This window comes from Scyliorhinus canicula, chromosome 6, assembly GCF_902713615.1.
Source record: "Scyliorhinus canicula chromosome 6, sScyCan1.1, whole genome shotgun sequence".
Taxonomy (NCBI): domain Eukaryota; kingdom Metazoa; phylum Chordata; class Chondrichthyes; order Carcharhiniformes; family Scyliorhinidae; genus Scyliorhinus; species Scyliorhinus canicula.
Genome location: NC_052151.1, coordinates 32,638,335 through 32,904,951, shown reverse-complemented (window position 1 = coordinate 32,904,951; position 266,617 = coordinate 32,638,335). Strand labels below are relative to the sequence as shown.

General features: G+C 46.6%; 1 protein-coding gene across 1 annotated transcript; it reads left to right on the top strand.

Annotated features, from left to right (window-relative positions):
- The first annotated feature begins 31,268 nt into the window (after positions 1-31,268).
- Positions 31,269-244,241, top strand: mrps5 (mitochondrial ribosomal protein S5). The gene is made up of 11 exons (XM_038799132.1): positions 31,269-31,684; positions 74,802-74,945; positions 86,860-86,985; positions 88,575-88,808; positions 121,796-121,830; positions 205,685-205,775; positions 225,769-225,815; positions 229,458-229,515; positions 233,622-233,684; positions 240,765-240,901; positions 243,722-244,241. The coding sequence occupies exons 1-11, from the start codon at positions 31,639-31,641 to the stop codon at positions 243,944-243,946; spliced, it is 1,206 nt and encodes a 401-aa protein (XP_038655060.1). The 5' UTR covers positions 31,269-31,638; the 3' UTR covers positions 243,947-244,241.
- Positions 244,242-266,617: the final 22,376 nt, after the last annotated feature.

Here is a 266,617-nt window from a genome sequence, read left to right as displayed (position 1 = left end):
TCCACTGACACCCCCTCATCAACTCTACTCGTTACATCCTCAAAGAATTCCAGTAGATTTCTCAAACATAATTTCCCCTTCATGATATCCAGGCTGACTCTGTCCGATCATGCCACTGTTTGCTACGAGATACAGCATAGAACATAGAACAGTACAGCACAGTACAGGTCGTTCAGCCTGTCATAATATCCATTCATGTATATCATGAGCAGACGGGCAGTGATTGACACACAGGATAACCAATGAACACACACGACGCAGAACAACCAATCACCAGACAGGACACCACCACTATAAAGCCCACAGAGCATTAAGGCTCCCTCTCTCTCAAAGGACACAGCTAGGGAGATAGTCGCAGTGCACAGGCCAATGAACATCATCACCATGTGATAGAGAGCTAGTCTGGTCAAGCTAGTAGGAGGTTATCAGTTAGGTTAATAGAGTGTCAACCCACAGCAGATTATGTACAGCAATCAACAGGTTCAATAAAACACTGTTGGACCATCTCCTATGTCGGAAGCCAGTTTCTCGTTTTACTGCATCCAGTTGCAGTCGATGTTAGACTAACACAGATAGCACATCACAGCCCACGATGTTGTGCCGACATTTATCCTAATCTAAGATCAACCTAACCTACACCCCTTCAATTTACTGCTGTCCATGTGCCTGTCTAAGAGTCGCTTAAATGGCCCTACTGACTCTGACTCCACCACCTCTGTTAGCAGTGCATTCCACACACCTACCACTCTCTGTGTAAAGAGCCGACCACTGACACCTCTCCAATACCTTCCTCCAATCACCTTAAAACGATATTCCCTCATGACAGCCATTTCCGCCCTGGGGAAAAGTCTCTGGCTATCCATTCTATCCATGCCTCTCATCACCTTGTACGCCTCTATCAAGTCACCTCTCTGCCTTCTTTGCGCCAGTGAGAAAAGCCCTAGCTCCCTCAATCGTTCTTCATAAGACATGCCCTCCAGTCCAGGCAGAATTCTGATAAATCTCCTCTGCACCCTCTCCAAAGCATCCACATCCTTCCTCCATTGAGGCGACCAGAACTGGACACAATATTCCACGGTGGTCTAACTAGGGTTTTACAAAGCTGCAGCAAAACCTCGCGGCTCTTAACTCCACCCCCCTGTTAATGAAAGCCAAGACACCATACACCTTCTTAACAACCCTATCAACTTGGGTTGATCGGCTATAAAACTTTTGATAATAGATTCTGGAATTTTCCCTACTACTGATGTCAGGCTTCCTGGTTTATAATTCCCTGTTTTCTCTCTACCTCCATTTTTAAATAGTAGAGTTACATTAGCTACCGTCCAATCTGCAGGAACTGTTCCAGAATCTACAGAATCGTGGAAGATGACCACCAGTGCCTCCACTATTTCTAGAGCCACTTCCTTGAGTACTCTGGGATGTAGCTTATCAGACCCTGGGGCTTTTTCAGCCTTCGATCCCATCAATTTCCCAACAACATTTCTCTTCTAATATTGATCTCCTTTGGTTCTTCCCTCTCACTAGATCCCAACATTTCTTATTTGTGTCCTCATTTGTGAAGCCAGAACCTAAGTATGTGTTAGTTGCTCAACCATTTCTTTGTCCCCCATTATACATTCCCCAGTTTCTGACTGTAAGGGACCTACATTTGTCTTCACCAATCCTTTTTCTTCAAGTGCCTATAGAAACATTTACAGTCACTTTTTATGTTCCCTGCAGGCTTACACTCGTACTCTATTTTCCCTTTCTTAATCAATCCTTTGGTCCTCCTTTACTGGATTCTAAACTGCTCCCAATCCTCAGACCTATTGTTTTGTTTGGCCATTATGTATGCTTCTTCCTTGGATCGAATGCTACCTCTAATTTCCCTTGTAGGCAATGGATTGGCCACCTTTCCTGTTTTGCTTTTGTGCCAGGCAGGAATAAACAATTGTTGCAGTTCCCCCGAGCGATCCTCGAATGTTTGCCATTGCCTATCCACTGTCACCCACAGGCACACTTGCGGACTGAGAGATGTTCCGCAAAGCGATCACTCAGTCTGCCTTTAGTCTCCCCTTTGTCGCTGAGGTCACATTCTCAGCAGCCGATACAATAGGTTAAATTGAAAGAAGTGCACGTAAATTGCTGGTTCACCTGAAAGAAACGTTTGGGGACTTGGACAGCGAGGAGGGAGGATGTAACGCTACAGATGTTACATCTGCTGCAATTGCATGGGAAAGTGCTGGGGCAAGGGGGTGAGGTGTTTGGGGTATTAAAGAAGTGGCCACAGGGTCACAAAGAGAACAGCCCCTTTGGAATGCTGATAGGGGAGGGCAGGGGAATATGTGTATGAGGCTGGCATCATGCTGGGCTTGGCAGATGTGGCAGAGTTGATCCTTTAAATATGGAGGATGCTGGGCTGGAAAGTGAGACTAAAAGGGTTCCACCAAGCTGACCTTCAGATCAATCCAATATCTTGCACTCAATGCTCATCTTTCTGTCCTTGCTCCAGTAAAACAAGCTGGAAGAACAGCATCTTATTTTCCACTTAGGCGCTTTATTGCCTTCTGGGCTCAACACTGAGTTCACCAACTAAAGAACAAAGAAAAATCCAGCACAGGAACGGGCCCTTCGGCCCTTCAAGCCTGCGCCGACCATGCTGCCCGTCTAAACTAAAATTTTCTACACTTACGGGGTCCGTATCCCTCTATTCCCATCCCATTTCAGACTATGACTCCTGTCCTTCATTTTGAATATCTTCCCCAAGTCTGTATCTTGTTCTTACGATTTTGCGTTCAGACCGTGCTGACCTCTATTCTGTTATAACGCATTCTGCTGAATTGATTTCAGACAGCACTGACCGTTACTCAGCTATTTACACCTACTCTGGACTGATACTTTTTTTCTTTAATCCTATCACTACCACTCCCTCTGAGGAAACTTCAAGAGAAAATAGGCAGGTTGGTGGAATGGGTGGATAAGTGATGGATGAAATTTACTTCAAAACAGTGAAATGATTCACTTTGTTATGAAGAGTACAGAAAGACAATCTAAAGTAAATGGTAAATTCTTCAAGGGGTCTGGTTGGACTTTTCCACATGTGGGGGCCGATTTTCCCGCAGCTGAGGTGACTCATAATTGGCTGGCGGCTGGATCTTCCAAAGTCAATGACAAGTTTCACGTCTCGTCCATCCCGCCACAAGGGAACCCACGGTTGGATCCGGCTTCGACAAGACCAGAAGGCGGGTAAGGCTGGACAATACTGCCCTATATGTGCACAAATCGTGGCAAGACAGGTCGAGAGAGCAGCTAATAAAACATACGGCATCCAAGGCTTTATAAATGGAGGCATTGAGTGCAAAAACAACATAGTTATGTACAGTAGTACAGTGGTTAGCACTGTTCCTTCATAACTCCAGGGTCCCACGTTCAATTCCCGGCTTGGGTCACTGTCTGTGCGGAGTCTGCACTTACTCCCCATGTGGGTTTTCTCTGGGTGCTCCAGTTTCCTCCCACAAGTCCTGAAAGACGTGCTTGATACGAACAGGCAGCAGAATGTGGCGACTAGGGGCTTTTCACAGTAACTTCATTGCAGTGTTAATGTAAGCCTATTTGTGACACTAAAGATTATTATTATTATATGTTAAACTTTTATAAAAGGCTAGTTTGACCTTAACTGGACTATTGCATCCTGTCCTGCGTGCCGCACTTTAGGAAGGATGTGAAGGCATTAGAGAGGATGCAGAAAAGATTCAGAAGAATTGTTCAATGGATGAGGAACTTCATTTGTGTCGATAGATTGGAGAAGTTGGGACTGTTCTTGGTGAAGAGGAGGTTGAGAGGAGATTTGATAGAGATGTTCAGAATCATGAGGATGCATGACAGAGCAGATAGGGAGAGACTGTTTAAATTGGTAGAAGGATTGAGGACCAAGAGAATCTATTTAAAGTTGGCAAATTAAACACTGGTGACATGAGGGAAAGTTTGAGTGGTTAGGATCTGGCGTGCATTCACTGGGAGTGGGGTGGGAGGCAAAATCAACGAGGGATTTAAACGGGCATTGGATCGTTATCTCCAAAAGGAGGAATGTTCAGGGCTAAGGGGAGAAAGTGGGGAAGTGGCATCCGCTGAATTTCCCCTGCACATGGGCCAGCATAGACCCGATTGGCTGAATGGCATTTCTCTGTGCATATTAGGTCCAAAGAGATAAGAGGAGTGTCGAGAATTAAGTTGTTTATTTAAAAGAGGTACAAATACTGTATGACAGGTCTTGGACAGGGAATTCCAGCATGGCTCTCACTCGGGTGAGCTTTTTATACCTTGTGTGTGGTGTCCCGTTGATGGGGGTTCCGCCTTCAGCTGGGAGACTCATGGGGAGACTAATTGGTCCAGCCCCGTGCTGGCTACAACAGTGCGGTAACCGTTCTATGACGCCCTGAGTTCCTGGTCGATGCCTATTCCGCAGCCGACATTACTAAAACAGATTATTACCTTGAGAGCATTGTGTTCCTGTTTGTGGACGGTGCTGTTTGCAAATTGGCTGCCATGTTCCTGACATTACAGCTGCAATCAGACTCCACAAAAGTATTTCAGCGCCTGTAAAGTGATTTGTGCCCTCCTGAGGTCTGGAAAACTACTAGAGACATGTTAGTCTTCCTTCGGCAGGGCTATTCTTTCGGATGTTGGCTGTCAACTGACCAGATATATTGAACCCACGTCTGCTCCCACCATGCATCAATGAGAGAATCTCAGTTTACTTGCTTGACTATCACCTTGGGGAGATGGTGGCATTAGTGTTAACATCACTAGGCTAGTCACCCAGAGGCTCTGGCAACGCGGATCCAAATCCCACCATGACAGCTGCAGCTCATCATTAATAAATTTATAATTATAAAACTAGTTTTAGTAATGGTGCGGATGAAACTATCATCGATTGTCATTAAAAACCCAACTGGTTCACTAATGTCGTTTAAGGAAGGAAATCTGCCATCTTTACCTGGTCTGGCCGACATGTGACTCCAGACCCTGATCCTTAAATGCCCTCTGATATGGTCTAGCAAATCTCAGAATTGGTTGCAGTGCAAAATGAGGCCATTTGGCCCATTGGGTCTGCGCTGGCTCTCCAAGTGAGCACTCTGTTCAAGCACTGTTCGGGATGGGCAACCAATCTTGCCCTTCATTTCCCAGCGATGCCCCCAACCGTTTAAAGCAAAATAAATCCGTATATATTCTAATAACTTCATTGAAGCCTACTCGTGACAATAAGCGATTTTCATTTTCATTTTCATTTCATTCAGAGAGCTTCAAAAAGCCTCCTTTTTTCGTATAGCATTTGAAAATCGCTTATTGTCACAAGTAGGCTTCAATGAAGTTACTGTGAAAAGCCCCAAGTCACCACATTCCGGCGCCTGTTCGGGGAGGCCGGTACGGGAATTGAACCGTGTTGCTGGCCTGCCTTAAAAGCCAGCGATTTAGCCCAGTGTGCTAAACCAGCCCCTTTTCCTTAATCAGAGCTGGCATCTAGAGCAGCTTTTTTGAAACCAGCAGCTGACAAGGCGACTTCAAACCTTCCAGTGTTGCTTTAATTGCAACCAGCAGGCCTCTGAGCATAGCTGAGTAATTTAACATTCCAGCCACAGGCTAGCACACTCCAAGACATAATGGGCCTTGTGTTGCCATGGAGAATTCACAGACCTTCGGTTGGAAGGCGCTAAGTGTGGTGCTTACTAGTGCAGCTTTGGGTCTTAATATTCAAAACCTGAATAATTCACCGAACATTAAAACTTTTCTCACTTGTAATATAAAAAAAAATTGCTTCAAAACTAATTCAGTTTTATTTTAATGAAATTGCCCAAGGGCTTTAAATATTGGAGCGCTTTAAGAGTAAACAAAATGATTGCTGTTCAAAGGAATTCCAGCAAGGATATTTGTATGATTCATGTGAGGGATCATTAAGCTGCAACGTCCTACCAATTCCAACTTGAGGGTTCGGCGTCACAGTGAAACATGGGGCGGAATTTACCGCGCAGCCCGCCGCGAGATTTTCGGCAGGGGAGGCGACCCGCCAAAGGAATTTTCTGGTCGCACCCTTGTCGCCGGGAAACCGAGACGGAGGGTGCGCTGTCGTTGGGACCGGAATTTTCCGCAGGTGTGAACAGCCGGTAAATTCTGCCTATAATTTACTCGTCTGCGCAAAACTTTAAAAATATTTTCTATCGGGATACCTTCACAAACAAGTTTGAATATCTTCATCGGTGACTTAATTTATGACTTCCGGTGATGTGCTGCCAGAGCAAGCCGCACAAAAGATAGCTCCCATCAGGATTCATTTTGGGGCTGGTTTAGCTCACCGGGCTAAATCGCTGGCTTTTAAAGCAGACCAAGGCAGGCCAGCAGCACGGTTCGATTCCCGTACCAGCCTCCCCGGACAGGTGCCGGAATGTGGCGACTAGGGGCTTTTCACAGTAACTTCATTGAAGCCTACTCGTGACAATAAGCGATTTTCATTTTCATTTTTTCCAATCCTATTTGCCCACTATTCGGAGGATTTTTGTGGTCAAACCCGGCCTGCCGAACTTTGTAAAGAATTACTGGCGGAATTATGTCAAAAAATCCGTCGAAGAGGTCTGCTGAAAAGAAGTCTCAGGCCGATAGTCCCGTGAGGGAGTCAGATGGAGGGAAGATGGCAGCCGTGCCCATCGCTATCGACACGCTGACTGTGGTGATGGCGCAGGGGTTTGAGAAATTCTGGATACAAATGGACAAGCAATTTGGTCGGCAAGGGAAGGAGCTGAGGGAGTACTTCAGGGTTACCATTGAGGGAGGATAGGGCCCGATCAAAGAACAGTTGAGGAAGACCTGAAAACTGTGAGGGAGCAAGCCAAAATGCTGAGGGGCAGAGGAGGCCCTGTGGCAGCATGAAGGGTGGTTCACCTTGTTGGAAGCAGAGATATTGCTCGTGGAAGAGAGGAACAAGGGTCTGAGAGCAAAAGTGATAGACCGGGAAAATAGATGAGGCGCGAAAACCTCAGGGGCTGCCGGAGTGGAAAGCCCGAGGCAAACGGAGTACTTTTCAGAGGGGTTCTCCAGGTTGGTAGTCACTGGCAGCCCAGCCTCCTTGTCCCACCTCCACCCCTACCCCCCCCATGACCACCCTCCTCTGAGCCCCCCACCAGCTGCACTGCCGGATGTTGGCAGGATCAGTGAGTGTGGTCCACGGGATGGAGGTTGATGATCACCTGCTGTGCGTTGAGCTCTGGTGCTCTGCGTCATTTGGCAAAGTCTGACTCCTGGCTTCGGTATCGCATTCCACTGTCTGCTGGGTGATCTCTGCATGCTGCTGGCTGTCCCATCACATGGGCCAATAGTCTCTGTGGGGAGGCACTTGTGGGCTTTGGGTTCAGGGCAGGGTGGGGAGGGAGCAGTAATGGGTCACACTCCGGGTAGGCCCTCCAACATGGCGCCCCCACGTCTCTGGACCCGTACCCTGCAGCCTCCGAGGATGACGTTGGACTGTCCTGGGGCCTCCTCCCCTTGCCCACCCCCAACACCCACACCCCACACCACCAGACTGCGCCCCCCCCCCCCCCCCCCCCCCCCAGCAAACCCTCTCCACCCAGCCGAGCCCATCCCTCACACCCTTCAGATAGAGCACCAAGATACTTTGGAGCGTCAGTGAACAGGTGTTTATTGTTCTATATACAAGTATTATGCCCTAGCCTCTAATGCTTTACTGGGTGCTGCACCCGTTCCAACTTAACTGGTTTCAAACCTTCTCCCTTTATATGTCCCAATGCTCCTTCTATTTGGATCCCCAGACGGCACATCAGATGTGTAGGCTGCCTGCTGCGTATTCACCCTGTGACCTGGGTTCCCTTTGGTGACCGTCCGCTGGAGGGCCTTGACTTGGCCCGGCTGACTTTCGGGGTAGTGCCACCCTGTTCTGCCCGCTGTACATGAGATGCACTAATTTCAGGTGGGGGGGATTCAGAGACGCTGCGGTGTTCGAGCACCTTCCTTGCAGGAGTCACCGACACGGGCCCCCTCCCTTGGGTTCTCTGATGGCTCTCGGGCTTCTCCTTGGGATGAGGGTGTGGCTGGAGTGAGCTCCGGAAGCTCCACCATCACCTGGCGCTGCCAGTCCCTAATGTCCGCTTGCATCTCGGCCAGGGTCTCGATGCACTCGGCCTTGGAGAACAGAGACTTGACCATGTCTCTCTGTAACTGGCTCAGGTCAACCAGCGACTGGCCAATGCTTTCGATGCTCGCAGCCATGGCCTGTTGTGCCTGGGCCACACTTTGGAGCACCGTATGGTGTCCTTGTGTATGGTGTCCTTGTGGGCCTGGTGCATGGCTACCTGTGACATGGCTGTCCTGTCCTGTGCCTCTGCCACTGCCTGCACAGTGTATCCCAGGCATTGGAAATCCTGACTCAAGGACGTGACCCTTGTACCCAAGGCCTCCACCACGGTCACCACCCATTCGGTGTTGGTCTGGCTGTCCCGTATTGTCGGCACCTCCTCTTGCTCCTGGCCCTCTCCAGAAGCAGCTAGTCCCTGGGGTCAGTCTCCCCTATGACTGTCCGCCCTCCCGGGGATCCCATCCCCACCTGATGTGCCGCAGCACGTGTGAAGTGAACACCACATAGTGTTCCAGGAGCCTCTTCACTAAATTTACCCACCAAGGTTACGGGTGACAGCAGTGAGGAGAAGTCGGTATCATCCCTGGACTGTTCCCGGCGTTTTGGTGAATTTCGGAGCCGATCTTCGGAAGCCATCTTCTTGCCTGGAATGAGAGTGTGTGGGGAGTGGAGTGTTTATATACAGCTCCAGCTTGTCAAGCTCTCCAGTGACAATTCCAACCTCAGAGATTCCGACACTGGTGTCAGTTGGGACTGGACTAGTTTCACGTGGGCAGAATGCGGGCATGTCCTCAATGGATTGGCACTGGCACCCACCCCCCAACAGGAGTGGGGAGCACTCCCGATTCAGTCCCGGTGTCAGCACTTTACTCTCAAACGGAGAATCCCACCCAATGTTTTGGATCTCAATACCCCTCCTACAGAACTGACTATAGTGTCTGGGAACCATCGTATATCTCAGCTGGACACCACATTTAACCCAAGGGAACTGCGGGACTCATGTAACCAAAGGAGTGGCTCAATTTCAGGATTTTCATCAGTTCAAGATCATTATTTTATTGAGGAGATTGATTGATATTTATTGTCACATATACCGAAGTACAGTGAAAGTATTTTTCTGGGGCCAAGGGAACGTACACAGTACATACATAGCAGACAAAAGAATAATCAACAGAGTACATTGACAAATGGTACATTGACAAATAGTGATTGGTTACAGTGCGGAACATGGGTCAAACAAGAGCAGCATAGGGCGTCGTGAATAGTGTTCTTATAGGGAACAGATCAGTCCGAGGGGGAGTCGTTGGGGAGTCTAGTAGCTGTGGGGAAGAAGCTGTTCCTATGTCTGGATGTGCTGGTCTTCAGACTTCTGTATCTTCTGCCTAATGGAAGGATCTGGAAGAGGGCAAAGCCTGGGTGTGAGGGGTCTCTGACAATGCTGTCAGCCTCCTGAGGCAGCGAGAGGTGTAGACAGAACCAATGGGAGGATGGCAAGCTTGTGTGAGAGTTTCATGGTTCGCGTAATAAACCATATTGAGAGCTGGGGAACCTCTGTGTGTTAGTTTATTATTTTCCTTTATCTATTGGAAGTCAACCAACTTCCTAACAGACATGAGTTTGATAAGATCATAAAGATCAAAAGAAATAGGAGTAGGTCATTTGGCCCATTCAGATGGGGCCACCACTCAATAAGATCGTGACTGATCTGCTTGTGGCCTTAACAACAATTTCTTACGTGTCGCTCATAACCCTTCACTCCTTTGTCAAGCTAAAATCTATCTAACTCAGCCCGAATGTATTCACTGCTTCACTGGTCTGTTGAAGAGAATTCCAAAGACTAACATCTGTGTTTTAAATAGTAGGCCTGTTGGATTTTCCATTTCAGAGATGAAGTGCTGACGCCGGGACTGGATTGGTGGTGTTCTATTACCACGGAAGCGGCGCTGGGTCCGGAACGATCCGTTAATGGGCTGGCACCGGCGCCACGTGGATTCCAGTGAAAACGGTGTCCAATTCGCCAGGGTCGAAATCGAGAGGCTGACAAGCTGCAGCCGCCTATCAGCACTCCACTCCCCACACACACTAATCCCAGCCAACAAGATGGCAGCACGGGGAGCGGCACCCCGGGTCACGGATGTGGAGCTCGAGACCCTGCTGGGCGCCGTGGAGGAGAGGCAGGGCTACCCCGTTCCCCGGAGTGGGAAGGAGGTTGTGTTGCACGTTTTGCTATGGGTGTAAAACGCGTTTATTGGAGTGTATTAACACGCCTCCGTTTAAAGGCCGTGTGCTTAACACTACTAGGCTCTATGTATGTATTTTCAGCTCAGGAGTCGCCAGATGCCGTATAGACACCTCACAAATATTCCAAGGTCAGGTTCAAAGTAATAAAACGATACACCGATTAGTAAGTTCCAAACGATCAATATTTATTATACAATTATAATAAATACGCATGCACACGCTAAGGGACTAAGCTATGACTAAACTAAGCAATCAGAATACTTAACTAAACAGGAACAGGCAAGGTCAGGGAGCGAGGCCTTCGTTCCGGTCTTGGTCTGCAACCTTCAGAGAGCGTGCTGGTCGCTGGGGTCTAGTGGGCCTGGTTCGCGTAGCGAGCGTCGTATTGGCACTTACGGTTCGGCGGCTGGTGCTCAACGGCTGGAGTCAGGATACAGGTTGGAGTTCTTGGTCAAAGCCGGAGCACGAAACAACAGACAGGACCATGGGTGGGGGTCTATCTTTTATAGGGGTCCCCAATGTCCTTGCCTTTTCTGGGCGGGCTTTACCTTCAGGTATCGATTGGATCGCTCCCAATCAATATCTTTTGAATTCCTCCAATGTGAGGGTCTTTCTTGATGGCGGGGGCGGTTTCTATAGTGGATACTTCTGGTGCCGCTCTGTCTGGACATCCACTTAAAGTATCTTATTCAAACCCAAATGTTGCCATTGTGTGTGCCTAGATCTGGACTGCCTCATTAGTATGTAAAGCGTTTTGCTATTATCACCTTTAGTTTGAGATCTTCCACCTGGCCAGAAACTAGTTTTGCTGCTTGCAAAATGCTAATGAGTGTTTGCAGGCTGCTGCCTTGGCTAAACTGCTTTTCCCTGCAGTCTTAGCAATTCTCCATCTTGTTTAGTTCAGTGTCCATTTTAGGTGGCTACAGTGGCTACAGTTGCCACCCGCCGCCGTACACCAGGCTTGGGCCCAGATGGCAGAGACCGTGAGCACCGTGGGCTCCAATGCCAGGACCGGCCAGCAGTGCTGCAAAAAACTTCCTCAGGGCGTCAGTAGCCAGCACCATGACCCTGGCACCAACCCCCGTCCCACACACCCGTAATCACCCTGCCCGCCACCCGGAGGGTGAACGGACCCGACTCGCTAGCAGTCTGCTCGCTCACATGCCAGCACCCTCACCATCACGCATGGCCGGGTGCCCTGTTCACAAAGGGCACCAGCTGCCCTCCGCCTTTTTGCCGGCGTCCGACTGCCGAACACTGTGCATTTTCTGTCTCCCCCACCCCCCTCCCCTCCTCACCCCAGGAGAAGGCGGCACACCAGAGGGAGAGAGAGGAGGCAGGAGGGGGCCCACTGGACTCGTGGCCCCTCCCGGGAGCGGAGCGGCGGGCAGTGGACCTGGTCAGTGGTCCCGGGGGAGAAGACAGTCACTAAGGAGGAGGTCGGCATCAGGGGACCAAGTGACCAAACGGCACAACCACCACACCCCCCCCAACCCATCATCCAACCACCCCCACAACACCTCACCACCCCACCTCCCCCACACCACCCTCCCCAACCCGCGAACAAAAAACCATGCATAATGTCTAGTGACTTGCGGGATCACCTGGTGACGAGGCAGGCCCTTCTGGCGTCACCCGCCTCTGGCCACAACCCCAGGACATGTCCATCGGTGGGAACAGCACCACACCGCGATGCAAGCCCCCAAACACCAGCCCGCAACACCCCAGAGCACAAGTCTGGGGATGACACCGACTTTCCATCACAGCTGTCTCCAACACCCTCCACTATCCCGGTTGGACACTTTAGTGAAGAGATTCCTGGGGCACTATCTGGTGAGCACCACACACGTGCAGTAGTACTTCGACATCCTGACCCATGACTGTTACATTCACCCCCCCCCCCCCCCCCCCCGCCCCCCCCCCCCCCCCGCCAAGGTCTCCACCGCGACGCCACCCATACAATGTAGCTCTGCATGGCACAAATGGTCGGCACCACCTCCTCCAACTGCACCTGCAGCCGCTGGATGGTTGCTGACAACCCCTCATGTAGTTCACCTGTTCACAATAACCCCTGTTCACAATAACCCCTGTTCACAATGACCCCTGTTCACAATAACCCCTGTTCACAATGACCCCTGTTCACAATAACCCCTGTTCACAATAACCCCTGTTCACAATGACCCCTGTTCACAATAACCCCTGTTCACAATAACCCCTGTTCACAATAACCCCTGTTCACAATAACCCCTGTTCACAATGACCCCTGTTCACAATGACCCCTGTTCACAATGACCCCTGTTCACAATGACCCCTGTTCACAATAACCCCTGTTCACAATAACCCCTGTTCACAATGACCCCTGTTCACAATAACCCCTGTTCACAATAACCCCTGTTCACAATGACCCCTGTTCACAATCACCCCTGTTCACAATAACCCCTGTTCACAATGACCCCTGTTCACAATAACCCCTGTTCACAATAACCCCTGTTCACAATAACCCCTGTTCACAATAACCCCTGTTCACAATAATCCCTGTTCACAATAACCCCTGTTCACAATGACCCCTGTTCACAATAACCCCTGTTCACAATAACCCCTGTTCACAATAACCCCTGTTCACAATGACCCCTGTTCACAATAACCCCTGTTCACAATAACCCCTGTTCACTATAACCCCTGTTCACAATAACCCCTGTTCACAATGACCCCTGTTCACAATAACCCCTGTTCACAATAACCCCTGTTCACAATAACCCCTGTTCACAATGACCCCTGTTCACAATGACCCCTGTTCACAATAACCCCTGTTCACAATAACCCCTGTTCACAATGACCCCTGTTCACAATAACCCCTGTTCACAATAACCCGTGTTCACAATAACCCCTGATCACAATAACCCCTGTTCACAATAACCCCTGTTCACAATAACCCCTGTTCACAATGACCCCTGTTCACAATGACCCCTGTTCACAATAACCCCTGTTCACAATGACCCCTGTTCACAATAACCCCTGTTCACAATAACCCCTGTTCACAATAACCCCTATTCACAATAACCCCTGTTTACAATAACCCCTGTTCACAATAACCCCTGTTCACAAACATTTCAACCTGCCTCGGTGCTCTGTCAAAAGGGTATGAGGGATGCGCTGGGCATGGCTGGCTGCAGGGGGGGCACTGGGGCAGGGGAGGTGGGATGGGAGGCTGTTGGATTTTTTTAAAAATTCGTTCTTAGGATGTGGGCGTCCCTGGCTGGGCCAGCATTTGTTGCCCATCCCTAATTGCCCTTGAACTGAGTGGCTTCCGAGGCCATTTCAGTGGGGGGGGGGGGGGGGGGGGGCAGTTGAGAGTCAACCGCATCGCTGCGTGGGTCTGGAGTCATATGTAGGCCAGACCAGGTAAGGATGGCAGATTTCCTTTCCTGGTGGGCTGTTATGACAAGCGGCAATGGTTTCATGGTCACCATTATACTTTTAAGTGAGAGTGGCCATGAGAGTAATTGGTCGGCTGGAGAACCTGGAGGCTATTAGAGCACTCGGTGCGCTTCGGCCCTGGTGCACACGTTGTGCGTCCTCCTGTGCTGCCCAGGCGCTATACCCTGGCCTTCTTGGCCCTCTCCTGTATCCCCCTCATCAGACGAGGCCTGGCATTCACCCCTCTGCTCCAGCATATCGACCCTCTGCTGCGCAATGTTGTGGAGGACACAGCAGGCCGCCAGGATGTGGGAGACCCTCCTACCGCTATACTGAAGGTCCCCCACCAGAGCGGTCTAGGCACCTGAACCGCATCTTCAGGATGTCAAAGCAGCATTTGATCACAGCGCTGGTTGTGGCATGGGCATTGTTGTAGCGGGTCTCGGTGTTGGGCTGTGGCCTCTGGATAGGCGTCATCAGCCGTGACCTCAGAGGTTACGCCTGTCGTCCAGGAGCCAACCCCTCACCCGAGGAGCACCTCAAAGGTGTCAGGTACCGCTGAGTGTTCCAGAATGAAGGCATTGTGCACGCTGCCTGGGTATCGAGCACAGACATGCATGATGTGTATCTCGTGGTCACACACTAGCTGCATGTTCATGGAGTGGAACCCATTTCAGGTGGTAAAGACCATCCCCTCATGTGCCAATGCTGGTAGCGGGACATGCACCCCGTCAGTCGCCTGCCCGGACCTTGGGCATCCCAGCAATGGCAGCAAACCCCGTTGCCCAGGCATCCTGCTGGCTCCATCCACATTGATGTATTGGCAGCAAACCCCGTTGCCCAGGCATCCTGCTGGCTCCATCCACATTGATGTATTGTGCCGAGCGGGTATAGAGGGCCTCCATGACTGCGGATGCACCTGTGCACCGAGGTTTGTGAGATCCCAGACAGTTCACCACTCTGCACCTGGAAGGACCCCATGGCGAAGTGGTCACGATCCACAGTCGCCCTGACGGCCACCGGGACTGGGTGTCCTCTCCCATACCCCAGCCGTTCCAGGTGTGCCATGATCTGGCAGATATGGCACACAGTCGCTGCTCAGCCACAGTATTCAGTAACATGCCGGGTCTGACAGGTCCTCAAATGACAGGTGCTGCTGGTACACTCGAAGCCTGGTGCGGTGTCTCCTTCCCACCTCCTCCTCCTCGGCCTGTTGGGCGGCTGGCTCTCCATCCTCACTGGGTGGCTCCTGTTACTCTGGGGCAGGCTCCACTGCTGTAGGGTCCTCCTCGAGCAGCTCCAGCTCATACAGCTGCAGTGCATCCTCCAGGGCTGTGGTGGCCAGGATGAAGTCTACCATTCCTGGTCGGATTCCGATATCCATTGTCTGTAGGGGGTGAAAGGCAGGAATGTTAGCATGGTGCTTACCCCTGTATCCAATCAGGTCTAACGGGCTGCACAGTGGCCCCAGCCTACACTGCAACCTCTGCACCGACATGCCCCCCCCCCCAACCCCATTGCCCCCCCCCGCTCCCTCCTCTCCCATCCCCACCCTTGGCCATCCCCCGGAACTCTGCCCTCCACACTGCATTCCTGGCCCCGTCGGTGCCCAGAACCGTGGGGGCATCTGGCCCCGGCACCCATCCATGCTGACAGCGGAACCAGTGGCTGGCACTACCCTTGCCAGCGGTAAGCTCTGCGACCCCTGTCCGGCTCCCTCCTTTAGGGCATTGTCCTTGGTTGTGCGGGATGCCTCGCCAGTGGGTGGCGCCTGGTTATGGGTGGGTGGGGGGGCGGATTGGTGGGCTGGAGGGAGGGGTCGGGGGCGAGGGTATTTGAGGGGTAGAGGTAGGGTGGAGGGCAGGATTGGGGTGGAGGGGTGCACCCATACGGCCTGTGCTGCTCTTTCTAACCACAGGCCATGGTGGACGGACAGTGGGGTGCACAGCAAGGTGGCTACCTTTCAGGCCGCAGCAATGGCGGTCCGTGCCTGGACAGCCCAATCTCGGGCGTCACCACGGCCCATTCCCTGGTCACCCCCCACTACTCCTCTCGGCCCTGGCAGACACCCACCCCCCTCCTCCCACCAGCCATCCATGCCAGCAGCAGGGCCAACACTCCACGGTTGCGTCTCCGGGAACATGAACTACCCCCGCTCTCTCCCTCAGCCACTGCACCTCTTTCCAGATTTGTAACACAAGTGAACGTCGCCATCGGTAATTCCTCCTGGTGGAGACAAAGCATCGCAGGAGCCCCGGAGAATCCCAGAATGGTCCCGTTAATGATATGGCAACAGCATCTACAGTACATGCGGCCTAAACAATTGGGGAGTATGGAATGAGGCACTGCGTAGGGTAAACGGGACCTCCTCTTGCGCAAGGATGAGCCTGATATAGTTTAAGGTGGTGCACAGGGTGCATATAATTCAGGTGAGAATGAGTGGGTTCTTTCAGGGGGGAGCAGATGAGTGTGAGAGGTGTGGGCAGGGGCCAGCGAATCACGCGCACATGTTTTGGGGTTGCGAAAACGTGGGAAGATTCTGGGCGGGAGTGTTCGCGATCTTAGCCAGGATAGTGGAGGAGGAGGTGGACGATATTTTGGTGGCGATATTTGGGATCTCCGAGAAGCCGGAGCTCATGGAGAGGAGGAAGGCCGATGTCATAGCCTTCACCTCTCTGATTGCACGGCGGCGAATTTTGCTGGAGTGGCGGTCGGCATCGCCACCGGGGGGTAGCGGCTTCCTTGGGTGACCTGTACGATTTCCTGCGATTAGAGAAGATAAAGTATGAGTTAAGTGGCTCTTCAGGGGGGTTTGAGGAAAGGTGGGGGGATGTTTGTGACCGTGTTTGAGGGGCTGTTTGTCACAGGGGAAGGGGGGGTGAAAAAGGGGAAAAATCTGTGCAGACTGTATAGTTGATTGTTGGGAAGTATGTTCCCCGGGGTGTTTATTCGCTGTAACTTGTTTTGATACATGTTCGAAATAAAATACATTTTTTAAAAAAGCACATGCGGCCTAAAATTCATTCACACCACTGTCGTGGCACCAGAACATGGCAATCCATTGGGCGCCCGACGCCGGCCTCAATTTCCAGCTGATTTTCGGCAGTTCTCTGCCTGATTGGGGTTTATCAATTTGGCGTCGGCCGACAGAGAATCCTGCCCCTTAACTTTAAAGTGTCTCCCCTAGTTCCAGTTTCCCCCATGAGGAGCAACATGCTAAGACATAGAGCAGAAGTAGGCCATTCGGCCCATCGAGTCTGCTTTACCATTCAATGAGATCATGGCTGATCTAATATGATGATCCTCAACTCCACCTTCCCACCTTACCTCCATAAGCTCTGATCAAAAATCTGTCTATCTCAGCCATGTACAGACTGACAAACCCAGCCTCTACAGCTCTCTGTGGTGAAGAGTTCCACAGATTCACTACCCTCTGAGAGAAGAAATTCCTCCTCATCTCTGTCTGGAATGAGGGCAGCATGTGGCACAGTGGATAGCACTGGGACTGCAGTGCTGAGGACCCGGGTTCAAATCACGGCCCTGGGTCACGCTCCGTGTAGAGTTTGCACATTCTCCCCGTGTCTGCGTGGGTTTCATCCCCACAACCCAAAGATGTGCAGGGTAGGTGGATTGGCCACGCTAAATTGTCCCTTAATTGGAAAAAAAATAATTGGGTGCTCTAAATGTGAAATAAATAAATTAATTAAACTCTGTCTGAAAAACGTCTTTGAAATGCAAGTAATTTTGTTCTTCCCTCCAAGGCTCTTTGCAACTTGTCATTTATATTACATATTATTTACATTCTATTTATGTTTATACTACTTAAAACTGATGGAGAGGAATTTGTGCTGAGATAGGTGAAGTTATCTTCTGAATTATGTATGTTTTTTTCCTTGTTAGGACATAAATATTCTTCTTCATTGCACATTGACTGCTTGCAGAATAAAAGGACAAAAACTTTGCCGGGAAATCAGGCCTTGAACACACAAAAAGATCCTCAATTATTTCACCACATAAAGGTAAAAAGCAAATGGATGCCGAAGCAAAGGTTCAGAGCAATGACGGGATACGCGGGCAAAGGTGTTGGCATGCAAGTAGTCCTGTGTTGTAGTTTCACCAGGCTGACACCTCATTTTTCCTGGTGTTGCTCCTGGTGTGCCCTCCTGCACTCTTCACTGAACCAGGGTTGATCACCCAGGTTATGGTAGTAGCAGAGTGAGGGATATGAGGTTACAGATTGTGGTCGATTACAATTCTTCTGCCGCTGATGGCCCACAGTGCCTCATGGATGCCCAATTTTGAGTTCCTGGATCTGTTCAAAGTCTGTGCCATTGAGCACGGTGGTAGTGCCACACCACATAATGGAAGATAGCCTCAGTGTGAAGACAGAATTTAGTCTCCAGAATGATTGTGCAGTGGTGACTCTGACCGATAATGTCAAGGACAGATACCCCTGCGATGGGTAGATTGGCGAGGATGAGGTTGCTGGTTCCCTCACCACCTGCCGTCGACCCAGTCTGGCAGCTACGTCTTTTAGGACTTGGCCTGGCCTGCCTGGTTAGTTGAGGTGCTGCCGACTCTTGGTGATTGGCATTGAAGTTCAGCACACAGGGTACATTTTGTACCTTTGCTATCCTTGGTGCTTCTTCCAAATGATTTTCAACGTGGAGACTTACTGATTTATCGATTGAGGGGATGGTAATCTTATGGAAGTTTCCTTACACAACGGCAGCACAGTGGCGCAGTTGTCAGCACTGCTGCCTCACGGCGCCGAGGACCCACATTCGATCCTTGCCCACTGTCCGTGTGAAGTTTGCACATTCCCCCGTGTCTGCGATGGTCTCTCTCACCCCTGTGGTGATATTGTGGTTGCGTTGTAATTCACTGACTAACCACTAGGAGTCTCACTAGTATATAAGTGAATGTTAAAGTCAGCTTACCCCTCAGACTAACTGGAGAGCTGGAAGAGAGAGGCTGCTTGTGCATGATTATTCTGTTATTTATCTGTTGTTTGGCATATAGTTTATCCACAGTTAATGTAATTAAATTGTTTATAGGTTTAGCTACAAGTGTTCTTGTAATAAATCAGACCATCCGACAAGAACTTTGCAACCTCCACAACCCAAAGATGTGCAGGGTAGGTGGATTGGCCACGTTAAATTGCTCCTTAATTGGAAAAACAAAATTGGCACTCTAAATTTAATTTAGAAAAGGAAGTTTCCTTACTCATATTTGACCTGATGTCATGAGGCAGTGATGCAGTGTGGTATTGTCACTGGACTGGTGATCCAGAAACCCAGGATAATACTCTGGGGATTCGGGATTGGATCCCGCCATGGCACGTGGCAGAAATTGAATCCAATGAAAAATATCTGGAATTAAAAGTCTAATGATGACCATGAAACCATTGTTAATTATCCCAAGAAACCCAGCTGGTTCACTAATGTCCTTTGGGGAAGGAAATCTGCCGCTCTAACCTGGTCTGGCCTACATGTGACTCCAGACCCACAGCCATGTGGTTGACTCTTAAATGCCCCCTCAAGGGCAATTAGGGATGGGCACTAAATGCTGGCACAGCCTGCGACGGCCACATCTCGTAAAAATGAATGAAGAAAGTCCACAGAGCATAGCTCAGACAATTGATGGATCAGGAACAAGTGAATTATTTTGTCAGTAAGATTGTGACCCTCTGTCTTCTACTTCTCTTCCCTTACCCTTGCCAATTAAGCCAAACCTCTCACCACCAGCGCTCTACACCCCCAGGAAACCACACAACCCCCGCCCCCATCGCAACCCCCACACCCCGGCCTTCACTGTCATGTTTCTAGCTTCTAACTTCTAGCATAATGGGTGGCCATGGACTGGTGTTGGCTAGGACACGGGAAGAAAAGATTTAGATGAGCTGATGTTTACAGAGAGTGTAGTGTAGGAGTCCAACCAAGTCAGCATTGGAATATTGGAGTTTGGCGATGGAAACATAGGCAGGACTTTCAGCAGCAGTTGGGCAGAGGTGAAGAAAGGAGATGTTTGGATGTTTGTGACGAAGAGGCTGTGGAGTTTAAAGAAAAGCAATGGGCCAAACCGGAATTCTCCGACCCTTTGCTGGCAGCGGGATTCTCTGGTGTCACTGGCAGCTCACCCCCGCACGCATGTTTCCCAGCGGCGTGGGGTGGCTTCAATGAGAATCTCCATTGACAACGACGGGAACTGAGAATCCCACCGCCAGAAGCCCACAGGCAGGGGTGCGTTGCCGGCGGCACCAGAGATTCCCTCTGCCAGCAAATGGCCTTGTTCTTCATAATGTTTAACAGGAGGATTGAAGCTCACCCAAGACTGGATGTTGCTGAGTTGAGATGAGTGACAGACAGAGATAAGCCATCCCTTAATCAACGGACTCGATCTAAGCTCTACATTGTTGCCACATCCAGTCATGAATGATGGTGAACAATTTAACAACTGATTGGAGGAGGATTCTCCAATATCCTCATCCTCAATGATGGGGGAGCCCAGCATAACAGTGCAAAAGAATAAGGTTGAAACATTCGCAATAATCTTCAGGCAGAAGTGGCAAGTGGATGATCCATCTTGGCCTCCTCCTGATGCTCCCAGAATCACAGATGCCAGCCAGCAGCCAATTCGTTTCACTCCACGTGATATCAAGAAATGGCTGAAGGCACTGGATATTGCAAAGGCTATGGGCCCTGACAATATTCCAGCAACAGAACTGAAGACTTGTGCTCCAGAACTTGCTGTGAGTTGTATTTTTAAACGATAGGCTTGCAGACCACGAAGATACAAACAAGAATTTTATTGGAAAGGTGTTTACTCCACAGTGTGTTAGGATAGACTGTCCATTTGCCCGTGCAAATGGCTGATGATTTCATCAATTCGTCATGTGATCAGACTCTTAAAGTGACCTTGTCAACAACAAACATGAATACACAACACTTTGCTCCCCCTTTACATTAGAGGTCCCTGTAATGAAATATAATATAATAGTAACAATCAAAAATTAACAATATGAACAATTAATAAACTCAACAAGTCAGTAAGTTAGACCATAAGACCACAAGACCATAAGACATAGAAGCAGAATTAGGCCACTTGGCCCATCGGGTCTGCTCCGCCATTTAATCATGGCTGGTATTTTTCTCATCCCCATTCTCCTGCCTTCATAAGATCATAGACGTTTTGGTGGAGTTCGATTTGTGTGCGGTTGTCGGTGAACCTCAGGCTTTATTGTGTTGACTGCAACTTCTGGTGCATTCGGATTTGTTTGGAGTAGTAGTTGTCTCAACCAGAGTTGACGTCGTGTTTGGAGGTTGACTCGGTGTTGAAGTGTTAGCTGGGGTACTGTCTTCCACAGTTGTTTCTGGTATTGTCAGGTTCTCAGGAATGTCTAAGTCTTCACTTGGTACAGTTTGTTGCAGACTCTCGATGACTCTGTTTCCTGTTTCCTCTCAACAATTTATTTTGTTTTCAGCAACTTCAGCAAATCAATCAATGTGTAACTGACATTTTACCACGAGTAATGCCAGAGGACTTTGAACATGAAGGAGCCTCAACTGCTTCACTGGGCAAGGAATTCCATAGATTCACAACCCTTTGGGTGAAGAAGTTCCTCCCAAACTCAGTCCTAAATCTACTTCCACTTATTTTGAGGCAATGCCCCCTAGTTCTGCTTTCACCTGTCAGTGGAAACAACCTGCCCGCATCTATCCTATCTATTCCCTTCATAATTTTATATATTTCTATAAGATCTCCCCACATCTTTCAAAATTCCAATGAGTACAGTCCCAGTCTACTCAATCTCTCCTCATAATCCAACCCCTTCAGCTCTGGGATTAACCTAGTGAATCTCCTCTGCACACCCTCCAGCGCCAGTACGTCCTTTCTCAGGTAAGGAGACCAAAACTGAACACAATACTCCAGGTCTGGCCTCACTAACAACTTATACAATTGCAGTATAACCTCCCTAGTTGGTTGTCGAATGTTGTGTATTCCTCTATGTCATCGGGACTTAGTTGTTTAGATGATGATCCTTGCTCATGGGTTACCGTCAACGAATGCTTCATTGCCTGAAGAAACCATTCAGCCAGCCCATGTGTGCAGGGTGATAAGCAGCGGATGGGCAGTGTTGGATTCCGTTCTCCTTTAGAAAATATCTGAATTCTTGTGAAATGAACTGTGGCCTATTGTCGCTAACGAGCTGTTCAGGGTAACCGAAAATTGAGAAAACCTCACCCAGTCTTTCTATTGTTCTGCCCGAGGACGTAATGTTCGTAATGGTGACTTTTAAGTGCTCGTCTACCACAATGAAAAACGTTCGTCCTTCGAATGGTCAAGCGTGAACTCTTGGTCATGGCCCTTCTGGCCATTCCCATGGGTGTAATGGTGCTGGTGACAATAAAGATTATTTTATTTTATACTAATAATCTTTATTAGCATCACAAGTAGGCTTACATTAACACTACTGTGAAAAGCCCCTGTGGCCAAACTACGGCGCCTGTTTGGGTACACTGAGCGGGAATTTGGAACATCCAATTCACCTAACAAGCACATCATTCAGGACTTGTGGGAGGAAACCGGAGCACCCGGAGGCAACCCACGCAGACACGGGGAGAACGTGCAGACTCCGCCCAGACAGTGATCCAAACCGGGAATCAAAACCAGGTTCCTGGCGCTATGAAGCCACAGTGCCAACGGAGTCTGTCTCTAATGGTGTCAGCCAAGACATCTCCAAATTCACAGCATTCTGCTAATTTCTTCAAAGTAGCTACAAACTGTATGATCGGTTTACCTTTCTGTTGGTTGCGTTTGTGGAACCTGAACCTTACGGTGATTATTAAAGGTTTACGTGAAAAGTGGCTCTAAAATATCTCTACAATATCATCATAGGTTTTCAAGCCTGATTTATCCGGCTGCACCAGAGTTCGCAGGAGGTTGAATGTTTAAACCCCCCCCCCCCCCCCCCCCCCCGCCCCCCATTGTACTCAGGAAAGTTGGGACCATCCTATCTAATGCAATTTTATTCACTTGAACAAAATAATCAAATCTTTCAGTAAATCTGCTCCACCGCTTGGTGGTCTCATCATACGGCCAAATATTCCAGTCATTTTTACTATGGAAAGGGCTTGTGTAAACATGTGTGCAACAAAATGTTTAACATGACCTTGCTTCTTTTAATAAACAAGTATTCCTGAGCTCAGCCTGTTTCCTTCTGAGTTTTGCATCGCACCCAGCTCTAAACTATTGTTACAGCGTACTTGCTACTCACAGTGCTCCCATGTTCAAAATCTTTCCGGGCAGAGCACGTGACAAGCTGCTTTATGATGTCCCGACCTCCTCCTCCCCAGTTTCCTTTGTGGTATTTTTAAAGGATAGGCTTGCAGGTCACGAAGATATGAACTAACAGGGGTTTTATTGGAAAGGTGTTTACTCTACAGGCTGAAGGGACAATCCTTTAAAACTGAGATGAGGAGGAATTTCTTCAGCCAGAGGGTGGTGGATCTGTGGAACTCTTTGCTGCAGAAGGCTGTGGAGGCCAAGTCACAGAGTGTATTTAGGACAGTAATAGATAGGTTCTTGATTAATAAGGGGATCAGGTTATATGGAGAAGGCAGGAGATTGGGAATGAGAAACATATCACCCATGATTGAATGGCAGAGCAGACTTGATGGGCTGAATGGCCTAATTCTGCAGTTATATCTAATGGCCTTATGGTCTTATGGCCTGAGGTAAGATCAAGTTCATCAGTGAGAACTGGGAAATAAATGAACAAAGTTGTAAGCTCTCATGTAGCCCCCAAATCCATTTACACACTCTTAATTTACCACTTGGGCATCACCAATAAAGATATCAGGAGGGATGAGAATCACAGAGAACAATTTATGCAGAATAATCCCGACTGCAAAGGTTGTTTATTCATGTGAATGATCATGTGTAATTTTATAAAAATGGAGGCACCTCGTGCTTATCCATGTGTTTTAAACTGTTACTTTCGACCAAAATGGCCACGGAGGAAATATGATTCTGACAGGCTGAAAGCTCCTCAGGGATTCTTTTAGATTCACATGGTGTTCCCTGAGATTAAAAGGATGAAATATTTGTTCCTTTGTGGCAATCATTGGCTGTTCAGGCGACATGAATGCTTGTCCTACGCTGCCTGGTTTGTTATCATTTCTTCTGTTCGCTCCTATATCTCTCGCAAATGCAAAGTGATTACTGTCAAAACAGACATGTGTACAGTTCCTATCAGAGAGAAATTATTGGTTGAAGACACATTAAACAGCGTATCGTCAGGATTCGCCTGGAAAGAAGTGCACTGTGAAGGAAAGGCAGGCAGAGGGAGAGAGAAAGTAATAAAGCTGAACAGGCAGATAAACGGAGTGGGAAAAAAGCAGTCCGAGCAGGATATGGTTCAGTATGGCTACGTGTGCTCCATGCTAAAGCAAGGTGGCAAATGCGTCATCTCAGTTTAGAATTGCACTGACTTGGAGAGACAGCAAATGAGTCCAAGAGAACTTGAAAAGGAAAAAAAAAAGATGGAGGCAAAGAGATTTCACTTGTTGTCAAGTGGCTAAGCTTTCATCTCCCCGGTCAAGTCCAGCTGAAACTTCCCCTTGTATTATTTCAACCAAGATTAGTGAACTCAGCACAGAGCATTGACTGAGCATGGACTCAGTACCAAAACACGCAGTCCAGTCACCCATTGAGCCATTCAAACCAGCAAAGCAGGCTGCTTTGCCATCTTGGGTCATCAAAAAAGTAATGTATATTGCCTGACCGTGGGAGTGCTACATGAGGCAGTGAATCATTAATGTGAACAAAGAAAGGAAGCAACAAATTGTACCATCAAATTGCTACTCAAGGGCTGTTGAGGAGTTAAGAAAATGAAGAACAATTTCGAATGAAGAAGAATTTGTGAGGTATGATTCAGTCAATGGAGTCACTGTCATGAATTGTCGAGGAAGCCTAGAGACTATGGTACAAGACTAGTGACACAGCAGTGAACATAACAGAGAACCCAAAACCTTCTGCCATCATATAAATAGTAAGTGGGCAGTAAAAGGGATCGTGGCACCTATTCATAATGAAGAGGGTGATTTTGTTTTATTCATTCATGGGATGTGGGTGTCGCTGACTGGGCCAGTATTTATTGCCCATCCCCAATTTCCCTTGAACTGAGATTCACCCACTTTCCTGTGGGTCTGGAGTCACATGCAGGCCAGACTGGCTAAAGATGGCAAATTTCCTTCCCTAAAGGATAGTGGTGAACCAGACACCTTTTTATGACAATCGACAATGGTTTCATGGCCAACATTAGACTTTTAATCCCAGATTTTTTTATTGAATTTAAATTCCACCGTCTGCAGTAGTGGGATTTGAACCTGGGTCCCCAAAGTATTACCCGAGTCTCTGGATTCAAAGTCCAGTGATGATACCACTGTTCCACTGCCTCCCACTTTGAGGTGATGCCTGGGAGAGGGGGCTGCACATGGTGCGAACTCCAGGATCTTAAGGATAAGGTGTGTGGACCCGGGCTCATGTCCTCCTTCCCTAAATAAAATGTCAATGATGGGCATTATCAGTTAATCATTCCAAAGTGTAATCTAATTTCCTACCAATTCCCACTTATTTCCTCTGCCAGTGATACGCGGGTATAAGGAGTGGAGTGCCGCAGAGAGACCATGAGGTTTTGGCTTTCTAATGGTCTGAGGCACTGTCCATCAATCAAAAACCTGTACAGGTTGGGTGTCACACGCAGGTACAATCATACGCAGATGAAGGCATTAAAGTGCTGAAAATGCATTAATAGGACTGTCATCAACTTCAAATGGTAAAAACAAAATAAATATTTACACTTTGGACACAGAGGGTGTAATGAACTCCAATTGGCTTTATTGGTTGGCCAATTGGAGTATGAGCTCCCTCAATGATAGCTCATTGAGGGGGCCCATATAATCACCTGTGTAGGCTTTGTGAGCCAGTCTTAAGTTGACTGGACTGCTAGCAGCACTGTTTGTAGCTGCTCCTGTAATATCGTTATTGTAAATAAATATTGGTGTGGTGACGGAACTCCTGCCTCCCGTGGATTACTACAGTGGCGACGAGGTAAACTACGAATTTTGCGGAGACCAGCTGCCGCACTCGGAGGGTAAGCCTTGCCATTTTAAAAAAATGCCGTTTTTTGGGAGTTTAGAGGCATTCGACCCGGCCATTGAGGACTGGTCCCAGTATGTGGAGAGAATGTGTTACTTCTTCCGGGCAAATGATATACTGACGGACGAAAGGAGACGGCTTATCCTGCTGTCGGCGTGCGGACCCTCCGCTTTCGCCATTATACGTAGTCTGACTTATCCCGATGCGCCGGACACGAAAACTTTCCAAGAAGTAACGGAATTGGTGAAAGAGCACTACGACCCAAAACCACCCCTTATTTTGCGTAGGTACAGATTCTACACAGCGAAGCGGGAAGACAGGGAGTCAGTCACGAATTTCTTGACCCGCCTGAGAAGGCTGGCGAAAAAATGTGAGTTCGGCCCGACGCTAAATGAAATGCTTCGGGACCGGTTAGTGTGTGGTATAAACGACCTCACAATACAGAAACGCCTGTTGGCGGAAACAGCTAGGCTGCAGGCAGGCGTTACAGCTTGCACTGTCCCTAGAAAAGGCAGCAAGTGGGGCACAGGAACTACAGGGCACGCCAATGGAGGTAGATACCTGTGAGAGGGACTACCACAACGGGTCCTGCTACCAGATAGCCACTCTCAGGAAAAACCTGAGGAATTTGGGGCAGCAGGGTAGCATGGTGGTTAGCATAAATGCTTCACAGCTCCAGGGTCCCAGGTTCGATTCCCGGCTGGGTCACTGTCGGTGTGGAGTCTGCACGTCCTCCCCCTGTGTGCGTGGTTTTCCTCCGGGTGCTCCGGTTTCCTCCCACAGTCCAAAGATGTGCGGGTTAGGTGGATTGGCCATGATAAATTGCCCGTAGTGTCCTAATAAAAGTAAGGTTAAGGGGGGGGTTGTTGGGTTACGGGTATAGGATGGATATGTGGGTTTGAGTAGGGTGATCATGGCTCGGCACAACATTGAGGGCCGAAGGGCCTGTTCTGTGCTGTACTGTTCTATGTTCTATGAATAGAGGGAAAAAGGAAAACCCCAGAACTGCCCCCAAGTCTGCCAGGACTAACTGGGAGACAGAGGGAAGTACCGGCTGAGGCTCCCCCAACAGAGAAGGACCGTTTCTGGCACCAGACAGAGTGGGGTAACAACGACAGAAACCCTTGAAGGAGGTGGCAAAAGAGGAATAGCAGGTGGGGACGCAGGGAAGTACACAACCTAGACGCCCCATCCTCCTCCGAAGGGGAACAATTATATAATATTACAACGAAGAAAGCAGAACCCATTAGGATTACCCCACGGGTGAACGGGCGGCCGACAATAATGGAAATAGACACGGGTGCGGCCGTATCAGTAATGGGAGTGGCAGCATTTAGAAAAATCAAAGATGGACTCCAGCCGCTAACCCTAACAAAAACATCGACGAAACTTAAAACCTACACGGGGTACCCCTGGAAGTTCTAGGCACGACTCATGTACCTGTGGAATATGAGAAACAATTGCTCAGATTACCGTTGACGATAATAGAGGGCTCCGGACCGAGCTTAATTGGACGGAACTGGCTGAAAGACCTAAAATTAGATTGGATGAAAATTTTCCAGAGTGGAAGCGGGCAGTTGAGTGGAGTACTCCAAAAATACCCGGAGGTCTTCCAGGAAGGTTTGGGGGAAATCATAGGCGCCAAAGCAACTTTGCACGTGGACCCAGAAGCCCTTCCAAAATTTTGTAAGGCCAGGCCGGTACCTTTTGCATTAAGGAAGAAAGTAGATGATGAAATAGAAAGGTTACGGCGCGACGGCATTATCAGACCAGTACAGTTCTCAGAATGGGCAGCGCCGGTGGTACCAATTTTGAAGCCAGACGGCTCGATACGTCTCTGTGGAGATTTCAAACAGACAGTAAACAAATACGCACTGCTGGACAAATACCCAATCCCGAAAATAGACGACCTATATGCCAAATTGGCAGGTGGGCTTTTGTTTACGAAACTAGACATGAGCCACGCCTACCTGCATTTAAAACTGGAAAAGGACTCCCAGAAGTTCGCTACGATCAACACCCTGAAGGGCCTTTTTCGTTATACTAGGCTACCTTTTGGAGTATCATCAGCCTGCGCTATATTCCAGCATACGATGGAAAATATTCTGCAGGGACTACCACAGGTGGCGATTTATTTGGACGATGTCTTAATCATGGGTAGGACAAACAGGGAACACTTAAGGAACCTGGAGGAAGTGCTCAGGCGTTTCGCAAAGGCAGGTGTATGGCTAAAAAGGGAAAAATGTGTTTTTCTGGCCCCACAAGTGACGTACCTGGGATATAAAGTAGACGAGTCAGGCTTACATCCATTAGAAGACAGAGTAAGGGCAATAAAAGAAGCCCCAGCTCCCACCACGGTCCAGGAGTTATGGTCATTTCTAGGGTTGGTAATCTATTATGGAAAATTTATTGAAAATAGGGCGTCCATCCTAGAACCCCTCCACCAGCTACTAAAAAAGGGGCAAGAATGGAAATGGTCCACCCGCTAAAACCGAGCATTTAGGGACATTAAGGAACAGCTGTCATCCGAAAATGTCCTAGAGCATTATGACCCAAGGAAGGAGTTGGTGGTCACTTGTGATGCATTTGAAATACCCCTTTGGTGTAGGAGCCGTCTTAGCCCATAGAGGAAGGAATGGGGAAGAACGGCCAATAGCCTATGCTTCGAGGACCTTGGCGATGGCTGAGAGGAAGTACGCCCAAATCGAGAAGGAAGGACTGGCGGCGATATTCGCAGTAAAAAAATTTCACCAGTATCTATACGGGCGGAAATTCACCATAGTGACGGACCATAGGCCGTTATTAGGGTTATTAAAAGAAGACAAGTCAATACCCCCGATTGCATCAGCTAGAATCCAACGCTGAGCGTTGCTACTGGCGGCATATAGATACGCTCTGGAGCACAGACCGGGAACGCGAGTAGCACATGCAGATGCTTTGAGCAGACTTCCCCTCCCGGACACTCCGCCGCAAATACCAAAAGTAGAGGAGACAGTAATGACTCTAAATTTTTTGGAAACCCTACCAGTAGACGCACAACATATTCGGTTGTGGACGCAAAAAGACCCAGTTTTAGCCAAGATGAAGCATTTACTGCTAACAGGGGAACTGGAAAGACCAGTGGAGCCCCAGATGCACCCATACTGGAGCAGAAGGGACCAAATAACCGTAGAAGACGGTATCCTATTATGGGGAGCCCGGGTAATCGTCCCAGCTCAGGGCCGTCAGGCAATCTTAACTGAGTTACATCACAGACACCCAGGGGTGTCTAAAATGAAGATGCTAGCTCGAAGCTACGTTTGGTGGCCAGGTTTGGACACAGACATAGCAGCCTTGGTACGTCGGTGCCAGGAGTGCCAACAGGGGCAAAGAGTGCCACCAGCGGCGCTATTGCACCCGTGGGAATGGCCAGGCAGACCATGGACCCGCTTGCATATTGACCACGCCGGCCCTTTCATGGGGTCAATGTTTTTGGTGATAGTGGACGCCCACTCCAAATGGTTGGACGTCCACCGGGTAAACACGGCAAGCACAGCATCAACAATTGAGAAGCTCAGGGCCTCATTTGCAACACATGGACTTCCGGAGGTATTGGTGTCGGACAACGGAACGGCATTCACAAGTGGGGAATTTGGAAAATTCCTGAAGGAAAACGGAGTCCGTCACATCAAAACGGCCCCTTACCATCCAGCGACCAATGGCCTGGCAGAGAGAGCGGTCCAGACACTTAAAGCGGGACTCAAGAAGCAGCCGGCAGTGTCAATAGACACAAAGCTCTCCCGCTGGCTGTTTGATTACAGGACCACACCGCATTCCACAACGAGCATACCGCCAGCTGAACTCTTAATGGGAAGGCGGCTGCGAACGAGGCTGAGTCTCCTTTTCCCAAATTTAATGGGGAAAGTGGAGAAACAACAGGAGGCCCAACGCAGGGGGCATGATAATAGTCGGCAGCAGAGACATTTCCAGGTGGGGGTACCGGTTTGGGTCAAGAATTATGGGAATGGACCAACGTGGGTCAAAGGCACGGTCGAGTCCCAAACAGGGCCCATGTCCTATGAGGTTTCAATAGGAGGTAAGATGCTGAAGAAACACTTAGACCAAATAAGGGCAGCGGAACCACACCTGGAGGCAGGCGAAGCAGGACCACCTCAAGCTGGGATAGCCCAGACGGAAAGGATACCCACACCCCAGCCCCGAGCAATTTCTCCAGACCCCGTCATGCAGTCATCAGAGTCGGAGATGGACACACTCGACGAGGCCGCCGCAACACCTCTCCCCGAGGAGGAGGAAGAACAACTTCCAAGGAGGTCGTCAAGGAAAAGACGGGCACCTATAAGGTACACCCCGCCCACTTCGGAGAACGACCCGGCGGACGACACAGAGGTGACAGACCCAGACATGAGGAGCAGGAAGAAGCTCAGAGGAATGCCAGCTGGCAGGAATTCCTCGGACCTTGGGGGGGGAGGGGTGTAATGAACTCCAATTGGCTTTATTGGTTGGCCAATTGGAGTATGAGCTCCCTCAATGATAGCTCATTGAGGGGGCCCATATAATCACCTGTGTAGGTTTGTGAGCCAGTCTTTAGTTGACTGGACTGCTAGCAGCACTGTTTGTAGCTGCTCCTGTAATATCGTTATTGTAAATAAATATTGGTGTGGTGACGGAACTCCTGCCTCCCATGGATTACTACAGAGGGTGTACAACTCTCACAGTCAATGTTGTGTGCAATCAGCATGCACCTCACTTCACTTGCCCTCTCTACATGTGTGCGTCACTTCAGTCATACCAGTAGAAAAAAAACTACACAGATGTAAATCAAAGGAACGTGGCAACACTACGCACGGAAAATGGTCCACAAGATGTCTCGTGTGCCGCACTCAGAACCCAGAGGGGTTGTGTGCTGGTTTAGCACAGTGAGCTAAATGGCTGGCTTATAATGCAGAACAAGGCAGCAGCGCAGGTTCCATTCCCGTACCGTCCTACCCAAAGAGGTGCCGGAATATGGCGACTAGGGGTGTTTCACAGTAACTTTGTTGAAGCCTACTTGTGACAATAAGTGATTATTATTATGTGGTCGCCAGGCTGCTGGTTGCCTGCCACTACTGTTTGAGTGAGAGGGAGGGGGGGGTGGGGGGGCTGCATTACACCAGTCGACCCGGGCTCAGTGGTCTAATTGACCTTTTTAATCACCAGCGGCATTACACCAGTCGACCCGGGGTCAGTGGTCTAATTGACCTTTTTAATCACCAGCGACTTGCTGCTTTCGGGCAGATAGCTGAACCCACCTTCTCGAAAATGGCTCGGTGGCACGAATTCAACCCGAGTTCCCACCCCCACATTGGGGCAATAATCTGGCCCCATGTCAGCCAGCCAGGCTGGAGAAGTAATTGAATGGATAGGGGGAATGAAAGGGGATCAGCTAATAGACACAATGCAGGATTAAAATTGTGGAGAATAAACAGCAACAGGAACTGCTCTGTTTCCATACTGACATTTAAAAAAAAGTTAATTCCATGAAATAAGAAAGCTCCCTGATCAATAAAATTCTGCCAGACATTTATTCATTCATTGACAGAGAGCCTTTAAGGTCGCCATAGCCGGGGCTGCTCCGGAAAGCCGGCTCCACGCCTGCTGGAGGCAGTTTTAAATCCGTCAACCCCGGGATCAGTGAACCAACCTGGAGTGAGAGAGAGATGGCAACAGCGCGGAGCCTGAGTCTGGGACTGAGGCTGGGAAAAGGTCAGTAACTGAGGCCGGGGATTGAGGCCCGGTGCCGGGGAAAGGTCAGTAACTGAGGCCGGGGATTGAGGCCCGGTGCCGGGGGAAGGTCGGTAATCGAGCCCCGGGGATTGAGGCCTAGAGAAAGGTCAGTAACCGAGGCCGGGGTAAGAAGAAGGAGGTGGTTGCCGGTCTTGGGGGGGAATGGGGTGAGCGTTCCCTCCCACCCAAAGCCTTTCACCTGTCCCCAATGCAGCCTAACCCAGCACTTGCACAGGGTTAGCAGCATCTCCCTCTGACCCTCATGGTCAAATATGACATTAGTGTTTTCTTTTCATTCTAACAACAGCTTTTTTTGGGGGGGGGGGGGGGAGAAATTTCTGACTGAATTCCTAAGTCTCTGCTCTTTTGTTTGCCTCCTCTGAGAACAAGTTTCATCTGACATTTATCTGTCAGGTTAACAAATCTGTCCCTGCCTGTCCTTTTGACAGGTAGCCAGACATCCCATCTCTGTGATTTAAAAAACCCAGAAAATCCTGTTTTGGCAGCATCTGTGGAGAGAGAAACCATCAACGGTTCAAGCCTGTACGACTTTTGTATTTCTGTGGTATCTGGAAATTTTGCTGGTACCTGAAGTCTATATTACTGACATATATTTACATGCGTACATATACATTCTAGGTCAGATAACCAGAAGCTTGGTCAGAGATGTCAATCTTTTAAGGAGGAAGAGAGGTGACAAGGTTCAGGGAGGGGATTATAGTACTTGGGCCTTTGCAGCTGGTAGCTCCAGCAGTGGTGGAGCGATTAAAATCAGATGCTCAAGAGGTTGGAATTAGAGGATCATAGATACATGGGAATTGTAGGGCTGAGGAGATGACCGAGACAGTGAGAGATGAGGTGAGGGATTTAAAAGTAAAACAATTTTAAAATTGTGGCTTCACTTAAGTGGGAGCTAATATAGTTCAATGAGCACATGGGATGGATGAATGGGACTTGGGGCAAGTAAGGGCATGGCATGTAAATTTTAGATGACCTCAAAACTTATGGGGGATAGAACGTGAGCGGCTGGCCAGCAGTGGATTGGAATAGTCAAGTCTAGAGGTAACTAGCGTTGCTAAGGTGAGGCGGAGTCACGTGAGGTTATGGAGGTGGAAATTGGGTGTCTTAACAATAGCATGGATATGTAGTCAGAGCTCATCTCAGAGTCAAATATGACACAAATGTTGCAAGCAGAATGGTTCAGCCTCAGATAGTTGCCAAGGAGAGGGATGGAGTTGGGAGCTCAGGAACAGTGTGACGATTTTTTTGCCCAGTGTGTAGATGGAGGAAATTTCTGCTCATCCAATATTGGATGATGGGCAAGCTTTCTGATTTTAGCAACAGTGGAGGAGTCGCTAGATCTGTTGGGGAGGTAGAGATGGGTGTCATCTGTGTATGTGTGAAAACTGCTTTTGGGTGATGTCGCTGAGAGGCAGCATGTAGATGGAAAATAGACCCTTGGAGGACAAGGAAGATATCGGAGGTAACAAGGAGTGGAAAGAGAAGCTATTGCAAATGATCCTTTGGCTATGATTTGGAAAGATAAGAACTGACCAGACATGAGCAGACCTGCCCAGCAGGACGACAGTGGAGAGGCATCAGAGGAGGATGGTGTGATCAATCGTGCCAAAGGCTGCAGACAAAGGCTTGAGAAGGACAAGGAGGGAAAGTTTACCTTTGTCACAGTTGCATAGGCTGTCATTTGTGACTTTAAAAAAAAATTAAAGTGGCAAATTCTTTTTTTCCCCCGAATATAAGGGGAAATTTGGCATGGTCAATCCACCTGTCCTGCACATCTTTGGGTTGTGGGGGTGACCCATTCAGACAAGGGGAAAATGTGAAAACTCCACACACACTGACCCGGGGCTGTGGTCGAAACCAGGTCCTTGGTGCCGTAAGGCAGCAGTGCTAACCACAGTGCCCCTGTGCTGCTCTATCATTTGTGACTTTTGAGAGACATTTTGGAACTGTGGCAATGATAGGAATCTGATTGGAGGGATTGTCTAATAGCCCTTGAAAAGAGCACCCTACTTAAGCCCACACCTCACCCTATCCCCGTAACCCAGTACCCCATCTAAAGGTTTTGGACACTAAGGGCAATTTAGCATGGCCAGTCCACCTAACATGCACATCTTTGGACTGTGGGAGGAAACTGGACATCCGGAGGAAACCCACACAAACAAGGGGAGAACGTGCAGACTCCGAACATGCAGATTCCACACAGACAGTGACCCAAGCTGGGAATCGAGCCCAGGTCCCTGGCACTCTGAAGCAACAGTGCTAACCACTGTGCTACCATGCAGAAACATCGGCGTTCCAGGTAAGATGTGAATAGCAGCACAGTAACAGTCTATTTGGCCAAACAAGTCTCATGGCCAAACAATTATTTGAAGAAGTAACCAGTACAGTTGACAAGGGGGAACCAGTCGATGTGGTATATTTAGACTTTCAGAAGGTGTTTGACAAAGTCCCGCATAAGAGCTTATTGTACAAATAGTGCATGGGATTGGGGGAATTTTATTGAGGTGGATAGAAAACTGGTTGGCAGAAAGAAAACAAAGAGTAAGATTTAATGGGTCCTTTTCAAATTGGCAGGCAGTAACTAGTGGGTTGCCACAGGGATCGGTGCTGGGACCCCATCTAAGCACAATATATATTAATGATTTGGGTGAGGGAACAAAATGTAACATCTCAAAGTTTGCAGATGATGGGGCAGCACGATGACACAGTGGTTAGCATTGCTGCCTACGGCGCTGAGGATCCGGGTTCGAATCCCGGCCCTGGATCACTGTCCGTGTGGAGTTTGCACATTCTCCCCGTGTCTGCGTGGGTTTCACCTCCACAACCCAAAGATGTGCAGGGTAGGTAGATTGGCCACTCTAAATTGCCCCTTAATTGGAAAAGATAATTGGGTACTCTAAATTTAAAAAAAAAAGTTTGCAGATGATACCAAGTTGGGTGGGAGGGTGAACTGTGACGAGGATGCAGGAATCCTACAGCATGATCTGGACAGGTTGGGCGAGTGGGCAAATCAATGGCGGATGAGGTATAATTTGATAAGTGTGACCGTATTCACTTTGGAAGAAAAGCAGAAAGGCAGATTACTACCTGAATGGTTGTAAATTGGGAGAGGGGCGTGTGCAGCGGGACCTGGGTATCAATGTGCACCAGTCGCTAAAGGTAAGCATGCAGGTGCAGCAGGCGGTAAAGAAGGCTAATGGTATGTTGGCCTTCATTGGAAGAGGTTTTGAGTACAGAAGCAGGGATGTGTTGCTGCAATTATAGGGCCTTGGTGAGGCCACACCTGGAGTATTGGGTGCAGTTTTGGTCTCCTTTTCTGAGGAAGGATGTTTTTGCTCTCAAGGGAGTGCAGCGAAGGTTTACCAGACTGATCCAGGGATGGTGGGACTGTCATATCAGAGATTGACTCGGTTAGGATTGTTCTCGCTGGAGTTCAGAAGAATGAGGGGAGGGTTGGATTTGGATTGGATTTTGATTATTGTCATGTGTACCGAGGTGCAGTGAAAAGTATTTTTCTGCGAACAGCTCAACAGATCATTCAGTATATGAAAAGAAAATACATAATAGGGCAACACAAGGTACACAATGTAACTGCATAACAACGGCATCGGGTGAAGCATACAGGGATATAGTGTTAATCAGATCAGTCCATAAGAGGGTCGTTTAGGAGTCTGGTAACAGCAGGGAAGAAGCTGTTTTTGAATCTCATAGAGACTTATAAAATTCTAACGGGACTAGAGAGGGTAGCTGCAGGAAAGATGTTACCAATGATGGGTGTGTCCAGAACCAGGGATCGCAGTCTGAGGATTCAGGGTAAACTATTTCGGACAGAGATGAGGAGACATTTCTTCATCTAAAGAGTGGTGAGCTTGTGGAATTCATTACCACAGGAAGTAGTTGATGCTAAAACATTGAATATATTCAAGAGGTGGTTAGATATAGCACTTGGGGAGAATGGGATCAAAAGTGATGGGGAGAAAGCAGGATTAGGCTATTGAGTTGGATGATCAGCGATGATCGTGATGAATGGTGGAGCAAGCTTGAAGGGCCAAAAGGCCTCCTCCTGCTCCTATCTTCTGTGTCTATGGCAGTGTTTATGCTGCCCATAACCTTAATTTTTTTCTCTCACCCTATCATCAGATCCTTCCATTCTTTTCATCCTCCTGTATTTGTTTAGGTTCCTCTTAAATGCATTAATGCTTCAACTATTCCATGTGATAGCTCATTTCACACTCTCACCGATCTAAGAAAATAAGTTTCCTCTTAATTTCCTTTTTGGATTATTCACAATTTTATGTGCCTCCACACTCTCATGCCACCAATTTGTTAATATCTTTGCCATGTGAAAAATGAAAATCGCTTATTGTCACAAGTAGGCTCCAAATGAAGTTACTCTGAAAAGCCCCTAGTCGCCACATTCCGGCGCCTGTTCGGGGAGGCTGTTACGGGAACCCCTGTCAACTCCTTCTTAATTTTAAAGACCACTTTCAGGTCTGCTCCGCTCACCTCTTCAGTAATTACAGAGAAAAGAGCCTCCGCTTATTTAATCCTTGCTGAGAAACATTATTTAAGCATTTTTTAATACAAATAATAGCAGAAAATTCAAAATCTCCATCCCTGTCCCCTCCCCCCAAAAGACAGTGAGTGAAATTGGAGCTTTGAAAACTGATTTGTTTTTGTTCGGTGAGGTTATCAAGAGAAAATCAGGGCAAATGGAGCTGAAATTAAATCAATTTTGTTTGACTGATTTCGATATCTGCAGCTGTCAACTGCTTTCTTTTTAAAAAAATCTTTTTATTGGCATTTCTCATTTATAAACAATGTATATATACATCACATTTTTTTTTACCCGCGTTAATTTACTTTGTTGGACAGAAAGGTTTATCCTGTCCTTCCTTTAATTGACCCTATATCCATTTCGCCGCCGCCCTCTGGATCGGTCTCTCCCCCCCACCCTCGTTGGCTTCAGCTGTGCTTTGCTTTTATGTCCATCCTCTTCTCTTTTGTGGGCTGACGAACTGCCCCCATGTATGTAGGAAGCCTTCCTTCGACCCTCTGATGGCATAATTGACCTTCTCCAGATGGAGAAATTCCGAAAGGTCAGTGAGCCAGTCTGCAGCTGTGGGTGGTGCTGCCGATCGCCAGCCGAGCAGGATTCTCCAGTGTACGATTAGGGAAGTGAAATCAAGGGCCCCCTTCCCATGTGTTGTTCTGGCTGCTCCGATACCCCGAAGATTGCCACTGTCGGGCATGGCTTCAACCTCACCTCTACAACCTTGGACCTTGCCTCGGAAAAGGCTGTCCCGAACCCAGCAAGTCTGGGACAAGCCCAGAACATGGTTCTGGCACCATTCACATTTGTCCTCTACCTCCAGGAAGAACCTGCTCATTCGGGTTCTGGTCAGGTGCGCTCTGTGCACCACTTTGAACTGAACCTTGCGCAGGAGAAGGTGGAGTTAGCCCTGCTCAGTGCTTCGCTCCAGAGTGCCCACCCCACCTCTGTCCCCAGTTCGTCCTTCCATTTTTGTCTGGTCTCGTCCAGTGGTGTCCGAGCTCTGTCCAGTAACTGTCCGTATATTTTTCCACATAATGAAATGCAATGAAAATAAAAATCGCTTATTGTCACAAGTAGGCTTCAAATAAAGTTTCTGTGAAAAGCTCCTAGTCGCCACATTCCAGCGCTGGAGGCTGGTACGGGAATATAGCTCCCCCCCCCCCCTTGCTGCTTGTGCCTAGCTGGTCCTCTAATAGTATTGTTTCTGGGGGCTCGGGGTACCCTACTGTCTCTTTGCGTAGGAAGTGCTTTATTTGGAGGCCTCTCATTTCCTGTCCCTTTTTGCTACTTTCCACTTCTTATTAGTGTGCCTCCGTCCTGCCTCCATCTTTTGAAAGTGGTGTCTCACATGGCTGGGGGTGGGGGGGAATTTGTGATTTCCGCAGATGGGGGCCACGGGGTAAATTTTAGTTGGCCCGAAGTGTTGTCTCAGTTGGGCCCATGTTCTCAGTGTGGCCGCTACCACTGGGCTCGTTGTGTATCTTGTTGAGGAGGATGGGAGTGCTGCTGTAGCCAGAGCCCGGAGGGTCATTCCTTTACAGGAGGCCTCCTCCATCTGTACCCACTCTGTGCTGGGTTTGTGTACCCATCCCCTCACTCTTTCTGCCGTTGCTGCCCAGTGGTAATATTGCAGGTTTGGTAAAGCCGAACCCTTTGATTTTCCTTCTTTTCAGTGTCACTTTGGGAATTCTCGGGTTCTTACCCCCCTTCACAAACGTCATAATTAGACTGTCTACATTTTGGAAAATGTATTTTGGGATGAAGATCGGTATGGATCTAAACAGGACGAGGAACCTCAGCAGTACATTCATCTTGATCGTCTGCACTCCCCCCGCCAGGGAGAATGGGAGTGAGCCCCACCTTGTTGGTCCTTTTTTACTTCCGCCACCAGGCTGATCAGGTTCCATGAACATGTCCCTTAGGTGCGTGGCCAGGACTGGTGCAAATTTTTTGTAGAAGCCACTGGGAACTTGTCAGGTCCCTGTGCCTTCCCTGCCTGCATGGAGCTGATGCTCTCCATGATTTCTCCCAGATCTATTGGTGCTTCCAGCTCCCCCCCGTTTGTCTTCCCCCACAACCGATAGTTCCAGACCGTCCGCCTAGGAACTGTTTCATCCCCACGTCCCCGTTGGGGGTCTTGGAGGTGTACAGTCCCCGGCAGAAGGTCTCAGATGCCCGATTGACCTCCTTTGGTTCTGTTACCAGTCTGCCTCTGCCACCGTTAACCTGTGCTATTTCCCTCGTAGCTGCCTGCTTTCTCAGCTAGTGAGCCAATAGGAGTCTCCGTCTTCGTAGAAGGTTCTCCCGTGTCTGGCGGAGTTGGTACACTGCTCTCCTGGTGCATAGCAGCTTAAAGTCTATTTGCAGCTTTTTCCTCTCCGCCAGCAGCTCCACAGTCATAGAACATAGAACATTATAGCGCAGTATAGGCCCATCGGCCCTCGATGTTGCGCCGACATGAGAAACCACTCTAAAGTCCATCTACACTATAGTCGGGGCCTCGGGGTATTTTCTATTGTCTTCCAGAATGGAGTCCACTAATCGCTGCCTGGCCACCCTCTCTCCCCTATCACTACTTGCCTTGTAGGCTATGATCTCTCCTCTAATCACGGCCTTCAGTGCCTCCCAAAACATGGAGGGTGAGACCTCCCCGTTTTGGTTGTTACTAACGTAATCGCCTATGGCCCGTGATGTTTCCCCCCCCCCCCCCCCCCCCCCCCCCCCACAGCTTTAATTGTACTCATGATTGTTCTTCCCCGTCTTCCGGTTGCGGCTATGACCAGCTAAGTCGCACGTTTGGCTGCTCCTGCGAGGAAGGTGTTTTCGGGCCGATTGGAGGGCCCCTAACGGCGCTGGAACGACGATTCCCGGTGGGGGAAGGTTCCCAGAGGAGAACCCTGCAAAACTTATGGTCGTCACCCGAAGTGGGGCAGAAAAAAAAGCGGCAGCAGCTCCCCGAAAAAAGCGGGGGAAGAAACCCAAAATGGCGGCCGGCGGCGCACCCGAGGACTGGAGGAAATGGGCGGAGGAGCAGCAGGCCGTTCTCCTGCGCTTCTTCACGGAGCTGAAAGTGGAGCTGCTGGAGTCGATGAACGCGACGACCACCAGGCTGATGGGAGCCCAGGCGACCCAAGAGGCGTCAATTCGGGAGCTGCAGCAGGAGATGGCTGTGAGGGAGGAGGAGGCCACGGTCCTCGTGGGAAAGGTGGAGGTGCACGAGGCACTCCACCTGAAATGGCAAAACCGACTGGAGGAGATGGATATCCGCATGAGGCGGAAAAACCTGAGGATCCTGGGCCTGGCAGAAGGGCTGGAGGGGTCGGACCTCCCGAGGTATGTGGCAGAAATGCTGGGCTCACTGATGGGGGCAGGGGCCGTCCCTTCGCCCCTGGAACTGGAGGAGGCCTACAGAGTAATGGCCAGGAAGCCAAGAGCAAACGAACCCCCGAGGGCGGTGCTGGTTCGGTTCCAGCGAATCGGTGACCGGGAGAGGGTGCTGAGGTGGGCCAAGAGAGAGAGGAGCAGCAAATGGGAGAACTCGACGGTGAGGATCTACCAGGACTGGAGTGCGGAGGTGGCAAAGCGGCGGGCCCGGTTCAACCGGACGAAGGCGGTGCTGCATGCCAAGAGAATCAGATTCGGGATGCTGCAGCCAGCGCGCTTGTGGGTGACCTATAAGGACCAGCACCACTATTTCGAGTCCCCGGAGGAGGCGTGGGCCTTTGTCCAGGAAGAAAAGCTGGACTCGAACTAGAACCAGGGGATACTTGGCGGTCGTTGCCGCTCTGGTACTTTAAGCTGGACACGTGGCTTTCTTTTGGTTGGATTTTCACTTGGCTGTATTTTTGGACCCTTTTTTTCTCTCTACCAGTTTTTTTCTTTTTTCTGTTATTTATAATGTTATGTTGGGGGGGCGGGGTGGGGGGGGAGTGCCGGGGGTATGTGTTTCTTGTGGGGATTTTTTTTATCGGTGTGGGATCGGGGACGGGGGTGGAACTGAAGATGGAGGGGTGGGGAGTGGCAGGGCGAAAGCGCGGGCTTTCCTCTGGTTTCCCGCGCGCGGGGCAGAGGAGGGAGGAGGGTGGGAGGAAGGGGCGTGGTCAGCAATGGCTCCCTTTCCCGCGCTGGAGCGGGGTCAAGGAGGGGTGGTAAGGGGGGGGATGTCCCCCATGCCGAGAGGAGTCGGATTGTGGCAGGGGTAGCCGGGTCAGCGTAAACCAGCTGACTTACGGAAGTACTATGGAGGGTGCATCGCGGCTAGGAAGGGTCCTAGCCTGGGGGGGGAGGGGGGTGGGGGGGGGGGGGAGGGGAAGGGGGGGGGCTACCGGGTTGCTGCTGAAAAGGCCAGGGAGGAGAAGTTGAGGACCGGAGGGGTGGGGGGAGGGCGCCATCGCCATGGGGAGCGGGTCAGTAGGGAAGGGCTGACTCGGGGCGAGCAGGTGACAGGATATGGCTAGTCGGCAGGGGAGAGGGGCGGGCTGCCCTTCGACCCGGCTGATCACTTGGAATGTGAGGGGGCTGAATGGGCCGGTCAAGAGAACGAGAGTAATCTCGCATTTGAAGGGACTGAAGGCGGATGTAGCAATGCTACAAGAGACCCATTTGAAGGTGGTGGACCAGGTCCGCCTGAGAAGGGGGTGGGTGGGACAGGTGTTCCACTCAGGACTGGACGCAAAGAACCGGGGGGTGGCGATCCTGGTAGGGAAGAGGGTGTCGTTCGTGGCGGCGGAGGTGGTGGCGGATAAAGAGGGTAGATATGTCATGGTGAAGGGTAGGCTACAGGGGGAGAAAGTGGTGATGGTTAATGTGTATGCCCCGAATTGGGACGACGCTGGCTTCATGAGGCGCCTACTGGGCCTCATTCCGGACCTGGAGGCAGGGGGCCTGATCATGGGGGGGGACTTCAACACAGTGCTGGACCCCGTGCTGGACAGATCGAGTTCAAGGACGAGTAGGAGGCCGGCAGCGGCAGAAGTGTTAAAGGGGTTTATGGAGCAGATGGGAGGGGTAGATCCCTGGAGGTTTGGGAGGCCGAGGGCGAGGGAGTATTCCTTTTTCTCCCATGTCCACAGAGTCTATTCTAGAATTGACTTTTTTGTATTGAGCAGGGGACTGATCCCGAAAGTACGGGAAGTGGAGTACTCGGCCATAGCGGTCTCAGACCATGCGCCACACTGGGTAGATTTGGAAATGGGGGAGGCGCGAGACCAGCGTCCGCTGTGGCGCCTGGATGTGGGGTTGCTGGCGGATGAGGAGGTGTGTAAGAGGGTCCGGAAGAGCATTGAAAGATATCTGGACACTAATGACACGGGGGAGGTGTAGGTGGGGATGGTCTGGGAGGCCCTGAAGGCGGTGATCCGGGGGGAGCTGATCTCCATACGGGCACATAGGGAAAGGAGGGAGAGACAGGAGAGGGAGAGGCTGGTGGGGGAGCTTTTGGACGTGGATAGGAGATATGCGGAGGCACCAGAGGAGGGGCTGTTGGGGGAACGGCGCAGTTTGCAGGCTAAGTTCGACCTGTTGACCACCAGAAAGGCAGAGACACAGTGGAGAAGGGCGCAGGGCGCGATGTATGAATATGGGGAGAAGGCGAGTAGGATGTTGGCGCATCAGCTCCGCAAGCGGGATGTGGCTAGAGAAATTGGGGGAGTGAGGGAGAGGGGTGGGAACGTAGTGCAGAAGGGGCCAGAAGTAAATGGGGTCTTCAGAGACTTCTATAAGGAGCTGTATCGGTCAGAGCCGCCGACGAGGGGAGGGGGGATGGAGGGCTTCTTGAACAAATTGAGGTTCCCCAAGGTCCAAGAGGAGCTGGTAGAGGGGCTGGGGGCGCCGATAGGGTTAGAGGAGCTAGTCAAGGGGATTGGGCATATGCAGACGGGGAAGGCGCCGGGGCCAGACGGGTTCCCGGTGGAATTTTACAAAAAATATGCGGATTTGGTGGGCCTTGTGCTGGTACGAGCCTTCAACGAGGCATGGGAGGGGGGGGCTCTGCCCCCGACAATGTCGCAGGCACTGATCTCTCTGATCTTGAAGCGGGACAAGGACCCCCGTGCAGTGTGGGTCATATAGGCCTATCTCGCTCCTGAATGTGGACGCCAAGTTGCTGGCAAAGATCCTGGCTACCAGGATAGAGGATTGTGTGCCAGGGGTGATACACGAGGACCAGACGGGTTTTGTGAAAGGGCGGCAGCTTAATACGAACGTGCGGAGACTGCTAAACGTCATCATGATGCTGGCAGTGGAGGGTGAGGCGGAGATAGTGGTGGCATTGGACGCGGAGAAAGCATTTGATAGGGTGGAGTGGAAGTACCTGTGGGAGACGCTGGAACGGTTTGGATTTGGGGAGGGATTTATTAAATGGGTGAAGCTGCTCTATTCGGCCCCGACGGCAAGTGTAGTGACGAATGGTAGGAGATCGGAGTATTTTGGGCTCCACCGGGGGACCAGTCAGGGGTGCCCCTTGTCCCCCCTGCTCTTCGCACTGGCAATTGAACCGTTGGCGATGGCACTGAGGGGCTCAGGGGGGTGGAGAGGGCTGACAAGGGGCGGGGAGGAGCACCGGGTATCGCTATACGCGGACGACCTGCTGCTATACGTGGCAGACCCAGAAGGGGGAATGCCGGAGGTGATGGAACTGCTAGCAGAATTTGGGGACTTCTCGGGGTACAAGCTAAACTTGGGCAAGAGTGAGGTATTTGTGATACACCCAGGGGACCAGGAAGAGGGAATCGGGAGACTCCCGTTTAAGAGAGCAGGAAAGAGTTTTAGATATTTAGGGGTGCAGGTGGCAAGGAACTGGGGGACTCTCCACAAGCTGAACTTCTCCAGGCTGGTGGAACAGATGGAGGAGGAATTTAAAAGGTGGGACATGGTGCCGCTGTCGCTGGCGGGCAGAGTGCAGTCCGTTAAAATGACGGTCCTCCTGAGGTTTTTGTTTTTATTTCAGTGCTTGCCCATCTTCCTCCCTAGGGCCTTCTTCAAAAAGGTGACGAGCAGCATCATGAGCTACGTGTGGACGCACGGCACCCCAAGGGTGAGGAGGGTCTTCTTGGAGCGGAGTAGGGATAGTGGAGGGCTGGCATTACCCAATCTTTCGGGGTATTACTGGGCGGCAAATGTATCGATGGTGCGCAAGTGGATGATGGAAGGGGAGGGGGCAGCTTGGAAACGAATGGAGAGGGCGTCCTGTGGCAACATAAGCCTGGGGGCCCTAGTAACGGCGCCATGGCCGCTCCCTCCCACGAGGTACACCACGAGCCCGGTGGTGGCGGCCACCCTCAAGATCTGGGGGCAGTGGAGGCGACACAGGGGGGAAGTGGGAGGTCTGATGGAGGCACCGTTAAGGGGGAACCATAGATTCATCCCGGGGAACATGGACGGGGGATTTCAGAGCTGGCACAGGGTGGGCATCAGGCAGCTGAAGGATCTGTTTGTAGATGGGAGGTTTGCGAGCCTGAGAGAGCTGGAGGAGAAATTCGGGCTCCCCCCGGAAAACATGTTTAGACATTTGCAGGTGAAGACATTTGCTAGACGCCAGGTGGAAGGGTTTCCCTTGCTCCCCAGTAGGGGGGGCGAGTGATAGGGTGCTCTCGGGGGTCTGGGTCGGAGGGGGGAGGATATCGGACATCTACAAAGTAATGCAGGAGGCGGAGGAGGCATCAGTAGAGGAGCTGAAAGCCAAGTGGGAGGGGGAGCTGGGAGAACAGATGGAGGATGGGAAATGGGCTGATGCCCTGGAGAGGGTTAATTCTTCCTCCTCGTGTGCGAGGCTTAGCCTCATTCAATTTAAGGTGCTACATAGAGCCCATATGACGGGGACAAGGATGAGTCGGTTCTTTGGGGTGAGGACAGATGTGTCAGGTGTTCGGGAAGTCCAGCGAACCATGTCCATATGTTTTGGGCATGTCCGGCACTGGAGGAGTTCTGGAAGGGGGTGGCAAGGACGGTGTCGAGGGTGGTGGGGTCCAGGGTCAAACCAGGATGGGGACTTGCGATCTTTGGGGTTGGGGTGGAGCCGGGGGTACAAGAGGCGAGAGAGGCCGGAGTAGTGGCCTTTGCGTCCCTAGTTGCTTGAAGAAGGATACTAATACAGTGGAAGGACGCGAGGCCTCCAAGCGTGGAAACTTGGATTAATGACATGGCAAGCTTTATTCAGTTGGAAAGGGTCAAATTCGCCCTGAGAGGGTCGGTACAAGGGTTCTTCAGGCGGTGGCAGCCTTTCCTCGACTTTTTGGCTCAGAGATAGGGTACAGAGGTCGCAGCAGCAGCAACCCGGGGGGGGGGGGGGGGGGGTGGCAACAACGGTTGTGGTGGGTTATTTACGGTTGAAATGCGGGCAAATTTGCTCGCAGTTCATGTTTGATGTTGATTGTTGCTTTGTTTGTTTTTGGGGGAGGGGGGGAGGGATAACGCGCGCGCGAGTTCGGGCGGGGGGGGGATATTTGTTAAGAGGGAATATTTTGTAATATCTTATAGTTAGTTGGGGTAAATATCTTCATGTAAAAAATTCTTTCAATAAAAATTATTTAAAAAAAAAAATGATTGTTCTTCCCCCAATTTGTTCGATTTAACAAACTCATCTTCCTCCGCTGGGGTGTTAAAGTACAGTTCCTTGCCCTTGAATGTCAGCCAGTGTCTGGCCAGGAATAACATTCCAAATCGTACCACACTTTTGAAGAGCGCTGATTTCGCCCTATTAAATTCGGCTTTTTTTTTTGCCAGGTCCGCCCCAATGTCTTGGTACACCCTTATTCTATGTCCTTCCCAAGAGCACGATTTTGTCTGACTGGTCCACCTTCAGATTTCTTTCTCTGTCCTGGAACCGGTGCAGCTTTGCGATAATCGCTCTGGGCTTCTCCCCGGCTTTGGGCCTGGGCCAAAGCGACCTGTGTGTCCTGTCCATTTCTCGGGGCTTTGGAAAGTCCTCCCTCCCCACTAACTTGCCCAGCATTTGTGCGATGTATGGGGGGGGGGGTTGGGTGCCGCCTCCTGCTCCTGCTCCGCTGTTCAGTTCATCAGCTTTTCCCCCTCCTGGTTCGCCTGATCCTCCGTCTCACCTCGTGCGACCCGCCTGTCTGCGTGCCCGCAGCTCCTGCCCCTTTCCTTCGCTGCTGCTCCTAACACCTCGCCTTCCCCTCTGTTTGCTTTTGCGAGTCATGTTCCTTCCTCACGGTAGCATGGTGGTTAGCATCAATGCTTCACAGCTCCAGGGTCCCAGGTTCGATTCCTGGCTGGGTCACTGTCTGTGTGGAGTCTGCACGTCCTCCCCGTGTGTGCGTGGGTTTCCTCCGGGTGCTCCGGTTTCCTCCCACAGTCCAAAGATGTGCGGGTTAGGTGGATTGGCCATGCTAAATTGCCCGTAGTGTAAGGTTAATGGGGGGATTGTTGGGTTACGGGTTACGTGGGTTTAAGTGGGGTGATCATTGCTCGGCACAACATCGAGGGCCGAAGGGCCTGTTCTGTGCTGTACTGTTCTATGTTCTATGTTCTATGTTTCTTGCATCTTTCGCCTTTGGCAGAGTTTTGGTGGGGTTTTTAAAGCCAAAGTTCTCGATAAATTGCCTCTGTTGGGTTAGTTTGGGAGGAGAGCCACCTGGTGTGCATACGCTCAGCACATCGCCAACAATGGAAGTCATCAACTGCTTTCTTTAATTATTCTTCTGATGCTGGTCTGTAAAATTCTATATTATATTCCCCATTTTTATTGCATGTCCATCATTATATCCCACTGTTATATCTTCCTCTTTTGCTCCCTCTCTATTTTCTATACCTAATTTTCTTTGGTATTATTAGTTCTAGACATGTTCTGTCATTTTTTTGAAAATTTAGAATACCCAATTCATTTTTCCAATTAAGGGGCAATTTAGTGTGGCCAGTCCACCTACCCTACCCTACCCTTTGGTTGTGGGGGCGAAACCCACGCAAACATGGGGAGAATGTGCAAACTCCACACGGACAGTGACCCAGAGCCGGGATCGAACCTGGGACCTCGGTGCCGTGAGGCAGCAGGGCTAACCACTGCAACACCGTGCTTTCTGTCATTTTTTTTTAAGACTCATTTTAATTTCTCATCTCATAACTTCAGATTTTATTGCATGCCTTTACTTCTTATGGGAATGTTAAACAGTATTTTTTTATGGGGATGTGTGTGCTTTGTGCCCTAATCACCATCTCACTTTGCAAGTTTTAGTGTTAAATCAGCAGTCCATCATCAGAATGGTAGATGTGAACATTTAAAAGTTTTTATTTGAGGCAAATTGTTACTGAACGTCTGATGAATGTTTCCTCCCCCAGAACCTGAAATTTCCTGCATTTCGGTCTTGAGCAGGACACGGGAACAGGAGTCTGCCATTCAGCCCCTCGAGCCAGTCCCGCCATTTAGTGAGATCATGGCTGATCTAACTCCATATGTCTTCCTTTGGCCCATATCCCATAATATTTTGCTTAGCAAAGATCTATCTACCGTGAATGAATTTTGCTAACTGCTCTTTTGGGGGAGGGGGGGGGGGGGGGGGGGAGAGAAATGAGGAAAGAAAGATTTATATACTACCTTTTCTGACCACAGGGCAACTCAAAATATGGCAGCCAGTTTAAGTAAGTTTGAAACGTCACTGTTTGAAATATAGGAAGCGCGGCACCACTTTTCTTAAAAACAGGGCCCTGCAAACAGGCCCTGTGTTAACTCCCAAGACAACCAGTTTGATTGGTGTTGATTCAAAACTATGGCCCAGATCGTTGGGTCAGTGACGGAGAGGGTGCGTCTGACACTTACTCCAATTTCAACTGCCCACTTGCCATTTTACACTGGGTCTTTGCAGCTTCCGATGCCAGCTCCAGCAGGGATGCAGGGTAAATTGTCGGAAGTAGTTCCAGTGTAGCTGCTCCTCCTTTACTCGTCGTGAACTGAAGACAGATTTCTTAACATCTGACCAACGCTCACCGCACCGATGGTGCTGATGCACCTTTCTGCCCCCACCCCCCGCTGACCCGTGTTCCTGCACACCCCAATAAGTGGCAGGGACCCGGGTTCAATTCCGACATCGGGTGATTGTCTGTGTGGAGGTTGCACTTGCTCCCCGTGTCTGCATGGGTTGCATTGAGTCTGCAGACTCAATGGACCAAAATGGCCTCATTCTGTACTTTTGGGATTCCATGAATACCCCGGGCATCTGTTTGCTGTGAAAAGAATATATTTTAAAAAAATCAGGTTCCCATCTCGAGTACCATAAAGTTTCAAAATCAGGAAGATGGCTGTTGTAGCTTTTTAAAAATTAATTTTTGGGATGTGGATGTCGCTGGCTAGGCCAGCATTTATCGCCCATCCCTAGTTGCCTTTGAGATTGTGTTGGTGAGCTGAGTTCTTGTAGTTATAGATATGAATTATCCCACAAATGTATCAGTGACAGCAAAGCTTTGCTGGAAACCCACAGAAACGGGTAAGATAACCCGGTTGATCGTGAACAGAATACTTTAATGTGAGGGGCAGCATCTTTCTCTTCAGGTCTCTGCCCGAAGAGAGGTCTGACCCCACTATGGGGAGCTAGGAGTCAGGTGTCTATACCTTCCCAGCTGGAATCGGGATCAAACGCCATGCTTTTGGCACCAATCTGATCCACAGTGACCGTCCAGTGAACTGGCCAATGAGAGGATTATCTGAAATGAAAAGACAGATGTTCCTCAGAGTATGAAAAGAGAGAACAACTTATTGTTTTGGCCATAGGACAAGGACATAAAAGCAGAATACTGGAAGTTGAAAACAAAGCCAGTAGCTTTTGAGGGAGAGTATATTGTTTCTCTAATTCTAACAGGACGAGACAGGATAGATGCAGGCAAGATGTTACCAATGATGGGTGTGCCCAGAACCAGGGGTCACAGTCTGAGGATTCAGGGTAAACCATTTCGGACAGACATGAGGAGACATTTCTTCACCCAAAGAGTGGTGAGCCTGTGGAATTCATTACCACAGGAAGTAGTTGATGCTAAAACATTGAATATATTCAAGAGGCGGCTAGATATATCACTTGGGGCGAATGGGATCAAAGGCTATGGGGAGAAAACAGGATTAGGCTATTGAGTTGGATGATCAGGCATGATCGTGATAAATGGCGGAGCAGGCTTGAAGGGCCAAAAGGCCTCCTCCTGCTCCTATCTTCTATGGATCTCTAGAAAATGCTGTTTCAGTGAGTGAAGCTTGTGACAAACTGATACCATCTAATGTATTTGCATGGTATAGTTCCGAACGTAAAAGATTGTGTGAGTTGTATATTTGAGTGTGACGTAACCCAGTTGATAAAGAAACCAAAAAGATTATTATCCTTTTGAGGTCAGCTCAAAGTTTGATTGGATTGGATTTCTGCGAAAAGTAATGTTCTGATTACAGCTCAGACAGATCATTCCGTACATGAAAAGAAAATACATAATAGGGCAAACATAAAATACACAACGTAAATACATAGATGCTGGCATCGGGTGAAGCATACAGGAGTATAGTACTACTCCAGTAGAGAAGATATGTGAAGACATCAGATCAGTCCATAAGACGGTTGGGAAAGATGTGAATTTCTGTCCCCCTTCCATCCCCCTGGATATGGACCTCATGTGCTCTGCCCCAATGCAAAACAGTGGTCTGGTGGACGATATCAAGGGGACCATACTCCTCTCTATCTCTCCACTCATGTCATCTGGTTGGGAAGACAGGGTCATATCACGATACCACATTTGAATAGCTGAGAAAATAACAAATATTTGAGAAACATTTTTTCAATGTCCATTTTGTCTGATTGATGACAACAGAACAGTTAGTTTGTCTGTGGGTCAGTTTTAGTAATATTGGTGAACTTGTTTCTAATAGTGTACTTGGAAAACGTGCATCAAATAATTGAATTGCATTTAAGCCAATTATAAATCAATGTTTTAATAGATTTATGGCTGGGTAATTTAGATATAATCACATGTGGCCCTCTCCCATTGATATCTGTTCTTTGTTCTCCTCGCCTCAGTCTCCTTCCTTCATTTCTTCTTTGTTTCCTCGAGGCAGTGTCCCAGGATAAATCCAGGTTCACAAGTAATAATAATCTTTATTGTGACAAGTAGGCTTACATTACATCCCACCCCAGGCAGAAGTGAGGAAGGCGCTGGATGAACTGTACACAGTCATAAACAACTATGAAACAGAACACCCGGAGGCCTTGATCATTGTGGCCGGAGACTTCAACAAGGTAAACCTCAAGAGTGTACTGCCAAAATTCCACCAGCACATCTCCTGTCCCACCAGGGGTGACAACACTCTTGACCACTGCTACTCAAAAATCAAGGGTGCCTACCGTTCCATCCCCCGACCGCACTTTGGGAAATCAGACCATAAGACTGTGCTCCTTCTCCCGGCTTACAAGCAGAAACTCAAGCGGGAGGATCCAGCTAAGAAGGTTGTGCAGTGCTGGTCCGAGGAGACAGAAGAGCTCTTACGTGACTGCTTGGAGACAGTGGACTGGTCCATATTTAAGAACTCAGCGACTAACTTAAATGAGTATGTCACCACCGTCACAGACTTCATCAGCAAATGTGTGGACGACTGCGTGCCAAAGAAAGCAGTACGTATGTTCCCCAACCGGAAACCATGGCTCAACCGCAAGATTCCCTACTGAAGGACAGATCTGAGGCGTTCAAGGCAGACGACCCTATCCTATACAAGAAATCCAGGTACGACCTCCGCAAAGCCATCCGAGATGCCAAGAGAGAATATCAAACTAAGCTAGAGTCACAGACAGACTCTCGGCGGTTGTGGCAAGGACTAAACAACATCACGGGTTACAAAGCGAAGCCGAGCAGTATCTCTGGCAGCAGCGCACCCCTCTCCGATGAACTTAATGCATTCTATGCTCGGTTTGAGCAGGTAACCAACAATCCGCTATCGAGTGCCCCAGCAACCCATAATTCACCCATACCCACCATCACAGTTTCCGAAATCAGATCAGCCTTCCTGAAAGTGAACCCACGGAAGGCGATGGGCCCGGACGGGATCCCTGGTCGTGCACTCAGAGCCTGCGCATACCAGCTGGCAGAGGTATTCACAGACATCTTTAACCTATCCCTACTCCACTCCGAGGTCCCCACCTGCTTCAAGAAGACCACCATCATACCGGTACCAAAGAAGAACCAGGCAACGTGCCTCAATGACTACCGCCCGGTGGCCCTGACGTCAGTTGTAATGAAGTGCTTTGAGAGGCTGATCATGAAGCGCATCACCTCCATACTCCCGGAACGCCTTGACCCACTTCAATTCGCATACCGTCGCAACCAGTCCACATCAGACGCCATTTCCCTGGCCCTCCACTCATCCCTAGAGCATCTCGAAAACAAGGACTCCTACATCAGACTCCTATTTATTGACTACAGCTCCGCCTTTAACACCATAATCCCAGCCAAGCTCCTATCAAAGCTCCAAAACCTAGGACTTGGCTCTCCACTCTGCAACTGGATCCTTGACTTTCTGACCAACAGACCACAATCAGTAAGAATGAACACCAACACCTCCTCCACAATAGTCCTCAATACCGGTGCCCCGTAAGGCTGCGTACTTAGCCCCCTACTGTACTCCCTGTACACACACGACTGCATGGCAAAACTTGGTTCCAACTCCATCTACAAGTTTGCTGACGATACGGGGCCTCACGGTAGCATGGTGATTAGCATCAATGCTTCACAGCTCCAGGGTCCCAGGTTCGATTCCCGGCTGGGTCACTGTCTGTGCGGAGTCTGCACGTCCTCCCCGTGTGCGGGTGGGTTTCCTCCGGGTGCTCCGGTTTCCTCCCACAGTCCAAAGATGTGCGGGTTAGGTGGATTGGCCATGCTAAATTGCCCGTAGTGTAAGGTTAATGGAGGGATTGTTGGGTTACGGGTATACTGGTTACGTGGGTTAAGTAGGGTGATCATTGCTCGGCACAACATCGAGGGCCAAAGGGCCTGTTCTGTGCTGTACTGTTCTATGATACGACCATAGTGGGCCGGATCTCGAATAACAACGAGTCCGAATACAGGAGGGAGATAGAGAACCTAGTGGAGTGGTGTAACGACACCAATCTCTCCCTCAATGCCAGCAAAACTAAAGAGCTGGTCATCGACTTCAGGAAGCAAAGTACTGTACACACCCCTGTCAGCATCAACGGAGCCGAGGTAGAGATGGTGAGCAGTTTCAAATTCCTAGGGGTGCACATCACCAAAAATCTATCCTGGTCCACTCACGTCGACGCTATCACCAAGAAAGCCCAACAGCGCCTATACTTCCTCAGGAAACTAAGGAAATTCGGCATGTCCACATTAACCCTTACCAACTTTTACAGATGCACTATAGAGAGCATCCTATCGGGCTGCATCACAGCCTGGTATGGCAACTGCTCGGCCCAGGACCGCAAGGAACTTCAGAGAGTCGTGAATACCGCCCAGTCCATCACACGAACCTGTCTCCCATCCATTGATTCCATCTACACCTCCCGCTGCTGGGGGAAAGCAGGCAGCATAATCAAGGATCCCTCCCACCCGGCTTACTCACTTTTCCAACTTCTTCCATCGGGCAGGAGATTCAGAAGTCTGAGAACACGCACAAACAGAGTCAAAAACAGCTTCTTCCCCACTGTCACCAGACCCCTAAATGACCCTCTTATGGACTGACCTCATTAACACTACACCCATGTATGCTTCATCCGATGCCAATGCTTATGTAGTTACATTGTATATATTGTGTTGCCCTATTATGTATTCTCATGTATTTTCTTGTATTTTCTTGAATTCTGTTTAATTCCCTTTTCTTCCCATGTACTGAATGATCTGTTGAGCTGCTTGCAGAAAAATACTTTTCACTGTACCTCGGTACACGTGACAATAAACAAATCCAATCCAATCCAATCCAACATTAACACTGCCAAGATGTTTCTGTGAAAAGCCCCTCGTCGCCACATTCCGGTGCCTGTTCGGATACACGGAGGGAGAATTCAGAATGTCCAAATTACCTAACAGCACGTCTTTCGGGACTTGTATTGGTAGCTGTCCAGTATCTCTTGTGAATAACTATCTTTCATATGTGACCCTGGACACTGAACGTTTAAAGATAGGAGGACATCGCAGGCATATATGACCCTGTCCTCACTCCCTGTTGACATACATTCAATGCATACTGGATAGTGAATAAGAACATGAAAACTAGATTATTTATTTTCCCTCCCTTGCCTGGGGCAAGAAAACTTTAGCGTTTCAAATATTGCCTTGAATCATGATCGCTTGGGTTAGCAAACATGACATGGGTGCCAAAGGTCGGCCGGCGTGGGTGCTGAAGGCCGGCCATTTTGCAAAAATGGGTCCTGGGGGAGAAAAGTTTGAAAAACACTGGTGTAGAGTGAATTTAAACTGTGCTTTAGAACGATACAGCGCAGTACAGGCCCTTCGGCCCTCGATGTTGCACCGACATGGAAAAAAAACTAAAGGCCATCTAACCTACACTATGCCCTTATCATCCATATGCTTATCCAATACATTTTTAAATGCCCTCAATGTTGGCGAGTTCACTACTGTTGCAGGTAGGGCATTCCACGGCCTCACCACTCTTTGCGTAAAAAACCCACCTCTGACCTCTGTCCTATATCTATTACCCCTCAATTTAAGGCTATGTCCCCTCGTGCTAGCCACCTCCATCCGCGGGAGAAGGCTCTCGCTGTCCACCCTATCTAACCCTCTGATCATTTTGTATGCCTCTATTAAGTCACCTCTTAACCTTCTTCTCTCTAACGAAAACAACCTCAAGTCCATCAGCCTTTCCTCATAAGATTTTCCCTCCATACCAGGCAACATCCTGGTAAATCTCCTCTGCACCCGTTCCAAGGCTTCCACGTCCTTCCTATAATGAGGCGACCAGAACTGTACGCAATACTCCAAATGCGGCCGTACTAGAGTTTTGTACAACTGCAACATGACCTCATGGCTCCGGAACTCAATCCCTCTACCAATAAAGGCCAACACACCATAGGCCTTCTTCACAACCCTATCAACCTGGGTGGCAACTTTCAGGGATCTATGTACATGGACACCGAGATCCCTCTGCTCATCCACACTACCAAGAATTTTACCATTAGCCAAATATTCCGCATTCCTGTTATTCTTTCCAAAGTGAATCACCTCACACTTCTCTACATTAAACTCAATTTGCCACCTCTCAGCCCAGGTCTGCAGCTTATCTATGTCCCTCTGTAACCTGCAACATCCTTCCGCACTGTCTACAACTCCACCGACTTTAGTGTCGTCTGCAAATTTACTCACCCATCCTTCTGCGCCCTCCTCTAGGTCATTTATAAAAATGACAAACAGCAACGGCCCCAGAACAGATCCTTGTGGTACGCCACTCGTAACTGAACTCCATTCTGAACATTTCCCATCAACTACCACTCTCTGTCTTCTTTCAACTAGCCAATTTCTGATCCACATCTCTAAATCACACTCAATCCCCAGCCTCCGTATTTTCTGCAATAGCCGACCGTGGGGAACCTTATCAAACGCTTTACTGAAATCCATATACACCACATCAACTGCTCTACCCTCGTCTACCTGTTCAGTCACCTTCTCAAAGAACTCGATCAGGTTTGTGAGGCATGACCTACCCTTCACAAAACCATGTTGACTATCCCTAATCATATTATTCCTATCTAGATGATTATAAATCGTATCTTTTATAATCCTCTCCAAGACTTTACCCACCACAGACGTTAGGCTCACCGGCCTATAGTTACCGGGGTTATCTCTACTCCCCTTCTTGAACAAAGGGACCACATTTGCTATCCTCCAGTCCTCTGGCACTATTCCTGTAGCCAATGATGACCTAAAAATCAAGCCAAAGGCTCAGCAATCTCTTCCCTGGCTTCCCAGAGAATCCTAGGATAAATCCCATCCGGCCCCGGGGACTTATCTATTTTCACATTGTCCAGAATTGCCAACACTTCTTCCCTACGCACCTCAATGCCATCTATTCTAATAGCCTGGGTCTCAGCATTCTCCTCCACAATATTATCTTTTTCTTGAGTGAATACTGACGAAAAGTATTCATTTAGTATCTCGCTTATCTCCTCAGCCTCCACACACAACTTCCCACCACTGTCCTTGACTGGCTCTACTCTTACCCTAGTCATTCTTTTATTCCTGACATACCTATAGAAAGCTTTTGGGTTTTCCTTGATCCTACCTGCCAAAGACTTCTCATGTCCCCTCCTTGCTCGTCTCAGCTCTCTCTTTAGATCCTTCCTCGCTTCCTTGTAACTATCAAGCGCCCCAACTGAAACTTCATGCCTCATCTTCACATAGGCCTCCTTCTTCCTCTTAACAAGAGATTCCACTTCTTTGGTAAACCACGGTTCCCTCGCTCGACCCCTTCCTCCCTGCCTGACTGGTACGTACTTATCAAGAACATGCAATAGCTGTTCCTTGAACAAGCTCCACATATCCAGTGTGCCCAACCCTTGCAGCCTACTTCTCCAACCAACACATCCTAAGTCATGTCTAATGGCATCATAATTGCCCTTCCCCCAGCTATAACTCTTGCCCTGCGGGGTATACTTATCCCTTTCCATCACTAACGTAAAGGTCACCGAATTGTGGTCACTGTTTCCAAAGTGCTCACCTACCTCCAGATCTAACACCTGGCCTGGTTCATTACCCAAAACCAAATCCAATGTGGCCTCGCCTCTTGTTGGCCTGTCAACATATTGTGTCAGGAAACCCTCCTGCACACATTGTACAAAGAACGACCCATCTAATGTACTCGAACTATATCTTTTCCAGTCCATATTTGGAAAGTTAAAGTCTCCCATAACAACTACCCTGTTACTTTCGCTCTTTTCCAGAATCATCTTCGCCATCCTTTCCTCTACATCCCTAGAACTATTAGGTGGCCTATAGAAAACTCCCAACAGGGTGACCTCTCCTTTCCTGTTTCTAACCTCAGCCCATACTACCTCAGAAGAAGAGTCCCCATCTAGCATCCTTTCCGCCACCGTAATACTGTCCTTGACTAGCAGCGCCACCCCTCCCCCTCTTTTGCCCCCTTCTCTGAGCTTACTAAAACACCTAAACCCCGGAACCTGCAACAACCATTCCTGTCCCTGCTCTATCCATGTCTCTGAAATGGCCACAACGTCGAAGTCCCAGGTACCCACCCATGCTGCCAGTTCCCCTACCTTATTTCGTATACTCCTGGCATTGAAGTAGACACACTTCAAACCACCTACCTGAACACTGGCACCCTCCTGCGAAGTCAAATCTGTGCTCCTGACCTCTATACTCTCAATCTCCCGTACCCCAAAACTACAATCCAGGTTCCCATGCCCCTGCTGAATTAGTTTAAACCCCCCCAAAGAGCACTAACAAATCTCCCCCCCAGGATATTGGTGCCCCTCAGGTTCAGATGTAGACCATCCTGTCTATAGAGGTCCCACCTTCCCCAGAAAGAGCCCCAGTTATCCAGAAATCTGAATCCCTCCCGCCTGCACCATCCCTGTAGCCACGTGTTTAATTGCTCTCTCTCCCTATTCCTCATCTCACTATCACGTGGCACGGGCAACAACCCAGAGATAACAACTCTGTTTGTTCTCGCTCTGAGCTTCCATCCTAGCTCCCTAAAGGCCTGCCTGACATCCTTGTCCCTTTTCCTACCTATGTCGTTAGTGCCAATGTGGACTACGACTTGGGGCTGCTCCCCCTCCCCCTTAAGGACCCGGAAAACACGATCCGAGACATCACTTACCCTTGCACCTGGGAGGCAACATACCAAACGTGAGTCTCTCTCGCTCCCACAAAATCTCCTATCTGTGCCCCTGACTATTGAGTCCCCAATTACTAATGTTCTACTCCTTTCCCCCCTTCCCTTCTGAGCAACAGGGACAGACTCCGTGCCAGAGGCCCGTACCCCATGGCTTACCCCTGGTAAGTCGTCGTCCCCACAAGTATCCAAAACGGTATACTTGTTATTCAGGGGAACGACCGCAGGGGGTCCCTGCACTGACTGCTTCTTCCCAGTCCCTCTTACAGTTACCCATCTATCTCCAGTCTTTGGTCAGTGGATCTGTTGTGAGAATGATGTTGAAATAGCCTATTAATTACGTCGATATCATACTAGGAAATGAGCAAGTGGGAGATGTTGGTACAGAAGCCAACCTGCGAAGCCTTCCAATATTGTTCCAAAAATGGGGGTCTGCCGAGTGTAAAATATGAACTGCTGAGTGTGGAATCACCATTTTCAAATGTGTTCAAAAAAAATAAATAACTGGTAATTCATATTAATTTAATATGATAGTGGTTATTGAATAAATGCATAAAGATACTTTTAAACAAAGTGAAAATGTTTTAAGTGCAGTCAAATTCATTGTCTTGGCATCTAATGCAATGAGTTGATCAAATTAACTCTGAGTCACCTTGGCTTTAACATCATCGTGCTGATCCTGCTTTGGATTAGGTGAGACACTTCCACTGTAGAATCATTTCCTCCACCACAATCATCTTCCTCTCCATCCATTGAAACCTGCATTTTGGACAATCTGAGGGCAAGACCATGAACCTGATGACCATGCATTAGCATGGATATTAATATTCAAAGTCGGATTAAAGCCAAATCTTCAAGGAATATCATATATTCCCACAACCTGGTGGGATGTGATGCCAGTGGGAATTACTACTGGTCTCAGAAAATGGAGACCAGATATAATGACTGCGTTGGGGTTTGAAGGCCATTGTAGCTCTCCACTAGTTGGGGACATGGCAGAGGAGTGCCAACCTGGTGGGGCCTGAAGGGGGCGGGGTCAGGGATGGGGCTTATCGGGAGACCCATTGGAAGAGCATCGATGCCGGTGTTCAGTGATGGGGTGGTCACTACGTCTGTGGCAGGAGGGGAGAGTGAGGGGTTCATTAAGTTCAATTTGAGATGAGGACGGCGTTGCAATCTCTGTGCAGCTGGGCTGCTGGTGTTTTAGGCTTTGCCCCTTGCAACGACCGCACAAAACACTCCTCCCTTCTAAAACAAATGGCAAAGTGGAAAGATCTCGATGGAAAACCTGCCCAAACACGCCGGTTTTCAGTCAGAGCCTGACAAATGGCATCTTGTGGAAAATTCTACCCCAAATGTTTCCGTGCACATATTTCCAATTTGTGTGAAGGCTTTTTCTCCATCAACCATCCACCTATTCCATTCAGAATGAAGACAATTCTTGAATGGCTTACATAAAAACATACATAGAAAATAGAAGCAGGAGGTGGAGCTTCGTGCTTGCCCCACCATTCATTATGATCATGGCTGATCATCAAGTACAAAACCCTGACCTCACCTTCCCCACATATCCCTTTAGCCCCAAGAGCTATATCTAATTCCTTCTTGAAATTACATAACATTTTGGCCTCAATTACTTTCTGTGGTAGTGAATTCCACAGATTCACTACTCTCTGGGTGGAAAAATTTGTCCTCCTCTCAGTCCCAAAATGTTTACCCCTGACCCTCAAACTGTAACCCCTAGTTCTAACTCTCACCACCATCGCCAACATTCTTACTGAATCCACCCTGTCTAATCTAAAATTTCATAAGTTTTAATGAGGTCCCCCTCACTCTAAAACTCCAATGAATATAATCCTAACCAACTTAATCTCTCCTCGTATGTCGGTTCCACCATCACAGGAATCAGCCTAGTAAACCTTCACTGCCGCACTCCCTCCATAGTAAGAACTTCCTTCCTCGGATAAAGATACGAAATCTGCACACAATACTCCAGGTGTGGCCTCACCAATGCCCTATACAATTGCAGTAAAATATCTCTACTCCTATACTCACATCCCCTCTCTGTGAATGCCAACATATCATTTGCCTTCTTTTTGCCTGCTGTACCTGTGTGCTTACTTTCAGTGACTGATGCACGAGGACACCAAACTTTCGCTGAGTATCCACCTCTCTCAATTTTCACTTATACAAATAATAATCTGCCTTCCTGTTTTTGCTGCCAAAGCGGGTAACCTCACATTTATCCACAATATGCTGCATAATATATTGTCTGTCCAAATCCCGTGGAAGCATTCCTGTATCGTCCTTGCAGCTCACTCTCCCATCCAACTTTGTATCATCTGCAGATGTGGAGATAACACGTTTAGTTCCTTCGTCCAAATCATTAGTATAAATGTGAGCAGTTGACTTTGTCTGATTATAGCATTGCTTTCCTAATGCTGTGCTATGAAATCCTTGATAATGGACTCTAGCAACTTCCCTACTACCGACGTTAGGCTCGCTGGTCTATAGTTCCCTGTTTTTTCTCTCCCTCCCTTTTTGAATAACGGGGTTACATTCGCTACCCTCCAATCTGTAGGAACTATTCCAGAGTCCAAAGAATTTTGGAAAATGACCACCAATGGATCTACCATTTCTAGGACCACTTTCTTGAGTACTCTGGGATGAAGATTATCTGGCCTGGAGATTTGTCCATCCTTCAATCCCATTAATTTCCCCAAAACTAGTTCTTTATTAATACTAATTTCCTTCAGCTCCTCACTATAACCTGTGTTTCTCATAACCTACGGTACCTTATTTATGTCTTCCTTTGTGACGACGGAAGCAAAGTACAAATTTAGTTCCTCAGCCACTTCTTTGTTCCTGTTTTCTCTTCCATTTCAGACTACATTAGTTGTATCAGTCTTTTTCTCTTTACATACCTATAGAAACTTTTACAGTCAGTTTTTTTTATTCCCCACGAGCTTGCTTTCCTATAGTAGTTTCCCCATCTTAATCAATCCCTTGGTTTGCCGTTGCTGAATTTTAAACTGTTCCAACCCTCTGGTCTATTGCTTGTTGAGACATACCTCCTCCATAGGTTGATGTTGGATCTCTGGTACAAATGGTGTTTCTTCACGGGCTCCTCTTGATCTGAACATGTCTTGCACTAATAAGCTGCGTTATTTATGAGGCCTTTGGGACACCTATTCCATACCTTATCGATCCATAGCTTCACTCCATTCCTGTCCATCTAACTTGCCATGGGCATGCACAAAAAACTCTGCAGGGATCTTGATTTTTGGCATGGATTTGCATTTGAAAATTACCATGGACTTCAGTTTAATTCCATTGGCCATGCAGGCTCGTACCACAGCAAATCGTTTTGCATCCTGTGGTTTTCACTTGAACTGTTTTGAACCTTTCCACTCCACAGTTCAGTGGCTGGGCAGACCAGAATTCATGGGCATGCCATCCATTTTCCAATGCGGCACCATGGGTGTTCGTGTTTTTGCCGCTGTCTGATGATGAATTGCTGCAAACCTGTAATTTTGGCATTGAGATTTTTTGCTGGTCTCTAAGGGATTTTGGCCGTCCGCCACTTGTGTGGAGAACACAAATGAGTTGACGTTTTAGATATAGACTTAGGCTGACTGACCTGAGTATGTGAAGCATTTACTGTTTTAGTTTTTGATTTCTAGCATCTGCTGCTTTTGGCTCTGTTGTGTAAAGGACTAAGGCTGCATCTGTTGACTATCTATTTTTCCATGAATTCAGCAGGGTTAACTGGAATCGCATTTTGATAACATTTGATGGGAAGTCACAGCCAGGTTTCCTCATTGTTGAAGCAAGCAGGTGGAATGTTTGCACTTTTGGAACATTGCTAAGAGCAGGATGAGGTGTGTTGGAGGAGGGTTCAAAGAAAAGGCACAAACTGATTCTTGGGATCAGCTGTGCTTCATCAGATGGTCTTCTCACTTCTAGATCCAAAGTTATGTCATGAAGTCCCAATTCCCTGCTGTTTGCACTCGCGATTGAGCCATTGGCCATCGCATTAAGAAGTTCGGGGATATGGAAAGGGATAGTGCGGGGGGATAGAGCATAGGGTGTTCTTAGATGCCGATGACTTGTTATTATACTTGGCGGAATCAAGTGTGTCAATAGGGGGAATACTGGAGCTGCTTCGGGTGTTTGGGTTCTCGGGGTACAAATTAAATCTAGAGAAGAGTGAATATTTTGTGGTGTCTCGGCCGGGAGTGGGGCAGAGGTGGGGGGGATGCCATTCCGTAGGGCAGGGACTCACTTTAGATACCTGGGAGTGCAGGTTGCTTGAAATTGGGGGTGGGGCTCCAGAGGTACAACATTTCTAGTTTGGTGGGGAGGGTGAAAGCTGATCTGGCAAGGTGGGATTGTATCCCTCTGTCACTGGCGGGTCGGGTACAGGCGGTTAAAATGAATGTGCTGCAGGGCAGCACGGTGGCCTAGTGGTTAGCACAACCGCCTCACGGCGCTGAGGTCCCAGGTTCGAATCCCGGCCCTGGGTCACTGTCTGTGTGGAGTTTGCACATTCTCCCTGTGTCTGCGTGGGTTTCGCCCCCACAACCCAAAAATGTGCAGAGTAGGTGGATTGGCCACACTAAATTGCCCCTTAATTGGAAAAAATAATTGGTTAATCTAAATTTAAAAAAAAAAAAATGAATGTGCTGCCGCGATTCCTGTTTATTTTCTAATGCCTGTCAATTTTCCTGCCAAAGGCATTTTTTAGAGAGATTGAAGGGATGATTACCTTGTTCATATGGGGAGGGAAGGTGGCCAGAATTAAAAAGGTGCTACTACAGAGAGGAAGGCAGGCAGGGGTTTGGGTCCGAACCTGATGCATTATTACTGGGCGGCGAATGTGGAGAAGGTACGGAGCTGGGACAGAGGGGTTGACTCCCAATGGGTCAGAATGGAGGAGAGTTTGTGTAGAGGGTCGCGATTGAAGGCGCTAGCAACAGCGCTGCTCCTGGGGAGATATTCGGGGAGTCCGGTAGTCATAGCTTTGTTGAGAATTGGAGGCAGTTTCGACAGCACTTCGGGTTGGGGGCAGGGTCAAGGGAAAAGGCGATTCTGGGGAACCATAGGTTTGAGCCATGGAAGTGGGATGGAAATTTTCGGCGATGGGAGGAGAAAGGTATTAGGACACTAAAAGATTTGTTTCTTGGGGGTTGGCTTGAAGGATTGAAGGAGCTGGAAGCGAAGTGTGGGCTGGAGCAGGGGGAAAAGTTTAGATACATGTAGGTTCGAGACTTTGCCAGAAAGGAGATACAGGGCTTCCCAGTAGAGCCGGCTTCCACATTGCTGGAGGAGGTGCTGACGACAGGGGGACTGGAGAAGGGGGTAGTATCGGTGGTTTACGGGGTTATTTTGGTAGATGGAAGGGATCAAGACAAAGTGGAAGGAAGAGTTGGGAGAGGGTAAGGAGGAGGGGTTCTGGTGTGAAGTGCTCCGGAGGCTGAACGCCTCTACCTCGTGCGTGAGTTTGGGACTGATGCAGCTGAAGGTGGTATATGGAGCACCCCTCACAAGGGCGAGGATGAGCCGGCTCTTTCAGGGGGTGGAAGATGTGTGTGAATGTTGCGGGGGGGGTATGTTTTGGCCCTGTCCAAAGCTGGAGGATTACTGGAAGGAGGTTTTTAGGGTGATCTCGAAAGTGGTGCACATGAAACTGGACCCGGGCCCTCGGGAGGCCATATACGGGGTATCGGACCAGCTGGGGTTGGAAACGGGCGCGGAGGCAGATGTTGTAGCCTTCGTCTCGTTGATCGCCCGAAGGCGGATCCTGTTGGGGTGGAGATCAACCTCTCCACCCTGTGCCCTGGTGGGGTGGGGGGGGGGGGGGGGGGGGGGGGGGAAACATGCTGGAATTTAAAAAAAAAAATTATTTTTATTCAAATTTTAGTCGAAAAAACATAATTTTTTAATTCCTACTGGAATTCTTGACTCTTGAGAAGGTCATTTTGAACTGAGGGGAAGGATTGAGGGATTCTACAATTCATGGCCATTATTCATTATGCACTTTCGAGAATTGGATTACATCGAACATTGGCGGGGTGGCTGGGAGAGTTGGGGGAGAGGGACTGTGTGTGTTAATGGTGACTATGGGTGATTCCTGATTCCTTTTTGTTATTTGTTTATGTAAACATGCGGACTAATGTTTGGGGGTTTGCTGGGAGAATGGGATCATTGTTATTAATGTGTGGGATTGACATTGCATTTGTTACAGATTGTTGTTTATTGTTGGGTGTAAATTTGGTAGAAAACGTGAAAAAGGAGGAGTATAAAAATTTTTTTTTAAAAATGAAGTTCCATTCAACAAAGGTGAGCACAAGTCTCGGCTGATGTGGCAGTGCAGTACTGAGGGGAGTGCTGCACTGTTGGGGGTGTGCAGTCTTTCAGGTGCACAGATAAACCTGCCAGATGGATGGTTAAATAAAATCCCATGGCTACCAGTTTGAAGTTATCGTGGTCAATAGCTACCCCAAAACCAGGATCACTAAAACAGACAATCGGTTTATTTTTATTCTTTTGTGGGATGTGGGTGTCGCTGGCAAAGTCGGCATTTGTTGCCTATCCATAATTGTCCTTGAAATGAGTGGCTTGCATCTCGGGCATTTTAAGAACCAACCACATTGTCTGGAGTCACATGTAGGCCTGAGTAGCTAATTGGGCCCTGATTGGGCAGCACAGTAGCACAGTGGTTAGCACAGTTGCTAACAGAGTAGCTTCACAGTTCCAGGGTCCCAGGTTCAATTCCTGCTTGGGTCACTGACTGTGTAGAGTCTGCACGTTCTCCCCGTGTCTGCGTGGGTTTCCTCCGGGTGCTCCGGTTTCCTGCCACAGACCAAAGATGTGCAGGTAAGGTGGATTGGCCATGCCAAATTGCCCTTCGTGTTCAAAAAAGGTTGGGTGAGGTTAGTGGGTTACAGGGATAGGTTGAAAGTGTGGGCTTAAATGAGGTGCTCTTTCAAAGGGCTGGTGCAGACTCGATGGGCCGAATGACCTCCTTCTGCACTGTAAATTCTATGATTTCCTTTCCCCAAATGGAACCAGATGTTTTTTTTTACAACAACAACCAGTATTACATGAAGGTCTGGAATTTAATTTCACCACCTGCTGTGATGGGATTCGAACCTAGGTCCCCAGAGCATTACCCTGGGTCTCTGGATTACGAGTCCAGTGACCATGCCACAACACTGTACCCGTCCCGCACTATTGTTTTGTTTCTCTTTGTGGGAGCTTGCTGTGTGCAAATTGGCTGTCACATTTTCTGTATTGGGACAGTAACACTTCAGAAGTACTTAATTGGTTGCAAAGCACATTGAGACTGCCGAAGTCTATTAAGGATGGTGTGGTATTGCAATTGTATATCTTCGGACATCAGGGGCTGGATTCTCCCCTACCCAGCGTGACGGAGGGTGCCGGCGTAGGGGAGTGGCGCCAACCACTCAGGGGTCGCGCCTCCCCAAAGGTGGGGAATTCTCCCCACCTTTGGGGGCCAGCCCCGCGCCGGAGCAGTTTGCACCAGAAGACTGGCGCAAACACCCGGCGCCGTCGGAAGCGGGGCTGGCCGAAAGGCTTTCGGCGGTCGGCGCATGCGCCGGCAGTGACGTCAGCGGCCAGCTGCCGCTGACGTCACTGCCGGCGCATGCGCGATGCGGGGTTCTCCTCCGCGTCCGCCATGGCGGAGGCCGTGGCGGAGCGGAAGGAGAAAGAGTGCCCCCACGGCACTGCCCCGCAGAGTGAGCGGGGGGCCCCGATCGCGGGCCAGGCCTCCGTGGGGGCACCCCCCCGGGTCCGATCGCCCCCCCAGGACCCCGGGGGCCTGCTCTCGCCGCTGAGCCCGCCGCCACCAAGGTGGTTTAAACCTCGGCGGCGGGAGAAGGCCTCCCAGCGGCGGGACTTCGGCCCATCCGGGCCGGAGATTTGAGGTAAGTTTTTTTTAAAATGGAATCCCGCCGGCGCCAGCTGTTTTCACAGGCTGCCGGCGGGATTTGCACAACGCCGGTTTATGACCGGCGGGAGAATTGAAAAACCTGCGGGAGCGGAAATAACGCCGCTTCCCGCCTATTCTCCGACCCTGCGTGGGGTCGGAGAATTTCGCCCCAGGTTTGTAGAACTGAAATTGTGTTTTATTGGAGGAAAAGCATGAACGTGATCTAGCTCTTTTAAAATGCTGAGAGGAATAGATATAGATATAATCGAGCTGTTTGGTCTCAACTGTGTACAGAATTAGTGCATGCAAAATTAACTTCTTTGGATGAAAGTTGGGTTTAGAATTTTTTCTCCAAAGATTAATGGACTTGGAACAGACTGTATTAACTGCTTTTGCAGGCAATGTTGAATAATTTCATTAAAAATCTAGATAAATATTAGGTCATAGATATGAAATGAAACATTCCAGGGTAAAAAGCAACTGCTAAGTTGGAATGAACTGAATCAATATTTCTGTACTGGCTTGCCCTAGAATTCAAAAACTGTTTTCTATCTGTGTTTTTCTGTCGAAGTGGCTCTTACAAATATCCATCTTGATTTCATGTCATGATAGTCCATTCCAATTTTAAAACATTTATTCTTTCATGGAATATGCGCATTGCTGACGAGGCCAGCATTTATTGTCCATTCCTAATTTCCCTTGACCACCACCTTGTGCCGTTACAGTTCATATGGTGTAGATACACCCACAGTGCTGTGAGGCAGGGAGTTCCAGAATTTTGGAACGGTGATTATAGTTCCAAGTCAGGATGGTGTATGGCTTGGGAAGGGAGCATGCAGGTGGTGTTTTACTAATGCTCCTGCTTCCCTTGTCCTGTTAGATGGTAGAGGGTGAAAGTTTGGAAGGTGCACTCGAAGGAGCCTGGTTGAGCTTCTGTAGTGCATCCTATAGATAGCGCATACTGCTGCTACTGTGCGTTGGTGGTGAATGGAGCACTGATCAAACACCTTTTGCCCACGGAACATGATGATATTCAAGCTTAGGTTCAAAAGTAACATTTGTGTCACTCAAAAATGTCAGGCGACAATTGTCTCCAACAAGAGAATCAAACCATGTTTCTTTGATAGTCAGTGGCAGTCACATTCCCCATCATCAACATCCCGGGGCTTAGCGTTTACTAGAAACTGAACTGAACCAGCCATATAAATAATGTGGCGACAAGAGCAGGTCAGACATTGGGAATTCAGCAGCAAGTAACTCACTTTCTGACTCCCTAGCGCCTGTCAAACATTAATCAGGTGCACGTTTAGGAGTATTATGGAATACTCTCCACTTAGCTGGATGAGTGTGATTCAACAACACCCGAAGTGAAGGCAGATGTTCAGTTCCAACCTTCAGTGAGCATCGCCTTCTGAGATGGAGGGAAGGTCATTGATGAAGCAGCCTAGGACACCAACCTGTGGAACTCTTGCAGTGATGCTCAAGGGCTTAGATGATTGGCCTTCAACAACCACAATGACCCCTCCATTGTTATTAAGATTCACTGATGCCACACTCGGTCAAGGGCATTTACTTTCATTTCGCCTATGGAATTCAGGGACTGGATTCATAGAATTTACAGTGCAGAAGTAGGCCATTCGGCCTATCAAGTCTGCACCAGCCCTTGCAAAGAGCACACCACTTAAGCCCACAATTCCACCCCATTCCCATAACCGGGGCAGCACGGTAGCATTGTGGATAGCACAATCGCTTCACAGCTCCAGGGTCCCAGGTTCGATTCCGGCTTGGGTCACTGTCTGTGCGGAGTCTGCACATCCTCCCCGTGTGTGCGTGGGTTTCCTCCGGGTGCTCCGGTTTCCTCCCACAGTCGCAAAAATGTGCAGGTTAGGTGGATTGGCCACGATAAATTGCCCTTAGTGTTGGGTGGGGTTACTGGGTTATGGGGATAGGGTGGAGGTGTTGACCTTGGGTAGGGTGCTCTTTCCAAGAGCCGGTGCAGACTCGATGGGCCGAATGGCCTCCTGCACTGTAAATTCTATGATAATCTATGATAACCCAGTAACCCCACCCAACCTTTTTGACACTAAGAGAAATTTTGCATGTCCAATCCACCTAATCTGCACATCTTTGGACTGTGGGAGGAAACCGGAGCACCCGGAGGAAACTCTCACAGACGTGGGGAGAACATGCAGATGCACAGACAGTCACCCAAGCCGGGAATCTAACCTGGGACTCTGGAACTGTGAAGCAACTGTGCTACCGTGCTACCAGAATTGCATTCGGCAATAGGGCGGAGAATCGTTTTTGGTGCCGGTTTTTCAATTCTCCACCCCCTAAAAATCAGTGTACTCATGGAGCACGTCACACCGAGTATCCACCGCCTCAGGCTATTGCCTGAAGCCGGCTCCGCGATGCTCCGTTGCCGGTGGCCGAATTCCCGACGGTGTGAGTTACGTGTGCTCACACCGTCCGGGATCCTCGCATGGCGGCTGCGGACTCAGTCTGGGGCCGCTACAGTCGGGGGAGGGCCAATCGGCGGGCAGGGGGGGCTTCATTCGGGGCTGGGGGAAATGTGTGGGCGGCCCAGGCACGCGAGCGGCCAATGCGGGGCACTACGTCAGTGGTCCAGGTCTGCGGGCTGCGTCCGCCATGGAGAACCGTTGCAGGCCGCCACCGTGCGCATGCATGGCCTCTGACCTGGAAGTGCTGGGGACCGTATCAGCAGCTAGAGCTGCGAGCTCTGCGACAGCTCCCTGCTAGCCCCCAGCAAAACGAGGAATCTGGCCTTTTGATGCCAGTTCTTGCGTATAAGACCGCAGTTTTCATGACTGCGTGGGTATTAAGTCTCCAAAACGGCGAATCCAGCCCCAGATCTTTTGTCCATGTTTGGACGAAGACTGTAATGAAGTCTTGAGCTGAATGGCACTGGTGGAATCCAAACCTGGCACTGGTGGAATCCAAACCTGGTGAATAAGTGTTGCTTTAATAGCACTGTCAATGACATTCCAGCACTTTGCACATGATTGGGAGTAGACTGATGGGGTGGAAATTGTCCCGATTGGATTTGTCCTGCTTTTTACCATGTGGGTAGTTTTCCACTTTGTCGGGTAGATGCCAGTGTTGTAGTTATACTGGAACAGTTTCACTAAAAGTACAGCCCGTTCTGGGACACGCGTCTTCAGCACTACAGCTGTGATTATCTATGTGGGCTACTCATTCATTTTTCTCTCCTGAGCTTCGTCCAGTGGCCTTTCTTCATGTAGCATGTATCTCGGGGTTCAACTTATTGATGCTTTAAAGATCTTCAATCTCCCAATAAGGTGTCTTCTCGAGTGTAACAATTGTCATGTGAAAGTACCTTTTAAGAAATGGGTGTGTATATAAGTATCTGTAGTGAGAGTACCTTTCAGAAATGGGTGTTTATTACTTCAGTGATGTCAGAGGGTGGGTGGAGCTGGGCTGCCTGTCAGCTTTTTACTTTTGTTTTAGGCTGTTTGCTGCAGGGTATGTTTTAGTTTAGTTTTCAGAGCTGGATAGCTGCAGTCACAGCCAGAAGGTGTATTAGAGTCTCTCTCTCTAATCTAAAGACTGTAAATCGATCCTGGTGATTTAATACTAATAACAATAGTGACGTTAACCTGATGTGCTTCTGGTAAAAGGTGTCTTGTGGATATTAAATGGAAAGCTTAAAGGATTACTTAGTGTTGTATTCTTTGGGGGGGTGTATTTGAATTAATGGTTGCTAAGATGTTCACTGTATGTTTTAAACAAGTTAACTTGAGTTCATAGAATAAACATTGTTTTGCTTTAAAAAACACTTTTCATTTTCTGCTGTACCGCCACCTGTAGAGTGGGCCGTGTGCTCCCCATATCACAATCTAGTAAAAGATGTGGGTCAGGTCAACTCCATGATACACTTTGGGGTTCTCTAAACCCTGGCCCATAACACAATAACACAACTATTCTGTGCATGTAAAGGTCATAAATAGCTATGAGGTAACGACTTGCTAATCTGTTTCGGCTATGTTGGTTGAGTGATAAAGATTGTCCGGAATGTCCCACCTCATCTTCAAATAGTGCAATGGCGTCCTTTACATCCACTCAGGAGGACAGACAGACATTTGCTTTAACGTCTTATCCAGCGTATGCTACCTCCAGCCATGGAGTGTTGGCCTATATTGTGTTCCCCAGGCTCTGGAGTGAGACTTGAACCCACTACCTGCTTACCCGTGTGAGAATCTTCTCACTGAGCTACATCCTGACTGAACTTGCCAGGTAGGCAGCAAAGAATATGGTTTGTGTTCCAGTGCAGCAATTGGTAGGAAATCCACTTTGAACTGATAACCTGCCGGACGGTTGAGCAGCAACACTCCACCGTTAATTCCTGCTGAGGGAATGAAATAATTCCTGTCTGCCTGATTCAAGTTGCCCCTGCAAAAATCTGCTTATTTTCCCTTCCAAAAGCTCATTTAGGCCCTATTACGATCAGCAGCACTCTTCCTCCTTGGATGGAAGCTGTAGCATAGAAAAGCTGCAAAGTGTGGATTTGGCTTATCTCTCACCTCGCATACCACTTCTGCCATTGTTGTTGGTGAACAAAAACTGGAAGCATCCTTCAGTGTGAATTCACGGTGAAGCCTTTATCCCACTGGGTACACCAGGAGCTTCGAATTGCTCAAAAGATTTTTAAAAAGTCGAAGTAGGCCTTAAAAAACAAAGTCTTAATTTCAGAGAATACTATTGATTTGGATTGATTGCGTTCCTTTTCAAAACAAATCTTGCTGGGACAATATAAAATATCTAATTTTCCGTAAATTAATAAACACCCTGTGGCTGATGTCACATAGCTATTCTTTTAATGGGCATTGTGGCCTGGGCTAAATCTCTTTTCAGTGTGAAGATTTATTCTGTTTAGGGATGTCTCCCACAAAGATGGCCAACTGATTTTCAAATGACAGCTCTATTTTTGCTATGGTGCCAATATTTGTTTTGTGAACTTCCATTCAGTGATGTTTGCGGCGACACTTGACGATGCATAAAACCGAGGCCAGGTGAACACATTGCAAGGAGCTTTCACAGCGTCAAAACAACATACTTTCTTTGCAAGTATGCCACCTCTATTCTGCCCCCTGTATTATGTCAAAAATACGGACTCGCACCATCCTTTTTAGTGAATAGAAACCAAGGGCAGAAAGAGAAAAGCTCTCTGTACATCTGTTGCATTTATCACACATGGTGTATACTTTATATTCTTCTAGAAGATTGGCATTGAAATAAAGAACATCAATTATTTTTCAGGCATGCCGATGCCATAAGGGATAGAATGGCCTTCGGAATAGTAGATCCTGCATCCTGTTGAGGTAGAGTTGCCCATGTTTGCAGATAAGCCTCATTGCCTGTCTATAGTCATGGAAAAAATAAACCTGTCCTCTTTTGGCATCATCACAGTGACCTATATTTTCTGAATAATAAATATACATGACTATAAAAGGATGTGGAATAATACAATGGTTCGCAGTGTAGGCACTTTAATTGATCCGTGGTTAAAATAACATTCTGGCCCTCCAGCTTCAAGACTGTCCCTGCTCCCCACATTGAGTGGATGGGAACCAATGTAGCCCGTAATGTATTAAATGAGATTTTGTTTATTTTTCTTCTGTTTGGCCCGAATTTGTCATTATCTGTACTGATTTCTGTTTAAAGGTCGTTGCCTCAATACAACATCCATCACATTTAAGGCAGCTGCATAAAAATGGTTTTAAGGTTTTGGTATCTTTTAAATAGCCTGTTTGCCTAGTTGGTAGCAGAGCACATATCTACTAACCGCGGTAAATCCTAATAAACAATACTATGTTTAAAATGGACATTGCTTTCTGTTCATGTTAGGAGGATACTGAAGAAGAGTCTTAAGGACTCGACACATGAAACTCTGTTTCTCTCTCCACAGACGCTGTCAAGCCTGCTGAGTTTTTCCAGAACTTTGTTTTTATATCAGATTTCCGAAATCCGCGATATTTTGCTGTTATTCCATATATTATTAGCGGTTCTGATTAAATAAAACGTGTGGTATTCAAGCAATTTATAATTGTCCATTTCATAAGATTCCAATTTCAAACGATCTTAATTTTCATAACATTGAACATAATCTTTAACAGGTGGTTTTTGTTTGCCCTTTGGCCTGTTTGAATGTTGAGTGTGCTGCCGATGCTAACACTTGGTGTCATTGTGCTCTGTGGTTGATTAATGATCTTTCCAAAGGAGCCACTATGACATTATTGAGAGATAATTAGTTGATTGTTGAGACATGCAATGGACAATTTTGTCCTGGTATGATCTTGATGTCAGCGGTTCCTTGCACAAATGTGGATTAACGAAAGCCAGCATGGATTTGTTACGGGCAAATTGTGCTTAATTGATTTGATCGAGGTTTGGCAATGAACTAACAGAGGGTTGATGAAGGTAGGGTGTGGTGCACGTGGACCTTCAGCCTGTTTTTCTCCAGACATCACCCAAATCCCTTTGGAAAGCCATAACTCAATTTGCCTCCATCACCCTCCCTAACAATGGGGAGTGGGGCCAGCCAAGTTACTCTTGCGAGAGCTGGCATCGGCACCAATGGCTGAACAGCCTCCTTCGAAACCATTCTATGATTCCAAGGATTCAAAAAGGCATTTTGCAAAGTGCCACATAACAGACTTGTCAGAAAAATTAGAGCCCACAGAATAAAATGTCCATTGACAGCATGGGTGTTAACAAAAGCAACATACTGCAGATACTAGAAATCTGAAATAAAATCAGAAAATGCTGGAAATGTTCAGCAGGTCTGGCAGCATCTGTGGAGAGCAAAAAACAGAGTTATTGTATCGAGTCCAAAGATGTGTGGGTTAGGTGGATTGGCCATGCTAAATTGCCCTTAGTGTCCAAAAAATGTTAAGTGGGGTTGCTGGGTTACGGGGATGGGGTAGATACGTGGGCTTCAGTAGGGTGCTCTTTGTAAGGACGGGTGCAGACTCTGGCTGAATGGCCTCCTTCTGTACTGTAAATTCTATGGTTCTATATAAAGAAGAGTCATACTGGCCCGAAACATTAACTCTGTTATTTTCTCTCTCCACATGCACTGCCAGACCTGCTGATTTTTCTAGCATTTTATTATAACGTAGATATGAAGTTAGCAGAGTGTACCTTTTGAACAGTTGTTTCTTTTTTTTGGACTAGAGAAAGATTTATAGTGGGGTACTCCAGGTATTGGTATTAGGACCACTGATTTTATTGATTTATATTAATGATCTCTATTAATGTGGGGCAGCTCGGTAGCACAAGTGGATAGCACTGTGGCTTCACAGCGCCAGGATTCCAGGTTCGATTCCCCGCTGGGTCGCTGTCTGTTCGGAGTCTGCACATTCTCCCCGTGTCTGCGTGGGTTTCCTCCGGGTGCTCCGGTTTCCTCCCGCAGTCCAAAGATGTGCAGGTTAGGTGGATTGGCCATGATAAATTGCCCTTAGTGTCCAAAAAGATTAGGAGGGGTTATTGGGTTACGGGGCGAGGGTGGAAGTGAGGGCTTAAGTGGGTTGGTGCAGACTCGATGGGCCGAATGGCCTCCTTCTGCACTGTATGTTCTATGTCTCAATTTTGGGTGTTTTGGAATTTTTAGATGATACGAAACTTAGCAGTATTGTGAACTGTGAGGATGATAGACTTAAAGGGGCAGGATGTGGCACAGTGGTTAGCACTGTTGCCTCACATCGCCAGGGACCCAAGTTCAATTCCGGCCTTGGGTGACTGTTTGATGTGCGCATCTTCTCTCGGTGTCTGCGTGGGTTTCCTCCGGGTGCTCCAGTTTCGTCCCACAGTCCAAAGATGTGCAGGTTAGGTGGACTGGCCATGCTAAATTGCCCTTAGTGTCCCATAGGTTAAATGGGGTTATTGCGTTACTGGATAGGGTGGGGTATGGGTGCTCTTTCCAGGGGTCAGTGCGGTAACGCAATCCAGTAACGCAAAAACCCCACAGTTATTATCCTCACAGTTCACAATGCTGTTAAGTTTTGTATCATCTAGGCGCTGTAGGGATTCTATGATTCTAAATACATAGACAGGCTAGTGGAATGGGAGACGTATGGCAGATGAAATGTAATGCAGGGAAGTGGGAACTTAATACATTTTGGTAGGAAAAATTAGGAAAGACAGGAAAGACAATGTAAAATAAAAGGTTTGATTAAAAGAGTTGTAGGAGCAGAGGGACTTTGGGGGGGGGGGGGTCTTTGTGCACACATGGCAGGTCCTGTTGAGAAAGTGGCTAATATGTTTGACCGGATTATCGTAATGTTCCAATAACTATGGCTTGCTGCTGTGAGATTTGATCAAGTGTATTCAAAATCATGAGGGATCTGGACCGAATAGAGTGGAGGGGGGAAACTATCTACACTGGTGGAATGGGCAAGAATGAGGGGGTGCAGATTTAGAGTAATTGCTAAAGAAGCCCAAGTGATATGAGGGAAAATGTTTTCACACAGAAAATGGTGGGGTCTGGAATGACCTTCCTGAAATTGTGCTGCAGGCAGATTCAATCAAAGAAAGGGAATTTTTTTAATACCTTGAAAAGGAAGGGTGTGCAGGAATACAGCACTAGGTGAGCACCTCATTCGGAGAGCCAGAGCAGACATGATGGGTCGTATGGCCTCCTTCCGCACTGTAATAATTCTGTGATTCTGTAAAAGTAAAGTATCCAACTAAGTACTTTTGCAAGTAAATCTTCGAATCGCTCATTGCCAATTTCTTGCTTATTGTGAAATAAAAAAAATTTTTTAGTCTCCTGGGCCCCTTTTATTCTGAACTGGATCTAATCAGTGGTATAGAATAGCATTGTGGTGTTTTTCGGCTTTTTTGATACACTTCTTGCTGAAACTGTTGCAGTTAGTGCTAAATTCCTATAAATTTGGGAAGCTGCGCAATATATATAACTCCATGTTCAACATTGGTTAATTTCTTCATCATGATATTCAATTTATTGCACTCTGGAGTACATTTGAGATTATTATAGAAACATAGAAAATAGCAGCAGGAGTAGGCCATTCGGACCTTCGAGCATTATGATCATGGCTGATAAGTTGGATCTGCTGCTCATTTTTCTTCCCAACCAAACTCTTTTCTGCCTTTAACATAAGAAAATTGCGGATGAACTGTTGGTGTTTGTGTTGGACCTGCTGGAGAGCATGGGGAGAATTATGGACATACTGGAGAGATTTGGAGCCTTCTCGGGATATAAGTTAAAGGTTGGGAAGAGTGACATGTTTCCGGTGAATGCGGTGGATTGGGAAGCCAACCTGGGGGTGTTGCCATTTAGGGTAGCCAGGGACAGGTTTTAACTATTTGGGGGCCAGGTGACTGGGGAGTGGGTGGTGATGCACAAGTGGAATCTGACCACGTTGATGGAGGAGGTTAGGGGGGGATTTTAGGAGGTGGGAAACACTGCACCTGACATTAGCGAAGAGGGCCTAGGTGGTTAAGATGAATGTGCTGACGACTTCCTGTTTATATTCCAGACCCTCCCGATCCTTATCCGGAAATTGATGGCAGTGATCTCGGAGGTTGCATGGGGTGTGGGGAAGTTATCATGGCTAAAGAGGGCCTTGTTGCAGATGTAGAACGGGGGGCTGGCATTCCCAAACCTGCTGCATTACTCTTGCGGGGGTGGGGTGTCTGAGTGGGTTCAGATGGAGGAGCCCTGTAGGGGGTCCAGCTTGAGGGCCATGGTGACGGTGTACGTCTGCTCGCTCCGGGGCGGTACACAGGCAGCCCAGTGGTACAGTCTACAATCAGGGTCTGAAACAAGCTGAGGAGACACTTTGGGTTGGAGGGGATGTCGGTGCTGACATCGCTGTGCGGAGATCACCGGTTTAAGCTGGGGGAGATGGATGGTATGTATGGGAAGTGCCGGGAGGTGGGGCTGGTGAGGGTGAGGGATTTGTCCCTGGTAGCGAAGTTTGCAGATCTGGAAGAGCAGTGGGAGAGGGTCGAGCTGCCAAAGGGATGTCAATTCTGGTATATGCAAGTGAGGGATTTTGTGCGGAAGGAATGGAGACTGTTTTCCAAGCTGTCGGAGTATATCCTATAGCAGCGATTGTTGCTCCCTGAGGGGGAGGGCAGGGTTGGTGATACATATATGGTTGGCTGGGGGAGCGCAGGTGGTGAAGATCAAGAATAAATGGGAGGAGGAGTTGTGGGGGCGGGGCGGAGATGCGGAGGGTAAATTCAAGTTTTATTCGATTCAAGGTGGTCCACAGGGTGCATATGACCTGGGCGAGGATGAGTGGGTTCTTCCAGAGGGTGACGGATGAGTGTGAGCGAGGGCCAGCAGACCATGTGAACATGTTCTGGGGCTGAGAAGTTTGAGAGACATTGGGAAGCAGAGTTCGGGACGCTATCGAAGAATGTGGGGATAGAGATCAGGCTGAACCCAGTGGTGGCGATCTTCGGGGTGTCGGAAGTGCCGGAGCTGGTGGACGGGAAGAGGGCTGATGTGTCATATTGCTGGATTGGCAGTCGGCAACGCCGCTGGGGGTGGCAGCTTGGTTGGGGGATCTGTATGACAGCTTTTGGCTGGAAAAGCTCAAATTGGAGTTGAGGGGATCAGCAGAGGGCTTTGATACACGGTGGGGACTGTTCATGACCATGTTTGAGGAATTGTTTGTCGGTGGGGGGGGGGGGACGTGGAAAATTGCTCTCGCATTTTCGTCTTTCTAAAACTTGTTTATTTTCTTCCCCTCTTTTTTAGGTAGTTTGTGTCTGAGCACTGCTGGGAAGTGGACTGCTTGCCCTTTTTTTCACTGCACCTCAGTCACACAGACTGGACTATCCACATCAACGCCGCTCCCTTTTGTATTCCATCAGTATAGATACAGCAGCTTCTTCAATAAATGTAAGTTTGTTTCTTGTTGCTGTAAGTGGCCCAAAGCACTTTAATATCTCTGGCATTCAACATTTCCATTATCTTAGAATATTTAGTGTTTGAAAGCTGTAGTGTGCGTGTGTGATTAACTATGCATTCTGGTGAAGCTGCAAGGCAGGTGCTGTGCACGCAAAAGTTAAAAACGTTACAGCCGCCCTTCATTCTGGCCAGCATGACCTGGCCAGATTTCTACCGTGCTGCCACTCAGCATGAAGAATCATTTGATTATCTTGTTGAATCAGAAATTGTTAATACTGGAGGCGTTTCAATCTGATTATACCATCTGTGCTGCCACCAGCAGAAGAGGTCTGCATTCCGTGTCTTGGAGGACACAAAATCCAGCATATCCACAGCAAACAAGATTATTTTTCTCTTTAACCGTTTAGGGAGCATTTTATTATGTCCAGGAATAATTTGTAAGTTTGCAGTTTTGGATTTGTTCCAAGTATGGAATGGGGATCTGTTAGGTTTTCAAAGAAGGCCATAGAATCATATTTTAAGTTGCCCACACCGTTTTTCAGTGAGTGCTCAGGAAGAAATGATTGATGGCTGGAACGGGAGGGGTTGTCTTATGAGGATAGGTTGGGTTTGATTCCACTGGAGTTTAGAAGAGGTGAGAGGTGACTCGCATTCACCTTGATTAAAGTATATGAGATCTTGAATGGTCTTGCTAAAGTTGATGTGGAGTGGGTGTTTCTTCTTGTGAATGAGTCCAGATCAGGGGGCACAAAATTAGGTAGGAGTTGCCCCAAGGAGCGGAGGAGAATTATTTTTCTTTGTGGGTTGCAAGCAAGGTAATTGAATGTTTTTGAGGTGGGTAGATTGATGCTTCTTAGGCAAGTGAATCTAAGCTCATCGGGGGTAGTTAGGAATGTGGAACTTGGAAGCAAAAACCGATGAACCATGGTCTTGTTGAATGTGGGAAGCAGGCATGAGCGGCTGATTAGCCTACTTTCTCTTCCTGTTATGGATGTTCGGATGTTTTCCATTGATATTGTTTGAAGTGGCCTTATCTGCTGCCTCGAGATCTTGGCAACCCGTTTGGATTAAGGTTACCGTGCACTGCTCCGTGTCAACAAAACCCCACGACATGATAATTGGCTTTTACATGTGAAGAAGATCAGATATTTGCAACAACCAACTTATGTATTCCCTTAATATTGCGACTGGTTTAACTAGGTGGGGCAAAGCTTTGTTTGAAACATTAATCTGTTTCATTTCACAAAGTGAGATATTCAATACAACCTGCTTGATCCAAGTCACTTAGTTTGATCAGTAGAACCTGTCTTCAAGTAATAAAAGAAAAAGCACACACTGCTTTCCCACATTGCTAGGTAATCCTGCATAGCCTAAACCAAATGACGATCATTAAGCATTTCTCACTATTTTGTTTCAGCAAACATCCTCACAGCTTTTGTAGCCTTGCAAATTCAAAGGTTCCCAGGAGAGGCCATTTCAAGTACTTGGCCTTGACTGGCTGTTTTGCTCAGCAATTCTATCAGGGTCTCTTCCCACCCCTTGAAAAAAGGAATAGACATTTAAATCCCTATGGTAGGAATGTTTGCTGGAAAGTTCAATGAGGAGTGCAGGAGGACATGCCAGGAGCAACACAAAGCATACCTAAAAATGAGGTGCCAACCTGGTGAAGTTACAACACAGGACTACCTGCAGGCCAAGCAACGTAAGCAACAAGTAATTGACAGAACTAAGCAATTCCACAACCACTGAAATCCAATCTAAGCTCTGCAGTCCTGCCGCATCCAGCTGTGAATGGTGGTGGACAATTAACTCTCAGGAGGAAGAGGCTCCACAAATATTCCCATCCTCTGTGATGGAGGAGCCCAGCACATCATCTTCAGCCAGAAGTGCAGAGTGATGACCCATCCCTTCTCTGAAGAACCCCAGCATCACAGATGCCAGTCTTCAACCAACTTCATTCACTCCTCATGATATCAAGAAATAGCTGAAGGTACTGGATACTGAAAAGGCTATGGAGGCCGACAATATCCTGCAATTGTACTCAAGACTTCTGCTCCAAAACTTGCAGCGCCTCTAGCCAATCTGTTCCAATACAGCTATAACACTGGAATCTACTTGGGAATGTGGAAAATTGTCCAGGTATGTCCTGTACACGAGAAATAGGACAAATCCAATTACTGCCTCATTGGTCTATTCTCGATCATTGGTATGATGATTGAAGGGGTCATCAACTGTGCCAACAAGTGACACTTACTCAGCAACAACCTGCTCACTGACGCTCAGTTTGGGTCCCGCCAGGGTCACTCAGCTCCTGACCTCATTTTACAGCCTTGCCTCAAAACATGGAGGTGAGGTGAGAGTGATTGCCCTTGACATCCAAGATAGCATTTGACTGTGTATGGCATTTAGGAACCCTAGTAAAACTGGAGTCAAGAATCGGGGGGGAGGCCTCTCCTGGTTGGAGCCATACATAGCACAAAGGTTGTTGCAGTTGCAGGTCCATCATCTCCATTCCAGTGTTCCTCGGGGCCAACCATTCTTCAGCTGCTTCATCAATGATTTTCTTTCCATCATTAGGTTAGATGTGGGTATTTTCACTGATGACTGATGTTCAATACCAGTCGCTACTCCTCAGATACTGAAGCAGTCCATTGTAGAGCAAGACCTGGACAATAACTAGGCTTGGGCTGACAAGTGAAAAGGCAATGACCATCTCTAACAAGAGGAGATCTGACGATCGCTCCTTGACATTCAAGGGCATTACCACTGCTGAATCCCCTAAAATCAACATTCCGGGAGTTACCATTGGCCAGAAACTGGATTGCACTAGCTATATAAATAGAGTGGTTCAAGGCTAGGAATCCTGCAGCAAGTAACTCATCTCCAGAATACTGTTCATTTGCCTGGATGAGTGCAGCTCCAACAACACTCGAGAAACTCAACACAATCAAGGAAGAAGCAGCCCGCTTGATTGCTTCCCCTTCCACAAACATTCAATCTGTCCAGCACTTAAGAACAGTGCCAGCCATGTGTACCATCTACAAGATGCACAGCAGAAACTTACTAAGATTCCTTCGACAGCACCTTCCAAAACCACGACCAATACCATCTAGAAGGAAAAGGGTAGCAGATACCTGGCAACCCCACCATCTGAAAGTTCTCCTCCAAGTCATCCACCATCCTGACTTGTAAATATATCGCCGTTCCTTCACTGTTGCTGGGGCAAAATCCTAGAGTTCCTTCCCTAACAGCAGAGTAGGTGAACCTACACCTCCAGGACTGCAGCGGTTCAAGAAGGCAGCTCATATCCACCTTCTCATTGGCAACTAGGGATAGGAAAAGAAAGCTGGCCTAGCCAGCAATGCCCAAACCTTGTAAATTAATTATTTTTAAAGTAATTTGAAGAACTATCATTGAGGCCATCCAACTAGATGCTTGTCGGGCTTCTGAGAAACCTAGCCAGTAACTATAATTTTGCACATTTCTAATAATAGCTCCTCCAATCTCGATCCTTTCCGTTGAACAGTTTCCACAATTATGCTTTGATAATTTGAGTTGCTCAGCATTGTGGTTGTGAGCAACATGTGACAGAAAAATATATTGTTCGGTTAGCCAATATCTCCAGGGCTTCAAAATAACCACAATCTCTAAGTCGCTGATATACCAATTGGAGCAATGAGGGGATATTCACTTTGAAATTTTAAAGAATCCCTAATATTATTTGGAATTTGTTTTGGTGTATGTATATTTAAAGTGCTTAACTTTGTTGTCAGTCAAAATGTGCAGCTTGAATTTGTACCCCTCCACATTTCCTTACGAGTGCTTACTTTCGACTATTTGGGGATGTGAAAAGCAGGTACCACCATTTTCAGGCTACAACGAATATTTTTCTCTTGCCTAGCAATGAGAAACTACTGCCATAAATGAGTTCAACACCCAGTGAACCAAAGTGTGAATTTAAGTGCACCCCCAGTTTGTTCATGTTCCAAAGAAATGCTTTTGAATGTTTTACAAGCCACCATCTAAATGCAAGTTGTAAATGAAACCAAAATATCCTTATTGCAATGAGTACGTTGGAAATGACACCCACTCCTATCCTTCCAGATCATGGATAACAAAAATATAATCACTCCAGACTATAAGACTGAGGCTATATATAATCTATGGGCCAGATTTGTTAAAAGTTATAATTAAATGGTAAAAGATCAGCACTGAAAATTAAACTAGATTAAAACATATAACTTGCAACCCCGCAATCTATAAAATGTTGAGGCAGATGCTGTGATAACTCTTCTAACAATACTGAACCTGGAACAGTGTCCGCATCACAAGAATTGGGGAAAAGTGAGGTTGAGTCCATGCCCTGGAGCCTCCAGATGCTCAGCGCATAATGGACTGAAATATACTAGAACAGGAAAAAGTTGGCTAAAAGCTTTCAAATACCTGTCTATTTGAATCAATAGCGCATTAAAATGCCAATCACAGCCAGGCTGCTTTAACCCCCCCCCCCAATATCCTTTGGGTGGGTTGGTAGGGCGCACTACAATGCCAATCACAACCAGGCTGCTTTAACCCCACCCCTCTCCTCCACCCCCTCCTCTTTCCTTTGGGTGGGTTGGTAGTTAACGTTGACAACTTACTGGCCTGACCAAACATGAAAAACTCTGATATCACTGGGTGATATTTGAGTGTTTTAATATGTAACTTCTTTGAACAGCTCAGCCCAGCCAAGAGTGGTGATTTTTTTCAGATAAAGTCAAGTTGCTAATTCATCACCCCACAAAGTTTTGAGTAATGAGGTGCATAAACGATTCTGTTGAGCGGGAAAAATGCACTATTTTACTCAACCCATCCAAAGAACCTTGTGTTTGGAAAGATATGGGGAATGTATGAAGGTACAAGGTCAGAAACGTCAGCCAACCTGGCCATTCTCAAAAACCAGTAACTTTTTGACTTCTACATCCCTCCACCTCTTTTTTGTTTTCTCCACCCCTTCCCGAAATTCATTCGGACATGGGATGTGGGTGCCACTGGCTGACCAGCATTTATTGCCCATCCTAGAGTTCAATGATCAACCAAGTAAGGGCGACAGATTTCCTTAAAGGACACTGACACGACTGTGGTGGATCTTATCTCAAACAACGAAGAATCAGACCACTGAAGGGAGATAAATCACGTGGTTGCATTGTGTACCGAAAATGACCTTTCTAAATGTCGGAAAGACAAAGGAACTGATCATCGACTTCAGGAAGGATAGCACAATAAACGCCCCCGTCTGCATCAATGGCCCCGAAGTGGAGATGGCCGATAGCTTTAAGATCCTGGGGGATCACCATCACCAACAGTCTGCCTGGTCCACTCCTGTTGATGCAACAGTCAAGAAAACTCAACAACGTCTCTACTTCCTGCGGAAGCTAAAGAAATTCGGCATGTCTGCATCGACTCTCACAAATGTCTACAGATGTGCCATAGGGAGCATCCTATTCGGCTGCATCACAGCTTGGTATGGCAACTGCTCGGCCCAAGATAGCAAGAAACTGCTGAGTGTGGTGAACTTGGCCCAACGCATTACACAAGCTTGCCACCCCACATTGTATCTGTATACTCCTCCCGCTGCCTCCCAGGCTTTGCCTTCTTCACGACCCTTCCATCAGGCAGAAGATACAGAAGTCTGGAGACCCGCACATCCAAACATAGGAACAGCTTCTTCCCCACAGTTACTAAACTCAACGATTCTCCCTCGGACAGATCTATTTCCAGTAAGAGCATTAATCACGATGCCCTATGCTGCTCTTGCTCATGTATTTGCTTTGTTTGGCCCCTTGTTCAGCACTATAACCAATCGCTGTTTATCAATGTATCATTTGTCAATGTTCTCTGTCGATTAGGGCCTCACGGTAGCATGGTGGTTAGCATCAATGCTTCACAGCTCCAGGGTCCCAGGTTCGATTCCCGGCTGGGTCACTGTCTGTGTGGAGTCTGCACGTCCTCCCTGTGACTGCGTGGGTTTCCTCCGGGTGCTCCGGTTTCCTCCCACAGTCCAAAGATGTGCGGGTTAGGTGGATTGGCCATGCTAAATTGCCCATAGTGTAAGGTTAATGGGGGGATTGTTGGGTTACGGGTATACGGGTTACGTGGGTTTAAGTAGGGTGATCATTGCTCGGCACAACATCGAGGGCCGAAGGGCCTGTTCTGTGCTGTACTGTTCTGTGATTATTCTTTTTTTTTTGTCCACTGTGCGTACTTGAGTACCCTTGGCTGCAGAAAAATACTTTTCACTGTTCTTCGGTACACGTGACAATAAATTAAGTCAAATCATGAACCAGGTGGGTTTTTACAACAATGGTTTTATGCTCATCATTGGACTTCTAATTCCAAACTTTCCATGGTGAGGTTTGAACCTGGGTCCCCAGAGCATTACTCTGGATTACTAGTCCCATTGACAATACCACTATGCCAGTGCTTCCCCTCAAATTTCTTTTAAATGTTTCCACACTGTCTGTCTCCCCAGGAGCTCTATTCCACACCTTCCCCACCCTCTGAGAAAAGTATTTAATGTCAATTTTTCCTTAGTGGGAGCATTCTCAGCTCTTGCCAGAGGTTGTGAGTTCAAACAACACTTCAGAAAATTGAGCACATATGATCCTACTGTGCATTATTGAGGGAATTATGCACTGCTGGAAGCATAGCATCTTTTGGGTGAGATGTTAAGCTTAACTCCTATCTGGCCATGCGTGTAAAAGATTGCATAGACGTTGAAAGAAAATCCTCTGGCACTATTCAAAGCAAAACAGGAAAGCCCTCCCGGTAATATATAGCCCTTGACCATTACCATTAAGCCAGATTTTATCTGGTAATTTTAATGCTATTAGTGGGCCCTGCTGTGAATGCATTTTTCTATATTACAGCAGTGATGACCATCCAAAAGTGCTTCTGTTATGTATTCGGGTAACACTTTGCTGGTGAGCTGTCACATGCTATGCAGTGAAATCAGCAGAGCCTTGTACAGGTTTTTGGGGGAGTTAACCATCTTACCCTGTGGCAGTAATATCTCTTAATAAACCCTGCACTATGTTTTATGAACTTAAAGAGTGGCACTTCTGTTTCTTTTTCTCTTTGCGGCAAGAACAAAAATATAACAAATTCAACAGCCCATGAAGCGCTCTGGAACACCCTGATGATATGAAAAGAGCGATGTAAATTCCAGTCTATTCTTTCCCTTCCTGTTTCAATTGTCTTCTTATGAATTTAATAATCTTTATTATTGTCACAAGTAAGCTTACATTAACACTGCCATGAAGTTACTGTAAAAATTTCCAAGTCGCCACATTCCAGCGCCTGTTCTGGTACACCGAGGGAGAATTCAGAATGTCCAGATTACCCAGCAGCACATCTTTCGTAGACTTGTGGGAGGAAACCGGAGCACCCGGAGGAAACCACGCAGACACGGGGAGAACGTGCAGGCTCCGCACAGACAGTGACCCACCTGGGAATCGAACCTGGGACCCTGGAGCTGTGAGGCAACTGTGCTGACCACTATGTTACCATGCCGCCCTACTGCTTTTCACCTCTTTTGCTGCAATCTTCAACACATTGGGTGGGATTTTCCACCCCCACCCGCCACCTGGATCACCCAATCCTGCCAAAAGTCAGTGGACTTTTGGCTGGGCTGCCAAATCTCCCGCAGTGAGTGGGGCTGGGAACTCTCAACCAATTATCACAGTTTAATGCTTCTATTAATGTTGAATATTCAAGCTCGGGCTTTTTCCAACTTTTTTCATAACTCCAATGCCGTAGCTCCATATCTGGCTTCTAAAACACCCCCCCACCTCCCCCCTTCCCAATGGATTCTCACACACTCCGACCTTTCTATGATTTTATGCTGGGACGGGCGAGGCCTAGGCCAGCTCACCCTTGTCCCAATTGAGCCTAAAGTGGCCAATTATTGACCACATTGCTGTCCATTGCAGCTTCTGGTGCTGCAAACCACTGAGGCAGGACGGGCCTGGCGTCCCGCCTCCAGCCAGTTGATGCTTGTCGAAGCAGGAACGTCTCCATTGAAGTGTTAAATGGCTGTGGGCCAGGCAGTGCCAGTGGGATGTGTTACCCGCCAACTACTTGGATGATGAAAAGGCAAACCTCACCATCCTAAAAGTCCTGACCTCTGTTGTTGTTGGACCTTTATTCCCGAGGCCTAAATCAATAATCTAGTGAATTAGAGTTCAAAAATAGTTAAAACCTGAGTTCAGGTTTTTTAATTGAAAAGTAAAAGTGACCTGAAGCTGCCAGATTGCCATTAAAAAAAGAGTAACTGGTTTAGTATTGTCCTTTTGGGGAAGAAAGTCCCTATCCTTTCCTAATCTAGCCTTATGTGATTCCAATCCCTAGCAAGCTACTTGGTAAATAGATAGATAAATAAATAACCTGCTATTGTCACAAGTAGGCTTACATGCTTACATTAACATTGCAATGAAGTTACTGTGAAAAGCCCCTAGTCACCACATTCCGGCGCCTGTTCGGGTACACAGAGTGAAAATTCAGAATGTTCAATTCACCTAACAGCACGTCTTTCAGGACTTGTGGGAGGAAACCGGAGCACCCGGAGGTAACCCATGCAGATACTGGGAGAAGGTGCAGACTCCGCACAGACAGTTACCCAAGCCGGGAATTGAACGATGGACCTGGGGCTGTGAAGCAACAGTGCTACCCACTGTGCTACTGTGCATAACTATGTTATTTTCGCACTCTATGCCTCCATTTATAAAGCCTTGGATGCCGTATGTTTTATTAGCTGCTCTCTCGACCTGTCTTACCACGATTTGTGCACATATAGTCACAGTAGTGCACAGTATTGTCCAGCCTTACCCGTCTTCTGGTCTCGTCGAAGCTGGATCCAGCCGTGGGTTCCCCGGTAGCGAAATGGACGAGACGTGAAACTTGTCATTGACTTTGGAAGATCCAGCCGGCAGCCAATTATGAGCCACCTCAGCTGCGGGAAAATCGGCCGCCACATGTGGAAAGGTCCAACCACACCCCTTGAAGAATTTACCATTTACTTTAGATTGTCTCTCTGTACTCTTCATAACAAAGTGAATCATTTCACTGTTTTGAAGTAAATTTCATCCATCACTTATCCACCCATTCCACCAACCTGCCTATTTTCTCTTGAAGTTGGACACAACTTTTTCCTCACAGGGAGTGGTAGTGATAGGATTAAAGAAACAAAGCATCAGTCCAGAGTAAGTGTAAATAGCTGAATAAAGGCCAGAATTCTCAGCTGGTATGGGAATTGAACCCGCGCTGCTGGCCTCGTTCTGCATCACAAACCAGCTGGTATCAAACCACTGATAAATTCCTTCCTGAGGTGACACGGTGGCACAGTACTTGGCACTGCTGCCTCACAGCACCAGGGATCCGGGTTCAACTTCGCAGGTGACTGTGGCGTTCTCCCTGTGTCTGCGTGCATTTCCTCTGGGTGTTCCGGTTTCCTCCCACGGTCCAAACATGTGCAGGTTAGGTGGGGTTACAAGGATTGGGTCTGGGTAGAGTGCTCTTTCAGTGGGTCGGTGATACTCAATGGGCCAAATGGCCTCCTTCTGCACTGTCCCGAAAACTTGAATCTTAATAGAAATATAGCCGATATTGGGCCGTACCCAAAATGAATGAATTTTTTTTTTTAAAGTGCCACCTACCAGGCCATCTTCTCAACTGTTCCAAATTTCTTAATACTTGGTTTGTGCATTTCTTATTGTTTGAATCCTTTCCGTTGCCTGCCAGTTGGAGCGGGGCAGGGAATTGGGCAGATCAATAATCATATTCTCAAGACCCTGACCACCTTCATAATGAGTTCACAATGGAGACCTTCCTGCTGATGTTGGCCTGGTTAGAGCTCTTCCAAGCCTACTAGTTAAAGCAGCATTTCAGCAGATTCTTTCTGTCCTGAAATGCTCCTGTTCGTGCAAATCTTAAATTGGGGGTTGGCTTCTGTGCAGTATAATGTCCTTCACCGGGGTGAGGGGTGATCATTTTACTTGCTGTCTGAATCAGAAATTAAATGCATTGGGCCTTTAATAGGGAAGGAGAAATCTCTGCAAGACTCTACCATTTGGTTTGACTCCGATTTGCTGTGTATTTTCCGAGTTGTGTTTCCCCCAATGGAAACAAGTTGAAGTTTTTTAAAGTACTTGTTGACAATCTCAGAATATTCTGACACATTTGTAGTTTCAGTATAAAGTGAGTTATTTTTTACTTCTACTTCGCTGGATTATGAAATGTGAAGCCATAGCCTGCAAAAAAACAAAATATATTCATTGACCTGTGCTAAAATATATATCGGCTATATTTCTATTAAGATACGAGTTTTCGGGACAGATTAAAGGAATGGTTTATGGAGGAATTTGATTCTGGCCTGAAAAATGTTAATTTGCTTTGTGGAAAAACTATATTGCTGTCCTGGGAGGCATTTGATTTGCATTTGCAACTCCAGCTTCTTATTCTATATCTTGCTTTATCCTCCATCTCTTTTCAATTTATCTTTTTAAATTTATTCTTCAAGGGATGTGAGTGTCTCTGACTAGGCCAGCATTTATTGCCCATCCCTAATTGCCCTTGAGGAGGTGGTGGTGAGCTGCCTTCTCGAATCGCTGCAGTTCACCTGGTGTAGGTATACCCACAGTGCTGTTAGGGAGGGAGTTCTGAGATTTTGGTCCAGCGACAGTGAAGGAATGGCGATATATTTTCAAGTCAGATGGTGCCGTTGAAGAATTGCTGCAGTGCAGAGAGGGCCGTCTGACGTACTCCTAGTCCTTGAGTAGATTCTCCACCTCGCTGTTCTGGAGTTAAACAGGCTAACCAGCAATCCTTAATCCTGGAGGATGCTCAAAAAATAGGCCAAGGAGTTTCTAGTTCTTGTTGCGGGCCGAAGGTAGGTAACAGATGTGCTTCCCCATCTCTCACTAAATTAAACCTTTTTTTAATCAGTGTGCCCACCCAGGTTAAATCCCTCCCCCCTCCCCCCCCAACCTTACTGTTTGTCACAGCTTCGGAGCTGACTGAATTCCGACACTATGCAGGTGGCCCTTCCTTGTCGGGTTCTGTCTCGAGAACCCGCAGTACTGCAGTTCCTAATGGGAGGTGCAGAGGAGTACTATTGGGAATGAAAGTTTGACTTCCAACCATTCTAAACTAAGAGTGTTACCGTGCTCTGTTGGACCTTGGTACTGGGAGCAGAAGAGATCATTTCATGGTGAACATAACTTGTCCAATGAGCCAGGGCGACACGGTCGCACAGTGGTTAGCACTGTTGCTTCACAGCAGCAGGGACTCTGGTTCGATTCCTGGCTGGGTCACTGTCTGAGCAGACTCTGCACGTTCTCCCGGTGTCTGCATGGGTTTCCTCTGGATGCTTCGGTTTTCTCCCACAACTCCCAACAGACGTGCAGTTGGGTGAATTGGACATTCTGAATTCTCCCTCGATGTATCTGAACAGGTGCTGGAGTGTGGCGACTAGGGGATTTTCACAGTAACTTCATTGCAGTGTTAATGTAAGCCTACTTGTGACAATAATAAAGATTATCAAGATTATTATTATTCCACTTTTTGAGGAATGATGCCGGACCCGTGCCGGCCGTAACGGGCCAGCTTTCGGTGCCGGAGCAGCGGACAGCACTCCGCCGCCGTTCTAGCCCCCTAGGAAGGGGTGAATGCCTGGGCCTGGAGGCCCGTTGACGCCGGCGTCGCTCGCTCCGGTTTTGACTCTGGCGTCAACACTTGGCCTGGATGTCGGAGAATCCCGGCCTAGGACTTCAACAAAGATCTGATGGCAGAATTTTACTTGCAAGCTTGTAACCAAGTGTGCTGACAATTGTGGCTTTGATCACCAGGGAAAATGCTTTATTCTCCACAGTGACAGCAGATGAATTATGGCGGGGTGTGATGGCGGAATTTGGTGCCGGAGCACGAAAGGGCAGAGGTAAACGAACTAAGAGGAAGATGAAGAAAGATTTGAACCGAGGACAGATGATCGGTGAAGGTAAGTAACTGCACCACTTCAACTCGGCTGCAAGTGCATTGACAAGTCTCTGCAACCTGTGTTGATAATCATGGATGCAAATCCACATTCGGGCTCTGTTGGCACAGAGCATTGGCGTACCAGTATACAATTTAAGCAGATGGCATCAGAGGCGGACTTGCAATGAAACATTGGCATCCCAGCCAATGGAGTGGGCCCCCATACTGAGAGGGGACTATGGTGTGAGAGCACCAATCAGAGCCTGGTCGCTCTGAATTTGCTGAGCCCATTAGCAGGCAACACGGAACAACATCGGGCTCTGTTTGGTAGCCTCCCCTTTAGTTTGCCAGACGTTGAGAGGTGGTGGAGACTTTGAGCGGTTCAGACAGATCTCCTGAATTGGAGTGAAGTTTCTGAACTTTCATGGTGCGGCTGGCAGCTTGAGGCAAATGTGAGGCCGCTAAGAGGTGTGCAACTGCAAAGCCTTCAGTGAGGTGAGGAGGTGGTGCTGGCCAATAAATGTCCAGAGAAGCAGCGGAGCGACTCTCTTTCTCTCAGGCTAGGGCTGTGAGGGTGGGCAACCAACTAAACAAACAAACAAAGAATAGGTCCAGGCCAGGCCAGATAAAACCAGCAGCCAGCCAGGAGCACACCCGCAGCCATCGAGGCTTGAGAAACAGCCACCTGACTGAGCGTGAGCAGTCAAGAGGTGCGAAGGCCAGGAAAGTTCTGATGTTGTGATTTTCAGGGCGTAGCGGCCAGTGGTTGCAACTCGAGCAAAGCCAGAGGCCAGGGCTGGGCGGCAACAAGACTGGCAAGGGTGAGAGAGCAGGGGCCAGGCCAGATAGCCACCAGCAGCAGCCAGGCAGTCAGCCAGAAGCACACGTGGTCGTCTATGCTTGAGGCCTAGCCACCTGAGCAAGAGCAAAGAGGTGAGCAGCATGATAGCCAGGTAGACAATGGCATCCTGGTTTTCGGGGAGCAGTGTGGCAACTCGACCAGAGTCCAGGCTGGGCAGCAACTGGATTGGCGAGAGCAGAAGCCAGGCTAGATAACCAGCAGGGGCCCGGCAAAGAGAGTACACCTTATGGCCCCCAAAAGTGTAAGTCCGCCTCTGGGTGACGTTGAGCCTTTGCCTTCAGTGTTTCTAAAAATAACTTGTCAAAGTCATCCTCTTAATTGCCGATGAACAATGGTTGCTTGCACAGATGAATTTAGCAGAACGTTGACAAATTTTTGTGCTTTTAACATCTGGTGGTTTGTAGAACGTTTCACAATGGCCAGTATTAAATAAAACAATACCTCTACATTATTTCAAAAAGCAATCTATTCGATTCAACACATAAGGAGTGAGGTATAGAAGATAAAACAGAGGAAATGGAAGTCTAGTTAGTTGGCCATTTGTGAATGTGAAGTGAGAGGAAATGGAATTGTGTAGTACTGACAGTTTTGTAATTTGCATGATTTGTACTCTATCAGAAGAATGTAATTTCCAGAAGGAATATAGTGTGAGAGTACACGCCTTGGAAGTTCCTCTGTTCGTGCTGTTCATGTTGATCTATAGATGTTATTAACCTTGGCTGAATGCAGTGATGGTTTTTTTTTTTCAGGACGAGCTGGTTTCCTGTGGCCCGGTTTAAATGCTCCTGTTGTGAAAAGTGGAACCATTCAGTCCATCGGGAAACGTGACCAAACCCAGCAGGAAGTGTTGCAGGCTGAAGCCCTTCGACAACGAGAGGAGTGGGACAGGCGAAGGAAAATGAAAATTAAAAGAGAAAGAGGCTGGACTGGTAGCTCATGGGGTGGCATCAGCCTTGGCCCCCCTGATCCTGGTCCCAATGGAGGTAAGAGAAAGATATGTACGTGGAAAACAAATAGTAGCTGCGCTAAATTCTGCATAAATAAAGAAAGATGATCTGCACCTCTGACCAACTGCTGCTTCCAACCCAGAGCTGGAGCGCTTCAGTTTAATAAATTACCCTATCTGGCCGTCTGTTTAGCAACTACCAAAACCTGGGCCAGAATTTTGGAGTCCCACTGAAGAAAATGGCATTTTAAATGACCTGCATCCACCGCAAAACCCTGGCCGTGGTTCTTATTGCTGGGACTGGGTTTTATTTCTGGTGATTTGGTTCCAGGTACAATAACCTACAGCTGCCAAGCCAATTCCAGTAAAATGCCATTGAGAATCGGTTTCTATTGCTATGAAGTAGATTTGGCTTGATTTTGGGATTTGAAGACGCATGAAACCTGATTTAATGAAATGTTTGTGCTGATATCTGCAGTGAAACATCAGAGTAAGGCTTTCTAGAACCTTCAGCCACTTCCCTGTGGTTTACACTGGCCACTCTCTGTTAACGAGGGCTTCAACCTTTGGTCTCATTATAGTTTGAGGGTATCAGGAGATTATTACTAAATCAGACACCCGAAGTATTAGAGTGCTCCATTATTATGCTTGGAGTGTGCTGAGGTTTCTTATTGGGTCGTGTAGAGGGATGCATACATAGAAACATACCTGGAAAATAGAAGCAGGAGGAGGCCATTCAGCTCTTCGAGCCTGCTCTGCCATTCATTATGATCATGGCCGATCATCAAGTTCAATACTCTGATCCTATCGCCCCAATAGCTATATCTAATTCCTTCTTGAAATTACACACGTTTTGGCCTCAACTACTTTCTGTGGTCGTGCATCTCGCACAGCCAATGGGAGCTCTGCGCGCGCAGAAAATGTAAGTCCTGGACATGGTTAAAATTTGTCTCTTTTATACTCCCAGGTGAGTGGGAAAGCACTGGGACCAGGTGAAAAGATTATTGGAGCAACAAGGCAGCTAGAAAATGAAAAACCTCACTATAGTTGCCAACACCACCGAGAACTACAATCCTGCCATTACCCCCGAAGATCTAACTAAATTAAAGAAACTTGGTACAATAGAAGATGAGATACATCAAAAGATCAACCAACCAAAGATCTAACTAAATCAAAGAGGCTTGGTACAATAGAAGGCGCGGTACACCAAAAGATCAACTAAGCAATCAGTCATGTAGTAAAGGTCATCATTCATTCTCAGACTCCTAATGGCCAGAGTTAGAGAAAATCCGGGAAAACAGGACAGTTTGCCCCTATACAGTGAATGTATTCTTGGACGAATTGAAGGGATGGGTGATATAAAGGTAGGCGGGAGAGTCGTCACCAACACTCTCTTTGCCAATGACACTGTGCTTTATGGCAACAAGTGAAGAAGACTTGCAAAACTTAATCAATACATTTATAAAGGAAGTGGTAGTAAAAGCTTACTTTTACTTGCAGTTGAGTGTATCTAATGATAATAATGAAGTAAAAGGACATTTCAGTATGCAATCACTGTACATGGAAGCATGTTAGAAAACATCACTCAATTCAGCTACCTGGGAAGCATATTAACCTCCTATGTTAAAAACAGTACTGTAATTCTAGAAAGGATTGGACAAGCCAAAAATGTTTTTCTAACATTTAGAACATTGAGCCTTGAAACCAGAAACTGCACACTAAAATTTTATGTTCAGTCAGTAATGAATTGTGACTGTTGTTGGGTTCCCTATGATGATGACATATAAAAAGAAATACTAAACTTTATTCTTTTTCCATTAAAAAAAAAAGAATGTTCTGCTGAACCAAAAAAGAAGGCTGCCACAAGTCATATACCCAAAGAATTGGCCCTTTGTTTTGGGAGATACTGCCAGGAGTTACAAGATAAAATGAATCTTAGGAGGTTGTGGCCCTGTCACCAGACTAGTAATCCAGAGACTCTGGGTAATGCCCTGGGGGACCCAAGTTTGAATCCCACCAGGGCAGATGGTGAAATTTGAATTAAATGTAAATCTGCAATTAATAGTACAATGATGACCATGAAACCATTGTTGATTGTGAATCCCGTTTATTGAGTATTCCCTTCCTTTACTTGCTCTCAAATGTATTACTTCACACTTTTCTGGATTGAATTCCATTTGTCACTTCTCCGCCCACTCGACCAAACCATTGATATAATTCTGGAGTCAACATCTATCCTCTTCATTATCAACCACATGGCCAATTTTTGTGGCATCTTCAAATTTCCCAAGTTGTTTGCACATTTAAGTCTAAATCATTCCCATATTTATGAACAGTTTTATATATCCACATCACATTTTTCTCGCCCGCGCTAATTTCCTTTATTATACAGAGAGGTTTAGTTTGTCCTTCATTTAACTGACCCTACGTGAATTTTGTTGCCCTCTGGATCGGTCTATGGACCGACAAATTGCCCCCCAAGTATCCAGGAAGCCTTCCTCTGACCCGTGGGTGGCGTACTTAATCTTCTCCAGGTGGAGAAATTCCAAAAGGTCAGCGAGCCAGTCTGCAGCTTTGGGTGGTGCTGCCGATCGCCAGCCGAGCAGGATTCTCTGGCGTGCCATTAGGGAAGTGAAAGCGAGGTGTTGGCCCCCTTCCCCATGTGTAACTCTGGCTGCTCTGATACCCCGAAGATTGCCACTATTGGACATGGCTTCATCCTCACCCCCACAACCTTGGACATTGCCTCGGAGAAGGCTGTCCAGAACCCAGCAAGCTTGGGGCAAGCCCAAAACATGTGGGTGTGGTTGGCCGGGCTCCTCTGGAACCGCTCACATTTTTCCTCCACTTCCGGGAAGAACCTGCTCATTCTGGTTCTGGTCAGGTGCGCTCTGTGCACCACTTTGAGCTTAGCCTTGCGCAGGAGGAGTTGGAGTTCACCCTGCTCAGTGCTTTGCTCCAGAGTCCCCATCCCACCTCTGTCTTCAGTTGACGTATCACTTTTTTGACCAGTTAGGCAGGAACTGAAGAACCTAGATTGGGGGCGGATGTTTGAGGGTAAATCAATATCTTACACGTGGGAGGCTTTCAAATATCATTAGAAAGGAATTCGGGACCGGCATGTTCCTGGGCGGAAGAAGGATAAATACGGCAAATTTCGGGAATCATGCATTACGAGAGACATTTGTAGGCCTTGTCAAAAATAAAAAGGAGGCATTTGCCAGGGCTAGAAGGCTGGGAACAGACGAAGCATGTGTGGAATATAAGGAAAGTAGAACATAGAACAGTACAGCACAGAACAGGCCCTTCGGCCCTCAATGTTGTGCCGAGCAATGATCACCCTACTCAAACCCACGTATCCACCCTATACCCGTAACCCAACAACCCCCCCTTAACCTTACTTTTTAGGACACTACGGGCAATTTAGCATGGCCAATCCACCTAACCCGCACATCTTTGGACTGTGGGAGGAAACCGGAGCACCCGGAGGAAACCCACGCACACACGGGGAGGACGTGCAGACTCCGCACAGACAGTGACCCAGCCGGGAATCGAACCTGGGACCCTGGAGCTGTGAAGCGTTTATGCTACAAGCAAGGAGTCAGGAGGGCTAAAAGGGGTTGCAAAAAGTCATTGGCAAATAGGGTTAAGGAAAATCCCAAGGCTTTTTACACGTACACAAAAAGCAAGAGGGTAGCCAGGGGAAGGGTTGGTCCACTGAAGGACAGGGAGGGAATCTATGTGTGGAGCCAGAGGAAAGGGCGAGGTACTAAATGAATACTTTGCATCAGTATTCACCAAAGAGAAGGAATTGGTGGATGTTGAGTCTGGAGAAGGGTGTGTAGGTAGCCTGGGTCACATTGAGATCCAAAAAGACTAGGTGTTGGGCATCTTGAAAAATATTAAGGTAGATAAGTCACCAGGGCCTGATGGGATCTACCCCAGAATACAGAAGGAGGCTAGAGAGGAAATTGCTGAGGCCTTGACAGAAATCTTTGGATCCTCACTGTCTTCAGGTGATGTCCCAGAGGACTGGAGAATTGCCAATGTTGTTCCTTTGTTTATGAAGGGTAGCAAGGATAATCCAGGGAACTACAGGCCGGTGAGCCTTATGTCAGTGGTGGGGAAATTACTGGAGAGAATTCTTCGAGACAGGATCTACTCCCATTTGGAAGCAAATTAACGTATTGGTGAGAGGCAGCACGATTTTGTGAAGGGGAGGTTGTGTCTTCGTACCTCGAAAGAGTTTTTCGAGGAGGTCACAAAGATGATTGATGCAGGTAGGGCAGTGGATGTTGTCTATATGGACTTCAGTAAGGCCTTTGACAAGGTCCCTCATGGTAGACTGCTACAAAAGGTGAAGTCGCACGGGATCAGCGTTGAGCTGGCAAGATGGATACAGAACTGGCTAGGTCATAGAAGGCAGTGAGTAGCAATGGAAGGGTGCTTTACTGATTGGAGGGCTGTGACTAGTGGTGTTCCACAGGGATCAGTGCTGGGACCTTTGCTGTTCGTAGTATATATAAATGATTTGGAGGAAAATGTAACTGGTCTGATTAGTAAGTTTGCAGACGACACAAAGTTTGGTGGAATTGTGGATAGCGATGAGGACTGTCAGAGGATACAGCACAATTTAGATCGTTTGGAGACTTGGGCGGAGAGATGGCAGATGGAGTTTACTCCGGACAAATGTGAGGTAATGCATTTTGGAAGGTCTAATGCAAGTAGAGAATATACAGTGAATGGTAAAACCCTCAAGAGTATTGACAGTCCGAGAGATCCAGGTGTACAGGTCACTAAAAGGGGCAACACAGGTGGAGAAGGTAGTCAAGAAGGCATATGGCATGCTTGCCTTCATTGGCCGGGGCATTGAGTATAAAAGTTGGCAACTCATGTTACAGCTGTATGGATCCTTAGTTAGGCCACAGTTGGAGTATAGTGTTCAATTCTGGTCGCCACACTACCAGAAAGATGTGGAGGCTTCATAGAGGGTTCAGAAGAGATTTACCAGAATGTTGCCTGGTATGGAGGGCATTAGCTATGAGGAGAGATTGAGTAAACTTGGTTTGTTCTCACTGGAACGACGGAGGTTGAGGGGCGACATGATAGAGGTCTACAAAATTATGAGGGGCATAGACAGAGTGGATAGTCAGAGGCTTTTTCCCAGGGTAGAGGGGTCAATTACTAGGGGGCATAAGTTTAAGGTGCGAGAGGCAAGGTTTAGAGGAGATGTACGAAGCAATTTTTTTACACAAAGGGTAGTGAGTGCCTGGAACTTGCTGCCGGAGGAGGTAGTGTAAGCAGGGAATACATGAATAGGATGGGAATAGAGGGATACGGAGCCCGGAAGTGCAAAAGATTTTAGTTTAGACGGGCAGCATTTTTGGCACAGGCTTGGAGGGCCGAAGGGCCTGTTCCTGTGCTGTACTTCTCTTTGTTCTTTGTTCAGTCTGCCATGTGGGACCTTGCCAAATGTCCTATTAAAATCCAAGTAGACAACATCCACTGCATTACTCTCATCAATCCTCTTTGTTACTTCCTCAAAAAATGATTTAAAGTTAGTAAACCATGCTGACAATCCCGGATCAATCTGTGCCTTTGATGTGACAATTTATATGTCTCTCAGAAATATTTCCAATAATTTGCCCACCACCGAAGTCGAGACTGACTCCTGCAGTGATGTCCCAGAGCCAAGATGATTGCCTTCTGTCACTGTCCGTGTGGAGTTTGCGCATTCTCCCCGTGGGTAGCCCAAAGAAGCTGTTGCTTCACAAGGCCAGAGAGCCGGGTTCAATTCCGGGCTCGGGTCACTGTCTCAAAGCCTCTATGTTCTCCCCGTGTCTGCGTGGGTACCCAACCCAAAGAAGCTGTTGCTTCACAACGCCAGGGACCCGGGTTTGATTCCCGGCTTGGGTCACTGTCTGTGCAGAGTCTGCATGTTCTCCACGTGTCTGCATGGGTTTCTTACGGATGCTCCGGGATCCTCCCACAAGTCCCGAAAGGCGTGCCTGTTGGGTAAATCGGACATTCTGAATTCTCCCTCTCTGTACTCGAACAGGCACCAGAGTGTGGCGACTAGGGGATTTTCGCAGTAACCTCATTGCAGTGTTAATGTAAGCCTACTTGTGAAATGAATAAAGATTATTGTCAAAAGAGATGTTATGGGTAGGTGGATTGGCCATGCTAAATTGTCCCTTAATTGGAAAAAACATAATTGGGCATTCTAATTTCATTTTTTTTTAATATAAGATGATTGACTTCCAAAAACTATAGTTATTTTCATTTAGTCCTTGTCCTTCTGCAGCAAAACCTGGACAATATTCAGACTTGAGCTGACAAGTGGCATGTAACATTCACGCACACAAGTGCCAGGCAATGACCATCTCCAACAAGAGAGAATCTAACATTCTTCCTTTAACATTCAATGGCATTTCGCTGAATCCCCCACTATCAACATCCTGGGTGTTACCATTTGACCTGAAACTGAACTGAACTAGGCATGCAAGTACTGTGGCTATATGAGCAGGTGAGAGCCTGGGAATTCTGATGGAACTTAACTCGCCTCCTGGCTCCCTAATCATGTCTGCTATCTGCAAAGCACAATTCAGCGGTGTGATGAAATACTCTCCACTTTCCTGGATGAGTGCAGCTCCTAAATGCACTCAAGAAGCTCGATACCATCCAGGACAAAACAGCCCACTGATTGGCACCCCGTCCATCACAATGAGCATTCCCTCCCTCCACCACCAGTGCACTATCTACAAGATGCACTGCAGCAACTCCTCCAGGCTCTTTCGACAGCACCTTCCAAATCTGCAACCTCTACCACCTGGAAGGACAGGAGCAGCAGATGCTTGGGAACACCACCACATGCAAATTCCCCTCCAAATTAAACACCATCCTGACTTGGAATTATATCGCCGTCCCTTCACTGTCAGAATCCTGGAGATCTCTTCCCAACATCACTGTGGGTGTTCCTACACCAGATGGACTATAACAGTCCAATAAAGCTGCTCACCGCCTTTTCAAGGGCAATAAAGGAGGCACAATTAATGCTGGCAGAGCCAGCAACATTCACATCCCATGAATTCATTATTTTTTTTAAAACCGTAAGGAGATTATATGCTATTAACTCCTTTCTCCATAGTGGCGCACTGACCTCCTGTAGTTCCCAGCTTTTAATACATTTTATGCATAATTTTTTTTTTTTATTTATGCTCGCTGTCTTATTGGTGGAGCAACCTTAACAGTAATGTCAAAATCTCCCTCTCAATATCTACTTATTTCACCAAGCTTTTGCTCACCTATTCTAGTTTCTCCTTTTTGACTTGATGCCAAATTATGTCTGACAGGTGCTCCTTAAGGTGCTTTGAGACGTTCACTGCACAAGTGGTTCTATATAAATGTATCACTGTTCTAGTTTTCTTGCATAGTCAGCATTCTGGTTGGTAAGTAGAGAACCGATTTCAACTGTATAATTGGGCAACTTGTCAGTATGATATTAATAAAGTTGCCGCGATAGTTCTTTTTGCTGACGTTTCCAGCAAGTTTAATAAGTAATTAAATTTGGCGTATATGGCCAGAGCATCATGATTACAAGAGCTTGGGCTCAGTATATCTCATGTTGGATTTCTAGTAATTATAGAACATGGAGTGCAAATTGATTAATAGCTTTAAAAAAAAAGCCCTAGAATGACCCTTCTCCTTGATTTTCAAATTTTAATATTATGTTGCTTCAGGCATCTCATGCATCATGTCAATCCCAAATATTTAGCCTTGTACAAACTGAGCTTAATTATATGATAATTAAACAAAAAGGAAAACCTAGGGGGGATCATTTCAGTACAACGTCCTCCCCATATGTGTAATTTTTTTTTTTTTAAACTCAATTTATTAACAGTTTCTCACACATGACCATTCACCAGAGCTAGGAAATGGTCACTAATATGTGTTTCGGGATCGTTATCCGGGTGAATGTGATGTGTTGAGCTCCACAAGTGTCACTAATGACTCCAGTTTGTGGTATTTTTGCCTGTGGGTCAGAAGGTTATGGGTTCAAATCCTAATCCAGGATTTGGGCACAAAAATAAAGGCTGACACTCAAGTGCTGAAACTGAGGGAGTGTTACATTGTCAGAGGTGCGTCACTGTTTTTTTTTGAATGAGATGATAAGCCAAGCCTCCGAACGCACACTCTGCTGAGTGTCAAGGATCCCTTGGCAGAGTTTCAAAGAACAGCAGGGAGTTATTCTGGGTGTCCTGTCCAATATCTATTCAGTAATTTGGTAGTACAGAATTTGAGCATTGCTGAAAAAGAGACATGTCAAAGCTTTTCATCTTGCACTCATCAGGACCCCCCCCCCCCCCCCCCGCCCCAGGGGCCTACATCAATGGCTCCGAAGTGGAGATTGTTGATAGCTTTAAGATCCTGGGGGATCACCAACAGTCTGTCCTGGTCCACTCGTGTTGATGCTCAAGAAAGCTCAACAACATCTCTACTTCCTACGGAAGCTAAAGAAATTCGGCATGTCTGCATCGACTGTCTCAAACATCTGCGGATGTGCCACAGAGAGCACCCTATCCGCTGCCTCACAGCCTGGTATGGCAACTGCTCGGCCCAAGATCACCAGAAACTGCAGAATGTGGTGAACTCATCCCAACACATCACACAAGCTTGCCATTCTCCCATTGATTCTGTCTATACCTCCCGCTGCCTCAGGAAGGCAGACAGCATTATTGGGAGACCCGTCGCATCCAGGCTTTGCCCTCTTCCAGACCCTTCCATCAGGCAGAACATACAGAAGTCTGAAGACCTGCACATCCAGACACAAGCCTAACATCGGTACGGGGAAAATTCTTGAATCCCTTACCAAGGACTTTCTAGCGGAACATTTGGAAACCTGTGGCAGGATCAGTCGGAGTCAGCATGGATTTATGAAGGGAAAATCATTCTTGACTAATCTGTTGGAATTCTTTGAAGATGTAACCAGTACAGTTTTATCATAGAATTTACAGTGCAGAAGGAGGCCATTCGGCCCATCGAGTCTGCACCGGCTCTTGGAAAGAGCACCCTACCCAAGGTCAACACCTTCACCCTATCCCCATAACCCAGTAACCCCACCCAACACTAAGGGCAATTTTGGACACTAAGGGCAATTTATCATGGCCAATCCACCTAACATGCACATCTTTGGACTGTGGGAGGAAACCGGAGCACCCGGAGGAAACCCGCGCACACACTGGGAGGATGAACAGTTGACAAGTGGGAGCCAGTTGATCTGGTAGATTTGGAATTTCAGAAGGCGTTTGGCAAAGTCCCGCATAAAAGATGATTGTGCAAAATTAAAGTGTTTGGGATTGAGGGAAATGTATTGAGGTGGATAGAAAACTGGTTGGCAGAAAGGAACAAAGAGGAGGGATTAATGGGTCCTTTTCAAATTGGCAGGCAGTAACTAGTGGGGTACCACAGGGATCGGTGCTGGGACCCCAGCTATTCATAATATATATTAATGATTTGGATGAAGGAACAAAATGTAACATCCCAAAGTTTTCAGATGATACCAAGTTAGGTGGGAGGGTGAATTGTGATTAGGATGCAGGGATCCTACAGCATGATCTGGACAGATTGGGAAAGTGGGCAAATCAATAGCAGGTGCAGTATAATTTGGATAAGTGTGAGGTTATTCACTTTGGAAGCAAAAACAGGAAGGCAGATTACTACCTGAATGGTTGTAAATTGGGAGAGGGGAGTGTGCAGCGGGACCTGGGTGTCCTTGTGCACCAGTCGCTGAAGGTAAACATGCAGGTGCAGCAGGGGGTAAAGAAGGCTAATGGTATATTGGTCTTCATTGCGAGAGGTTTCAAGTATAGAAGCAAGGGATGTGTTGCTGCAATTATACATGGGCCTTGGTGAGGCCATACTTGGAGTATTGTGTGCAGTTTTGGTCTCCTTCTCGGAGGAAGGATGTTCTTGCTCTCGAGGGAGTTCAGCGAAGGTTTACCACACTGATTCCTGGGATGGCGGGATTGTCATATGAGGAGAGATTGACTAGGTTGGGATTGTTCTCGCTGGAGTTCAGAAAAATGAGGGGGGATCTCATAGAGACTTATAAAATTCTCACAGGACTAGATGCAGGGCAGATGTTACCAGTGATGGGTGTGTCCAGAACCAGAGGTCACAGTCTGAGGATTCAGAGTAAACCATTTTGCTCAGAGAAAAGGAGACATTTCTTCACCCAAAGAGTGGTGGACCTGTGGAATTCATTACCACAGGAAGTAGTTGACGCTAAATCGTTGAATATATTCAAGAGGCGGCTGGATATAGCACTTGGGGAGAATGGGATCAAAGGCTATGGGGAGAAAACAGGATTCGGCTATTGAGTTGGATGATCAGCCATCATTGTGATGAGTGGCTGAGCAGGCTCGAAGGGCCAAAAGGCCTCCTCCTGTTTCTATTTTCTATGTATCTATGACATAGGAACAGCTTCCCCACAGCTACTAGACTCCTCAACGACTCTCCCTTGGACTGATCTGTTCCGTGTAAGAACACTATTCATGACGGCCTCTGCTGCTCTTGCTCAAGTATTGCTTGTTTGGCCCTTGTTCCACACTTCACTATTTGTTGATGTACCATTTGTCAATGTACTCTGTCAATTATTCTTTTGTCTACTGTGTACGTTCCCTTGGCTGTAAAAAAAATACTTTTCACTGCACTTCGGTACATGTGACTAAATATCAATCAATCAAATTAAGTTTTACAGGATGTGGGCTTCGTTGGCAGGGCCAGCATTTGTTGCCCATCCCTATTTGCCCATGAGAAGGTGGTGGTGATCTACCTTCTTGAACTGTTGCAGCCCATATTGTGTAGGTACATCCAGAGTGCTGTTGGGGAGGGAATTCCAGGATTTTGACCCAGTGACGTATCCAATTTAGATGGTGAGTGATTTGGAAGGGACCTCCAGGTGGTGGTGTTCCCATGTGCCTGCTGTCCTTGTCCTTCTAGATCAGGGGTGGGCAAACTACGGCCCGCGGGCCGCAAAGGTATTTCTGCGGCCCACCAAGTCATTTAAAAAAAAAAAAAAAAAATTTTTTTTTTTTTTTTTTTAAAGGTTAATGGGTGGGGGGGCTGTTGGGTTACTTACTGGTATAGGGTGGATACGTTGACTTGAGTAGGGTGATCATTGCTTGGCACAACATCGAGGGCCAAAGGGCCTGTTCTGTGCTGTACTGTTCTATGTTCTATATGAGGCGCCCAGAATCATAACCGGGTGAAGTAATTATTTTACTTAATATACTATGCGGCCCTTTGTGAATTGTGAATTTCTGAATGCGGCCCTTGCACGGAAAAGTTTGCCCACCCCTGTTCTAGATGGTAGTGGTTGTGGGTTTGAAAGGTGCTACCCATGTGCCTTGGTGTTGTAGATGTTGCATACTGCTACCTCTGTGCCGTGGTGGAGGGAGTAAGCGTTTGTGTAAGGGGTGTCAATCAAGTGGGCTGTTTTGTCCTGAATGGTATTGAGCTTCTTGTTGTTGGAGCTGCATTCGTCCAGGCAAGTGGGGAGTGTTCAATCACACTCCTGACTTGTGCCTTGCAGGTGGTGGACAGTCAGAAGGTGAGTTACTTGATGTAAGATTCCCAGCCCCTGACCTGCGCTTGTAGTCACAGTATGTATATGGCTAGTCCAGTTCAGTTTCTGGTCAATGGTAACCCCCACAATGTTGATAGTGGGGGAATTCAGTGATAGTAATGCCATGAAATGTCATGGGGCGATGGTTAGATCCCATCTTGTAGGAGGTGGTCATTGTTACTTGCCACTTGTCAGCCCAAGCCTGGATATTGTCCAGGTCTTGCTGCATTTGGACACGGACTGCTTCATTATTGCTGCATTTGGACATGGACTGCTTCATTATTGCTGCATTTGGACATGGACTGCTTTGTTATTGCTGCATTTGGACACGGACTGCTTCGTTATTGCTGCATTTGGACATGGACTGCTTCATTATCTGAGGAGTCGCGAATGGTGCTGAACATTGTGCAAACATCCCCACATCTGATCTTATGGAAGGAAGGTAATTGATGAAGCAGCTGAAAATGGTTGGGCCGAGGACACTACCCTGAGAAATTCTGCAATGATGTTGCAGCACTGAGATGACTGATCTCCAACCAGTTTCTGGTCAATGGTAACCTCCACAAAGATTATTGTAAAAAAAGATGGGCAGGGTAGGTGAATTGGCCATGCTACATTGCCCCTTAATTGGGGGAAAAAAATAATTGGACATTCTAAATTCATTAAACGAAATATGGTGATTGACTTCCAACAACCACAGTTATTTTCATTTAGTCCTTGTCCATATGCAGCAAGACTTTGGAAGATATTCAGACTTGGGCTAACAAGTGGCAAGTAACATTTGCGCACACAAGTGCCAGGCACTGACCATCTCCAACAAGAGAGAATCTAGCACTTTGACATTCAATGGCTTTACCATCGCTGAATCCTCCACTATCAACATCCATTTGAACTGAAACTGAACTGAACTAGGCATGCAAGTACTGTGGCTATATGAGCAGGTGAGAGCCTGGGAATTCTGATAGAACTTAACTCGCTTCCTGGCTCCCTAATCATGTCTGCTATCTGCAAGGCACAACTCAGCGGTGTGATGAAATACTCTCCACTTTCCTGGATGAGTGCAGCTCCTAAATGCACTTGAGAAGCTCAATACCATCCAGGACAAAGCAGCCCACTGATTGGCACCCCGTCCATCACAATGAGCATTCCCTCCCTCCACCACCAATGCACAATGGCAGCTGTGTGCACTATCTACAAGATGCACTGCAGCAACTCCTCAAGGCTCCTTCGACAGCACCTTCCAAATCCGCAACCTCTACCACCTGGAAGGACAGGAGCAGCAGATGCTTGGGAACACCACCACATGCAAATTCCCCTCCAAATTAAACACCATCCTGACTTGGAATTATATTTCATTGGCAACCCCCACAATGTTGATAGTGGGCAATTTGGTGCTAGTAATGCCATTAATATCATGGGGCGATGGTTAGATCCTCTCTTGTAGGAGATGGTGATTGCCTGGCACTTGCGTGGTGCTAGACAATGTTACTTGCCACTTGTCAGCCCAAGCCTGTATATTGTCCAGGTCTTGCTGCATTTGGACATGGACTGCTTCATTATCTGAGGAGTTGCGAATGGTGCTGAACATTGTTCAGTCACCCGCAAACATCCCCACTTCTAACCTTATGATGGAAGGAAGATAATTGATGAAGAACCTGAAGATGGTTGGACTTAGGACACTACCCTGAGGAGTTCCTGCAGTGATGTCGCAGGACTGAGATGACTGATGTCCAACTGCCACAAATATCTTCCTTTCTGCTAGTTATGACTCCAACCAGCGGAGAGTTTCCCTCTGATTCCCAGTGCCTCCAGTTTTGCTATGTCTTTGATGCCATACTCCGTCAAATGCTGCGGTGCTGCGTTGTTGTCCAGGGCTGTTACACTTGACTCTGCTCTGACATTCAGCTCTTTGTCCATGTTTGATGTAAGGCTGTAATGACGTCAGGGGCTGAGTGAACTTGGCGGAACTCAAACTGAACATCCGTGAACAGGTTATTGCTGAGCAAGTGCCTCTTGATAGCATTGTTGATGAGTCCACCCATCCATCCATCACTATACTGATGATTGAGAGTACTCTGATTGGCCGGTTGGATTAGTCCCTGCTTTTTGTGTACGGGACACACCTGACCGATTTTCCACATTGCTGGGTGGATGTCAGTTGTACTGGAACAGCTTGGTTAGGGCTGCAGCAGGCTCTGTACTAGTGCCGGATATTCTCCGGGGTCCATAGCTATCGCAGTATCCTTCAGCCTTTTCTTTATCAATTTTTATTCCTTTATCATCTGGGCCCATAGCCGTTGGATTATCCAGTGCCTTCAGCCTTTTCTTTATCAACTTTTATTCCTTAATCAGCATTGCAAAGCAGATTACCTAGTATTATATTGCTGTTTGTGAGAATTTGCGGTGCATGAATTAGCTTTCCTGTTTTCTAAATTGCAACAGTCACTCCATTTCAAAGATTCTTCACTGACTATGAAGTGCTTTGGCTATCTTGTAGTTGTGAAGTGCTATCTCATTGCAAATCCCTCTTTATCAGTAAATTGAGCTGTTCCAGGCTGTGTCCATAACCTACATCGGAATGGCAGTGGGAGCAGGTAGATCCTTGTACAATGAAAAGTATGTTATTGAAATGAAAATATATCCCTTGTTTCTCGAAGCTATGCCACTAGTCGTTACTTTGTACAAAAATTACTTGTCGTTTGCTTCCCTTCTGACATGTGTTTAGGTTTAGTACTTATCGTTGTTATTCTGAATACTAATTGCACCAAGACCTGTCACCCATTACCCTTGTGCTTGCTGAGCTACATTGGCTCTCGGTTAAGTAACACGTCAATGTTAAAATTCTCATTGATATTTTCATATCCCTCCAAGGCCCCTCCCCCCTCCATCTATTTCTGTAACCTTGCCAGCCCTATAAACCTCGGAGATTGCTGTGTTCCTCCAATCCTAGCCTCGAGTGCAAACCTGATTTTAGTTACTCCACTATTGGTAGTTGTGCCCTCGGCTGCTGAGGCACAAAGCTCTGACATTTTCTCTGTAAAGCTCTTGGTCTCTACCTCTCTTTCTTTCTCTTCAGATGCTCCTCTAAAACCTGTATCATTTTCCCTAATGTTCCTTCAATGACTCGGTGCCTGAAATAGTTTGAGAATGCTGCTGCAGTGTGTTGGGAAGTTTAAAGGCGCTTTATAAATGTAATTTGTAGTTGTTGCATTGCTAATCTTCCCCTGCTCCTGCTCCCGCTCCCACCCACCCCAAGTTCCTCCTTGTGATATACTTTCCCTGTGCAATTACCTCCTTAGTGGAAACTTTGCTCAAATTTAGGGTCTTTAATCGCAATGTTGTACATTTGAAGCTTCACATAGAAGCAATGCAGAAAACCTCGCCCAAAAAAAGCTGAATAGAAGAGAAGTGAAGTTTCAGTCACGATTGAACAAATTTGCATAGAAATATTTGAATAGAAGAAAAGTCGGCATCCTTCACGAGTAAGGATGATTGTCTTCCATGAGTCCAAAGATAACTGACACAGTAAAGTTGGGATCTGCCGACTTGATGACAGGGAGGGCATTTGTTGTCATTGGGGATGTCTGGTTGAGTGTTATCAGTTTGGGTCATAGTGTGTTCTTCTCGCTGCTTGTGCTTTTCCTCTTCGCTTTGCCATCAATGGTCTTAAAATGCTGAGTTCCTTCCCACATATTTCTGCCACCATCTGGTTTGGGTCCAAGGTAATGGTCTGCCAAGAGTTAATGTCCACGCTACTTTATTTCTTGCTGGTGTTCAACATATCCTTGAAGTGCCTCGCCTGGCATGTCTGCTGTGACTGAGCTGGGAGAAGTGGACTTGCTTTGGGCGCAGTGTTGTAAAAGCAGGCTGAGAAACCACATCACCGTATTGTTTCAGCACTTTTGCGCCATGGACAATGACAATGATAAATGAACCACTGGACTACAGATTAGGAGTCCTCCAATTTGCCTTTAGAGCAATGATCTCTTCCTCAAGCAACGTGTTAAGAAAAGACTGAGCTAGTCCCATGCACTTGTCAAGCTTCCTTCGTGAAATGAACATGTTGAAACTTGAAGGTACTGGCCATGTAATAGATTCCCTGGGCTGCCCAGTCTGAAACTGTGTCAGAGGTTGATGGTCCCCGGCCTGTCTCCTGAGCTGGTCTCTGAATAAGGAGCCAGTATGCACAGCACATTGTTGGACAAACATCTCTGGATAGCTTCATCTCTCAATCGTATAAAAATAAGTGTCAAAGCACTTTTACTTTTTGTCAGGGTAATGAGTTCCCACCAGGGTTAATGGAGGGGATAACAATTTTATCCAGCGGAAACTATACCTTAATGGTCTGCAGACAATTTGTAGTAAATGACCCCTTGATAACACTTTTGCTCTGTAAGAGTCATTTGACCAAGATCATCTAGTTGCATATGGATTATTTCCAATGAGGCCACTGGTCCTCGACCTGTGAAATTTTTGATTGATGCCCTCTGAATGAATGGCATCAGCACGTCCCTTTGTTAATTAGAGCCCATTTTAAAGCTTTGAGTGTTCATCATATTCCAAATGACACGCTTCACAGCCGAAAGTATAAAGAGAAAGCAATCGAGGCTATTTTTATTTTAAACATCGAGCTGAGCGTTTACAGCCAGTTTTCCCTGTAAACTGACAACAGCCCCCACCTCTCGACGGCATACCCCCCCCCCCCCCCCCTAGTGAATTTGCAAACATCACCAACTGCAGCCTGGAAACAACTGATCCGAGTAATGGAGTCCCAAGTTTCATCTTCCACAGAAAACCCAGACAATCCTCAGCTGATGTGAGGGCGAGGCCAGGGAAGGGTAACCACTTGCTCCACAAGTGGAACTTGAAGCTCAAATTGTGGCTGCAGTCATCCAGGTAAGACAATCGCCAGTGCACTGAGCTTCCCACTCTGAGAGAGTCATTCCTGGCGACATCACAGCCCATTCATGCTCTGTCAGATTGAAGGCGTTGAATGGAATTACTGGATTGGCATCGAACTGTGAAAATTACCAGACCGTAATTGAACTCTAATATGTAGGGATAGTTTGGCTACTTCCCCATGGAAAACACTTAAGCACCAATACTAAAGGAACCAGCACAATCGGCAGCTGCTTAGACGGAGATGGCAGGCTAGACATGCGCAATGTCACAGGAGCTCAGCTAGTTATAGAACATAGAACATAGAACGATACAGCGCAGTACAGGCCCTTCGGCCCTCGATGTTGCACCGACATGGAAAAAACTAAAGGCCATCTAACCTACACTATGCCCTTATCATCCATATGCTTATCCAATAAACTTTTAAATGCCCTCAATGTTGGCGAGTTCACTACTGTTCCAGGTAGGGCATTCCACGGCCTCACCACTCTTTGCGTAAAAAACCCACCTCTAACCTCTGTCCTATATCTATTACCCCTTAATTTAAGGCTATGTCCCCTCGTGCTAGCCACCTCCATCTGCGGGAGAAGGCTCTCGCTGTCCACCCTATCTAACCCTCTGATCATTTTGTATGCCTCTATTAAGTCACCTCTTAACCTTCTTCTCTCTAACGAAAACAACCTCAAGTCCATCAGCCTTTCCTCATAAGATTTTCCCTCCATACCAGGCAACATCCTGGTAAATCTCCTCTGCACCCGTTCCAAAGCTTCCACGTCCTTCCTATAATGAGGCGACCAGAACTGTACGCAATACTCCAAATGCGGCCGTACTAGAGTTTTGTACAACTGCAACATGACCTCATGGCTCCGGAACTCAATCCCTCTACCAATAAAGGCCAACACACCATAGGCCTTCTTCACAACCCTATCAACCTGGGTGGCAACTTTCAGGGATCTATGTACATTGACACCGAGATCCCTCTGCTCATCCACACTACCAAGAATTTTACCATTAGCCAAATATTCCTCATTCCTGTTATTCTTTCCAAAGTGAATCACCTCACACTTCTCCACATTAAACTCCATTTGCCACCCCTCAGCCCAGCTCTGCAGCTTATCTATGTCCCTCTGTAACCTGCAACATCCTTCCGCACTGTCTACAACTCCACCGACTTTAGTGTCGTCTGCAAATTTACTCACCCATCCTTCTGCGCCCTCCTCTAGGTCATTTATAAAAATGACAAACAGCAACGGCCCCAGAACAGATCCTTGTGGTACGCCACTCGTAACTGAACTCCATTCTGAACATTTCCCATCAACCACCACTCTCTGTCTTATAGCTCATTATTTTCAGTTTACTGAATAACGTTATTAGTCCAAGCAGCATACTGTTCTACAACCAATATTCGTCTGGGTAATATGAATTTTTGCAATGTGTTTTTTAAGTCAGGAGAGGGGAACTATTATGCATCATTAAATTGATTTGAATAGTCTTGATGCACTGAACTGTGTAAATACCACTGGTGTCTTGTTCTGTGTTCAGTTGTCACTTTTTAGTTTCAATGTGGTTCATGTGCCTTGTAGCAAGCGGATTGTAGAGGACATAATTTTTTTAGACATAAACAGCAAGTTTCTGCACACTTGTGATTTTTTTTGTTATAAGCATACAGTGATTATCTTGGTAATTACCGAGTTGTCTGTTGAGCAGTTTTGCCTCGAGCAGATATTCCAGCTCTGTGATTGTGGAGCTATTACTCCTATTGGTTGGATTAAAATTTTACCACATCTTTACATAGTATGAATGGCTTAATCATTTTATTGGAAGACAAGTTACTTCTGCATTCAGCTGGAAAGCTGCAGTTTCACATTTGTCATTGCAAATTTGTTAAATGTTGATATAACTTTTAGTAGGTTGGTATGTTCAAGGCAAGTATAAATACGGTCATAACCATTACACTTTCAGACTTTGCAAATGACTGTACATAAATAACTCATTAGCAGCATCCTAACTGACATGTTCCATTGAGAGTGTAGGGGAAAAATTAACATTTTGAATTTAATTTAATGGCTTCTGTTCAAACAGTTTCAACACTTTTCATACGGCCAAAAAAAAAGAGGAGCCTGCTCCTCCTCAATCTGATCGTATCTCTTCTTCCTGCATTATGAAATGAAATGAAAATCGCTTATTGTCACGAATAGGCTTCAATGAAGTTACTGTGAAAAGCCCCTAGTCGCCACATTCCACCGCCTGTTCGGGGAAGCTGGTACGGGAATTGAACCCGTGCTGCTGGCCTGCCTTGGTCTGCTTTCAAAGCCAGCAATTTAGCCCAGTGTGCTAAACCAGCCTCTGCAGCTTCTATTCCCCCATATTTCTTACTTTAATTCTCTTATTACCCAAAAATCTAATGATCTCTGTCTTGAATATTTTCACCAACTGAGCATCCACAGTTTTCTAGGACAACGAGATTTGACCTCCTCTCAATCCTGAATGACTGACCCACTTATTTTCAGAAGTTCTGGATCTGTTAGCTTAGATCTTCTAATCTTTACAGTTCCAAAAACAAACTAAATTGAATGTATGACTTGAAAGACAGTTCATATGATCCCATGCCTTTTAAATCATGACTCCCGATGGGTTTTTACTTTGCCAGTCTCTCCATTTTGTGAACACTCCATTCCTGTCATAAGTGGATGCACTCAAACTCTCCTACATGTCCCACCCTCGCTTTTTGGTCAAGGTAGAATTCCACGGCATGTTTGGCATTGAAATGAAATGGGGCAAAACAGTTAGGTTGTTCAGCAGTTATTTTTCCAAGGCATTCAAATCGGTATGGCTGGATTATTTCCAAATTAAAGGGACACGAGAAGAATAAATCTCCTGGACCAGATGGCATACATTGTAGGTTTCTTCCGGGTACTCCGATTTCCTCCCACAAGTCCCAATTTGGACATTCTGAATTCTCCTTCGGTGTACCCGAACAGGCGTGGAGTGTGGCGACGAGGGGATTTTACAGTAACTTCATTGCAGTGTTAATGTAAGCCTACTTGTGACAATAAAGATTATTATTAGAACAAAGGAGATTGTGGGAGGGGTTTTGCGAGGCATTGATTATCATCATTAAGGATTTGTTAAGCATTAGTGAGGTCACACAGATTGAAACCAACCAAACATTGTGTCGGTATTTAAGTGTTGATAAATTTGAGCCAAATAACTACAGGCCCGTTATCCCACCGCCAGCAGGTATAATGGGCAAGCACGGTAGCATGGTGGTTAGCATAAATGCTTCACAGCTCCAGGGTCCCAGGTTCGATTCCCGGCTGGGTCACTGTCTGTGCGGAGTCTGCATGTCCTCCCCGTGTGTGCGTGGGTTTCCTCCGGGTGCTCCGGTTTCCTCCCACAGTCCAAAGATGTGCGGGTTAGGTGGATTGGCCATGCTAAATTGCCCGTAGTGTCCTAAAAAAGTAAGGTTAAGTGGGGGGTTGTTGGGTTACGGGTATAGGGTGGATACGTGGGTTTGAGTAGGGTGATCATTTGCTCGGCACAACATCGAGGGCTGAAGGGCCTGTTCTGTGCTGTACGATGTTCTTCTATGTTCTTCTATGTTCTATAATAATGGATACTATTCTGAGTTGTCGGCTGGAGGATTGGCTATATAGCGATAGTTTAACAAGAAGCAGTTGGCGTGGATTTGAGGAGAATGCCTTCCTGTCTACCACCTTGACGCCACAACGGATAAAGAAGTTCATCAAACTGCCCGTTGCGTCATTTCTTTGGAGTTTCGGAAAGCTTTAGAAAAATTCCTATAGGGGTGGAAGTGCAGAGATGCCCCGTGATGATCCGCGGGGATTGATGAGTTGATTGTTCTTGCTTCTAACTTCCATAAATTACCTTGCTAATCGATGGTGAATCTCAAATTAAGCTACTGTTGATTAGAGTAACGTGAGGAGAGTATTTGAGACAGGAGATCTGACAAAGCTGTTTTGATTGTCTTTGCAGCTGTCCATATAATTGACAAATGAAAGCTGTTGCTGACATGTGTACGGCATTCTGCTTTGTTTTGTACATTACCATAAATCTGCATTGAATCGAAAAGCAGAAAGAGGCTTCCTAAGATGCCTGGTTACTGTGTCAATTCCAATCTCAAAGAAACATTGGACACAGCAAACAGAAGAGCCACAAGCAGTCTAACGGGTCAGGCTATGAGGAATAATTAGGGAAATCCAAGCAGAAAGAAAACAATTAAGGCTGACCTCCTAAAGATGCAGGCTGCCTCCTAATAGTTCAAAGTCCATTTTTGCACTTTAACAAAAAAATCAACTTGCATTTACCAAAGTACAGGTTGCTCATGCTTGCAGAGGGACTAATTCCTAAAATATATTTTTTAAATTTGGACTGAATTTCTTCAACTCACAATATTTCACAGTAACATGGGCTAGGCTGTTTGAGGCTCACAAGGTACAGTTCTGCAGTGGAAGTACGGCCACTGTGTTGACATGCATGGTAGGTCTCTTAGTGAAAATCTCTCCTTGTTTTGAATGAGGATGAACATCCAGCCCAGATATTGAATTTGGAGTAGATAACATATGAAATATTTTGCTTTAGATTAAGAAGATCCAAAGTATTACTTTCAGCTAATTCGGAAAATCAAACAATATGCATTTAAACTAATGTAAAGTAAATTTGGAACCGTTTCGAGGAATAATTTACACTGACAGCCATGATAACAGAAAGCATTAGGGATGTTCAAAATGTAGTTTGATGATGAAGTGATAGTGTCTCAGGAAGAGCTTCAAAGGACTGTAAGGGCTTTTTTCATCTTGACAACCTCTACCACCTAGAACTACAAGGGCAGCAGGAACAAGGGAAGACAAACACCTGCAAGAAGTCATCCTGACTTAAGAACATAAGAACTAGGAGCAGGAGTAGGCCATCTGGCCCCTCGAGCCTGCTCCGCCATTCAATTAGATCATGGCTGATCTTTTGTGGACTCAGCTCCACTTTCCGGCCCGAACACCATAACCCTTAATCCCTTTATTCTTCAAAAAACTATCTATCTTTACCTTAAAAACATGTAATGAAGGAGCCTCAACTGCTTCACTGGGCAAGTAATTCCATAGATTCACAACCCTTTGGGTGAAGAAGTTCCTCCTAAACTCAGTTCTAAATCTACTTCCCCTTATTTTGAGGCTATGCCCCCTAGTTCTGCTGTCACCCGCCAGTGGAAACAACCTGCCCGCATCTATCCTATCTATTCCCTTCATAATTTTAAATGTTTCTATAAGATCCCCCCTCATCCTTCTAAATTCCAACGAGTACAGTCCCAGTCTACTCAACCTCTCCTCATAATCCAACCCCTTCAGCTCTGGGATTAACCTAGTGAATCTCCTCTGCACACCCTCCAGCGCCAGTACGTCCTTTCTCAAGTAAGGAGACCAAAACTGAACACAATACTCCAGGTGTGGCCGCACTAACACCTTATACAATTGCAACATAACCTCCCTAGTCTTAAACTCCATCTCTCTAGCAATGAAGGACAAAATTCCATTTGCCTTCTTAATCACCTGTTGCACTTGTAAACCAACCTTCTGTGACTCATGCACTAGCACACCCAAGTCTCTCTGAACAGCGGCATGCTTTAATATTTTATCGTTTAAATAATAATCCTTTTTGCTGTTATTCCTACCAAAATGGATAACCTCACATTTGTCAACATTGTATTCCATCTGCCAGACCCGAGCCCATTCACTTAACCTATCCAAATCCCTCTGCAGACTTCCAGTATCCTCTGCACTTTTCGCTTTACCACTCATCTTAGTGTCATCTGCAAACTTGGACACATTGCCCTTGGTCCCCAACTCCAAATCATCAATGTAAATTGTGAACAATTGTGGGCCCAACATGGATCCCTGAGGGACACCACTAGCTACTGATTGTCAACCAGAGAAACACCCATTTATCCCAACTCTTTGCTTTCTATTAATTAACCAATCCTCTATCCATGCTACTACTTTACCCTTAATGCCATGCATCTTTATCTTATGCAGCAACCTTTTGTGTGGCACCTTGTCAAAGGCTTTCTGGAAATCCAGATATACCACATCCATCAGCTCCCCGTTATCTACTGCACTGGTAATGTCCTCAAAAAATTCCACTAAAGCAACTTAGAACCATATTGCTGCTCCTTCACTGTCACTGCGTCATAGCCCTGGAACTCTCTTCCTAACAGCGCTATGGGTGTACCTGCTGGACTGCAGCAGTTTAATAAGATGGCTTATCACCACCTTCATAAGGACAATCCAGGATGGGCAATAAATGAGCAGCACGGTAGCACAGTGGGTAGCACTGTTGCTTCACAGCTCCAGGGTCCCAAGTTTGATTCCCGGCTTGGGTCACTGTCTGTGCGGAGTCTGCATGTTCTCCTCATGTCTCCGTGGGTTTCCTCCGGGTGCTCCGGTTTCCTCCCACAGTCCAAAGATGTGCAGGTTAGGTGGATTGGACATTCTGAATTCTCCCTCTGTGTACCCGAACAGGCGCCGAAATGTGGCGACTAGGGGCTTTTCACAATAACTTAATTGCAGTGTTAATGTAAGCTAGCATTGTATTTACAGACTTAATGTGCATTCTAAAGGCACTCGTACAATGTCACTTGCTTAGTTTAGGTTACAGGAGATGGGCTGTTGGTTAACTCGGGGAGGGGGGGACGGTTTACAGTTCTGACATTGAGGTAAGGGAGGCATTGTAAAGTAATTGTGTAGATTTATCTTTATGGGTGTTGGTCCAATGTGGAACTTGGTTCCCAATAATGCCAGCACTCCAAAATGTGGATGATTCACTCGTGCACTGATCGGCAAGAGTGCATCTGTGCTTTGACACGTTTTAAAGTGCAGCCTCAGTAAACGTAGTGTTTCTATGTGCTGAAACTGCAGTGTGATATGCGCACAATGGCAGAAATATGAAGCGAGATAAACAAAAAGTAAAAATGTGTTCAAAAATTGTGGAGAGGAAAATGCCAGGTGCCATTGAAAACAGTTCTGGGCCTAAATTCTGTAAGAAATGTATTGTTGTGGAGTCATGAAAGCAAAGAGCACATCAGTCTGTACATCTAGTTTGTTGCATGATGTTCCTCACAATGCTGTAAATATTAATTCAACATTGATATTTCTTCCCTGGATCAATATTGCATTAAACTTTCATGATGATAGTGGGTACTTTCAGACTGCACACAAAGAAAGAACTTTTGATCAATAACTTCACAGTCTGCCCATTATATTGACACTCTATTGTATTAATCATGTTGAAATGATCTGATCCCAGTATATTTCAAAGAAAGCCCCGAGTATAGTATTGGACAAAGGATTTTGCTTGTAATATATGAACTCCAGAAAGAGATGCGACATTGGATTTGTAAAGTCTATAGGTATTAGGGACAGAATTTTCCATTCTGGAGAAGTGCAGTGGTGGGTGAAAAAGATAGCGTGGTTCCTGCTGGACTGGTGAACACATGCAATCTTTTTCACTTTTCAATTCATTTCTTGCGCATGTGCAAGGAGATTGGCAAATCTTATGGCAGGAAGGAAATTGACTGCCCTGCCGTTACCTCCATAGGGTTGAGGATCCTGACATGATACTTACAGAGCACCTATGCACTCATTCATTCAGTGCAGACCAGGAGCTCTGCATTATTCCTCTCGGGTCCTTGCAGCCACACCTTGTGCTGGAGAATCTCGCAGGTATGAAATGAAATGAAAATCGCTTATTGTCACGAGTAAGCTTCAATGAAGTTACTGTGAAAAGCCCCTAGTCGCCACATTCCGGCGCCTGTTCGGGGAGGCTGGTACGGGAATTGAACTGTGCTGCTGGCCTGCCTTGGTCTGCTTTAAAAGCCAGCGATTTCGCCCAGTGTGCTAAACCAGCCGCTAGCAACCATATCTCAGGGCATATGAAAACCATAAGACATAGGAGCAGTATTAGGCCACTCAGCCCATAGAATCTGCTCTGCCATTCAATAATGGCTGATATGTTTCTCATCCCCATTCTCCTGCCTTCTTCCCATAGCCCCTGATCCCCTTATTAATCAAGAACCTAGCTATCTCTGTCTTAAAGACACTCAGTGATTTGGTCTCCACAGCCTTCTGCGGCAAACGGTTCCACAGATTCACCACCCTCTGGCTGAAAAAAATCCTCCTCATCTCTGTTTTAACACAGACCCCTGAGGCACACCACTAGTCACCGGCTCCATCCTGAAAAAGACCCCTTTATCCCCACTCTTTCTGTCAGTCAATCAATCCTCTATCCAGACCAGGATCTTGCCTTTAACACCCTGGGCTCTTATTTAACAATCTCCTTTGCGGCACCTTGTGAAAGGCCTTCTGGAAATCTAAATAAATCACGTCCACTGGTTCTTCTTTGTCTAACTTCCTTATTTCCTCCTCAAAGAACTCTCACAGATTTGTCAGAAATGACCTCCCTTTGACAAAGCCGTGCTGACTCAGTCCTATTTTATCACGCACTTCCAAGAAATCCGCAATCTCATCTTTGATAACGGACTCTAAAATCCTACCATTGACCAAAGTCAGGCTAACCGGCCTATAATTCCCCGTCTTCTGCCGCCCTCTCTTCTTAAACAGTGATGTTACATTAGCCACTTTCCAGTGGGACCCTTCCTGCCTCCAGTGATTCCTGAAAGATCACCACCAATGCCTCCACAATCTCCTCCGCTATCTCTTTCAGAACCATGGGGTGTAGTCCATTCGGTCCAGGTGACTTATCCATCTTCAGACCTTTCAGTTTCCCCAGAACCTTCTCCTTAGTGATGGCCACTGCACTCACCTCTGCCCCCTGATTCTCCTGGAGCTCTGGCATCCCACTGGTGTCTTCCACTGTGTAGACTGAAGCAAAGTAACTATCATGTTCGTCTACAATTTGTTTGTTTCCTATTGTTACTTCTCCAGCCACGTTTTCCATTGGTCCAATGTCTATTTTTGCCCCTCTCTTTACTTTTATATATTGAAAAATCTCTCCCTTTTATATATTGAAAAAAACTCTTCCTATCTTCTTTTATATTACTAGCTAGCTTGCTCTCGTATTTCATCTTCTCTCCCCTTATTGCTTTTTTAGTTGTCCTCTGATCGCTTTTCAAGGATTCCCAATCCTCTGGCTTCCCACTAATCCTCACTACTTTGTATGCTTTTTCTTTTGCTTTTATGCTGTCCTTGACTTCCCTCGTCAATCATGGATGCCTTGTTAATCCCTTAGCAAACACCTGCCATTGCTGTTCCACTGTCTTCCCTGCTTGGCTCCTTTTCCAATCAACTCTGGCCAACCACGGCGGCGGGAGAGGCCTCTCAGCGGCGGGACTTCCGCCCATCGGGGGCCGGAGAATCGCCGCAGGGTGCTCGCCGATCGGCGCGGAGGGCACGCCGGTCCCGGGCGATTCTCCGACCCTGCGGGGAGTTGGAGAATTTTGCCCCTGATTCCAGCTTCGCCCTCTTAAACTGCAAGGTAAATTCTATCATATTGTGGTCACAGCTCCCTAAGGGTTCCTTTAGCTACAGATCCCTAACCAAGTCTGCCTCATTACACATCACCAAATCCAGAATTGCCTGTTCCCTAGTAGGCTCTGTCACAAGCTGCTCCAAAAAAAATCTTAGAAATTCCACAAATTCCTTATCTTGGGATCCACTACCAACCTAATTTTCCCAGTCCACTTGCATGTTGAATGTCCGGCAAGATTATTGTGATATTTCCTTTTTTACATGCCATTTCTAGCTCTTGATTTATTTTCTGCCTCTCATCCTGACTACTGCTAGGGGGGCTGTACATAACTCCCATCAGGGTCTTTTTATCTTTGCGAATCCTCAACTCTACCCACAGAGATTCTATGCCTTCTGATCCTATATCGCTCCTTGCTATTGATTTAACTTCATTCCTTACAAACAATGCAACCCCACCCCCATTGCCCCATCTGCCTGCCCTTTCACTAGGACACATATTCTTGGATATTTAGATCCCAGCCCTAATCCCCTTGCAGCCACGCCTCTGTGATGCCCAAAACATCGTACTGGCCAATTTCAGTGTGCGCAACAAGCTCATTTACCTTGTTCTGTATACTGCATGCATTAAGGTACAACACCCTCAATCCTGCACTGACTCTTCTCACACTTGTCACCATTTTTGCTCTGCCTGAGGGTGGTGATAGAACATAGAACAGTACAGCACAGAACAGGCCCTTCGGCCCTCGATGTTGTGCCGAGCAAATGATCACCCTACTCAAACCCACGTATCCACCCTATACCCGTAACCCAAACAACACCCCCTTAACCTTACTTTTTAGGACACTACGGGCAATTTAGCATAGCCAATCCACCTAACCCACACATCTTTGGACTGTGGGAGGAAGCCGGAGCACCCGGAGGAAACCCACGCACACACGGGGAGGACGTGCAGACTCTGCACAGACAGTGACCCAAGCCGGGAACCGAACCTGGGACCCTGGAGCTGTGAAGCATTTATGCTAACCACCATGCTACTGTGCTGCCCAATAAGATGTTCTCTTATTTTTGTTCTCGGTTTCCCCTTCAATTATGATACCTTCTGTGCTAACGCTCTGGCTCCGACATTGTACATCTTTTGACAAGAGCTCAGCCGCCAATGCATCTATGGTGGGGCCGATGCTTGCAGTTGCAGTGGTCATTGACCTTTTAGAGGCCTTACTGCTCAGGCCCTTGTACCTCATGGCCTTGTGCCAACAAACAACGGGCCTCCATCTCTTCACCTGAATGAGAGCCATTACCAAGGCAAGGTTGCCTGCAGCTTGCATCATCACGTCTGTGTTTGTGAGAATGAATTGAAGTGTTGTATTTAGTGAACATGTCCTTTTACAGGTCTCCGTCCATCTCAAAGCCAGCAGACAGGCTCTAAGCCCTTGTGCCATGTACAAGAAGCTTCACGTGGACACTTTCCCGTTTTCCACCACCCTTGAAATTGTAGTGGTAGCATAGAAAAACTGCATAATCCCACCTGGAGGTTTGGAGTCACGTGTTAGCCACCCTTCACCAATCGTGCACCTTTTGAGACGTCCATTTCCCTCCCTTCATCCCTGCCCCCGACTTCAACTGGTGACAAATAATAATAATCACTTGTTATCACAAGTAGGCTTCAATGAAGTTACTGTGAAAAGTGACACAGAATGAACAACAGTTCCACATCTTGCCGGGATGTCAAGGTAATGCGACGCATGATTCGGGAGCAAACCTTCTGCTGTGTGGGCTTCATCATAATGAGGATCACACCTCAGCATTGTTCTCATACGATTTACTCATGATTATTAGTGTGTCCCTTTAGTTGGCCAATTGTGCTGACCTTGAACTCCACCCACAGGGAAAGACCTTCTCCCATTTGGGGTATTGGGGCAGCACGGGAGCGCAGTAGTTAGTACAGTTGCTTCACAGCTCCAGTGTTCCAGGTTCGATTCCCGGTTTGGGTCACTGTCTGTGCGGAGTCTGCATGTTCTCCCCGTGTCTGCGTGGGTTTCCTCCGGGTGCTCCGGTTTCCTCCCACAGTCCTAAGATGTGCAGATTGGGTGGATTGGCCATTCTAAATTACCCTTTGTGTCCAAATAAGTTTGGTGGGGTTACTGGGTTGCGGGGATAAAGGGGATAGTGCGGGCCTTAAGTAGGATGCTCTTTCCAAGTCCAAGGGCTGGTGCTGACTCAATGGGCCGAATGGTCTCCTTCTGCACTGTAAATTCTATGATTTGAGTTATTGCAGTTTTACATTGAATGTGCTGCATTGCTTTAACTGGAAAGATGGTGAACGTTACTTTCCAGACTTGCTCCACCACCTTTTACCTCCCCTTGTGATCCACCAGCTTCCAACCGTCACCTATCCAACATTTCCCTTTTCTCTCCCCTCTGTCCCCTTGAGCCTCCTCCGTTACCCTAGCTCTGTAACAATCCACTTCCACATGCCTTTCCTCCTGTCCGAGCCAACAGCCGTTACTGTCCCTCGTGCCCATCCGAACACTGCCCCTCCCATTTTTGTCCCCTTCATTGGTCCACCTAATGACACCCTCATCTGTCAGACTCGCGCCCTGAACCTGTCACCCTCTGTATCCCACTTCCCCCTCTGACTGAGACTCTTCCCTCCTACCACCAGTACCGTGTATTTTCCCCCCAGACTCCCACCCATAACTCCAGCGATGCTGACCTAACACATTCTTCCGCATTCCCCAGCTTTCCACATAAGCCTGCCTCCTCTCTCCAGCCCATGGAGATACACACACCCAAATTTTGACTCTCTTCAGGTTAGGCAAAAGCAGTGTCCTATAATAATAATTGGTGTCTATGTTCATAGATCTTTGAAAGTTGCCACTCAAGTGGATAGAGCTGTGAAGAAGGCCTATGATGTGCTAGCGTTCATTAGCCGAGGGATTGAATTTAAGAGCCGTGAGGTGATGATGCAGCTGTACAAAACCTTGGTCAGGCCACATTTGGAGTACTGTGTGCAGTTCTGGTCACCTCATTTTAGGAAGGATGTGGAAGCTTTGGAAAAGGTGCAAAGGAGATTTACCAGGATGTTGCCTGGAATGGAGAGTAGGTCTTACGAGGAAAGGTTGAGGGTGCTAGGCCTTTTCTCATTAGAACGGAGAAGGATGAGGGGCGACTTGATAGAGGTTTATAAGATGATCAGGGGAATAGATAGAGTAGACAGTCAGAGACTTTTTCCCCGGGTGGAACAAACCATTACAAGGGGGACATAAATATAAGGTAAATGGTGGAAGATATAGGGGGGATGTCAGAGGTGGATTCTTTACCCAAAGAGTAGTGGGGGCATGGAATGCACTGCCTGTGGAAGTAGTTGTGTCGGAAATGTTGGGGACCTTCAAGCAGCTATTGGATAGGTACATGGATTAGGGTAGAATAATGTAGTGTAGATTAATTTCTTCTTAAGGGCAGCACGGTAGCATTGTGGATAGCATAATTGCTTCACAGCTCCAGGGTCCCAAGTTCGATTTTGATTGGCCATGATAAATTGCCCTTAGTGTCCAAAATTCTATGATTAACTTAGGACAAAAGTTCAGCACAACATCGTGGGCTGAAGGGCCTGTTCTGTGCTGTATTTCTCTATATCGATATCTAATAATCTTTATTATTGTCACAAGTAGGCTTACATTAACACTGCAATGAAGTTACTGTGAAAAGCCCCTAGTCGCCACATTCTGACGACCGTTCGGGTACACATGGAGAATTCCGAATTGCCTAACAGCATGTCTTTCGGGAATTGTGGGAGGAAACGAGCACCCAGAGGAAACCCACGCAGACACGGGGAAAATGTGCAAAATCCGCACAGACAGTGACCCAAGCCAGGAATCGAACATGGGACCCTGTCGCTGTGAAGCAACAGTGCTAAGTACAGTAGCGGGAGATTGTGTATTGAGTCTGAAGAGATAGGAGAGGTCTTGAACAAGTATTTTTCTTCAGTATTTACAAATGAGAGGGGCCATATTGTTGGAGAGGACAGCGTGAAGCAGACTGATAAGCTTGAGGAGATACTTGTCAGGAAGGAAGATGTGTTGCGCGTTTTGAAAAACTTGAGGATAGACAAGTCCCCCGGGCCTGACGGGATATATCCAAGGATTCTATGGGAAGCAAGAAATGAAATTGCAGAGCCGTTGGCAATTATCTTTTCGTCCTCGCTGTCAACAGGGGTGGTACCAGAGGATTGGAGAGTGGCGAATGTCGTGCCCCTGTTCAAAAAAGGGAATAGGGATAACCCTGGGAATTACAGGCCAGTTAGTCTTACTTCGGTGGTAGGCAAAGTAATGGAAAGGGTACTGAGGGATAGGATTTCTGAGCATCTGGAAAGGCATTGCTTGATTAGGGATAGTCAGCACGGATTTGTGAGGGGTAGGTCTTGCCTTACAAGTCTTATTGAATTCTTTGAGGAGGTGACCAAGCATGTGGATGAAGGTAAAGCAGTGGATGTAGTGTACATGGATTTTAGTAAGGCATTTGATAAGGTTCCCCATGGTAGGCTTATGCAGAAAGTAAGGAGGCATGGGACAGTGGGAAATTTGGCCAGTTGGATAACAAACTGGCTAACCGATAGAAGACAGAGAGTTGTGGTGGATGGCAAATATTCAGCCTGGAGCCCAGTTATCAGTGGCGTACCGCAGGGATCAGTTCTGGGTCCTCTGCTGTTTGTGATTTTCATTAACGACTTGGATGAGGGAGTTGAAGGGTGGGTCAGTAAATTTGCAGATGATACGAAGATTGGTGGAGTTGTGGATAGTGAGGAGGGCTGTTGTCGGCTTCAAAGAGACATAGATAGAATGCAGAGCTGGGCTGAGAAGTGGCAGATGGAGTTTAACCCTGACAAGTGTGAGGTTGTCCATTTTGGAAGGACAAATCTGAATGCGGAATACAGGGTTAATGGTAGGGTTCTTGGCAATGTGGAGGAGCAGAGAGATCTTGGGGTCTATGTTCATTGTTCTTTGAAAGTTGCCACTCAAGTGGATAGAGCTGTGAAGAAGGCCTATGGTGTGCTGGCGTTCATTAGCAGAGGGATTGAATTTAAGAGCCGTGAGGTGATGATGCAGCTGTACAAAACCTTGGTCAGGCCACATTTGGAGTACTGTGTGCAGTTCTGGTCACCTCATTTTAGGAAGGATGTGGAAGCTTTGGAAAAGGTGCAGAGGAGATTTACCAGGATGTTGCCTGGAATGGAGAGTAGGTCATACGAGGAAAGATTGAGGGTGCTGGGCCTTTTCTCATTGGAACGGAGAAGGATGAGGGGCGACTTGATAGAGGTTTATAAGATGATCAGGGGAATAGATAGAGTAGATAGTCAGAGACTTTTTCCCCGGGTGGAACACACCATTACAAGGGGACATAAATTTAAGATAAATGGTGGAAGATATAGAGGGGATGTCAGAGGTAGGTTCTTTACCCAGAGAGTAGTGGGGGCATGGAATGCACTGCCTGTGGTAGTAGTTGTGTCGGAAAATTTATGGACCTTCAAACGGCTATTGGATAGGTACTTGGATTAGGGTAGAATAAGGGAGTGTAGGTTAACTTCTTAAGGGCAGCACGGTAGCATTGTGGATAGCACAATTGCTTCACAGCTCCAGGGTCCCAAGTTCGATTTCGACTTGGGTCACTGTCTGTGTGGAGTCTGCACATCCTCCCCGTGACTGCGTGGGTTTCCTCCGGGTACTCCGGTTTCCTCCCACAGTCCAAAGATGTGCAGGTTGGGTGGATTGGCCATGACAAATTGTCCAAAATTCTATGATTAACCTAGGACAAAAGTTCGGCGCAACATCGTGGGCCGAAGGGCCTGTTCTGTGCTGTATTTCTCTATCTCTATCTATCTACTGTGCCGCCCATATATACCTCATTTGTTGAAGAAGTGAAGCTCGCCAGTCGTGAAACAAACCAAATTATCTGCTGACGGTGTACTTAATTTGGAGGAAGAATGTGATTCCAGCAAGTTGGACTTTTAGTGAGAATTCATGAGGTGCAAATATGGTGCCTGACATTGTCCATGAGTCGGGAAGCTCAGTTTTACCATTGATCCAAATATTGTGCCCCAGCCCACCATGATTCTCGCCACCAGAGGGAGCAGAAAATCCCCTCCTAAGTTTGAGAAGGAAAAACGAGAATCACAAAGGAAGGTTTAAAATTAAAGGAAGGCAAATTTTGAAGAAATAAGGTATGAATTAACCGCAGTCAACTCGTAAAAACTGTTAATGGGTAAAGTGGGAAGTATTTAGTGCAATACAAGACCAGGGTCTATCCTTAAAAGATAGAGGTTCTGCTTTTGTCATTACACAGCCGTACTCACACATGAGATGAGAGACATTACTGTATTATAAGAAAAGATTTATGAAAATACAATGAAAGTTGGAAGTCCAGTGGACTGAGTGAGCTTAAGAAACAAATAAAGAAAGGATGCAAAGAGGTACTAAGAACAAAGGTTGCAAGCAATGTCAAAATTACCATTAGATGTTCAAAAGGCATTTTGATAAACATGGATAGGTGGGTATGGAGGGATACGGCACAAGGAAGTGCTGAGGGTTTTGGCAAAGGTTGGTATTATGACCAGTACAGGCCTGGAAGGCCGAAGGGCCTGTTCCTGTGCTGTATTGTTCTTTGAAAGATTATAATAAAGGGCCTGTTAAAGATGGATGCAGGTGAAGCCAGACTGGAAAATAAGAAAATTGCTGAGTTATTAAATGAGTCTTTGTATTTGATTTCTTGGTGGATGAAGGGAACAAAATATCAACGATACCCAGGGGTAGGTTGTAATTTTATAATCTAGTTTGTTTGTCAATTGCGGTGTAAGCTGGAAGCTTTAAATGGTCCAAGCAGGGAGACAGACACTTCTAAACTGTCAGTAGTCGAGGCATTTCAATTTGGAATGAAACTTAAGTTCTGTCATTTGTTTGCATTATCAAGAAGCTCATGGAAATGAAAGTTCCCTTTTCTTTTTATTTGCAGAAACATATGAAGACTTTGACTCCAGGGTGATTGAGGTAAGGGTTTTCACATAATATAGTTTTAATTTTTTTACCTCCACGATTGAAGGTGGGTGGAGATAATGTTTTTGTGTCTGTTTGCTGTAAACAGAGGGGTGGGGGTATTTCCCGGCCGGCCGTTCTCTTCAACGGGATTTTCCTGTCCTCCGATGGCGAACCGGGGTTGGATTCAATGCAAAATCCCATTGACATCAGCGGGACTAGAAGATCCTGCCGCCAGTCAACAACAGGCTGCCTCTTGCCACTGCGAAATACCCCCGGGGTCGTGGAAAATCACCTCTTTCCCCCCCCCCCCCCCCCAAAAAAAATCAAACGAATGATATTCAATGATACATGGTACGCAAGGCGTTGCACAAGGTAGAACCAATTTGTTTTTGCCAAAGATGTCGCTAGGGATCCAGATCCTGGCATTTAGAATTCATTACCATTGGGAGATGGGGCGAATTGGCAATTTTTAGAATTATGTTAGTTGCTTTATTCAGCTGTGCTGAAATTATCAGTTGTCAAAATGTGAGCAGTGTTTTTAGAGCAGGTTGTTGGATCTGGATTGGCCTGAAGCCTCTCAGTAAGATGGGAGCTCTTAACGAAAAACTGGCTTTTTACCAACTGTATAGGTACAGAGCATCAACCAGGCAGAGAAAAGCTTCCAAAGAAGAGCTGCATAATTGCAATAATGTAGAGTTAACAAAGCATGGCAGCGGTATGCACTCGATTGAGTGCCCTCTGCACTTATTCACGTAGTGCCAAAAAAGGTGCATAGAGATGAGATATGCAAGGTGCATCCATTTTATTTGTCCCCACACATAAATTACTTGATGAGGGAAAAAGAGGATTGAAATAAAATGTGCCTCTTCACAAGATGGGTTTGGAGATTTGTCACAAAAGGCATTTGACATCTTTGATTGCCATATATTTTTTTCTAATCAAGGGTCAATTTAGCGTGGCCAATCCACTGACCCGGCACATCTTTGGGTTGTGGAGGTAAGACCCACGCAAACAAGGGGAGAACGTGCAAACTCCAAATGGGAAGTGACCCAGGACAGGGGTCGAACCCGGGTCCTCGGCACTGTGAGGCAGCAGTGCTAACCACTGCCACGGTGCAACCCTTGATCGCCATATTATGGGACTGAGGGAAAGGTACCTCCTTTCTACAGGTCATTGCTTTTGAATTGATAAATACTTCCTTTATTAATTGAGCCAATTTAGGAGCAGAATGGAGAAGGTAATTCTTTACTCGTCTCTGCATGTCTTCTCCAACGGTCATGTGCAGATTTCAGTAGAATTTACATTATTCATTTCTGAGCTCTGTAGCAAAATTGAGCTCCTTCTATTTTAAAAGGCACCTTATCAGTTCCTCTCTGTCAGACCATCTTTAGTGACATTGAAAAGAACAAGGCACATGAATTAAAAGCCAGGCATGAAGTGATTTTAGCACTCAGGCAGCAAGTTGCTCAATGTAGCCATGTACTGATATGAGAAGTGTTTTCTGCATAACCCCACTGTATAAGGTGCGATGTGCATCTTTAATGCTAGTGACCAGTTTTGCTCAACACTGGACTGAAGTTCTGTTAATTTTTATCATGCCCTTGCTTTTTTAATTTAAAATGAAGCATTGCTGTTAATGTTGTTCTGTGTGCAAGAGAGCAGTTTGTCCTAGGTTGACTGGGATATGGGGACAGTGGGACCGCTGCAAATTGTGACATTTCTTGCAGTACGATAATTTAGCACTCTGTTTGTGTGCTGGAGAAATGTTTCCTTTTTTGTATTTGTGCAGTGTGAAAGCCTCCAATTTATGTCGAATATATAGATGAATACCTAGTGAATTCTTGTGAGATACCTGCTGAGTTGCTCTTTATTTCCTTCAGCGCCTATGGTAACGGTGGCTCCAGAAGCTCCAAAGTTGATGGAGCCTAAGGGGATTTCTTTTTACGATTTCAGCATTTAAAGTAGCTTTTTAATGTTGTGCCTCATTAAACATTTTTCTCCATTTCTTACATTTTTACTGATAACTTTGAAGAAAAAAAAGTAGATGGATTTTTTTTCCTGCTTAAGTTAAGTTATCTTTGGAGTGCCTCAAATAAAGTTTTCACAGTTGAGATGATGCAAGGTGAAAGGGTGCACGTCCGAGATGTGGAGGACCCTATTTACAGCATGTAGACCAAGGACAATATACTCAGTGGGCTATTAGGAAACAAGTTTCAGCCAGTCTATGATCTCTGACAAGATGAGCGCACAGACATGGCATCACTGGTGTTTGGCAAAATCACCACCCACCTCCTCTATTATGTGCTCCTGTACCACCTCCTTGTCCATTTCTGCAATATCAGCTGATGTGTTTCTCCCACATATCAAATGGTTGTCTGGTATATGAGTGAGAGTGGCAAGTATTCATGTCTTTGTGCATTGAGTAGCTGGCCGTTACTATCTGGGGCACTGGTATATTTACCCCAAATTGGCTAGCTGATAGAAGACAAAGAGTGGTGGTTGATGGGAAATGCTCTGACTGGTGTCCAGTTACTACTGGTGTGCCACAAGGATCTGTTTTGGGGCCGTTGCTGTTAGTCATTTTTATAAATGACCTGGAGGAGGGCGTAGAAGGATGGGTGAGTAAATTTGCAGATGACAGTAAAGTCGGTGGAGTTGTGGACAGTGCAGAAGGATGTTACAAGTTACAGAGGGACATAGATAAGCTGCAGAGCTGGGCTGACAGGTGGCAAATGGAGTTTAATGCAGAAAAGTGTGAGGTGATTCATTTTGGAAGGAATAACAGAAATAGCAGAGTACTGGGCTAATGATAAGATTCTTGGTAGTGTGGACGAGCAGAGAGATCTCGGTGTCCATGTCCATAGATCCCTGAAAGTTGCCACCCAGGTTGAGAGGGTTGTTAAGAAGGTGTACGGTGTGTTAGCTTTTATTGGTAGAGGAATTGAGTTTCGGAGCCATGAGGTCACGTTGCAGTTGTACAAACCTCTGGTGCGGCCACATTTGGAGTATTGTGTGCAGTTCTGGTCGCCACATTATAGGAAGGATGTGGAAGCATTGGAAAGGGTACAGAGGAGATTTACAAGAATGTTGCCTGGTATGGAGGGAAGATCTTATGAGGAAAGGCTGAAGGACTTGAGGCTGTTTTCGTTAGAGAGAAGAAGGTTAAGAGGAGACTTAATTGAGGCATACAAGATGATCAGAGGATTAGATAGGGTGGACATCGAGAGCCTTTTTCCTCGGATGGTGATGTCCAGCACGAGGGGACATAGCTTTAAATTGAGGGGAGATAGATATAGGACAGATGTCAGAGGTAGGTTCTTTACTCAGAGAGTAGTAAGGGTGTGGAATGCCCTGCCTGCAACAGTAGTGGACTCACCAACACTAAACGCATTCAAATGGTCATTGGATAGGCATATGGATGATAAGGGAATAGTGTAGAGGGAATAGTGTAGAGGAACTTTAGAAGGGTTTCACAGGACGGTGCAACATCGTGGGCCGAAGGGCCTGTACTGCGCTGTAATGTCCTATATTCTATGTTCTAAACTAATGCCACCGCAGTAGGACCACAGGATTAACACCACTAGGCTTTCCCAGTTTAAACTGTTTATTATTTATTGTGCTGTCTGGTTCGTCAGAATAAACACCACATAGAAATCAAAAGTGTACCCAATGGAAAAAGTCAACATTTCAGAGCAGCAGGCAGCTAAAAGTAAATGGACAAGCTTGTCTTCTCACCAAAATGATAGTTGTCAGCTCTGCGCTGCTCCATGACAACCTGTTCCTAAGTGTCAGCATTCCAACATGCCTGTGAGGATGCAGAGGCAAGATTCCGGGCTGATTGTTGCTGTCAGAGGATGTGACAGGCGTGCGGGCAGAAAATGGCAGAGCTCCACATCTGCCTCTCTGCTGATTCAGATACTGATAACATCCCCCCACCCTCGCATTGTTGTTGCTCAAAGGTACAGTAATGACTGGCGGCATACTGTGATTGTAGTATTTTCTAAGGACATAGTCAACACCAGAGGTGTGTCATTACTGTCAGAATGAAGAGTTTAATTTTATTTACAGAGCTGGGGGTCTGAGCTTGGCGTGTATCTCCTGCTTCCTGGTATATCTCCACATACCCCTCCCTTTTTCTAAGTATGTCAGATATGGGCGCAATATTGGACTGGAAACCTGTTTGTAGCAATAGTGGTGACTGGGAACATTTTAAAATAATTTGAGAGCAGTTGGCACAAAGGTTCTAAGCAAGAAAGAAAGTATAATAAAATAAAACATGATATGGTCAGAATTATTACTTACAAGTTCCATACTGCCGCTTGACCTGCACAACAGAAACTGTAATGCATTACATATATCTCCCCAGTGTCTGTTCAAACTCCTGCCTGTGTTTTAGGGGGATAAAATCTTAAAAATGGACTGCTCACCAAAATCAAGCCTTGAATGCTCACTAGCTTCTGAAGGCTGGGTCCTTCAGCGCCAGGGTCCCGGGTTGGGTCACTGTCTGTGCGGAGTCTGCACGTTCTCCCCATGTCTGCGTGAGTTTACTCTGTGTGCTCTCAAGTCCTGAAAGATGTGGGATGGGATTCTCTGATTCTGAGGCTAAGTGTTGATGTCGTCGTAAACGCCGGAGTGTTTTACGCCGGTGTGAACAGGCCCCAAGGATCAGCGATCCTGCTCCCATAGGGGGTTAGCACGGCACTGGAGAGCCTGACGCTGCTCCAGCTGCCGATACGGGCGTCAGAACGGGCGGCGCGAGTCCGTGCATGCATGCTACAGCAGGCGCGGGTTTGCGCATGTGCACTATGGCCGGCGCGGGATCACGCATGTGCATGGGTTGCCTTCTCCACGCCGGCCCGATGCAACATGGCGGAGAGCTACAGGGGCCCGGCGCGGAGTAGCATAGGCCCCCACCAGGATAAGCCTGCCCGCCGATCGGTAGGCCCCGATCGCCCCGTGGAGGCCCCCCCCCCCCCCCCCCGGGTCGGACCCCCCCCCCTCCCCCCCCCCCCCTCCCCCCCCCCCCCCCCCCCCCCACCCCCCTGCAACATGAACGCTGAGGTCCTGCCAGGTAGGACCACACGAGAACGGCGCCGGCGGGACTCGGTCTAACTCGACGGGCACTCGGCCCATCACGTGTGGAGAATCGCCCAGGGGGGGGGGGTGCCAGCACCAATGAAGGCTGGGTCGGACCGGCATTGGGGCGGAGTCGCGTGAATCCTCTCTTCCCCCCCCCCCCCCCCCCCCTCGATTCTCCGATCTGGCGCGTGGTTGGAGAACCCCACCCGTGCTCGCTAGGTCATTCGGACATTCTGAATTCTCCCTTCTCCATCTGTGTACCGAACAGGTGCCGGAATGTAGCGACTAGGGGCTTTTCACACGATCTTCATTGCAGTGTTAATGTAAGCCTACTTGTGACAATGAAGATTATTATTAAATATAAAAAAGCAGAACCTCCTCCCTTTCTGCACCGAATTCCCAAGCTTGCACTTTTACCGTGTCGCACTCTGTGCCAAATGGAAGTGTGGGAGCACATCGAGTCCACTCTGCAAGAGTAGTTTAGCTCGTCTCCCTTCCTCGGTGCATTGCAAACACAACAGACTTTTTTTTCCTCTTTGCATCCAGGAAATATGTGAACCCTGAGTGCAAGCCAGAAAGTAATTCTTCCCTATATTTCTTAATATTATTTTTTAAATTCTTAAATTCCTGAAACAGTTTATAACTACAGTAGTACATTTGGCAGACTGGGATGCATAACGATTGCTGTTGTTTCTTGTTTCAGAAGAATAACTAATTTGTTGTTACCCACTCAATTGACTATAATACATTGCCCTTACAGAGCATAAATATAACAGGATCCCTCGAGTCTCCCAAGTCCCGCTCTGGTTGAACTTGTAATCTAGAAACAACAGTCGGGCAACATAATTCAAAGTGGAAGTACATTCATTTGCAAACCTATTTCCTGTCAAACCAGCATGCACAAAATAATGGAAAAAATAGTAACAATCATGGCACAGCCGGGGCCAGATGACGCCTAAATCAAAATAACATTAAAAAGTGGACAGCTTATTAACAGGAAATGCATACTTAATTTTTAGATGTTATCTCTCTAAACATACATGTTTATATAGCATGCACATTGTCTAGTGAATCCCCAGAGTTACAATAATAAAAGCAAAATACTGCGGGTGCTGAAAATCTGGAATATAAATAGAAAATGTCTGGAAAACTCAGCAGCTCTGGCAGCATATGTGGAGAGAGAAACAAGAGTTACTGGCCGGGATTCTCCCAAAAGGTAACAAAGTCCCTAGCGAGCGTATTTAGCCGTGTATTTCAAGCCACTTGCAATGCCGAGAAACACATAGCTAGTCAATGCGAATCGCGTTGCATAAGGGGCCTGAACGGGGAACGCGTGGCCACGCCTCATGTAACCCCATTTTGTACAGTAGGGAGCTCCGCTCACCGGAACTCCAACGTACCGAGAGATCGAGACGCCACTTTTTTTATTTCATAGAATTTCATAGAATTTACAGTGCAGAAGGAGGCCATTCGGCCCAACGAGTCTGCACTGGCTCTTGGAAAGAGCACCCTACCCAGAGTCAACACCTCCACTCTATCCCCATAACCCAGTAACCCCTCCCAACACTAAAGGCAATTTTGGACACTAAGGGCAATTTATCATGGCCAATCCACCTAACCTGCACATCTTTGGACACTGGATGGAAACCCACGCTCACATGGGGAGGATGTGCAGACTCTGCACAGACAGTGACCCAAGCTGGGAATCGAACCTGGGACCCTGGAGCTGTGAAGCAATTGTACTATCCACAATGCTACCGTGCTGCCCTATTGCACAAGGGTTCCAAGGGTAAGAGGAACAGTGCAGATATTGGCAATACTACCTTTGTGATACCCATCACTTCAATAAGTAATAATGAGCATTAATATACTCTAATGAGATAAACAATTTAAATTAGTCTTTACATGTCCGTGAAACATTGATTGTCTAGATTTGGTTGTGTGAAGGGGTAAATTACCGATTCTAACTAGTTGCGGCAAGATTTGGCAAAGCTTTTGCAACGTCATTACCCAACTCCCAAAAAGTATATCATTTTATTGGTGAAGTCAGGTCCTTTATGCTTTGTTGTTGACACTTCTTCATTTTGGAAAAGGCACAAGACAGACAGGATATCTTTGTCCTGGCAATTAATGTATCACCACAGAAATAATTGCTAGTGTTGTAAATAGTTTCAGGGTGATACAGTATACATCTAAACTGGAAGATATCAACACATCTGCAAAGCAAGGCCAGGAATCCCCCTCCATTAGGTTGCTTAGCATCAGATGGGTTGCTTTTCCATTTGTTCTTGCTGACCATAGGAATTACTGAGGGTTCTATAATGTCGCCCTGGGGAAGTTACTTGATGACTAAGAGTAGACTTTGGGTGGACCTTTCCAGCCGTCCACGTCGGTAGGATCTTCTGGTATCCCGGCAGCAATAAGGACCAGGAGATTCCACTGGTGGCCAGTGATGGGCCACCTTCCGCTGTTGCAAAACACGTGATAGGTTTTGTGATAAATCCTGTCCTTTATTTTAACGTTGGTCATTGTAATCAAATAATGACATGATTTTGTACAATCTCGCATTGCTCAGCGAAGAAAAAGTAGCGAGCATGGCAGAATTTGATTTGTGCTGGGATCACCGGTGGACTTCATGGAGAAAATAAATTGAGACCATTACCTGTTGTCCATCTTGGTAAATAATGCAACTACAGTTAACAGTGGCGATAAGTTGAGACGGTCATAATGGCTTCTTCTTTCGTTATGAAAGGTTCTTCCACGACCAAATTGATTTGACACCAGCTGAGACTACCGAATGAAGGTTTCTGGGCATTTATACAATACTGAAGCTCTTGCATATTGCTGCATTGTCACTATGTTTTCAAAAGGTATCTGAGAAATTTTGCTATTCTGCGAGACCTGGGCCAAAGCTAATTTCAGATTGAAAAAACGACAGGAGCTCTGAACCTTGATTTAGAAGAAATCCATAAGAATTGGAAAAATGCAATGCATTTGATTTAATCTAAGTGGATGTAGCCAAATTATTTTTTTAATTAATTGACGGGATGTGGCGTCGCTGGCTAGTTCAGCATTTATTGCTCATTCCTAATTGCCCTTGAAAAGGTGGTGGTGAGCTGCCATCTTAACTGTTGCAGTCCAGGAGGTATAGGTATACCCACAGTGCTGTTAGGGAGGGAATTCCAGGTTTTTCCAATGACAATGAAGGAGCACCAAGTCAGGATGGTGGAGGAGAACCTAGAGATGGTGGTGTTCCGATGTATCTGCTGCCCTTATTCTTCAAGATGACAGTGGTCATTGGTTTGGAAGGTGCTATCTAAGGAGTCTCGGTGATTTCCTGAAGTTCATCCTGGACGCACTGTTGCCACTGTGTTTCGATGGTGCAGGGATGTCTGGGATGCCATAAAACTATTTTGGATTGGATTTTTGCATTTATTTTATTGTCACGCGTACCGAGATGCAGCAAAAAGTATTGTTCTGCATACAGTCCAGACAGATCCTTCCATACGCAAAAAGAAACCATAGGACGTACATAAGTACACAATGTAAATACTTAGCGACAGACATTAGGTGAAGCATACAGAGTGCAGTACTACTCAGTTGAGAAGATGTGTGGAGAGATCAGTTCAGTCCATAAGAGGATCTTTTATGAGTCCGGTAACAGTGGGGAAGAAGCTGGTTTGAACCTGTTCATGCGTGTTCTCAGACTTTTGTATCTCCTGCCCGATGGAAGAAGTTGCAAGAGTGAGTAAGCCAGGTGGGAGGGGGTCTTTCATTATGCTGCTCGCTTTCCCCAGGCAGCAGGAGGTGTTGATAGAGTCGGTGGCTGGGAGGCAGGTTTGTGTGATGGACTGGGCTCTGTTCACGACTCACTGTACTTTTTTATGGTCTTGGGCTGAGCAGTTGGCATATTAGGCTGTGATGCAGCCAGATAGGATGCTTTCTATGATGCATGTGTTAAAGTTGGTAAGACTCAATGAGGAGTATACTTCCTGAGGAAATATAGGCCCTGTTCTTGGTTGGAGCATCGATGTGGGTGGATCAGGACAGATTGTGGTGATGTGAACACCTAGGAATTTGAAGCTGTCAACCATCTCCACCTCAGCACCATTCATGCAGGCAGGGGTATGTCCGATACTTGGCTTCCTGAATTCAACGACCAGCTCTCTAGTTTTGCTGACATTGAGGGATCATTGAATCTAGTGCAGAATGAGGCGATTTGGCCCATCGAGTCTGCACTGGCTCTTGGAAAGAGCTCCCTACTTAAGCCTACACCTCCACCCTATTCCGTAACCCAGTAACCTAACCTTTCAGGACACAGAGCAATTTTGCATGGCCAATCCAACTAACCACATCTTTGGACTGTGGGAGGAAACCCACGCAGACACGGGGAGAACGTGCAGACTCCGCATAGGCAGTGATCCAAGCTGGGAATCAAACCTGGGACCCTGCCGCTGTGAAGCGTCAGTGCTAACCACTGTGCTATGGAGCCTACCACACTATTGTCATGCAATGACCATTTCTAACAAGAGTGAGCTAAGCCTTTACTATTCTTTGCCACGTTATACTTTACTGATGAGCCTGAAATCTTTCATTCTTTCAGCTATGAACTGAGAATATCTTAAACATTATAAATCTCAATGGAGATTGAAAAAACAGTCTGGGGATAAGGGACCAATTAGGCAGGGAATGAGGAGAAATGTCTTCACTCAAAGGGTTGTGAATCTTTGGAATTGCCTTCCCATAGGGAACATCATACTAATGGTGGGGCAGGCTCGAGGGCTCCTATGGTCTCCTTCTGCTCCAAGTATGTTTTATCACTAGGTACCCACCACCAATACCTTGGGGTCACTAATGGTGAGAAACCCAACTGAACCAACCTCATAAAAGCCTTGACCAATACCGCAGGTCAGAGACTTGAAATTCTGCAGTGAGAGGTTCATAACCTGACTCCAGAAAGCTTCTCCGTTACCGAGAAGTCAGAAGCTTGATGGAATATTCTCCGATTGCTTGGATAGAGCAATTAGCTGCATCTTCAAATCAACATCCAAAAGTTAATAAATTGAATCACTCAAAATGATGCTCCACAATACAAAATGCTCATTGGTATAAATGCCTCTCTCGGCAAAAGCACAATTTAAATACTTTACTTGAACGTTGCCTTGAACGTTGAAACGTGGTGTTGGGGTGTGGAAGGAATGTTGGTAAAAGTGACTTTGTAAGTTGACTGGTCTAGAGCACAGATAACAACATGCTGTCTGTAGTTACCATTTGATGGATGTGAGGATTTTTGCAAAGGGTTTCAAAGGTCAGTCAGATAAAATAAATACTTCACATTTCCAGCCAGTTTTTGGCACCTTGCCATTTCACATCAACTGTCAGTGTCTATGGATTTTAACTACTTTAGATGTAAATAAAGTTTAAAATTCCAGAGAGAGGTTGCATATGGAGAACATTAAAATGTAGTCCAAACGTTCAAATATGAGGATTAAAGATCTAAGAACTACTCACTGTCAAATACTATCCAATCCATTCTATTTGCATTTTGTGATCAAGGCACCTCTGACATCCTTAGAACTGCTGAGAACGCTCGGTTCACAATAGACTATAGCTAAACAGGAATGTCAGCAAATTAAAACATCGTTTACAGTTTCCTGAATTATTCATTCGTAAGATATGGACGTTGTTAATTGATCCTTATACCAGTTGGTGAAATATGAAACCAGATGCAAAAAAAATTAGATTTATACAGAATTAAACATTACAAATCACGAGCATTGGCTTCTCAACCTGCATCTGCACTGCTCCCTCTGGTGTCTCCCAACGACCTCTGCTTGGCCCCTCGCTTTTCTCATCTACATGCTACTCCTGGACAGCAAGGTGCCTCCTGTCTCCCCAAAGCCTATCCACAATCTACAAGGCACATGTCAGAAGTGTTATGGAATAAGACCATAAGACATAGGAGCAGAATTAGGCCACTTGGCCAATTGAGTCTGCTCCGCCATTCAGTCCAGGCCTCACAGTGTTCTGTTTGTTTCAATAAATCCCCCCTCATCCTTCTAAACTCCCAACGAGTACAGACCCAGAGTCCTCAACCGTTCCTCATACAAGTTCTTCATTCCAGGGATCACTCTTGTGAACCCCCTCTGGACCCTTTCCAAGGCCAGCACATCCTTTCTGAGTTAGAGGGCCCAAAACTGCTCACCATCCTCCAAATGGGGGTTTGACCAGAGCCTTATACAGCCTCAGAAGTACATCCCTGGTCTTGTATTCTAGTCCTCTTGACATGAATGCTAACATTGCATTTGCCTTCGTAACTGCCGACTGAACCTGCACATTAACCTTAAGAGAATCATGAACAAGGACTCCCAAGGCCCTTGTGCTTCTGCTTTCTGAAGCATTTCCCTATTTAGAAAATAGTCTATGCTTAAATTCCTCCTTCTAAAGTGCATAACCTCACACTTTTCCACATTGTATTTCATTTGCCACTTCATTGCCCACTCTCCTAGCCTGTCCAAGTCCTTCTGCAGCCGCCATGCTTCCTCAATACTACCTGTCCCTCTACAGATTTTTGTATCATCTACAAACTTAGCATCAGTGCCTTTAGTATCTTCTTCCAGATCATTAATGTATATTGTAAAAAGTTGTGGTCCCAGCACAGACCCCTGAGGCACACCACTAGCCACCGGCTGCCAGCCTGAAAAAGACCCCTTTATCCCCACTCGTTGCCTTCTTCCAGTCAGCCAATTCTCTACCCATGCCAGGATCTTACCCTGAACACCATGAGCTCTCAACTTATTTAACAGTCTTCTATGCGGCACCTTGTCAAAGGCCTTCTGGAAATCTAAATAAATCACGTCTACTGGTTCTCCTTTGTCTAACTTCCTTGTTTATGTCCTCAAAGAACTCTAACAGATTTGTCAGACACTATCTCCCTTTCCACTTTCCACTTGCCTGGGATAGTGATGCTCCAACAATACTCAAGAAGCTCCACGTCATCCAGGACAAAGCAGCCCTATCCGCAAACATTCACTTCCTCTGTCATCACCATTGTCAGCAACCGTGTGTGCATCTACAATATGCACTGCAGGATGTCACCAAAACTCCTTCGTCAGTACCTGCCAAACCTACAACCAGCACCATCTGGAACGACAAGGGCAGCAGACACTTGGGAACATCAATACCTGGATGTTGCCCTCCCAAGTGAGTCACCATCCTGACTTGGAATATATTGCCATTCCTTCACCGTCACAGAGTCGAACTCCTGGAATTCCCTCCCTAGCAGCTCTGTGGGTGTACCTACACCACATGGATCTAGCAATTTAGGAAAGCCGCTCACCATCACCTTTTGAGGGCAATTTGAAATGGGCAATAAATGCTGGCCAAGCTAATGAAACCCACATCCCTTGATTGAATAAAAAAGTAGTTTTCCCATGTACACTGATAACACCCAGTTCTACCACACCATGAAATGGCTAGGGAAATTGCAGATGCACTAATGATGATTTACCAAAATTCACTAGACTCTGGGGTGGTCCCGGTGGATTGGAAATTAGCAAATGTGACGCCACTGTTTAAAAAAGGAGTTAGGCAGAAAGCAGGAAATTATAGGCCAGTGAGCCTAACTTCGGTAGTTGGGAAGATGCTGGAATCTATCATCAAGGAAGAAATAGCGAGGCATCTGGATATAAATTGTCCCATTGGGCAGACGCAGCATGGGTTCATGAAGGGCAGGTCGTGCCTAACTAATTTAGTGGCATTTTTTGAGAACATTACCAGTGCAGTAGATAACGGGGAGCCAATGGATGTGGTATATCTGGATTTCCAGAAAGCCTTTGACAAGGTGCCACACAAAAGGTTGCTGCATAAGATAAAGATGCATGGCATTAAGGGTAAAGTAGTAGCATGGATAGAGGATTGGTTAATTAATAGAAAGCAAAGAGTGGGGATTAATGGGTGTTTCTCTGGTTGGCAATCAGTAGCTAGTGGTGTCCCTCAGGGATCCGTGTTGGGCCCACAATTGTTCACAATTTACATAGATGATTTGGAGTTGGGGACCAAGGGCAATGTGTCCAAGTTTGCAGATGACACTAAGATGAGTGGTAAAGCGAAAAGTGCAGAGGATACTGGAAGTCTGCAGAGGGATTTGGATAGGTTAAGTGAATGGGCTAGGGTCTGGCAGATGGAATACAATGTTGACAAATGTGAGGTTATCCATTTTGGTAGGAATAACAGCAAACGGGATTATTATTTAAATGATAAAATATTAAAGCATGCCGCTGTTCAGAGAGATTAAGGCTGATTAAGAAGGCAAATGGAATTTTGTCCTTCATTGCTAGAGGGATGGAGTTTAAGACTAGGGAGGTTATGTTGCAATTGTATAAGGTGTTAGTGAGGCCACACCTGGAGTATTGTGTTCAGTTTTGGTCTCCTTACTTGAGAAAGGACATACTGGCACTGGAGGGTGCGCAGAGGAGATTCACTAGGTTAATCCCAGACCTGAAGGGGTTGGATTGTGAGGAGAGGTTGAGTAGACTGGGACTGTACTCGTTGGAATTTAGAAGGATGAGGGGGGATCTTATAGAAACATTTAAAATTATGAAGGGAATAGATAGGATAGATGCGGGCAGGTTGTTTCCACTGGTGGGTGAAAGCAGAACTAGGTTACATAGTCCTAAATCTACTTCCCCTTATTTTGAGGCTGAGTTTAGGAGGAACTTCTTCCCCCAAAGGGTTATGAATCTATGGAATTCCTTGCCCAGTGAAGCAGTTGAGGCTCCTTCATTACATGTTTTTAAGGTAAAGATGATAGTTTTTTGAAGAATAAAGGGATTAAGGGTTATGGTGTTCGGGCCGGAAAGTGGAGCTGAGTCCACAAAAGATCAGCCATGATCTAATTGAATGGCGGAGCAGGCTCGAGGGGCCAGATGGCCTACTCCTGCTCCTAGTTCTTATGTTCTTATGTTCTTTCTTCACTGTTGCTGAATTATCAGACCACATCTCCGATATCAGTACTTTTTAAACTTTTATGGGGTGTAGATGTCCCTGGCTAGGCCAGTATTGCACACCTCTAATGTGTCTTGGGAAGGAGTGTCTTATCCATTTTCAGTGAAGAGTCAATCAAATTGCTGTGGGTCTGGAGTCATTTAGGCCAGATCAGCAAAGGATGGCAGAGATCCTTCCCTAAAGGACATTAGTTAACTGGATGGATTTATAAAGTTTCAATTGACCCAATTCCAGATTAATTAATTGAAGTTATTAGCATTCCATTTCCACCCTGAAGTGCTGGAATGTCAACCTATGCCTCCAAAGCATTATAATAATAATAGGGCAGGATTCACCACAATCGACAAATTGGCCTGGAACCAAGAACGGCGCGAATCACTCCGGCGTCGGGCCAACCAGAAGTTGCAGAATTCTCCACACTTCCTTAGCGCCACGGGGACTGCGCGAGTTAGCGCATGGGCAGAACCAGCAGTGTGGTTTAGCGCATGCAAAGACCGGCCGGCGTATTCTGGCGCACGCGCAGGGGGCTGTCTTCTCCACGCTGAGCCCTACAGGGGCCGGCGCAGAAGGAAGGACTGCTCCCACGGCAAGGCCCGCCCGCAGATCAGTGAGGCCCCAGAACGCAGGCCAGGCCACCGTAGGCACCCCTTCCCCCAGGACCACACCAGGTCCCAGGGGCCCCAGGACCACACCAGCCAGCCTACCAGCCAGGTCCCACCGTGTTGGACCACGTACTATTCACGCCGGCGGGACTGGCCAGAAACCGACGGCCGCTCAGTCCATCGGGGCCCAGAGAATTGCCGGGAGGGTCGCTGCCAACGGTCCTCGACCATCGCGGCGTGATCCCCGCCCCTGCCAAAACCGGTGCTGGAGAATACGGCAGGCGGTGTCGGAGTGGCGGGCGGGATTCCCCCCCCCCCGGGGATTCTCCGACCCGGCGGGGGGGGGGGGGGGGGTCGGAGAATCCCGCCCATAATCTTTATTATTGTCACAAGTAGGCTTACATTAACACTGCAATGACGTTACTGTGAAAATCCCCTAGTCACCAGCCTCTGGATTATTCACCCTATGACAATACCACTATGTTACCATCTGCCCCGGGTGAGCAGAAATTGCCTCCAGTTAAATATCAGGAAGACGGAAGTCACTTATTTCAGTTTCCACTCCAAACCCTGTTCCCTATACTGACTCCATCCCTCTCCCTGGCAACAGTATGTGGTTAAACCAGTCTGTTCACAACATTGGCATCATGTCTGATCTCAAGATGAGCTTCTTGCCTCCTGCTGATGCCATTACTAAGACTGCATATTTTTACCTCTGTAACCTCGCCCCTAATCAGCTCATCTGCTGAAACTCTCACTCATGCCTTAATTTCCTCAAGATTTGACAATTCCAGAGCATGCCTAGCTGCGCTCAAACATTTTACCTTCTATAAACTTGAGGTCTCAGTATGCAGCAACTTCCATTCCCCTTTCACCCCTGTGCTCACTGACACACATGGCTCCCAAAAAAGCCACACCTCAAATTTAAAATCTTCATCCTTATTTTCAAATCCCCCCATGGCCTTGATCACCACACCCTATCCCATCTCTGTTAACCTCTTCTACCCCCACAACCTTCCGGTATCTGCATGCTTCTGGCCTCTTGTACATACCTAATTCTTTCTTTATAAATTTAGAGTAACCTATCCACCTACCCTGCACATCTCTGGGTTATGGGGGTGAGACCCACGCAGACACTGGGAGAATGTGCAAACTCCACACGGGCAGCGACCTGGAGCCGGGATCGAGCCCAGGTCCATAGCGCCATGGGGCAGCAGTGCTAACTGCTGCGCTACCAGGCTGCCATGCATCCCCGATTTTAATTGGTCCATTATTAGAGGATGTCCCGTTAGGTCTAGAATTCCCTCCCTAAACTTCTTTACCTCACTTTCTTCCTTCCAAACACTATCTGACAAAGTTTTTGATCGTCTGGCCTTCTAACACCTGTAGCTCAGTGCCATGCTTTACATACAAACATACTAATTAGTAACAGGAGTAGGCCCCTTGAGCCTGTGCTGCCATTCAAGAAGATAATTGATGATCTCATTGTAACCTCAATCCCACATTCTCGCTTACCCCCGATATCATAGAATTTACAGTGCAGAAGGAGGCCATTTGGCTCATCGAGTCTGCACCGGCTCCTGGAAAGAGAACCCTACCCAAGGTCAACACCGCCACCTTATCTCCCATAACCCAGTAACCCCACCCAATTTTGGGCAATTTTGGACACAAAGGGCAATTTATCATGGCCAATCCACCTAACCTGCACATCTTTGGACTGTGGGAGGAAACCGGAGCACCCGGAGGAAACCCCCGCAGACACGGGGAGAACATGCAGACTCTGCACAGACAGTGACCCAAGCCAGAATCGAACCTGGGACCCTGGAGCTGTGAAGCAATTGTGCTATCCACAATGCTACCGTGATGCCCACCCCTTTGTTCATCAAGAATCTATCTACCGCTGCCTTAAAAATATTTAAAGACTCTGGGCGCGATCGAGTGGCCACGGTACGCCTGAAATGCACTGAAATTCATCCATCACATTGCTCATTTGTGTGAGCGGCAGAATGAATTTTTGGCTTGATTGCAGCATCCTGTTAGTGGTTAGTTGGCTCCTGCAAACATCTTTGTTGGGTTCCATGAGAAATGTGCCTTTGATGGAATGACACCTAACTTCCTACCCCTTCTGTTTTTCCAAGATGTGGATGTTATGTTTGCTACATTTAAATCCGTAGCAGCGTGTAATAATTTCCTTGAGTAACTTAATGGGCTCCATCCTGTGCTCAAATTCACTTTTGAAATGCAGCAGTCCCTTCCCTTGACATACTAGTTGAGAAATTTGTCAGGGGATTCTCTACCGCAAGCCTATCTTCACGGGTCAATACAAACATTGGTATTCTTATAGTCAAACACACGAATTTTGGTCTCATTGGCAACCTTGTAAATAGGGCCATAGCCATTTGCTTATCTTGCAAGCTTAATGCTGAAATCAGATGCATCAAAGACATCCTGTGGGGTAATGGCTACCCTGATCTGATCATTGTGCACTGTGTACCACTGTTGGGACACCCTAGGCACGTGCATTTTGATTTGATTTATTATTGTCACATATATTAGTATACAGTGAAAAGTATTGTTTCTTGCATGCTGTACAAACAATGCATACCGTACATAGGGAAGGAAGGAGAGACAGGAAAATATAATGTTAGTTATAGCAAGGTGTAGAGAAAAGATCAACTTAATACGAGCTTGGTCCATTCAAAAGTCTGATGGCAGAGGGGAAGAAACTGTTCTTGAGTTGGTTGGTACATGACCTCAAACTTTGGTATCTTTTTCCTGACGGAAGAAGGTGGAAGAGAGTATGCCCGGGGTGCGTGGGGCCCTTAATTATGCTGCCTGCCTTTCTGAGCCAGTGGGAATTCTAGATAGAGTCAATGGATGGGAGGCTGGTTTGCGCGATGGACTGGGCTACATTCATAACCGTTTGTAGTTTCCTGCAGTCTTGGGCAGAGCAGGAACCATACCAAGCTGTGATACAACCAGAAAGAATGCTTTCTATAGTGCATCTGTAGAAGTTGGTGAGGGTCATAGCTGACATGCCAAATTTTCTTAGTCTTCTGTGAAAGTAGAGTCATTGATGTGCTTTCTTAACTTATAGTGCGGCATGGGGGGGACCAGGACAGGTTGTTGGTGATCTGTACACCTAAAATCTTGAAGCTCTCGACCCTTTCTACTTCGTTCCCATTGATGTAGACAGGGGCATGTTCTCCACTATGTTTCCTGAAGTCGATGACAATCTCCTTCGTCTTGTTGACATTGAGGGAGAGATTATTGTCGTCGCACCAGTTCACCAGATTCTCTATCTCATTCCTGTACTCTGTCTTGTCATTGTTTGAAATCCGACCCACTACTGTGGTGTCATCAGCAAATTGGAAAATCGAGTTGGAGGGGAATTTGGCCCCACAGTCATCGGTGTATCAGGAGTATAGTAGGGGGCTGAGGACACAGCCTTGTGGAGCACCGGTGTTGAGGATGATTGTGGAGGAGGTGTTGTTGCCTATCTTTACTGATTGTGGCCTGTGGGTTAGAAAGTTCAGGATCCAGTCGCAGAGGGAGGAGCCGAGACCAAGGCCACGGAGTTTGGAGATGAGTTTCATAGGAATGATGGTGTTGAAGACTGAGCTGGAATCGATAAATAGGAATCTGACATAGGTGTCTTTGTTATCTAGGTGTTCCAGGGTAGAGTGCAGGGCCATGGAGATGGTGTCTGCTGTGGACCTGTTGCAGCGTTAGGCAAACTATAGTGGATCAAGGCAATCTGGGAGGCTGGAGTTGATTCGTACCATGACTAACCTTTCGAGCACTTCATGATGATGGATGTCAGAGCCACTGGACGATAGTCATTAAAGCACGCGGCTTGGCTTTCTTTTGGTACAGGGATGATGGTCGTCTTCTTGAAGCAGATAGGGACCTCAGATTGTTGTAAAGAGAGGTTGAAGATGTCTGCAAATACCCCCGCCAGCTGATCCGCGCAAGACCTGATTGTCGTCCGGGTACCCCATCCGGGCCAGTGGCTTTCCGAGGGTTGACCTTCGAGAAAGCTGCTCTGTCTGCAATGGTGATCTCAGATACAAGTTCATCCACTGCTTCTGGAGTGGAGGGCTCGCTCTCGCTGACCCCTTGCTCAAAACGTGCATAGAATACATTGAGCTCATCAGGGAGGGGTGCATCGGAGCCAGCGCTTTTACATGTCTTCACCTTGTAGCCCGTTATGTTTTACAGACCTTGAAATAGACGGCGAGGATCCGTGTGGCTAGCCTGGGACTCGAGCTTGGTCTGGTCCTGTCTTTTAGCATTTTTTTTTAAAAAATGTATTTATTCAAAGTTTTCAATAAGTTTACAAAACCCTCCAAAAAGGAAAATAATACAAAGAAAGAAGGGCAACATGCCAAAAGAACAGAACAACTTAACCCTCTAAACGATAAACAGTTTAGCAAATTAACACTAAATTCAAAACAGGATAGAGCATGCACCACTTACAAAAAGGAAAATAAATTTCACACTGCTAGATATGTAGGCCATACATCCCAAAGAGTGGCAGGTGGTCTAGCTGTCCACAATGGGCAAGGTACAGAACATACCCAACCAGCCTGTGTTTGCAAAACGGGAAACAGTGTCCTCCATTCAATGTGATTCCACGATTGGACAACATTTGCTAAATCATTCTATGGACTAAAGATTATGCTGACAACCAATGTATGATTGTCAGTCAGGCTCTGTGTGGCCTATTTGCGCATACTGGAATTTTTAAATTTAATTTAAATAAATGCCAGTTAAATGCTAACTACCGACCAGATTGTCACAAAGATATTGATACTTAAAACTCCCCGCTCACCAAACACACATTAGCTTTCTCTGCTTGCAATCTGCACTCCCATTGTTTTTATAATGCTCCTCTGAAGTGCCTTGGGGTGTTCAAGAGTCTATATAAATTATCAGTGTTGTTGTTGGTGGACCCAGCAGAGGGCCAGTACAGTTCCCGTTCTCAAAACAATACGTTCATCAAACCAGGTCTTGGAACCTCCTTTCATAGCAACATCAAAAGTATCGGCCCCTGTAATCCCCTCCTGCGAAACCGCATCTGAATTAAAAGAGATTTTCAGGGACTTGAAGGAATTGAGAGATCTGGAGAAAGAGCAGGGAAGTGGAATTGATGCAGAAGATCAGCCACAATTCTGTCAAATGGCACAGCCAGCTCGAGGGGCTTGCCCATTGCTTACATTATATTTCCTTTGCTAACATCGTTGGCTGAGGAATCGTAACAGCTGGTTGGAAATATACCAACTGATATATGTTGCTATCATAAAAAAAGTCGAGGTTTGTATTAAAGCAATCTAAAAGAATGATCTTGTACATATAGGGCAGTATAATCCAGAAGCATCAACACTCATAATCACCTGAACAAATTAACCTGGGAAAGTGACGGTGTCTAAAAATCTCCATGCGGCACTTGGACACAGATTAATACTAAATTCAATGATATTAATGCACAGATTATATTCTGTGAACCTGCACTGCGCAGGAATAATAACAAAATGTATAAGACCCATCTCAATAATTCAACAGTCAATACTTATTTGTGCAAAGTCCAATAGTTAGTATTTATTTTGCTGGCAGTGCAGTGCAACAGAATAATGTTTGTGTGCACTGGTGGTAACCCAGTGCTGTCTCAGGTATTTTTTTTTTTTGCAGTAATGGGAAAATGAATAATTACACTTGTACTGCTTCAGTGATTCTAAAGAGTTTTATTTAATGAAACCCATTGATGCAGTACTCTTTAGACACCTAACATTTGTTCTGGATAGGTATACCCAATTCATTCGGATTCCTCAAACTTTTCCCAAACAGCCATAAATTATCTCCCATATTGTCTGAGTATTCCATTAAATTGATCAATGTGCTCGAGTCCCTCAGTATTTAGAGCAGATGAATAGAATGCAAGGTGAGAGTCTGCGCGATATTTAACTTTAACCATCCGACATTTGGAAATTCGACAGCACAGGTGATGAGCAAAGACCAGCAGCACTAGGAGATGCAGCCTTCACAAAAACAAAACACTTTGGGACCTCCACAGAATACCGATGGTGCAGAAGGAGGTCATTCGACCCATCGAGTCTGCACTGACCCTCTGAAGGAGCACCCCACCTAACCTGCGCACCTTTGGACTGTGGGAGGAAACCGGAGCACCAGGCGGAAACCCACGCAGACGTGGGAAGAACATGCAAATTTCACACAGATGGTCACCCGAGGCCGGATTATTTCCGGGTCCCTGACACCGTGAGGCAGCAGTGCTGACCATTGTGCCCCCGTGCTGTTCAGAAGGCAGACCTCATCAAAGAATCCCTGCTATTCAGCCAATTGACTCTGCGCCAACACTCAGAAAGAGCACCCTACATTACCTAACCTTTTGGACACTAAGGGGCAATTTAGCACGGCCAATCCACCAAACCTGTACATCTTTGGACTGCAGGAGGAAACCGGAGCACCTGGAGGAAACCCACTCAGACATGGGGAGAACGTGCATACTCCACACAGTTACCCAAGGTGGGAATCAAACCTGGGTCTCTGGCGCTGTGAGGCAGCAGTGCTAACCATTGTACACCGTGCAGTGTACAATTAGGTGCTCCACATATGGCCATCCTAATAAATATAGCCTAATGCCGGTACGTTTTGCTCCATGGGTTAATTCTCAAATAAAGTGGTTAGATTTATCTACTGAAGCGGAATCACACCTACTACCATGTGTGGAGCCTCTCCCATTGTTTCTTTTCTGCAGCCAACAATTTATCTGCATTATCTCCTCTGCCTCTCAGCCAACCCCTTCCAAAGTATTATCTGAGGGTGTTCATTCGTTCAACCACAACCACATCAATGCCTCTGCTCGGCTGTCTTGTCATGTTCTGGTTGAGTTGTGTGAAAAGAATATCTCCATCTGGTTGGCTCGCTTCCTTCTCCAAGCTGATTGAAGTGAGCTCATGATGGTCAACATTGCCCCCTAGGGGGTAACCCATGCAAATGCTCGATTCAACCACAATTTTGTTTTTATGTTGCAGCCAAACAAATATCATCTTGCCTTAGTTGAATTATGTGATACCTTATCAGTTCCCTTCTGTTTTATATATATATATATATATATATATATATAGCCTGCTCAGTTACCCACTTACATTTCCAGAATTTCTCCTCTGGCGTATACCCAAATCAATTTAAGAATTTCTCAGTTAAGGGGATGGTGATAAACCTCTCAGATTGGGTCGCCATGTGATTTATTTGTTAAAGTTGTACAATCATCTCACGTTTTTTTTTGAAAAACTCTTCCATACTAGTCTGTGATGGCACCATTTTTCTTAAATTCTATAAAGGAGCAAAAGTTTGATTTATTTTTGATGTTTTGAACTGAACTATGCCCTCAATTACATGATTAAGCAGACAGTATTCCCTCAGATACTGGAACTTTAAAATAAAATAATTCATGGTTATGTGGGCGTCGCTGGCTAGGTCACCATAAATTACCCGCGAGAAGATGGTGGTGAGCTGCCTCCTTGAACCGCTGGCTATCTTGTTCCATCGTTTGACTGAGGGCTCTGGACAGAGTAGATAAGGATAAAGTTTTCCCCTTCAGTGGCTCAAATAGAAGAGGGCACGGATTGAAGGTAATTGGCAAAAGAAGCAATTGTGACTTGACCTTGGCACCGGAAATGACCACGGCAAACCCAGCCCCGTCGACCCTGCAACGTGCCCCTTTACTGGGGGCTTCTGCCAAAATTAGGAGAGCTATCTCGCAGACTAGTCAAGCAACAGCCTGACGAAGTCGCACTCACTGAATCATACCTTCTTCAGAGAATGTCCCAAACATCACCATTCCTGGGTATGTCCTGTCTCACCGGCAGGACCAATCCAGCACAGGTGGTGGCACAGTGGTCCACAGTCGGGAGGGAGTTGACCTGGTCGTCCTCAACAGCAGCTCTGGATCCCGTGAAGTCTCATGGCTTCAGATTAAACATGGACAAGGTAATCTCCCGCTGATTACCACGTACCGGCCACCATCAGCTGATGAATCAGTACTCCTCCATGTTGAACACCACGTGGAGGAAGCGCTGAGGGTGGCAAGGGCACAGAATGTACTTTAGGTGGGGACTTCAATGTCTGTCACCAAGAGTGGCTCGATAGCACCACTATTGATCGAGCTGGCCGGGTCCTAAAGGACTTGGTGGCTAGAATGGGGACTGCAGCAGGTGGTGATAGAGGTAAAACATACATTACCTCATCCTCACCAACATCCCATGACTGTGTCAATAGCAGTGACCACTGCACAGTCCTTGTGAAGACAAATTCGTGAAGACAAAGTCCTGTCTTCACATTGAGGACACCCTCCATCACGTTGTGTGGCACTTACATTATGCTAAATGGGATTGACCGATCTAGCAACAATAGGCTGGGCATCTAAGAGGTGCTGTGGGCCATCAGCAGCAGCAACAGAATTGTACTCGACCACAATCTGTAACCCATATCCGCCCAGCATATTCCCCCCCTCTATCACTAAGCCAGGGGTTCAATGAAGTGTGCAGGAGGCCATGGCAAAAGCAACACCAAGCATTCCTAAAAATTAGGTGTCAAAACCTGATGAAGCCACACACCAAACAGCATAAGCAGCAAGTAATAGACAGAGAGACGCAATTTTACAACCAATGGATCAGATCTAAGCTCTGCAGTCCTGCCATATCCGGCCATGAATGGTGGTGGACGGGACAGCACGGTGGTGCAGTGGTTAGCACTGCTGCCTCACGGCGCCGAGATCCCAGGTTCAATCCCGGTTCTGGGTCACTGTCCGTGTGGAGTTTGCACATTCTCTGTGTCTGCCTGGGTTTCCACCCCACAACCCAAAGATGTGCAAGATAGGTGGATTGGCCATGCTAAATTGTCCCATAATTGAAAAAAATTAATTGGGTACACTAAATTTATTTTTAAAAAATGAATGGTGGTGGACAATTCAACAACTCACTGGAGGAGGAGAATCCACAAATATCCCCATCCTCAATGATGGAGGAGACCAGCATATCCGTGCAAACAACGAGGCTGAGGCATTCTCGTCAATTTTCAGCCTGTAGTGTCGAGTGGATAATCCATCTTGATCTCCTCCGGAGGTATCCAAGATCACAAGATGTCAGTCTTCAGACAATTCGATTCACTCCCACGTAATATCAAGAAGTGGCTGAAGGCACTGGATACTGCAAAGGCTATGGGCCCTGACAAAATTCCAGCAATAGTACTGAGGATTTGTGTTTCAGAACTTGCCGTGCTCGTAGCCAAGCTGTTCCAGTACAGCTACAACACTGGCATCTACCGGCAATATGAACAATTGCTTGGTGTGTGTACATAAGAAACAGGACAAGTCCAACCCAGCCAATTACCACCCTAACAGTCTACTCTCGATCATCAGCAAAGCGACGAAAGGGGTCATCAACAGTGATAAGACCATAAGAAATCCCATCGAGTCTGCTCTGCCATTGAATCATGGCTGATATTATCTCATCCCCATTCTCCTCCCTTCTCCCCATAACCCCTGATCCCCTTATTAATCAAAAGCTTATCTATCTCTGTCTTAAAGACACTCAGTGATTTGGCCTCCACAGCATTCTGCGGCAAAGAGTTTCACAGATTCACCACCCTCTGGCTGAAGAAATTCCTCCTCATCTCAGTTTTAAAGGATCGTCCCTTTAGTCTGAGATGATGTCCTCTGGTTCTAGTTTTTCCCACAAGTGGAAACATCCTCTCCACACCCACTCTATCCAGTCCTCGCAGTATCCTGTAAGTTTCAATAATTATGTCAATAATGTGCTCACGGACGCTCAGTTTGGGTTCCGCCAGAGTCACTCCGCTCCTGACCTCATTACAGCCATGCATCAAACATGGATAAAAGAGCTCAATGCCAGAGGTGAGAGTGATTGCCCTTGACATCAAGGCCACATTTGACCGAGTGTGGCATCAAGACAGGGCGGCATAGTGGTTAGCAGTGCTGCCTCACCGTGCGAGGGACCCGGGTTCGATTCTGACCTTTGGTAACTGTGGAGTTTTCACATTCTCCCCATGTCTGCGTGGATTTCCTCTGGGTGCCCCTTGACATTCAATGGTATTGGCATCGCTGAATACCCGACTATCAACATCCTGGGCAGCAGGGTAGCATGGTGGTTAGCATAAATGCTTCACAGCTCCAGGGTCCCAGGTTCGATTCCCGGCTGGGTCACTGTCTGTGTGGAGTCTGCACGTCCTCCCCCTGTGTGCGTGGGTTTCCTCCGGGTGCTCCGGTTTCCTCCCACAGTCCAAAGATGTGCGGGTTAGGTGGATTGGCCATGCTAAATTGCCCGTAGTGTCCTAATTAAAGTAAGGTTAAGGGGGGGGTTGTTGGGTTACGGGTATAGGGTGGATACGTGGGTTTGAGTAGGGTGATCATGGCTCGGCACAACATTGAGGGCCGAAGGGCCTGTTCTGTGCTGTACTGTTCTATGTTCTATGTACTATTTACCAGAAGCTGAACTGGACTAGCCATATATAAGAACATAAGAACTAGGAGCAGGAGTAGGCCATCTGGCCCCTCGTGCCTGCTCCACCATTCAATGAGATCATAGCTGATCTTTTGTGGACTCAGCTCCACTTTCCAGCCCGAACACCATAACCCTTAATCCCTTTATTCTTCAAAAAACTATCTATCTTAACCTTAAAAACATGTAATGAAGGAGCCTCAACTGCTTCACTGGGCAAGGAATTCCATAGATTCACAACCCTTTGGGGGACGAAGTTCCTCCTAAACTCAGTTCTAAATCTACTTCCCCTTATTTTGAGGCTATGTCCCCTAGTTCTGCTTTCACCCGCCAGTGGAAACAACCTGCCCGCATCTATCCTATCTATTCTCTTCATAATTTTAAATGTTTCTATAAGATCCCCCCCCCCCCCCCCCCCATCCTTCTAAATTCCAACGAGTCCCAGTCTACTCAACCTCTCCTCATAATCCAACCCCTTCAGCTCTGGGATTAACCTTGTGAATCTCCTCTGCGCACCCTCCAGTGCCAGTATGTCCTTTCTCAAGTAAGGAGACAAAACTGAACACAATACTCCAGGTGTGGCCTCACTAACACCTTATACAATTGCAACATAACCTCCCTAGTCTTAAACTCCATCCCTCTAGCAATGAAGGACAAAATTCCATTTGCCTTCTTAATCACCTGTTGCACCTGTAAACCAACTTTCTGTGACTCATGCACTAGCACACCCAGGTCTCTCTGCACAGCAGCATGCTTTAATATTTTATTGTTTAAATAATTATCCCGTTTGCTGTTATTCCTACCAAAATGGATAACCTCACATTTGTCAACATTGTATTCCATCTGCCAGACCCTAGCCCATTCACTTAACCTATCCAAATCCCTCTGCAGACTTCCAGTATCCTCTGCACTTTTCGCTTTACCACTCATGTTAGTGTCATCTGCAAACTTGGACACATTGCCCTTGGTCCCCAACTCCAAATCATCTATGTAAATTGTGAACAATTGTGGGCCCAACACTGATCCCTGAGGGACACCACTAGCTACTGATTGCCAACCAGAGAAACACCCATTAATCCCCACTCTTTGCTTTCTATTAATTAACCAATCCTCTATCCATGCTACTACTTTACCCTTAATGCCATGCATCTTTATCTTATGCAGCAACCTTTTGTGTGGCACCTTGTCAAAGGCTTTCTAGAAATCCAGATATACCACATCCATTGGCTCCCCGTTATCTACTGCACTGGTAATGTCCTCAAAAAATTCCACTAAATTAGTTAGGCACGACCTGCCCTTTATGAACCCATGCTGCGTCTGCCCAATGGGACAATTTCTATCCAGATGCCTCGCTATTTCTTCCTTGATGATAGATTCCAGCATCTTCCCTACTACCGAAGTTAAGCTCACTGGCCTATAATTTCCTGCCCTCTGCCTACCTCCTTTTTTAAACAGTGGTGTCATGTTTGCTAATTTCCAATCCACCGGGACCACCCCAGAGTCTAGTGAATTTTGGTAAATCATCATTAGTGCATCTGCAATTTCCCTAGCCATTTCTTTTAGCACTCTGGGATGCATTCCATCAGGGCCAGGAGACTTGTCTATCTTTAGCCCCATTAGCTTGCCCATCACTATCTCCTTAGTGATAACAATCCTCTCAAGGTCCTCACCTGCCATAGCCTCATTTCTATCAGTCGCTGGCATTTTATTTGTGTCTTCCACTGTGAAGACCGACCCAAAAAACCTGTTCAGTTCCTCAGCCATTTCCTCATCTCCCATTATTAAAACTCCCTTCTCATCCTCTAAAGGACCAATATTTACCTTAGCCACTCTTTTTTGTTTTATATATTTGTAAAAACTTTTGCTGTCTGTTTTTATATTCTGAGCAGGTTTACTCTCATACTCTATCTTACTCTTCTTTATAGCTTTTTTAGTAGCTTTCTGTTGCCCCCTAATGATTTCCCAGTCCTCTAGTCTCCCACCAATCTTTGCCACTTTATATGCTTTTTCCTTCAATTTGATACTCTCCCTTATTTCCTTAGATATCCACGGTCGATTTTCCCTCTTTCTACCGTCCTTCCTTTTTGTTGGTATAAACCTTTGCTGAGCACTGTGAAAAATCGCTTGGAAGGTTCTCCACTGTTCCTCAACTGTTCCACCATAAAGTCTTTGCTCCCAGTCTACCTTAGCTAGTTCTTCTCTCATCCCATTGTAATGTCCTTTGTTTAAACACAAAACACTAGTATTTGATTTTACTTTCTCACCCTCCATCTGTATTTTAAATTCCACCATATTGTGATCGCTCCTTCCGAGAGCATCCCTAACTATGAGATCATGAATCAATCCTGTCTCATTACACAGGACAAGATCTAGGACCGCTTGTTCCCTCGTAGGTTCCATTACATACTGTTCTAGGAAACTATCGCGGATACATTCTATAAACCCCTCCTCAAGGTTGCCTTGACCGACCTGGTTAAACCAATCGACATGTAGATTAAAATCCCCCATGATAACTGCTGTACCATTTCTCCATGCATCAGTTATTTCTTTGTTTATTGCCTGCCCTACCATAACGTTACTATTTGGTGGCCGATAGACTACTCCTATCAGTGACTTTTTCGCCTTACTATTCCTGATTTCCACCCAAATGGATTCAACCGTGTCCTCCATAGCACCGATGTCATCCCTTACTATTGCCCGGTTGTCATCCTTAAATAGCAGAGCAACACCACCTCCCTTACCATCCACTCTGTCCTTCCGAATAGTTTGATACCCTCGGATATTTAACTCCCAGTCGTGACCATCCTTTAACCATGTTTCAGTAATGGCCACTAAATCATAGTAATTCACGATGATTTGTGCCATCAACTCATTTACTTTATTCCGAATACTACGAGCATTCAGGTAAAGTACACTTATGTTGGTTTTTTTACCTCTGTTTTGAATCTTAACATCTCCAGTTTTAGTCCTTTTAGTATTACTGGGCCTATTCACTGAGCTCCCCTCAGTCACTGTACCTTGTACTGTCGCCCTTTTTGATTTTTGACTATGTCTTCTCTGCCTTGCACTTTTCCCCTTCCTTTTGCTTCTGTCCCTGTTTTACTACCTTCCAACTTCCTGCAACGGTTCCCATCCATCCCCCTGTGACTACCAGAGCAGGTACAAGGACACTAAAGAAACTTAACACCATCTAGGACAAACATTCACTCCCTCCACCACCGACGATCAGTGGCGGCAGTGTGTCCATCTACAAGATGCACTGTAGCAACTCACCAAGGTTCCTTAAGTAGCACCTTCCAAACCCACGACCTCTGCAACCTAGAAGGCCAAGAGCAGCAGATACCTGGGAACCCCACCACCTGGCGGTTCCACTCCAAGTCACTCACCATCCTGACGTGTAAATATATCGCTGTTCTTTCACTGTCACTCTTCAAAATTATGAAACTTCCTCCCTAACAGCACAGTGGGTGTACCTACCCCTCTGAGACTCCAGCGATTTAAGAAAACAGCTTGCCACACATTCCCAAGGACATTTAGGGATGGGCAATAAATGCTGGCCTAGTCAGCGATGCCCACATCCCGTAAATTAATTTAAAAAACATATCCACACTGAGGACGGCTTGCACCTGGATGGCACTGCCGTGAGAGTCTTTTGGGAGTCGTAAGTAAAGGTATTCAATGGAGGATTAGATTGTTACGTGGAAAGGAAACATTTGCAGGGCTGCAGGGAAAGGGTCGGGACATTGCTCCAGCTGAATTGCTCTTGTAGAGAGCCAGCACTAGCATGACGGGCTGAGTGGCCACCTTCAGTGCTGTAAGCATTCATCTGTGGGGAAGGGAATATTGCCGCATAATCTGAAGGGATTGTAGTTTGTATCTAAATTTGGGTGAATGGTACGTTTTACTCTGTTTGGTCCCCTAACCACCCACGTGCAACAAGGTGACCCTTTCATCAGGCTGCTCATTGCTTTTATTCGTTTAAGTGATCTACATATTTCATTAAGACAGCTGGTGATAGAATAACAGGATTAACATTTCTATTGCCAGCAAGTTGAGAATTTATTTTTAAAACATCATCGTGGATTAATTTCTAAAGCACTTGTAAAGATTTGGCAGAATTTGATGTGCCAGGTTTCATTAGAATTCCACATGTTTGTAAGATACTGGTTTAGCCATTCCTGCTGACTTTCCGTCCCATCCTGAACATAAGGTAGTGACAGTGGAAGAAAAACAGACTGGCTGGAGGTTTTGCAGTAGCCCATGAGTAGATATGGTGCTGCGTAACAGAAGTACAAGCATGTCATGTGAATGTAAAAAAGAGAACTAGAACTCTACCAATCGGAGACCACTTGCAAACTAATAAGCATTCTCTTCTTGTGCAGTATAAATTGTGTTGATATCCCCGTGAACTGTCCTGATGAGTGTCGGATGAAAAATTTCGACATGTCTCTTTTTTTTCAGCAACACTCGAGCTAGAACTTTTCATTTTATGTTTATAACAGCTGAAGTGCTAAATTATATCGGGGTTTGAGTTGCGTATAGACATTTCACTAAATTCACAAAGCTTTTTGAGGGGGTGGGGTGTCTGGCTGGCTGGCCAGGTAGTTTATGAATTGAGATGCTCGGGGTGCAAAGTAGCCAAGTCAGCGTATGGACCACATCGGTTGACAGGCTACTCGGCCAATGATTGAGGTTAGTCTGAACGACAGCAATCGTAGACGTGCTGATTCCCTAATCTCTCCTTTCTTACCTTGTGTTCGGATTTGTGCAAGGTCTGTTCTGTTGGAGCTTTCTTCATTTCATACCTGGGTGGAGCACGAGATAAGGTTAAAGCAGCCCAAAAAGCTGTTACCAACCTCCCCCGCTCAATGGTGTGGAGCCAGACCCATCTTGGCCCCCTTGCCCGCAGTGAGCGCGCTCTGCACCCCACAATACAGCTGTCTGGACTCTTGTTCTTTGCTGCAGAGAACAGTGTCAATCCCCCTCATTATACTGTTTCCCCGTACATTCCTTTTTGCTTCCCCCACTTGAATGGCTCCCTGTACCACGGTACCATAGCCAGTCAGCTCATCACCCCGCACCTCCCACTCTCATCCAAAACGGCTGAGAGAAGCTCCGTCCTATTGGGGAATTGCAAAAGCTGAAGTTCCTGCCTGCTGGGGCCCCTTACTGCCTCACTCGCAGTCACACCCTCCTGTCCCTGACCGCTGACCAAATTGGAAAACCTATCCTGAGTGGTGTGACTGCCTCCTAGTACAAAGCATCCAGGTAACCTTTCCCCTCCCTGATCTGTCAGTGTCTGCAGCTCAGCCTCCGGCTCAATGACTCTGAACTCCTAGAACCACAAACACTTGTTGCAGACGTGTTTGCTCTGGGTCACACTGGCATCCAGGAACTCCCACTTTCTGCAACCTTGAGACATCACCTAACCTGTCATCCTTAATGTGAGTTAATCAATTACTTTGTTATATTATTCACTTAGTTACTTTCCCTTTTTTATATAACTTATTAACTTTACCACCAGTTTGTACATTATTTTAAACCTAAGGACTGAAAGAGACCTTAACATTTACCAGATACTTACCAAACAACTAGCTCCTTTTACTATTCCTGAGAGTCTTTAAGGTAGAACATACAGAGCAGAAGGAGGCCATTCGGCCCATCGACTCTGCACCGACCCACTTAAGTCCTCACTTCCATCTATCCCCGTAACTCAATAACCCCTCCTAACCTTTTTTTGATGTGGAGATGCCGGTGTTGGACTGGGGTGAGCACAGTAAGAAGTCTTACAACACCAGGTTAAAGTCCAACAGGTTTGTTTTAAACACATCTTTTGGAGCACTGCTCCTTCCTCAGGTGAGTGGAGAGGTATGTTCCAGAAACATTTATATAGACAAAGTCAGAGATGCCAGACAATGTTTGAAATGCGAGCATTTGCGGGTAATCAAATCATTACAGATCCAGAGACCATTTTTTGGTCACGAAGGGCAATTTATCATGGCCAATCCGCCGAACCTGCACGTCTTTGAGCTCTGGGAGGAAACTGGAGCACCCGGAGGAAACCCACGCTGACACAGGGAGAACGTGCAGACCCCACACAAACAGTGACCCAGCAGGGAATCGAACCTGGGGCCCTGGTGCTGTGAAGCCACAGTGCTAATCACTTGTGCTACCAAGCTGATCGAGACAGATAGGTTCTTGATTAGTAAGGGGATATGGGGTAATGGGGATGAGAAAAATGTCAGCCATGATTGAATGGCGGAGCAGACTCGATGGGCCGAGTGGCCTAATTCTGCTCCTATGTCTTATGGTCTTATTCCTGCAGGTTGACAAAGATAGGAAAGGTGACGGGAAAAGAATATCTCCGGCCCCTTCTCTTCCCCTCTTCCCCCCCCCCCCCCCGGGCCGGGTCGGAGAATGCCCGGGGCTGGCGTCAATCCCGCCCCCACCGTGTCCCGAATTCTCCGCCCCCCCCGAGATTTGGCGGGGGGCGGGAATCTCGCTGCGCAGTCGGCGGGCCCCCCACAGTGATTCTCCGGCCTGCGATGGGCCGAAGTACCGATGCTGACAGGCCTTTCCCGCCGGCGTGGTGGTACCGGCGGGATTGGCGGCGCGGGCGGGGTCCTGGGGCCGGGCGATCTGACCCTGGGGGGTGCCCCCACGGTGGCCTGGCTCGTGATCGGGGCCCACCAATCAGCGGGCGGTCCTGTGCCGTGTGGTCACTCTTTTTCTTCCGCCCCCGCCATGGCCTTCACCATGGCGGGGGCGGAAGAGACCCCCTCCCCTGCGCATATGCCGGTATGACGTCAGCAGCCACTGACGCTCCGGCGCATGCGCGGACCTCCGCCGGCCGGCGAAGGCCTTTCAGCCCCGGCTGGCAGGTCGCCAAAGGCTATTCACGACGGCCGTCGGAGCGGGAACCACTAGCCCCTAAAGGTGCGGTTAGGGAGGCCCGTTGCCGGAGTGGTTAACGCCACTTCGTCCCGCCGAGACCCCCCGCCCCGCCGGGTAGGGGAAAATCCCGCCCCCTAACTCAAAATATCTTAACTTTTAGTTTTTCTTTAGAAAACATAGAGGAACCGAGTCACTGGATCGGTAATTAGTTTCAACAACAAGAAAATATTCGAAGTAGGGTTATGATGCAATATTCCTTTCCTACCCCTTTAGTGCTTTCTTTTTATTCGTTCATGAAACATAGGCTGTGCCAGCATTTATTACCCATCCCTAATTGCCCTTGAGGGGACAGTTAAGAGTCAACCACATTGCTGTGGGTCTGGAGTCAAATTTAGGCCAGACCGTGTGAGAACGGCAGATTTCCTTCCCTAAAGGACATTAGTGAACCAGGTGGGTTTTGACAACAATTGATAATGATTTCATGGTCATCATTAGACTTTTAATTCCAGATTTTTATTGAATTCAAATTTCACCATCTGCAGTCTTACTCTGGGTCTCTGGATTACGAGTTTCTCTTATAATTCCTCCAGATTATTGTCACATGGGAGTTTTGAAACTCCACTCCCAAAAGACGCGCTTTTAAATCTTTTTTCAGACCATGCTTTCCATCAGCTGTTTACAAATCCATTCCAGATTTTTCAGCTATCCCTTCAAACAAAGCTTCTACGTGTGGGCATCACGGTAGGACAGTGGTTAGCACTGTGGCTTCACAGCGCCAGGGTCCCGGGTTTGATTTCCGGCTTGGGTCACTGTGCGGAGTCTGCACGTTCTCCCCGTGTCTGTGGGTTTCCTCCGGGTATTCCGGTTTCCTCCCACAAGTCCCGAAAGACATGCTGTTAGGTGAATTGGACATTCTGAATTCTCCCTCTGTGTACCCGAACAGGCGCCGGAATGTGGCGACGAGGGGATTTTCACAGTAACTTCATTGCAGTGTTAATGTAAGCCTACTTGTGACAATAAAAAAGATTATTATTATTATTCCACTTTTTAACGAGAATTTCAGCACCAGCTTTTTCACCTTTCATTTCCGGTTTCTCTAGTCTTAAGTACTTTTACACAAACCCAGGTACTCAGTCTCCGACAGAATACTATTGTTTCAAACACTGGAAATGAGTATACCAAACCTTATGATTACTTCAGATATGTGGTTTGTTTGTAGTCAACCGCAGCTCTTCTCTACCCAAGTCTTCGATTGGATTGGATTAGATTGGATTTGGATTTGATTTATTGTCACCTGTATCAAGGTACAGTGAGAAGTATTTTTCTGCGTACAGCCCAGTCAGATCGTTCCATACATGAAAAAAGCGTAGGGCATAATAAATACACAACATAAAAGACTGACTTCCCTAAAGAGTATCCTGCTCCAAAAGGCGGTTCCTCTTTATTCCTTTAACTTCTGACCTCTAAGAAACTGCTCTTTGTTTCTCTAGTTTCCTTCACTAGCTGTCCTTTAGGTTTTCTGCACTTGTTTTCTTAACTATTACTCAATTGTATGGCTTTTCATCCTGCAAAGCTGAGTGAGATGATCTCTCTCGACTTCTAGAATGAATTAAGTTAAAAATACACTCAAAAAACATTCCTACACTAAAGGTGCCCCCAGTTGCTAAGCAACAACTTCCAATTCTCCCCAACTTGTTTAAGTTTCACACTGTACTCCTCGTAAGCATAATAGAAGCACAGTATTATCTGAAACCAAACCCCCCCCCCAGATGCAAACATTTTTGTCTTACGGGAATCTAACTACAGGTTTCCCCCTTCCTGACACAGCAACACTAAATTAAATCTATACCTTATATCTAATGTTCAACAGTACAAATAGAAATCCCTTAAAACTGTATTCCTCACAATAGAAATAGGGCATAATTGGAGTTGAATTGATTGGTGCTCATTTACTTCAAGGTTTTGCTATTTTAAAACTTGGTTTGTGCCAAAAAATCTCATTTTTGGTTCAAAAAAATTCTTATTTGTACATAGGATTGTTGTTTGCAATTCTTTTGAGGGTCAGATCTTTTGGATATTGCTGACGGATATTGCATAGGGCCAGAGTCAAAGAAACTGAGCTGGTGGCATAATATGAATGACCAAATTGTCTATAATTGATAAAGCCATGGATGTTAAGTATATCAAACTGAAATCTGAGCTTCCAATGGGTGTTCTAAATGGACACATGGACTGCAGAAGTCCAGAAGCTTTGCTAAATCTATAATAAAACAGATCAACCTCACTGACTATGTTCCCCAATGCTGAGAACCCGATGGATGAGGGGGGAGGGTTAAATGGGGGAGAGGGAAGCTGGAGATAAGGGGCCTGGTGAAGCACCAGGGCCCATGGTTTATCGCCGTGGCCCTAGGTGTTGTATTGTCCTGGCATTGCTGCCATTGCTCTTTGAAAGGTTGCAAGGACTGGCACATGCTGTAAAACTGTGACTGGTCAATTTATTTTTAAGCTGTCATTTTAATTTAACCGTGTTCTTGGTGACATTTGCCCGATATAGACTCGAAAAATATTTGAAGATCAGGCTGAGAAAGAAGAATAATTGATCTCTTGATAAGTCACATTCTTTGTCGAGGACAAGCAAATGATCATTATAACTATGGTAATTCAGCTATCTTGATGAAATCCAGTTTTTGTATCATCATTAAAAATCTATTTTCTGAATCTGTGTGTGTGTGTCAGCTAAATAATCTGCGGTGGTGGGTTGAATATTCATTTTCAGGAATGACGTTGGTTAAATTTTGGAATAAGCAAGGACGTCATGGCATGTTGCAAAATTAGATGGGAAAGTAAATTTCCCATTCGTTCAAAGCTGGCGAGTCGTACCAATTCTTGTGACACTCACTCCTTGATAGCTTGCCAATACTGAATTAGTCCTGAATTTCCCGGCAAGTAGCATCGTGGAATTTTGAAGACATTTATTATTTACAGCTTTCCCTCATTTGTAAAAGAAAATGCAACATGGGCATCACAGTTTACGTGAAAATCATTTGGTTCCCCAGAATCTTTCGCTTATTTTGTGAAATTGCAACCCTGGAAAATTCTCAGACGCATATGATAGAATTTACAGTGCAGAAGGAGGCCATTTTGCCCATCGAGTCTGCACCGGCTCTTGGAAAGTGCACCCTAGCCAAGGTCAACACCTCCACCCTATCCCCATAACCCAGTAACCCCACCCAATACTAAGGGCAATTTTGGACACCAAGGGCAATTTAGCATGGCCAATCCACCGAACCTGCACATCTTTGGACTGTGGGAGGAAACTGGAGCATCCGGAGGAAACCCACGCACAGACGGGGAAGATGTGCAGACTCCAGACAGACAGTGACCCAAGCCGGAATCGAGCCTGGGACCCTGGAGCTGTGAAGCAATTGTGCTATCCACAATGCTACCATGCTGCCCTTAAATGTAAGCTGTCTCCGAAGCATAGAACGTGGGCATCGCTTATATCTGAATAATCAGTCGTCTGTTAAGGCTTGTGAACTGCAGGAATACAGGAATTTATTTGCTACTTGATACTTATTAACAGTGAGCTACTTAATAAATCTATTGATGGTTAGAGATGGTCCATTTTACCTGCAGGAGAGACTGGTCGGAGGAAGGGAATGTTATATATCTTGCCAGATATACATCTATGAACACCAAGTAAGGACAATCTTGAGATGTAACAGTTATGCGCCATATCCATAGAATCCCTGCAGTGCAGAAGGAGGCCATTCAGCCCATCGAGTCTGCACTGAAACTCTGAAAGAACACTCTACCTAGGCCCACTGCCCCACTCTATCCCTGTAACCCCATCTAAACTTTGGATGCTAAGGGTCATTTTAACATGGCCAATCACCTAATCTACACGCCTTTGGACTGTGGGAGGAAACCGGAGCACCTGGAGGAAACCGACGCAGACACGGGGAAAATGTGCAAACTCCACACACAGTTACCCAAGATTAGAATCGAACCCGGGTCCATGAGCTGTGAGGCAGCAGTGGGAAGCACTGTGCCACTGTGCTGCCCATAGTTGAATAGGCCTCCCAAAAAGCATCCATCACTTAGGCTCACATATTAAGGGTGGGATTTTCCGATAATACCCGTACCGGGATCGCAAATCCCCACCCGACGTCAACGATCCGTGAAATTGTCCGTCCTGCCCGCAACAATTTCCGTTGCAGGCCGGACGGGAAGACCGAAGAGTGGTCACTCCGCTGAAGTATTGGCAAGCACACAATGGAATGGTGTGTTAAATGTTTTTTTCACAACTGCGATGTAATGATTGCATTTGAAAGTTAGATTTTGGCCATCCATCCCCTTTGTCATCTCTAGTCTTGCCTATTCCAATGATCCCCTGGCTGGCCACCCACATTTTACCTTCCATAAACTTTGAGGTCATCCAGAACTCTGCCCGTGTCCTACCTTGCACCAAGCCTTGTTCGCCATTATCGTCTGTGTTCTCTGGCCTACATTGGTTCCCGGTGACCAATTTTTAAAAATTCTCATTCTTATTTTTAATCCCTCCAAGGCCTTGTCCCTTCCTATCTCTCTGTAATCTCTTCTAGCTCCATAACCCTCTGAGATAGCTGCACTCCTCAAATTCTGGTTCCTTTAGCGTGCCTGAATTTAGTTGTTTCACACTGGGTCACCATGCCTGCAGATGTCGGGGCCGTAAGCTCTGGAATTCCCACTCTAAATCTCCTTGCTTATCTACCTCTCTTTCCGCCTTTCAGACGCCAACTTGAATCCTACTTCCACCTGCGCTGAATATCCCGTTATATGAGGCCATGTCAAATGTTGGTTGACTGCGCTCCTGAAAAGTGCCCTGGGAAGTTTCACTGCATTAAAGGTGTTGCATAAATGCAAGTTGTTGGATTCTTGCCCACCCCCAACCATTTTTTTCCTTGTGGTGTCCACATTAGTTTAGACGGGCAGCATGGCCAGCGCAGGCTTGGAGGGCCGAAGGGCCTGTTCCTGTGCTGTACTTTTCTTTGTTCTTTGTTCTGTTCCTTTTGCCGCATATATATCTTCGTTAATAGAAAATTTGCTGAAAGTTGGACTTTTAAAAACTTTTTTCAGTATAAAAGACTTCTATTAAAATATGTAGATTTAATAAGTGGACTTCACGCTATTTTTTAAAAAACCAAACCCTGTCTAACAGCACAAAAGAAAACCACAGCAGCCGCATTTCCACATGTTCCCAGAATGACTGATGACATAGTTGAAAATCAAGGTTCACGGTTCCAGTCTCACTCCAGCACTTAAGCACAAAACTGTCCAGGTCCTGGTTTAAGGGAATGCTGCACTGTCAAAGGTGCCTTTGTTAGTGAGACATTAAACCAAGGTCCTGTCTTCTCTCTCGGGTGAACGTAGGAGACCCCATAACATTTCAAAGAGCAGGGGATTTACCCCAGTTATTCTGGCCAATATTTATCCCTCGATCATCACATAACTTCAATAAAAGCAAGTATCATTCAAACATTGCTGTTGTGGATGCTTGCTGTATGGACAATGAAGCCAAGTTTCCTACTTTACAACAGTCACAACACTTCAAAAATATTTAATTGCTTGTGAAACGCAATATCCTGAAGTTATTATAGGCACGATGTAGATCTACGTTTTTTTAATGCTTTTTCTCCTTTTATATAACAGGGGGAGGTGGGGTAGGACATGTATTAGGGTGGGGGGGAGGTGGGGTAGGACATGTATTAGGGTGGGGGGGGAGGTGGGGTAGGACATGTATTAGGGTGGGGGGAGGTGGGGTAGGACATGTATTAGGGTGGGGGGAGGTGGGGTAGGACATGTATTAGGGTGGGGGGAGGTGGGGTAGGACATGTATTAGGGTGGGGGGAGGTGGGGTAGGACATGTATTAGGGAGGGGGGGAGGTGGGGTAGGATATGTATTAGGGTGGGGGGAGGTGGGGTAGGATATGTATTAGGGTGGGGGGGTAGGGTAGGACATGTATTAGGGTGGGGAGGAGGCGGGGTTGGACATGTATTAGGGTGCGGGAAGGTGGAGTAGGACATGTATTAGGTTGGGGGGAGGTGGGGTAGGACATGTATTAGGGTGGGTGGAGGTGGTGTAGGAAATGTATTAGGGTGAGGTAAGAGGTTTAGAATGAATTTTATGAGGAATCCTTTCACCCAGAGGGTGGTGGGGAACTGGAACTCAGTGCCTGAAAGGGTGTTAGAAGGAGAAGCCCTCATTACATGTAAAACCTCCTTACCTTAGCACTTAAGTGCTCTAACTGATGAGGCTAAGGGCTATGCGCTGGAAAGTGGGATGAAACTGGGTGGCGACTTGCCGGCCGGTGCAGGCAGTGAGCTGAATGGCCTCCTTCCATTCTGGAAATTTCTATTTGGGGGTGCGGGGGTGCGGGGGGGGGGGAACAAATGGAAGGGACAGCAAGAACAAAAGAGGCCTTGAATAGAACGAATCTCAGGGCTGCACATCTTTGGATGGCACCAGTGGTCCTGGAGAGAGTCATTCCTTGGCTGACCTTTGACTGAGGCGAGCGAGTACCTTTTATGATAAGACTGACAAAGTAGGCATGTAAGAAAGTGCTGCAAGAAGTAAGGGGCTTCAGTCCTGCTTGATCCAAGCCACCGTGTATTGTGCTGTCATTGATTTGGTTCTGTTTAATCTCCAGGTGAAGCTTGTTTTTAAAACCCAATTGTAATCAAGCAAAGCTCTGGGATATTGATGTAACATGTCAATCAGCGTTATTGAATTCTGGCCTCTTGCATTACACAAGTGACATTTATATAGTCCCAGTGGCACAGGGACCTGTACAGATGAGTAAATGACACTTCTAAATTGTGCAGTGTTATTGATTCCTCTAAAATATTTATCCACTGTTCTGATATACTTTGTGTAGCTAACCGTGTAAGGACCACAGTGCTATTTGGGCACCAGTAAAACAGTTTGCGAAGGTGTGTTTCCCCCTTTTTTTTAGTGGACATTATAGATCTGAGTCAATAATTAGTTTGATTCAGTTTCCAGATCTTCATAATATTGTAATGGGACCATAGATAGTGTAGTAAAACTGTGGCCACGTTCACCAGATAAATGACTATAGGTTGATTCCCAATTGGATCAGTTTTCTTTGGGCCAGAGATTTTGCAGAACAGTGTTACAGCTGTAAATACAGTACTGCAAATAATTGTGGAATCTATAAGTCCGGGTAAAGACATGTTATACCCTCTTGACTGCAAGGTCTTTGTTTTGCCAGTCCGAATTTCAAACCGCACATTCATTGTCCTCAGTTTTGCAACAATTAATTTTGTCTAAATTGATCCATCAATTTGAGTAGCTCACTCAGCCCCTGAAATGACTTAGAACATAAGAACTAGGAGCAGGAGTAGGCCATCTGGCCCCTCGAGCCTGCTCCGCCATTCAATTAGATCATGGCTGATCTTTTGTGGACTCAGCTCCACTTTCCGGCCCGAACACCATAACCCTTAATCCATTTATTCTTCAAAAAACTATCTATCTTTACCTTAAAAACATGTAATGAAGGAGCCGCAACTGCTTCACTGGGCAAGGAATTCCATAGATTCACAACCCTTTGGGTGAAGAAGTTCCTCCTAAACTCAGTCCTAAATCTACTTCCCCTTATTTTGAGGCTATGTCCCCTAGTTCTGCTGTCACCCGCCAGTGGAAACAACCTGCCCGCATCTATCCTATCTATTCCCTTCATAATTTTAAATGTTTCTATAAGATCCCCCCTCATCCTTCTAAATTCCAATGAGTACAGTCCCAGTCTACTCAACCTCTCCTCATAATCCAACCCCTTCAGCTCTGGGATTAACCTCGTGAATCTCCTCTGCGCACCCTCCAGTGCCAGTATGTCCTTTCTCAAGTAAGGAGACAAAACTGAACACAATACTCCAGGTGTGGCCTCACTAACACCTTATACAATTGCAACATAACCTCCCTAGTCTTAAACTCCATCCCTCTAGCAATGAAGGACAAAATTCCATTTGCCTTCTTAATCACCTGTTGCACTTGTAAACCAACCTTCTGTGACTCATGCACTAGCACACCCAAGTCTCTCTGAACAGCGGCATGCTTTAATATTTTATCGTGTAAATAATAATCCCGTTTGCTGTTATTCCTACCAAAATGGATAACCTCACATTTGTCAACATTGTATTCCATCTGCCAGACCCTAGCCCATTCACTTAACCTATCCAAATCCCTCCGCAGACTTCCAGTATCCTCTGCACTTTTCGCTTTACCACTCATCTTAGTGTCATCTGCAAACTTGGACACATTGCCCTTGGTCCCCAACTCCAAATCATCTATGTAAATTGTGAACAATTGTGGGCCCAACACGGATCCCTGAGGGACACCACTAGCTACTGATTGCCAACCAGAGAAACACCCATTAATCCCCACTCTTTGCTTTCTATTAATTAACCAATCCTCTATCCATGCTACTACTTTACCCTTAATGCCATGCATCCTTATGTTATGCAGCAACCTTTTGTGTGGCACCTTGTCAAAGGCTTTCTGGAAATCCAGATATACCACATCCATCGGCTCCCCGTTATCTACTGCACTGGTAATGTCCTCAAAAAATTCCACTAAATTAGTTAGGCATAACCTGCCCTTTACGAACCCATGCTGCGTCTGCCCAATAGGACAATTTCTATCCAGATGCCTCGTAATTTCTTCCTTGATGATAGATTCCAGCATCTTCCCTACTACCGAAGTTAAGCTCACTGGCCTATAATTTCCTGCTTTCTGCCTACCTCCTTTTTTAAACAGTGGCGTCACGTTTGCTAATTTCCAATCCACCGGGACCACCCCAGAGTCTAGTGAATTTCAGTAAATTATCACTAGTGCATCTGCAATTTCCCTAGCCATCTCTTTTAGCACCCTGGGATGCATTCCATCAGGGCCAGGAGTCTTGTCTACCTTTAGCCCCATTAGCTTGCCCATCACTACCTCCTTAGTGATAACAATCCTCTCAAGGTCCTCACCTGTCATAGCCTCATTTCTATCAGTCGCTGGCATGTTATTTGTGTCTTCCACTGTGAAGACCGACACAAAAAACCTGTTCAGTTCCTCAGCCATTTCTTCATTTCCCATTATTAAAACTCCCTTCACATCCTCTAAAGGACCAATATTTACCTTAGCCACTCTTTTTTGTTTTATATATTTGTAAAAACTTTTACTGTCTGTTTTTATATTCTGAGCAAGTTTACTCTCATACTCTATCTTACTCTTCTTTATAGCTTTTCTAGTAGCTTTCTGTTGCCCCCTAAAGATTTCCCAGTCCTCTAATCTCCCAGCAATCTTTGCCACTTTATATGCTTTTTCCTTCAATTTGATACTCTCCCTTATTTCCTTAGATATCCACGGTCGATTTTCCCTCTTTCTACCGTCCTTCCTTTTTGTTGGTATAAACCTTTGCTGAGCACTGTGAAAAATCGCTTGGAAGGTTCTCCACTGTTCCTCAACTGTTCCACCATAAAGTTTTAGCTCCCAGTCTACCTTAGCTAGTTCTTCTCTCATCCCCTTGTACTCTCCTTTGTTTAAACACAAAACACTAGTATTTGATTTTACTTTCTCACCCTCCATCTGTATTTTAAATTCCACCATATTGTGATTGCTCCTTCCGAGAGGATCCCTAACTATGAGATCATGAATCAATCCTGTCTCATTACAGGGGCTGGTTTAGCTCACTAGGCTAAATCGCTGGCTTACCAAGCAGGCCAGCAGCACGGTTCGATTCCCGTACCAACCTCCCCGGACAGGCGCCGGAATGTGGCGACTAGGGGCTTTTCACAGTAACTTCATTGAAGCCTACTCGTGACAATAAGCGATTTTCATTTTCATTTTCACAGGACAAGATCTAGGACCGCTTGTTCCCTTGTAGGTTCCATTACATACTGTTCTAGGAAACTATCGCGGATACATTCTATAAACTCCTCCTCAAGGTTGCCTTGACCGACATGGTTAAACCAATCGACATGTAGATTAAAATCCCCCATGATAACTGCTGTACCATTTCTACATGCATCAGTTATGTTTTTGTTTATTGCCTGCCCCACCATAACGTTACTATTTGGTGGCCGATAGACTACTCCTATCGGTGACTTTTTCGCCTTACTATTCCTGATTTCCACCCAAATGGATTCAACCTTATCCTCCATAGCACCGATGTCATCCCTTACTATTGCCCGGATGTCATCCTTAAATAACAGAGCAACACCACCTCCCTTACCATCCACTCTGTCCTTCCGAATAGTTTGATACCCTCGGATATTTAACTCCCAGTCGTGACCATCCTTTAACCATGTTTCAGTAATGGCCACTAAATCATCATCATTTACGATGATTTGTGCCATCAACTCATTTACTTTATTCCGAATACTACGAGCATTCAGGTAAAGTACACTTATGTTGGTTTTTTTACCTCTGTTTTGAATCTTAACATCTCCAGTTTTATTCCTTTTGTTATTACTGGGCCTATTCACTGAGCTCCCCTCAGTCACTGTACCTTGTACTGTTGCCCTTTTAGATTTTTGACTATGTCTTCTCTGTCTTGCACTTTTCCCCTTACTTCCTTTTGCTTCTGTCCCTGTTTTACTACCTTCGGTTCCCATCCCCCTGCCACATTAGTTTAAACTCTCCCCAACAGCTCTAGAAAACACCCCTCCCTAGGACATCGGTTCCAGTCCTGCCCAGGTGCAGACCATCCGGTTTGTACTGGTCCCACCTCCCCCAGAACCTGTCCCAATGCCCCAACTTGTGTTGTGACCACTGAATTTTATGTCCCAGTCATCTCTATACATGGACGGAAACAGTCTGGGCTGGTTGATGAGCTACAACAAGGACACTGGTGGAGCAGCAAAGGTAGGAGTGTGAATGCCTCCTTCCTAAGAGAAGACCGCACACTTGTGCTCTGTGGAGCCCCTGCCATCTCCTGAGGTGACACTGTAGCAGTCTTAGTAACCTGTTCAAGGACAGATTGCTGGACTGCCGAGACGTCCACTAAATGAAATGAAAATGAAAATCACTTATTGTCGCGAGTAGGCTTCAAATGAAGTGACTGTGAAAAGCCCCCAGTCGCCACATTCCGGCGCCTGTTCGGGGAGGCTGTTACGGGAATTGAACCGTGCTGCTGGCCTGCCTTGGTCTGCTTTCAAAGCCAGCGAATTAGCCCTGTGCTAAACAGCCCCTCTGGCCTACTCGGCTCCTTTGTACACAGTAGCCAAGATGGCAGCAGTCTGAGAATCCACTGTAACACTCGGATATTGGGTGCTTGCTGCTTCTGCTACAATGGAAGCTGAGGCATTGGCTGTCTGATGTTAGAACCCAGTTGGGTTCACGTGTGTTAATGCTGGAAAGGACAGGCTCCAAGCTCTGCGCAAACACCTGTGTCAAGCTCATGTTGGCCTCTTCCATGCTCCTTGGCATTGCACAGATGGCTGGTTTTCCAAAGCTCCAAGCATTTAGGTATGCATACTCATCAGTGTTCTGTCGGCTGCCCCCATCAATCTCATCATCTGATTCCTATGCAGTGGCAACCATGTGTGATCTCTGTCAAACGTACACCTGCACTCGCCTTTTCCCCTTTCCCACTTGTGCCTCAACAGCTACAGATTCTGTCTCTAAAGTTATGTGCAGCGTCAGTCTCTGAGTTGTGACTATGAATGTAAAATCAGGTTGTGTACCTTCTGTCATTCTCTTGATATTCCCCCGCAGCCTGGCCAAGTTGCATCTCTTTGGTATCTGCACGGTAAAAGGCAAAAGGGCAAGATTGTGCTGTGGGTTGGGAGCAAAGCAAGAAATACATACATCTATACCAGAAGATGAGGGGGAAGGGAAATGTGACAAACTGGATTAGGTATGAGAATGCCATCGTCTTTGATGGTTTCAGCTTTGCAAATGTCTGTGCCTTCAGCAATGGCAATCCCAATAATGACCAGCACCTTTTCACTGATGGGGTGGAGCTGGGTCATGTTATGATATGCAGGCGCAGCTGTCTTCCCCCCCCCCGGAGCAAAATCTGGGGACCCAGGTTCAAATCTAATGACAACCTGATTGTCGTAAAGGGAGTCTGCTGGTTTAGCTCAGTGGGCTAGACAGCTAGTTTGTTATGCCAGCAGCTGGTTTGTGAAGGCCAGCAGTGCAAGTTCCCGTAGCAGCTGAGAATTCTGAATTCTCCCTCGGTGTACCCGGACAGGCGCCGGAATGTGGCGACTAGGGGCTTTTCACAGTAAATTTATTGCTGTGTTAATATAAGCCTACTTGTGACAAAGATTATTTATTTATTTTATTTTTTTAAACCCATCTGGTACACTGATGTCCTTTAGGGAAGGAAATCTGCCATTCTTACCTGGTCTGGCCTACATGTGATCCAGACCCACGGCAATGGGTCTCAGACTCTGAAATGGAGGACAGTTAGGGATGTGCAATAAATGCTGGCCCAGCCAGTAAACGCCCACATCCTGCAAATGAATAAAAATAATGTGGTGCAATCTGGCTGATGTGGCTGTCAAATTATCAGTTTGCAAAATGAGAATTGGCTTTAAGGCTTGCATGCTGTTAAGTGTGTGAGGGTGTGGTGGATCATATGAATATTAAATATGAGGTAGAATTGATAGATTGTTGGTTGGTGAATGATGGGGTTTGACCTGTGCCTGCAGCTACTGGTACAGGGAGTAGGATCTGGCATTCAAAGCTGCATTCATTGACCTTGGCCACTCCTGTGAAGTCATTGAGCTTTTTGTGGCACCACATTTTATGGAATTAATATTTCAACATCGAGCCATAGAATTTCTACACTGCATTTGGCCCATCAAGTCTGCAACAACCCTCTGAAAGAGCACGCTATCTAGGCCCACTGTCCCGCCCTATCCCCGTAACTCCATAACCCGCCTAACCTGTATATCTTTGGACACAAATGAGCAATTTAGCATGACCGATCTAACAAATCTGCACATCTTTGGACTGCGAGAGGAAACCAGAGCATCCGGAGGAAATCACCCAAGGCTGGAATTTAACCCGGGTCCCTGGCACTGTGAGGCTAGCCACTGCGCCATCATGCCACCCCCTCTGCCATGGGAGATGTATTATCACTGAATGAATGATCCAGAGACCCAGGTAAATGCTTGGGGGACCTGAGTTCCAATCCCACCATGGCAGATGGTGGAATTTGAATTAAAAGTGATGACCATAAAACTAGAGTTGATTGTCGTAAAAACCCATCTAGTTCACTCACGACCTTTAGGGAAGGAAATCTGCCACCCTTGTCTGCTTCGGCCCACATGTGACTCGAGACTCACAGCAATGTGGTTGACACTTAAATGTCCTGGCAAGCTACTCAGTTCAAGGACAATTAGGGCTGGAGAACAAATGCTGGTCCAGCCAGCGAAGCCCACATCCCCTGAATGAATTTTTATAAAAAGCCAGTTCCTTGGGGGTTAGACCTTTGTCATTGTTCTCCATGGCTGTCTGCTTCCACAGCCATTTGATCCACTGCTGAAGATTCAGGATAACTCTCCTACTCTCTTCCACCTCCACCGCCAAGATCTCCAGTACAGCTTCTGGAAACCTTGAAGTCCACTCGCCCCCTATGTTTTGCCATCAGACTCTCTTCACTCACAGCAGCTGCTTCAACTACATGCCTCTCCTCTTAAGTTGCAGACTGGCTTTAAGCATTACAGGCAAGGTCTAAGTGCTAGGCGCCTGAATGTGGCGACTAGGGGCTTTTCACGGTAACTTCATTGCAGTGTTAATGTAAGCCTACTTGTGACAATAAAAAAGATTATTATTATTATTACCAGTCACTCGTGGTATTGGCTCTGTGCTGACGTGTGTAGCTAGTGAATAGTGCAGCCCGTGCTGGCTTCACACGAGGATCTTGGAAGTGAGCCGAAAGCACCCAAGTTGGAGTTTTGCCTGTGATTTCCATTGGCAAAGTGCAGGTTAATCGCAGCCCCTGTACCCTTTTCGGGGTTGTTCAATTTAGCCTCCAACTTGTGTACAGAAAATCGATCAATGTGAATGTGTCAGGAGCTTGGCTTCTTGTCACTTTTTCTGTGCATCTCCAATACATGAATAATGAAAGAAAATCCCAGTGCTACTCTGTGTAGCATGTTAGTACTGTCTCATTTTATTAATTCCTGCTGTGAAAATTGTAACTTGTGTCAGTATAGGCGCAGATGCTGAACCATCCATTTGCTGTACCTAACGACATTTTATGTTATTAAAGCAAGACTTAGCAATCACGGGAAATTGTTGTGGATTTAATGGTTTGGGTTTTCACTGATTCATTTGTCCTGTCGGAGCTTCATCTCTGCACGGATTCAATTTTATGTTGATTAATGATCATAAAAGTAGTCGTCTGCCAGCTTATTCATCTTGGTTCAGTGAAACTGGCTCTGTCGCTTCGAGAATTAGACATCTGGGATTGCCACAATATCATAAAGCATGAGCGTGAAACCCAACATTGCCGCTAGTTATTTGTTGTTATTTATGATAAGTACCTTTTGCACATGTATGTAAAAAAAAAAAAAATGTAGTCTGCTTCACTAGCTCGCAATACCTGTCTTCAGGCTACATCTATGATTTTGTTCTATCTCAATATGTTCATCATGACTTTCAGAAATATCTGAAAGCACGTACCATGTAGTGAGTTACTCTGAAGGGAAACCACTTGTTGTTGGGCCTTGGGTTTTCAAACTGGCGTTCACAAGGAGACCTCCCAAGGTTGTCTGACTTTGCCAACGTTTTATTTCCGTTTCTGTGTACGGTCTCCAATGATGAGAGCATTTGGACAGTAAACCCCTAGGAGAAACTCCCTGCCGTTGTGGACAGCAAGGTCTCACAAGCTGGTAGTGGATCAAGCAATTGCCTAACCCCCTCCCCCCTTCAACTTGTTCTCTCTTAGCGTTACCTAACGAGAGCAAGATCAGGGGAGGCAGCACGGTGGCACAGTGGTTAGCACTGCTGCCTCACAGTGCCAGGGACCCAGGTGATTGTGTGGAGTTTGCACGCTCTCCCGTGTCTGTGTGGGTTTTCTCCAGCTGCTCCAATTTCCTCCCGCAGTCTAAAGCTGTGCAGGTTAGGTGGATTGGCTGTGCTTGATTGCCCCCTGTCCAAAGATGTGCAGCTGAAAACAGAGTCATTGATAAAAGTCATTGATAAAAATCACAAATAGCAGAGGACCCAGCACTGATCCCTGTGGTACACCGCTGGTAACTAGTCTCCAGTCTGAAAATTTTTCATCCACCATCACCCTCTGTCTTCTATGTGATAGCCAGTTACTTATCCAATTGGCCAAATTTCCCTCTATCCCACACCTCCTTACTTTCTTCATGAGCCGACCATGGAGAATCCTTGGTCGTGGGGTTATGAGGTAAGGGGATGGAACGAGGGAGTGGGCCTCGGTAGGGTACTCTTTCAGAGGGTTGGTGCAGACTTGATGGGCCAAATGGTCTCCTTCTGCATCGTAGGAATTCTATGGATTCTAAGTGGAGTCGTGAGGTCAAGTTGTATCTGAGTAGATTGAGAGAGAGCTCCAATGCTGAAGACGTGGGAGAGGACTGGTGGAAGTGGTTGTTGACTTGACTCACCTGAGTAGACAGACAAAATCTTTTACTTTAACACAACCACCAAAGCACGACACCAGCAATGCTGCACTCACCTAGCAGTGCAGCCTAGTTAATGAAGAGGTCCTCCTAAACATTGAATCATAACCTCTGACCCAGTTTTACCAATTGAGCTTGTTTATTACAAAATAGAAAAAAATGGCAAAGTGGGGGTGGGGAAAATAAACAAATCATGAAAAAATAAGTCCAGACAAAGAAGTACTGAGTGATGATGAACACCATTATATATTAGTGAGAGTCCTAAGGCAGCACGGTGGCGCAGTGGTTAGCACTGCTGCCTCACGGCGCCGAGGTCCCAGGTTCGATCCCGGCTCTGGGTCACTGTCCGTGTGGAGTTTGCACATTCTCCCAGTGTTTGCGTGGGTTTCGCCCCCACAACCCAAAGATGTGCAGGCTAGGTGGATTGGCCACACTAAATTGCCCCTTAATTGGAAAAAATGAATTGGGTACTCGAAATTTATTTTTTAAAATATTAATGAGAGTCCGACGGGTAGAAAGATATTTAAAACCTGGAGTATTGGGAGCCTTGGCAACACACAACTGTTTTCTTCCCCTGTTGTCATTTCATTGTATTGTTTATTTTTGATCGTGTTTCTGTTCCTTATTTAGGACGTCTGTCTCACGTATGCACAATGGCCCTAATAACCAAAAGAGAAGGGAAACCGTTGGGGAGGGAGTAGTGGCAGTCAGAAAATCTGGGAGTAGAGATTTCCTGGAGATTCTGGCAAATTCAGTGGCAGAACTGGATTTAAAATATAGGAATCTGTTTGGCGGCCAGCCGTTATGTCAGATTGGAAAGCCAGTTGAGAGGCAGGAAAGATCAGAGGGATGGGCTGTGTATAGATCGCAAGCCAAAGAGATTGAGGTAAGAGCACACATTGATCGTGGGCCACTGAAGTTGTGGATGGGAGGGGGTATTGTGGATAGGTTGCAGATAATGGGGACAGCCCATTGCTGGCTAGATATGCATTTACCTGTTTGATCCACTTGTTATCGCCTCCCTTCCAGAGTCCTGGAAACACCATCCCCAGGTGTTGATTTTGAAGCACAGCTAAAATTTTGAGCCGCAAGTCTGCAATACAACATTTTACATTAGGGATTAGTCGCCTGTCCCCTGCCTTCAATCTGCTTCTGTTAAAACCTGTATGGGATTTCGCATTAATGGATTTTTAAACCCCAGCCATGATGGGTCAAGTAATGTGAGCTCTGGCGAGGCTGCATTTTTGCAAGCTTTTAACCTATCTTTCCATTCCAGTGCGCATTTGTATTTGTCTTTTCTTGGTGTACAGACCTTGTGCTACGCCCAAGAAATGTCTGGCCGTGACATGAAAGAGCCGAGATACAATGCTTAAATCCTCATTTGTTTGTGGCTGGGGTGGGGCCTTGCTTTCAGTGACGCAGATGCTTACGAGCGGGCACTCGCTTTGGCAAATTGGCTGCCATGTTTCAGGGATTGTGCTTTGGAGGATGGTGATGGGCGTATCAGATTCAAAGGAGCACAGTGTATCCTGCCTTTACAGCTAGGTGTCGGTTTGTCGTGCCGATCACTGGTCCTTTTTTATCCTGTTCCTGCTGTTAGTCACGAGGGAGATGGCCAAACCAACCGAGTCATCCCTTCCCAGACCGGGATCGAGGCTGGAGACCGCCGGGGTGTTGGTGAAATGGCATAGTGAAAATAATAGTGTCTTGTGCTTCAATCTTTGGAATCCTTGGAAGATCCTGAGGAGTGCTCGCTGATCCAGTTTTATCCATGGGCCTCTGCTTTCTTCATGTGTCCGTGAAATCCTGGGGATTTCCCTGTAATTCGGTCATTATGCTGGACATTGCTTCCTGTTGGTCACGTTGTTATTGGTTTGATGCTTTCTTTTTTTCCCTACGGGTAGATGTGTAATATGGGTGTAATGCAGCACGGTAGCACAGTGGGTAGTACTGTGGCTTCACAGCGCCAGGGTTCCAGGATCGATTCCCGGCTTGGGTCAATCTCTGTGTGGGGTCTGCACGTTCTCTCCGTGTCTGTGTGGGTTTCCTCCGGGTGCTCCGGTTTCCTCCCACAAGTCTCAAAAGACGTGCTTGTTAGGTGAATTGGACATTCTGAATTCTCCCTCTGTACCCGATCAGGTGCCGGAATGTGGCGACTGGGGAATTTTCATGGTAACTTTATTGCAGTGTTAATGTAAGCCTACTTGTGACAATAAAGATTATCATTATGGCCTGTACCATTCGTTATCCTGGTTTAGCAAGCTCATATCATGTTGAGGTGAATGTCGTCAAGGTGAGGGCCCGCTCGTTAGCATCTGCGTCACTGAAAGCAAGGCCCCACCCCAGCCACAAACAAATGAGGATTTGTGCACAGTTTCAATCCTAAATGTATGAGGCCTTATAACAACTGATACTCTTTGAGGTGGAGGGAGGTGGGTGTTCCTTGTTACCGCTCATTTTAAGGAAAGATGAGCAAAGCTGGAGTGACGAGAGGGGTTGGAAGTTTGGGGTTGGTAGGGTTAGTTTGTCCTCGCTGTGATTGAGGATCACACCCCCCAGTTAGAGGTAATCAGTTTGGGGCTTTTCTTTTTTCTGTTGGTTTTGGGTTTGAGAATCCCTGCTGTTATCCTCCCTTGACCCGGGCAGACTTCCTATTATCCTGGGAAGGACTTGGTTCTGTTCGACTCTTCCTTTGGGTCGAGTGGGTCTCTCGCTTTGGATGTTTTTGATACTAAATGGAACTAATACAGTGTCTGCTCTGTTTTTGTAACAGGCTGTGGTGGAGGTGGTTTCCGTGGTTTGGGATGAGGGATAAGATCAGCCTTGTGTATTCTTTGTGCGGTGGTGGTGTCCGTGATCCAGTTGAGAGTCCCCTCTCTACTGGGGGGTTCTTTTTCCTTCCCTAATCTGGATGAGCGTGGTGCTGATCCTGGTCTGGTGTGGGTGGGTGACCGTGGGAGTGGGACTGTCCCTTCCTCGCAGGTTCCCTGTTTTGTGGGTGTCTTCTCCCTCTGGACTGGGTCCTCTCCTGGCTAAAGCCAGAGTGTTTATCCTTTCCTTCTCGTGTAGGTGGGGGTAGTGCATTGCCCTGGTGGGGACTGGGGAAGTGCAGCTTCGATGGGGTGTAGATGTTGGGGTTGTGTGGAAGATTCTAGGGTCATATACTCAGGATTTATTTTGGGACAGTACGAGGCAAGGCCAGGCCTGGGGCCATGGTTGGCATCTATTGTCCCTGTGAATTAGGAGAGGGCACCTGTGGGGGGGGAAGCTCAGAAAGGCTGGGTTTAGCATCCAAGTGGCTGGAAATTTTGGGATGGACTGAACACTATGCCTAGTAGATATCCTGTTTCTTGTTCCATGGGGTTGGAGTGATGCCCCCTTGTTTGGATGGCTGGCTCTCTTTGTTAGCATGCGTCGGGCGGTTGGGGTCTGGGCTGGTTGCTGATTTCCTATCATCCGTGAGATTAGTTCTGATGGTTATTGCTTGTTCTTTTCTCTCTTTTCTGGAAGACTCCAGAGTTAATTCTTATATTGTGACCCTCGCTTTGCTCTTGCTTTTCCCTTGAGTTATCGGAGATGAGGTTTTGTGTATGTGATGGATGGTTAGGTCTCTGTTCTGGCGAATTAGGATTAGATCCACCTTGAGTGCTCGTTTTATGGTTGCGCTAGCTTTTGTTTCCCTGGTTGCTGGGATGGGTCCCTGGTACCGGGAGGAGGTGGGTTGGTCTTCCATCCAATGGTCTTCCAGCTCCCTTCTCCCCGGGACAGTACTTCTCCGTTTTGACTGGGACAGAGAATATCGTTCCTTAAATTTAGGGCCTCATAGTTATCCTGTTGTTCCCCTTGGAGTGTGTTCTTTTCATCAGGGTTGTGTGACCTATCCCCTTTGGTTGTTGGGCACTTCACGTGTGTTGTGATGGATATGGATCCGGCGGGTTGGCTCTGGTCTTTACTCTTTTTCTATAGGAGACCCTGGGTCTGGGAATAATTTGGACCTGTTGCTGCTCATCCTTTCTTCATAATTTTGTAGTCATATGATTGATGTCTGTTCTGTCCTGAGCCTGGATGAAGTTAGATTGTGCTGTGGGTTGCAAGTGTAATGTAATTCCTCCTTGATGCTGGGGTAATCGTGAATTTTCTTTTGTAGTGGTGGGTTTGATGTATCTGTGTCGGTGGCTGTAATCTGCATTGGTGGCTGTAATCTGCATTGGTGACATTTTTGTTTCTCTTTTGCTTTGTTGCAATATTTGTAAAAATTTAAAAATCCAAAATGAATATATATATATATATATATATATATTTTTTTTTTTAAACCATCCATTTCCCCTTTTTCCAAAGGGGTTAAAATCTTTTGCAACGGCTCTGGCTCTTGGTCTGTTTTTTTTTACTCATTCCTGGTATGTGGATGTTGCTGAGTTGCTGACAAGACCAGCCCATCCCTAATTTCCCATAAGAAGGTGGTGGTGAGCTGCCTTGCGAAACGTTGCAATCTATGTGATGTATGTAGACCTCCAAACGAGGGAGTTCCAGAATTTTGATCCAGCGACAGTGAAGGAACAACAATATAGTTCCAAGTCAGGGTGGCGGGTGCCTTGGAGATGATAGGTGGCGGAACATTCCCGGTTTCCTTAAAAAAGAAAATGGTGGCACAGTGTTTACCACTGCTGCCTCACCACTCCAGGAACCCGGGTTCAATTCTGACCTCGGGTGACTGTCTGCGTGCAGTTTGCACTTTCTCCTCATGTCTGTGTGGGTTTCCTCCGAGTGTTTTGCTTTCCTCCCACAGTCCAAAGATGTGCAGGTTAGTTGGGTTGGCCAGGCTAAATTGCCCCTAGGTGGGGTTAAGGGGATAAAGTGGCAAATTAGGCCTCAGTGGGGCGCTCTTTCAGAGTGTTAATGCAGACTCAATGGGCCAAATGGCCTCCTTCTGCACTGTAGGAATTCTATGATCCTGTGATCTCAGTTTGGAAGGTGCTGTTGAAGAAACTTTAGTAAATTGCTTTGGTTTGATTTATTGTCACATGCACCAAAGTACAGTGAAAAGTATTTTTCTGCAGCCAAGGGAACGTACACAGTACTAGAGGATTTTCACAGTAACTTCATTGAAGCCTACTTGTGACAATAAGCAATTATTATTATTATTATTACAGTATGCACATAGTAGACAAAAGAATAATCGACAGAGTACATTGACAAATGGTACATCAACAAATAGTGATTGGTTACAGTGCGGAACAAGGGGCCAAACAGCAAATATATGAGCAAGAGCAGCATAGGGTGTCATGAATAGTGTTCTTACAGGGAACAGATCAGTCCGAGGGGGAGTCATTGAGGCGTCTAGTAGCTGTGGGGAAGAAGCTATTCCTACGTCTGGATGGGCGGGGTCATCAGACTTCTGTATCATCTGCCTGATGGAAGTGTCTGGAAGAAGGCAAAGCCTGGGTGGGAGGGGTCTCTCAATAATGCTGTCTGCCTTCCTGAGGCAGCAGGAGGTGTAGACAGAATCGATGGGAGAATGTCAAGCTTGTGTGATGCGCTGGGCTGAGTTCACCACATTCTGAAGTTCCTTGCGATCTTGGACCGAGCAGTTGCCATACCAGGCTGTGAGGCAGCCGGATAGGATGCTCTCTGTGGCACATCTGTAGGTGTTTGTGAGAGTCAATGCAGACATGCCGAATTTCTTTAGCTTCCGTAGGAATTGGAGACGCTGCAGTGTATTTTGTTAATTGGACACACTGCTTTCATCGTGCGCCAGTTTGGGGGGGGGGGGGGGGAGTGAATGTTTAAGGTGGTGGATGGGGTGCCAATTAAATGGACTGCTTTGTCCTGGATGGTGTTCAGCTTCTCAAGTGTTGTTGGAGCTGCAATTAACCGGAAAAATGGAAGGGGTTTGATCACACTCCTGGCTTGTGCCTTGCAGATAGACTTTGACAAGTCGCCAGGTGAGTTACTCTCCACAGGATTCCCAGCTATTGACTTGCCACAATATTTATATGGTGCATCCTTTTTGGTTTCTGATCAATAGTAATGCCCCATATGTTGAGCAGTGGCACATCCCGTTGAATGTCAAGCAGAGATGGTTTGATTTTCTTTGTCTGCCTGTCTGTCTGTCTCTCTCTCTATCTCCTGAAAAATGCAAATGAACAGTGCATACCTAGTTTATAGGAGATGCTAAGGATATAAGTCCAATAACTAATGGTGTTCCACAGGGTTCAGTCCTGGGACCATTGTTGTTTGTAATAAAATGTTGATTAGGCCACAGCGAGAGTGTTGTGTGCAGTTCTGGAATCCACATTATAGGAAGGATGTGATAGCACTGGAAAGGGTGCAGAGGAGATTTACCAGGATGTTGCCTGGGCTGGAGAGTTTTAGCTATGAAGAGAGATTGGATAGATTGGGGTTGTTTTCTTTGAGCAGAGGGGACTGAGGGGAGACATGATTGAGATGTGCTATTTAAAAAGAGAGGTGGAGAGAAAGCAGGGAATTATAGACCAGTAAGTCTGGCACCAGTAATGGGGAAAATTTTAGAATACATTATCGAGATTTTATCGCAGAACACTTATAAAACAATGGCAGGATCAGACAGAGTCAGCATAGATTAATGAAGGGGAAATCATGCTTGACAAATCTGCTGGAATTCGTCGAGGATGTAACTAGTAGAGTTGATGAATGAAATGAATGAAAATCGCTTATTGTCACGAGTAGGCTTCAATGAAGTTACTGTGAAAAGCCCCTAGTCGCCACATTCCGGCGCCTGTCCGGGGAGGCTGGTACGGGAATCGAACCGTGCTGCTGGCCTGCTTGATCTGCTTTAAAAGCCAGTGATTTAGCCAAGTGAGCTAAACCAGTGGATGTGGTGTATTTGGACTTTCAGAAGGACTTTCAGAAGACTTTTGACAAAGTCCCACATACAAGATTAGTGTGTAAAATTAAAGCGCTTGGGATCAGGGGTAGTGTATTGAGATGGATAGAAAACCGGTTGGCAGAGAGGAAACAAAGAGTAGGAATTAACGGGTCTTTTTCAAATTGGCAGGCAGTGACTAGTGGGGTACCACAGGGATCAGTGCTGGGACCCCGGCTATTCACAATACCTATTAATGATTCAGATGAGGGAACAATATGTAATATCTCTAAATTTGCAGATGACACAAAGTTGGGTGGGATGGTGAACTGTGAGGAAGATGCAGAGATGCTTCAATGTGATTCAGACAAGTTGAGTGAGTGGGCAAATGAATAGCAGATGAAGTATAATTTGGAGAGATGTGAGGTTATCAAATTAGGTAGCAAACATTAGGAGAGGGGAATGTGCAATGAGACCTGGGTGTCCTCATACACCAGTCACTGAAGGTATGCATGCAGGCGCAGCAAGCGGTAACGAAGGCAAATGATATGCTGGCCTTCACTGCGTGAAGTACAGGAGGAGGAATGTCTTGCTACAATTATGCAGGGCCTTGGTGAGGTCACACTTGGAATATTGTGTGTGCTGTTTTGATCTCCTTATCTGAGGAAGGATGTTCTTACTCTTTGGAGAGTGCAGCCTAGGTTTACAAGACTGATTTCAGGGATGGTGGGACTGTCATATGAGGAGAGATTGACTAGGTTGGGATTGTTCTTGCTGGAGTTCAGAAGAATGAGGGGGAATCTCATAGAAACCAATAAAATTCTAACAGGACTGGACAGGGTAGATGCAGGAAGGATGTTTCCGATGGTGGGTGTGTCCAGAACCAGGGGTCACAGACTGAGGATATAGGATAGACCATTTAGGTCAAGAGTTGAAGAGACATTTCTTCACCAAGAGAGTTGTGACCTTGTGGAATTCATTACATTGTATGTTTTAAAGCAGTTGTTAGATGTAGCACTTAGGGCGAAGGGGATCAAAGGATATGCAGGGAAAGCAGATGAGTTGAATGATCAGCCATGATCATAACGAATGATGGAGCAGGCTGGAAGGGCCAAAAGTCCTCCCCTCGCTGTATTTTCTATGTTTCTATGATAGGGTGGTAATTGGCTGTGTTGGACTTGTCCTATTTCTTGTGTACAGAACAGCTGGGCAATTTTCCACGTTGTCGGGTAGATGCCAGTGTTGTAGCTGTACTGGGACAGCTCATCCATGGGTGCGGCAAGTTCTGGAGCACAAGTCTTCAGTACTGTTGCCAAAATATTATCAGGGCCATTTCCTTTGCAGTACCCAATGAAATATTCTGCGCCCCTGCCACCTTCAGTGGTTCCTCCAAATGGTGTTCAACATGAAGGAGTACTGGTTCATCAACTGATGGTGAATGGTACGGAGACAGGACATACCCAGGGAGCAGGCAGGAGAATGGGGAAGAAGTACAAATCAGCCATAATCGAATGGCAGAGCAGACCCGATGGGCTAAATGGCCTAATTCTGCCTCCGTAAGAATGAACACCAACACCTCCTCCACAATAGTCCTCAATACCGGTGCTCCGCAAGGCTGCGTACTTAGCCCCCTACTCTACTCCCTGTACACACACGACTGCGTGGCAAAACTTGGTTCCAACTCCATCTACAAGTTTGCTGACGATACGACCATAGTGGGCCAGATCTCGAATAACGACGAGTCTGAATACAGGTGGGAGATAGAGAACCTAGTGGAGTGATGTAACAACACCAATCTCTCCCTCAATGCCAGCAAAACTAAAGAGCTGGTCATCGACTTCAGGAAGCAAAGTACTGTACGCACCCCTGTCAGCATCAACGGGGCCGAGGTGAAGATGGTTAGCAGTTTCAAATTCCTAGGGGTGCACATCACCAAAAATCTGTCCTATTCCACTCACGTCGACGCTATCACCAAGCAAGCACAACAGCGCCTATACTTCCTCAGGAAACTAAGGAAATTTGGCATGTCCACATTAACCCTTACCAACTTTTACAGATGCACTATAGAAAGCATCCTATCGGGCTGCATCACAGCCTGGTATGGCAACTGCTCGGCCCAGGACCGCAAGGAACTTCAGAGAGTCGTGAATACCGCCCAGTCCATCACACAAACCTGCCTCCCATCCATGGACTCCATCTACACCTCCCGCTGCCGGGGGAAAGCGGGCAGCATAATCAAGGATCCCTCCCACCCGGCTTACTCACTTTTCCAACTTCTTCCATCGGGCAGGAGATACAGAAGTCTGAGAACACGCACGAACAGACTCAAAAACAGCTTCTTCCCCACTGTCACCAGACTCCTAAATGACCCTCTTATTGACTGACCTCATTAACACTACACCCTGTATGCTTCAACCGATGCCAATGCTTATGTAGTTACATTGTATATCTTGTGTTGCCCTATTATGTATTCTCATGTATTTTCTTGAATTTTGTTTAATTCCCTTTTCTTCTATGTACTGAATGATCTGTTGAGCTGCTTGCAGAAAAATACTTTTCACTGTACCTCGGTACACGTGACAATAAACAAATCCAATCCAATCCAATCCAATTATATTATATAAAATTATGAGAGGCATAGATGGATTAAATAGGAGGAAACCTTTTCCCCTGGCTGGAGGATCAATGCCAGAGATATAGATATCATCATTGAATTTGCAGTGCAGAAGGGGGCCATTCAGTCCATCGTGTCTGCACCGGCCCTTGGAAAGAGCACCCTACTTAAGCCCATGTCTCCACCCTATCCCTGTAACCTTTTGGACAGTAAGGGGCAATTTAGCATGGCCAATCCACCTAACCACATCTTTGTGGGAGGAAACCAGAGCACCCGGAGGAAAACCATGTAAACATGGGAGAATGTGCAGACTCCACACAGACAGTCACTCAAGGCCGGAATCGAGCCCAGATCCCTGGTGCTGTGAGGCAGCCGTGCTTACAAATGTGCCACCGTGCCGACATAGATTTAAGGTGAGGGGCAGGAGGTTTAGAGGGGATGTGAGGAAAAACCTTTTCACCCTGAGGGTGGTTGAGGTTGGAACTCGCTGCCTGAAAGGGTGATGGGGGCAGAGACCCTCATAACATTTAAGGAGCCATGGCACACAAGACTATGTATAGGCCAAGAGCTTGAAAATGGAATTTAAATATTTGGGTGGTTATTTTTGACTGGCGCAGACGCAATGGGCCGAAGGGTCTTGGCTGTGCTATAGATCTCTATGAATCTATGTGACAACATTCAGTTACAGAGACAAAACTAAGGTAGGAAAACCCATGCACTCTAACAATTATTGATGATCTGTTGTATTGAATTGAGAATTGCTTCCATTTTTGGTTTTTTTGCGACAGCCATGGGATTAAGGAGAGAATTGCGAGGTAGTGGGTATATTACAGAATCTGAGCACTGGCCAATATTTTCTGAAAATCCTTGCATATTGACCGTGGCATCAGCTCATAGATTTTGGCTGAGAGGCTTTTTAAAATTTGCTATATAGAGATTGTGCTCCATCGTCCAGTATTTTGGTCATAAAAACCAGTCTCTGAAAGCAGTTAGGAAATCTCTGTGGAAGTCTGTTGAGGAAATCAATCAAATGGAATCTGTACTGTAGAACAGGCTGGTAAGCAGCTACATAATGACGCAAAATAAAATGGTTTGCAAAGCAATTGTCATTATAGAACATAGAACATAGAACATAGAACAGTACAGCACAGAACAGGCCCTTCGGCCCTCAATGTTGTGCCGAGCCATGATCACCCTACTCAAACCCACGTATCCACCCTACACCCGTAACCCAACAACCCCCCCTTAACCTTACTTTTATTAGGACACTACGGGCAATTTAGCATGGCCAATCCACCTAACCCGCACATCTTTGGACTGTGGGAGGAAACTGGAGCACCCGGAGGAAATCCACGCACACGGGGAGGACATGCAAACTCCACACAGACAGTGACCCAGCCGGGAATCGAACCTGGGACCCTGGAGCTGTGAAGCATTTATGCTAACCACCATGCTACCCTGCTGCCCCGAATTATGTCTGTCTCTCTGCCTGTGATTAAAATTAGATTGTTTTATATACTTAACATTGGTCAATATGGCCTTGGATCGAGAAATGAAAGAAGGAAGCTGATACCATTTTGTCAAGAAAATGACCTGATGATGACACATGCCTTCTTTAAGTAACCAAAAAGAAGACTGTACACTTGGAGAAGTCCAGGCGATGTATGTAGAAATCAAATAGATTATATGATGGTGAAACAACATTTTAGAAACTGTATAATGAACATTCTTGTGTACCCCAGAGCAGATATACATTCAAATCATTGTCGCCTTGTGGCAAGAATGAGGATGAAACTGAAAATACCAAAATGGAAAAGATATGTGACCATTTACACCTTGATTTGATTATTGTCACGTGTACCAAGGTACAGTGAAAAGTATTGTTCTGTGTACGGTCCAGACATATCGTTCCACATATGAAAAAGAAACAGGACGTACGATAAATAAAAAATGTAAATACATAGACACAAACATCGGATGAAGCATTCGGAGTATAGTACTACTCAGTAGAGAAGATGTGTGAAGAGATCAGTTCCATCCATAAGCGGGTCATTCAGGAGCCTGGTGACAGCAAACAAGGAGCTGCTTTTAAATCTGTTAGTGCGTGTTCGAAGACTTTTGCTTGATGGAAGGAGTTGAAAGAGAGAATAACCGTTGTGGGAGGGGTCTTTGATCATGCTGCCCGCTTTCCCAAGGCAGCAGGAGGTGTAATGAGGGGTCAGTGGATGGGAGCTGGTTTGCATGATGGACTGGGCTGTGTTCAAGACTCCCTGTAGTTTCTTACGGTCTTGGGCCAAGCAGTTGCCATACCAGGCTGTGATGCAGCCCGATAGGATGCTTTCTATGGTGCAGCTGTAAAAATTGGTAAGAGTCAGTGTGGACATGTCGAATTTCCTTAGTTTCCTGAGGAAGTATAGACACTGTTGTGTTTTCTTGGTCGTAGCATCAATGTGGGTGGACCAGGACAGATTGTTAGTGATGTGCACAACTAGGAATATGAAACTGTCAACCATCTCTACCTTCGCACCATTGATGCAGACGGGGATGCTTGACATGCTGAAGGATGGGAAGGTCAGAGAGGCATTGGTCTTGAAGTAAAAAAAAAACAACAGGTATGAATGTCTCAGAACTGAGGAAACGGAACAAACTGAGATCTCGGAACAAGAAATAGAAAGCAAATGGAAAAATATGAAAGAGTATGTACAACATGCTGCAAAGGAAATATTACCAAAATGGAAAAGTGAAAGAGACGAACAGTCGCTGACGGAATAGATACCAGCAATGATGGCAGAAAAGGGAAAGGAAACACATCCAAGTATGACGAAAATTGTAGTGAAGCTAAAGAGAAATGGTATAAATGAGATGTGTCACAAAATGAGTGCTGTGCGCCAGATGGTGAAATTTTGACAGATAGAAGGAAAGGGATAAATACAGACGTGGGTGTATAAAATTCAAAAGATTGCAAAATATTGGTTGAAGGGGATGCATTGGCGAAAAGACGGGCAGAATATATGTGAATTACATGATGATTCAGATCAAGGAAGCCCTCAAGATATAGAGGCAAACGATAGGCTAACCATTATGATATTAGAGGTAAAGAATACTTAGAAATTGATGAGTACAGGAAAAGCTCCAGGCAGTGATGAAGTAGCAGCAGAACATCTAAAATTCTACGAGCAAGAGATATAGAAGTAATAGCAGATTTGTGATCAAATGTATAACAACGAATATATTCCAAGTGACTAGAGCCATTCATTATTGGTTAATTTACCGCAGAAACTTAAAGCAATGCAGTAGGATCATTTTAGGATGATGAGTTTAATGAGTAATCTTGTTAAGAGTGATGTTGAAAATCTTTATAAGGAGAAATAGTAACACGTTCGAAGCAGAAATTGGTAAAATGCGGCCTGGATTTAGAGGGAATTTTTTTTTATTTAAATTTTTTTTCTATAAATTTAGAGTACCCAATTATTTTTTTCCCCAATTAAGGGACAATTAACCTGGCCAATCCACCTTGAGTGGCTGCAGCTGCTCTCTGTCTCTGTTGCTGAGTGCTGGCTGTTGCTGACTTGCCTGCAGGAAGGAGAGAGGAATGAAATGAAATGAAAAAATGAAAATCGCTTATTGTCACGAGTAGGCTTCAAATGAAGTTACTGTGAAAAGCCCCTAGTCTCCACATTCCGGCGCCTGTTCGGGGAGGCTGTTACGGGAAGGGGAGGGGAGGGAGAGAGGAGGGAAGGAACAACAACAACAGGAAGGTGGCTGCTAAAACAAGGTGGGAGTAAAGCCCCTTTGTACTGTTTGTTTACTGGGCCCCTCCCGGGCTGAGAGCCCGGCCCGGCCCAGTTCTTCCAGCTGTCAGGCCTTCCTCATTCCATCTAGTGAACTTGTTCCAGGACAAGGACATTGAATGGTTGCTGGGCCCCTCTTGGGCTGAAGGTCCCATACACCAGCAGGGAGGATTTTGGTTCCATTGGGTAGTCGTTCCACGGTGAAGCATAGACTCTATTTTACTGAGCCCTACTTGGGCCGAGGACTTCTTTAAACCTGCGTCACTTACCTCAGTGTGGTGACCGAGGGTGGGAGCTGTGTTTTTTTTTTTGCTGGGCCCCCTCCTGGGCTGAAGATCCCCAATCCTCCCACCCTCCAGCTTCACCCAGAGTCTCGGGAGTCTCTCACCTCGGGCACCATTCCATCTGCGGTGCCACACCCTCCTGTGTTGCTGACCTCCTCCAACTGTGTTCCTTGTTCTCTCTTCCCTTCCCTGCTTTGCTCCCCCATGTACTTTCCAAGGGGGGAGAGTACGTCATTTCACCTCGCTCTTCCCCTGACAATCCCCTTCCCACCATCGATTTTGTTAATTAAATTCCAATGCAATAAAGCCCACATTGGGGTGGGCTTGGCACTTGCCCTGATGGCCACTCCACCTACGCCAGTGGCAGGGTTGACCAGAGCCACCTATGCGGGAGTGGTAGCCTCTTCGGCCTCCACTGTTCCCGCAGCCCCGCCACCTTTCCAGTTGCTGACCCGAAAGCTGGACGTAAAGTGCTACACTCACCTCGCACCATAGGGGCTTGAGTTCGCGCAATGGCCGGGGTCGTCGGCCATTGTGGCTGCCTCTCGAATGTACGGGAAAGTCGTGTTCTTCCTGAGGGCCGAGAGGGTGGTTCACCTCATCCTTGAAAACAGGATTGCGGTGGGCGGGACCTACGTGGCAGTGGACCCTCTTGAGGCCACTGCTGAGCGGGTCATAATGGCCTGTGTCCCGCCTTCCCGCCCTACCGAGCTCCTCCTCCCCTTCCTCCAACTACTGGGGCAGGTTCGTTCTGAGGTAGTGCCGCTCCCTCTCAGCCTGAAGGTCGCCCCCCCCCTCAGGCATATCTTCTACTTCTGGCGCCAGGATTCCATCCGTCTGGCCCAGGAAGATGTATTGGAGGGGGGATTCGAGGTCTCCCATCTAGGGGAGACCTTCCACATCTTCTGGTCTGCAGATGGCGTGCGGTGCCACGTCTGCAAGAAGGTGGGGTGCGTGCAGAAGAGCTGCCCCGCTTCCAAAGCCACCACTGACACCTAGGTGGCTGCGAGTGGCACCGCCGGCCCCTCCCCCTCCATTGGCATTACCACCCCGACCCTACAGGGGGACACCGTGAAGCCGCAGATTGGCTGGTCGGCTGACGGAGTGGAAGAGGGAGGGCATCCACCAGGTCGCAAGGCCCGAAAGAATGCAAGGCAGGGATCAGCTGCAAATACCCAACCCCCATCAGCCTAGGAACCCCTGCACTCCAGAACGCAGGCCTCTGGCCCACCGCGGACACTCAAGCTCATCCCGGGCCCATTGACGACTCAGCATCGGGTACTGGGCCGATCGTATTTTAATGTGGGTCAGGTAAGGGGGGGGGGGGGGTGATGCACGTGCTCCCAGGCCGGCGCGCAAGACGGCAACATCTTGAACCCGGGGTCAGAGTGTTGAGGGAAGGGGGGCGTTGCGAGAATGGAGATTTCTTCAGCAAGCAGGGAGAGAAATATCATGGACCCCCCTGGAACTGAGCGGATGGCACCCCGACATCTGTCCCTCAACATTACACTGCGCCCCCGGAGAAAATTAGCCAAAGTCCATCATCTGTCAACCTCTGAGCTGTCGCAACCCCCTGAGCAGGACGCCTCGGGGCCGGTGCGTGTGTGACCCCCGAGGGCCCGTTCCGCCCGGTGCCATTTTGCACCCCAGAGGCATTCCGTTTTACAACGCCGGAGGGCTGTGACGTCTCCCTACTCAGGGTCATTGGGTAGTGGTGGCGAGGAGCGCCTCCCCTCTCCATCCCAGCCTCCGACGCTGGCAGTCCCCATCTCCATCCCGGAGCTTTTTTCGGAACTGTTCCCGAGTCTATCTGGTGGCCAGGCATCACAGGAGATGGGGGGGATCTGAGCCACCACCTCCCTCTGGCCTGATACAATTAGAGGAGTCTGCGAGGAACCCGTCTGTCGACGATCTGGGGGGGTGGGATCGAGGCAGACCCAGGACTGGTTGGTGCGACCGTGCCGTCCGCCACACTCAATGTAGCGGAGGACTCGGTCCCAGATGGCGACTGCCCGGAGGAGGACGGTTGCTCGGTGGGGGGCACAGGGGATGATTTTGGATCCATCAGCAGCGAGATGGTGGACTCCCTCGTGGCCGACACCGAGTCGCCCCTCATCCCCCCCCCCCCCAAGGGGAACTCTGGGATTTTCTGCGTGCAAACTGCGGTCGCCGAAACCGAGTGCAGCTAGCCCTCAACCAGTGGTCGGACTTGGCGCTGGTCATCCGGTCTTCCCGCACCTACGTTAAAGAGGTGGGAGACCCGGACGCTTCTGAGCAGCGCTGGCAGAAACCTTTCCTCACCGGACTCCTGAGGGAACAGAGGGGCCTGTGCTCCTCTGCTCCTTCTGAGCACTGAAAAGGTGAAGGTAGCACTTTACTACTGACATGGAGGTGACCAAAGCCAGCCTCAATATTAATGGCAGCAGGGACGCACTCGGCGGGTTCCAGAACTTCTCGGTCCTCCGGGACGGGAAGAATGCGGCGCGCTTCCTGCAAGAAACCCACACTGCCCCGTGAGACAAAGTCACATGGCTCCTGGAGTGGTGAAGGGGGGTCTATTTGAGTCACCTAACCTCACTTTTAGGCAGGGTAGCTGTCTTGTTGGCCCCACATTTTCAGCTGGAGATTTTGGGGGTCAAGGAGTCAGTGCCAGGCCGGTTGCTGCACTTGACGGTCCGCGAGGGAGTCGAGGTTCTTCACTTCGTGAATGTCAACGCTCCCCAGGCTGGCCAGCAGCAGACAACTTTCTTCGAACAAGTGTTCACTCATCTTGGCACCATCGCCGCGGGCAAGTGCATCGTCCTTGTGGGGGGGGGTCAGATTTTAATTGCACCCTCGGGATAAAGGACACCCCAGTACCCAGTGCAGCTCTCGTGCGGTGGTGAAGTGAAGGAACCTGGTCGGGTTCTTTGACTTGGTGGACGTCTGGCTGACTCTCCATCCTGACTCCAGCGTCTTCACTTCTGTGAGGCCTGGGGTTGGCGCGTCCAGAATCGACCGCCTCGTCATTTCAAGGGCGTATCTGCCCAGTGTCCTGACCGCCTCTGTGCAGCAGGTGTCGTGCTCGGACTACTGTCTGGTGTGGGCGGGGCTCGCCCTGTCTTGCACTCAGTCACGGTCCGCATACTGGCATTTTAACAACCTGCTGGAGGACGAGTGGTTCCTGGGCTCCTTTCGTCACTTCTGGACCGGCTGAAGAAAGAAGCGAGGAAGCTTCCCCTGCTTGAGGCTATGGTGGGACGTTGGGACGTGGGCAGGACTCGCGTGCGTACCTTCTGTCAGGAGTATGCGAGGGGGTCGACAAAGAGGCGAGGGGGTCGACAAAGAGGCGGAAATCCAGGGTCGAGGTGTTGGAAAAGGAGGTGCTCGACATGTAGTTGCGTCTCGGTCAGCCCAATGACGACCTGGCCCTGTGGCTGGTGTACAGAGAGAAGAAGGGCGCGCTGTGGGACCTGCAACTTGTCGGGTTCCGGGGCGCGTATGTGAGGTCGCGGATCCAGATCCTTACGGATGTGGACCGTGACTCCCCCTTCTTCAGCTCCTTATGCTGCTGGCCAACGACGGGTCCCTCATCTCTGATCCAGAGGAGGTTCAGGCCCAAATCTGAAGCTTCTAGAGCGCTCTCTTCTCTCTGGATCCGTCCAGCGAGGATGCTTGCAGAGTTTTGTGGGAAGACCTGCTGTAGGTCGGCCCGGAGGGCTTGATACCCCTATAAGCCTGGGGGAGCTGGCCGGCACCCTCGACAGCCTGTCCAGGGCAAAACCCCAGGGCTGGGCGGGCTGACCGTGGAGTTCTTCAGGGCATTCTGGGACATCCTGGGGAGTGACTGTGCGGGGGTCCTGGGGGAAAGTATTGCAACTGGGGAGATGCCCCTCTCATGGCGCAGAGCCCACCATTACCTTGCTGCCAAAGAGGGGGGATCTCCGCCACCTTAAAAACTGCCGTCCGGTCATCTTCCTCAGCATGGATTACAAGATTTTAGCCGAGGTAATGAGTTTGCGCCTTGGCACCATGCTGGACCACATGATCCACCCTGGCCAGTCTTTGATCAGGAGAAGGCGTTCGACAGGGCAGATCATGAATATTTATTCAGGACTCTGCAAGTGTTCGGGACTTCTGTACACTGCCGCAGAGTGTCTTGTTAAGGTTAACAGGTTCCTGACGGCACCCCTTCGTTTTGAGAGAGGAGTGCGTCAGGGCTGCCCTTTGTCTGGCCAACTTTATTCTCTGTGCGTGGAGCCTTTCTTGTGCCTCCTGTGGAGGAGGCTGTCGGGATAGCTTCTGCGTGGGCCGGGCATTGGGGTAGTCCTTTCAGCTTACGCTGATGACGTGCTCCTCATGTTTAGTCACAGAAGGTTGGTTTACAAGTGCAACAGGTGATTAAGAAGGCAAATGGAATTTTGTCCTTCATTGCTAGAGGGATGGAGTTTAAGACTAGGGAGGTTATGTTGCAATTGTATAAGGTGTTAGTGCGGCCACACCTGGAGTATTGTGTTCAGTTTTGGTCTCCTTACTTGAGAAAGGACGTACTGGCGCTGGAGGGTGTGCAGAGGAGATTCACTAGGTTAATCCCAGAGCTGAAGGGGTTGGATTATGAGGAGAGGTTGAGTAGACTGGGACTGTACTCGTTGGAATTTAGAAGGATGAGGGGGGATCTTATAGAAACATTTAAAATTATGAAGGGAATAGGTAGGATAGATGCGGGCAGGTTGTTTCCACTGGCGGGTGACAGCAGAACTAGGGGGCATAGCCTCAAAATAAGGGGAAGTAGATTTAGAACTGAGTTTAGGAGGAACTTCTTCACCCAAAGGGTTGTGAATCTATGGAATTCCTTGCCCAGTGAAGCAGTTGAGGCTCCTTCATTACATGTTTTTAAGGTAAAGATAGATAGTTTTTTGAAGAATAAAGGGATTAAGGGTTATGGTGTTCGGGCCGGAAAGTGGAGCTGAGTCCACAAAAGATCAGCCATGATCTAATTGAATGGCGGAGCAGGCTCGAGGGGCCAGATGGCCTACTCCTGCTCCTAGTTCTTATGTTCTTATGTTCACTGACCCTGCTGAGCTGCGGAGGATGCGAGGGTGCCAGGCTGTGTACTCCCGGCGCGTCCTCTGCCAGTATCAACTGGGCCAAATGTTCCAGACTCCAGGTCAGTCCGTGGCAGACGGACCCCCTCCCAGAGGAGCTCGGGCCTTTCGCCTGGAGCAGGACCAGCTTCCTCTACTTGGGAGTCCACGTTTGCCCGGCTGAGGAATTCTGGCTGGCTAACTGGCAGGAGCTGGAGGCCAGGGTCACCGCTCGCTTGAGACGCTAGACAGGACTGCTCAGAGTGCTGTCTTACAGGGGTCGAGTTGTCATCATAAACCAGCTGATAGCCTCCATGTTATGGTATCGGCTGGTCACTTTGACCCCTCCCCCTGACTTTGTCAAAAAGATCCAGAGATGCTTGTGGAGTTCTTCTGGGTCAAGAGACTGCACTGGGTCGCTGTTGAAGTTCTGAGTCTCGTGCTTAGGGAGGGCGGCCATGCGCTGGTGTGCCTTTGCACCCAGGTGGCGACCTTTTGCCTTCAGATCCTTCAACGATACCTTTACGTTGAGCCCCCTCCACGATGGTGTGCCCTGGCGACGCATTTCTTCTGCCAGGTGCACGGCCTGAATTATGATGTGCAGCTCCTGTTCATAGATCTTCAGGGTCTTCGTTACCCTCTGCAGGCGCTGCCCGTCTTTTACCAGGACCTGCTCAAAGTCTGGAACATGGTCCCCTCACAGCGCAGCTCACCGCCGTCAGAAGTGGTGGCTGTCGTCACGGAGCTGCTGCTCAGGAACCCGCACCTCCACCAATACCAGTTCAAGTGGCCGGCATAGGAGCGAGCTGTGCCTGCCGGGGTGACCAGGATCGGGGATGTGCTGGGTGGCGGAGGAGTGGGCTGGATGACACCCCATGAGTTAGCACAACGTGCAGCGGTGGACGTCCGGCTCACAGCCAATGCCATCCGAGACCTCAAAACGGTTGTGTTCGGACTCAATGGCACTCGTTGTTTGGAGGATGCGCCGGTGTATGGTGATATCCCGTCTGGGCGAACCCCTGCCCGGATGGAATGCCACATTGTTCCCAGACCCAAAAACCTCCCTCGGAGGCTGGTGCCCCACAATCCTAGCCACCTCGCGGAAATATCCTCCGTGCCTTTTCGCACTGCGCGGAGGGGCTTCCTGTACGGGCTGCTGCTGCACACCCTTCACCTCCTTACCCTCGCCCGTCGTCCAGACACGCCATGGCATGCCTTGTTGCCGTCCGGCGGTGGAGGTCCCCACTGGAGGTCCCTCGATGGAGTAGTCCTCCCCTCAATCTTGGGGACCTGGGGGTGGAGGGTGTTGCATGCAGCAGTGCCGTACAATCACCGATTGCACTGGTTCACAGATTCCCAAGAAGCCTGCCATTTTTGCGGTCATGTGGAGTCCGTGGACCATGTCTATGTTACATGTTTTAGGCTGCACTCCCTTTTTAGTTTTCTAATCAATCTTTTGCTGGAGTTTTGTTTGCACTTCAGCCTCTCCGGGGAGGGGCGGGGAAGGAGGAGGACCTCCTTATGAACCTGCTCCTGGGCTTGGCAAAGCGCGCCATTTATAGGTCCAGGCAGCGGGCAACCAAGGGGGTCGTCCGGTTAGACTGTCTGCCCCTCTTCCACAGCTCCATTCGCGGCCGGCTGTCCCTGGAAAGGGAGCATGCGGTGTCCACGGGCACCACTGAGGCCTTCCGCATGTGGGCACCGGAGGGGTTGGGGTGCTTTATTGACCCCTGTAACTGCATCTTATTTGATGTTTTTTAAGTTTCCGTTGATCTTTGTTACATTCAGGCAGTGCCCCTAACAGGAACGGCCCTTTTTTGCTTTGTCCCTCAGTTTGTTTTCCTTTCTTCTGTTTTGTTGGTGGACCTCAAAAGAGTGGCCAATCCACCTAACCTGCACATCTTTTGGGTTGTGGGGGGTGAGACCCACGCAGACATGGCGAGAATGTGCCACATGGACAGTGACCCAGGGCCAGGATCGAACCCGGGTCCTCAGCGCCACAGTTCCAGTGCACCACATGCCGCCCCTTAGAGGGAATATTTAATCAAAACCGAAAATGCTGGAAAAACTCAGACGGCCTGGCAGCATCTGTGGAGAACAAAAGTAGAGTTGGCATTTCGAGTTGTTTTTAGCCCAGGAGCGACTGTTGATAAATATCTAGAAGTAAACAAGAACATTTACTTTTGTTTCACAGGCAGTGAAAAAAATTTTAATTACCGAGAGCCTACTTGGGCCAAGTACTGAGTATCAAGCAGAACGATGGGCCATCAGATATAATTAAAGTGAAGAAAGGAGTATGACAAGGCTGTGTGCTGTCACCAGAGTTTTCAAATCTGTACATAGACCAAATGTTCCAATCTGAATGTACTTTGTGGTTAAAAATTGATGGCAAGTTCATAACAAACTTGCAGTGCGCTGACAGCACGATGCTACTTTCGGAATCCAAAGAGGCCCTACAGAATATTGTTGGTGAAATAAATCTGGAGTTTAGAATATGGATTGAGTGTGAACATTAAAAAGACAAAAAAATTAGCAGTTAGAGGGAACACCTTAGAAGAAACTAGAGTGAAGTTTGATGTCGGGATAGCACATTGGAACAAGTAAATACATTTGTCTACTTTTTTAACATATCATCACGCACATGTCTTATCCCTTTGGGAAATAGTGGGGAAGTAGTGGAAGGATTCCTGGCTGATTATTAGCCCGTTGAACCATGCAATGAATGCTCCTTCCATGGCCAATAATGCCTGTCAGGGGCTTCTGATCCAGAGGTAAGGACACTATAATTGCGTCACAAGACCTTTTGAGTTTGTCTACTCTGAACAAATGGTAAGCAAGATGGTAGCTGTGATACCAAAATTAGAAAAGGGATAGAGATAGCAAGAGGTAATTTTGTGAAGATGAAGGATGTGTTAACAACGAGAAAGTTCAAGCCTGTAACAAGGAGAAAAACCTCATAAAATGCTACAGTCAATCTATTTATAGATTTGTGGAGGAAAATGGAGGGCATTTGAAAAGTATGCATGAATGGGCGGCACAATGGCACACTGGTTAGCACTTCTACCTCACAGCACCAGAAACTCAGATTCAATTCTGGCCTTGGGTGACTGTATGGAGTTTGCACTTCCCCCCCATATCTGTGTTGGTTTCCTCTGGGTGCTCCGGTTTCCTCCCATAGTCCAAAAATGTGCAGGTTAGGTGTATTGGCCACCAAATTCCCCCTTAGTGTCTAGGGATGTGCACGTTAGGTCACATTATGGGGAAAGGGTGGGGGAGTGGGCCTTGGTAGGATGCTCTTTCAGAGGGTTGGTGCAGACTCGATGGGCTAAATGGCCTCCTGCACAAGGAATTCAATGTACAGACGTTAAGACAAATGAGAGACCCTTGAAATTGCAAAAGCAGAATTAAGCCTTGAAAAAGGACATCCAGAAAAGAAAATGTCAATGTTTTGCCCGTTGATCAGAGTTTAAAAAGCTATAAAGATCTCTTCCATCAGGCAAAATGGAGTGCAACAGAATGAAGGAGCCGACCAAGGGGAGGTTTGATGACTGACATTACAAGAGTTGTTTTAGACAAGCTACAGTGGATGTGAGAGGATGGCACCTGACAGATGAGCGTGATTTACAATGACTGCTGGTGTACTGGTAAGAATAATTAAAGCAGAACAGAAGGGTACACTAAGGGCCATCTCAAGCAATAAAACCTGGTGACAAAAGCTAAAAATGTTTGCTGAAAGATTTTTTTTTAATGAAATATAAGTGTGACTTAGATATCATCAGAAGAAGTGTGCACTTAAGCCTTGATTTTTGTACTGATGGTATTAGCCTGACATCGGCGGGGAGTGGGGGGGTGAGGTAATGTAACTGGCCCAAACTCGTATTTTGGGAGCATGGGTTCAAATCCCACCATGGCAGCTATGTTTAATTTTTAAATCTGGAATTGAAAGCTAGTCTCCATAATGATGACCATGAAATTAGCATTGATTATTGTAAAGACCCATCTGGTTCACTAATGTCTTTTAGGGAAGAAAGTCTGTTATTGTTACCTGGTATGGTGTGGTGTAACATGTGACTTCAGACCCTTATTGATTGATATTTCATATTTATTGTCACATGTACTGAAGTACAGTGAAAAGTATTTTTCTGCAGCCAAGGGAACATATACAGTACGTACATAGTAAACAAAAGAATAATCGACAGAGTGCATTGACAATGGTACATCAATAAATAGTGATTGGTTACAGTGCGAAGCAAGGGCCAAACAAAGCAAATACGTGAGCAAGAGCAGCATAGGGCGTCGTGAATAGTGTTCTTACAGGGAACAGATCAGTCCAAGGGAGAGTCGTTGAGGAGCCTGGCAGCTCTGGAGAAGAAACTGTTCCTCTGTCTGGATGTGCGGGTCTTCAGACTTCTGTTCCTTCTGCCTGATGGAAGGGTCTGGAAGAGAGCAAAGCCTGGGTGTGAGGGGTCTCTGACAATGCTGTCTGCCTTCCTGAGGCAGCGGGAGGTGTAGACAGAATCAATGGGAGGATGGCAAGCTTGTGTGATGCGTTGGGCTGAGTTCACCACACTCTGCAGTTTCTTGCGAACTTGGGCAGAGCAGTTGCCGTACCAAGCTGTGCAATGTGGTTACTCTTAAGTACCCACTAAAGTGGCCTAGCAAGCCACGCAGTTAAGGAAATCACATCCATGAAAGAAAGTTTAAAACAAAATCTCAGAAACATTTCAAATCACCTTGTACAACAAATGTAAATGTGTCTGGCACACGTGGCAGCCATTTTGTGCATGGCAAGATCTGCCATAAAAGCTGAATGACTGAATAACCAATGACAGATTGACCGGTAATAATGTGTGAAGAAATAGCCAGTATGAAATTAAATCTTGCTTGACAATGAGATGATGTGGTTTGACTTTAAGATGCACACACAAAAAGCTTCTAATTAAAGACCACGTTAATCCAGATTAGAATGTGACATTGATAAGAGAGTAGTCAAAGAAACGGGAAACAAAGTACACAAGAGGAGCTGAGTAGAGTCCCAGGTTTGGTGCTTGGACGTCAACAGAAGTTTTCTTGTCCCACATTAGTTAACTTGCTGTGAGGAATTAAACTTGTGAGGAATTAAACGTGGTCAAATATGCAGCAATACTGATCAGTCAATAGATACAGGCCAAATAAAGACATGATTTAACTCAGTTATGTAATTAATAGTTTGAGTTTCAATGTAAAGTATTGGAACACAAGTCAAAAAGTGTGGGACGTACATTTATGTTGATAGAATTTAGTTGACAGATTTTTTTTCCTATATATTCAGCATATCACTTTCAGTACAATGAAGCAATTTACTAAAACTAATGAGGAAGCGGTGGGGTAGTGGTACAGTCGTTGGACTATACCACTACGCCATCGCTGGACTAGTAATCCAGGGATTTGGGTTCAAATCCCACCACAGCAGATGATAAAATTTGAATGCAATAAAAATCTGGAATTAAAACTCTAATGATGACCATGATCATGTTACCATTGTTGTAGAACTTATCTGGTTCACCAATGTCCTTTAGAGAAAGAAATCTGTGTCCTTACCTGATCTGTAAGAAGTCTTACAATACCAGTCATAGCTGTTTAGGGCCCTTTGGCCCAGCTTGTCCATGCCACCCAGTTTCTATCACTAAGCTAGTCCCACTGGCCCGCATTTGGCCCATATCCCTCTATACCCACCCTGCCCATGTAACTGTCTAACTTTTTTAAGGATAAAATTATAACCGCCTCTGGCAGCTCGTTCCAAATGCTCACCACTCTCTGTGTGAAGACATTTCCCTTCTGGTCTCTTTTGTATCTCACCCCTCTCACCTTAAACCTATACCCTCCAGTTCTAGACTCCTCTACATTTGGGAAAAGATGTTGACTATCTACCTTATCTATGCCCCTCATTGTCTTATCAAGCTCCATAAGATCATCCCTAAGTCTCTTACGCTCTAGGGAAAAAAATGTAGTTAAATGTAGTGAGACATTGAGGCCGTACTCATGCATGTGGAACTTGGCTATCAGTTTCTGCTCGGTAATTCAGCGTTGTCGTGCGTCCTAACTATATTTAACCCCCCACCATCTGGCCTGGGCTTGTGAAATCCTACCAACTATCCTGGCTTGAGACAATTCACACCTCTTTTAACCTGTGATTATCCCTCGCTCCAGTCTCACTGTCTGGACCTGTAAAGACTTAATTACCTGCAAAGACTCGCATTCAAAGTATTATCTTGCATCACTGGCTTTGTCTTTATATGCTGTGTTTGTGTAAATTACCTCCTCGCTCACCTGATGAGCTGCGCTCTGAAAGCTAGTGATTCCAAACAAACCTGTTGGACTTTAACCTGGTGTTGTAAGACTTCTTACTGTGCTCACCACAGTCCAACGCCGGCATCTCCACATTATGCTTACCTGATCTGGCCTACGTGTGACTCCAGATCCACTCTTAAATGGGCAATGCTGGCAAATTTTTTTTAAATATGAGCAATCGCCAGGACAGCGGTTTCATAAAACATTTTAAAACTTGGGATACAAAAGCAAAGCAAAATACTGCAGATGCTGGAAATCTGAGATTAAGTGTTGGCAACACACAAAGGATGCATCTGGCAAACTGTTTCTAACAAAAGGTGATTGCCCCGAGCCCCACTTTTTTCTCTTTGCAGATGCCTGTCATGCTGAATGTTGCCAGCATTTTATATTTTAAGTACAAAAAGCATAATATATATAGGAAAGGATGCAGAAAACAGTAGCAAGACTGATTTCAAATTTAAATAAAAAGCTGTTAGGGAGGGACCTCATCAAAGTACATAAAATATTTAACCATGTTGATGGTGTAAACGTAACAACGTCTGCATTAGCTCTTTCCAGAACTAACCGATACTTGTTTCTTCCTCGGCTTCATTTGAAGCCTACTTGTGACAATAAGCGATTTTCATTTCATTTCAAATATTTTCTCTCAACCTTCCCTTCAAGTTGAAATATTTGCCTCAACCGCTGTCTTTGACAAAGGGTCGAATGTTCTTCTTCAACAACCTTTTCATACAAAATGAATTGCTCCTAACGTCACTCCTCACTCTTAATGACTAATTGGCATTGACTCCCCAACCAAATTAAATAATCTTTCACTAGTTTGATTGGGTCTACATGTTCCGACACAGGAATCATTCTGTGTCCCGTTCACTCAGTCAAGAAGGCAGCTTCTTCTCCCCTAGGTCCCCTGTTTGCCCTTCACATCCTTCAGTATCTTGCCATTGAGTATATGCTCCGCTTCTTTGTTTTTCCCTTACAGAATGTATTACATCACACTTATTCAAATTAAGTTAAATATTCTGCTATTCCACCAACCAGCCTGTCTTTCTGCAGCCTCCTCACTGTTTTGTCAAACACAAACTAATACACAAAATGCCACATCTGCATTACCAGTCCGATGCACATCTTGCCCTCTCCCACCATCAATATGCTTTCATCTACTCCACATGCATCAACTCTCACAGCTGCTATTCATGGCACTTGACAAAAATTATATTAAAACCTTGCCAAGGGCAAGGTCTGCATACACTGTATTGTAATGAAAGCATTGCTGAATGTACCTATTGCTTCTTAACTACTGTGATTTCCCCAGGGTGCCTGAATAATTTTTCATCCCTTAAATTCAGCCTTGTGCTTTCTCTTGGTGTTACCTGATTGGCTTAGAGCGAATGAGCTGCTGCATTCGAATAGCGACCTCTCGGAGCTGGGCTCGTCTCATGGATGCAAAGACATCAGAGTGAGATGTTTAAAAAAAATGAGAACTTCTCTGGGTACAAAAGCCAAATGTCAGCCCTCTGTCATTACTAGATGTAATGATAGCTGCCCGCAATTAGATTTTTAAAAAATATTTTAGTGATTCAATTACATGCGAGGCTGTGAGGAAGACAACACTTGCAATCAAGGGCTGGGTTTTGAAGGGTATTAGGCAGCCCCCTGAACTTTGACCATCAGCACTTAAAACATTCAGCAATGGAATGCCATAAAAAATGGCAGGTTTGCTGAAGATGTTTTTGGATGGTTTTGCTCTTGCCTTGCCCAGTCTGATAAGAACATTCAGCTTTTTCCAGCGCAGAGATGCTGCGTGGCACATGTTGGCATTGATGCAGTACCTTGTTACACAGCTCTCCGTGGGCGCTGAATTGCCAAACAAGGCCTTCTCCTCTGCCTTACTTCACCCAACACCACTTTAGGAACTCCATCAGACAAGTTGGGACCCCCTGCTCTTCTGAAGATCCCACATTTTTACAATGACAGCTTTGTGTGTGCCTAATTCCCAGCTATTTTGGCACATTGCTGCCTCAAAGCTGCTGCAGCTCTTTAAATCGTACAACAGTGCTCTAGTCCCTGCTCCCTCCGCCAAAGGGTGAGCTTCCACTCTCCTGGCAGTTCTGATGCTCAGATTTTATCCCAATTACTCAAATTAGGCTGGGTCACATTGGGCAGATGCAAATCATCCTATTAACATTTGTGACTTTCACTCCTGCAGAAAATCTCGGCTCATATTTTCACCAGCTCAAATTCAAGATGTATTCATTTGCATTTTCTTTCATTTTACAGTTCATGGAAGTTAATGAATCTTAATACAGCCTACATGAGAAGAGAACAATAGCAAAATACTGTAGACACCGGAAAGTACAAACTTCCAGTGGGCAATTACCCTGCACTGAAAGCCATCTGATGCTCCGATTGAAATTGGAGACAATGGAGATAGTTTCAATGGCTTTAGCAGCGTGGTTACTCAGGAAAGGTTAGAGAATTATCAGCATGGTTACGCAGGAACGGTTAGAGAATTATCAGCATGGTTACGCAGGAACGGTTAGAGAATTAGGAACATGGTTATCCAGGAAAGGTGAGAGAATTATCAGCATAGTTACCCAGGAAAGGTGAGAGAATTAGGAACATGGTTACCCAGGAACGGTTAGAGAATTAGCAGCATGGTTACCCAGGAAAGGTTAGAGAATTAGGAACATGGTTACCCAGGAAAGGTTAGAGAATTAGCAGCATGGTTACCCAGGGAAGGTTAGAGAATTAGCAGCGTGGTTACCCAGGAACGGTTAGAGAATTAGGAACATGGTTACCCAGGAACGGTTAGAGAATTAGCAGCATGGTTACCCAGGAAAGGTGAGAGAATTAGCAGCATGGTTACCCAGGAAAGGTTAGAGAATTAGGAACATGGTTACCCAGGAACGGTTAGAGAATTAGCAGCATGGTTACCCAGGAAAGGTGAGAGAATTAGCAGCATGGTTACCCAGGAAAGGTGAGAGAATTAGCAGCATGGTTACCCAGGAAAGGTTAGAGAATTAGCAGCATGGTTACCCAGGAACGGTTAGAGAATTAGCAGCATGGTTACCCAGGAAAGGTTAGAGAATTAGCAGCGTGGTTACCCAGGAAAGGTGAGAGAATTAGGAACATGGTTACCCAGGAACGGTTAGAGAATTAGCAGCATGGTTACCCAGGAAAGGTGAGAGAATTAGGAACATGGTTACCCAGGAACGGTTAGAGAATTAGGAACATGGTTACCCAGGAAAGGTTAGAGAATTAGGAACATGGTTACCCAGGAACGGTTAGAGAATTAGCAGCATGGTTACCCAGGAAAGGTGAGAGAATTAGGAACATGGGTACCCAGGAAAGATTAGAGAATTAGGAACATGGTTACCCAGGAAAGGTTAGAGAATTAGGAACATGGTTACCCAGGAATGGTTAGAGAATTAGCAGCATGGTTACCCAGGAAAGGTGAGAGAAATAGCAGCATGGGTACCCAGGAAAGGTGAGAGAATTCTCAGCATGTTTACCCAGGAAAGGTTCGAGAATTAGCAGCATGGGTAACCAGGAAAGGTTAGAGAATTAGGAACATGGTTACCCAGGAACGGTTAGAGAATTAGCAGCATGGTTACCCAGGAAAGGTTCGAGAATTCTCAGCATGGTTACCCAGGAAAGGTGAGAGAATTAGGAACATGGTTACCCAGGAACGGTTAGAGAATTAGGAACATGGTTACCCAGGAAAGGTTAGAGAATTAGCAGCATGGTTACCCAGGAAAGGTTAGAGAATTAGGAACATGGTTACCCAGGAAAGGTTAGAGAATTAGCAGCGTGGTTACCCAGGAAAGGTTAGAGAATTAGCAGCGTGGTTACCCAGGAACGGTTAGAGAATTAGGAACATGGTTACCCAGGAACGGTTAGAGAATTAGCAGCATGGTTACCCAGGAAAGGTGAGAGAATTAGCAGCATGGTTACCCAGGAAAGATTAGAGAATTAGCAGCATGGTTACCCAGGAAAGGTTAGAGAATTAGGAACATGGTTACCCAGGAACGGTTAGAGAATTAGCAGCATGGTTACCCAGGAAAGGTTAGAGAATTAGCAGCGTGGTTACCCAGGAAAGGTGAGAGAATTAGCAGCGTGGTTACCCAGGAAAGGTGAGAGAATTAGCAGCATGGTTACCCAGGAAAGGTGAGAGAATTCTCAGCATGGTTACCCAGGAAAGGTTCGAGAATTATCAGCATGGTTACCCAGGAAAGGTTAGAGAATTAGGAACATGGTTACCCAGGAACGGTTAGAGAATTAGGAACATGGTTACCCAGGAACGGTTAGAGAATTAGCAGCGTGGTTACCCAGGAAAGGTTAGAGAATTAGCAGCATGGTTACCCAGGAACGGTTAGAGAATTAGCAGCATGGTTACCCAGGAACGGTTAGAGAATTAGCAGCATGGGTACCCAGGAAAGATTAGAGAATTAGCAGCATGGTTACCCAGGAAAGGTGAGAGAATTAGCAGCATGGTTACCCAGGAAAGGTTAGAGAATTAGCAGCGTGGTTACCCAGGAAAGGTGAGAGAATTAGCGTGGTGCCAATCGCTCCGGCGCGGGCCTAGCCCCCAAAGGTGCGGAGAATTCCGCACCTTTGGGGAGGCCCGACACCGGAGTGGTTGGTGCCACTCCACTACGCCGGGACCCCCAGCCCCGCCGGGTAGGGGAGAATCCCGCCCATGGTTACCCAGGAATGGTTAGAGAATTATCAGCAATTTATCAGCATAGTTACCCAGGAAAGGTTAGAGAATTAGCAGCATGGTTACCCGGGAAAGGTTAGAGAATTAGCAGCATGGTGATCCAGGAACGGTTAGAGAATTAGCAGCGTGGTTACCCAGGAAAGGTTAGAGAATTAGCAGCATGGTTACCCAGGAAAGGTTAGAGAATTAGCAGCATGGGTACCCAGGAAAGGTTAGAGAATTAGCAGCATGGTTACCCAGGAAAGGTTAGAGAATTAGGAACATGGTTACCCAGGAAATGTTCGAGAATTAGCAGCGTGGTTACCCAGGAAAGGTTAGAGAATTAGGAACATGGTTACCCAGGAAAGGTTACAGAATTAACAGCATTGTTACTCAGGAAAGGTTACAGAATTAGCAGCCTGGTTACCCGGGAAATGTTCGCGAATTAGCAGCATGGTTACCCAGGAAAGGTTAGAGAATTAGCAGCATGGTTACCCAGGAAAGGTTACAGAATTAGGAACATGGTTACCCAGGAAAGATTAGAGAATTAGGAACATGGTTACCCAGGTAAGGGGCGGGATTCTCCGACCCCACGCAGGGTCGGAGAATTGGCGGGAAGCGGCGTGATTTCCGCTCCCGCAGGTCTCCTAATTCTCCCGCCGGTAAAAAACCGGCGTTGTGCAAATCCCGCCGGCAGCCTGTGAAAACAGCTGGCGCCGGCGGGATTTCATTTTTTTAAAACTCACCTTTAAATCTCCGGCCCGGATGGGCCGAAGTCCCGCCGCTGGGAGGCCTTCTCCCGCCGCCGAGGTGTACACCACCTCAGAAACGGCGGACTCAGCGGCGCGAGCGGGCCCCCGGGGTCCTGGGGGGGGCGGGGGGCGATTGGACCCAGGGGGGTGCCCCCACGGAAGCCTGGCCCGCGATCAGGGCCCCCCGCTCACTCCGCGGGGCAGTGCCGTGGGGGCACTCTTTCTCCTTCCGCGCCGCCACGGCCTCCGCCATGGCGGACGCGGAGGAGAACCCCGCATCGCGCATGCGCCGGCAGTGAGGTCAGCGGCCAGCTGCCGCTGACGTCACTGCCGGCGCATGCGCCGACCGCCGAAAGCCTTTCGGCCAGCCCCGCTACCGACTACGCCGGGTGTTTGCGCCAGTCTACCGGTGCAAACTGCTCCGGCGCGGGGCTGGCCCCCAAAGGTGGGGAGAATTCCCCACCTTTGGAGGAGGCGCGACCCCTGAGTGGTTGGCGCCACTCTCCTACGCCGGCACCCTCCGTCACGCCGGGTAGGGGAGAATCCCGCCCAAGGTTAGAGAATTAGGAACATGGTTACCCAGGAAAGGTTAGAGAATTAGGAACATGGTTACCCAGGAAAGGTTAGGGAATTAGGAACATGGTTACCCAGGAAAGAATAGAGAATTAGCAGCATGGTTACCCAGGAAAGAATAGAGAATTAGCAGCATGGTTATCCAGGAAAGAATAGAGAATTAGCAGCATGGTTATCCAGGAAAGATTAGAGAATTAGCAGCATGGGTACCCAGGAAAGGTTACAGAATTAGCAGCATGGGTACCCAGGAAAGGTTAGAGAATTAGCAGCATGATTACCCAGGCAAGGTTAGAGAATTAGCAGCATGGTTACCCAGGAAAGGTTACAGAATTAGCAGCATGGTTACCCGGGAAAGTTTAGAGAATTAGCAGCATGATTACCCAGGAAAGGTTACAGAATTAGCAGCATGGTTACCCGGGAAAGTTTAGAGAATTAGCAGCATGATTACCCAGGAAAGGTTAGAGAATTAGCAGCATGGTTACCCAGGAAAGGTTAGAGAATTAGCAGCATGGTTACCCAGGAAAGGTTAGAGAATTAGCAGCGTGGTTACCCAGGAAAGGTTAGAGAATTATCAGCAAATTATCAACATGGTTACCCAGGAAAAGTTAGAGAATTAGCAGCAAATTATCAACATGGTTACCCAGGAAAGGTTAGAGAATTAAATCACTTTTCACTCCCGGGTACTTGGGACCCCCAAACTACTGTCCAGTCTACACCCCCACACCCCACCAAGCCACAACCCCCACCCACCCTCACCAGTGCACTTGCAACTCCTTCTGATTCTTCCCATTCCCACCTACCACCTCTGCTGACAGCTGACTCCCACAAATCCATCCTGCCAACAACCCCCTCTCCCCACCGACCAACCCACCCGAACCTCTTACACACGTAGCTTGTTTTCTCAAAAGTGGTTGGGACTTTTAATCTCCCTGCTGTATGGTAGCTCGTGCTGCAAAAAGGGGCTGTGGCCTCAATTCCCTAATGCTACTGCTGCATTTGTTTGAAGGAATCCTGCTGCATTGCAGTTTCCGCACCAGACCCGAGTCAAGAGGTCGGGCGAGAAATGTGCCATTCCCGCCCAAGTTAACTTAAAAAGGAACAGTGTTCCTTTTTATCACTCTTTTAGAAAGTTCGGTTAAAAGAAAACTGCTTATAACTTTGAATTAGTCCATGTATTGCAACTGGGCATTGGCATTTCTTAGCAACTGTGTAAGTTTACTTTTCATATGTTTGTGCAGGTACTCTTAAATTCGACTATAGGCGGAATTCTCCCAAAAAGTTACGACGTCTAATCTTGGCTGAGAAAATCAGTGCGAATCACATTTGCTGTTCCGTTGGGGTTCGCATTGCAAACTTAGTCATTCTTTAGGAATGGGGCATGATTTGCAATAGCACTGAGAATGGCGGGGCCTAAACACACCAGCACGCCCGGCTTCACAGAGATCAGGGCGGCATTTTAAAAGAGTGCCCTTATCGCAAAGTGGTAGTTCGGGGCCTCGCCCCCAATTTCTCCGACATTGTGTCATCAGTGCCCCTACCATCCTTGCTGGCATCAATCCCCTCCTCTTTTTTTCTCCGTTCCCCCATCAAGGATCCCACTGTCTCCCTTCCGACCTTCTTTCCTCCTCCACCCCCCCCCCCCCCCCCAATCCAGGTGGACGACACCCTGCTATAGGGTTGCCAAATGACCCCCTTAACCCTCACCCTTACCCCCCCACCGGTTCCAACCTGGCAACCCATGTCCCCAACCACCAGTGTTCCCCAAAGCCTACTGGTCATCATGTATGGTCTCTGGTGGTGGAGACCATTAATGATTCCTGCTGACCTTACGCTGCATCGAGTGGAGGGGGGTGGGTGGATATTGGGAGCAGGGAAACTGTTTGAAACTGACCTGCCAAACAGGTGGATGAGGGTAAAGCAGTTGATGTGGTGTATATGGATTTCAGTAAAGCGTTTGATAAGGTTCCCCACGGCAGGCTATTGCAGAAAATACGGAGGCATGGGATTCAGGGTGATTTAGCAGTTTGGATCAGAAATTGGCTAGCTGGAAGAAGACAAAGGGCAGTGGTTGATGGGAAATGTTCAGACTGGAGTCCAGTTACTAGTGGTGTGCCACAAGGATCTGTTTTGGGCCCACTGCTGTTTGTCATTTTTATAAATGACCTGGAGAAGGGCGTAGAAGGATGGGTGAGTAAATTTGCAGATGACACTAAAGTCAGTGGAGTTGTGGACAGTGCAGAAGGATGTTACAAGTTACAGAGAGACATAGATAAGCTGCAGAGCTGGGCTGAGAGGTGACAAATGGAGGTTAATGCAGAAAAGTGTGAGGTGATTCATTTAGGAAGGAATAACAGGAAGACAGAGTACTGGGCTAATGGTAAGATTCTTGGTAGTGTGGATGAGCAGAGAGATCTCGGTGTCCATGTACATAGATCCCTAAAAGTTGCCACCCAGGTTGAGCGGGTAGTTAAGAAGGCGTACGGTGTGTTAGCTTTTATTGGTAGAGGGATTGAGTTTCGGAGCCATGAGGTCATGTTGCAGCTGTACAAAGCTCTGGTGCGGCCGCATTTGGAGTATTGCGTGCAATTCTGGTTGCCCCATTATAGGAAGGATGTGGCAGCATTGGAAAGGGTGCAGAGGAAATTTACCAGAATGTTGCCTGGTATGGAGGGAAGATCTTATGAGGAAAGGCTGAGGGACTTGAGGCTGTTTTCGTTAGAGAGAAGAAGGTTAAGAGGTGACTTCATTGAGGCATACAAGAGGATTAGATAGGGTGGACAGTGAGAGCCTTTTTCCTCAGATGGTGATGTCTAGCACGAGGGGACATAGCTTTAAATTGAGGGGAGATAGATACAGGACAGATGTCAGAGGTAGATTCTTTACTCAGAGAGTAGTAAGGGCGTGGAATGCCCTGCCTGCAACAGTAGTGGACTCACCAACACTAAACGCATTCAAATGGTCATTGGATAGACATATGGATGATAAGGGAATAGTATAGATGGGCTTTAGAGGGGTTTCACAGGTTGGCGCAACATCGAGGGCCGAAGGGCCTGTACTGCGCTGTAATGCTCTATGCTCTATACCATATTTAAATGCTAATTTATATATGTTAATCTGGTCACGCCAGTGAGGTGTGAACCAGATTCCGTCTGGCCCAGCGGGCCAGGAGCATTGCGCAATGATTTGCACCTGCTGCATTAGGGATTCTCCTTTTTATCCCTGACATAGTGGCATGTGTGCCGGTCTGGGGAATCGCCCTCTATAACTTTGTTAGCTTCAGTACCTTGAAGGTAAACGTAAGCGGAGAGCAGGTATTTAGAGTGAGATATCTTTTCTCCAAGTTAGTTTGTTTTGTGGGGTCATTTTCCAAAATTCTTTGGACTCTGGAGTGGTTCCTATAGATTGGGAGGTAGTGAATGTAACCCCGCTATTCAAAAAGGGAGGTAGAGAGAAAACAGGGAACTATAGACCAGTGAGCCTAACATCAGTAGTAGGGAAGTTGCTGGAGTCCATTATCAAGGATTTAATAGCACAGAATTTGGAAAGCAGTGGTGTAATCAGACAAAATCAGCATGGATTTACAAAAGGAAAATCATGCTTGACACACTTACTAGAATTCTTTGAAGGTGTAATTAGTAGAATTAACCAGGGAGAACCGGTGGATGTGGTTTATTTAGACTTTCAGAAGGCTTTCGACAAGGTCTCACATAGCAGCGCATGGGATTACGGGTAGTGTCTTAAGATGGATAAAAAGTTGGTTAGAAGACAAGAAGCAAAAGTTGAAATAAATGGGTATTTTTCTGATTGGCAGGCAGTGACTAGTGAGGTACCGCAGGGATCTGTGCTAGGACACCAACTTTTCACATTATATGTTAATGATTTGAACAAGGGAACTAAATATATTATCTCCAAATTTGCAGATAATACAAAGTTGGGTGGGAGGGTGAGTTGTGAGGAGGATGCAGAGATATTTCAGTGAGGTTTGGGCAGGCTGAGTGAGTGGACACATGCATGGCAGATACAGTATAAAGTGGAAAAATGTGAGGTTAACCGCTTAGGCAGCAAAATTAGTAAGGCAGATTATTATCTGAATGGGTATAAATTGAGAGAGGTGGATACTCAGCGAGATCTTGGTCCTCGTGCATCAGCCACTGAAAGTAAGCGCACAGGTACAACAGGCAGTAAAGCGGGTAAATGGAATGTTGGCCTTCATAGTGAGAGTCAGAAAGAATGTTCCCGCTGGTAGGGGAGTCCAGAACTAGGGTTCATAGTTTGAGGACAAGTGGTGAACCTTTCAGAACTGAGATGAGGAGAAATTTCTTCACCCAGAGATTGGTGAATCTGTGGAATTCACTACCACAGAAAGTGGTTGAGGCCAAAACATGTGTAATTTCAAAAGGAATTAGATATCGCTCTTGGGGCTAAAGGGATCAAGGTATATGGGGGGAGGAAGGTGGAATCTGGGTTGGATGATCAGTCGCGATCATAATGAATGGCGGAGCAGGCTCGAAGGGCCGAATGGCCTCCTCCTGCTTCTATTTTCTATTTCTTTATGTGGACAATGATAGAGAAAGCTTGATCGAAGACTTCTTTACATTCTTAATATTAATCGTTGTACCATGACTTGAGACTTTAATTCTATGTCTCTTCCTCTCTACTTCTTTAAGATGCTCTTTAAAATCAATTTCGGTGAACAAGTTTTTGGTCACTGTCCTGATATTTCTTGATTGACTCACCCTAGGATATTTAGCTATATTAAAAGCTGTATGGTACATAAATACTCTTAATTAACCCCATTTCTTTGTCTCCCGGTCTTTGCCGATAGCTACCAGTTCTGATGCATCTGTCCTAAGTCATTCATGACCTGTTTTTGGGCACGTGCCTCTTCAGATGGAACTTGTGCATCTCCTGTTTTGCTAAAACTCCCTCGGTAATCCTTCGAATAGCGCTGTAATAGATTTGTACGCTACTCTGCTAACATCTCTTTGTCACACTCTGAGCGGATGCAAGACAGAAAGGGTGCCAGATGAAGCCTGTGATCAGATGTTCTCTGATATTGTAGCATCTCATTTGAATCTAGTTTGGTTTTAGAATAGAAATATTTTGTTTCCAAATTCCCAAGATTTAATCAGCTCTATTCTTTGTCTGACAGGTTAAAAGTGTCTTCAACATGACAGCAAAAGAAGGCAGGAAGAGATCTGTCAGTGCTTTGGTGGTGGTTGGAAATGCAAACGGAGCTGCAGGTGAGTTCTGAGACGAAGGAAGCCATCAATTTAACTTTTCAATTGGGGTCATCAAAAGAAAAAGTTAATGATACAGTTTTTTCAGGTGATAGATTGTTCAGTTATCCGACAAGTGGAGAGGAAAAATAGTCTGCTATCTTTGAAAATGCTTTGATTTTATGGTGAGAAAACTTATTTTGCAGTCATTTCAAGATGAACTGAAGTTTGAGGTTGGTTGAATGGAGCTGATCACGCAATGTTGAAGGGGACTGAAGACAGGGTGGTGGGCAAAGTATTTTTTAATCAATATTTGTGTGCAGCCAGTGGCTGCGAGTGAGAAATCAAGTGACATATTTCTGTTTCATCGTTAGCTTCTTGTGCCAATGCCCGGTTGGGTAGCTGGGGAGAGAGAGGGGGGGGGGGGAATGAAGAAGAACATGCAGCTATGCCTGTTCCCTGGCGGTTAGATCCTGTTGCCTCCGGCTGTGTGCCACCTTGTCCTGCAAAGAGGGAGGGAAATATGTCATAGTGTGGAACAATGGGTTGGTTGTCAAGTAGCTGCCAAGATTGAATAGCACATGTAATGGGGGAGATGTGGCCTTGCAGCAGTGCTAAGTACATTGGGGTCCTCTTGCGAGGTGCTTCAGGATGTTTCCTGTCGACTAGGGGCTTTTCACAGTAACTTCATTGAAGCCTACTCATGGCAATAAGCGATTTTCATTTCATTTCAATGTTTTTCAGCCAATGAGTTACTTTTAAGAAATGTGGCCACTGTTGTAATGTTGGCAACGCCTGCAGCTAATGGCACACAGTTGAAGTCCCAAGAAACAGCATTCGAGTGAATGACCAGTTTTATGTGGTGTTGGGTCAAGATGCTGGGAAGAATCACTGCTCCTCTTCAGAAAAGTGCCATGGGATCTTTTATATTCACATGAACAGGCAAACAAAGCCTTGTCTTATCATCTCAGCGGAAGGTGGCACCTTTCGATGCAGCACTCCCACCGTTCTACATCACAGTGTCAGCTTGGATTATGTACTCGATGGAGTGGGCCTCAGGTAGCATAGGAATCCCTCTAGACTGTTCTCCAGTCTATTTTTTCTCATTGTAATATGGCTTATTTTGTAAAACCCTGTCATACTCCAAAGCCTCACATCAGTGTAATTTGTACCATTTCATTGTAAGCATGTGTCCAGAGCAACAGAAACGTTCACTGCACTACACATCCCTGTCTTCAGATGATGCAAGTACCAGCGATATGACTTTATATGTACGAGCAATGTGACTTCATATTGCCATCTGAGCTGCACTGCCTGGAAGTTTCTGGTAGTAATCATTGAATTATGAACCCTGGTCCCTAGAGAATTTATCTGGGTTTCTAGCCAATTTGTCTGGGTTTCTGAATTACTAGTCCAAGAACATGATCGCTACGCCACCCATCTCCACCATTTGACACTCAAGTATTTAGACTTAGCTGCTGGATCCGGGTAAAGCTCAAATGGAAGCATAGAACAGTACAGCACAGAACAGGCCCTTCGGCCCTCAATGTTGTGCTGAGCCATGATCACCCTACTCAAACCCACGTATCCACCCTATACCCGTAACCCAACAACCCCCCCCCCCCCCCCATTAACCTTACTTTTTTTTAGGACACTACGGGCAATTTAGCACGGCCAATCCACCTAACCCGCACATCTTTGGACTGTGGGAGGAAACCGGAGCACCCGGAGGAAACCCACGCACACACGGGGAGGACGTGCAGACTCCGCACAGACAGTGACCCAGCCGGGAATCGAACCTGGGACCCTGGAGCTGTGAAGCATTTATGCTAACCACCATGCTACCCTGCTGCCATCCTGCTGGCATCATGGCCATTAATTCCACAGACCATTTACAATCTACCACATCATGAGATTTTATTTCTGACCTATTTGATAAGGGACGAAGAATTTTGAAAAGTTACCCATTACCTTCTAACGGTAATCACAGTCAGCTCTGGTACATCTGTCTCGCCTTGAAACCAAGATCATTCGTCTTCTAACCTGTTCCTTTCCATGCCATATTTTCATTGTTTCAATAGCTTTGGAGTTATTGGGCAGAAGTTTCCATTCTGGAGATTATGTCCAGCGGTGGTGTGAAAGTCGGAGTGATTCCCGTTGGGCAACGGGGCAGGTAAACGTGCGCAGTCTTCTGCTGTTCAGCTCAGTAGTTATGCATCAGTGAGGAACTGGCCAAATTTCATGAGGGGAGAGCAGGCGGTAACCCGCCCCAGCGTTAGCTTCTGGGGTCAAAGGTCCTGATGTTTTAAAGGACAGGCATAAACTCGTAGTGTGCCAGGAGCTCTGCCAGCGTCCTTACAGCCACAGCTCAAACTAGAGAAGCTCACAAATGTGCACAAACCACATTCTGGGACATATCAGGGAACCTGCAGAATTGCCTTTCGTTCATCTCTAGATAAGAGCACCGCCTGCACGAGACCCATGACTGGGCCAATGCTCGCCATTGCAGTGGTCCATGTTCACCAGCATCTTGACCTTTTAGAGACCCCGCTGCCTCTTGCTGCTCAAACCCTTGCTCCTCATAGCCATGTGCCAACTTGCGATGGGCCCTTCTTCTCATCTGGATGATGCAGGCAGGCTTGCCAGCAGCCTGCATTACCAGTGGTTGTGTGAACAAATTGAAGTGACACATTTAGTGAGCATGGCCATTACAGGTCTCCCTCTAATGAAAGCCAATTCTGGTCTATGCAGATCTTTTCCCTTCCTTGTTCTTGGAATGTGTGCAATGCTGACAAAGCCACATTAATGGCCCACCCCTGATTCTCTGAGAAAATGGTGTGGTGAAGCCTTTTCCTTGAACGGTTGTAGTCTGTGTGGTAATGGTACTCCTATAATGGAATTAGTGAGTGTTGGATACACATCAACATGAAAGTGGCAACATAACTTTGAAGTCAGGGAATGATTTATCCACTAAAAAAAGTGAAGACGTGCGAGGTCACTACATAGAGAGCCTTATGTAGTTAGATTACACTGACCTTCCTGGGAGCTTGTTGCTGGCTCAATAATGTCTTTAATCGTTCATAATATTAAAAGTTAAGCCCCCCCCCCCCCCCCCCCCCCCAAGCAAGCAAACACATTTTTGATTAAATCCAAGCAGCATAGCAACATAACTGGGGTCTGCCAGCTGAGTAGCACTGTTTGTATACTGGAGTGAACACACTGTCTAAGTTATAACAAACGGCAGCCCTGAGTACCTTAAATCCCATCATTATCTGTCAAGACCCCATGCATTATTGCCAATCTCTCACTATGATCTCTACAGGGTTACATTTAAAAGATGTGGGGTGGCGCAGTAGATGGCACTGCTGCTTCACGCCGCTGCGGACCCAGGTTTGATCCCAGGTCACTGTCCATGTGGAGTTTGCACATTCTCCCTGAGTCTGCGTGGGTCTCACCCCCAGAACCCAAAGGTCTGCAGGGTAGGTGGATTAGCCGTGCTAAATTGCCCCTTAATTGGGAAAAAATATAATTGGGTACTCTAAATTTACATTTTTTAAAGATTTAAAAGATGTACCCAATGCTTAACTATCCTCAACAATAATAGTTTGCTATGAACTCATCACAAAATAAATTCTTTATATTTTTCACTTCTGTTGGTGGTGAAAAAATTAATATTGGAGCATTTCATTATGGACAAATTTTATTTCTGTTCCAAATACGTTTTTCTTGTGTATCCATAGTTACAAAGCTGAGAAAGCGGCACAGTAGTTAGGACAGCTGCCTCACAGCGCCAGGGACCAGGGTTCAACTCCAGCCTTGGGTGACTGTGTGTTCTCCCTGGGTCTGCATGGATTTCCTCCGGGTGCTCCGGTTTCCTCCGACAGTCCAAAGATGTGCAGGTTAGATGGATTGGCCATGATAAATTGTCCCTTTGTGTCCAAAAAAGGTTAGGCGAGGTTACTGGCTTGCGGGGATAGTGTGGGGCGAGGACCTAGGTAGGGTGCTCTTTCTGAGGGCCGGTGCAGACTGGATGGGCCGAATAACCACCTCCTGCACTGAAGGGATTCTATGAATTAATCTAATTGAATTGGGTTTCCTTTGAATGCTACAATTTTAAGTTGTGAGTTTATAACATTGCAGGAATATTCTCCCGAAATTCATTATGCGTAGTTTGACCCTGATGAAGTATGTTTAGCACTCTGTGAATCATGGTTCAATTCAAAAGTCTTTTTAAATTATCATTCAGCCAGATCTGCATCCTAAACCATTGCAGATTCTCAATCCAACTGCTGAATTTTATTTAATTCCATGAGCCTTCATATTCTTTAAAACAGTGTTCTTCAAACTTTTTTTCCAGGGACCCATTTTTACTAACCAGCCGACCTACGCGACCCACGCCGGCCGACCTGCGCGACCCACCATTCTCTTACCTTGTTTGCTGCTGACAAAAATGGAGGAAATGGTTTTGGGTCCCTTTGACCCTCGTACACGCTCCTCCAATGGTTGGATGAAGGTGAAGCCTTGAAGTATGGAGTCTCCTTCTGTCCAAAGTTCTGCATTTTTTTGTCCTATTAAATTTTATCAAATATACCCCCTCCCCCACGCCCCCCCCCCCCCGAACTTGTAAAACAAAACGCTGCGACCGTTTTTTTTTTTAAAAAGCGGCCGCACTGCATGCGTGCCCGATCATTGGCGCGTGTGCACATAGATAATCAGCGCACATGCGCAGTTCGGCCACATTTTCTTTACATGTATACAGCCATTTTGAAGGCCGCTTGCAGCCGGCTTTATTAACAGACGGATGGCTCCGCAAACCTCCCGACACCCACCCGCGGGTCGCGCCCCAGAGTTTGACAGTGCCTGCTTTAAAAGCTTCTATTGTGAAGCTTAATCAAATAACTTCTTCAAATACCAATATTGTTTACTGGTGCAACAGGCTTTTTTGGATTAGTGATTCTGTCTGATACACGTGAGCAGGAAATGGGTACTCTTTATCAGCATTGTCGTCAGCCTAAAATTTATAATTGTTTATTATAAATTAATAATGCTTATGTCCTCTTGCTGGCCATTTGGAAGCAAATGGACGTATTAGTGAGAGGCAGCATGGTTTTGTGAAGGGGAGGTCGTGTCTCACTAACTTGATAAGAGTTTTTCGAAGAGGTCACAGAGATGATTGATGCAGGTAGGGCAGTGGATGCTGTCTGTATGGACTTCAGTAAGGTCTTTAACAAGGTCCCTCATGGTAGACTGGTACAAAAGGTGAAGTCACACGGGATCAGTGGTGAGCTGGCAAGGTGGATACAGAACAGGCTAGGTCATAGAAGGCAGAGAGTAGCAATGGAAGGGTGCTTTTCTAATTGGAGGGCTGTGACTAGTGGTGTTCCACAGGGATCAGTGCTGGGACCTTTGCTGTTCGTAGTATACATAAATGATTTGGAGGAAAATGTAACTGGTCTGATTAGGAAGTTTGCAGACGACACAAAGGTAGGTGGAATTGCGGATAGCGATGAGGACTGTCAGAGGATACAGCAGGATTTAGATCGTTTGGAGACTTGGGCAGAGAGATGGCAGATGGAGTTTAATCCGGACAAATGTGAGGTAATGCATTTTGGAAAGTCTAATGCAGGTAGGGAATATACAGTGAATGGTGGAACCCTCAAGAGTATTGAAAGGCAGAGAGATCTAGGTGCACAGGTCCACAGGTCACTGAAAGGGGCAACACAGGTGGAGAAGGTAGTCAAGAAGGCATACGGTATACTTGCCTTCATTGGCTGGGGCATTGAGTATAAGAATTGGCAAGTCATGTTGCAGCTATATAGAACCTTAGTTAGGCCACACTGAAGTATAGTGTTCAATTCTGGTCGCCACACTACCAGAAGGATGTGGAGGCTTTAGAAAGGGTGCAGAAGAGATTTACCAGGATGTTGCCTGGTACGGAGGGCATTAGCTATGAGGAGCGGTTGAATAAAATCGGTTTGTTCTCACTGAAACGACGGAGGTTGAGGGGAGACCTGATAGAGGTCTACAAAATTATGAGGGGCAAAGGCAGAGTGGATAGTCAGAGGCTTTTCCCCAGGGTAGAGGGGTCAATTACTAGGGGGCATAGGTTTAAGGTGCGAGGGGCAAGGTTTAGAGGAGATGTACGAGGCAAGTTTTTTACGCAGAGGATAGTGGGTGCCTGGAACTCGCTGCCGGAGGAGGTGGTGGAAGCAGCGACGATAGTGACATTTAAGGGGCATCTTGAAAAATACATGAATAGGATGGGAATAGAGGGATACGGAGCCAGGAAGTGTAGAAGATTGTAATTTAGTCAGGCAGCATGGTCGGCACGGGCTTGGAGGGCCGAAGGGCCTGTTCCTGTGCTGTACTTTTCTTTGTTCTTTCTTTGTATTATCGATAAGTCGCGTTGACTACACACTGTAACTTAATCTACTGTGAACAAGAAAATAATCAACTTTTGAATATAAAATAATGTCCTAGATTTTAATTATGCAGATAGGCATTGCATTGGATCACTGCTGTCTTTAACCATCAAAACATTACACTGCAGCCTGTTCCTTATGCCATCCGACAGGAGTCGCTAATTAAAACATCATTTCACTGTTACATTCATAGAACTGTTGGTACCCAATTATCCTCTTGGTTTATGATAGTAGTATGCAGTGTGACTCCTTGTTTACTGAAACAAGTGCAGGCTGTCATTCGGTTCAGAATCCCAAAGATTAAAGATTGAGTGATCGTTACAGAACTAATTCACAGCTGAATTATTCTTTTTGTAATCCTTTCAATCCAGTCAGTTTTTGCATTTTCACAATTATTATGCACATATTTAAAAGCTGCAGAAAAGACCCCCCAAACACTTTAAAGTGGCAAAAGCTTGACAGAATTATTATTCAACTCATGCATTCCGAACTGTGGCAGACTTCATATTGCAGCGTGAGAGCATTCTGATAGAGATGGCAAATGAATGGAGTCTCGACATAAGGGACACGCAGCTGACTGTGAGGTACTGTGTTGTCAGACAGGCTAGAAATATGTAATGTGCAGCTACTGAGAGGAAAATTGTGAACATGGTAAATTGATGGAGGTGGGAGAAAAACAAATTGAAGCCATAAAACAAAAAAAGAGCCTCGACTGAATGTTACAAGATGGCCATTGGAGGACGGTCGGTCAGAATTAAAGAAAAGATTGAAGGCCCAGACTGAAGGAAAGTAATTATTTCCATATCATACAAAAATCATTATTTCTGTCAAATAACTTAATATTTTGAGGAGTTGGCCAGATGGTTAGAAATCCAGTGCAAATTTGATTCTGTGAAGGTAGCTTGGGAAATGCAAACAATTGGACAAGATGTGAGTGGGCAGAACAATAGCAAGTAAAAGAAAATAAAGCAAAAGAAATGAAGTAGTGTACATGGGAAGAAAAATAGACTTCTTTGATGAACAGTCCTGAAATAGTTGAAGAAGCTGGGTATAAGCTAGATGCGCAACACGTCCAACTACTGCAGATCAGCAATCAACAGAGCAAATTGAAATGGAAAATAGCCAAATTCATAAAATACAAGAAAGAGAAAGTCCTATGTGCCTGGTGCACATCCCACTGTTCCGGGACACAGGGATTAATTAAGAAGGGGAAACAAAAATATGAGAGTAAGCTTGATGGGAACATAAAAGATTGATTGTAAAAGCTTCTGTAGGTATGTGAAGAGAAAAAGATTTGTAAAGACAAATGCAGGTCCCTGTCAGAAACATGGGAATTTATAATGGGGAACAAAGAAATGGCTGACCAACGAAATACCAACTAAATTTAATCTGCATATACATTGGGTGAGTCAGATTAGTCACAGTACAATAGAGGAATAATTTCTGGAGTATGTACGGAGATGGTTTTCCGAACCAATACACTGAGGAACCAAGGGAACAGGCCATCTTGGACTGGGTGCTGTGCAATGAAAAAGGATTAATTGGCAATCTTGTTGTGAGAGAACCCTTGGGGATGAGTGACCATAATATAATAGAACTCTTTATCAAGGTGGATAGTGAGGTAGTTAATTCTAAGACTAAGGTCCTGAATCTCAATAAAGGTAACTATGATGGAATGAGGTACAAGTTGGCTGTGATAGACTGGGGAAAATTACTGAAAGGAGGGACAGTGGACAGGCAATGGCAGGCATTCAAGGAATGAATGGGTGAACTCTAAAAGTTGTTGGTTCCTATTTGGCGTAAGAGTAGAAAGAGAACCATGGCCAAACCATGGCTAAAAAGGGAAATTAGAGACAGTATTAGATTCAAGGAAGAGGCATACAAGTTAGCAAGAAAAAGCAATACACTTGATTTGGGCAACACGATAGCACAGTTGCTTCACAGCTCCAGGGTCCTAGGTTCTAATCCGGCTTGGGTCACTGTCTGTGCGGAGTCTGCACGTCCTCCTCGTGTCTGCGTGGATTTCCTCCGGGTGCTCCGGTTTCCTCACACAGTCCAAAGATATGCAGGTTAGGTGGATTGGCCATTCTAAATTGCCTTTAGTGTTAGATGGGGTTACTGGGATAGGGTGGAGGTGTGGACTTAAGTAGGGTGCTCTTTCCAAGGGCCGATGCAGACTTGATGGGCTGAATGTCTTCCTGCTGCACTGTAAATTATCTGATTCTCTGATTGGCAACAGTTTAAAATTCAGCAATGGCAGACCAAGGAATTGATTTAAAAAGGGGAAACTACAATACGAAAGCTAGTGGGAACATAATAACTGACTAAAGTTTCAATAGGTACGTAAAGAGAAAAAGATTGATTAAAAATCAGTCAGAAACAGGAGCACCCATAATGGGGAAACCGGGTGGGGGGGGCTGCTGAAGGACTTGGGCAGGCTAGGTGAGTGGGCAAAGAAGTGACAGTTGGAATACTATGGGGAAAAGTGTGAGGTAATGCACTTTGGAAGGAGGAATGGGGGCATAGACTATTTTTTAAATGGGGAAATGTTTAGAAAATCAGAAGCACAAAGGGACTTGGGAGTCCTTGTTCACGATTCTCTAAAGGTTAACGTACAGGTTCCATCGGCAGTTCGAAGGCAAATGCCAACGCTCCCATGGCGAGCGTACGGACCAACAATACCGATTCCCAATACTTCCAACTGCACAGGGGCACCAGACAAGGATGCCCACTGTCCCCGCTGCTGTTCACCCTAGCTATCGAGCCGCTAGCAATCGCGCTCAGGGCAGCAAAAAGTTGGAGGGGGATTCCAAGCGGAGAGAGCACAGAGTCTCACTCTATGCAGATAGAACATGGAACATAGAACAGTACAGCACAGAACAGGCCCTTCGGCCTTCGATGTTGTGCCGAGCAATGATCACCCTACTCAAACCCACGTATCCACCCTATACCCGTAACCCAACAACCCCCCCCCCCCCTTAACCTTACTTTTTAGGACACTACAGGCAATTTAGCATGGCCAGTCCACCTAACCCGCACATCTTTGGACTGTGGGAGGAAACCGGAGCACCCGGAGGAAACCCACGCACACACTGGGAGGACGTGCAGACTCCACACAGACAGTGACCCAGCCGGGAATCGAACCTGGGACCCTGGAGCTGTGAAGCATTTATGCTAACCACCATGCTACCGTGCTGCCCTAAAATGATGACCTGCTTCTCTACATTTCGGACCCACAGAGCAGCTTGGACGGGATCATTGCGCTCCTGAAAGAGTTTGGAACCTTCTCGGGCTACAAACTCAACATGAGCTAAAGCGAGATCTTTCCAGTACACCCGCAAGTGGGGGGGAGGGGGGGTGCAGCACTAACAGGACTGCCGTTTAAACAAGCCCAACACAAATTCCGCTACCTGGGGATCCAAATAGCCCATGACTGGAAAGGGATCCACAAATTAAACCTCACCAGTCTGACGGAGGAAGTAAAAAAGGACCTGCAAAGATGGAACACACTCCCACTCTCCTTCGTGGGGAGAGTCCAGACGATCAAAATGAAGTACTGCCCAGATTCCTCTTCCTGTTTAGATCCATCCCGATCTACATCCCCAAGGGATTTTTCAAAGCGCTGGACAAACTAATCATGGCGTTCGTATAGGGGGGGTAAAAATGCTAGGATCCCAAAGAAGGTCCTACAAAAAACAAAATCCGGGGGGGGCTAGCCCTCCCGAATCTACAATTCTACCACTGGGCGGCAACAGCCGAGCGAGTAAGGGGATGGATCCAGGAGCCAGAGACCGAGTGGGTGCACGCGGAGGAGGCATCCTGCGTGGGGACCTCCCTCCGGGCCCTCGCCACGGCAGCACTCCCATCCCCACCCAAAAAACACTCCAGCAGCCCAGTGGTGACAGCCACCCTCCAATCCTGGAACCAACTGCGGCAGCAATTTGGCCTGACCAAAATGTCTGACAAAGCTCCCATCTGCAACAACCATAGGTTCACACCAGCACTGACTGACGCCACCTTCAAAAGATGGAGGCAGGACGGAGTGACACTGACAGTCAGGGACCTATACACGGACGGCAGGATCGCAACACTGGACGAACTGACAGAGAAATTTCGGCTAGCCAGGGGGAACGAGCTATGGTATCTGCAGCTCAAAAACTTCTTACGAAAGGAGACAAGGACGTACCCACAACCACCACGACAGACACTACTGGAAGACCTACTGGACGCAAGTATCCTGGAGAAAGGGAACTGTAGTGACATTTACGACTGACTGACAGAAAGGGCCGACACCGTACTGGACGCAACAAGAAAGAAATGGGAGGAGAACCTGGGGATTGAGATAGATGGGGACTCTGGAGCGAAGCACTGCATAGGGTCAACTCCACCTCCACGTGCGCAAGGCACAGCCTGACACAGCTAAAAGTGGTACATAGAGCCCACCTAACAAGAACCCTTATGAGTAGATTCTTCCCGGAGGTGGAGGATAGATGTGAACGGTGCCAAGTAGGCCTGGCCAACCACGCCCACGTGTTCTGGTCTTGCCCCAGACTGGTGGAGTACTGGACAGCCTTCTTCGAGGCAATGTCCAAAGTGGTGGGAGTGAGGGTGGAGCCATGCCCGAAAGTGGCAGTCTTCGGGGTCTCGGACCAGCCAGATCTATTCCTGGGGAGGAGGACGGACGCCCTTGCCTTTGCCTCCCTGATCACCCGCCGCAGAATCCTGTTTGGCTGGCGGTCAGGAGCACCACCCAGAGCTGCAGACTGGCTGTCCGACCTCTCAGAATCTCTCCAAATGGAGAAAATCAAATTCTCCATCCGAGGGTCGGACGACGGCTTCCACAGAACGTGGGAGCCATTCACACAACTGTTCCGGGACCTGTTTAAGGCCAATGAACAAGAGGAAGAATAGCCAGGTAGACAAGAATCAGGGGAACTTAGTCAAGAATCAGGGGAGGGTAGCCAAGGCATGAAAGGGAGAGAGGGACTGGGAGGGGGGGCTAAACCTGAAGAAAGAAAGGCGAACCACCAGGGGGGGGGGGGGAGAGACAGCTGAACTAGAGGAGGGAGGGAGGGAGGGGGGGGACAGCAGAGGAGAACCAGCGGGATGGGGTGGGGGCAGGGAAACGGGAGCCGGAAGGAAGGCATGGGGTGCCAAAACGTGCATGACATCACCAGGAGTGGGAAACGAGGAGGTTGGGGACAGAGGACGGGAGGAGCAGCGGAGGCGAGAGGGGGACGGCGGCGAGAGCCGTCCAGGAAGGGCGGGCGACAGCGGCACGCGATCCGGCCAGGTATCGAACACTGTGGTTATCTCCCCGGCACCCAAATGTATTTTTGCCCCCTCGCAAACAGTCGCGTACTTACGTGGTGTAAATAATTCGGCCAGATGCACAGAGCTGCCACTGTCGAGCTGGTGCACAGTACCCCACCAGTTAGTCTATTTCATATTTTATTATATTCTATGTTGGGGTGTGCCCTTCTCTTCTAAATATGTGTATATATATATATATATAGATATATATTTCTTATTCTGTGTACATAACGGTAATTATACCTTGTTCAAAAACCCAATAAAAACATTTATTTTAAAAAAAGAAGGCAAATGCAATGTTAGCATTCATGTTGAGAGGCTAGAATACAAGACCAGGGATATACTCCTGGGACTGTATACGGCTCTGGTCAGATGCCATTTGGAGTATTGTGAGCAGTTTTGGACCCCAAATCTAAGGAAGGATGTGCTGGCCTTGGAAAGGGTCCAGAGGAGGTTCACAAGAATGATCTCTGGAATGAAGAGCTTGTCATATGAGGAACTCGCGTCTGAACTCTTTCGAGTTTAGAAGGATGAGGTGGGATCTTATTGAAACTTACAGGATACTGCAAGGCCTGGATAGAGTGGACGTGGAAAGGATGTTTCCATTTGTCGGAAAAACTAGAACCAGAGAACACCATCTCAGACTGAAGGGACGATCCTTTAAAACAGGTGAGGAGGAATTTCTTCAGCCAGAGGATGGTGAATCTGTGGAATTCTTTGCCGCAGAAGGCTGTGGAGACCAAATCACTGAGTGTCTTTAAGACAGAGATATATTAGTTCTTGATTAATGTGGGATCAGGGGTTATGGGGAGAATGGGGATGAGTAAAATATCAGCCATGATTGAACGGCAGATCAGACTCGATGAACTGTGTGGTCTAATTCTGCTCCTATGTCTTATGGTCTTATGAACAAAGAAATGGCTAAGGAACTAAATTCATACTTTCCTTCTGTCTTCACAAAGGAAGACATAAATAATGTACCAGAAGTTCTGCGAAACACAAGTTTTTAATGAGGAACAGAAGGAAATGACTTTAGGGAAATTAATGGGATTGAATGTGAATAAATCTCCAGGGCCTGATAATCATCTTCCCAGAGTATTTAGGCTTGCAACAAGGTCTCATATAGCAGATTACTCTGTCAAGTTAAAACGCATGAGATTGCAGATAGTGTTTTGAGATGGATAGAAAGCTGGTTTGACGGGCCGAATGGCAGCTTCCTGCTTCTATTTTCTGTGTATGTTTCTATGTATGCTTTGGTTCTGCCTTCAAAAAGAAGGACACAAATAATGTTGTATCAGAAATGTTGGGCAACACAAGGAGGAACTGAAGGAGATCAATATTAGTAGACAAATAGTGCTGGGAAAATTGATGGGATTGAAGGCTGATAAATCCCCAGGGCCTGATAATCTTCATCCCAGAGTACTTAAGAAAGTGGCTCTAGAAATAGTAGACCCATTGGTTGTTCCTATAGATTCGAGGGTAGCTAATATAACCCCGCTATTCAAAAAGGGAGGTAGACAGAAAATAGGGAACTATAGACCAGTGAGCTTAACATCGATAGTAAGGAAGTTCCCCAGAGTTCATTATCAAGGATTTCATAGCACAGCATTTGGAAATCGGACAAAGGCAGCATGGATTTATGAACGGGAAATCATGCTTGATAAATCGACTGGAATCCTTTGAAAATGTAGCCCGTAGAGTTGACCAGGGAGAACCAGTGGATGTTGTTTATTGAGACTTTCAGAAGGCTTTCGACAAGGTCTCACATAGCAGATTACTGTGTCAAGTTAAATCGCATGGGATTGCGAGTAATGTCTTGAGATGGATAGAAAGCTGGTTCGACGGGCCGAATGGCAGCTTCCTGCTTCTATTTTCTCTGTATGTTTCTATGTATACTTTGGTTCTGTCTTCACAAAGAATGACACAAATAATGTTGTGTCAGAAATGTTGGGGAACACAAGGAGGAACTGAAGGAGATCAATATTTGTAGACAAATAGTGCTGGGAAAATTGATGGGATTGAAGGCTGATAAATCCCCAGGGTCTGATAACCTACATCCCAGAGTACTTGTGAAAGTGGCTCGAGAAATAGTGGATGCATTGGTGGTCATTTTCCAGGATTCTATAGACTCTGGAACAATTCCTGCAGATTGGAGAGTGGCTAATGTGACCCCACTGTTTTAAAAATATGTCGAGCGAAAACAGGCAATTATAGAACAGTCAGCCTAATGTGGGGAAATTTCTAGAATCCGTTCTCAAAGATTTTATAGCAGAGTATGTAGAACACAATGGTAGGATCGGACAGAGTCAGCATGGATTTATGAAAGGGAAATCATGCTTGACAAATCTACTGGAATTCTTTGAGGATGGAACTAGTAGAGTTCATGAGGGAGAACCAGTGGATGTGGTATATTTGCACTTTCAGAAGGCTTTCAACAAAGTCTCCCATAAGAGATTAGTGTGTAAAATTAAGTGTATGGGATTAGGGGTAGAGTATTGAGATGGATACAAAACTAGTTGGCAGACAGGAAACACCGAAGAGTAGGAATAAACTGGTCTCATCCCAAATTTCCCCAGTTTTTCACAATATATATATGAATGATTTAAATGAGGGCACCAAATGTAATATCTCCAAATTTGCAGATGCCACTTAGCTGGGTGGGAGGGTGAGCTGTGAGGAGGATGCAGAGATGCTTCAGTGTGAATGATTGGGCAGATGCGGATTAATGTGAGGTTATCAACTTTAGTGGCAAAAACAGGAAGGAAGACAGATTATTATCTGAATGGCTATAGATTGAGGGAGGGGAATGTGCAATGAGGCCTGGCTGTCCTTGTACACCAGTAACTGAAAGTACGCATGCAGGTGCAGCAAGCGGTAAAGAAGGCAAATGGCATTTTGGCCTTCATAGTGAGAGGATTCGAGTACAGGAGCAGGAATGTCTTGCTGCAATTATACAGGGCCTTGGTGAGCACAGCTCGAATGTGCAGTTTTGATCTTCTTTTCTGAGGAAGGATGCTCTTGCTATCGAGGGAGTGTAGCAAAATTTTACCAGACTGATTCCTGGGAGGGCGGGACTGACGATTGAGTCGGTTACGATTATATTCGCTGGAGTTTAGAAGAATGAGGGAACTCACATCAAAACCTATAAAATTCTAACAGGACTAGTCAGGGTAGATGCAGGAACAATGTTCCCGATGGTGGGGAGGCCCAGAGCCAGGGGTCACAGTCTAAGGATGCGGGGGAAACCATTAGGACTGAGAAATTGCTTCACCCAGAGAGGGATGAGCCTGTGTAATTTGCTACTGCAGGAAGCTGTTGAGGCCAAAACATTGTCTGTTTTCAAGACAAAGATAGATATAGCTCTTGGGGCTAGGGGCTAAAGTGATCAAAGGATATTGGGCGGGGGGGGGGGGGGGGGGGGGGGGGGGGGGGCTAGTGCGGTAACAGGATACTGAGTTGGATGATCAGCCATGATCATAATGAATGGCAGAACAGGCTCAAAGGGCCAAATGGCCTCCTCCTCCTATTTTCTATGTTTCTATGAAATCTTTGCACATGTGACAACTATCAATCATTCATCGAGATCAACATTGTGGTCAGTGGAAAGGGAGCCTGACTGAGCAGCTAACATATTTGAAAAATGCAATTAGTATAAAGTACTTATTTTTAAAGAATCCTGGAGCTTGGAGACATGGACATTACCTAGGATAAAAGGAAATGTAATTTTCGAATAAAATCTAGTGAATATGTTCACAGAATGGGCGAACATTACCAAGGCATGAGCTCATATAAATGTAATATGACAAGTTTACACAGGGAAAACCAATGGTAAGTATGGACATAGGAATTTATAATGATAGACGTTGGTGCAAAAATAGTGATTAAAAACATGACGGAGCAATTCAAATGGCGCAAATAGAAAGTGTAAACTAACGTAACATCTTTATCCTTTAGAAGGCAACTGTGAGGAAAGCAACTGCTTCATATTTCTTCTTTGCAATATCATTGTCATATATTGAGAAACAAGCTTGTTTGGGTATGACTGGTTTAATTGAATTGGGGACAGAATGATGCAACGGTCAAAACATCAATAAAGGAGGTGTGGAGGCAAGTGGTTTGAATGAACAGAGAGCCAGGAGAGCTTGAATAGGAATTTACAAAAGACAAAGAAAAAAGTGGTTTAAAGTTGGCAGTTGTATTTCAAAAGGACAATTGCAGGATTGTAAATAGACAAGGCAACGTTGTGTAAGTTTACTTTTAGAGTATAGTAGCCATAAAGTAAAGGTGGCACGTTAGCACAGTAGTTAGCAGTGTTGCTTCACAGCTTCAGGTTCCCAGGTTTGATTCCCGGCTTGGGTCACTATCTGTGTGAAGTTTGCACGTTCCCCCCGTGTCTGCGTGGGTTTCCTCCGGGTGCTCCGGTTTCTTCCCACAGTCCAGAGATGTGCAGGTTAGGTGGATTGGCCATGATAAATTGCCCTTGGTGTCCAAAAATGTTAGCTGGGGTTACTGAGTTACAGGGAGAGGGTGGAGGTGTGGGCTTAAGTAGGGTGCTCTTTCTAAGGGCCGGTGCAGACTCAATGGGCCGAATGGCCTCCTTCTGCACTGTAAATTCTATGAAAAGGAGTTGAAGGCAGCACGGTGGCGCAGTGGTTAGTACTGCTGTCTCACGGCACCAAGGTCCCAGGTTCGATCCCGGCTCTGGGTCACTGTCCGTGTGGAGTTTGCACATTCTCCCCGTGTTTGCGTGGGTTTCACCCCCACAACCCAAAGACTCGCCACTGATTAGAGTCATACCAGCACAAAGGAAGATGGTTGTGGTTGTTGGAAGTTAGTGTTCTCAGGCCCAGGATATCATTGTAGAAGTTCCCCGGAATAGTGCCCCAGATCTAGGAGGTGATCGCACAATGTTCAGAACTATTCGCAACTCCTCACTCTCTGAAACAGTCCCTGTCCATATGCAGCAAGACTTGGACAACATTTAGGTTTGGGCTGATAAATGGCAAGTAACATTGGTGCCTGGCAATGGCCATCTCTAAAAAGAGAGAATCCAACCATCTCCCCTTGACTTTCAATGACATTCCCATTGCTAAATACCCTACTATCAATACCCTGGAGGTTACCATTGACCAGTAAATTATCAGGCACAGGCATAATAATTACTGTGGCTGCAAGAGCAGGTCAGAGGCTGGATATTCTGTGGACAGCAACTCAGTTCCTGACTCCCCAAACTCCGTTCACCATCTATAAGGCAGAAGTCAAAGAACAAAGAAAAGTACAGCACAGGAACAGGCCCTTCGGCCCTCCAAGCCTGTGCCGACCATGCTGCTCGTCCAAACAAAAATCGCCTACACTTCCTGGGTCCGTATCCCTCTATTCCCATCTTATTCATGTATTTGTCAAGATGTCCCTGAAATATCACTATCGTCCCTGCTTCCACCACCTCCTCCGGCAGCGAGTTCCAGGCACCCACTACCCTCTGTGTAAAAAAACTTGCCTCGTGAATCTTCTCTAAACCTTGCCCCTCGCACCTTAAACCTTTGTCTCCTAGTAATTGACCCCTCTACCCTGGGGAAAAGCCTCTGACTATCCACTCTGCCTATGCCCCTAATAATTTTGTAGACCTCTATCAGTTCGCCCCTAAACCTCGGTTTGTTCTCACTGAAACGACAAAGTTTATTCAACCGCTCCTCATAGCTAATGCCCTCCATACCAGGCTGCATCCTAGTAAATCTCTTCTGCACCCGCTCTAAGCCTCCACATCCTTCTGGTAGTGTGGCGACCAGAATTGAACACTATACTCCAAGTGTGGCCTAACTAAGGTGTTCTATACAGCTGCAACATGACTTGCCAATTCTTATACTCAATGCCCCAGCCAATGAAGGCAAGCATGCCATATGCCTTGTTGACTACCTTCTCCACCTGTGTTGCCCCTTTCAGTGACCTGTGGACCTGTACACCTAGATCTCTCTGACTGTCAATACTCTTGAGGGTTATACCATTCACTGTATATTCCCTACCTGCATTAAAGCTTCCAAAATGCATTACCTCCCATTTGTCCAGATTAAACTCCTGCCATCTCTCCGCCCAAGTCTCCAAACGATCTAAATCTTACTGTATCCTCTGACAGTCCTCATCGCTATCCGCAATTCCACCAACCTTTATATTGTCTGCAAACTTACTAATCAGACCAGTTACATTTCCCTCCAAATCATTTATATATATTCCGAACAGCAAAGTTCCCAGCACTGATCCCTGTGGAACACCACTAGTCACAGCCCTCCAATCAGAAAAGCACCCTTCCATTGCTACTCTCTGCCTTCTATGACCTAGTCAGTTCTGTATCCATCTTGCCAGCTCACCCCGATCCCGTGTGACTTCACCTTTTGTACCAGTCTACCATGAGGGACCTTGTCAAAGGCCTTACTGAAGTCCATACAGACAACATCCACTGCCCTACCTACATCAATCATCTTTGTGACCTCTTCGAAAAACTCTATCAAGTTAGTGAGACACGACCTCCCCTTCACAAAACCGTGCTGCCTCTCGCTAATATGTCTATTTGCTTCCAAATGGGAGTAGATCCTGTCTCGAAGAATTCTCTCCAGTAATTTCCCTCCCACTGACATAAGGCTCACCGGCCTGTAGTTCCTTGGATTATCCTTGCTACCCTTCTTAAACAAAGGAACAACATTGGCTGTTTTCCAGTCCTCCGGGACATCACCTGAAGACAGTGAGGATCCAAAGATTTCTGTCAAGGCCTCAGAAATTTCCTCTCTAGCCTCCTTCAGTATTCTGGGGTAGATCCCATCAGGCCCTGGGGACTTATCTACCTTAATATTTGCCAAGACGCCCAACACCTCATCATTTTGGATCTCAATGCGACCCAGGCTATCTACATACTCTTCTGCAGACTCAACATCCACCAATTCCTTCTCTTTGGTGAATACTGATGCAAAGTATTCATTAAGTACTTTGCCCATTTCCTCTGGCTCCACACATAGATTTCCTCGCCTGTCCTTCAGTGAGCCAACCCTTTCCCTGGCTACCCTCTTGCTTTTTATGTACGTGTAAAAAGCCTTGGGATTTTCCTTAATCCTATTTGCCAATGACGTTTCGTGACGCCATTTAGCCCTCCTGACTCCTTACTTAAGTTCCTTCCTACTTTGCTTATATTCCACACAGGCTTCGTCTGTTCCCAGCCTTCTAGCCCTGACAAATGCTATCTTTTCTTTTTGTTCGAGGCCTACAATATCTCTCGATATCCAAGGTTCCCAAAATTTGACGTATTTATCCTTATTCTTCACAGGAACATGCCGGTCCTGAATTCCTTTCAACTGACATTTGAAAGCCTCCCACATGTCAGATGTTGATTTACCCTCAAACATCTGCCCCCAATCTAGGTTCTTCAGTTCCCGCCTAATATTGTTTTAATTCTTCAGGAGTATGATGGAATACACTCCAATTATCTGGATGAGTGCAGCTCCAACAATGCTCAAGAAGCTCAACACTATCCAGGACAAAGCCACTTGATTGGCACACCATCCACCACTTTCAACATCCACTTCTTCCACCATGAAAGCATAGTGGCAGCAGTATGTACCATCTGCATGATTCACTGCAGCAACTCACCAATGCTCCTTCGACAGCACCTTCCAAACCTGTGGCATTTACCACCTAGAAGGACAAGGCCATCAGATTCTTGGGAACACCACCAACTGCAATTCCTCTCCAAGCTATACGCCATCTTGACTTTGAACTATATTGTGTTCTATCACTGCTGTGTCAAGATCCTGGAACTCCCTCGCTAACAGTACTGCCAGTTTATCTACATAGACTGCAACAGTTCAAGAAGGCTGCTCATCACCACCTTCTCACGGGCTTGGCCAGCAATGCCCAAATCCTGCAAAATAATTTTTTAAAATCAGGCAATGAGTCTTTTAGTTTTCCATTGGAGTGTGAAGGTGAAGCACTGCAATGATGGATGTGTTGCGTGACCAAAGTCAGGAGAGGCAGCTGGAAGTCTGGGCGTCAGGCAGAATCCTCCCAAGAACACTAATTCAGAGTAGGCAACCTTACTATAAATGAATGCAAGAAGCAATGAAATGCATTGATCCAGGCTAATGATGTTTTCGCTCATGACTGTGATCAATTTTCTCACGTTTATAGACTCTAGGCCTGATTCTAGGCCTCATGACCTCCTGGTAGGACCTTCTTTAATACACTACTGTTTGTTAAACTGGTGTGTTATAGCTAATTAGCTCTTATTTTATTTTATTTAGGTTTTGCATTGGGTAAGGCACCTGACAGAACAACTGCTCTCCGAAAGGTAAGAATTTGTGTGTGGGGAGGGTGGGGTTTAAATAATTATAGGTGTCATGGAACCATGGCAGAGAAATCAAGAGGCTGAGCTCAACTCCAACAAAAATACAGGATTGTTGCTCCTGAGAGCGTCTACTGTGAAAATAGATGAGAGAAATACTAAATTTACATACAACGTAGGAGCGAAAACACAATTTTTAAACTCACAACATAATGGGTATATTCTTTGCAGTTGTAGCTGTCAAAATGGGTCCCCGTTACCCACTTGTTATCTATCACCAACACCCTCTGCTGGCCCAGTGAAAGCAGCGAGTATCGGTGAATATGGAGAGCCAGGGCAAAGTGAAAGCAACTGTAGAAGCACGCTGGCCGCCATAAGATGTTCCAGTATGAGTGTTATTTCTGACTGAAATCACAATATGCACCAGATTTGGGGTGGTGAGGTCCACAACAAGTCTCATGATTTACGGGTAGATGGTGATGTGGTGGTAATGTCAGTGGACCTGCAATCGAGAAGCCCAGGCTAATGGGCACGGCTGGAATTTAAATTCGGTTAATTAATTCAAAGGATTATCAGAATGAAAACTAGTTTCAGAAATAGTGACCATGAAGCTAATGTCGATTGTTGTACTTCCCCCTTCTGGCTGACTGCCGTCCTTACCCAGCCTGGCTCCAGACCACAGTGTGATTGGCTCTTCACCACACCGAGGGCAATTGGGACGGGCAACAATTGCCGGCATAACTAGCGACACTCATCCCGTGCATGAATAAAGAAAAATTGTAGGATCTATTTAAGAAACAAAAACGTTCTTAAATCTTTGAGCAAGCTTTGGGTCATCTTTCTTAAGTCTTGTCTCACGACTCCGTCTTTGCTCTTTTATTTTGTTCATTTTCCATCCCCACATTCTAAAGAACTTTTTTTTAGATGTGAATGGCACAATATAACTGCAAGTTATTGTCTTATCCTGGATGTGACTTTAAGGGTCATAGAACGACACAGCACAGGAAGAAGCCTTCAGCCCATTGTGCCCTTGTCGAGTCTTTGAGTTTCCTGGTCAGCCGAAGGCAGTGACAAACTACTGAAGTATTTATCTGAGTACCAATCCGATGGAGGTCCATGTTTGCCAGTTGCCCTCTTCGGGTATTGTGCCTGAAGAGGCTTATTAAGAGATAAAAATAAATGTCAAGAATTCAGGGATGAATCCGCCATGATGTAATTAAAATACTGAAACAGGTTCAAGAAACTGAGTGGAATTCCTGTACTTGTGTTATATTGAATTATTTTTTTTTTATTGTGAAATGCTGTTGTGTCCAATGAGTCTATTCATCAACGATTCATCAAACCAATAAACAACGTGCTCTGCATGTGTTTGATTTTAAGAGGGGTTCAGATTCCAGAAACAATTCACAATGTCAGTGAGGATAACCCGGGGATGGAGCCTTTCCGTGGGCAGGGGCGGCTTTGGCGGAGGCTGGGGGCACTGGTGGGGGGTGTTCCAGGGATGGCGAGGCTGATTACAAGGGGGCTGTTTTTGGCAGGCCCCCGTCGTGCGCATAATCGACCACAGATCCGGCAATTCTCCGGGCGTATCCACAGGTAAAGCCGGGGCTTTACGCTGCATGCCTACTAGCCCCCCCCCCCCACCAGACAGAGGATCGGTGCAGCTCTGACGCCTTTTTTCTGACATAAAACCCCACTGTTCCCATGCTGGCGTCAGCACTTATTCTTCAAATCGGAGAATCCAGCCCCAGGTCTCGCAGAATTCCTGCTATTTACAACTCACACATTTCGCTGAAGCCTCGATTTTATCCGCCACGCTCCTCACTAACTTCTCCCTCATTTTATCCTGCTCTCCTCACTGATGTCTCTTTACCGCAAACCCATCGCCTCTTCGCTGATATCTCCCGCTTTACTATTCCACTCCCCTCACTGAAATCACCCCTTTTTGTTTTTTGCAGCCTCACAAAATCCTCTGAAGATCTGCTCTTTAAAGTCCATTTTCTTACTGAAGTCTCACTCTTAGTCGCTCAGTCTCCACGTTCCATCTGGACCCTGTTTAGACTCCCTGACCCGGAGCCCAGGCACCCAGATTCCCTTCCCAGCGGAACTGTGCGAGTTTCAAAATGCAGAAACTTTGTACCTTTGTACAAAACGTCACGGCCCACTTAGACAGTTCTCACCATTCCGCCCACCATGCCATTGTTTTTCACCAGTGCTGACGGAATGGGCAGAGGGGGCCTTTCTGTGCTGAAGACCTGAAAAACTCGAAGTGAGTGGGCAAAAAATCTAGAAAATGGAGTATAATGTGGGCAGATGTGAAATGGTCCATTTTGGCAGGAAGAATAAAAAAGAAACTTCTCTAAATGGTGAGAGATTGCCGAGCTCGGAGGTGCAGAGGTGTCCTAGTGCATGAATCACAGAAAGCTTGTGTGCAAGTGAGAATGTTGTCATTTTTTCTGAGGAGAATCGACTACAAAGGGAGGGAGCTTATGCTTTAGTTCTACAGGGCATTGGTGAGACCACATCTGGAGTATTGTGTACAGTACTGATCCCCATTTTTAAGGAATTATGTAAATGCATTACAAGCAGTTCAGAGAATATTTACTAGACTAATACAAGGAATGGGCTGGTTGTGTGACTTGGAGGAGATCTTGCAGGGTGGTGGTGATCTCGTGCATCAGCTGCCCTTTCCCTTCCAGTTGGTAGAGGGTGGAGATTTGGAAGGTGTTATTGAGGAGCTTTGGTGAGCTATCTTGTACATGTTACACACTGCTGCCACTATGTGTCGGTGGTGGAGAGAGTTAATGTCTATTGTGGTGGGAGGGGTGCCAATCAAGCGGGCTGCTTTGTCCTGGATGAGCATCTTGAGTGTTGTTGGAGCTGCACTCATCCAGGCAAGTGGAGGGTATTCCATTACACTCCTGACTTGTGCCTTACAGGTGGTGGACCGGCTTTTCGGGGTGGGGTCAGGGGGCGAGTTATTTGTCATGGGATTATGAACCTCTGATCTGCTCTTGTAGCTACACTATATTCATATGGCTAGTTCAGTTCAGTTTCTGGTCATAGGTAGCAAACCCCCCCTCTCCCCCGCCGGCCCAGAATGTTTATGGTGGGGGATTTGATAACGGTAATGCCATTTAATGTCAAGGGGAAAGTGATTCTCTCTTGTTGAAGATAGGTATTGCCTGTCACTTGTGTGGCGCAAGTATAATTTGCCATACCCCAAGCCTAAATATTGCTGCATGTGGACATGGACTGCATCTGAGGAGCTGGGAGTGGTGCTGAACATTGTACGATGATCTGAAAACATCCCCGCTTCTAATCTTATGATGGAGGGAAAAATGACTCAGTTGCTGGTGGTTTTCCCATTTCCCTGTGCAAAGCCGCTGCTATGCAGCATCATTTTCCCCCATCTAGTGGCTGTGTTGAGAACAGAAAAAATATTAACCAAGATCAACCAGAATTCTTGGGACTCAAAACTCTGTATTGTCTGACTGGACTAGAGTTGAGCTGAACTATTTCGCCTCCCAAGCTATGTGATTTACTTACTTAATAAATAATATATATATTTGTTTTTTGTCTGCAACCATTTAGTTCATTAAACCATTTAGGGTTCCATTATAGTTGTGTGCTTTGTTTGATCCACAGGCAAAGAACCGAGCTATCCACTACTTGTACTACATCGAGCGGTACAGCAGCCACACCAGTAAGTATCTGCTATTTGTCATTCTGTACATTTCTCAACTGTAGGAGTATAACATAGTATGATGTGTTCTGAGAAACCAAATGGCAAGTTCATTGGAGAATGTTGCGGCAATATAAATGGATAGTTCTATCTGTCTGGTTTCTACCCCTGTGTCAAATAAGCCTGGGGATTTTCAGAATTGCGCCAGTTTGCTTTTCCCCCCACTTCTGTCTCCCTAATCCTGGATCATAAATTGTATCTGCCAGCACGCCAGTCAGAACAGGAACACTGTTTCCACAGTTTTAACACTTGCATCCTACATTATTGAGAGTAATTTTGGAAATCTCAGTTAAAAAAAATCTTCCCCTTAAAGACCCAACGGAGTGAAATGATAAAATCAGAAAACTGAGGACAGGATTGGCAATAAACCCAAAGCACATTGTGTAATTCGAACGGTTCGAGAGATGTGGCCTTAAGGATCGAACTGAGAAAACCCACGCAGATTTACTATTATCATTGTCCAGGCTTACGGGTAGTAATACAGATCTGAAAGCATCAAAACTTTGGGGAGGAAGTGACACAGTGGCATTGTCACTGGATTAATAATCCAGAAACCCAGGGTAATGCTCTGGGTACCTCGATTTGAATTTAATAAAAATCTGGAATTAAAAGTCTAATAAAAACTAGGAAACCATTGTCGATTGTTGTAAAAACTCTTCTGGTTCACTAATGTCCTTTTAGGGAAGGAAATCTGCCGTCCTTACCTGGTCTGGCCTAAACGTGACTCCAGACCCACAGCAATGTGGTTGACTCTTGCACGTCCTCTGAAATGCAGTTCAAGGGCAATTAGGGATGACCAATAAATGCTGGTCTGGCCTGTGAAGCCCAAGTCCCATGAACAAATAAAATAAATACAGGATTGGGAGATACGCAAGCTAATGAACTCATGACCGGACAAAAATACAGGCCGATTAAGACCAGTTGGTCTGTGATGCCGGTTCCAAACAACCACAACACAGCTAAGGATCATCACTCCCAGTGCATCCTTCCCCCAATCTTAGTCATGTAATTACTTAGGAATTAGACAAGAAAGAAAAACCCCAGACCGTTGTGGGTAAACATCTGTAAGATACTCTTCTGATCCAGAAGGCCATCAAAACAAGTTCCAGAAGATCACAGTGACCACGAGGCACATACCCGAGGTCACGCCTACCTACCTTTTATCTGCGCAGTGATATTAACCCATAAGCAAGAAAAAAGTAAATGCAGAAAATCACTTTTAATTAAATTGCAAGAGTGGAACAGGGTGAAACCGGATTAATTGGGTAAAAGGCAGATTTAAAACAGATATCAGGAAGTTCTTCCACACACTAAAAATGATGAATGTATGGAAGAGTCTTCAGGATAGAGTAGCAGCCCAAAACCTTTTGTGCAAAGATTGGATGCGATGGGTGATCTTTGAATGGATGAAGTAAGATGGGCCAAATGGACTTGCTTTTCCACGAAGATTGGGATGTAATACCTTGTGTGGTATTGCCTGTCGGCAGTATGGTGATCTGATAAGACCAGACGACAAACACTTGTCGATCAAAGAATGAATACAGACCGATGGGTTTTCTTGATTCTGTTGACTTTAAACACTGCATCTGTTAGTCATAAACTTAACATCTTGCTCAACCCGCACAATAAATAAGTGGGGAAAATACAGGAAGACCACCAATATTCACCCAGGGGTGAAATTACGAATGTGAGGAATAGAGTTGTAGATTTTCATTCTGAAGAAGCAATAAACCAGTAAACTTTGACATTTGTAGCTGCCTCCATTTTCTTTGGGATGATTTTGCAGTTGGTGGAAACTTCACTTGTGACCGTTTCTTTTTCCATTTCACTGTCATCCTCTATTTCTTCTCCAGTAAGGCATACATTTATATTCTTGACAACTGAGAAGCTGTAATGCTCCCATTCAACACAAACAGGGTCAAGATCTAGAAGGGAGATATCATGCCAATTTTCTAACTCTCGTCCCTCAACATGAACTTCCAGTTGTTGAAATGGGCGGTAGGTGCAAATTCAAAAATTGAAACCTAACTGCAGCAAAATAAATGAAAATCCCACTGTTTTGGTAGTCTCGCAGAAAGTTCATGTCATAATGGAAATGCCTCCTGATTCAATACAGATCTCTTCTGAGGTTTGGAACTAAAGCAGAGTGGAAAAATCTTTACCGTGTATCTGATCTGTGCTTCCACTTGAAGCACTTGACTTTGGCATCCAAAGAAGGAATTTTTTTCTACAGTGCCAGACTGCAGAGCTTAGATCTGTCGCCTTGCTCTGTTTATCCCATGCTGATTCTGCTGTTTGGCACGCAGATTGTGTTGTGGTTTCACCAGCTTGACAACCTCATTTTTAGGAATGACCGTTCTGCTCCTGGCATGCACTCCTGCACTCTTTGTTGAACCAGGGTCAATCCCCTGGCTTGATTGTAAATTAGAGTGGAGAATATGCTGAGCAATGAGGTTACAGAGTGTGGTTGAGTACAATTCTGCTGATGACCACAGCACCTCATGGGTGCCCAGTTTTGAGGTGCTAGAGCTGTTTGATATCTATCCCGTTTAGCACTGTTTTGCCACATAATACAGTTGAAGGTTTCCTCAATATGAAGGCAGGACTTCATCTCCACAAGGCCCGTGCAGTGGTTATTCCCATCAATAATGTCATGGATAGATGCACCTGTGACAGGTAGATTTGTGCAGGCCAGAGGTTTTCCCCTCTTGCTGGTTTTCACCCTACACAACGCAGACCCCAGTCTGGCAGGAATATCGATCAGGGCTCGATAAGTATTTGTGCCACTGAACACCCTTGCTAATGGAAGTTGAAGTCCCCCCGTCCAGAGTACATTCTGTGCTCTTACCACCTTCAGTGCTTCCTTCGAGTAGTGTTCAACATGGGAGAGCACTGATTTGTCAGCTGCGGGAGGGCAGTAGGTGGTAATCAGTAGGAGGTGGCTTTGCCCATGTTTGACTCGATGCCTTGAGACCTCATGGATCTGGAGTTAATGTTGGGGATTCCCAAGGCAACTGCCTCTGCTGGGTCTGTCCTGCTGATGGGACAAGACATTCCGAGGAATGGTGAGGCGGGGTCTAGAACATTGCCTGTAACGTATGATTTAATAATTATGACAATGCCGGGCTCTTGCCTGACTAGTCTGTGGAACTGCTATCCCAATTTTGCCACAAGTAACCAGATATTAGTAAGGAGACCTTAGCAGGGCTGGGTGTGCCTTTCTTGTTTCAGGTGCCCAAGTAAATACTTGGTTGGTGATCCAGTTTTATTCCTTTTGGACTTTTCTGTAGTTGTTTGGTACAACCGAGTGGCTAGCGAGGCCATTTCACAGGGCAGTTAAGAGTCAATTGCCCCTTGATATATATATTTTTTAATTGTCAACCACATTACTGTGGATCTGAAGTGATACGTTGGGTAGCACAGTGGTTAGCACAATTGCTTCACAGCTCCAGGGTCCCAGGTTTGATTCCCGGCTTGGGTCACTGTCTGCGGAGTCTGCACTTTCTCCCCGTGTCTGCGTGGGTTTCCTCCGGGTGCTCCGGTTTCCTCCCACAGTCCAAAGATGTGCAGGTTAGGTGGATTGGCCATGATAAATTGCCCTTTGTGTCCAAAATTGCTCTTAGTGTTGGGTGGGGTTACTGGGTTATGGGGATAGGGTGGAGGTGTGGGCTTGGGTAGGGTGCTCTTTCCAAGAGCCGGTGCAGACTTGATGGGCCAAATGGCCTCCTTCTGCACTGTGAAATCTATGTTAAAAAATCTATGTAGGCCAGACCAGGCAAGGATGGCAGATTTCCTTCCCTAAAGGACACTAATGAACTAGATGGGCTTTTGTGCCAATTATTTAATGGGACCATTACTAGGAGAAACTTTCAATTCCAGTTTCCTTTCATTAACCTGATAAACTTATGCGCTTACAGCAATTTTGTGCTTTGCTTTCAAATTCTTGGCACTTGCTATTTTATTTCAATCACTGTGTATTTCAATGGCGTGTGCCAAGAAATACAACAGATTAAAACAAACTTGTTATTTGTATGTACTAATTGAAAAGTTTTTTTTTCTTAATTCAGTTTATCAGGATATAACATCAAAGTTCAAACGAACAACAATCAAAATGAAGAAACAAAACCATGGTAAGACTCAGTGCAGAGGTTGTGCGCGTAATTAGGTGCAAAGCATTAATTAATTAAAGTGTCTATTTGGATCACGTTGGAGGGGAAATCCAATTATAGCACTTCAGCAAAGAGGATTTTCCACACTAAATTAAGCAATGAGATTTTTGGTCAAAATCCAAAAGCTGAAAGCAGATGCTGATGCAGGTAAACCCCTTTATCAATCCTTTTGACAGATTGAGAATTGAAGACAGTCTGTGAAAATGAGTATGAAATTTATAACGTAAATCTTTTGTGGACTCAGCTCCACTTTCCGGCCCGAACACCATAACCCTTAATCCCTTTATTCTTCAAAAAACTATCTATCTTTACCTTAAAAACATGTAATGAAGGAGCCTCAACTGCTTCACTGGGCAAGGAATTCCATAGATTCACAACCCTTTGGGTGAAGAAGTTCCTCCTAAACTCAGTGCTAAATCTACTTCCCCTTATTTTGAGGCTATGTCCCCTAGTTCTGCTTTCACCCGCCAGTGGAAACAACCTGCCCGCATCTATCCTATCTATTCCCTTCATAATTTTAAATGTTTCTATAAGATCCCCCCTCATCCTTCTAAATTCCAACGAGTACAGTCCCAGTCTACTCAACCTCTCCTCATAATCCAACCCCAGTGCCAGTATGTCCTTTCTCAAGTAAGGAGACCAAAACTGAACACAATACTCCAGGTGTAGCCTCACTAACACCTTATACAATTGCAGCATAACCTCCCTAGTCTTAAACTCCATCCCTCTAGCAATGAAGGACAAAATTCCATTTGCCTTCTTAATCACCTGTTGCACCTGTAAACCAACTTTCTGTGACTCATGCACTAGCACACCCAGGTCTCTCTGCACAGCAGCATGTTTTAATATTTTATCGTTTAAATAATAATCCCGTTTGCTGTTATTCCTACCAAAATGGATAACCTCACATTTGTCAACATTGTATTCCATCTGCCAGACCCTAGCCCATTCACTTAACCTATCCAAATCCCTCTGCAGACTTCCAGTATCCTCTGCACTTTTCGCTTTACCACTCATCTTAGTGTCATCTGCAAACTTGGACACATTGCCCTTGGTCCCCAACTCCAAATCATCTCTGTAAATTGTGAACAATTGTGGGCCCAACACGGATCCCTGTGGGACACCACTAGCTACTGATTGCCAACCAGAGAAACACCCATTAATCCCCACTCTTTGCTTTCTATTAATTAACCAATCCTCTATCCATGCTACTACTTTACCCTTAATGCCATGCATCTTTATCTTATGCAGCAACCTTTTGTGTGGCACCCTGTCAAAGGCTTTCTGGAAATCCAGATATACCACATCCATTGGCTCCCCGTTATCTACTGCACTGGTAATGTCCTCAAAAAATTCCACTAAATTAGTTAGGCATGACCTGCCCTTTATGAACCCATGCTGCGTCTGCCCAATGGGACAATTTCTATCCAGATGCCTCGCTATTTCTTCCTTGATGGTAGATTCCAGCATCTTCCCTACTACCGAAGTTAAGCTCACTGGCCTATAATTTCCTGCTCTCTGCCTACCTCCTTTTTTAAACAGTGGTGTCACGTTTGCTAATTTCCAATCCAACGGGACCACCCCAGAGTCTAGTGAATTTTGGTAAATCATCATTAGTGCATCTGCAATTTCCCTAGCCATTTCTTTTAGCACCCTGGGATGCATTCCATCAGGGCCAGGAGACTTGTCTATCTTTAGCCCCATTAGCTTGCCCATCACTATCTCCTTAGTGATAACAATCCTCTCAAGGTCCTCACCTGCCATAGCCTCATTTCGATCAGTCGCTGGCATTTTATTTGTGTCTTACACTGTGAAGACCGCCCCAAAAACCTGTTCAGTTCCTCAGCCATTTCCTCATCTCCCATTATTAAAATTCCCTTCTCATCCTCTGAAGGACCAATATTTACCTTAGCCACTCTTTTTTGTTTTATATATTTGTAAAAACTTTTACTGTCTGTTTTTATATTCTGAGCAAGTTTACTCTCATACACTCTCTTACTCTTCTTTATAGCTTTTTTAGTAGCTTTCTGTTGCCCCCTAAAGATTTCCCAGTCCTCTAGTCTCCCACCAATCTTTGCCACTTTATATGCTTTTTCCTTCAATTTGATACTCTCCCTTATTTCCTTAGATATCCACGGTCGATTTTCCCTCTTTCTACCGTCCTTCCTTTTTGTTGGTATAAACCTTTGCTGAGCACTGTGAAAAATCGCTTGGAAGGTTCTCCACTGTTCCTCAACTGTTCCACCATAAAGTCTTTGCTCCCCGTCTACCTTAGCTAGTTCTTCTCTCATCCCATTGTAATCTCCTTTGTTTAAACACAAAACACTAGTATTTGATTTTACCTTCTCACCCTCCATCTGTATTTTAAATTCCACCATATTGTGATCGCTCCTTCCGAGAGGATCCCTAACTATGAGATCATGAATCAATCCTGTCTCATTACACAGGACAAGATCTAGGACCGCTTGCTCCCTCGTAGGTTCCATTACATACTGTTCTAGGAAACTACCGCGGATACATTCTATAAACTCCTCCTCAAGGTTGCCGTGACCGACCTGGTTAAACCAATCGACATGTAGATTGAAATCCCCCATGATAACTGCTGTACCATTTCTACATGCATCAGTTATTTCTTTGTTTATTGCCTGCCCCACCATAACGTTACTATTTGGTGGCCGATAGACTACTCCTATCAGTGTCTTTTTCGCCTTACTATTCCTGATTTCCACCCAAATGGATTCAACCTTATCCTCCATAGCACCGATATCATCCCTTACTATTGTCCGGATGTCATCCTTAAATAACAGAGCAACACCACCTCCCTTACCATCCACTCTGTCCTTCCGTATAGTTTGATACCCTCGGATATTTAACTCCCAGTCGTGACTTTCCTTTGGCCATGTTTCAGTAATGGCCACTAAATCATCGTCATTCACGATGATTTGTGCCTTCAACTCATTTACTTTATTCCGAATACTACGAGCATTCAGGTAAAGTACACTTATTTTGTTTTTTTTACCTCTGTTTTGAATCTTAACATTTCCAGTTTTATTCCTTTTAGTATTACTGGGCCTATTCACTGAGCTCTCCTCAGTCACTGTACCTTGTACTGTCGCCCTTTTTGATTTTTGACTATGTCTTCTCTGCCTTGCACTTTTCCCCTTCCTTTTGCTTCTGTCCCTGTTTTACTACCTTCCAACTTCCTGCATCGGTTCCCATCCCCCTGCCACATTAGTTTAAACCCTCCCCAACAGCGCTAGAAAACACCCACCCTAGGACATCGGTTCCAGTCCTGCCCAGGTGCAGACCGTCCGGTTTGTACTGGTCCCACCTCCCCCAGAACCGGTCCCAATGCCCCAGGAATTTGAATCCCTCCCTCTTGAACCATCTCTCGAGCCACGCATTCATCCTATCTATCCTGACATTCCTACTCTGACTAGCTCGTGGCACTGGTAGCAATCCTGAGATTACTACCTTTGAGGTCCTACTTTTTAGTTTAACTCCTAACTCCTTAAACTCCTAACTCCCTGAATTCCGCTTCCGAATATCGTTGGTGCCTATGTGCACTACGACAGCTGGCTGTTCACCCTCCCCCTCCCAGAATGTCCTGCAGCCGCTCCGAGACATCCTTGACCCTTGCACCAGGGAGGCAACATACCATCCTGGAGTCTCAATTGTGTCCACAGAACCGCCTGTCTATTCCCCTTACGATCGAGTCCCCTATCACTATAGCCCTGCCATTTTTCTTCCTGCCCTGCTGTGCAGCAGAGCCAGCCACGGTGCCATGAACCTTGCTGCTGCCTTCCCCTGGTGAGCCATCTCCCCCAACAGTATCCAAAGCGGTATATCTGTTTTGCAGGGAGATGACCGCAGGGGACACCTGCACTGCCTTCCTACTCTTGCTCTGTCTTTTGGTCACCCATTTGCTATCTCCCTCAGTAACTTTCACCTGCGGTGTGACAAACTCGCTAAACGTGCTATCCACGACCTCTTCAGCATCGCGGATGCTCCAAAGTGTGTCCATCCGCAGCTCCAGAGCCGTCAAGCGGTCTAACAGGAGCTGCAACTGAACACACTTCCTGCACGTGAAGGAGCCAGGGACAGTGGACGTGTCCCTGAGCTCCCACATCGCACACGAGGAGCATGACACGGGTCTGGGATCTCCTGCCATGTCTTAAACCTTAGGTAAACTTATACAACTACAATTTCAAAATAAAAATAAATAAATTAGACAATGAAAAGAAAAACTACTTACCAGTCACTTACCAGGGTTCAAAAGCACCTCCGAAAAAGCACCTTCTCTCACTCTGCACCGAATTATCTCACTGCACCAAATTACCAAGTTCCAATTCCCACTCTAGATGTGCTTACTCCGGATGTGTATCCTTGAAAAGCGCAAGCTTTACGAAACAGAACACCTGGAGGCCTTGTTCATCGTGGCCGGAGACTTCAACAAGGCCAACCTCAAGAATGTACACCCAAAATTCCACCAGCACATCTCTTGTCCCACCAGGGGCGACAACACTCTTGACCACTGCTACTCAAAAATCAAGGGCGCCTACTGTTCCATCACCCGACCGCACTTTGGGAAACCAGACCGTAAGACGGTGCTCCTTCTCCTGAGATACAAGCAGAAACTCAAGCGGGAGAATCCAGCTAAGAAGGTCTTGCAGTGCTGGTCCGAGGAAACAGAAGAGCTCTTGCGTGACTGCTTAGAGACAGTGGACTGGTCCATATTTAAGAACTCAGTGACCAATTTAAATGAGTATGCCACCACCGTCACAGACTTCATCAGCAAATACGTGGACGACTGCGTGCCAAAGAAAGCAGGACATACATTCCCCAACCGGAAACCATGGCTCAATCGCGAGATTGACTCACTACTGAAAGTCAGACCACCCTGACCTATACAAGAAATCCAGGTACGACCTCTGCAAATACCAAGAGAGAATATCAAACCAAGCTAGAGTCACAGACAGACTCTCGGTGATTGTGACAAGGACTAAACAACATAACGGGCTACAAAGCGAAGCCGAGCAGTATGTCCGGCAGCAGTGCTGATAAACTCCCCGATAAACTCAATGCATTCTATGCTCGGTTCGAGCAGGTAACCAACAATCCGCTGTCAGGTTCCCCAGCAGCCCATAACTCAGCCATACCCACCATCACAGCTTCCGAAGTCAGACGGGCCTTCCTGAAAGTGAACCCTCGGAAGGCGATGGGCCCGGATGGGATCCCTGGTCGTGCAGTCAGAGCCTGCGCGGACCAGCTGGCAGGGGTGTTCGCGGACATCTTTATCCTGTCCCTACTCCACTCCGAAGTCCCCACCTGCTTCAAGAAGACCACCATCATACCGATGCCACAGAAGAACCAGGCAACGTGCCTCAATGACTACTGTCCAGTGGCCCTGACTTCAGTCGTAATGAAGTGCTTCGAGAGGTTGGTCATGAAGCGCATCACCTCCATACTCCCAGAACGCCATGACCCATGGTCAATTCGCATACCGCCACAACCGGTCCTCAGCAGACGCCTTTTCCCTGGCCCTACACTCATCCCTAGAGCATCTCGAAACCAAGGACTCCTACATCAGACTCCTATTTATTGACTCCAATGTCGCCTTCAACGCCATAATCCCAGCCAAGCTCATATCAAAGCTCCAAAACCTAGGACTTAGCTCCCCACTCTGCAACTGGATCCTCGATTTTCTGACCAACAGACCACTGTCAGTATGAATGAACAACAACACCTCCTCCACAATAGTCCTCAATACCGGGGCCCCACAAGGCTGCGTACTTAGGCCCTACTATACTCCCTATACACACATGGCTGTGTGGCAAAATTTGGTTCCAACTCCATCTACAAGTTTGCTGACGATACGACCATATTGGCCGGATCTCAAATAACGACGAGTCAGAATACAGGAGGGAGATAGAGAACCTAGTGGAGTGGTGTAACGACAACAATCTCTCCCTCAATGCCAGCAAAACTAAAGAGCTGGTCATTGACTTCAGGAAGCAAAGTACTGTACACACCCCTGTCAGCATCAACGGGCCGAGGTGGAGATGGTTAGCAGTTTCAAATTCCTAGGGGTGCACATCTCCAAAAATCTGTCCTGGTCCACTCACGTCGACGCTACCACCAAGAAAGCACAACAGCGCTAAACTTCCTCAGGAAACTAAGGAAATTCGGCATGTCCACATTAACTCTTACCAACTTTTACAGATGCACCATAGAAAGCATCCTATCGGGCTGCATCACAGCCTGGTATAGCAACTGCTCGGCCCAGGACCGCAAGGAACTTCAGAGAGTCGTGAACACAGCCAGTCCATCACACAAACCTGCCTCCCATCCATTGACTCCATCTACATCTCCCGCTGCCTGGGGAAAGCGGGAGCATAATCAAAGACCACTCCCACCCGGCTTACTCACTCTTCCAACTTCTTCCATCGGGCAGGAGATACAGAAGTCTGAGAATATGCACGAACAAACTCAAAGACAGCTTCTTCCCCACTGTTACCAGACTCCTAAACGATCCTCTTATGGACTGACCTCATTAACACTACACCCCAGAATGCTTCACCTGATGCCGGTGCTTATATAGTTACATTGTATACCTTGTGTTACCCTATTATGTATTTTATTTTATTCCCTTTTCTTCCCAAGTATTTAATGATCTGTTGAGCTGCTTGCAGAAAAATACTTTTCTCTGTACCTCGGTACACGTAACAATAAACAAATCCAATCCAAAAAAAATCTGCTCTGCCTCCTCCAGCCCCCCTCAACTATAATATCCATTATATTCTGCTCTTCAGCTCTGAAGAAGTCATAAGGACTCAGTTAACTCTATTTCTCTCTCCACTAATGCTGCCAGACATGCTGAGTTTTTCCAGCATTTTCTGTGTTTATCATTTTTTAAAAAAAAAAACTTTTTGAAGCCTTTAGATGCAGTGCCATCACTAAGTTATTCCAGCTCTCGCGAGTGTAGTTTCAGTCCATATATGTACGATGCTTTTAAACGTTTTAATTATTTTTCTATCTCAGGGCATGGATTGCATTGTCATCGAGCTATCATTACAATATGCAAATTAATTGGAATTAAGGACATGTATGCCAAGGTTTCTGGATCAACCAATCTATTGAATCTTACCAGAGCCCTTTTTCAAGGATTGTCAAAGCAGGTAAACTTGCATCTAAAAACACATGGACTCTATTGGTTAATTTTCAGTTTAACCAAATCAGATTTGACGATTACGTAAGAACATAGGAATTAGGAACAGAAGTCGGCAATCCAGCCCTTCGAACCTGCTCTGCCATTCAATCAGACCTTGGCTGATCTCTTCCTGGTCTCAAATCCAGCTCCCTATCTGTTCTGCATATCCCTTTAACCTGTTTTTTTTTATCAGAAATTGATTGACATCAAACCAGTCTGGATAACTGTCCTCCGGACTTCAAGTCGTTTATTAATGTCAAATTCATCTGGCCTTTTTGTAGATCGTTTGGTAACTCATTCAGTAAAATCAGCCTACAGTTAGATCACATCGACCTGTCACTGAGTTATCACAGATCCTGACTAATACAACAGCAAGGATGCAATATTTGCCCTGGAGGGAAGGGGGAGCATCAATGTTCCCAGCAGTGGAGGGAAAACTGAAGGAGAAGCAAATATAAATAAATAATATTTTAATATTAAATAGGCATTCCTTCCTTGTTAATTTTAAAAGATAGCAGAATTTGTGTTTGTTGATCACTGTATTTGCACCTCAATGGACCTCGGTATCTCTCTGGCTGAGAGAGAGTTGTTATGCTATCCGGTCTCCACAAGCAACTCTTTTCAGCTGGATTCTATGAGGGGGGGGAGGAATGTAGGTACAAAATAGAGGAAACAAGGTTCAGAATTGAGCATTTCAATGCTTCTTCATGGCTGGATAGTTGTTTCAGACATTTGAGAGACTTGAGTTAGGGATGCTCCTTGGAGAGTTTGACCAGCCTCTTTATCAACTCTTTGATTCTATATTTTCCTATTTGCTGCAACTTCCATATATAACTTTCTTAAACGATCTTGAGCAATGGTCTGACAGCAATTCCCTCGCTAGTAATTGTTTGCTATAAATATTTATTAAGGTTTATTATTGAGTTAGAGACATTAACAACTCCCTCCCTTATTCAAAAAGGGAGGGAGGCAGAAAGTAGGAAACTATAGACCAGTTAGTTTAACATCTGTCATTGGGAACTTGTCAGAATCTATTATTAAGGAAGTAATAACAGGACATTTAGAAAGTTAAAATGCAATTCATCAGAGTCAGCATGGTTTGACTAATTTGCTAGAAGATGGTACAAGCCATGGGACGGCACAGTGGTTAGCTCTACTGCCTCACAGCGACAGGGACCCGGGTTCGATTTCGAACTCTGCTTACTGTCTGTGTGGAGTTTGCACATTCTCCCCGTGTCTACGTGGGTTTCCATCGGGTGCTCCGGTTTCCTCCCATATGATGTGCAGGTTAAGTGAATTGACCATGCTAAATTGCCCCTTGGTGTCCAAAGGTTAGGTAGAGTTACGGAGATTGAGCTGGGGATTGGGCTGAGATAGGGTGCACTTTTGGGGGTTCATTGCAGACTCGATGGGCCGAATGGCCTTCTGCACTGTTGCGATTCTATGATTCTAAGTAAATTATGGGGATCTTGTAGATGTAGTATATCTGGACCTCCAGAAGGCATTTGATAAGGTGGTACACAAAAGGTTAATACACAAGGCAAGGTCACATTGGATTAGGGGTCATTAATAGCTTGGTAGATGACTGGCTAACCAACAGAAGGCAGAGATTTGGAATAAATGGGTCTTTTTCTGGATGGCGAGATTTAACTAGTGGGGGGCCCAGGGTTCGGTGCTCGGGGCTCCAACTATTCACAATGTGACTTGGGTATAGGGATAGAGAAGGTATTATAGCCAAATTTGCAGATGGCACTAAAATAGGTGGGGTAGTAAGTTGCAATGAGGAAATAAGAAATTTACAAATGGATATAGATAGGTTAGGAGAGTGAGCCAAAATGTGGCAGATGGAGTTCAACGTGGATCAGTATGAGGTTATCCACTCTGGTAGGAAAAATGGAAAGGCGACTTATTATCTAAATGGAGAAAAACTTCAGAGTGCTTCAGGGCAGAGGGATCTGGATGTCCTCGTGCATGAATTGCAGAGGGATCTGGATGTCCGCGTGCATGAATTGCAGAGGGATCTGGATGTCCGCGTGCATGAATTGCAGAAAACTAGTATGCAAGTGCAGCAGGTAATAAGGAAGGCAAATTGAATTTTGGCAGTTATAGCTAAAGGAATTGAGTATAAAAGTGGGGACATATTGCTGCAACTGTACAAGGCATTGTCAAGACCACATCTGGAGTACAGTGTATAGTTTTGGTCCCCTGCGTTGAGGAGGGGTGTATTTGTATTAGAGGCAGTTCAGAGGAGGTTCACTAGATTGATTCCAGAAATGAGGTGTTCTGAGGAGAGACTACTCGACCTATACTCTCTCTATTTTAGAGAGGAGATCTAATTGAGGTATATAAGATGATGATAAACGGTATGGATAAAGTAGACGTATAGCAGATGCTTCCTCACGTGGGGCAATCTAGAACAAGAGGTCATAGTTTTAGGATAAGGGGTAGCTGATTTAAAACCGAGATGAGGAGAAATTACTTCACTCAAAGGGTCGCAAATCTGTGGAATTCACTACCCCAAAGCACGGTAGATGTCAGAACATTGAGTCAATTTAAGGAGGAGATAGATTTTTAATTAGTAATGGGTTAAAGGGTTATGAAGAGCGGGCAGGATAGTGGATTTGAGGCGAAAAGGAGATCAGCCACGATTGTACCTAATGGCGGAGCGGACTCGAGGAGCTAGATTGCAAATTCCTGCTTCTATATCTTATGTTCTTTTGTAAGCAACTATAACTTTGATCACATAACCTACTGTCAGTTTATCTTTATCTTGGCTGTAATCCCACAGGAGACTCACAGTGACTTGGCTGACAAGAAGAGGCTACATGTAGTAGAGTTCCGAAATGAGTGTGGGCCTTTGCCCCTGATTGTTGCCTCCCCACGTGGTGAAGTCAGGAAGGTGCCCGAAGCCGAGGATGAAATTCCCAACACCAAGTTGGATTGGAGCGAAGTGAAAGCAGCACAGGGTATGAAAAGGTCCATCTGGGCAAATGTCAAGCGTACAATATGGTGACCAGCTGGGAGCTGATGATGAGATGCTGGTGAGGCTGTTTTCCTCACTGAATTTGCAAAGAAAACTGGAGATCCCGGCTGAGAACCCACAAGCTCTCTGCAGACTTGGCACATCCTAGAACGATGACATGCTTAACGTCATCTGCCCTGATTGTATTTCATGGATGAAAAGATTTGCTAATTAAATATTTTCAATTGTGTCAAGGGTTCTTTATCTGGAAGAATGGAGGTTTGTGAACATATGTTAATGTTGTCTTTCGCCATAATGCAAATAAAACTCATTGTGTTTAATAGAATGCTGACTTTGTTAATGTTAATGCTGAGTTGATTTTCTGGTACCTGATGCAGCTGTTTGGGAGAGGGGATTTATGCCAGTGTTCCAAATATCATCAAAATTATACTTTACCGGAGTTCTACACTTTTGATGAACAAAGTTTGCACACTGGTAAAATGTCAGTTCAAGCCCGCTGGCATTTAATTAGCAAATTTTGTTTTGGCTGCAGATTAATATAGAAGTAGGTAGCAGAAGGGATAGACTTAAGACAGAATAGATATGATGCTGCAGTGTCTACATTTTAACAGCCTCTTGCTGACTAATGCCAGATTCTATTTCAAGAGTGCTTACTTGCTGGTCTGTTGAAATCCATTATGTGCAGCTCATAATTGCCCTGTTCAGGAGCCACTGATGCAATTTATTCTTTTTTTTTTCTAAATTTTGTGCAGTGTGTGCTTTTTCGCAGAATATGAAGTGACTAATAATACTTCTGGAGCCAACATTTCAGCAGTATGTAAACATTAACAGATGAATGATGTGTGTTGTAGATGAGTGAATGAAGGGCTACCCAGTGGTAACTGGAATGTTGTGATTCTTTGAATTAAAACACTGAAGAATTCCATTTGTATAATATGTTTTCTAAAAAGATTAGATGCCTTCAGTTTGTGTCCAAAGCTATAATTTTCTGACAGATACCATAAACAGTAAAGCTTCTCATGTTATCCAATATAGCCTATTTGCGGTAAATCTCCGTAAGAATTAAAAACATCTTGAGGCTCTAATTGACATACAACATTACTGATAATCTAAGACATCTGGTGATCATCACCAGCAGTGGAATGTGCTCATGGACAACAGACCTGCCAATTTGTAGTCTGCATGCTGAACCAATCTCTTTAAAAAGTTCTCATTCAAATTGATCTTGTATTGAAGAATTTGCCGAATTGCAATACTTATCGTAAGTTGTTTCATTGCAGATGAAGCCACTCTCACCTAAAGAAAACAAAACAAGAGATAGAAATTGGTTCTCATGATGCAATTGAACCATCCTACTTTTCAGCATTCAGCACAGCACCGGAAATAGGTTTTCGCTCCTAAAGATAAATAGTTCATTGAAAGTTCATTCAGCGCCGGTGTGTTGCCAGTTTTGTAGGCCGTACGACCGAACGACATGGATCGTATCAAAGAGCACATTCACAACAGACAAAGTACTGACTGTACCCAACTAGACCGCGCACGCAAAACTCAAATGCGGGGCAAGATTTTCTGCACCCAACGGTGTGTGTTGGGGTGGCAGACGCAGCCTGCCATTGGCAGGATCTTCTGGTCCCATCGCTGTCGATGGGGTTTCCCATTGTATGCATGCATTGCATCCCCCCCCCCCCGTAGCCGGGAAACAGGTGGTGGGGGTCAAAATTGGCAAGAACTGAGCATCCTGCCAGCGGTACGAGCCGTAAACCTCCAGCCACCGTGTCCAACATTAGATGTGATTCTGCAATTGGACAGCATTTGCTGAACAATCCTGATTCTGATTAGAATTATACTAACAACCAATTTAAGATCATCAGTTGGGCTTGCAGTGTAACGCACTTACATGTGCTCGAAACTACATTTAATCGCACACATGGCCCTGTCCTTTGTAAACAGAATGTCCAAATCTGTGCTTTGTGCCTTTCTCAATTAAACAAAAGCTTGTGAAACAACCCTTCCCTGGTTCATTCCCCATGAAGGGGCCTTGATCAATCAGTCAAACTGTCTGGCTTGAATTTAAATAATAGCTTGGCAGTTAATGTCCCCTGGTGCATTCTCCATGACATATGGCAATCAATCAACACTTGCTTTTCATGTAGTATAAATTGTTGTCCCCTTCAGAATTGGTATTCTTGCGAATGTGTCCTGCTGAGTGCAAGACACCGCTTCAATGGCATGTCTTTTTTTTTCAGTAATCCAAAAGTACGTTGGTTTCTGATTCTGAAGAAATTCTGACAATGGAAAAAAGGGCGGAATTCAACCAAAAAAATTTGAAGTGTAATTGTGGGCACGTTTGGTGGGGTATTTCTCATCAGCCTTTTGGGTGAGATCCACACCCACGGTCCCACGCTGGTGCAGTGGGTTTCCTGGTCACGAAGGTGCAGTCACCGGGAAATCACATTGACAACGGCACGGTCGGTAAATCCCGCTGACGGGCTGCCTTCGCCGCCGAAAAACACGTGGCGGGTTGGTTGGTAAATCCCACCCGTAGTCATTTTTCGGACCTTGCGGAGTTTCTGCCTGGTCGAACCCACACGTAGAACTTTTTTCATATTGGGGGGACTGAACACGTCGGCTCCTTGAAGATCGGGCCACCATTTTGAAAGGATGCCCTGATCTCCAAGTGGGTAGTTATGCCCATCCTGAGTTGGTGTATTTATTGCATACTGTTGGCACAGAAGGTAACTCATTCTGGGTTCCATAATGTGTTCATTTTGCGTCAGGTGTATTTAAGCGGAAGAAAAACTAATTTCAGGCAACAGTTAAATGACTGTAAATGTACGCAATACATATCAGATGTGGATAAATGTTTGATTCAACCATCAGCTTCAAAGCAACAGAACGTGCAAAGCACCGACGTAAAAATTCTTTCAATACGTTCAAGCTGAAGAGCACCCAGGGCTGTCCAATGAATCTTTTAGACATTCTAAATTACAGATGCTTAATTATCAGCATGAACTATAAAGGTGGGCATCATTCCTTTTTTTTTTTGCAATTTTATAACTGATTTTGATGCAGAAAATATACTTGTGGGAATCTGGAATATTTTAGAAGCAAAAAAGACTAAGAACCTCTGACGCACTTTTGTAATCGCACTGCACAATCGTTCAAATTTGGATTCCTGTCCCAGCGCGTGTAAAGTATTGCACAAAGAAAAGTCGCAAAACATCGTGGGCGGGATTCTCCGAGCCTGCGCCGGGTCGGAGAATCGCTGGGGGGGCACGCGAATTCCACCTCGCCGCTCCGCCGACGGGCCGCCTATTCTCCAGCAACCAGAAAATTACCGCCAATCGCACAGCCGCGGTGCCGGTCGGGGGCCATTGAAAGTAGCCCCTGCGGCTATTCTCCATGCTCGATGGGCCAAGTGTCCGCCGGCGTCGTTCGCGTATGGTCCTACCTGGCGGGACCTCGACGTTCTGGCTGCAGGAACCGTCCTGGTGGGGGGCAGGGTGAGCCGACTCTGGGGGTCTCCACGGTGGCCAGGCCTGTGATCAGGGGCAACCGATCGGCGGGTGCGGTCATTCCAGGGAGGGCCTATGTTCCTCCTGTAGGGCTCTGCCATGTTGCCCGAAAGCCGGCGCGAAGATTGCTGTGGCCCACATGCGCATGGCCGTGTAAGGCCGGCTTTCGGCACTTGAGCAGCGTACAGCACTCCGGCGCTGTGCTAGCCCCCGAGGAAGGGGAGAACGACTGGGCCTGGAGGCCCGTTGACGCCAGCGTCGCTTGCGCCAGTTTTGACACACGGTGTGAGCACTTGCCGGAATTTTGGAGAATCCCGGCCCGTATATATGGATCGATGGTGGGGGGGGGGAAGCTGGGAAATAAATATGTCTACTTCAGAAAAAATCTAGCTTGTTCAGCAGAGCATTGATTTTGAACCTTCCTTGATCCCTTTCTATCCAAAGAAAATGCCTTTGAAACACCTTGCAGTTAATGAGCATCTGGCCTTAATGGTAGAGCGCTCTTCTAACTGAAATGTTGCGGCTCTGTGGAAGCTAGGCTTCATCACAGACACGCATCGTCATGATGCTCACTTAAGGTGTCAAGCAGCCTGTCGTAACTGTATGGCTGAAGTGCCTTCTGGCAGCTTTGTGTTTTGCTGGCTGGAAACACCAGTTATCAACTTTTGTTTAGAGCCTCTGTACATCCCATACTGTCCACAAATGTGCGGAAATAGTGTAATTTGCAGTTATTGTATTTGAACTGTATATTACGAAGGACAACTTGCTGAAACATCTTTCACATTACCCCAAAACATGGTACAACTGGTGCATATTCTTGAAGTGTAGTCACTGTTGTAATGTAGGAAATGCAGCAGTTGATTTGTGCACAGCAAGGTCCCATAAGCAGCAAGGAAATAAGAAACCAGAGCATGTCTTTTAGGTAATAAAAAGAAACTGCTGGAAACACTTAGCAGCTGACACATTTTCTGTTGTAAGGGAACAAAGTTAACATATCAGGTCAATGACCTTTCGTGGGCGGCATGGTGGCATAGTGGTTAGCACTGCTGCCTCATGGCACCGAGGACCCAGGTTTGATCCCGACCCAGGGTCACTGTCGGTGTGGAGTTTGCAAATTTTTCCCATGTCTGCGTGGGTTGGTCACGCTAAATTGCCCCTTAATTGGAAAAAAAAATTATTGGTTACTCAAAATTTTAATTTTTTTTAAATTACAGTGTAAAAATAGATAAGTCCCCTGGGCCAGATGGGATTTATCCTAGGATTCTCTGGGAAGCCAGGGAGGAGATTGCAGAGCCTTTGTCCTTGATCTTTATGTCGTCTTTGTCGACAGGAATAGTGCTGGAAGACTGGAGGATAGAAAATGTTGTCCCCTTGTTCAAGAAGGGGAGTAGAGACAATCCTGGTAATTATAGACCTGTGAGCCTTACTTCGGTTGTGGGTAAAATGTTGGAAAAGGTTATAAGAGATAGGGTTTATAATCATCTTGAAAAGAACAAGTTGATTAGCGATACTCAACACGGTTTTGTCAAGGGTAGGTCACGCCTCGCAAACCTTATTGAGTTTTTTGAGAAGGTGACCAAACAGGTGGATGAGGGTAAAGCGGTTGATGTGGTGTATATGGATTTCAGTAAGGCGTTTGATAAGGTTCCCCACGGTAGGCTATTGCAGAAAATATGGAAGTATGGGATTGAAGGTGATTTATGAAAATGAAATGAAAATCGCTTATTGTCATGAGTAGGCTTCAATGAAGTTACTGTGAAAAGCTCCTAGTCGCCACATTCCGGCGCCTGTCCGGGGAGGCTGGTACGGGAATCGAACCGTGCTGCTGGCCTGCTTTAAAAGCCAGCGATTTAGCCTAGTGAGCTAAACCAGCCCCTGGCAAATTTAGCGGTTTGGATCAGTAATTGGCTAGCTGAAAGAAGACAGAGGGTGGTGGTTGATGGCAAATGTTCATCCTGGAGTTCAGTTACTAGTGGTGTACCGCAAGGATCTGTTTTGGGGCCACTGCTGTTTGTCATTTTTATAAATGACCTGGAAGAGGGTGTAGAAGGATGGGTTAGTAAATTTGCAGATGACACGAAGGTCGGTGGAGTTGTGGATAGTGCTGAAGGATGTTATAGGTTACAGAGGGACATAGCTAAGCTGCAGAGCTGGGCTGAGAGGTGGCAGATGGAGTTTAATGCGGAAAAGTGTGAGGTGGTTCACTTTGGAAGGAGTAACAGGAATGCAGAGTACTGGGCTAATGGCAAGATTCTTGGTAGTGTAGATGAACAGAGAGATCTCGGCATCCAGGTACATAAAGCCCTGAAAATTGCCACCCAGGTTAATAGGGCTGTTAAGAAGGCCTATGGTGTGCTAGCCTTTATCAGTAGGGGGATTGAGTTTCGGAGCCACGAGGTCATGCTGCAGCTATACAAAACTCTGGTGCGGCCGCACCTGGAGTACTGCGTGCAGTTCTGGTCACCACATTATAGGAAGGATGTGGAAGCTTTGGAAAGGGTTCAGAGGAGATTTACTAGGATGTTGCCTGGTATGGAGGGAAGGTCTTACGAGGAATGGCTCAGGGACTTGAGGTTGTTTTCATTAGAGAGGAGAAGGCTGAGAGGTGACTTAATAGAGACATATAAGATAGTCAGAGGGTTAGATAGGGTGGACAGTGAGAGTCTCTTTCCTTGGATGGTGATGACCAACACGAGGGGACATAGCTTTAAATTGAGGGGTGGTAGATATAGGACAGATGTCAGAGGCAGTTTCTTTACTCAGAGAGTAGGGGTGTGGAACGCCCTGCCTGCAACAGTAGTAGACTCGCCAACTTTAAGGGCATTTAAGTGGTCATTGGATAGACATATGGATGAGAATGGAATAGTGTAGGTCAGATAGGCTTCAGGTGGTTTCACGGGTCGGCGCAACATCGAGGGCCGAAGGGCCCGTACTGCGCTGTAATGTTCTAAAAAATATATATACACTTCATGAGGACCATCTGTTTTTGATGTTGGTTGAGGGATAAATATTGGCCAGTGTAGCAGGGGATGATCGCTGCTCTTCTTCAAATAATGCAGAGGATCTTGCACGTTAGCTGGGAGTGCTAAAAGGGCAGCTCGGTTTGAGATCTCGCCCAAAAAATGGTACCTCTGACCCTACAGTACTCTCTTGTGATCATCTTTAACCTGGAAGCATTACGGCAGGAAAATTTGTAAATTTTCAGTGTCTAGGGAAGTTGTAATTGTTTTTAAGAATGTTTTGAAAATGACTTTGAGACTTTACATCAATCCATTGGATTAAATCATCCAAGAAAATTACAACAACAAGTACTGTCCATGTAAACTGGTGACCGTTGACCTGGAAACAATACCAGCAGATGTGACGCGAAAGCTTGTAAACACGTGAAATAGCCTTTGGTGTATCTGGTATTCCATGTGTAATTTATAGTTCCTGCTGACCATAATTTAATTCCTATTTTTAATTTGCAATGATTCTGATCCATCTCTTTTTTTTTAAATAAATTTAGAGTACCGAATTCATTTTTTCCAATTGAGGGGCAATTTAGTGTGGCCAATCCACCCCGCCTGCACATCTTTGGGTTGTGGGGGAGAAACCCACGCAAACACGGGGAGGATGTGCAAACTCCACACGGACAGTGATCCAGAGCCAGGATCGAATCTGGGATCTTGGTGCCGTAAAGCTGCAGGGCTAACCCACTGTGCCACCGTGCTGGCCCGATTCTGACCCATCTCAAAGTAAAAGTTACAACAGGTGGTAATTTCTTCATTTGGGGGTCAATTGGTAAATATGGTCATTTTGGTTTTCAGTTTCCCCTATGGCTATCTTGACTTTTTTTAAATAAATTTTGAGTATCCAATTAATTTTTTCCAATTAAGGGCAATTTAGCGTGGCCAATCCACCTACCTGCACATCTTTGGGTTGGGGAGGGGGGGTGAAAATCACGCAAACTTGGGGACAATGTGCAAACTACACATGGACAATGATTCGGAGCCGGGATCGAACCTGGGACCTCAGCACCATGAGGCAGCAATGCTAACCACTGCGCCACCGTGCTGCCCTCCCCTATGGCTATCTTGGCACCCTCTACTGTGTGGAAGTTCCAGCCAAGAAACAACCTGACATAGTCACACATGTCCCAGGCACCACCATCTGCATCCTTGCCAGTGGGACAGGGCATACCCACCAGAGGTGGTGGCACTGCCATTATGGAGTTGTCCTGGGAGTCCTCAGTATTGGCACTTGAACCCAAGAAGTCTCATGGCCTGAGGTAAAACATGGGCAAAGAAACTTGCTGATTACAAACTTACGCCACCAGCATTCTCAGCTGATGTACTCCTCCATGTTAAACATTGCTTGGAAGAAGTACCTGAGGGCGCAGGATGTATTTTGGGTGGGGAATTTCAATGTCCATCAACAATGGTGGCTTGGTAGCTGCTACATGGCAGACTAGACATGTGAGGGAACCAAGAAATAGGAACAGGAGTAGGCCATTCAGCCCTTCGAGCCTACACTGCCATTTAATAAGATCATGGCTGATCTAACACTCACTAAGTCCACTTCCTGCGTTTTCTACCCTTATTTTCCTATTGAATAAAAAACCTATCTCAGCCTTGAAAATATTCAAGGAGTCTATCCCAGAAAGCTGTGGAGACAAAATTCCAAAGATTCACCACTCTTAAAGAGGAGAAATTCTTAAATGAGCACCCCCTTTATTCTGCGACTGTCCTCTGATCCCTATGAGTGGAAACATTCTCCCAATGTTTAGCCTGTCTAACCCCCGAAAAACCTATACATTTCAATCATGTCACCTCATTCTTTTGAACCCCAAGGAATACAGACCCAACCTGTTTAATTTTTCAACGTATGTCAGTCCTTCCATACCCAGGATCATACTAGTAAATCTCCCCAGTACTGCCTCTAGTGATAACATATCTTTCCTTAAATAAGGAGACCAAAACTGTACACAATATTCAAAATGTAGCCTCACTCGTACCTTGTACAGTGACAGCAATAACTCTACATTTATATTCCATCCACCTTGAAATAAAAGTCAGCATTCCATTTGCCTTCCCTCTACATCTGTATTCCAGCTTTCTGGGTTTCATGAATAAGGATCCCCAAGTCTATTTGTCCTACAGCTTTCTGCAGTCACCCTCCATTTAAGTAATAATCCTCGTTCTCATTCTTTATTCCAAAGTGGAAATTCTTACATTTTCCCAGATTGAATCCCATTTGCCAATTTTCTGCCCACTCAATTAACCTGTCAATAAAGCAGAGAAAAGACTTTCCAATGTGCCCAACAGTCGCTCGCAAGGTGGCTCTCTAGAAACTTCAACTTGGATCCTTGTAACCTGGAAATTGGCCATTAAGCCAACATCCCCTCACCCTAAAACGAACAACCACCCGAAGAAATTCCCTCAAGTCAAACAAGATGCTGAAAAGCTAGTAAAAGCAGCAAGAGTCAGGAGAGGAAGACCCAAGCTGCAGGCACGAGGAGTGAAGCTGAGCAAGACATGGCGGACCGAGTAGTTTCGCCAACGCAAATGCCAGTCCACCCACTGACGGGACAGTGGATGTAGGTCCTAACAAGAGCTCCTAAAACTTAGGGACTCCATTAAGGAGAACAGATTGATGACCGTGAGGTAATCACTCTGGCCCCTTTCAAAGAGGCGCTGGAGAGGACAGAGAGAAATCCAGGAGGCGACGGTGCGGGAACTAGAAAAGTGGCCACCGACCAGGATGAACGGATCGCCTCACTTGAGATACAAGAGGCAAAGTTGGTGGCAGCTGAAGAGGAAGGTGCAGGACCAGGAAAATAGGTCTCACCGCCAGAACCTCAGGATCGTCAGGCTACCTGAAGACCCATAGGGAAGAGACCCAACTCAATACATAGATGCGAGGGAAGCGGTTGTGGGAGAAAGCTTTTTAAGCTCCCAGACATGGAAGGGCCCACAGGTCACTCTGACAAAGGCCCAAAACAGGAGAACCACCACAGGCGATAATTGGAAAGCTGCACAGATTTCAGGGTAAGAAGAAAATTCTGAACTGGCCGAGGAGCAGGTAATCCTGCAAATGGGAAGGGTATACGATCTGCATATATGAGGACATTGGGTCGGACCTGGCCAAGCACTGGGCCAACTTCAACGGGGTCAAGGTGGCTCTATTTAAGTGCAAAGTGTGGTTCGGGATTCTGTAGCCGGCAAGATTCTGTGTGACAGACAACAACAAGGAGCATTTCAACACCCTGGGAAGCAGACACATTCATTCGGAAAAACATTAATGGATGCCCGTGGACCACTAATAATGCTCTTTTTCAAAATTATTCTGTCTGTCCTTGACGCTCTCGGGAATGAACACCTGCACATCCTAGGGGAAGGGGGTGCAGCAGAGAGACACTGAAGCCAGAGGGAGGGTGGCCAACTAAGGGCGAAGGATGGGAGGAACTGCTCCCAGGGGGAGCCACCAGACTGACGAACTTGCGAGCACATGGAAGTAAGAAGAGAGGAGGGGGAGAGAACAGCACAGCTCCTGGCAGGAGGAGGGGGAGAGAACAGCACAGCTCCTGACAGGAGGAGGGGGGCGAGAACAGCACCATAATCATTTGCTACACTCGGGTAGCCATTCAGCCCAGCAAATGTGTTGGCGCTTACAGGAGCTATCAAAATCTGTTCCTGTTACCCTACTCCTGTCAAATATTCACACTTTTCCACACTGGAAGGTTTGCTAGAGCTCTTCGGGAGGGTTTAAACTAGTTTGGCAGGGGGGTGGGATCCAGAGCTATGGATTAGAGGATAGGGTAGCTGTTGAACAGGCAGAAATAGTATGCAGCGAGTCTGTGAGGAAGGATAGACAATTGATAGGGCAAAGTTGCACTCAATGGACTGGGTTAAAGTGTATCTGTTTCAATACAAGGAGTGTCAGGAATAAGGGAGATGAACTTAGAGCATGGATCAGTACTTGGAACTACAATGTTGCGGCCATTACGGAGACATGGATTTCACAGGGGCAGGAATGGTTGTTAGATGTTCCGGGGTTTAGATGTTTTCAGAAGAATAGGGAGGGAGGTAAAAGAGGAGGTTGAGTGGCACTGTTAATTAGGGAGTGCATCACAGCTGCAGAAAAGGAGGTAGTCGAGGACGGGTTGTCTACTGAGTCAGTATGGGTGGAAGTCAGAAACAAGAAAGGAGCAGTCACTTTATTGGAAGTTTTCTATAGACCCCCCCCCCAATCGCAGCAGAGAGATGGAGGAACAGATTGGGTGTTGTCATGGGTGACTTCAACTTCCCTAATGTTGACTGGAATCTTCTTACTGCAAATGGTTTGGATGGGGCAGATTTTGTCAGGTGTGTACAGGAAGGATTCCTGACTCAATATGTAGATAGGCCAACTCGGGGGGAGGCCATATTTGATTTGGTGCTTGACAACGAACCAGGCCACGTGTCAGATGTCTCGATGGGAGAGCATTTTGGTGACAGTGACCACAACTCCTTGACCTTTACCATAGTCATGGAGAGGGATAGGAACAGACAGTATTTGAAGGTAGTTAATTGCAGGAAGGGAAATTATACTGTTATTAGACAGGAGCTGAGGAGCTTAAAGTTGGAACAGTTGTTCTTGGGGAAATGCACAACAGTAATGTGGGGATTGTTTAAGGAACACTTGCTGCGAGTGCTGGATAGTTTTGTCCCACTGAGACGAGGAAGGAATGGTGAGGTGAAGGAGCCTTGGATAACAAGAGAAGTGGAGCTTCTAATCAAGAAAAAGAAGGAAGCTTACGCAAGGTTGAGGAGGCAAGGATCTGACTTGGCTCTAGAGGTTTACAAGGTAGCCAGGAAGGAACTCAAAAATGGACTTTGGAGAACTAGAAGGGTCAAAAAAAAATAAGGAGTTGCTCATTTAAGACAGAAATTAGGGGAACTATTTTTCTCAGAGGGCCACGAGTCTCCGGAACTCTTCCTCGAAAGGCAATGGAAGCAGAGTCTTTTAATATTTTCAAGACAGAGCGAGATAAGCAGGAGGTTAGCAGGGGTAAGTGGGAATGTGAGGTTGAGGTTACAAACAGATCAGCCACAATCTTTTTGAATGGCAGAGCAGGCTCGAGGGGTTGAGTGGCCTGCTCCTAATTCGTATGATTGGACGTTCGTATTCACTGTCAAAATTCATAATAATCTCCATGAAAGCTCCTCTTAGGATCATCTGCCTCAACAAAAATAATGCAAGAAAATTTCTCTCCGTGTATATTTTTTATGGTTACTATGAAGGAGAGCATGCAAAATTGTACGTTTGGATACTGGACCTCTTTGGTCATCCAGCGTTAGTATCAAGTACAAACTCCTTTGCAGGTCATCAATTTAGATGAACTTCGAAGAAGAGCTTTGCAATGTGAAGTTCCCAAACTGCTATGAATACAGATGTGCAGGTTAGGTGGATTGACTATGATAAATTGCCCCTTAGTATCAATAGGTTAGGTAGAGTTATGGGGTTACGGCAAGAAGGCCTGGGTGGGGTGCTCTTTCAGAAGGTCGGTGCAGACTTAATGGGCCGAATGGCCTCCTTCTGCACTGTAGGGACTCTATGAAGGAGGCCAAAACATTAGGGCTATTCATAATGTAAGTAGATGCCATAAAGAGGGACTTGACTAGAAGATGAGCTTCAGTGGGCAGGTGGCATTTTTCATCCCTAACACTTCAATTGTTAACGGTGATTTTTAATTTAAGTTAGATCATGATGGCGCAGTGAGTAGCACTGCGCCGAGGTCCCAGGTTCGATCCCGGCTCTGGGTCACTGTCCGTGTGGAGTTTGCACATTCTCCCTGTGTTTGGGTGTCTTTTGCCCCCACAACCCAAAGATGTGCAGGGTAGGTTGATTGACCACGCTAAATTGCCCCTCAATTGGAAAAAATGAATTGGATACTGTAAATTTATTTTTAAAAAGGTAGATTACTAGTAGTTTTGTGTTACAAAACGTTATTCACCGGGAGATGATGAAACTAACTTCACCAATGATCCTCATAGCTATCTATCGTAGCTGACTTTCATCTCTTCAGTGTGGGTTGAGTTCAAACTCGGGTGCCAAAGACGAAAGAGCTGCTTGTGGACCAATTTCACCTCCAGGTAGATATTTCTAAATATTTCGAGAAATGGATCTGAGTCATGTTTTGAGTTCTCCATCCGGTATGGAAAATACAAATTAATGCTATTTTGTTGTTCCCTGTGCGATATCTGGTAAGGAATTTACCTTGAGTTGTGGCAGACTCTGCTCCTAATTTGTATTTAGATGTACAGTGTACGGTTTTGAAAAATGCCCAGAGGAGATTCACCGAATGCTCCCTTCCAATGTGACCTCTTTCATCGCACTTTGTTGCTGACAGGCCTGTGACATATACTTAGCAGCAACAGGATTGCATGATCTACCAAGTCAATGGTGCATTAGGCCCACTGGCCATGAATGGTTCTGTAATTTGTTTACCCATCATGCGCTATCCCTTGCTGTTGGCATTAACACTGCAATACCGAATATGTCCAGTGATGGTGCTGTGATGCTGCAGTGCCGCAGTTCTGTGCTGTACCCCATTTATACTAGGTTTCCTGAATTCCTATTATCTATAATTTTAAATATGGTAAAAAGCCCTATTGAAGACTAGACGGGTATGTATGATATGTGGTGTGTGTGTGTGTGGCTGAGATTTGAACGAGACCAGATTTGATAGAAAATATCTGCAATAATGCTGTTAAATTTAAGCAAGAATCCAGGCTGTTGGTAGTGGTTGATTTACATAAGTATAGGTTTATGGCATATATATAATACCATATATGTATACGGTGGAGGAAATGCACCATCTTTGTACTGAAAGAAAGGTCAAATGGAATTCAGTTTGAGCTAGAAGGGATGCAGTGTGTTCTTTCTCATCTAGAAACACTTTGGAATGTAGAAAGAGCAGAAAATAGAGTAACAAGATAATTTTCAACAGAGCTGACGTGGGCTGTTAACTGGTTTCCCATATCATTAGTCACCGAGTGAAATACCATTGCGGGAGGATACTACTAATAATAGAATTCATCTAATTCTGTAGTTCAGAGAGACTGGGATAACAAAGTGTGCATTGAAAATGGAGTTTTGGATAAGAACGTTTGGGCATAGGATTAGAGGGCTTTTTACAGAGAGTTAATAAAGTGTATTTTACTACTCTATCCATGCCAGTATCTACTTTTTTTAAATTTTTAATAAATTTAGAGTACCCAGTTCTTTTTTTTTCCCAATTAAGGGGCAATTTAGCGTGGCCAATCCAGCTACCCTGAGCATCCTTTTGGGTTGTGGGGGTGAGACCCACGCAGACACGGGGAGAATGTGCAAACTCTACACGGACAGTGACCCGGGGCCAGGATCGAACCCGGGTCCTGGGTGCCGTGAGGCAGCAGCACTAACCACTGAGCCACCTTCCATTATCTACTTGATATTAGACAGTAAATGTTCAGGAGGAGTGATAATATTTATTGGATACTGGGAGGATAAATAGAATTATAGAATGATTACAGCACCGAAACAAGCCTTTCTGCCTGCCGAATCTGTGTGGTTTTCTGCAATAGTAACCCAGCCACTCACACTCCCCCATCCCCCCTCACAATCCCTCCACATTTTGTGTTTAATCTTCAGGTGTTTATTCAATTCACTTTTGAATGTCACAGCTGTATCTGCTTCCACCACACTCTTGGGTACTGCGTTCCAGATCCCACTCAGTGAGTTGAAAATGTTTACACATATCGCCCTTGACTCTTTCAGCAACCACCAAAAATCTATGTCCTCTGGTTCTCGGCCGATGGGAACCGTTTTGCCTGTCTGCTCTGTCCAGAGTCCTTGTGATTTCAAACCGCTCTGAACAAATCTCCTGTCATCTTCATCTTCTCCAAAATGAACAGCCCAAGGCATCTCCAATCCATTCATATAACTTAAATTCCTCGTCCCTGGAAACAGTCTCGTGGATCTCTTCTGCACCCTGTCTAATGCATTTGCACATTTCCTAAATCGTAGTTCCCAGAACTGAGCTTTGCCTCTCGGACATCTCGGCCGGAATTCTCCAGTCGTCGGGATTCACTTTTCCCGCTGACAGCGCACCCCCACCCCCCCCACCACAGGTTTCACCACGATGTGGGGCGGTTTCAATGAGAAATCCCCTTGACAACAGTGAGAAGATAGAATTGGCAAGAGGCCATGAAACACACGGCTGGGGGTCCTGGAGAATCCCGCCCCTCCTTTCCAGGCCAAAATGTCTCGGGCTTTCCTTGCAGCTCAGATCTTTGGCACTCAGAATCAGCCTTGTGTCTGCGTTGCTGCCTCCAATAGGTAAGTGTCTCCCTTGAGTCTCAGCTACCACAGCACTCGAGGTGCAATGTGATAAAACTATACAAGTGTTCACATCCTCCTCTGCCTTGTATTCCATTGTTCTGGTTATGTAGCTCAACATAGGACCATAATAACCTTTATTATCACAAGTAGGCTTACATTGACACTGCAATGAAGTTACTGTGAAAAGCCCCTAGTCGCCACATTCCGGCGCCTGTTCGGGTATATGGGGAGAATTCAGAATGTCCAAATTACCTAACAGCACATCTTTCAGGACTTGTGGGAGGGAACCGGAGCACCCGGAGGAAGCCCACGCAGACACTGGGAGAACGTACAGACAGTAACCCAAGACGGGAATCGAACCTGGGACCCTGGCGCTGTGAAGCAACAGTGCTAACCACTGTGCTACCGTGCCGCCCAAGAAACAAATACGAACAGCAGTAGGCTATTAGGCTCCTGGAGTCTGCTCTGCCATTCAATATGACCAAGGCTGATCCGACATTCCTCACTTCCAGTGCGGCAAGTAGACAATACAGCAAGGCAGGCCACCCATAAATAACATCCACCAACTAGACCGAAACATGCAGTATGTCTTGCTTTGGGGGACTTTTAACTCCTGACCTTTTCACTGATTCAATTTGGTCTCTCTCACAAGGGTCATTTGAGAAGAGATGACAGGGTGGCTGGTGACCTTTAACCGCCCCTCCGCAGCATGAGTTCAGCACATTCAGTAAACAGAGAGGACGGCCTCTGGTTGGAACTGTAGCTTTGTTGGATTTCTGAAGCCTCTGAGCATTTCAAATCCGTTTTGTAAACTGAATTGTTTGCTTCAAAACCCATGTGTTTTGCTAATGAGTGCTGAAGCAGCAAGATGAGGTTGAGTGGATGAGCAGCAGGGACAGGTACACATTCGAAACGATTTTTTCATAATTGACGCAGAGCAGCTGTACCGCATGACTACTAATTGGCGTAATTAAAATGGATGATTCTCAGCTCATTGTGCAATACACATTTAATCGAATTCTTCTTCAGAAACTGTAGAATCATTCCAGAGGTTTATGTTTTTGTTTGGTATTTAGATGTATCAATATGTAAGCCTCTCCAAAACATAATGGGGCCTCCCAAGGTTTCCAGCTATGTCCAAAGTCTCAGCAACTGCTGACACAATAAGAATTACTTCAAGACTTTTTGGAGACGAGCAACAAGACTTTCTTGCAGGGTTCTGTATATTTAGATAGTGCTTCCCTGATTTTTTTTGTAAGATAGTTTGAAGTCGGATGGCACATATCCTGCAATATTTTCCCAAGCTCCTCGGAAATTTGCTTATTAGTCAGGCCGTCGTCATTCACTGTTTTAACATCATTCCCAAGGCCAGAGCAGCACGGTAGCACACGTGGATAGCACTGTGGCTTCACAGCGCCAGGGTTCAATTCCCCACTGGGTCACTGTCTGTGCGGATTCTGCACTTTCTCCCTGTGTCTGCGTGGGTTTCCTCCGGGTGCTCCGTTTCCACCTACAGTCCAAAGACGTGCGTGTTAGGTGGTTTGGCCATGTTAAATTGCCCTTGGGGACCAAAAAGGTTAGGAGGGGTTATTGGGTTACGGGGATAGGGTGGAAGTGAGGGCTTAATTGGGTTGGCAGACTCAATGGGCCGAATGGCCTCCTTCTGCACTGTATGTTATATATTTCACACAGTAAATACGGGCACGCCCTCAACCAGACCTTGTGTGAAATTACGCTAGAAGGCGGGCGCGTGTCCCAACGTCATCCTGTACGGGGGCAATATTGAATATTGCGGTTGGTAGGCATGTACGGGATTTGCCAGCACATCTACTGACAATTAAACATGTAATTAAGCTCAATTAAACAGCCAAGGAGTGCAATTCTAGCAACCCCATGGGGTTTTGCGTTCACGTACGGGCAAAATGGGAAGGTGGGCAATCCATTTTTCTCATGATGTCATCCAAGGGCGGGTTAAAATTGGTCCAGAGTGTTGTCGTTGTGAGGAGTGAGATAGTCTGCTGCTGCTGGTTGCTCAGTGAAACTTGACGCTTTATCTCTATTTATATCTTCAGTCTTTGTATTGCCGGGCTTCACTTCAGGACTGATGGGAGTCTCCGAGGCTCCTGGAAGATTTATGCCGGGTGGAGCTTTCTGGTCACCACCAGGCAGCTTTCTGTTTCCCTGGTAACAGGGATTGTCTACTCCACTGGTGGGAGGACTCTTGCCTCTGAGGAGGAAGACAGGGGTAGGCGGGATAGGAGGCCAGATCCCCACAGGCTGTGTCCATGGGAGTGGCCTGTGGGAGAAGCGGTGCAGGCACAGGGGGTGGAGGACCAACAGGGAGTCCAAGGCGGAAGGGGCCACAGAAGCTGCCATTATCCTGCTGCCAGAGCGCACAGGCAGCGATCCAGCTACCTCGACATGTCAGGGAGACTGTGACCTCCAAATGTCAGCTGACAGGGCCGAAGATCACCTCCAACTGGAGTGGCCATCCCATGTCAATGCTCTAAAGGTGACAGCAGCCTTCAGCTTCCATTCCTCTGGTTCTATCCAGGGCTCAGTGGAAGATCTACATTGTGTATCCCAATCAGCTGCCCACAGTAATGTCAATTGAGGCTCTGTTCAGGCGGCCATGACATTTATTTATTACCAGGTGGATGAGGCCAGCTAGGCTGAAGGAGCCAGAGGCTTTACTCCAATTGCAGGGATTCCCCTGCATGCAGGGTGCCATCGACAGCACTCGTGTGGCATTCAAGGTGTCAGAGGGTGAGCCAGATGCTGTCATGAAACAGATATAGGTTTAAGTAATCTATATTTGTATTTGTGGATATTACATGTTAATTCCGAAGGTAAGCCTACCTTCCCTTTATCTTGTACATTCAACCAGTTTTTATACTTTCCTGCGGCCTTCCCAGCTCCATCAACCTTAGTTACGTCCTTCCACTGATTGGCCCCTTCTGGCAAGTAGGTCACTTTAGCGCCAACCTTTAGCAGTTGACCTTTGGGACAAAGAGCCTGACCCAGTTCACCATAATTAACATGCCCCTTTTCAGCTATACTGTCAATTTCTGTCATGCTGCAAATAATTGTTTTACCATCTGCACCTGTAACCTTTCCATTCATTAAATCCATCTCTTTTATAGTAAGAAGTCTTACAACACCAGGTTAAAGTCCAACAGGTTTGTTTCAAATCACTAGCTTTTGGAGCACTGCTCCTTCCTCAGGTGAATGAAGAGGTACGTTCCAGAAACATATATGTAAAGTCAAAGATGCAGGATGATACTTTGAATGCGAGTCTTTGCAGGTAATTAAGTCTTTACAGGTCCAGATGGAGCAACTGGAGCGAGGGATAATCCCAGGTTAAAGTGGTGTGAATTATCTCAAGCCCAGGCCAGATGGTGGGGGGGCAGGGGGGGGGGGAATGTAATGCAACATGAATCCAAGGTCCCGGTTGAGGCCGTACTCATGTGTGCGGAACTTGGCCTTCGATTTCTGCTCGGCAATTCTGCGTTGTCGCGCGTCCTGAAGGCCGCCTTGGAGAACGCTTACCCGGAGATCAGAGGCTGAATGCCCTTGACTGCTGAAGTGTTCCCCGACTGGAAGGGAACATTCTTGCCTGCCGATTGTCGCATGATGTCCATTCATCCATTGTTGCAGCATCTGCATGGTCTTGCCAATGTACCACGCTTCAGGACATCCTTTCCTGCAGCGAGACAATGTTGGCCAAGTCGCACGGGTACATCTACAGGTTCCCTGTTATCTACCTTGCTGGTTACGTCCTCAAAGAACTCAAGCAAGTTTGTCAAGCTTGATCTCCCTTCATAAAACCATGCTGACAGGCTGGCGGTGTGTTTTTATAAGCCATGTTTGTTAGGGTTTGTGTTTGGGGGGAATGATGGTTATTTCGCTGTGGGTTCTGTTGGTTGTTATTGTTAAAAAGTATTACAATTATAAATGCCTCAATTATATATTTTCTAAAAAAAAAACAATAAAACCATGCTAACAATTGTTCCAGTGTTGGTGATTCTCGAATTCTTTATCAGCCTCTTGCTCTTCCTTTGCTGCATTCTAAAATTTTCCGACTCCTCAAGTCTAGTCCTATTTCTGGAACGTTTATAGGCCTTTGGATGTGATGTAGATGTGCTGAGTTGATGCACATCATAATAATCTTTATTACTGTCACAAGTAGGCTTGCATTAACACTGCAATGAAGTTACTGTGAAAAGCCCCTAGTCGCCTGTTCGGGTACAGTGAGGGAGAATTCAGAATGTCCAAATTACCTAACAGCACGTCTTTCGGGACTTGTCGGAGGAAACCGGAGCACCCGGAGGAAACCCACGCTGACGCGGAGAGAACGTGCAGACTCCGCAGACAGTGGCCCAAGCCGAATCGAACATGGGACCCTGGTACTTTGAAGCAGCAGTGCTAACCACTGTGCTACCATGCTGCCCTTTGGCATCAGGTGGCTCTCCTCCAGACTAAAGCCAAATTGACACTTATAGGCGAATTTTTCCTGAAAACCTAACCTCAACGGTGAGAAGAAAAGATGAGAACCAAAATGCCAGATAACAGGAGCTCAAGGGGTTGAAAGGACGGCAGAAGTGATGAAAAGGGCCACGAGCAGCAGGTGAACAAGCCGGCGGACCCACGAGGCGAGGGGCTCCAGCCACCTAAGAGAGAGGGAGACCGATGACCCAAACATCAGCCTCCAGCGCCCCCACCCCGACCACTTGGGAGACGGATGGAAGACCATTAAGGAACTGACCGCCATGAAATCAGGGGCGAAATCCAGGTGGCAGTCAAAGTGGCGGTGACAGACGTTGGTCACTGTACAAAAACAATTGATGGGTTGGGAAAGGAGGTAGTAGCACATGAAAGGACAATCCACAACCTAGAGAAAGCCTTGATGAATCAGAGCGACAGGATTGTTGCCCTGGAGGCAGAAGTTAAAAGGTTGGTGGCGGCCCAAGGAAACTTAAAGGGGAAAGTCGAGGACCAAGAAAACAGGTCCCGACGGCAGAATATTTGAATTATGGACATGCCAGAAGGTATTGACGGCAGAGACCTGACAGTATGTCGTCCAAAGGCCGGGCAATCTAGCCGGGGGAGACAGCTTCCCCAACCCCCCCCAAAATTCAACCGAGCACACAGGTCACTCAGGATGAAACCCAAGGCAGGGAAACAGTCGAGGGCAGTCATCGCGAAGCTGCACCAGTACCAGGATTGTGAAGAGGAGCTTGAGATGGGCGAGACAGACTAAGGCGCGGTTTATGTTCTCGTGCAGGGACAATGATTGAGTCAGTGCACCAAAGAGCATCTAGTTCTAGACTAGTCAAATTTATTATTGTATAACAAACTATGAGTTGGAAACTACTAACCAACTGGAACAATCACAAACACAACTAGCCCACCACAACTTCTTCTACCGACTTCCCCTAGGTTGCAGTGGCCTGCCACCTAGTGGTCGGAAGTCAAACATATTTACATGTACAATTGCTTATGCATATCACTACAGCGAGTACCTGGGAAGGGCACAAAGTCCGAATATATTGAGACATTGGGGCAAACACAGGGCCGGGTTTAATCAAGCAAAGTCGGTCCTGCACAAGAATGGGGTGCGATTCGGAACGCTGTTCCCAGCCAGGCTCTGGGTCAAGTACCAGAACAAAGAGCAGTATCACCCCCCCCCCCCCCCCCCCCCCCCCCCCCGTCTGTGGGTCACATATGAGGAACGGGATTTTTACTTCAAAACACCAGACGATGTAAGGACTTTCATCAAAGAAAAAAGACTGGAGGTGAACTAAAGACACTGAGTCCTTGGAGAGTATTGTGGTGGCGATTTGTTGAAAATCACTTTTGTGTTGGTTTGAATAAGTAGTGTTATGTGCAATAAGGGGCTGTTTCGATGGCTAAAGTTAACTTTGTCTTACTGGAAGCTGTTTGGAGGTGGGGGTGGTTTCTTTGCCTGTTTTTAAAACTTTTTTTCTGATGTTTGTTTACTGGGGAATGTGTGGCGTGATCCTGTGGCTAAGTGCTGATACTGTCGGAAACGCCGTCTCATTTCTCGATGGGGGTCAACACAGCCTCAGGATCAGCAATTCTGGCCCCTACAGGGGGCCAGCACGGCACCGGAGCGGTTCACGCCGCTCCAGCTGCTGATCCCGGTGTCAAATGAGCGCCGCAGGATCCGCGCACGCGCAGTGGACCCACGCCAACGTGCGCATGCACAATGGCTTCCTTCAACGCGCCGGCCCCAAGGCAACATGGCACAGGACTATAGGGGCCGGCGCAGAAGAAAGGAGGCCGCCAGCCAGAGAGGCCGGCTCGCCAATCGGTTGGCCCCGATCGCGGGCCAGGCCACATCGCAGGCACCCCCCGGGGTCAGAGCGCCCACCCCCCCCCCCCCCCCCCCCCCCCCCCCCCCCCCCCACAGGCCACCCCCTGACCCTTCCACAGCATGTTCCCGTCGGCTGAGAGCAGGTGTGGACGCCGCTGGCGTGACTCGGCTTTTATACGAAGGCCGCTTAGACCATCCCGGGCCGCGAATCAGCGTGCCGGCCGCGTAGAGCGGCCCCCGCCTGGCGCCGCGCCAACCACACCAGCGCCAATGGCACCGAATCACGTGTCGGGGCAGCGTGGCGCGATTCACTCCAGTTGCAGGGATTCTCCTGCCCGGCGTCCGGCTGAGAGAATCCCACCCGTGATGCTTTGAATATGTTTGTCCAAGTGGGGGGGATGGGGGAAGAGAACAATGGGGAGACAGACTGTGTGGTGTCATGGGTGGGATATCAAGTCAGCTGACTCACGAAAGCACAGTGGGGGGTGAGCAGCTGTTAAGCTGGAGCTTCAGATGGGGGTTTGGGTTTCTGGTGCTGTTATGAGGCGGGGAGGGAGGAGGGGTGGGGGGAAGCTGCTTTGCTGACAGAGGAGGAACTGTTACTAGGGGACAAATGAGAGGTCGGCGAATGCCCGATCGGGGGACTCGAGGAGGCCGGGTGTGCGTGCTGGAGGCTGGCCTAAAAAAGGTGTTGGCTAGTCAGCATGGGAGGGGGCGGGAAGCCCCCCGACCAGGCTGATTACATGGAGCGTTAGAGGGTTGAATGTACAGGTCAAGAGGGCTCACGTGTTTGCGCATTTGAGGGGGCCGAAGGCGGACGTGGCAACGTTACAAGAGACACACCTAAAGGCTATAGTTCAGACTAGATGGAGAAAGGAGTGGGTTGGCCAAGTATTCCACTCAGGGCTGGACTCAAAGACCAGGGGGGTAGCGACCTTGATCAATAAACGAGTGGCATTCGAGGCAGGGAGAATTGTGTCCAACATGGGGGGTAGGTACATAATGGTGAGTGGGAAGCTGGAGGGGGTGCGGGTGGTACTCGTGAACGTATATGCTCTGAATTGGGACGATTGGAATTTATGAGGCGGGTGTTAGGTAAGATCCCAGACTTAGAGTCACATAACCACATAACCTGATTATGGGAGGAGATTTTAATACAGTCATTGATCCGGAATTGGACCGGTCAAAATCCAGGACAGGGAGGGACCAGCCGCGGCAAAGGAATTGAAGGGGTTTATGGAACAGATGGGGGGAGTAGACCCATGGAGGTTTGCACGGCCAAGGGCGAAGGAGTTTTCCTTTTTCTCCCATGTCCACAAGGTTTACTCTCGCATCGACTTTTCTGTTCTGAGCAGGGCGCTAATACTGGAGATGGTGGATACCGAGTACTCGGCAATCGCAGTGACGGATCATGCCCCACATTGGGTGGATCTACAGGTTAGTATGGAGAGAGGACAATGTCCGCTATGGAGACGGGATGTGGGGTTGCTAGCGGACGAAGCG

Bases quoted from the DNA above. Each gene is read 5' to 3' on its own strand.
- mrps5 (XM_038799132.1), top strand. From the start codon at position 31,639: ATGGCAACAGCGCGGAGCCTGAGTCTGGGACTGAGGCTGGGAAAAG. The intron at 225,816-229,457 runs GTAAGAATTTGT...TTTGATCCACAG, and splicing joins GAACAACTGCTCTCCGAAAG to GCAAAGAACCGAGCTATCCA. The intron at 233,685-240,764 runs GTAAGACTCAGT...TTTCTATCTCAG, and splicing joins AATGAAGAAACAAAACCATG to GGCATGGATTGCATTGTCAT.